The sequence below is a fragment of the Cupressus sempervirens genome, chromosome 2 (genome assembly GCF_028749045.1).
Source record: "Cupressus sempervirens isolate cs-2001-9-10 chromosome 2, ASM2874904v1, whole genome shotgun sequence".
Taxonomy (NCBI): Eukaryota; Viridiplantae; Streptophyta; class Pinopsida; order Cupressales; family Cupressaceae; genus Cupressus; species Cupressus sempervirens.
Window position 1 is genome coordinate 722694064 of NC_143119.1, and position 288358 is coordinate 722982421.

At 36.1% G+C, this 288358-nt stretch overlaps 3 protein-coding genes across 12 annotated transcripts; 2 read left to right on the top strand and 1 right to left on the bottom strand.

Annotated features, from left to right (window-relative positions):
* Positions 1–14760: 14760 nt before the first annotated feature.
* Positions 14761–163227, top strand: LOC149575418 (C18orf8). 10 transcript variants are annotated; one of them, XR_016360171.1, is made up of 16 exons: positions 14761–14838; positions 14969–15033; positions 43355–43488; positions 50116–50217; positions 50306–50658; positions 50808–51067; positions 85392–85545; positions 117028–117137; positions 117287–117374; positions 118450–118797; positions 118940–119014; positions 119180–119895; positions 120113–120221; positions 120461–120517; positions 154640–154819; positions 162760–163227. XR_016360171.1 is itself a non-coding variant. In XM_089815151.1 (15 exons), exons 5-15 carry the CDS (start codon positions 50485–50487, stop codon positions 162934–162936), a joined length of 2391 nt encoding a protein of 796 aa, XP_089671277.1. In that variant the 5' UTR covers positions 14761–14838; positions 14969–15033; positions 43355–43488; positions 50116–50217; positions 50306–50484; the 3' UTR covers positions 162937–163227. The 10 variants fall into 10 exon arrangements, 8 of the variants coding, with proteins under 8 accessions (XP_089671277.1, XP_089671280.1, XP_089671276.1 ...); XR_016360170.1 differs by having other exon boundaries at positions 14761–15033; XM_089815151.1 differs by lacking the exon at positions 120461–120517.
* Positions 43210–46792, bottom strand: LOC149575419 (uncharacterized). The gene is made up of 4 exons (XM_089816039.1): positions 46660–46792; positions 46390–46542; positions 46085–46304; positions 43210–43300 (listed from the first exon to the last, which is right to left on the bottom strand). The coding sequence occupies exons 1-4, from the start codon at positions 46790–46792 to the stop codon at positions 43210–43212; spliced, it is 597 nt and encodes a 198-aa protein (XP_089672165.1).
* On the top strand, positions 133956–135978 carry LOC149575420 (uncharacterized). The gene is made up of 4 exons (XM_089815159.1): positions 133956–134086; positions 134172–134571; positions 134677–135082; positions 135218–135978. Exons 2-4 carry the CDS (start codon positions 134239–134241, stop codon positions 135532–135534), a joined length of 1056 nt encoding a protein of 351 aa, XP_089671285.1. The 5' UTR covers positions 133956–134086; positions 134172–134238; the 3' UTR covers positions 135535–135978.
* Positions 163228–288358: the final 125131 nt, after the last annotated feature.

Here is a 288358-nt window from a genome sequence, read left to right on the forward strand (position 1 = left end):
ACTCCCCCATACAAGAAGCATTAGCATTCATTCCAGTCTAACAATAGTGCTCTATACCACTGGACTGATGCACTTAATGCATCACCTACTCAGAAGTAGGTAGGGGAATAACCTGAAACATACCTCTCAAGTACTTGGTGTTTCTTTAAGTAAAGGCTTTGTAAAGATATCTACAATCTGATCTCTAGTACTCACATACTCTAATCTAATCTCCATTTGTGCAACTTTTTCTCTCAAAACATGATACTTAATAGACATATGCTTAGTCTTAGAATGCAATACATGATTCTTAGAGATACTCACTATACTTGTGTTATTACAATATATGATAACAAGTTCTGCAAACTCAATTCTGATATCCTTCAGCATTTGTTTCATCCACATCACTTGATTGCAATTATTTGCTACTACAACATACTCTGCCTCAATTGTACTCTAAGAAATACAATCTTTTTTCTTTCTCAGCCAAGAAACCAATCTTTGTCCAAGAAAAAATGCTCTACCACTGGTGCTCTTTCTGTTCTCCAAATTGTCCGCCCAATCCGCATCAGTATATGCACATAGAGTGAAATCACTCGATCTGTCATACCAAATTTTGTAGTTAGATATTCCTTTCAAATATCTGAATATCATCTTTACTGCTACATAATGATACTTGATAAGATCAGCTTGGAATCTAGCTACAATCCCAATTGAAGTTACTATATTTGGTCTGGTGTAAATTAGATATTGTAAACCTCCAATCATGGATTTGTACTTCTTTTTCTCAATTGTAGGTGTCTCATCTTTGCTAGATAACTTCTGACTAATTATCATAGGTGTACCAACATGCTTACAACTTTCTAATCCAATCTCTTTAACAAGTCTTTCAAGTACTTAGCTTGTGAAATGAAAATATCATTACTGTTCTGCACAATTTACAATCCTAGAAAAAACTTCATTTCTCTTATCATGCTTATTTCAAACTCATTATTCATTTCTTCAGCAAACTTACCACTTGCTTCATCATTTCCTCCAAATATGATGTCATCAACAAATATTACTATTATCGAAAAACCATTCTCAATTGCTTTCAAATACAAGTTACTATCTGTCGTACCTTTAGCAAATCCAAGCTTTGCCAAATAATTGTCCAACCTTGCATACCAAGTTCTATGTGCTTTCTTCAAACCATATAGAGCTTTCTTTAGTCTGCATATCGTGTCTTTGTCTTTTTTTAGATGAAAACCTTCAGGTTGCTCAATATATACTTATGCTTCAAGTTCTCCATTCAGCAGAGTTGATTTAACATCCATTTGATATACTTTGAACTTCTTATTCACTGCATAAGCCAAGAACATTCTTACTACATCCATTCTAGATATAGGAGCATATGTCTCCTCATAATCTACTCCTTTTCGTTGTGAATATCCTTTGCACACAAGTATAGCCTTGTTTCTTACAACTTCACCTTGTTCATTCATCTTCTTTGATATACTTCTAGGAGTTGTCAACTCAACTATTTCTTCTACTCTAGGCTCAAATCTTTGTTCTTCAATTTGATTTCCATTCTACAAATCATTGTTAGTCTCAATGATAACTTCCACATTTTCATGGTTAGCCTTTGGATCAACAGTAGTTACCAAAGTTGTCTCTTCTACTACTTCCTCTTTCTTAACTAATTCAAGCTCATTATCCTTATCATCACAGTCATTCAAGAATCTCTCCATACTTGCTTTAAATTCTTCATCTTTGTTAGCATACAACAATTTCTATCTCTTCTAGGCTTAAACTTTCCCTCATACTTTTTCTCTCTTTTAGGATATCTAGATGCATAATGACCAAACACATTACATGTCCAATATTTAAAGATATTCTTACCATTTTTTTCTCTTCTCACAAGAAATTCTATACCTTCCTTAATCTTCTTGTCTTCATTAGATCTGGTTTTGTTGTTACTAGAAATATCTCCAAGTGTGCTTATGCTTTTAGGCAAGCTTGGCTAAACATTCAAGGCACTAAAAGCTATCTCAAATCTTGTCAGTTCTCCTAATTGTCTAAGATTTACTTTTGTTGCTTCCAATCTTCCAAGCAATGTTTCCTTGGTAAACTCCTTAGTATAGGTTATTAGTAGCTAAATCATCTGAGCAACTTGCTTGAATGGTGGTGTCAAAGTTTCCAAGATCTTTCACACAACCTCATCTTCTTCCTTGGTTGAACCATGTGACTTGCTTCCTGCAATAATTTATGATATCCTACCAATATAGTTTCTTACAGATTCATCTTCCATCATTTTAGCTTCCTAAAATGCACATATCCAATTATGTAGTCTTGCTCTCTTTGTATGTATATCACCTTCAAAAGTAGATTCTAATGCTTTGCAAATTTCATGAGATGTTTGAAGTGTCTTTACTTGAATGTATTAATTCTTTGGAAGAGTTGATAGTAGAGCTTATCTAGCTCTCATGTTGCACATGAATAGATCTCTCTTTGCTTCACTACATTCTTCAATCTTCTTTTCTTTCACAATTGTCTTCTAACCCTTTGTCAAGATCTAATATCCTAGACCCATGCACAATAAACGAGTCTTTATCTTCTCCTTCCAACTGTCATAGTTGGCCCCATCAAATCTAGGACTATCCTTTCTAAAAAGATTCGTCATCGATCTCCCAAAGTTGTTAAGCTTATCTTTCATGGACCTAACATTCTGATGCCAATTGTTAGAATATATAGTCCACCAATATAACTGAGAGGGGGGGGGGAGTGAATCAGTTATCCAACTAATATCACTGTTATCAACTTTAAAAAAATTAACCATATGAGTTATATAATCAGAAACCACAACAAGATACTCATACGCAATAACACCTCATATGTTAACTAGGGAAACCCTTGATTGGAGGGAAAACCCTGGTGGGGATGGTACCCACAAGATAATGTACTAATATAAATATTCCTTGTTAGAGGATGGACCTTTTTGGGAGTCTATAACAACATTTAGTACATATCAATTCCTATTAGGAGACTTTGAATCCCTGTTAGGAGATTCCAACCCTGTTAGGAGTTGTGGAAGACAGCTGGACCCACTGCCCATACAACTTCAAGGTTAAGATCAATGAACTCACTGTCCAAATAATCTTTGTATTATTCCTTGCATAATAATATAAATGAGTAGTACTTCCTTCCTCTGTCCTATCAACTGGACCTCTACTCCTAATCTTGTAACCAAATCACAAAACTCACATCTAACATCTAATAATCCCTTGGATCACTTACTCCCATTTAGTAAACACGCTGCTCCTTTTCGCACTTCATGCTTCATATAATGATCACAACACACTTACACACTTACAAATAAGGAAAACATCTTCCCTTTATACCATATCTTCAAAATAATTTGTTGATTCAGCCTTTAGGCTTTCCTAATTAATTATAATAAGATAATTAATTAATTACAATTACAATAGCACTATCAACTCATAGTCTATACAAAATTTTATACATGCAATACTAGGGCTTGCACATCCACTGACATCATCATACGATTGTCTTATGTCACTAGCTAACCACACATCTTCTCATTATATCTTAGATGAAATATATAATACAAATATTAAAAACTACTTTCCAAGCACTCTATCTCTGAATAGTTCTCTATAAATTAGGTACAACTTTTGTATGTCTTCAACTTACGTATTGTGCATTAAACCATGTCATTAGAACACTGTACTAAATATGTCCATGACCACGCATCACCAAACAAGAAAAACCTTGTTCTCACAACTACGATCTCTCTTTGTTACTTTGACAGTCTTCACAAACTAACTGCTATGTTGACATCAATAACAAACATAGTCATAAATGCAACATGTCAATACTCTCCAATGCTTAGGATACTCCCCCAATGTAGTATCATTAGAATTCATGCTAACATTCTTTTTTTCTTTTTTGGTGAAACATTATATTTATATTAATAATAATAGGTTCAAAAAAGCTCGTGGAGAAAAGAACCAAAAAAGAAAAACTTTGGTCATTGCCTGATACAAAAAAGGGATGCAAAAGAAGAAATACTACATCAAGAGAAAGTATCTATCAATACTAATGAATATTGTCCTAGAGATTCCTAGATCGAGAATATAGTGATTACAAAGAGCCCAAAACTCATACAAATACAATTCATTGATTGGTGCCAGACATAAGACCAAGAGCCTAGCCAAAAAATGTCATAGAGATTATCATCACTAATCTACATCCAAAACTACAATTAAGACCATGATATTAGAAAGTCATCTAATGCAAATGTAATCCAGAACTCTGATCTACATACAATATCTCAAAGGAACAATTGAGATCCATAAAAGAAAAAAACATGCGAAATCATAGAGAAGTCATGATTTACTATCAAATAAAATATGAGGAGGACTTAGCCTTATTCTAAACATATTCTTTTTTCATAATATTAACCAAATTGGGGAGATCAAGGAGGTTAATTGGGAAAAGTAAAGAGTTAATATAAACCCCGTCTGTACCCAAATTAGTCAGACAATTAGCTAAAAGATTGCCTTCTCTATAAGTATGCATGATGTAACATTCAGATATTGAATCAAGAATAGACCATACTTGATGTAATATATATTGTATGGACCAATTATATACATGACGTTTAATACACACATTAATAATAATGGATGAATCCCCTTCAACATGTAACTTAGATATAGAAAGTGATTTTGCAAGTTCCAAACCAAAGAGTAAGGCCAAGGCCTCAGCTTTGTTATTAGTACATTGAGGGAGAGAAGATGATTTTACTGCAATCACATGAACTTTAAAATCTCTAATGACTATGCCATAGCCAGAGTTGCTTGGATTTCCTCTAGAGGCCCCATCAAAATTGAGCTTGAAATAACCCTCACTTGGAGGAATCCACTTGATTTGTGCTCGGATGAGAGGAATCTTGGATGGAGCAAGAAGATGAGGAAAAAGTAAACCCTTCCATTGCTGAATAACATAGCCATCCCAAGGAGAAAAAATATGTTTACCCTTATATTTACTTACTAAAGCATTAACATGCTCAGTAATTAATCTCTCTAATCCTTCCAAAAATTGAGGTATTGGAGATGACGTCTGTCTAAAAATTATCTTGTTTCTTTCCCACCAAATTACCCATACTACAAATGCAAGGATGCACTTCTAAAGACATGAAAACATTGATTTAGAGTATAAGCTTGGCCATGCTTGGAATAAATCTCATAGAGAATTAGGTAATGGCATATGGAAATTAAGCTTATCAAGGATAAAATGCCAACAATCTTGGGCAAAAGGGCAGTTTAAGAGGAGGTGATTTGTTATTTCTATAACTTGCAGACATAGCACATAGTTAAAGGGATCATAAATGTTCAATATATGAATATGATCACTAGTTAAAACTTGATTCTTTATTGCAAGCCATGCAAAGAATCCTGCTTTTGGTAGAACTAAGCTATTCCAATAGAATTCAAAAGCATGATATGTGGTTTGATTATACTGGTTGTGTTGGAGAGCCAAGTATCCTAGTTTGATAGAGTATTTACCATCTTTAGATGGAACCCAAAAGAGGTAATATGGATGATTAGACATAAAGACATTCCTTTCAGCTAGTACTTGTTTGAAAGAAGCAGCCTAATTGTAACATTCCTTTCATGCTAACATTCTTCATTCAGGAATATTCTCCTATTTATTTCTCTCCATATTTCCCATTGGAGGATAGAGGGAGAGATTTTCTAGAGGTTGCTATATATTTTGGAGATTTCATGTTTGGGCCAGTATTTAAGATGATCCCATAGGTTTTTGGGAAGAGTTAAATGCTAGTTAAGCTTCTTGCATAACCATTGCTAGAAGAAATTGGCACAAGGACATTGGTATAACAAGTGTTTAGTTGTCTTTGATCCTGCTTTGCATAGTGAACACCTCGATGGTCCCTCAAAGCCCAATTTATTAAACTTGTCTACCATAAGGATTCTTTTTTGTACTGCCACCTAGAAGAATATGCCTGCCTTGTGGAGGCATGCTTGGTCCTTGTAGAGGTTTAGAGGCATGTTTATTCTGTCCCATTTCTATGAATTAGTTATAGTTCATATTCCCTCTTTACGCTGTATTTTCCATTTTTAGAGGCTCCCCAAATTATTTTGTTCTTCCTTTTTTTGTGATTTGCTTGCCTTAGATTGAGAAATTGTTTAGATACTCTTTTTTATAGATCATATAGGTTTATGTCTCCTATATCCTTCCATTTCCAAGTTTTAGATTGTTCCTCATTTGACTTTTGTATGTAATCACTTACATGTTTTCCCCAAATATGAGTTAGTGTATGCTTAATGTTTAAGGGTAAGTTATAGCTAGGGGGTAGTCCATCCAATGAGTCCTCCTAGAATAGAGTTGCCTCACCTTTTTCTATTCCCATTTTAAATTGTTGTTGATTAAAGGTTTGCATTACATCATAAAGTTCCATGTTCTAGATCCTTTAGGTGGATTCTTTGTTCAAAATAAAGATATAGGATTAGTGTTGTTTAGGTGTTTTTGGTATAAGATTTTTTCCCATTTACTTTCATGCTCATGGTACATACTCCAAATTAACTTGGCTTCGAAAGCTTCATTTTTCCAAATCATATTTTTGATTCCTAGCCCTCTTGGCTCTTTTGGTCTACATATGTTATCCCATTTAATCAAAGCTAATTTATTTTTGTAATATGTTCCATTCCATAAAAAATTATTGAGTTTACTGTCTAACTTCTTTTTAGTTTCTTTAGCCAGTGGTAGGTAGGACATTTGATTAGTTGGGATAATGAATAGGATTGATTTCATTTTAATTGTATGTCTCACTTTTGTTAATCATTTTCCTTTCCAAGTTTCTAATTTTTAATCTATCTTTTTGATTATATGATTACAAGATTTGGTTTCTTTCTTGTTTTTTTTTTTTCAATTGTATTCTTAAGTATTTACATGGGAATAAACCTTTTTTATATCCCATTAAGTTACATATCCTTCTTTCCATATCTAGTTTTGTGTTTATAAATAAATTTTTTGATTTATTAGCATTTACCATTTATCCTAAGGCTTATGTGTATGTTTTAATTATTTGTTTGAAATTTTGGGCTTCTATCAAAGAGCTCTCTCGAGGGAGAATATTGTCATCTGCAAATTATTGGTTTGTGATGTTTGGCTTTCCTTCTATATCCGTGACCCCCTTTATATCCCCTTCAACTTAAGCCTTTTTAATTTCTCTACCAAACACTTCTGCCATAGTGGTGAAGAGAAATGGTGATATTGGGTCACCTTGCCTAATTCCTCTAGAAGTGTTGAAGAGTCCTTTTGGGATACCATTGATTAGGAGAGAGATTTTTGGGGTAGCTATGTAATTGAAAATTATGTTGATCCACTGACAGGAAAAGCCATATGCTTCTAGTGTTTCTCATAAGAATCTCCAATCTACTTTGTCGTAGGCTTTTTGAATGTCTAGTCTCATCAGCATACATACTTCCTTGTTAAGTAGTGTTTAGTGAATTATCTCATGTATAATTATAACCTTGTCAAGGTTAGATCTTCCTAAGATGAATCTTGTTTGTTCTTCTGATTGTAATTTTGGCAAAACTATTTTTAGTCTATTAACTAATGCTTTAGATAATGTTTTATAAATTGTGTTACATAGAGCAATTGGTTTGAAGTCCCCAAGTTCCTTAGGATTATCTTTTTTGGGGATTAGCGATAAAAATTTTTTTTATTGATTTCGATCAATAGAGAACCTGAGTTCCTCAGAGTTGATTTAATTTCTTTTGGTGAAAAATGTTTGTTTAACTTTTTTTTGTCCTCTTTACTAATTACTTCCGGGATGGTTCTTTCCATAATGTTTTGGGTTGTGGGATTAGAAGATATTGTAATTGTTATAGATGTTTGTGTGATAATTAACAAAAAATATCAGCTATTTGGCTTGGTTCTTCTATCATGTCTCCTACGTAGTTTTTAATTTTTGATATTTTGTTTATATTTTTTTTGCTAATGGTACTATTATGGAAATATTTAATGTTACAGTTTCCTTCTGTTAACCAATTCTCCCGGGATTTTTGTTTCCAATATATTTCTTCTTTTGCTAATAAGTTTTCTTATTTTTCTTGAAGTTCTCTTTCTCTGTTAAATTTTCATTGTCCATTCCTTTTTTAATTACTTCTTCATTGAGTTTCTTCAATTCTTCTTCGTTATCTAATTTTTCTTTAAAGATGTTATTGAAGTGGGTTTTATTCCATATATATATATATATATATATATATATATATATATATATATATATATATATATATATATATATAATCTTTTTTAAGTATTTGAGCTTGGATACAAAACATAACATCTTAGATCCTTCAAAGTCACCTTTTGTCCACCATTGTTTAATATTTTCCATAAAGTTGTTGTCTAGGAACCACATTTTTTTACATTTAAATGGATTTCTTGAAGGTTTGATTTGTTCTTTTCATTCCATCCTTACCGAGAAGTGATCTTAACCAACATTGGGGAGGATTGAAGAGTGCATTGCATAATTGAAAGTACTTAGATCTCCCTTAAATATGAATCTATCCAACCTTTGTGCTATGTGGTCGAGGCCTAAATTTTTGTTGTTCCAAGTGTATAACATGTTAGTCAAAGGCATATCAATTAAATTGTCCTTTGTGAACCATTCTATGAAATTAGTCATTATTTGTGATCTTCCAAAGTTTTCATCTAAATTTAATATGACATTAAAGTCCCCTCCTACACATATGTTGTATGTCTAATAATTTCCCATAAAGGTGTTGATTTCATTCCACATTGCTTCCTTATTAGCTATAAGGATCGGTTCATAAAAATTACTGAGAATAAGTTGGATGTCATTTCTAAAGCTTTGGATTCTTCCTCGCATCTAGTTATTTGTTGATATCATTTTATTGTAGTTTATCTTTATGAGATTCCATATCACCCCTATAACCCCCTAAAGATCCTCCTGATTCTATAATATCTGATTCTCAAAGTCCAAGCTTTTGCTAAATCTTTCTCCTTCTTCTTTATTTAATTTTGTTTCCTGTATTAGAATTATCTCTTAATTGAAAAGTGTTAGATTGTGCTTGAACAAGCACTTTTTTGTTAGGGGCATTTAGTCCCCTAACATTACATGTAGTTATCCTCATTGTGTTGTGGGAAGGAACTTCCCCTTCCTTGCAGTTAGAGCATCTTTGATTTTCTTTTGGTTCCCTTATTTGCTTGTTATTGCTCTAAGTTCAACAAGTGATTTCCTACCTCATTTTTTTAACCATCCATTTACCATATCTTGGTGCAGTTATGCCTTCAAAGATTTCCTCTATTCCTAATTTACCTATGTACTCTTTTGCATTTTTGAGAATGTTTTCAATTGATTCATCTATATTATCCTCTTCACTTTCTTTAGGTTCTTTAAGTAATTGATCACTTAAATCTATCTCCATGACCTCAAATTCTTTACCATGTTTTCATTGTGCTACATTTCTGTCTAACTTTATATTATATAATATATATATATATATATATAGAACTCTAAATTCTTCCCATCTTTAAATGAAGTTTGTTTCATACTTAACTTCGTTATCTATCTCCTTGTTGTTCTTTGTTTCTTTTTGGCTGGCAATATTGAGTCTACCCAGAAAGGTTTCAACCTCTATCAGAATGAGTTTGTTGTTGTAGTTTTTCATTCTTCCATCCTTTGTGTGGTTCAACATTGAATTAGTTGATTCAAAGGGATCCTTTCCATTTGTAGGAGTTTGCTAGGATTTTTAATTTTTTTTTCTCAATTTTTTATTTTTATGCGCTCCTAATGGTTTGATGTTGTGGCGGGGCGGGGGGTGTGTGGGAGTTATTTCACTACTTTCTTCTTCTTTCCCACTTTTTTTCGAGGTAGGAGTAGCTCCATCACTATCCTTAAGATTGTTTACCTATTCTAATTTCATTTTTTTTTCCTATGTTGCTCTTCTTTGATTGTTATGAAATTGCAAACTTCATTAGTCCTTTTCATATTACCTGTCTCTGGTTGGGTGTAATCTTTGTCTAGTTCATAGCCTCTTTGAATTTTTGTCATTCTTTCCCTTCCTAGCTGAAGTTTTGAATGCAAGTTATCATTTTCTAATATTGCATTGTTTGTTGATTGGATTGCTGCATAAACCTCATTTGAGTACTTGTACTTTCCAATGTATATGTTGTTGTGTGTTCATTCTTGTTAAGCCATCTTTGTTTACCCCACTGGTATTTCTGGTTGAATCCATTTTGTTCTGTCTAATTGTTTTCTTGCTCAACTCTCTATTTGAGTTTCCCTTGCTACTAGATTAATCTTTTGGTTTCCAACTGCATGTGGAGTCTTTCCTGAACTGTTTGGGGGCATTGCTTCATCTATCCTTTCATAAGTAGATTCTCTATCCCTCTTGCTAGTTTTCTCTTCTCTATCTATTTTTAGCTTAGTTTGAGTGAAGGTTTAAAGATGGCCCTCATGGGCTTGATCCCATAGTGTCATTTGATCATTAATGTCATTTTGAGTTAGTAAGAGATCATGAACCATCCTGTTACAATTGTTTATGCTACCTTTGATATCTTCTATAAACAAATTTTCTTTTAAGCACTGCTAGCATTGAATAAATTTGGAGATGTTATTCTCGATGTCACTAAAGTTGCCTGTATTTGTAACATTTTCTTTATCTATTTTGTCAATCTCTCGTACTCTTTTTTCTTGGTGTATTTGCATATGATCTGTTGTTATCTTGTTCTTAGCTTCTTCCCTTAGCTCCCATTCTTCAAACTCTTGTTCTATGTCTTCCCTTCTTTCTGACTTGTTACCACTTTTGCTTACTTTTGATATGGAATACAAGCTTTGAAAGTATTAGTTCTTGATTCTAATATAAATCATTTTGAATGTTTCCTCAAGACATGAGGTCCTTTTGATGTATTTGTGGTTAAATGTTGTATAGAATTTATTTCAATAATTTCTTTTATCTTTCCTTCATATTTATGTTAGGTTATAAATTGATCTATTGGTTATTATTATTTTGTTCTTAAATTCATTCTGGTCTAGTTCCATATTTAAAAGAAATTTGATATCATTTGATTGACCAAAGTTTGATTATATTCCTATGAGATCTCCTATGTTTTCTCTTATGTGGTTTAGTATTTGAATGTAATTGAGCTTAGGTGGAAAGGATTCACTTATGATCCACATAGGAGCTTTGCATTTACTAGTCATAAGTTCATTAAAGTTTAGTTCCCCATTTAAAGAATTTCATAGAATTTTTTTTTGAAAACATAATAAGAAACATAAAGAAAATCATCCCTAATATGTTTTATAGTGAATATATAACAATCTATTGGACATGGTAGAAATACTTACCCGTTCCCTGCAAAATTCCCTTAACAAACTTATAAGATTGGTGCTTTTGGATTCTGTGTTAGTCTGTGGTGATCGATTAAGGTAGTACTATACATACTACATAATTCCTCAGCGGGGTTTGGGCTATTTTATCAATATTTTATGGTCGACATGTTGTAACTAATTTTAACCCTAAAGTGGCAAAAATACTTGTATAAAAGGGCTTAGGGTTAGGGATTTTTTTGGTGTAGATGATGCAAAAATTGCTTCTTGTGGTGGTATTGAGCTTTAAGAGATTACAAATTATAATCACTAGATCATAATTTACTATTGAACTTGTTGTTTGGTGGACATAGCCTAAGATTTGGGTGAACCACGTTAAATCTTTGTGTCTTGTGCTCTCTTCTGTGTGATTTATTATTTCCTAATATTGTTTATATTTGCATGTAATTGTTATTTCTATTTGAGGTTAATCCTAACATTTTGGGCCATTCTAGTAGGCATAGATCCCTAGTTCCTAACACTCCATCCATCTTTCCTCACTAAAATTGTTGCTAATTATTAGTGTGTTCTCTATGTTGCATGTATTGATGCACCTATTAGTTGCACATTGGTTTTCTAGATTCATCTTTTGACTTAGATTCATCCTAAGTGCTATAAATTAGTTACCTTTACAGGATCTATCAATTAAGGTGATGTCAATAGAGCTAACTTCTAGTTTCTTTGAATATATGAGGGGGGTATTCTAAGCCTATGAGGAGGGATATAAATGTTTGGCTTGACAAACAATTGGGGGTGTTTGGGGGGGGGGGGGTTTGGTCAAGTATCAATGGTCTCTAGATTCTTGGGGTTTTTGTCTTTCCCTCTTAATGGGATTTTGTTTTCTTTTGAGATATTCTTGGGGCACAATATGCTAGGGCTGGGGTATTCATTGATGGAAAAATTAGATCGACTCTAGATTCTTCTATTTCTACTTGAGTCTTGTATAAAAGATCTAAAGTTAGCCCGAGATAGTACCTTTTAATTATGGGGAAAAATTTGGAGCCTTCTGTTCGTAGGTTGTAGATTTTGAAATGTCGCTTGACCTACCTGTCTTTCCCATCCATCTTTTGTATATTTTGTCTTTGAAAAATATATTACCTATTGCTTAATTGGTTTCTTTGTTTGACCTTTTGTCTTAGAGTAGGGGATGCTGCAGCTTAGGTCTTGGACGATGCACTTGGAAGCTAGATCTGGATTCGTGGCTTGAAGCTCTATAGATTTCTAAGATGTGAAAGCTCTAGTGCTGATGTTAGGGGAGTTATTGTGTTCTACGTATTTGGTTTTGAGATAATGATGACTACTGTTGCCCAAGCTATTTTGTATTAATCTACTTGAATCACACCCTTGTATTTGTTTAGGGTTTGATGCATTGGCTTTTTTCTTACAGCATGCAATCTGCCACCCTTCTTCATTCCTTATGTGAGTCCATGAGATATTTAATGAAATTGACATATTTTCTATCTACCTTGGGCCATTAATTACTCTAGGAATTTGGATATGTATGTGGGACTTGTCCTCTACTTTTCGATCTTCCATTACTTTCAGGGCTTTTATAATTTCTTTACCAAAGATTTTGTGGAGTTTGATGAGAATCTCGAAGCTGTTGCTACAATGTAATGTCAATTGCTCATTCTTTCTTAGATGTGTCTAGTGATTAGAACCAGTTCATGGATGGAGTTGGGACATTAGAGCCTTTGATTTTCCCTTGACCTTACTACCATTTGGAAACACCTTCACTTGATGGTTATCGGGTTTATGGAGATGTTATGATTTGCGAATGTGTTTTGTTGCCGTGCTTTTTTGTGTAAAGTTCACCATCTTTTATCTTTTTTATTAGTTTTTAAATTATTATAATGTTAAATATTTGGTATTTTTTTTCTACCAAAATTTAATTTTTTTCATTGCTTCAACCAATAAAAAATTAGAAGAGTCATATATTTTTATTAATAAAAAAATTAATACTAAACTATAATGTATTTGAACATGGAAATTTAATTCGACATTTTTTTGATTGGTCAAATAAAGTCAAATGAAAAAATTGCACCTGAATGGATCCATAAGGGTATGTTTGGTAGCAAGAAATAGATTGGAATAGGCATCTGTGAATTCCTAAAATCTTAAATCCTCCATTTGGGTGCGTTAGATCAAAATTGAGAATAGGTATACGTATTCCAATTTTGGCCCCAAAATGAGCAGTTGCTATTCCACCTAAATAGGTGAAATTGGAATACGTATTCACATTCCAATTTTACCTTTTCAGAATTTATCAAAATTTAAAATTCGCTGGCCGAGAAGGTGAGAGCAAGGAGAAATTACACGAGAATGCTGGAAGGTTGTGATGGTTTTGTAGTTGAGATAGCAAAAGAAATTGAGAGATCCATGACTCACCCCCAATGGTGGACCACTATACCTGCATTTATATTTGCACTCGCTGGGATGACACTAAAGAAATTCGTTTCATTTTATAAATGTGTAGACAATCTGCAAAATCCAACACGTTTAGTGTCTCCTTGTACGCTGCAATCACATCCTTCATGTCCACCCCTATCACCATCTTGACGATATCACATAATATTTTTGACATTGTTTCCATCCAAATTTTCCCGACGGGCCATAGATGCCACTCTTGAGGAAGTTTAGGGTTTCTCATTATTGAAAGCAATTTGGGGCTTTGTTGAATAGTATGACTATCATCCATCATACCCCTTATTATGAGATACAATTTTATATTCACTATCCAGAAAGTGCATCTGACATCATTATTCATGCTTGGCACGTCCACGATTGGCCAATATGTTGCCTCTTCATCACTTGCTAAAATGCACTTTTCAAGTTTGTAGAGATGCAGGAAGTGTTGATTCTTGGATACTGCATGCGAGAAACACCAAGAATGCAAAATAGTTCCAAGAAAAGAATTGGGATAGAAAATGTTGCGAGGGATATAAAATGCTACTGAGAAGTTTGATCAAATCTTTAAAGAAAACAAACACATAAAAACCTTGGCCAGTTTTTACTTTTTTTTTAATGTACTGTTCAATTGAATACGTTGTTATTTAAATTTGGGTGGGGGTAAATCATATTGTGAATAACAAATCAAGAATTAGTTTTGTAGAACCTAACATATTCAGAATAACAAATCCATAATTAGTTTTGTAGAACCAACCAAAATGTGGAATAATAAATTCTGAGTAACAAATCCCTATTTTCCAATTCCTATTCCTGCAACCAAACTGGCCCTAAGTTACCTTCTCGGGAGGAACTAATAAATTAAAAAATAGGAAATGCAAATTAAGATGGGGCAATTAGAATATTGAAGGTTAAGCGTTTAAATACGACATTGCAATTAAAGGCTGAACAGGACGCTGAACGTGTGAGAGAATGTCAGCTCCACAGATGGTGCTTAGCTTTTGATTCTCGCACCAAACAGTCAGCGGGTAAAAATCACAGTTCTTTGTTACAGACTTCATCTTAGATTTTTCGGTCATAGTTTCATGGTGCAGATGTCGTTTGCATTGTCACCTATAGGTTTTATTAATGGATTTTGCTAAATTGAATAACTGCCAGTGAAACGACGAGCAATTTTTGTCTCCAAAGATATGACGGGCTTTGCGCATCCGCATTATTGTTTGGTTCGATCTCAGTCGACTCTTAATTATGTTATTTTGTGAAAGTTTTGCTGCGAAGGTTAATATTGTTTGTGGCTGGTAGCTTGATGGTTGACTCAGGTTTATAACTATCGAACAGTTTTGTTATCATGTTAAATTCATGCAGGAAATCTATGATGGCAGTTGCCCTATTTTATTTAGTCAGCGATATAGAGACAGTCACCATTCTACTTCGAGGGATTGGCTACTTGGAGAATTCAATAATATAATTAGCCCTAATCAAAATAAAAACCTTGTGGATTTTTAAAATATTGGAAAGGAAGTTATATGTTAAGGTCATATGATTCTAGAGAAAATTTTATTGTAGTTCTAGGGCATAATGGAAAAGTAAATAGTTCACTCTTAGCCGGATTTCTCTGACGCTGTAACCCATAAGGGAAGCATTCTGCCTTGTTGTAGTGTCCGAAATTCTTCTTGGGCATCGCTTGATTGATCTTGCTCCTTTAGTGCATGTTTTAAAAAATCCCAGCAACATAATCCAGCATGTTCGTTTGGGCTAAATTCTTCTCATTTTACTACAGGTTCAAGGGAGCTTCTGTTACAGAATTGCGCTTTCTATTTTTCAATTTTTAGCTATGTTTCATATGGAATAGGCACTGATAATTCGACGTATGGTTCTTGTAGACAGTAATAAATGCAAGGAATTTGTTTATTTTTTGTCTGTGGCTAGCATGCCTAATGAATATTTGAGAACCCCTGTACAAATAGAGGAACTTTACTCTTTACCTTTTATGTCTTTTTCCTTGTTTCATATGGAATACGCATTTCATAATTCGGCATATTGTTCTGGTATGCAGTTAATTAAAGGAATGATAAACAAATTTAATTTTTTCTCGCTGCCTAGCTAGCACGTTTCTTTGGCATTCAAGACTCCCTTGTGTGATTAGCGGAACTTCATTCACCATCTTTAATGATTTTCCTTTATTTCATATCGAATAGGCACTCCATAAACTGACATATTGTTCTGGTAAACAATTAAGGGAAGTGTTAGCAAGAAAAATGGGAAACACATACTGAAGTTTTGAGCCTCACGTGTGTTTTAGTTTATACCCCAGACTTAGTTATAAAGAGGGTGAAAGGATTAGATCTGGACAGAATATTAACTAGTTACCGAGCATCAAAGAATATCACATAACGCATCATAGATAAAATTCTAGTACTTTTGTATTATCAGTATTAATAGAGTACATTCGTATATCCTTATATCTTGTTTTTACATCATCTGTGTTCCTTCATACATAATCATATGTCTTCCTCTATACTCATACATAGTCAGACATGGTCATATATGTGTGTGTGAGATCTGTATATGCACCCATCCTAGAAGGTGTCTTTTTCATAACACACCATATCTAAAATTCTAGTATTTTTGTATTATCAATATCAATAGAGTTATTCGTATATCCTTATATCTCTTTTTTACATAATCTATGTTCCTTAATACTCTGATACATATTCTCATACATAGTCACACATGGTCATATGTGTGTGTGTGTGATCCGTATATGCTAACCCTGTCCCAGAAGGTGTCTTTTTTATCATGAGATTCGCAAATGTTTCACTGTGAAATGCTGTAGGATTTGTCTGACTGTGTCTGTACTGTTCCACTTCCCCGCCTACATAGAAAGGTAATTTTTCTGTTTCAGCATAGCTAGCATGCCACATGGGTTTTTGAAATTGCCTTGTCAATCAGAGGAATTCGCTCTTAACCTTTTATGTTTTAATCTCAATTTCATAGTGAATAGGCATTTCATGATTTGACATATTGTTCTGGTGCGGGATCAAGTAAGGGGAGGTAATTTTTCATATGCAGCCGAGCCAGCATGCCTTATGGGTTTTTTAGGTCACCATGTGCAAATAGAGGAGCTTAATGCTTCAGCTTTTATTTTTCGTACACAATTCTCTATGGGATAGGCATTTCATAATTTGAAATATTTGTTTGCAATATAGTTACCTAAAGGAAGGTAATTATGTTGCAGCCTATTCAGCATGCCTTGTGGGCATTTGAGACTCCCTTTTGTGAATAGAGGAAATTCATTCTATTCCTTTTGTGTTTATGCTCCGACTCATATGGAATATTTGTTGTCTTGCATTTTGTCATCACAAAATGTAGGTAACAATATGAAACTTTTCAACTTAGTTTCGCATTTCTCTGAGTTTAGTTCATTATTTAATTGGTTAGCATTGATCAACTAATCAATTCCAATTGATATAATGAATTCTTTTGCTGAAAGTTTTTGTCAAGCCTTTTTAGTTTTTCTGTTTGTTGAGCCTATGCCTGATTTTTGAAGCCTTCAATGTCTTTTTTCTTGTTTTTGAGTGTGTTTGTTGGCTTTTGGTCCTTTGGTTTTGCTCAAGTTGTTGCTTTCGGTTTTCCCTTTGATTGCGTCTATCTTAGGGCTTAATTAGAGTTGGCAATCAAAAGATATGACCATTTTAGTGCCCAAAAAGTGGACTTTCCAGGTGCAACTGCACGAATTAAAAATATCATGTTATATTTTGAAGTTGACATTCAGTTTTTGAAAAAATATAACATAAATTCACTTTATGCTATGTTTTTAAGTTACTTTATCCTTTTAATTTTTCACTTCAAGTAACTATAGTGCACTTTATGTTATATTTTTAAGTTGAGTTGCTTTTTAATTTTCACTTAAGTGACTATATTAACTATATGGTTTGATTTAATTTTTGAGTTTTAATTCAAAACATTTTAGTAAATATTACTTTTAAAATGATATTTGCACATTATATATTTATCTATATAGTTTAAATATTATTTATGACTCATTTGAGTAATATTTTTTCAAAAATTAAAATTGACATGTGCTTAATTCATCACTTAAGTTGTGCTAACATGTGTACAAGCACATTTGCATCAAAATATGTACTTGTATCCAAAAGTTGCGATTTTGAGTGAAAAGACATTTTTAAAACACATAAAGCATGTAATTACATGTTTTAAAATATGCAATGACTCCCAAAAGGCGAGACATGCATATTTGAGTGTTTTTAAAACATGCAGTGACCCCCAAAAGTGTGATTTTGCACTAAGGGTCATTTGAGAGCAAATTTTAAAACATGCACTTGCGATTTTGCTAAGGAGTCACTTTTGATGATTTTAAAGCATGTAATTGCATCTTAAAGGTGCGATTTGTCTTCAAATGCGTGCATATGTCTTCATAAAATCTAATTTTGAAGATTGAAGGGAAATTTTCATGCACATGCCTTCCAAGAACATGTTTTTGCTTGAGATCTTCAAATTTAGTCATTCCAAATCAAGGAAATCTTCTACCTAGGGTCGTTTTTGCATTTGAATGCATTCCCATGCATTTGGTGTCCAAATCCATGAAGAAATCTTTGCTTTTCATGAAGATTTGAAGCCACGTTTTTGGCAAAAACATCCACTTTTGGGTGATTTTGATCATGTTTCTAGCTAAAGAAGAGGCGTTTTGGAGTTTTCATACATAATCTTGCTATTGGCAAGCACGTTTTTGCCCTCCATTTGCAAAAACGATTCATTTTGGGGCAGGTTTGAAACACATTTTTGATGAAAAACGTTTTAAGAGCTTGCATTTATAAAAAACGTTGTTGTTTTGAGGGATTGTAGGGCATGTTTTGGGCATTCTTATCCAAAAGCACCTCATTGAATGCTCATTTCGAATTCATCATTGCAAGGTTGAAGAGGTCCAAGTTAGTTTGAGATTTTTTCAAAGTTGGAACTTCTTCCCCTTCATTCTTGGCACATTAATCTTCAAGTAAGTGGACATTTTCCATTTTGCTAATTAATTCATGCTTATCTTGCTGTTTTGATGCATGTTTAAGCTTGATGTTGCACACTTTTTGATATAGATGCCATGAAAAGTACATTTTCTCTTTAAAAATGATGAAAAGTCTCATTTTCTTACTTTTGGTTTTTTCCCAAATTCCAAATTCGAGTTTGCATGTTGAAGTAACTTACTTGTTGACATTTTTGAGTCTGATACCAAAGGTACGTGTTTCTTTTGTGCTTGCTTTCGTTGTTTGTTTGCTTGCTTTTTCGGTTTTCTTCATTTGGAAGAAGTTGCAAATTCTTTCCCAAGAAATTGAGCACGTTTCACTTCACTCAATCTTCCATCATCGCATGCAAGTGCATCATTTCATTCAATATTTGCCATTACATGCCAAGGCACGTTGCATCCATTCCTTTTACATGCAATTACACTTCATGAGCAATTACATGTAATTCCACTTTTCATGTCATGACACACTGCATCTCATTCTCTACATGCAATTACATGTAATCTCATTTTCTATCCGCATTTATATGTAATTCCATCCTTCATATGCATTTACATATAAACCTATTTTCCAAACCCGCTTACATGTAATCTCATCCTTTGAACCTAATTGTATGTTTGCATCAAGTCATGATTACTTGTAAATCACTTTACATGTGATTGCATCTTGAGAACCCGATTTTGGTAAAGGTCACCCTTTTAAACACCAAAGTCGCCATTTGCACACATCCATATGCATTCTAACTTGCACTCTTGACCATAACCACGAAAACCCATCATTGCTCATATGCCATCCATCTTCCTAAGTCCCATTTTAGCCCTCCGCATGTACTTTCCATATCACATCCAATTCATTGCATATGTTCCATGAGTATCTAATCAATGCTCCGAATATACTGGTCCTTAGAGATCAATTTTGCCAATATTCTCATGGATTCAGAATCCATATCTTCCAATGGTGGATTCAATCCCATTCAAACTTTCATGTTGTAGCAAGTCAAGATATGCCAGAGTTTCTATAAAGATTGAAGACATCCAGTAAAGAAGGCATACTTCGAATCAAAGAAGCAGTAATTCATTTGGTTTCCATTTTCGCAATGATTGTCCGAGAACCTGAGTTTGTTTGGGAATGCGCCAAGCATTTTGCTTCAGAGAAAAAAAAAGAAAGAAAGTTTAAAGGTGCTGATGGAAAGTTTTTCCAAGTTCACCTCTGGACATCGTCAAGAAGGTTTTCAAAGTGTCAGAGACTGCATAATGTGCCAATTTACAAAGGAGAATTCAAATGACAACTCGAACGAGAAAAAACTTAATCACATCAAGTTTTCAAATGACAACAGATAATCCATCAAAGAGAGTTAGAGGCTATCAAAAGACGCAACACCATGGTTATCAAGGTGAATGCAGTGGCACAAAATACAGGAACTCCTAATTCTATGATCATCCGAGATAGCATCGCCAAGTACAAGGCCCTTCAGAACAATCCCTAGGATTGTTTCATTTCTCTTCCGTCTTTCTTCTTCATCTTTCATATTTGTTATTGAAGAGGATGTATTACATGAAAGTGTGTAATTACATGTAATACGATTTATATGTGTAATGACATGTAATCCAATAATTTCTCTTATAGTCTTATGCGTGGAAAACTTAATTGAACCCTTAAAGGTCTGGTAAGGGCATTTGATCCAAGCTCACTGCACGAAGCTATCAAATGGGCTTTGAGTTTTGAAGATTCAGTGACTAAAGACAGATTATGTTCCAAGCAAGCATTTCCTATGCTATCAAATAAATCATTTCAGAAGAGCAGGTTGACACCTAAGCCAAAACAAATGGAGATGTCTAAAAATGAGTTCTGAAGGAAAAAGCTATGTTCATATGTACAAAATCATGGTGATCAGGACATAAGTGTTTGGGAAAAGGATGTATACATTCTATTAAGATATTCTCCACTGAGTATGCTGAAGAGGCAAGCATGGGAAGGTATGGAAGCCGAATATCCAAGTCTGAAGTTGCTTGAGGACAAGCAAGATCTATGGCTGATGGACTGTGATATCCCTGATTAGGGGCTAAGTCAGCTGCTCTATTTTTTTTTGATGGAGGGTTCAGACCTGATTTGTTCATATTAGTATTAAGAAAATTGAGAAAGAGGAATTAAAGTGTTCATGTCTGTCTAAAAACTTTGAATTTGCGTTCTAGAAAAAGGCCTGATGCTTCTCCAGGTGCCATTTTTATCTTCTTAGTAGATAAATTGTATTTCCTCCTTCCATATGCAAAGTGCCTTTCTTTCTTTTTATATTGCGGACGTTTGTTCCTTTCCGTGCGTGATTGAATAATGAATAACAACGTTTTAGTATATAACTTTTTCTCTCCCAAATTACATTTAATTCCAATCTTAGTGTGTTTCATTTCCTTTTAACCCAGGCAGTTATCTCGATTTCATTTCAGCAAATTCCAGCTCATTTTTTTGGTTTCATTTCAAACCCCTCCTCTACTTAGTGAGCCAGGGGTATCCTGCAAAAATAAGCCCCATGTAATATGTTTTGCCAAATCTCATATATGCTTACAAACTCCAAATTTTGAAGATGCTGTTCATTTAATTTAATTAGACTTCCATTTTAATTTCATTCCTTCATGCCACTTATACCATATCGTGGCTTAAATGACATTTACTCAAATTCACATACTTATGCAACTCAAATAGAATTTCAACCTCCATTAAAAGAACAATAATATAGTATATTAAAATAATGCTATCAAAGGTTGCATATGTTTATAATCAATACATGTATCTCCCCATTATATATTTTATATACATGTATATGTAATATATCTAGTAAATATATTTATGCATCTATATATATTTATATATAGTTGCACACCAGATTACCATGGTCACATCTATATATGTATGTATACATATGTGTTTATATGACACACGCACACATATATGAGTAAGAATATACATTTATATTATTTAAAACAATTACACCTTTTAGTATCACCTTAACCCATAATAAGGAAAATAGCTCAAGCAGAGGTCTATGTCTAAGGTGAAATATCCTAACCAAGAAGATGACTATTAACTCGGCTAGTTGACAAAGTAATATCAATGAGGAACCTAGTCCAAATCTTTACTTCCTAGGCTTGCATCAACCTTAACCTAGCTATTACTTACTAGTTCTGAGACTCAGATAGCTAAAGCTCATGACCATGTTTGCATCCCATACCTAGTGATACTTTACCTCCTTCCTTTGAGGACGACTAACTTCAGCAATCGCTTAGTCAAAGAAAAGTAGTCAGTCCATAATTATCATCTTGGTCAGAATATATGTGCAATAAATCAAATCACAACTTAAGATTAAGAACATAACGTAATATTATTCCTCTTATAAAATCTGAACCATTGTCCCGTGATAAGCAAGAAATATAATCTCTAGGGTATCAAATAATAACATAACCAATGTTTTACGAAAACCAAAATATAACATCTAGGACATCAAATAAAACATAACCATTATTATATGACATCTAGGGCATCAAATAAAATACAGTGAGCTTTCAGTATTTAGAGAGATGTGACAATATGAATACCTTCACATCAGTATTCTTGTTTTTGGTGCCTTTAGATTTGCGCCGTCCCAGCTATGTCCTGGTACCATAGCCAAGTTTGATTGGCCTGGTAAGCAATCCACTCCTCAAACCTTCTTGTCTAGCTGGCAATACCTCCAAACTGGCATAATCTTCTTGCAAAGCCTTAGAGATCGATATCTCAGATACCGATGTGGGGGATTTTCGTCCCTCTACTGAACACCTCTTAGGTTTGCATTTGAGTGGTAATTGCATTTGTTTAATGCAAACAAATACTGTGAACCACAGCAAAATATCAATTCAATTTGAAACTTAATCTGTAACTTCAACACTGAATTTCTTTATGAAGTTAGCCTTTTACAAGAGAGTTGGTTTTTCCAAGAATGTTGGAATGGATAAAAAACAGAACATTTTGAAAAGTTTATTGCCTTCTCATTTGACAAGTCTAACAAACTTTCATCTAGAGCTTGCATCCATAAGCTAAATAGTTATTTTTATTGGGCTTGATACAAAGAAGACAGTGAAATTTGCAATCCATTACCTTGAAGCTGTTGCACATGAATGGTGGTATCATGACCTAGTGACTCAGCCATAGCCAAAAAATTACATATGAGGAATTTTGTGAGATTGGTAGATCTATTTGAGAAGCAAGATGCTGAAGAGCAGTATGGGGAGCTTGAACAACTGTGCTGCCAAGGTTAAATTGACAATTACATTAGCTAGTTTTAGTTTTGTTAGTTAAAGAAGGGATGTTGCAGTTATTCCATCAGTATCTTTAGTTAAATAGGAATTGACTTAAATTAAATAAGGATTTAGGTAGTCATTTCCTTAAATGCTTAGGGAGTATGTGACAATTAGCTAGCATTGAATGTGGGATTCATTCTTGTAATCTGTGGATCACTTGAGTTGAAGATCATATAGGTAGCACAAAGAAGAGGAAAGTTAGCATTGGTTATTACAAATACAAAAACTTAAGTTTATTAATAGAATTTGGAGACAACCACAACACCTTATGGTATGCCAATGCCACTACTAAAATGTAGCAAGGTATGCAGACATGGTTTCTACACCAAAATTCTTAGGAGAGTTGTGCAAATCTCAATATTTTAATAATTATAGAAAGGAAAAGACATAAACATTACATAAAATATATACCATAATGTATGTGTCTGTGGGGAAACTTTAGGGAAAAACCCTACACTCCAGAATAGCTCAATGTAAACAACATAATTACAATATACTTGTGGAGCAAAGCTTCATAGGAGTATCACTAATTAGAGGTATGGGAAATTTTGATAGCTTAACAATATCTACTAAAATCTCACACAACCTCCATCTCAAGTACCTAATAGATTGGAGATATGATACATGAAACCATCAAATCACTATTATAAAACCATGAGCTAAAGCAACTCAAAATAGGGGCTCAAATTCTTATGTTAGAATCAACACCCAAATCTCAAGACAATTCTAGAGGCTAATTAGCACATTCTTTCCACTTGTCATAACCTTGTTATAATCCATAGTGTTTCATCTCAAATGATCCACTAACCAAACTTGAGTGTTCTATTTTGGTTCTTTAATCCCAGCCAAAGATGCCTTACACGCATCATAAGTTAGTCAAAAAGTGCAAGTCCCTCTTATCATTCTTTTATGTTTCCAACACACTTTCACATTTCCTTTGTAGAAGACCCAACTTGTGGATGCTGTATCTTCTGATTTTAGATGTGGATTCAACCCTATTTTAAAATTGTAGAACTTGAAGAGACTTATGCAATCCATATAAATAATGCCCAATGACTTAGAATATTTATTTTGCCAAAAAATCCATCTAGGCCATACATGTAGTTTTGTTTTTGTTTTATAACTTGAAAATCACAATTTTGGTAATTTTCACATTAGGAGCAAGGTTTATATCCCTTTCCTACCGGTGGAGAGCTTGTACTCCTGAAAGAGAGATCATTGATGTCAAAGGCACTCAAGAGATTGATGAAGTATTGTCATTGATGTCATAATATATAATATCAACTACACTTGTCATAATAAAACACATTCCAGGTCCCTATCTGAATATGGTTTGAATATTTGAATGCTGTACAGGTGTGGGAAGGAAAGTCTATGCAATTGAGATAAGGAATACATGATGATATAAATATGAACTTATAAACTTAAGAGAATTGATTGTGAAGGCTAGAAATATATCGAACATACACCAGCAAGAGACAAAAATAAAGAGTTTGCAGTATTAAACATAGACAAAAAGTTTGATGGATATGAAAGTAAAGTCACTTACAGTTTGACAACCCTACAAGAGTCTAAACTGGATCAGTGTTGTATGCGAATTCAACGTAGCTACACGAGTAATTATGGCAGCAATTTATCATGAGAGTTTACATTCAGAAATACAGATGAGTGACTCTTTTCAGACAATGATTAGGTTTGCTGTTGATAGCTGTGAATGTTGGTGGCAATGAGTGTTGGCAGCGATGAGTGACTTGAATGATTTCAGCATAGAACAAAGAGCAATACAAAAACACTAATACTTTTATATGCTCAAAATAAAAATCGAACCTGCAGAAATATGAGGGAGTCAGGACATCAGTCAAAGAAAAAACAACAGCGATAAATTGAGGAAGACGGTGATTAAGAAGGGAGCCCGATAAAAGACAAACACGACGTGTTCATCAGATATGACAACAATAAAGAAGTTTTAGAACATTAAGTCACAAAACTTTTATCTATGTGGTTATCGAAGCATATTGTTCAAATTCATTACAAACTTTAAAACGAGAGAATATACTAACATGTGTAAGTTAAGGGTCTATTGTTGACACTTGAGACTTAGAAGAGTTGAAGTTAATGTATGGCGATGATAAAATGAGATACGACATTCCAACTTGCCACATCATCAGTAGAGTAAGAAGACCATGTGCAATTGATTGCGTACGAAGCAAATGAGCCCAATAATCCTATAGAAAATCCGTCAAATGGTAATGTCAGATGTCAATAGCAATCTTGCACAGGCGTCAGGAGTTTAGAATGATTCATGTAAGGATAAAAATAATCAAATGATGTTATGCATCGAAACCTCCTAAACAAATATTATTAAAATCTTGCTACGAGTAAATGTTAAGGATAAGAATTTGTTAAAAAATATAAGGATCAGGATTTTATGGCGTAACTATGATTAGAAAGGGTTTAATTTATTTTTGAAAAGACATAACCTTTGGATTTGAAAAGTTACATCCTCTTATCTGTAAGATATAAAAGATAAATGAATCATTGGTAAAAAAATAAGAAGTCAGTGGATTGATTAAGCGGGCTGTAAGAGGGTAATAAAAAGGAATATATGATCAGATTTTTGCTTCCTCTCTCTCTCTCTCTCTCTCTCTCTCTCTCTCTCTCTCTCTCTCTACATATATAGGAGGCAAGAGAAGAGTAAAAAGGAAAATTTATTTTCAGATTAAAAATCTGAGTTTTATATATATATATATATATCAGAACATAGCGGTTGAATAAAAAAAATATTTTTTATTAAAGGTTGACTTCAGGAAGAGAGATGGGTGTATGTACTCATATAAAAAAAGAAATTATGCAATAAAAGTATCCATCAGCAGTTAAGCAACATTGATAAAGTGGAAGAACAGCTTGTGTGCAGTGGGTTAATGCTCACAAAGACAACAATGGGAGTTGGTGCTTCCAGTAGGTCGATGCTCAAAAAGTTTATATAAAGCAATTAGTTTGCTGCGGTTTTGTCCCGCATCGGCTTTCCATGTAAATATTGTGTTATTGTGTTAATGTGCATAACTGTTTATATCAGTGTTTGATGCTATTATGGTGATTAAAGTTTAGATTGGTAAAAATTGTTATATTAATTCATCCCCCCACTCCCCACTTCGCTTAGTATAACAGTGCGCTCTTCAATAAGCTCAATCTTGTTGGGGGTAAGGTACGCACACCTCGTTTGTAGCACAGTTAGGGTTCCTTCTACATGGAGTACAAGGTAGTCCCATATATTGTTTGTCATTGTAGACCCATAAAGGGACCCATTTTCATGTCCACAACATTATACCAATTGTTGAAGAACTTCATGAAAAAATGTAGTATCAGCACCACGATCTTGCTACAAGGGTACAAGAGGCCCATAGACTCTTAGCACCACTTATTTTTATGCTTTTTGGCTTTGTTAATGCATCTACAATATTTTACAAAGTTTATCTTTTTCAACTTTTTTCAGCATTACCCTCCCATCCATTGCATATCTTGAACGTCACTAAACATCAATGTTGTTTTGTCCTTGCATGTAAAGTCAAGTTCTTTGCTAGACATGTCATTTTGAAATTTGAATATCCCAATGAACTTTAATGACTTCCATTTGTAGCTCAACATTTGAACACAAAAGCCAAATAGCTTCCTTACAAGCACGAGTTTCTGCCATGTTCTTTGCTTCTATAATGGCCAAAGTGGCCACAACCTCTTACATAAACATCCAACTATTTTCATCTCAAATCATAGTATATTTGTATTTACTAATGGATCTTTTATTGTTGACATGTCTAGCTCAATTTGAATTTACAAATCCATGAATACTCAAAACTGGCTTGCAAATACTTGAAGTTCCTCTTCACTTCACCTTAATGGACTTGTCTCGGATTAGCCATAAATTGGCTAAGGTATCTCATTGATTGGGCAATGTCCAGTTTTCTGCATACATCTAATTCTGGATTGCACTAGCTTAAGGTACTTCACTCATATAGGAGAAATTGTTTCATTGTAACATGAAGAGACAATGGCATACAAAATGACAAGTTAAACCTCTCCCATTATTAAGTTGACATTCTTACCAGAGTCTAGCCAATTTTTTTGGTTCTCTCTATCTCTTTTGATCTCCATTCATGATGAGAAGGTAAGTGTCTTTGATGGTCTTTCACCTTACAATAGGCCTTTAGATCGATGTTCTACTTTAGGGTTACGACCAAGCCCTTGCAGATCCATCGAACTTCACTTTGACTTGTTCAATATGACATGGAAATCTTCACCAACATGTTTAGACCTTGGAACCAACACATCTAGATTTCGACCCAACATTTCCTTAAGTTTCATATGGTAAAATTGCTAACATGGTGGGGGTTTGCTTGCCAAAACTTTACATGAACAATCCAAAACTTAGGATTGATTGCCTTAGGTCAAATGATTACAAATTATGGTGATTACAAGTGTCAGATGTTCCCTCAACACCTGATCTCCAAATAGCCTATTAGGTCAATGATCCCCAAACAAATCAAAAATTCAAGCACCTGTTTGGCTCTCCTAACAAATTCCCAAGTTTTAGGGTTGGGTCATACCATTTGAGCAGAGTTGCTTCTTTAAGGTACCTATTAGGCTTAATTGCCTGCTATCCTGAGAGCAATGGTTTTTAGAGACCTTATCTGTAGAAACCAACTTATTTATTATTGCAAGCACTTTGAATACATACCACTCAATACCCCAATGGTGTTAAAACCCCTCTTTACCCTCTATTCTATCACTTAATCAATACTGTGCAATCAACACTAGCTTGTCACATAGAGATGCCAGGCACTAGGGCTCGCTACCACAAACAACCATTTGAAGTAGCAACATAGAGAATTATAGAATGTTATAGTAGACTATTGGACCTTGCAAACCCTTGAGTTTTAGAATTTTTTAATCGTGTTTGCAGGTCCAAATCCAATGGTTTGTCACCAAACCCTAGGTTTGTTAGGTTTTTAGACTAGCGATAGGAATTTGCTTTTCAAATCTTCCCCGTAACACTTCAATTCCTCAAATCACATGCATTTAGTCTATTAACATGATCCACAATCAAATTGACTTACCAATCCAAACACACCAAAATATAGTGTGATATGCAAAAATTACAGAAAATCTTCTTTGTTATTGCCTTCCAAACTTGCCAAATCCTTCACCAATCCTTTTCGATCGATTGCAGAGGTATTTGAACCATTTTCCAATGATTCCAAACTAAGATTTGAAAGTAGTTGCCCGTTAACAACCAAAATGCAACTCTTGATAACTTTTTGCAAAATGTTGTCATTGTCAACATTTGTACAACTTGACAACTTTTGCAAATTACAACTTTCCATCTACCCTAGGACCACTAACACCTTCAAATGACTACATACATCATGAAATAGAAACATGGTCAAGGGGTAAGTTCTTGGGTTTAACCCCAGTTGACCTTATATTTACATGTTTCCCTAATTGGTTCTAAAGTACATTTGATGCCAAATTTGGATTCCAATATCACAAACCCATTACATAATTGGTCCACACCATCTATGTCACCTTATTACAATCATCTTGTTCTACTTGGAGCCCAATTGGTTTGGATCCTTGTTACATTCCTTAGGTGCCCTTGCACCATAACACTTGCCTCCTCATCAAATTGGTATCAGAGCAAGTTGATCTTTCGGAGAAGAGCAGATTAGGGTTTTATGTCATTTCAAGATTCAAAAGGTGAAGTTTGAATCGTGGTGACAAATGTAGAGCTTGCAAAGAAGTTGGAAGAACAAGAAACATACAATAGGTGGCTTGGAGAGGAGGTGGAAAAATATAAGACCAGATGTAGCTACTATAAGAGAAGAAGGGGATGGAGATGAAGAAAAAAGACCCCCCTTGGAAGGAAGAGGAAGAACAGGTTCCTGTAGAAGAGAGACCACTCTTTAATGTCCTTAAGTCCATGGGAGTTAGATCCTTGGAAGTTAAAGAAGAAGTTGCCACATTCAGTGGGAAGATGGATGTAGACACTGAGATGGATTGGTTGGAAGCCTTGGAGAACTGCTTCGAATGTGAAGGCACTTTTGGAGGTCAGAAGGTGAAAATTGCCAATTCAGAGTTGAGGAAAGCAACCCTCATATGGTGGAACTTTATCCAGACAGAGAGTGCAAAGTTAGGAAAGAATGTAATCACCTCTTGGAAAGGGATGGTCTCCAAAATCAAGGAGACATATATAGTTGAAGACTATGAGGTACAAATACATAGAAAAAGACAAAGCTTGAGGCTGAAGGAAATGAATGTGAATGCTTACACAGAGGAATTTCAGAAGTTATGCATGAGATCTAGGACAAAAGAAAAAGAATGTGTAAAGATGGGGAAGTATTTTATTGGCCCCAGAATGAACATCCGTGATGAACTAAACCTATTGTGTCCCAATACCATATACAAGTGCTATCAATTGGCTTTGAAAGTAGAAGAGAAGGCCAAGAGAAGACAAGAGAAAAATGGTAGAGGAAGGGGAAGGAATCACAGAGGCAGTGTTGGAGGAGGAAGCTCAAGCTAGAAGTCTTTTGGTGAGCCTAGTGAAGGAGAGCAAGTAGGGGACTCAAGTAGTAGAGGAGGCTACATGGGAAGAAGACCTAAGGGAAGAGGAGCAAGTGGATCAGGCAGAGGATCTAGGTTTGCCAATATGAAGTGTTTCAGTTGCAATTAGTTAGAGCACCTTGCATATAGGTGTCCAGAGAAGGCCTCTACTTCCCATGGTGGTGAAAGAAGACCCACACTAATCCAAGAAGATGTTAGGAGTGTAACTTCTCCCAAGATGAATTTGGCTTTAGAGATGGGAGAAGCCGTGATGATTAGAAGGACATTGATCAAAGAACCAATCAAGGTAGAGAGGACCGATCCACCACAAAGGAGATATTTGTTCAGAATCAACTGCAAGATATAAGGTAAGGTTTACAAAGTAATTTTTGATTCTGGTTCAACAGATTAAGTGTCTAAAGAGGCTGCAAGTAAATTAAAATTAGAGACAGTACCCCATAATGGTCCCTATAGTGTCTCTTGGTTAAATAAGAAGCAACATGTAGTTGTAAATAAGTAGGCATGGGTAGAATTTAACATTGCGGGATACACGGATATGATGCTCCTATGTGATATATTCTCCACGGATGCTTGCCATCTTTTCCTTGGCAGACCATGGCAATTGAGAGAAAAATACATGTACATGGGGAGAAAAATGATTATTCTTTTCAGAAGGATGGGGAAGCATATAAGGTTTAATCCTTGTTTGAGGAAGAAAACACTAAGCAATTAGGAGGAAATGTGATGGTAGTAGGGGAAAGGGAATTTGCAAAGACTTTGAAAAAAAGAGGAATTAGGTTTTGCCTTGTCATAAAACAAGGAAGAAAAGAAGGAAGTTTGTGATGTAGGCCCTAAAGTAGTTAAGGAACTACTAGAAAAATATAAGGATGCCATTGCTAGAAATGTTTCTAATCCCCTATCCCTTGTTAGAGACATAAGACATCCAATTGGTCTCATCCCAAGAGTAGTCCAATAAGGCCGCATATAAGTTAACCTCCCAACAAAATGCAAAGGTGGCTAAATAGGTCCAGGATTTGTTGGATAAGGGTCTGATTAGAACGTCAACCCATTTGTAGTGCCCATTGTTTTCGCATAGAGTTTGTGTACCACTTCTAGTGCATTCAATAGGATAACCATCAAATATAGGTTTCCTATCCCTAGAATGGAAGACAAGATGGATTGCTTAGGTGGGGCTTCTTATTTTTCCAAGATAGGTACCTCAAAAGTGGGTACCATCAGATCAAGATAAGAGAATCGATGAGTGGGAAATGACATTAAAGACCATTGAGGGTCTCTAGGAATCACTTGTTATGCCAATGCACCTAGCACCTTTATCAGGTTAATGAATGAGGTCTTGTAGGCTTTCATTGGCAAGTTTGTAGTGGTATATCTAGATGATATACTAATATATAGAAGGAGCAAGGAAGAACACCTCAAGCATTTGGAGATGGTGATTAGGAGGTTGAATGAGAAAAAGTTGCAGATCGATCTTGATACAAGTGAATTCATGAAGCAGGAGTTGGCTTATTTGGGTTTGTGATATCAAAGGGGGATTTAAAAATGAATCCTTTTAAGGTGGAGGCTATCTTGAATTGGCCAACACCTAAGAGTGCAAGAGAGGTAAGGAGTTTCCATGGCATGGCCACATTTTACAGGAAACTCATTAAGAACTTTAGTCACATATGTGTTCGAATTCTTGAGACTATCAAAGGCGGTGGAAAGGTGAAGTTTTTGGGGATTGAGGAAGCAAATCAAAGTTTTGAGCAATTGAAGCAGAAGGTAGCTTAATATCCAATTTTGATGTTACCCAACTTTAAAAAAGTTTTCATCATTCAATGTGATGCAAGTGGTTTGGCAATAGGTGCAGTATTAAGCCAAGAAGAAAGGCCTCTGGCTTTCTTTTGTGAAAAGTTGAATGAAGCAAAAAGGAAGTAATCTTTGTATGACTTGGAACTATATGCCATGGTTCAAGCTCTTAAGAAATGTAGGCATTACTTGCTTCCTAGAGAATATATTATGTATTTTGACAATCATGCTTTAAGTTTTTTGAATGGACATGAAAAATTTAGCCACAAGCACATAAAGTGGGTGGAGAGTCTTCAAGCCTATACATTCACTATCAAGCACAACAAAGGGCAAGCCAATAAGATAGTAGATGCACTTAGCATAAGGGTTTTGACAATGCAAGAAATACAACTGTAGAGCATGGGTATTGAAGCCCTCAATGACATTTATGCTGAAGATCCATATTTCAATGAAATATATGAGGATTGTAACAGGTTTAAGGACAATATTCATGGTGAATTCTTTGAGTATACATTACAAAATGGGTTACTATTCAAAGGTTGTCAACTCAGTGTTCTAAAATGTTCCATGAGGGACAATGTCATGAAGGAAACTAGCAAGGGAGTCTAGGAGGCCATTTTGGGCTCAACAAGTTCTAGATCTAGTAAGGAGGTTCTACTATTGTCCTAAGTTAGCTACTGATGTCAAAAAACTAGTTGAGAGTTGTGTTATTTGTTAGAAAGTCAAAGTTTGTGTGAGCAATGTAGGATTTTATCAACCATTGCCAATACCAAATAGGCCATGGGAAAGTCTTGAGTATGGACTTTGTGATAGGATTAGGGTGTGGCAATGTTTTTGCAGTGGTAGACGGATTTAGCAAGATGACTCACTTCATTCCATGTAAAACCACCAATGATGCCAGTTACATTGCAGGCTTGTTTTTCAAAGAGATAGTGAAACTACATGGCTTATCCTTGAGTATAGTATTTGACAGAGATAGCAAACTTGTGGGGCATTTGTGGAGAACATTGTGGAAAAAATGGGTACAAACTCTGCATTTAGTTTTGCCTATCACCCTTAGACTTATGGTCAAATTGAGGTGGTGAATAGATCTCTTGCGAACCTACTTAGGCGCTTGATTAAGGAACATGTACAAAGTTGAGATGCAGTTCTATTATAGGCAACATATGCCTATAATGATTCCACCAATAGAAGTACATTTATGAGCCCATATGAGATAGTCTATGGACAACATCCTAGATGAATCTATGAACTAAGGAGCATGCAAGGGTTGGACAAGAGGAGCGCACATGGAGAGGACATGGCAAAAGCAATGAGAGAGGTCCATGAGCAGGTAAGTTATCACTTACAACAAAGCTCACAAAAGGCCAAAGACAAAGCAAATTAGAGGAGGAGGGATGTTTAATTTCCAGCAGGTGACCTGGTTATGTTCCACCTGAATAAAGAAAGATTACCCAAAGGCAGCTACAACAAATCAATGATGAGAAAAATTAGTTTTGTAGGATATTGGAGAAGTATGGAGCCATTGCTTACAAATTGGAGTTACATCTTGATATAAGTTTATCTCCTATGCTAAATGTACTAGATTAAACATTGTTTAAAGGCCCAATTGATTAAGAGACTCAATATGTTGAATTACCCACAGGTCATGAAGACTAGATCAATGAGATGCCTCAGAATGAAGGAGCACAAATAGAATGCATATTGGATACTAGGAAAGCCAAAAAAACAAGGCGCAAGTCCTATTGCGAGCACTTGGTTAAATGGAGAGGACTCTCCCAAGTCATAAGCAACTTGGATGTTGGAGGAAGACATTAAGAAGCAAGAAGTGAATTTACAGGCATTGGTCTCTAAGAGGACTTGAGACATTTTCCACCTAGGGCGCATCGCCTAGGGGAACCCAAGGAATGTAAGACGGACTCAAACCAATTGGGCTCCAAGTAGAATAGGATGATTGTAATAAGGTCACATAGATTGTGTGGACCAATTATGTAACGGTTTTGTGATATTGGAAGCCAAATTTGGCATCAAAATGTACTTTAGGACCAATTAGGGAAACTTGCAAATATAGGGTCAATTGAGGTCAAACCAACAAAATTATCCCTTGGCCATGTTTGTTATGCTATTTCATGTGGTATATAGTCATTTGAAGGTGTTAGTTGTCCTAGGGTAGCTAGAAAGTTGTAAATTGCAAAAGTTGTCAGGTTGTCCAAATGTTATCAATCATAACATTTTGCAAAAAGTTGTCAAGAGTTGCATTTTGGTTGTTAACGGGAAATTAGTTTCAAAATTTAGTTTGGAACCATTGGGAAATGGTTCAAATACCTTTGTAATGGCCCAAATAGGGTTGGTGAACGATTTGACTAGTTTGGAAGGCAATAAAAAGGTAGATTTTTTTAGTAATCTCTGCATATCAAACTATGTTTTTATATGTATTTGGATTGGTAAGTACAATTTGATTGTGGATCTTGGTAATAGACTTAATTTTCTTTCTAATGCATGTGGTTTTGAGGAATTGAAGTGTTAAGGTAAAGATCTGATAAGCAGATTCCTATTGCTAGTATGGAAACCTAATAATCCTAGGGATTGGTGACAAACCATGAGATTGGACTTGGAACCAAAGTCAAAAAATTCTGAAACTCAGGGCTATGTTGCTACTTCAAATGGCTATATATGATAGTGAGCCCTAGTGCATGACATCTTTATGTGATAGGCTAGTGTTGATTGCACAATGTTGACTAAGTGATAGAATAGATGGTAGAGAGGGGTTTGAACACCATTGGGGTTTTGAGTGGGATGTATTCAAAGTGCTTGCAATCATAATGAATTGGTTTGTATTGATAAGGTCTCTAAATACCATTTTCTATGAGCATAGCAGGCAATTAAGCCTTTAAGCCTAATAGGTATCTTATAGAAGCAACTGTGCTCAAATGGTATGACCCAATCCTGAAACTTGAGAGTTTTTTAGGAGAGCTAAACAGGTGCTGAATCTGTGATTTGTTTGAAGAGATCACCAATAGTGCAAAAGTGGCAATCAAAATATTGATTAGGGAGGCCTAATTGGGGCTTATAGACCTAATAGGCTATTTGGAGGAGATTGGGTGTTTAGGGAACATCCGACCCTTGTAATCACCATAATTTGTGATCATTTGGCCTAAGGCAGTCAATCCCAAGTGTTGGATTGTTGATGTAGAGTTTTGGTGAGCAAACCCCCACCATGTTAGTAGTTTTACCATATGAAACTCAAGGAAATGTTGGGTTGAAACCTAGATGTGTTGTCTGAGGTCTAGATATGTTGGTCAAGATTTCCGTGTCATATTGAACAAGTTAGAGTGAAGTTCGATGGATTTGCAAGGGATTGGTAGTAACCCTAAAGATAACATAGGTCTAGAAGCCTATTGTAAAGTGAAAGACCATCAAAGACACTTGCCTTCTCATCAATTTGCAAAATGACTTACTGCTTTAAGTCCTTTATTTCAAATTGTGTTGAAAGTTGAGACATCAAATCACAAATCAGCCCTTCCAATCATCAAACAATAACATATCATCAATGCATAACATAATAATTAGAACAACCACCCCCATGCATCTTATACAAGATGCAATTTATTGAATTGGATCTCAAAAATCCTAAAAATGATACAAAAAATTCCAACTTTTGGTACTGTATGTAAGAGATATGAGACCATACAAAGATTTCTTCAACTTGTAAACCAAATACTTTTTACCTTTTTTAATTTTGTACTTTGACCATGTTATATTAACCTCTTCCTCGAAATCACGATAAAGGAATGGAGTCTTCACATCCATTTGCTTAGCCTCTAGATTGCATGTTGCAAAAAGAGATAATAGACGTCAAATGGATGTTAGCTTTATTACTATGGATATCATTTCACCATAATCTATCTATTTCCTCAACCCTAAAATAGCCCTCCATGACCCATCTCACATTGTATTGCTAACATTGTATTTAGATCTTATATTTCTTTTAAACATCCACTTGCATTCAATGGGCTTTTGTACCTATAGTCTCCTTTACAGTCCTAGGTTCACTAGTGTTCTTAATCAAGGAGAAAAAAAATTCTCCACTAAGAGAGAGTAAACCTAGCTAGTGTTTGTCTTTGTCGAGTGTACCTCATCAATATTTGTAGTAGAGTTTCTCTCTTCTTCAAAATGCTCTAAGCTATTTGAGCCCTCATATTTGATTCCATTATGAGGTTTATGTTCAATTTTCTTAGTCTCTGGATTTAGCTAAGCCACGTCTTTCATTCCATTTTTTTTTCGCTAAATATTATAGATGAAGGTTTGATTTCTTTAAAGATAATCAATTTTCTTGGTCTCTGGAGTTAGCTCAATCACATTTTCTATTCCATTTTTCTTTGACCAAATATTCTTGGAAAAGGCTTGATTTCTTTAATGATAATGCTTATATTATACAAAACTCTCTCTGCGACATGGCTAGTAAGATTTGTAACGTTTCACATCAACTCCATACCCACAAAAGATACATTTTAAAACCTTGTTCTCAAACTTTGACCACTCCTCCCCAGGCACATATGAACATGCCTCACGTCAAAGACTTTTTTCCACACCTCATGAACATAGGTGTCTTATCAACAAGATTTGATCTTGGAGACATGTTTACTAGATAAAAAGTTCGATTCTACTTCCACCTGAAATGTTTTGTCTAGACTGGTCTCATTGACCACACTCCTAGCTCTATTCATCAACACCCTATTCATTATTTATGCAACTTGATTTTCTCGAGGGGTTTACAAAGTTGCGTTATGTCTTTTTCTCTCATAATCCTTACCCAATATATTAGATCTATTGAACAAAAATTTGTTTCATTATCAATCCTTAAAATCTGACTCTTCCTACTAGATTGATTCTCTACAGGAGCCTTAAACTTTTTAATAGGACTAAAGACTTTAGATTACTTCAAAGGAAATATACTCATTTCCTATTGTAATCTTGAATGAAAGAAACATAATTTATTGATTTGAAATTGAAGTAACTTCAATGAGACCAAATACATTAGAATGGTTAATCCATTACCCAAGAAGATTTATAACATCTAGTTAAAACAAAAGGTGATTTAGTTTTCCATAATCCATACACACAATATTCATAGAAATCAAATTCAAGATTATAATCATTTAGTGGTAACCCTTTAACAAGGTTATTAGTTTTTAGGGTTCTTAAACCCTCTCACATATGTCACCTATCTTTTTGTTCCATACCATCTTTTTTACCTTTGTTATCTTAAGTCTCAAGAGCATGAGAACTTTTAGGTATCTAGAAAACATGACCATTAGAAATAGATTTTTTTTTTTGGTTCTATTGGTGAAGGTAAAGTTTTTACAAATTCACTACAAGAATTGAAGAACAATTGCACTGAAACATGCATGCATCTAGTAGAAATTGAATGCCAACTCAAACAATATCAAGAGCCATAACTTTTCCAACCATTCTACACCCTCCACTTGAGGAAACCTACATACACTCATCATTCAAAATACTGCAAAAAAAGGGTTGTGCTAAACTAGGGATATTCAATAGACTACTGACTTCGTCACTTGTCCATCAGGGAATCAAATTTGAACTCTACCATTAATAATATTTAGGTGAGAATCATCTCCAAGGTACACCTTTCCATTAGCATACTCTTTATATTTGTTAAACCAACTTTGATGTTTAGTCGTGGAAGAGGCGATATAGGATAGCCACCACATACTTTCCAATGCATAAGTAGCCTTGATAGCGTTTAAAGCATCACCTTCATCTTAAAAGGATCTCTCAAACTTATCATTAGAAGATACCTTTTTCTCCTCCTGCTCATAATCTCTTCTAGGATGCCTAATTTTAATGTTGTTGCAACATTTCTCCTTGAGCCTATCAAGAGATTTGAATCTCCCATGAGATTTGGATCTAGATTTTATATTTTAATGTTGTTGCAACATTTCTCCTTGAGCCTATCAAGAGATTTGAATCTCCCATGAGATTTGGATCTAGATTTATCTTACTTTTCCCTTTTCTTGCCTTTTTCTTTGGATCTTTCGAGAACCATTGGAGCTTCCCTTGCTATTTGAATTGTTTTCCTACTAATTTCTTCTGAAAGCAAAGTTACAACCACTTTGTCTATTTTGAACTTGGTGGCATGCTTCCAATTGTCACAACTAGAAGGTTCTAGGGATTTGGCTGAGCACAACAAGGCTATACAATTATCCTTTGTTTTTATTGCCATAGAGCACAATTAGGTAATTTCCATGTTGAAGGCATTTAGATGTTCGGCCACATAGTCAGCATCCTCCATCTTGAGGGGGTACATCTTCATTCTCAAGAAAAACTTATTCACTAGGGGTTTTCATCTGATAAATTTCTCCAAAACTATTCCAAATGTTTGTTGTGGTAGTCTTTTCATGCACATTCAACAACATTGAATTGATAGATTCGAGTCTGATCATTCCCTTCACTTTTCTATTCATCTTGTCTAAGTCTTTCTGTGTTGTGTTGCAGATTTCGATCAAGATTTTGTAGCTCATAGTCATAACTCTTGGTATATGAGCACACCTTTCATCTTGAGCTTCAATAGCTCAAAGTTTGTTCTTGAGAACTTCTCCATTCTATCCTTGATGTGCTTGCATCTCTTCTTGCAATATGACCAAAATCTCTTTGTGCAAGCTCTCATTCATACAAAGATTAGTACCAAAAAACCCTCTACCCAACACCTAGAATCTTAGGGGCTCAGATGTTAATATCAAATAAAAGGTAGAAAGTTAAGCAAAAAATGCTTCCTTAACAATTTTTTTGAAGATAACTGTGTAAATTTCAATATGCTTACAATCATAGAAAGAATAAGCACATATAATCATAAAATAAACAATATAGTATGTTATAATTGCATATGGGGAAAACCCTTCTGGGAAAGAAACTCTGCACTCCAAAGCAAGCCAATATATTACTTCGTAAACTCTACATTTGTAATACACGCTATTAGAAAGTCTTCACAAGAGTATCACCAACTAATGATTTGTTGGAATTCTGATAGCTTGAAAATACTTACTAAGTTCTCACACAACCTCCATCTCAAGCATTCGATAGATAGGATCGTAGGAGATACAATACACAAATATCAAATGGTAATTAAAATAACTATGAGCTAAAACCACTAAAAATGGCATCCAAATCTTTACCTTTGAAATCCAACACCCAAATTTTAAGTGGAGTCCATAGGCTTAAAATATCATTTTTCTTCCTTGTGTCAAAACTTCTTTATAATCCACTCAACAATTTGGGCATTCCATTGTGGCTCCATCATCTCTAGTCGATGCCTTATTCTTATGAGAACATGAATTGTAAGCTGGTCAATGAGTGTAACTTCCTTTCTGTTGTTTCTCTTAGTGTTGAACTTGTTTTTCAATTTCCTATTTATAAGGTTCTACTATTTGAGGCCATAACTTTTGATCAAGAAGGTTGAGGGGGCTTTGAGCTTGAAGAGACCTATGCAAAGACACGCTGGAATATTTATTTTGGCTAAAAGTTTACTCAATAGACAAGAATTTAGGTTTTCTATTTTACAACCTAAAAGTTGCAACCTTTGTAATTTTAATATTAGAAGCAAGGTTGAGACACTTTTCCTGACAACTACACCTTAATTGTATTACGATATTAGATAATTTCTATTTTCTCTGTCTTCCGTCTTTTTCTAATGGTCACTCTTTTTGTAATGTCTCCATAAACTCCTTCTGTTTGTTATGAAAACTTTCTTTCTCACTCTATAAGAATGTTTCTATTTCCTCTCTCTTGTTTGTTATAGAAACATTCTCTTGTATCTTGTATATACAGATCAATCATGATCTTTGTTCAATAACGCATTCATCACTTTACCATAATATGGTATCAGAGCAAATTCTTGACCTTTTTGAAAATTTTCTATTTCTTTTTTGAAATTATTAGTTCAAAAATTTCGAAATATTTGCCTGAGTGTGTTCAAAATTTGCATTTTTTTTTCCTCCAAACCCAACTAGGGATTCATTGTACAATTGTTTTCTGCAATTTCGTGGCCTTCTTTTTGGGCATTTTCAAGCTGACTTTTTTTGCACATCTCCAAAGGGCCTCGTCTAGGGTGTTTTAAACCCTCTGTCTCTAGTTTTTGTCCAATAGTTTCGTTTTCCACAATTTTTTAACAGCCAAATCTATCTTTTTTTGGTTTTTTAAAAAACGGCTAGGGTTTCTTTCAAAACTCTCTTTTTTCGTGCTGGTTTAATTTTTTTTTTTGGAGATTCTTGGTGGGTTTTTGCATATCTCAAATGGGCCGGTCTTTTTTTTCCTCAGTGCATCATTTTCTGTGCCTCAATTTTTGAGCCAACGGAATCAAAATCTAACAATAGATTCTATCTGGGTTTTTTGAGCTCTTATCCAGGTGTCTTTAAATTTTCTGGGTCTTCCATCAATCTACCTCGAAGTTCATGCCATCTCAGATTTTTCATGCTTTTTCATTTAAAAATGTGCAATGGCATCTCTCACCAAGCTTATGCTGGAAGGCAGTCAATGTTTCAACAGAAAGAACTACAACACCTGGAAGCAAAGAATGATGACCATCTTTAAGTACAGTCACCTTGAGGCGCTTGTTCTAGGTATCGAGACTTGTCCTAAGCTTTCAGTTATTGATGATCAGCTGCCTCAAGTACCGTCTGGCAATACAACTGTAAAGATTTGGAAAATATTGAAGGATCTCCACAAGACATCAGATAAAAGTAGAGCCTTCTTTTTTGAAGAATCAGCTATTCTCTATTATTATGGACGAGCAGATGTCCTTATAGGAATATCTTCTAAAGATTAAGGACATCAGAGATCAACTTGAGGCCATTGGCCATACAATGGAGGAAGAGGATATGGTGGTCATTGCTTTGAAAAGCCTACTATTGTCCTATGAGCACTTTATTGAGACGCTCAACATACTACAACTAATGTTGACTTGAAGTTCTTAGATTTGTGCACCAAGCTTTTGCAGTAGGATCGTTTGAAACAACAGTTTGGTAGTAGTGCTCCTTCGTCCTCCTTTTAACAAGCATTTTCAGCCCAATCCTTTAACAAGGTTAAAGGCCCATCTCTGTCATTTGCTCAGTCTCAAAATAGCTCAAAGAAGAAGCAAATCTGGTGCAACTATTGCCATAGGCCAACATTGCAACACATGCAGACCTCTTTGATCAACCCGAGGCGGCCTTTTACGCTTTTTGAGGACATGCAAATTTCTATTTTTTTTAAAGATAGATTGACCATTAAGGGAGGGTATTATGATATTAGATAGTTTCTATTTTCTCTCTCTTCCATCTTTTTATCATGGTCACTCTTTTTGTAATGTTTCCATGAATTCCTTCTATTTGTTATGGAAACTTTCTTTTTCATTCTACAAGAATGTTTCTTTTTCCTCTCTTTTTCGTTATAGAAACATTCTCTTGTATCTTGTATATATAGATCATTCATGATCTTTGTTTAATAACACATTCATTATTTTATCATAATAAATTGTTCACAGTCAGCTGGGTGAACAAGAGTTAACATATATGTGTAGCAGACATCAATTTAATCCCCCATACGCAGTCAATCTTTTAGAGATGAAATGTTTTATGACATGGCAACACCTGAAGTGTGTGAGGTTATGTTTTTCAGACACCAAATGGGAACAACATAGGGTTATCAATCTAGATCTAGTATTGTTGCTTTCATTTTGGCAATCAATCCTACAGATACCAAAGGCGTCTTCTTCGAAGAAGCCATCTTTGATCAATGCAAAGAAGCTGCATATTTTAATTAGCACCATGATGCAAAATCTGTTTACTGAGGCCCAAAATGGAAACTAGTTACCCTTGTAAGAAAATTGATGGCCAAGAGGATTGGTTGAGCATGGGAAAGATGCAACTGAGCCATACACAATACCATGAATAATTGGATGCTAAGGAGGAAATATTGATTGTTTTGCAGATAGAATGTGAAAAATTACAGATAGGTTAGAATTGACTAGCGATGCCCTGATATAAATAGACTACAGTATCTTACACCCTTTTGATATATAGCACTTTGATTATTTATATAATGTACTCGGAATTTCAAAACACAGACACACACACACAAAAGTATCAGTGTCGAGCAGTTGAAGAGACTGATACATGTTGTACAAGTCTTTGCAGATATTGTTATGAAATTTGGAAATTTGGAAACCTTGATGCGAGAATGGGGCCCAAGAATTTTAGGATTTGGTATACAGAGAATTTTTTTGATGCCACATAAAATACATATTGATTTGCTCACACTCACACACACACACACACACACATATGTATATCACAATATTCAGAATGACTAAAATGTGAATTCTATTATCTCACTAAATTGGAGGGTATTCACTCTTGCACTGAAGTCTTGTCATGCGTTTGAAATTAGAACAAAATGGAACATGGTCCATTGCTCACTAAGGAGGGATGACAGAAGTGGGTTGAAGTTTGGGGCACATCCCCTTGAGACAGTAATCTCCCTAGGGTTGCAATTCTTTTACCATCACATGATTTTTGAAACTGCCAGATGAGTAGGAAAAAGTATAGGAGGTTTCTAATTTAATGCTTTGATGGGTCCCAAATTTTAAAATACATAGAGATTGGAAATTTGTATCATGACAGATTCTCTTGAGGAATGCATTTCACTCAGCTAAAAAATGTCAAGGGCAAACCGTTTCATTTTCTATTGTAAGAATTAACAATTTCTTATAAAACTAGCTGTAAATGACTTGTTGCCCAAGTGTTTTAGCTTTCACATTTATTCTCAGAAGTCCTTATGTTCTCTTAAATTGTTTTTTTGTGAATAAAGCTTTATTTACTTTGTATGCCATGTACTTTGTTTCTTTTCTTCATGTTCGTTGCTTCCATAGTATATTAAGTTGCTACAATTTAGCATGCTGTCCACGGTATTGCTCGTGACATTTGGATAGTTTGTTGTATTCTTTGTAGGAAAAGAATAGGGTATTTAGGTGTGCCCAGTGTATAATTGAGCACCAAGAATAATGTATGATTACTTAAGATAATTAGTCTATTGAAACTCACTTGTTTTTTGATGACGTTATACTTTTAGTTTGGAAAAATTGGTAATTAAGGTATCATCAAACTAGATTGATACACATAATTTGCTTATTATTTAATTGAATAGGCAGCTGATTATATTTTTTGCTATGCAATTGTTATAACATTTGTTTCGGTACTTTTTGTCTAAGCTGCAAGAATACAATGTATTGAGCTTTATTGTTGGTTTTAATGGTGCATAAATATTAGACAATGACTGTCAGTCCACATTATTGTTTTTTTCTGTTTTGTTGATGAAGTTGTTTGCACTTAATTGCTCGTTTGGAGTATCCAAGAATAGGAAGTAATGCACATATTGTTCTTTGGGAGTGTCCAAGAATATAAAGTAATGCACTTATTGTTCTTTTGGAGTAACCAAGAATATGAATTCCATGAAATGTTTAATGCTTTTTGTTCTATTTATATCAATGCACAATTTTATTTTTAATCTGTATTTAGTACAGTTTCTTCAACAGGAAGAAAATTGGTCTTGAAATGCAGGGTATCTAGGTTCTACTTTGCTATATGTAACATTTTGCACATTTATCTAAATTGCATACTAGTTGCACAGATGCTTCACTGAATACAACTGCCACATCCTCTGAGATATTGCTACAGCATCCGAAAATGCTTTAGTGTATACTGATATTTGTGAAAATTTCACAGGGATCGGTAAGGTCGTGCTATTGAAAACTTACTACTGTGAATGCAATGATCATACATAGAGAATACTGATGACAGACCGCTCCACATCTTTTCCATCACCATTTAAGCGAATATTGGTACAGTGTTCTCCTCAGGTATGTGATTGATTTATAGAAAAGTAGTTGTGTTGTGACATAAGATTTCGAGGTCATGTTTACAAGATTATTGGATTTCTTCTAGATAAGTATTTTCTGAAATGGTTGATATTTCTTAAATATTTGGTAGTAAGAATTCATTGAAATTGAGTGTTAAGCTTAACTATGTTAGAATAGGTATGAGATTAAGAAAATCGTGGCCAGAAATTATGATTTTTAAAATTCTATTTTAAATTTGAGTTGCAAAACAACAATCAACTGATGTGAAAAGGGCAGAGAATATTCACACAGATGACATGCTTTTCAAATGGATGAAATGCAATTACTTGTTTCAGATGATGAGGCTTTGCTGATAGGGTCATAATTATTGGTTTTATGATTTTTCTTATAAACCCAGAAACTTGTTACAGATTGGGTTAATGCTAAAGTAACTTTCACATTCAGTATCCGGAACTGATTGATGATACATTCAGATTGTATGTTGAATGGAATATTATTAATTGAGATAAATGCTGGGTTGTGTGCTATTCTATCAACCTAGGCTATAAACCTGGCATTTGAAAGAATCATTTGGATGTTTGGGAAAGCATTATCTGAAAAACTATTCAGTTGTGGTTTAGGGCATCTGTCATCGGCATTATGACGGCATATATCTAGAGAATTTGATAATTTGACATAACAAATCCTTGTTCTCTTGCTACAAGATCACAAGGGTCATTTTTTTCCAAATTTGTCAGATGTTTATCTCAAAGTAACAAGAATCGGAATCGGATCGGAATCGGCAAGGCCGAATCGAATCGTGAATCGGCAATGAATCGGCAAATTTGAAAAAACCTTTTAAATTTAAAGATTTTAACAATTTAAAACTTATTTCATGCACCCTTTATTGAATATAACTTAAAACACACTATAACATCATCAAATAGAAGTTAAAACTTAACATACATAAACATGGAACATAAAATCCATCACATACGTAACTATGTTATCTAAAATGTAAATTGTAGGCTAGCTGAAGTAAATAGAAATCAAATGATCATAATGATTTAAATCATAGAATGTATGTAAGATGATCCATAAGACATCAAATCATAAATGTATGTAAGAATCTAAGATGAAGATCCATGAAAGTTTGAAACATATGTCTATCAATGATTCAGTATCAATATCTGTAAACAAAATATAAAAACAAGGCTCAAGCTCAAGCCTCAGACTCATAGTCATCATCATCATCCTGAAGCTCGGCTGCAGCCTCAGCCTCAACCTCTGAGTATCCAGTCTGCCTAGTAGCAAGGCGTCTAATGTAGGTCCTAGAGGACTGCCGAGCCATATCTCCCGCATGTAAGATGGGCTCACGAACGTCGCTAGGGCCTGTGCCTGTGCGTGCACGTGTGCGTCTACCAATACCTGAAGAACGTGCTCTAGCTGCCTCAGCCGCTATATCCACCTGGTCAACCCACACACGGTCTTCCTCAGTGAAGATTGGATCCACAACCTCTGTGAGCCACTTTGATTTTGGATCAATCTCCTCCAGAATGATTGGAGAGGAGTCAGTGCCCAAAATCTGTCTGATCCTAAGACGGACGTTGTAATGAACAAAGACAATATCATTCAACTTCTGCACTGTCAACCTGTTTCTCCTCTTCGAATGGATGTGTTCGAACATGGACCAACTGCACTCACATCTAGAAGTGCTGCTTGGCTGAGTCAGAATACGGATGGCAATTTTTTGAAGTTTTGGGGTTGTGGCCCCAAACATTTGCCACCATCTATCTGCAATAAAAGAAAAATTGAAAATAGAAACAATTAGTCTCATTTACAAATTACAAGTTAACTCTAAAATTACATAATCAACTTTAAGTTTAGAATCTAGATTCATGAACATTGAATATATTATTTAATTTTTACCTGGCTGTAGTGTTGTCTGAGCATTTATGGCTATCCTGCCAGAGAAAAGTGGCCTTTCTTTATTGTTGAACTGGTCTAGCTCAACAATCGCAGCAACGCTATCTTCATCGCTACTCAACCTCTGAATCACTGTGTATAAGCCAGTGAGAACCTCCGCATCCGCCTTGAACTCAGGACAGAAATGATATGGATTCAGAAAGTAAGCTGTTGCATGGATGGGTTGATGGAGCTGATTCTACCATCTCCTATCGATGATGTCCCAAATAGGGCCATACCTCTCTTGCACTCCTGCATATTGGGCTCTGATGGCCTCCTTGGCCCTATCCATGCCCTCATAAATGTAGCCCATAGAGGGCTTCTCCCCATCAGCAGTTCGTAGCAAAGCTACAAGGGGCTCAGTGACCTACATATAAAGTAAAACAAAAAATTTGAGTCAAAACTTAAATATAAAATAATATAACTTAAAGTAAAAGTAAAATACTAAATGTTAAATTGCAATAAATTTACCTGCAAGATTTCTCTAGCGGGTTTCCAAAAACCATCCTCATCAAATATGCAATCTGCCACATCTATCCCTGCAGTGGTCGTAGCATAAGAAGAGGAAATCCACTCCCGCCCAACAAACATGCTCCTCAATTCATCCCTTGATGTAAACAAGGGCTGCAGGGTGATGAAATTCGAGGCAAACCTCGTGATACCTGGGCGAGCTAACTCCTTGCCTTTTGTGTACTTCCTCAATGTGCTAAGGACAAATGAATGATTATAAATGAATTTGCATATGTTTTTTGCCCTTTCCACACATGACTTGACAAACTCAAGTTTGCCAATTTCCTCCAACATGAGGTCAATGCAGTGTGCCGCACAAGGGGACCAAAATATGGTGGGGTGCCTCTCCATCAAAAGTTTACCTACAACAATTTTAAGTCAATTAGAAATTCAAATTTCAAAATTCAAATAAATTTATTTTCAAAACTTGAAAAGTTAAAAGTTTACCTGCAGCAACATAACTTGTTGCATTATCCGTCACCACCTGGATCACATTTTGTTCTCCCACCTCTGCTATGACTTCCTCAATAGCCTCACATAAGTATGTGGCATTTTTTACATGTGCGGAAGCATCGATGGATTTGATGAACATGGTATATCCTACAAGTAACAAAACAACGAATTAGAATATTAAAATTAAATGGATCATCAACAAATTAGCATTCAACAAATCAAAATTTACAATTATGTATGTAGGAAAGTAGAATGATCAATCACCTCCACAGGATACAAGAAAATTGAGGAGTGTTCTATTCCTCCTATCTGTCCAACCATCAGTCATGATGGTGCAACCCTTTGCAATCCACTCCATTTGGTTCTCCTCGAGCTCAGCCCTCATGTCCTCTACCATCTCATCCAAGAGGTATTTGCTCAACTCAGTCTCAGTTGGGGCTTTAAACCCCGGACCACAAATAGCAACTGCATCTATCATGTTCTGCCAATAAGGAGCCCTGTCACAAATAAAAAATTTAGATGTCAAAGACTCAAATTATAAAACAAGTAGATATAATTAAAGTTTTACTTTTAATTTTAATTTTAACTTTAAAGAAAACAAAGAAAAAAGAATCAATTATCTGGCTGCAATAAATGGAATGTTGCAAAAGTACCAAAATTTGCATATCTCCTTTCTGGCAGCATCATGAATCTCCTTGTTCAAACCCATGCCCTCAAGCGTGGGTTGGGAACCAGGAGTAGTGCGGGGCACAAAGTAACTATCCATTCTGTTTTTCCGCACTCTAGGCTGCAATAGGTTGGTGTGAGACTTTGTCTCAGTATGTGACCGACTAGCACTAGCACTAGCACGAGCATAAGAACTAGGATAGAAAGGAGGCCTCGAAGAACCCTCTCCAACACAACCTACGGATGCAGAAGTTGATGCAGATGCAGATGTGGATGCGGCTGTGGATGCGGATGCGGGAACATGGGAGCCAATACCCCTTAACCCTTCAAGTTGCATTTTCCTATTGGCTTTGTCTTTTTCAATTTTTTCTAATGCCATTAAGCAAGTGCATTTTGCCTCAGGAGTTTGGTGAGTGCAAATTGTAACATCGTGTCTAGGTATAGCAGCAATGTGGTATTTCAATCTATAAATACCTCCAGAAGTTATTTTTTCTTTATAAAAAATACATTTTGTTTGATATTTGGTTCTTCCAGGAAACTCTTCGTTATATTTCCAACATTCATCTTTTCTACCCATTGCGAATTTGCGAAAAATGAAAGCAAAGGTTGCTGCAATAAATTTTTTAATGTAAAATATCAAAGTTTGAAGCTAATAAAAGCTACAAAACAACAAACCCTAGTTTGCAACTTAGTAAAAATAAAGAACATTCAAGATCTAAACTAAAAATCTTGAAAACTATAAAAATTTAACAAAAAATGCATAATACACTAACATGCAAAAAAAAAATGAGCACTTACCTCTTGCAAATGAGTTGAGGAGTGTTGAGATTGGCTCCTTAATGCTCCCAATGCAATTGATGGCCTCCCAAAATGGATTGCTGATCTCTTTTGTGCTCTTCTTCTTGCCTGTTAGAAACCTATGGCTTTTCTTTTCTCTTCTTCTCTCTCACTTTTCCTCTCTTCTACTCATGTTAAACAAATAGAAGGCCCTTTAGGGTTATAACAAAGAGAATAGGTCAAAAAGAAAGCGAAAAAAACAAGCGATTTTTTTAAATTTTACAAGTCCATACTTTACTGGCCGCAGGCGATTCATGGCGATTTTATCAGGCGATTCATGCGATTTTATGGATGAATCACCAAATCGGCGATTCACCTGATGAAATCGGCAATGGCGATTTCCGACTCCAAAAAAATCGCCATTGATGAATCTAATCGCTGAATCGCCGATTCAGGCGATTTTTGGGCGATTCTCGTTACTCTGAACTTTATCTTGATATTTTCAATCTGAGGTACTCTCAGATTCTCAACCATAATGTTATTATTGAATCTTGAAATAGTTTTACAGACATTGACATTTAACTTTTGAAGCTCTCTGCAGATCGTAATTAGAAATTGTAAAAATACTTCCGATCAAGACAGCAGTGGCATTTTCTGGTTTTAGTTGTTATATCCGGCATTTGAAAAGAGAGGAATTTATGGACTTTCAAGGCATGATACCTATCTGTTTCTGGTGGCTGTTGAGGCATCTGGATTTGCATAAGAATAAATGATTAGGAGGAGAATCTCTAGGAAAGTTTGCTTCCCCATTTTTTCTGTACTTCCTTCCCTTCATACAGCGTCAAAATGCGAAGTACTTGTTATGTAAGAATGCAGCAATTGAAACTGGTACAAACCCTCAATAATTGCAACCAGAAAAAATCATGACATAATATAGACCAATCGCTTCTTGCAAAAGATCACAGCTCAAAGACTGAATAAAAGTTTTATGCATAAGGGTCTATAAAAAGTGTTATGCATAAGGGTCTGAATACATAACGCACCCAAAATATTGGATCAGCGATTAGCCTTGGAATTGTTACTACTTTCCCAATGTGGCATGTTCATCCCCTTCAAACAGAGCAACCAATTTACTGATGAACAAGAAATCTGAAATACCATTAACTGAAATTATTTTTTGATATTACATAAAAAATCAGTCAATTCTGTTCGATGGTGATTTCTACATGAAATCAATCCAACAAATTGTGGGCTTTTGTTCTACATTCTAAACCTAGAAGGTCATTGTCTTCAAGTTATATGAGCCAAAGTCCAATACTTCTACAGGGAGCAGACAGCAAAACAATTGTCGATTGCAAATGCCTTCTTCTCCTTGCTTGGCCTCTTTTAAATGGAGTTTCCTCCAAAAGACATAACTCTTGAAATTTCCTAAATATAAAGCATGCACTTTTGATGAACATCAAACCATATTTTGGAAATTTGAAACTCAGCAAAATTTGGCAGGCCCAGTTTCAACTTAGTCTTGGTGACTCGTCAGAACTTGGCTAGGCAAGTTAATTTTTAGCTTTCTCCAGTTCAGTTTCAACTCACAATTATCCACAGTTTAGCAAGTGCTCGGTGAGTTTTTATGAATCTGCATTTGAGAGAAAGTCTGCTTCCCCATTCACTTTCCAGTAGATATGACTGTTTGCGTAATCCATTCCTTGCAACAATTCTTGGATGCCCCTAAGCCACATCTATGATTTCCAGCTAGGGGCATCATTTCTGATAACTGCTGGATTTACATTCGGCGATTCACCTTCAATGTCCACTAGGGGAAGGTTTCTGTTCATGATGTAGTTGGAGGCCACCAAGCAAGGCACGATATTTGGTGTCATTGTTGGAGCCATTAGGAATCTTAATTGGGCCCCCCTTACCATTTCACCTTTTTTGCTCTGTTGCCAAATTCTTTGTTGGCAACCTCAAAGTTTGGTCTGGTACTTGCAAAAGACTGGTCCATGCAATTCTTGCAAAAGTCTGCCACAGAACTTCAAATTCCTACCCAGATTCTTTAGACGAACCCAGCATGATATATAAGTGAAAAAGAGAGGATCATAGATAAGGGAAAAAAGGTGAAAGGTGGAACATACATTATTGTAATTTTGCTCTAATGAAATTGCTAGTGTTATATTGCTGTTATTTTGTCATCGTTTTTTAAAGAAAATACTAAATAGATGTTCTCATATTGTTGCCAAGAAGTATTGCCTCTTGAAGGTTACATTTTAGTCATGTTCACAGGTTAAGGAATATGGGTGTTGTGTAGCAAATAACGTTCCAGCGGTTGAGCGTGACATGTGCTTAAAGGAGTTTTTGCAATTGAAGGCATGTATGCAAACTGTGGTATGTCTGAAGTGTGTCTTCTTAAAATTTGGTGCATCGTTTTCTTATAGATTGAAGTTTGAGCCTTTGGATTTTAATCTTCCTGCAGCTGAAAAGCAAGGGCTAATAACACTTAGATTCTGAAGAATTTGCTTCTCAACTGTCAAAGTAAAACTGGATTTTTATCAGATCTCACAAGTTTGATCTTAAAGCTACCGTCTGAAGAAAAATCAAGTTCAGTTTTGCTCTGTGGCACATTTTTCTATTTGAGAGAAGCAAGCTAATAATATGTTTCGGTCACAAGGCGGATTTGGGTCTCGGTCCAGAGCAGCTTTAGCTGGATCTGGTGCTTTGTCTCATGTTTATATTCAATACCCACCTTTAAGATGCAGTGTTCCGGGAGTTGTGGGACTGCACTATGATGATGGAAATAAGTTAGTACTTGCACCAACATCCAATCAGGTATTCGTTATTGTCTGTATATTGATTAAGTAATAGAGCACACACCCTCATGTAAAAATTTCGTTTCTAGTTGTATTTGAGTGTTAGTTATGGCTGCAGATAACTTTCTTTGGCTGAACTTTAAAACTATTCTAATATACTTATTGCAGATATTCTCATGGCAAGCAGACCAATTTATGCCAATGGATTTTCCCACTGTTGTTACGATCAATGAAGGATCTCTTTTATCTATTAGGTATTCTTTGGATGGCAAAATTTTAGGAGTTCAGCGATCACAGCAAGAAGTTGAATTCATAAATCGAGAAACTTTTAGTTCATTTAGCCACCGGTGCAAGACAGATTCTGAATGTATACTCGGCTTCTTCTGGACAGACTGCCCAAGCTGTGATATAGTAATTGTAAAGACAAGGTATGCATTCAATTTCATAGAGATTAGGAGATTAGGATTATCTGTAAAGTTTGACTTAAAAATAAGGGATGAGACAGTCCAATTTATGAGCATTTCTCATCACCTCACGATATTTTATGGTTCTTGATCAGTTTAAGAATTGTGTTGTGCCTACCAAATTCGGATTAGAAGGTTGATGTTTTTAACTAGAATGTAGTTGGATATTCTGCATGCACGCGTGTGCACACACATATATCGCTGCAAACCTCCAATCTGAAGAGATTCATGTCACCTTGTAAATGCATTTTAAAATATCCATTATACCATATTTGGATCTAATTCACTATTGCAAGCATGAGGGTTTGCATAAACTTGTAGTGCAGCTTATATGCTTGAAAATATGATGTGGTTATCTACAGTAAAATCGTTAACGATCTAAATTTTTCTTATATGTGATAGTTGACAGAGGCTTTCCATTTCATAAATAAGAAGCAAAGCTTTCATAAGTAAGTATACATCTGTTATATTAATATTTCTTTGTGATAAAGTACATAATATATTATAAAATAAATACATAAATATATACAAATCAGTGAGTGCTATCACTGAGAAGGTTGAGAGTTTTGTGGCTCAATATAGCCATAAAGACCATATTGTAAAAACCATACTGGTTGGATATGTCGTATCTAAAAAGTATAATTTTATAATTTGAATGAGAACCCACATAATTTTATTACGACCCTCTCCTCACCCAAATGGAATACTATTAGTTCCCTCCTGCCATTTCTTTGGAATCTCATTCGACATGCCCTTGAGTCCCTTGGCAAGGACATTCAAATAGATAGAACAGATTCACTTCTTCCACACACGAATGCAAGAATACATGATGCTATTGACCCTGGAAGTGATTTGCCAAAAGAAGTGGTGTTTGAACTTCACGACCAAGCGTATTTTTTCCCCATCTCTTTCTCGGGAGGAGTAAATGCATGTTTCCTCTGTAGGAAGGAGGGTCACCTGAGGAAAGATTGTCCTCTGACTAAGAGGAGAACTCCAATGCTTCCTAAGACCAACCCTAAATCTGATCTCTCCCTTCTCATATACTTGGTTCAACCTTGCTCTATTTTGGTTCCCTCTCATGGCTCCATGCCTTCACTCAATGTCGAGCCTCCAGTATTTACTGAAGAGATCTTTGTCTCTCTTGATGCCCTAAAAATTATTTTTAGCACACCTATGAAGCTCCCACTCCTAGAGTTGATAATCTTACCTCTTTGCACTCTCTTCCTGGTCCCAAAGCAATCTAGGTTTGTTGCCTTCCTCTTCGAGTTTGAGGCCCAAGCACTGAACTCATAATGCACAATAGTTTGTCCTGGAGAAAATTAAAAAGATTTATGGGCAAAAACTCCAAATGCAGGCCAAGATCCCACCAGTGCTATTGTCGGTTGAGGCTAATGAATCCAACAGCATACCTCCCCTAGAAAATCTGAAAATCACCTTTAAGCCTATCATCCCTACTAATGGGCTTAAAGAGATTAGTAGTTTGATATGGTGTGAGGTTATTAAGTAAGAATTGTTTGTCTATAATGGGTTAGATGCAATCAAACAAACCTATGAACTTGAAAATAAGCTCAGTAACTTTGAATTGGTTGTCATTCTTGCCCCCCCCAGTCATAAATCTCTTTCACCTCCCCGTAGATTGGCTTCTGTCATCACGAGAGTTGACTTTAAAGAGAATGACAACTCTATCAGGAGGGTGTATGGCGAGAAGGGGATGGAGTTTCCAAGCTCTCTATGTAGAGAGGGAGAGGATGATAAATTCATCTTTAGTGCTATGAAGAAAACACGAAAACCAAGAACCGGGAGGGAAGAGGAAATGAAAGAGACATTATAAATTGAAATTCCTAGAGAGAATGATGTGCCCTCCCCCAAAAGGAAAAGGGTTAGACCCCCAAACATTGTTGATAGCATTAAATTGTAGTATTCTGAGTTATATTAGTGGATTATAAACTGAGAGAGAGAGAGTTAAATAGTCATTCTGTCAAACAGTTCTCCTGCAATCTGTATTATGTTCTGATAACATTCTGTTCTTAAACTGTTAGGACAGTGATTAATATATCTGGATTGTGAGTTCGTCAAACAGCTGCAAAACCCTTCCTAATGTAGCTTGGAACCTCTTGGAATCGGTTTTATGGATACATGAGACTTAGGAAACTATGAAGAGAAACATGAAATCAAGAGGGGTGTACAGTTTCGAATGAACAATTTTAAAATGACTAAACATGCACGGAAACTGATAGCAGAACCTTCAGACTTAATCGTATATCAATAACAATATTACTTCAGCTTTTACAACCTGAGGGTGATCCAAACTAATGAATACATTGATGTCCAAAAGTTCACTTGAGGAAATTTTAACGTGTTTCAGCAAACAACTCCAAAAAGGGGGGTCTCGGGCATGGACGTTACAGACCTCGTGTGTTCTGCGCTTGCTGGAGTGAAGTCTTTGAAGACGCCTGCGCTGACTACTCGAGTCTGCTATCGACCCGCCTTGGTTGCCCTCCGCCACGCGATAGAGCCGGTTTCCTTCAACCTGCGGCAGCCTTACTCGCGTTTTTCCCAGACCTCCAACCGGTATAGATTCAAGCTCTCAGTGCCGACCATCAGTGACCACTTGCTGCGAGCCCGCTGGAAAATATTAAAACGTGCACCCAGTGGATTCAAACGCCCACACACCTGCCGACTGCGTGTCTCTTTATGTCTGGCGAAACCACCTGACGGAACGCCCACTCAACTTGCGATTACTGCTCTGTATCAGCCCCTCCAAATGCGTGGTGATCCCACGGGTTAAACTCCAGAAGGGACGTCCAAGAAATATTACACTAACAACCAATGGCACTGTCGTCTCTCCTCTTAACTATTCACCCGATTTAAGCACCTCAACAGACTGTAAGTAGGAAGTCGAATTTGCTGAATGTAAACCACAGACTGGAAATAATACTCAGATCTCCTTACCTCCACAAGCTTGTTCCACCGCATTTTTCAGACTTGCCGATTTATTGCCCAATGATACTCCTAGGAAAGAAGACTAGGGTGACGTCCAATCTTCCTGAAAATCTCAGTCCTGAGGGTTTTCGTCCTCAAGGCTCAGCCAGTCACATTTAAGCAACCAGTATTATCTGAATATTTAATAACATTCTTCTTGGTGATAATCCCAATGTAGGCTCTCCCTTTTATAACCTCGAAGTGAGGGAAAGACGTTGGCACGATGGATGTGGGATAAAACTCCATTTTCGTCCTGTAGTGACTTAAGTCACTTTATAAAGTAAAATACTTTATAAACATGAAATGACTTTATTTTTCCTCTCACTTTAATGAAGTTTTGAAGTGACGTTGCTTTAAACTCCTGTTGTGACTGGTAAACATCCTGCCAACAATATTTAATCTATTCGGATGTGGAGATAGATTAAATTATGCCCATCTCTTCAGTACTGAGAAGGGGACATGACAGTCCTCCCTTCCCGGGATTGCTTGCCCTCAAGCAATCTCAATGATGGATGATGTAATATAGACTCACCTTCCCATGTGGCGTCTTTATAAGGCAAGTCTTTCCAACGAATCAAATATTCCCTGATGATTCGGTTGCGCAACTTCCTCTCTCTGGTTTCAATCACTTCTTCCGGTACCAGAATAAGCTTACCCTCTTCATCAAGTGGGGGTAAAATCTCAGAAGGTACGATCTGCTGACCCACAGCTTTCTTGAGGCACGAGACATGAAAAACGTTGTGAATCCGGCTATCACCTGGCAGCTCCAGCTCATAAGCGACTTCTCCCACTCTCTTGGTGATAGCGTATGGTCCATAAAATCTGGGCTTAAGTTTCTCGGACCCACTCTTCTTCAAAGAACTCTGTCTGTAGGGCTGTAGTTGTAGGAAAACTCTGTCACCAACCTCGAAACTCCTTTCGGTGCGATGCCGGTCAGCGTACAATTTTTGCTGATTCTGCGCCTGCTGAATATTATCTCTGAGAGCTCGGAGGATGTCCTGTTGCTCCTCAATCCAATCCCTGGCTAATGGTGCTTTGCTGTCTGATAATGCCAAATCACTGAAGGAGAGAGGCTCATAACCATAGAGAGCACGAAAAGGGGTCATCCGTATAGACATGTGATAAGTGGAGTTATAACAGTATTCCCCCAGATACAGCCACTTGACCCACGCTCTCTGCTGTCCTGCAATGTAGTTCCTCAAGTAACCTTCCACCCACTTGTTCACTATCTCGGTCTGGCCATCAGTCTGTGGATGATAACTTGTGCTCGGAGTCAGTTCTGTACCAGTCAATCTAAAAATCTCCTGCCAAAAAGTGCTGAGAAATCTGCTGTCCCTGTTACTCACAATGGTTTTGGGTAGTCCATGGAGTCTAAAAATCTCTCGGAAAAACAATTCAGCCACCTGAGAAGCTGACCAATCTGCTGATATCGCAAAAAAATGTGCATATTTGGTCAACCTGTCCACCACTACGAAGATGCAATCCCTACCTTGGACCCTCGGCAACCCGGTAATGAAATCCATAGAAATGCTCTCCCATCTTTGGGCTGGAATGGGAAGAGGCTGAAGTAATCCAGCAGGAAATCCCTTTTCTGACTTGTTCTGCTGACAAGTCTGGCACTCTCTAACATACTGAAGAATATCATCCCTGAGCCCCTTCCAAGAGAATCTCTCTCTAATTTGCCTGTAGGTTTTGAAAAATCCTGGGTGCCCTGCCGTGGGTGCATCATGAAAGGTGCGCATAATATCCTCCTTTAATTTAGAATCAGGTACTAGGTAGATCCTATTCTTGTAGTAAATGATATCGTTCAGCACCTTGTACCTCTCATCCTGAAGTATGCCATCCATAATCTGACAAGCGTGTACATTTTTGGAATACTCCACTAGAAGTTGTGATTTCCAATCCGCTGAAATTTCAGAAATGATGTAACAATCCCGTGCTGGTGGTCTGCGTGAAAGGGCATCAGCAACAGTATTATTTTTCCCTTTGACATATTCAATGTCAAAATCATACGCTTGTATCTTGCTGACCCATTTCTGTTGTCTTTCATTTAATTCTTTCTGTTCAAGGAAGTAACGTAGGCTGTTATGATCAGTTTTGACTGTAAATTTACTCCCTACCAAATATTGTCTAAATTTTGCCAATGCATGCATTATGGCCAGCATCTCCTTATCATATGTGGAATACAATATCTCGCTGCCCCGAAGTTTCCTGCTCTCAAAGGCAATGGGGTGCCGGTCCTGCATCAAAACTGCCCCTATTCCGCTTCCCGATGCATCACATTCTAGAACAAAGGGCTTAGAGAAATCCGGGAGTGCTAGAACTGGGCATGAACTCATCACCTGTTTCAGCCTATCAAATGCAATCATGGCCTCCTCTGTCCAAGAAAAAGCCCCTTTCCGAGTCAAATCAGTAAGGGGTGCAGCAACCTTTGAAAAACCCTTAGCAAACCGCCTATAATAGGAACAAAGACCAAGGAAACCACGTAACTCTGATACATCCTTCGGTGGCGGCCAATCCAATATTGCTCGGATCTTCTCCTGGTGCACCTTAACTCCCTCAGCTCCAATCACATGACCCAAGTAGAGAATCTCAGTCAATCCAAATTCGCACTTAGATTCCTTCGCAAATAAAAAGTTCTCCACTAAGATGCTAAGAACCTCATCCAAATGCTGTATGTGTTCCTCCCAAGTTCTGCTGTAAACCAATATATCATCAAAGAATACTAAAACACACTTCCTTAGCTGTTTCTTAAAAATATGGTTCATGCAAGACTGGAAGGTGGCTGGTGCGTTAGTGAGCCCGAAAGGCATCACCAAGAACTCATAATGTCCGTAATGGCATCTGAACGCTGTTTTATGCACATCTTCTTTCCGGACCCGGATCTGATGGTACCCCGAGCGAAGATCTATCTTGGAGAAATAAACTGCCCCATGAAGCTCATCTAACAATTCATCAATACGGGGAATCGGATACCTATTCTTGATAGTTCTCTTGTTCAGGGCACGGTAATCTATGCACATCCGAAGGGTGCCATCCTTCTTCTTAACCAACACTACCGAAGATGCAAAGGGACTAGAGCTGGGTCTGATATGTCCCATATCCAAAAGCTCCTTTATCGTTTTCTCTATTTCCTCTTTGTAATGCCTAGGATGACGATAAGGCATAGTAATAACAGGTTTCGCTCCCTCCTCAAGCTCAATAATATGCTCAAATCCCCTATCTGGAGGAATTCCAGGGGGAATATCCTCGAAAACTCCCCTGTGCTTGTCTATAACTGTTTGGATGTCGCAGTGATATCGCTGTCCTGTACCCTGAATCTCCTTGGATGAGATAAAACACTGAGTAGCCCACTCTATATCCTCATGTCTCAATATAGCCTCCATCCTGTGAGCTGAAATCACCCTGGGACTATTATCAGAGATAGCTTTAAGGATCACCAATTTATCACCCTGTAAAAACTCCAACTGCATAGTCACATGATCAAATGTATATCTACGAAGAGTACTCAGCCACTGTTTGCCCAAAATAGCATCCAACCCATCTAGATCAACCACATAAAAATCAGACTCTAGAAGATAACCCTCAAACTGAATCTGAAGCCCGGCTACCTTCTTTGTGCACCTCAAAACATCTCCACCAGCTACCTTAACATCAAACTCAGGTATGGCCACTGTCTGTAATCCCCTCCTAGATACCATCTGTGTGCTAATGAAATTATGCGAGGCTCCTGTATCTAAAAGGCAAATAATACGCTGGCCTCTAACAACCCCTTTCACCCTGAAAGGATGACATGCTGGATCACTAGATAGGGTAGCTAAAACTGGAGATTGCTCAGGAGTAGTTTGTTCCTTTTTCTTATCTTTACCCATCTGCTCTTCATCTTCCTTCTCATCTTCGCTGTCCCTACTGCTATCCTCTTCCCGTGGTTCTTCTACCTCTTCCTCCTCTTCAGAATGGATCTCAACATAGTGGATTTTGCCCTTACCCAAACATCTGTGATCAAGAGTCCAAGGCTCCCTGCAAGTAAAACATAACTTCTTCCTCCTCAATTCATTGCGTGACTCAAAATCCAATCTGGGGGTATTTGTTTTTTGCTGTTTTTTGTTCCCCTTATAAGAAGAGGATCCTTTATAGGATTTCTTAGGAGGCTGTGACAACGAAGGAGTGTCCAAATCGTGAGCAATCTTAATGGCGTCATCCAAGGTGTTCAGTTTTAGGACCTTGACCAAGCCTCTAAATCTGTCCTGCAATCCTTCTGTGAATAACATCACCTTGCGTTGCTCGGACATGTCAGGTACCATTACTGAAATCCGCTGAAACTCATCTATATAATGATCCAAAGCCCCGCTCTGTCGTAACTGAGCCAAATCTCTGTAGTAAACCTCGATGTCTTTCCTGTCAAAACGGGTGATCAGCTTTGAGCTGAAAACCTCATATGAAGTGATGAGTCCGTGATCTTGAGTGACTAGACCGTGGTGCCACCAATCATAGGCTGCGCCTTCAAGATGCATTGTAGCAAATTGGATAGCTTCTGTTTCTGTCATGGGCTTGAGTGTTAGGTAAGTATCCAATTTATGAATCCACGCCCTTGCTGTAGTTTTATTGCTGCCATCAAACGTGGGAAGTGTTAATTTGTTCATAGCATGTTTAAGATCCCTGTTTTGCATCCTGGGCCTCCTATCATGATGGATTTTTTCAGCTTCCCTCTTTTGGTTCAAAAATTGATTAAAATTCAGGTTTTGTTTTATATGATCCGGAAGTAAATCCCACTCGTCATAAGTAGCTATAACATTTTCAGCTAACAAGGCTGGAGTTTCAGGATGAGCCACTACTTCTTCAGCGTTATTTCCCACAAAAACAGGCATCAAGGGTCTATCTGTATTCCGAGTAGGAGTCCTTACTGTGCGGGGTGTTCCTGCAATGCTACCACCTTCACTATGGTGGCTGGGAGCTCTCTTATTAACAAGAGCTAACTGCTGCATGGCACCTGTGAGCTGTTGTAATGCTGCAGCAATATTATTTTGTCCTTCCCTGATAGCTCGCATGGTCTCCATTACTTCCCTGTCCATTGCTTCCTCATTACGTGCCATAGGAGAAACCTGTACTTGTTCCTGAACCTGTTCAACTCTAGTGGTTTGTTCAACCTGGATTTCTAGCTCAAAGCTTATAGTCTCATCCACCGAATAACTGTCTTCCACTACCAAATGTTCTGAAGACTCTGTCCTTTCCGGCTGAAGATGTCGGAATGTATACTGCCTCTTACTCATTCATAAACCTGCAATAATAGTTTTCCACAGGCTGGCAGGGTCTCTAGCTCTGATACCACTGTAGTATTCTGAGTTATATTAGTGGATTATAAACTGAGAGAGAGAGAGTTAAATAGTCATTCTGTCAAACAGTTCTCCTGCAATCTGTATTATGTTCTGATAACATTCTGTTCTTAAACTGTTAGGACAGTGATTAATATATCTGGATTGTGAGTTCGTCAAACAGCTGCAAAACCCTTCCTAATGTAGCTTGGAACCTCTTGGAATCGGTTTTATGATTACATGAGACTTAGGAAACTATGAAGAGAAACATGAAATCAAGAGGGGTGTACAGTTTCGAATGAACAATTTTAAAATGACTAAACATGCACGGAAACTGATAGCAGAACCTTCAGACTTAATCGTATATCAATAACAATATTACTTCAGCTTTTACAACCTGAGGGTGATCCAAACTAATGAATACATTGATGTCCAAAAGTTCACTTGAGGAAATTTTAACGTGTTTCAGCAAACAACTCCAAAAAGGGGGGTCTCGGGCATGGACGTTACAGACCTCGTGTGTTCTGGGCTTGCTGGAGTGAAGTCTTTGAAGACGCCTGCGCTGACTACCCGAGTCTGCTATCGACCCGCCTTGGTTGCCCTCCGCCATGCGATAGAGCCGGTTTCCTTCAACTTGCGGCAGCCTTACTCGCGTTTTTCCCAAACCTCCAACCGGTATAGATTCAAGCTCTCAGTGCCGACCATCAGTGACCACCTGCTGCGAGCCCGCTGGAAAATATTAAAACGTGCGCCCAGTGGATTCAAACGCCCACACACCTGCCGACTGCGTGTCTCTTTATGTCTGGCGAAACCACCTGACGGAATGCCCACTCAACTTGCGATTACTGCTCTGTATCAGCCCCTCCAAATGCGTGGTGATCCCACGGGTTAAACTCCAGAAGGGACATCCAAGAAATATTACACTAACAACTAATGGCACTGTCGTCTCTCCTCTTAACTATTCACCCGATTTAAGCACCTCAACAGACTGTAAGTAGGAAGTCGAATTTGCTGAATGTAAACCACAGACTGGAAATAATACTCAGATCTCCTTACCTCCACAAGCTTGTTCCACCGCGTTTTTCAGACTTGCCGATTTATTTCCCAATGATACTCCTAGGAAAGAAGACTAGGGTGACGTCCAATCTTCCTGAAAATCTCAGTCCTGAGGGTTTTCGTCCTCAAGGCTCAGCCAGTCACATTTAAGCAACCAGTATTATCTGAATATTTAATAACATTCTTCTTGGTGATAATCCCAATGTAGGCTCTCCCTTTTATAACCTCGAAGTGAGGGAAAGACGTTGGCACGATGGATGTGGGATAAAACTCCATTTTCGTCCTGTAGTGACTTAAGTCACTTTATAAAGTAAAATACTTTATAAACATGAAATGACTTTATTTTTCCTCTCACTTTAATGAAGTTCTGAAGTGACGTTGCTTTAAACTCCTGTTGTGACTGGTAAACATCCTGCCAACAATATTTAATCTATCCGGATGTGGAGATAGATTAAATTATGCCCATCTCTTCAGTACTGAGAAGGGGACATGACATAAATTGACCAAGATGGCTAGGAGGAAACTTCCTAATTGTTTCAAAAGCTCCAATGGACATAGATCCTTAAAGCCATCTTGATGAATGCCAATTTCATATCTTGGAACGTTAAAGGTCTAGAAACCCCTGACATAAAATATGTTACCAAAACATTCCTTAGGAACTACAGAGAATTAGACTTTGTCATGCTCCAAGAAATCAAAGCAACGGTCTTTCACTTGGATATAGCTCTCAAGTGTATTTGGAAGGATGCAAAGGCAATTCATATTAGAGGTGGAGGATGCACAACTATACTTATTTGGCCTAAATGACAAAAGCTCATTACTGAATGGGGCTCATCCCTATGTAGTAGATTGCTATGGGTAATCCTCAATGTGGAAGGGAAGGAATTAGGAATTTGCTCATTATATGCTCCCAATAAGCATAATGACCAAATCACCCTCGTGAATTTGATGTGCCAAGTGAAAGATGTCATGTGGATTGTGGGAGGTGACTTTAATATGAGTGAAAGGCAACAAGGTAAAATAGGGGGATATAAATTTGAATGGAAAGGAGAAGAAAGGTTTTACTAGTAAAAAATGATTGGGAATTTTAACCTCTTTGACTCTTTAGTTGGAGGTACGAGTGATCACAAGGGGGTATGGTATACATGGACAAACTTCTAGAAGGGAGCAAGAAGAATCTACTGTGGACTTGATTGATTTGATGAATGTATGAAATTATTCAGCTTTAGGAAAAACCTTGAGTGATCCATTGTGGAAGTCTGCCCTTACACCTTGTCCTATCATCATCCCATAACTGCCACAGTCTTTTTGTTGAACCAAGAATATTAGCAAGTATCTACAACAAAGGGTTTTTCTCTAAACACCTCCTTACTCAAAGATGAGGACAATACTGCTATTAAGGGTGATTAGATGGTACAATCACAATATAGTCAAACATTCAAATGCTATCAAAAGATGGGAAGTCACAACAGACGGTGGGATGAAGCTATTTGAGGTAGTTGGTAAAAAGAGAGCAAAAGATCAAAGGAGGAAGAAGTGTAACTTATACAAGACCCTAGTCGAAGTTTAAATAAGTCTCCAATCTGATCCCTCATACTCGAAAGCTCTTGAGAAGCTGAACTTAGTGAGAGACTCATTGAGAAGCTTGCAAAATACTAAAATTCAGGAAGCTAAGGTTAGAGCTAGAATAAATTGGTTGGAAGTTTGGAACATGGAGATAGAGGATCCAAGTGCTATCATCGTCAATAGTCTCAATCAAGATCTCCAATTTAGTTTTGATTATATTGACCCCCCTTTCTGAGATGTTTTGGATTGCTTTTGATTGTTTTTGCCATGGTCAACAATAATACTCCTTCCCAAAATGCTGAAACAATCAACTATTATAAAGGGATTGGGAAGACTAAAGTAGAGATTACTAAGTATAAAAAGCATTTCATAATAATAATAGAATGGATTGGCTAGTATTAAGGAATGGGGGTACGAACAAGAAGAATGAATGTTATTGAGAGACAAGGATGTTTCTCTTGAAATCATCCCTTCATCACACTATGTATAAGAGGGAAATCAAATTCATCTCACTCAAGGATAATGAAACTTTTGTTTATTATTATACCAATCCTTATAGGATTTGCTCTGTAAGAGCAATTGTTGCAAGCAATAGAAAGGAAAATTGGAGGATGTATATATATACACACACACACACATATACATACATACATACATTATATATATACATGCATGTATGTAGAGAGAGAGAGAGAGAGAGAGAGAGAGAGAGAGAGAGCTGGAGCGCTGCATCATCATAAACATATTGGACAATCTAATTGATTGACTACTTCACTCCTTTGCAAGCCAAAGTTATTGTATGTCTAATTGAGAGGATCAAACAACAATGATTTATTCATTAGAATATTAATGAGAGAGAGAGAGAGAGAGAGAGAGAGAGAGAGAGAGAGAGAGAGAGAGAGAGAGAGAGTTGGAGCGCTGCATCATCATAAACATATTGGACAATCTAATTGATTGACTACTTTACTCCTTTGCAAGCCAAAGTTATTATATGTCTAATTGAGAGGATCAAACAACAATGATTTATTCATTAGAATATTAATCAGAGAGAGAGAGAGAGAGAGAGAGAGAGAGAGAGAGAGAGAGAGAGAGAGAGAGAGATCATCACAAACATATTGGACAATCTAATTGATTGACTACTTCACTCCTTTGTAAGCCAAAGTTATTATGTATGTTTAATTGAGAGGATCAAACAACAATGATTTCATTCTTTATTATTAGAGAAGCTATCTAATTTGGTACTTCTTCCCATGAGAGACTAATCACAAGATGAGAGATGACATAATAGTCTTAGTTTGACAACTAAGAGAGGGTACTATCTATCATTTGTATTTATGTTAGTTAATTATAAATATGATCCAAGCTTTGCTTGGTGGAGTCATCCTTAGTGAAAATCAAGAATGATCCAAGCTATGTTTGGTGTAGGGCATTCTTAGTCAATGTCAAGGATGATCTAAGCTATTCTTGGTGCAGGGCATTCCTAGTGAATGTCAAGAACTATTCAAGCAATGCTTGTTGGAGGATGTTCTTAATGAATGGATTGATCCAAACCATGTTTGTTGGAGGGTATTGTCGAGATTGATCCAAGCCATGCTTGGTGGAGGACATTCTTCGTGAGTGTTAAAATTGGAATAGACACATTCTTGGTGAGAATCAAAGATGCGATCTTAGTGAGTGTCAAGACATTAATGACGAATGCTTAAATTCGTAGAAAAGAATTAAGGGATTCTATATCTCTTAATGTTTATTCATCAAGGGGCAAAGAAATAACAAAGGAAAGGGGAAATGCCATAATACATCAAGATAAGTCTATTTATTGAATTGTTTTTGAGGAATTTAAATTGAATATTATGATGACATATCTTTAGATTAGTTAAGTGTATATTAGTAATAATATTGCAATTCTCACCTCAAGTTGAAAGTTGCTTATTAGGGTCATTCAATGCAAAGGTGTAAAGCAAGATGATAGCAAAGTTGTGCAACAAAAGCCACTCACAATCTATGTTGCCAATTTGGGTTTGGGAACGGATTCTTGTTCAAGAATAGGATTTGAGGTTTCGTGAATTTTTTTGCATGATGATTCGTAAGGATTTGTGGGTATGTATATATACACAAAATATATATATGCATTATATATTAAAAAAAAGAGAAATATACATAAATGCAAAACTAAATCATTTCATGCTATATGATTCTATGAGGCTTGTCCATTGATTAATGGCAAATGTCAAAGATAAACATTATGATTCAAAAGAAAATCATGACATCAAATTCACAAAAATACTTATAGACTTATAGTTCAATGATGTTTGAAACATGATTCAATAATAATGAAAGTGTTCTCAATCATCAAATGGATTATCCAAAAAAAAGTGGATCATTGGGGTCTTGAGTGGGTGCAAGTAATAGATCCTTATCATCATTGGAACCAAAACTAATTCAACTAGCACTAGAGGGTGTTGCATCCTCCTCATCATCTACATCAAGTGAGGTGGCCCTAACAAGGTCCCGAATCATCATCTCCAAGTCAGTAGATTCGTGTGCCACATCCTAAGGCTTGTTTGCCCCCTTCTTGTATTTTAGATCAAGATAGGCTTATCTTTGAATTGTTTCTTAGGAATTCAAATTGAATATTATGATGACATCTCTTTAGATTAGTTAAGTGTATAATAATAATTAAATAATATTTTTGTTGTCACCTCAAGTTGTTTTTCAGGGTTATTAAATCCAAATGAGTAAAGGGCATTGATATCAAAGTTGCGCAACAAGAGCCTCTCACATTATATTGGTAATTGCTTGAGGACAAGCAATTTTTGGGAAGGGTAGACTGTAATGTCCACTTTCTCAAATTAGATTTAATAATAAATAATAATTAAATAATAAAATTTAATTAAATGAATAATAATATTAAATATACATAAATAAATAATACAATAATAAACAATATATATAATAACATATTCGTATTGGGATGTATAATATATTTTTTATTCAATATAATAATAATTTATTGTTTGGTCGGTAATAGGCAATTGCTCTCATTTTAATAAATAAAATAAGAACTTTACATAATAGTTTTTTAATCCCCGTTCAAAGTGCAGGCACCGAGGGAAAAAAAAATGGGGTAGAAAACCCCTAGTCTCGCTTGGGACGGTGTCGTCCTATCTACTAATACACAATTGTCCCTTTATAGAAAGGGGACTTTGCGAAGTTATTCCTTCCGTTATATTTAATTGATCGTGGACTTGATAACAAACAAACTTTTCTGAAGTGGAGAAATCAGTGATTTGAGTACTTTATTACATTTTCTTTGTATATAGGTAATGTATATAGTGTACATTAATTATAAAGCTTCTTGTCTTCAAATATCTGCTTTGACTTGGGGATACTTGCCTCACTACTATGATGATGACAGTCTTGAACCTGCATTGCTTCCTTTGACTAAGATCATTTGTCAGAGCATATGAACTTTAAGGAGAAATGCATAAATAAATATGATAAAGTTATGTTTGTTGCTAAACTGAATGATCTGATGCACAAGTAGCGAAGGATAAGATAACAGAGTTTCTCATAATGTTGAAACTTAAGTCCTTATAAAGATATGCTTATTCTTAGATTTCCATGTAATTTCATTATAGCTAGTGAATATTATGTCCTAATTTTAATCATGCTGTCCCAGTATTGGCTTATGTGACAAAATACATTTGTCAAGTTACCACAGTATCATAATCATTAATAAAGCTTATCATTACATAAGTATTTCGACTGACTAGAGTTACATAAATATTAGATATTAGAAGTGTTAAACTATTGTATTCATTAATATAGATTCATCTTCATTGATTAATTTGTGAATTTAGTTAGTTTGTTTAGATGGGGTTAGATGATTAATTAATGACTTTCTTTCAGATCAGCCTCTTAATTCAATTATTGACACAAGGTTTCATTTAAAACTGAATCTTGTCTTGAAGAAAGGAAGGAGTTGTTATGTGAGTTGTTGAATAGCAATACTGACTAAATCATTTGGAAATTGTTTGATCTTCTAAAAACTTAGATAATTGATGAAATCGAGGACTTACGGCTTCAACTTACATAGTTCATTTGATTTCATCATATCTATGTGCATAAGAGAAATTGATAACAACGATTTGATTAGTCATAATAACCAGATGATGCCGGATACAAATTACTCCCTTTATGGAGGAAATACAATTTCTAATTTATAAGACTATTTTAAGCTAGAATTGGTGTACTCTACGATATTGATGAGTAATATGCCAAAAATATAAAACTTAAGAGCAATATTAGGAGCAATATAAGATCATGACCAATATTATATATGACCAATATTATATATTTTGATAGTAGTTTGGATAGCATCACATACATGAGTAGAAGGAGATAATATAGAGCAAAAGACGGGAAATGTAGAGATCAAAGATGATAAGACCAAAAAAAAAATAGTGAAAAACAAGAATGATAGAAAGAGAAAAGCCAATAGAAGGAAAACCTGAAAGCAAACTACATTTGGCGAATCATGATGATCTCATCACCCAAGTCATTAGAACTGGGCTCTTGAGGAAGATTTGCTATAAACGAAGTATTCGTGGAATGCTTTAACATCTTCATGCAATTGGTTTTGCACAAATTGTGGAGGATGAATCTCAACTGTTTGAGGTATCGTAGTTGCAAAGTTGGAGAGATATGATGTCCATAAATGTTAAGATAGTCTTCTAACCAAGCAATGGTATCCTCTTTGATGAAGCCAAAACAACCATAAGAAAATGAACATTTTGCTTTAAACTAGGTCAAGTTCATTCAAAGAGTTTGGGATCCTTGATTGAGAGAATTGGGGGTCTGTTAACATAGGCGAGGACCAAGCTACCCATAGGAGCCAACGTAAAGGCCATAGGATGGGGAATTTCTTTCCTACGATTGATGCTTTAGCATTGTGTTGTGTAGACCAATTAACTAGGATTTATCAAAGATAACTTCACAAAGTTTAATGGTATCCCATTGATTCAAGTTGGCATGTAAGAGATAGGCAATGAAGGTTCCCACAATTTCACTATTAGTCTTCTAGGATTTGTCATAATTAAAGTGTTTCTCTTCCATAATGTGGGTGATGGCTTGCTTGGCCATGCCATCGATATTTTTAAGGAGCCTATTCCATCGCTTCCACATGATGGAGCCTAGGGCGCCATTGTTCTTGCCTTCGATGAATGGAATAGGGTAATGGCAGAGTCCATTGGAAATAGGGGATAGAGAAAATGAGACACATAGGGACAACTATAAGGACCACGGAAATATAGAACCTGCTAGAGAAAGAAAGAAACGAGAACACGAGGATACCCCTAGTGTGAGGGAAAGTGTGAAGAATCTGATCAGTGGCATCATGAAAGGGAAAAGGTAGGGAGGACCAAGATAAATCATGATAGTGAGGGGGAAGGTTAGAAAGAGAAGGTGAGAAATAGGGAGAGCGGGAAAAATCGCGAGGAAGCACGAAAATGGAGACCAAGGGTGACACAACAAGCAAGATGGGATAAAATAAGGTTGGAAATGTCACTAGAGAGCCTGGCCAAATGAAAGTGCCATATAATTATCCCCAATCAAGCATGGGAAACAAAGGTTAAAAATAGGGATAATTTAGCAAATCTGCTAGACACTAGCTAAACTAAGGAAAATTCTAGAGCATTGGTAGTACAAACGTGTATTAATGAAGGGTGACAGAGTTATGATAATAAGTAATATTTGTATCCAGGCTCTTGATCAACTTCTGATACGAGATTGCAATTATAAGTTCGTAATGTAATTTCTAAGAAGGGGATTCTAAGGTTTCCTAGTGAACTTGGTGTGTTATATTTTCTAATCATATCTCGTAAAGATTATAACAACAGATATAGGGAAATCTAGTCTATCCATTTTTTCTTTTTGGGATCTATGATCCTATTCATAGGATTTCACTAGAATGCATTTCTATAATTTATAAAATGTCCCATGACCGAGGTATGAGTGAGGACAATATTGCGAGGAAGTGACAAGGAAATTTTATTCTCTTGTGAATTTGCTAAGGGGAAGATAAAGGTTAAGAGGGTTTGTAAGTAGATTTGAATTGTAAGTTACAAAAATACAAAATATGAGGATGCTTTAATGAAATTGAAGATTGGACTTATGGGTAAATTGGGCAAGTTTTCCTTGATGGAAAAGCCATCCGCCCCTTGATTGGTTAGTGCATCAACTAATTTGTTTCCTTCTCTATAGATACGTTTGAAGTGAGCTTCAATGAATACATTCAGAAGATTCAAAACTACGTTCTAATAATGAGTTCAATTTCCAATTGGGGGTTCTCCTAGTTCTCAGTGCATTGATAATAACTGGCGAGTCACCTTTTGTGATTAGTTGTTTTATATTTAGATCCTTGCAGAGTTATAAGCCTTCAGTCAGTGTAGTGATTTCTGCCACATTGTTTATGATATGATTTAAGGGTTTTGCTAATTGAGGTATAACTTTGCAATTGCTGTAGTGAATGGTGCACCTAGCTCTAGCTTCCAGGATTGCCTCGAGAAGCTCCATCAAAGTTCAACTTGAACTAGCCATCCTTTGACACTTCGTATTAGCAATTAAGTTTGGCCTTCTTACTATTGTTCCCCGCTAGGCCAAATTGCTAGGGGAATGATCAATTTTGCCCAATTTTTACAAATGTGGGCATCCATTTGAGTGAAAACATCTTATGTATGATTTGGATTTCGGAGTGATTTATTTGATGTTTCAACTATGCACACTTCTATTTTATCTCCTAAGTTTTCTATTGTCATCGTTTTATCTTGAAAGAGTCTTTTGTTTCTTTCTATCCACACTTCCAAGGTTACGATTGAAGGAATGATATTCGAAATGTCTTTATATAGGTTAGTAATTCTCTTTAAGGGCCATTGTTGTAGAATGTCGTTCAATTCACAAGGATGGGCTATTGACCAATTGAGTTATGTACAAATGTTTTTCCAACAAGTTGTGGTATAGGGGTAGTTTAGAAGAACATGGTGCACTGTTTCTTCATTTTGTTTGCAAAGCACTCAGCTTTATGTGCCTTACTAGCCCAATTTCTGAAACCATTATGCTGTTAGAATTCGTTTTTGCATCACAGTTCATAGGAAGGTACCCTTTTTTGGCAAGCAAGCTTTTTTTTATAATAGGTGTATTTGTTTTTTTGTGTTAGTCAAAGAGGTGTGTTTTTGAGCTTGTTTGTGGCCTTCTCTAACCTTATATTCCCCATTGTTAGAGCCTCCCCATATGTTTTTGTCAACCCTTTCTTTCATGGCAAGTGTTCTTTGCCTTAATATCTTGATATACTTATTTTTTTGTTCCTTTGAAAGGTGCATTCCTTCTAATGATTTCCATTTCCAGCCATACAATGGTGACAACTAATCCTTCTCAATTTAATGGCATAGTTTAGCTCCCCCATTTTTGTTTCAAGGTGGTTTTGATATTCGGGTCAACTTGTAGTGAGTCTAATGGCTTGTATCCAACCCATGAGTCTTCCCAAAAGAGAGTTTGCTTGCCATTGCCAATGTCCTAGGTTAGTTTGTTATTGATGATGTCTTTGCAGAAAATTAGAAAGTTCCATACTTGTGATCCACTAGGATGGTGTTTGGACTGAGACAAATTGATGGATTCAATGTTTAAAACATAGTTGTCAAGTAAGATGGCTGCCCATCTCCTATTCAGTTCTTGAAGCAATTTCTAGACAAGCTTGGCCCCTAAGGCTAGATTTTGCGATGCTAAGTTCTTGATACCCAATCCTCCTTTATCGTGTGGTTTACATATGTGTTCCCATTTAATCAATGCCCATTTTTTATTTTTTGACGTTCCTTGCCATAAAACATTCCTAAGTTTTCTATCAATTTTCTTGGATATGTTAGATGGCATTGGTAAGATGGACATTCGATAAATGGGAATAGATGCTAGAACTAATTTTATCATTGTAGTTCTTCCTGCATTAGAGAGCCATCTGCCTTTCCAACTTTCTATCTTATTTTGGAGTTTAGATGTTAATGGTTGCCACAACTTATTGATTCTTTTCCTTTATCAATTGGCACCCCCAAGTACTTGCACGGGAAGTCTCCGAACTTAAAGCCTATAATATTACATTATTTTTTTGAGTTTTGGAGTTGGTATTTAAGAAGAAGATTTCTGAATTATTTGCATTAACCATTTGTATAGATGCTTTCGAATACTACTCAAGATTTTTTTTGAAATATAGGGCTTTCTCCTTGGTGCTTGTCTCGGGGAGGATTGTGTTGTCTGCAAATTGTTGGTGGGTTTTTGGAAACTTGAATGCCTTTTAGTTTCCCTTCTGGATGAGATTTATGGATTGCTCTACCAAGGGCTTCTGCTATAACAACAAACATGAAGGGACCCCTTGTCTTATACTCCTTGATAGATGAGAAAAGTCTTCGAGATTGCCATTTATCAAGATAGATAATTTGTGGGTAGATATACTAGACTTATCCATCTTGTGAAGAAGCTGAAGGATTCTAGACATTTACATCGAAACCTCCAATTGACTTTGTCATATGCTTTTTGAATGTCCAGTTTAACCAACATACGAGATTCATTAGCTTGAGATATATGAATAATTTCTTAGGCAATAATTATTCCTTGTAAAATGGATCTATTTGGGACAAAGCCCCTTTGTTCTTCTAATATAATCTTAGGTAATAGTTGTTTTAATCTATTAGATAAGGATATGGACATAATTTTGTAGATGGTGTTGCATAGAGCTATGGGTCTAAAGTCTCCTAATTCAACATAATTGGATTTTTTGGGTAAGATAGCAATGAATGTATTGTTGATTTCTACTAATAGGGTTCCATAATTGCGAGTTGCTTCTATGGCTTCATATAGTTCCTTGCCGACCATATGCCAACATTTTTGGAAGAACAATGTATTGAAGCCATCTGGACCTTGGGCTTTATTTGGGTGCATTTGAAATAGTGCCTCCTTGACTTCCTTAAATGAAAATTTGTTGTTCAGTCATTTATTCTCACTTTCAAAGATAAGCTTTGGGATAGATTTTAACATATCTTGTTGGGCTTTGAGGTTTAAGCCATTGGGTTCATTGAAGATTTCTTCAAAGTACTTGACAAATTCTTTTGCAATTTCGTTTGGTTCTTGCATTAAATTGCCATGCTTGTTCTTAATTTTAGTGACTTTATTAGCCGACCTTCTATTCTTAGCGCTATAATGAAGGAATTTTGTATTTCTGTCTCCTTCGGCTAAGCAGGTTTCACGAGATTTTTGTTTCCAATTTTTTTTTCCTTTGCTAAAGTTTCCCCATACTTTCCTAGTAGTTCTTTCTCTATGAAAACTTTCTACATTCATACCTTCATTTATAACTTTATTGTTAAGTTCCTCTAATGCTTGTTTTACATTAATCTTTCCTTGAAGATATTATTCGAACATTCTCTATTCCATTTGAGAAGTTTATTATTTAGTGCCTTGTCATGAAATCTTTATGTTGGAACCACATATTTTCAAATCCAAAGGGATTTTAGGTCAGTTTAATGGGCTCTATAATTTCTAGTCTTACTAGAAAGTGCTCTGCTCTTGGCAGTTGCATATTTCTGATTCTAGTGAATAATTATATTTAGTTAAATTTCCTTTAAAAAGGAATTTGTCTAACTTTTTTGCTATTTGACTGAAACCAACCCTTATATTGTTCCAGGAAAAGTTGTTACTAATTTTTATATCTATTAAGTCGTAGTTGGTAACCTATTGGTTAAAGTCTCTTTGCAACTATGAAATGCGGGATGTGCCTCCAAAATTTTCACAATTGTACAAATTTGCGTTGAAATCTCCCCTTATAATGTGGTTATCTATCAGATATGACGTGAGATGGTTGCCTAATTCTGCCCATACAACCATTTTGTGGTTGTTAGGACCATATACATTTGGTAATGATCACAGTTACATTGCCTTGGGGGGTGGGGGTACGACAGAATGGGGACACAAGTTTTCAAGACAGGGGGATAGAGGGGCCTTAATTTGGGGACGGCGGGGGAATAATAGCGACGGATGGGAGGGGTTGTATATAGTATACATATGGTACTTATGCTAGTTATGAAAAGATATATTGCAATATAAGATATTAAGATGTAAAAGAATAAATGCTTGAACATTGCATTGAATTGGAATATCATACATTGAACACAAATAGTCAAATCAACAAATAGTCAATATCAGGAGGTCTCCCCATATTCGACGGAGGTGATGGAATCTAGTAGTGCCTCTGGGGACGGCGGATTGGAGTCCCCAAGTCCCCAGTGCGTCCTTGTCTTCAAGACGTGGGGCAAAAACGGGGGGGACGTGTCCCCCTGCTATTATTGTAATGATCGAGGTTGAGTTACTAGTGACGCTTTTTACTCTACCTGATAACTTGTTGGTGTTGCTACTTAATGGTTCATAAGATACTTTTCTAGCATCCCAAATGATTGCCAGTCCCCCTGAAGCCCCTAAAGATTCAACCCATTCTGCCCGGCAAATTCCTATATTGTTGTGATATTGCTATTAGGATTTAACTGTGTAATTTTTGAGTCAAACTCATTGACCCATGTTTCATGAGTAGTGATTCAACATGAATCCATCTCTCATGAGAATAAATGGAACACTTAGCACTCATTGGATCTCCTACTTATCCTATATTGTTATTCATTTTGTTTGCTTCTTCTAGGTTGTGTTTAGTTTCTTGGATTAGAATTGTATCTGAGCTAAATAATCTAAGATATCTTTTAATAAATCTTTGTTTGTTAGGAGCAATAATGCCCCTAACATTCCATGTTGTGACCTTCATTGGACCTTAGGAAGGACCCGCTCCTTCCTTGTATGAAATAGGTTTGTCAGTGTTTCCTGGTCCTCTGTATTTCCATCTTTAAATTCAAATTCTATTAAGGATTTTTGGCCTTTCTTCTTCTTTTGCCGCTTAGCTATTTTGGTATTTCCATTTCCTCATTTGTAGTTGCCAATCCAATTTGTTTTTCTATGAAATTGTTTTCTGTAGCTGTTTGCAGATCTGTATACCAATTTTCTTCTTCTTCTTCAATTTCTTCTCTTTAAGTCCCTTTTTATCCTCCTATTGAAATTTAGAAAATCCTCAACATCATCTACTCAACATGTTGTGTTCTAAGCCCTTGGAAAATTTTCCTCTTAATGTCCTTCCCGAATATGGATTGTGGGTTCTATCTCTTGATTTCATTCTTTAAGAATTCGTTTGCTTTGATGTTTCTGATGCCATTATTTGAGTTCCAAGTATTTCTTCTTTTTTATCTGATTTCAAAGTAGATTCCATTTCAGTGTTGTTCTTGATTTGGTTGAAAAATTCTTGTCCATAGTCTTCCATGACTTCTTCTATGTTCAATTCTATAAGGAAATTAATATAACAATAATTAATACTATTTGAAAATAATCTATCATTAACAATAGATAATAATAATAATATATTATTATCAATATAATAATATTTAATAAGGAGATCATAATGCTAAATAAATATTAAATAAAAATTGGTAATATAAATATTATTATAATTATTATATATGATAAACTAATAGTAATAATGTGTGTATATACACAGACGAAAAAATTACTAGTAATATTACAAGAATGAATGAATAATAATAAGTAACAATATTGAATATATATGCGTACATATTTATACTAACTAATATTATTATGATATGATTGCTTTGGGAAATTACACTCAGTCATTGTCCATTATAATGGCGTGATTATACGATTAGTCTAAAGTCGATCCTCTTGCTGATGGTAAGATTGAAGGTGGAAATTGTCTTTAATCGCCGCTTATCCTACACTAACCAAACTGCTTATATTATCGATAATCAATATTATGATATTGATTGATGGTGTAGACATTTATCATTGTCAATAGTTTTAGTCAACATTTCCAATTCAGATTCAATTTAAAAGGGAATTGTTGCAAGTCTGTATTTTGTACACCCTTGACCCCCAAGCCAAACCATTGACGGGTGGCTAACATTGTTAGAGCATTTACTGATCTTCTAGACTTAGTCCCTCCTAAATGAGAGACCCCAACCACAAGTGCTTCCACAGAAAATAACCACCCTCTACCCTCATTATTGGAGATCTCAACCGTTTCTTGCTCATTCAAGCAGGTTGTGAGTAATTACAATGGGGACTTGGAAGGAGCCCGATTCAGCTAGATTCGTAGAGGAGATGAAAGCGTGCAAGGCAAGCAAAGAGGTGGAGGTAAGGATCTACCACCTTTTTCTGCATTTGTCATCAAGCCCCAGACTTTCATGGCTGAAGCTATTGAAAATGATAAGAGTAGACTTAGGTCGTGTTGTATTTGTTGCTACTCAAGACAATAAGTTGGCTTCTAGGGTTTCCATGAACAATTGGCTTCATAATATTTGGGGTAAGAAATTTGGCTATCATTTTTCATATAATACTTCAAAAGGGGCTCTTTATAGTTTTAATTATTAACCCTATAACCAATATAAGGAGGTTAAAAAATAATTATGGAAAATTATTACTTGCAATTTTTGTGCCATTCCATGGTCTGTTGAAGCCGCCTAAGAAGAACTTATGACCCCCTCTTGCCCTAGGTGGTTAACCATCAGGAACCTGTCGCCTTTCCTTTGGAATCTTCCTCCTCAAGTGTTGGAACTTTTGCAAAGGGTTCTTCAAATTGATATGTATAATACTTTGATACCTAACACAATTGCAAGGTTTTAATGTATATCAACCTTGTTTTGGATCTTCCCAATAAATTTGTGGGCGGCCTAAATGCTTGCTATCTGTGCAGAAAGGAGGGTCACTTTAGAAATGCTTGCCCCCTGTTAAAGAAAATCTGAAAAAGCCTTCCACGGTTCCTAATCTGAATTGATTCTCGGAGGCCAATTTGCATTCTCATCCCTTTGTTCCTAAATCCAAGGATAGAGGCTCCTCCTCGAAGGAGACTAACTCTCGAATGCTCGGTCTTTAATTGCAAACATCGAAAGATATTAGTGCATCTCTAGTTGCTCTAAGTAAGAATTTTAATAATAATCATGCTCCCTCTCTAAAGGCTACTGAGGATTCTACCACCCCTAAAGCTCTCCCCTAATCGCATACCTTGAATTCTAATTTGGCCAATTCCATCAATGTTACCAGTTGCACAACCATGAATGCTCAACAATTGGCCATCGAGAAAATTAGAAATACTCATATTTGTAACGGGACACACCCCACCTCCTGCCCTAATCTTTTCAAGACCCCTTTGATGTCTTTTAACAATCCCCTCTTTGAACCCAACCCTTCACTTGTGAGTATGGATAATGATGGGTTTGTAGACCCCATAGCCCTGGTTGTACAACAGTTGATGCCCTCTATGGTGGAGGTGAAGGGGGTTGCTCAAGGTTGTATTCATAAACTTGAATCCTATTAGGAGCTGACTGATTACCCCTTGATTGTATTAAATAGATTGACCAAAGAGACTGACCCCATCAATAGATTGAGTGCCATCAAGCGAGTTTATGATATTGATGACAAGCTTAGCGACTTCATTGTAGTAGTGACACCGATTCCCTTGCCTTTGCCTTCACCTCCAAGCATTTGGAATTACTTGCCCAAGAATCGAGACTCTAGGGCCACAAGATCCACTATATCCATGAGGACAAGTTGAGAGTTGAAGTTAATAGTGACATTACTATGGAGGAGCATTGTGAGAAGGGCAGTGATGCTAATCCATGTTTCCAATCTCTAGAGGTCAATGATGAGAATGAGGTGTTTGTCTTTAATGCCAAGAAACAAATTAGGAAAAGGAGGCCTAAGAAGAATATAGTAGATGAGGATGGCTTAGTGGAGGAGGGTGAGATTTTGATCACTAGGAGGAGAGGCAAACCTCCCTCCATGAATAAAAACTCAAAACCTTTTAAGATTCCTAGGAAAAGGCTGCCTAATTGCTTCAGGAGCTGTAAGTCCTCCATGGAAACATATGTATGATGTTATACTATGAATATCAAATGTGCATCTTAGAATGTTAGGGGTTTGGAAAACCCCAATATGAATTATATTCATATTGTTAAGAGATTTCTTAAATTGGTAGGAGGAATTGATATTCTTATGTTCCAAGTGGTCAAAGCAGTTAATTTCACTCTGGATATTGCACTTAAATGTATATGGAATGATTTGACCTCCTTTTCTACCAAGCACCTTTGAGGGAGAGGAGGAACCTCTATCCTCATCGGCTCTAGGTGGAGTAAACAGGTGACTAGTTGAGGATGTATGCCTTGTAACAGAGCTGTTTGGATCTCTATATCTTACAATAATTCTGAAATTGTTCTTTGCTCTATCTATGCCCCCAATGATGTCATAGGGAGGATTGACCTTTGGAAATGGGTGTGTGATCTAAAAAACATTCCCTGGATACTTGCTGTTTATTTTAACATGATTGAAAGAGCCCGAGAAAAAGTAGGAGGGGCAAAATTTGAATGTAAAAACAATGAGAAGTTCTTCTGGTACAAAATGTTAAAAAAGCTTAAGTTGTTTGATCCTTTGGCAGCGAAGTCACAAGGTTCAAATTCGAATTCAAGTTTGACAACTATAAAATTCGAATGAAGGTCGCCAATAGTTAAATTCACTTTTTTATTTATTTAAATATTTTAAAAATATATATCCCATAAATTAGCAAAATAATTAAAATTGCTAAATAGATTTGAAAACCTCATAAACAAGATGACACTTTTGTAAAGTATAAAACATAAGAAACATGTGAAATCACAATTGCAAAGATGTGTTTTTGTCGCAAAGGTACAATTAAAATTCAAGAGTACATAACTTTAAAAAAGCTTTAAGTCATCAAGTGCACTTGGCTCAGATGCTGCAGCATCATCATCAGTATCACTATCCAATTCCTCATCAAAAAAGTCAGGCTTATCTGGGTCTAGTACTGCTATGTCTATTAAATTTCGTTTTTGTGAGAAGATTGAGTCATTTGCTGATTTCTTCATGGGCAATTTTAAATTGCTACGAGCGTAGACAAGATCTCCCAACTTTCTTGACAACAACTTCTACCTCTTTTTGGAACGGATGTGGTCAAAGCAACTTCAATTTCTCTCACAAGCTGATGAACTTACACCTTGACTCAATATTCAAATTGCAAAGCGCTGAAGTTCAGGAGTCTCTGCCCCATAGTTCATCCACCATCTATAACTAGGTACCTCATCTTGTGCCATTTCATATTTGGCTGCTCCTATTCCAAACATCCCTTGTACTTTCCTATATTTCAAACATTGTTAATTGTTGGATCTGGTTCAAATCTACTAATGGCTTCATAAAACCATGCCATAATTTCAGCACCACCTTGTCTATCAATGTGAAATAGTTTAGGCTCCAAATAGCAAGCTGCTACATGTAAAGGACTGTGCATCATTTTCCATCTTGAATCAACAGTCTCATATATCTCTATGTACTCTGCTTCCACATTGTTGAGTGCTTTCTAAACAACTTCCTTGCCACAATCGGTGCATTAATAAAGCATTCCAAGGCAAGGAGTGTCACCATCAACCATACAGAGCACATGAACAATTGGCTAGCATATACTTAAGACCTTTGCTCCACTTTCCCAAAAGCTACTATTTAAAATAATTTTCTCTATGATCTTCCCCTTAGCACTTTTTTAGAGCGTTGAATTTTCTCACTCATTAGAACAAATTACAGAGCTCAAAGCTGCTTTCTTTTCAATTACTCTTTTCAAAGTGATATAAAATGAAGCGAAACATGTATCACAAGGCCTTAACAACGTCCTAGATGCATTGTGTGTGTAAAGACTCAACGTGAGACGATGTTTTCATATGAAATTTGTAACTGCTCTTTGTCTATGAATTGCTTCATGTATCTAGGGGAATTTAGCCAAGTACTGAAGCAACAAATCCAAACAATGAGCTGCACATGGACTCCAATAAATTTGTGAGTACTTCATGACAATTAGCTTCATAACTTCCACACAATGTTTTGCACTATCAATAACCAATTGAACCACATTTGGCACCCCTACTTCAAGAATCACTTCCTCTAATATCAAAAGTTTATTTATTTATTTATAGTCTCAATAACCTTCAAGAATACAAAACCTTCAGGACAAGTCACAAAAACATTAATCAATGGTGTAACTTGTTGCTTCCAAGAGGCTTTGACCTTAGCTAATTTCTCAGTCACTCCATCTTTTGACCTCTCCAAGAGAGTTGTTCTAAAAGCCTCAAAAGAGGGAGGCATGTACCGTTTGCCAAACTCTGCAACCTTTTGAATAGTAGTACGAAAAAGTGGATTTCTAGCTACATTGAATGGAATAGCACTTGTATAGAATAAATCAGCTAGTAAATCATCCACCTGTTGTTTCTCAGCTGGTTTCCAAAAGTTGCTCAATGTTCCACTCTCTTTTGACGCCTTTATGGCCTGAGGTAGACAGGAAGAGGAAGATATAGTAGATGAATCTAGAGACATCATCTTCAATTCTTTGTTTCTTTTATGCCTTCTTCATCTTTCCAACAATCAAAGCTGAATGGTCTTTCTCTAAAATAACTCTGATCTCTTGGGTCACATCTGGACATGCAGTAACACCTCCACCTTTACCCCCCGAAATACCAAGCAAGTGATCCATGACCCTTGTTAAACTTTCAGTAAGAACTTTTGGACACAAGTTACAATGGACTTCAACACCATTACGAGTCACATGTTTCCACGCCTCCGAAGTTGATTTGTTGGGAGCTATATTACAATTTGTAGAATAAAAAATAAAAAAATATTATATTTAAAACATTATCAAAGCTTTTTAAAAATTTTTTAAATGAAAAAAACATTAATTCTTGTAAACTTTAAAACAAAATAACTCAATTAAGTTGAAACTTAAATTAAGAAGGGTAATTTAAAATAAACCAATAACATATTGCACATTAATATTAAATTAAAATTAAACATGTTAAGATTCAGCATTTAACTCTTTAATAATTATATTATTTGAAAATCGAAATATACATTTATAAAACATAATATAATATATTTTATTTATTATCAATTTATAAAACAAAACAAAATAAAAATATGTATATATATCTAATATATCAGTATTTTAAATCGATATAATTAAAAAAAAATTGTTACATTAACTATCAGAAAATTGATTACAAAGTCTTATAAAAAAATTTAAATTGATTACAAATTATACGAAAACTATATCAAATCGATTTAAATTTTAAATGAGAAACAACAAAGCACAGACGACAAAAACAGATCTCTGTGCACGGCGACAAAATGAAACTTTGATTTTCATTTACTTCACATGGTGTGGGCAAATGACCTCCTGCTCGACGATGTAAGAGGGTGGCAAACATGCCTTAACGAAAAAGGAAAGTTGCCTCGAAGCCTCAAAAATTTCAAAGGAAACTCTCAAAAATTTCTGTCTCCTCAGAAGTCCTGATTGAATCTTTGTTCTTATGCATTTAAGTTAGTTCCAGAACGACAATTTATAGAATAAATCTGGTCCAAAACCCCTCCAAACGATGGCAAATCCTGAATACTGCAATTTCCAAAAAATTTCTCCAATGAAAAGAAAGTCCATTTTTTGCAGATGAACTAACAATGAATTTTCAGCAAATGTTTTAGCAATGTTTGAAATTCGGGAATATCTGATCGCCATGCTTGATATTCGCTGAATACTGTGACACAGATTGGCAGGGAGAAAACCTGATCAGAAAAGAATCTGGCATACATGGTCCAACTTTCAAAAAACGGATAGGAGGATCCACTGCAGGCTTGACAGATTAAATCTGAATAAAGAGGCTCTCGGGTGCAAAAAGATAGTGAGGGATCACGTGTCAAGGTGGTCCGCTTTTCCCTGTCCGATCACTATCCCATAGTGGCTTTTTTCTCCCCCACTGACAAAGTTCCACAAATGGAGAGGAGGAGAGATGGGTTCACCATTAGTACTTCCCTCTTAAAGGATGAGGATATTAAAGTTGCAATATCAATTGTGAATTGGTTTAATTCCCACATTGCTATTCATAAGAGTGCTATTGCTTGGTGTAATCAGAACACTACTTCATGGAGGAATCTCTTTCAAACAGTAGGGAGGAAGTTGGCCAAGGGTACAAGGTCAAATTGGAGGTTCAGAGGAATCCTTCCAATGTGCTGGTGGTGGAAACTCTAGCCCACTCCAGAGATTCCCTCAGGAAACTACAAACCAAGAAGATTCAAGGTGCCAAAACTAGAGCAAGGTTGAATTGGATCAAACTTGAAGATAGAGGCTCAAAATTCTTTTTCAATTCCTTGAAAGGCAAGGAATCTAGAGATATGATTGACTGGTTGTGTGAGGAAGGGTTGATGATTAATTCTTAACAAAATATCTTGCATGCCTTTGCCTCATACTACTCTAAACTGTTTTCTTCAGAGTATATTGGACAGACCATGGAGATATCTAGAGAAAAAATCGAGGGTATTATTAAAAAAAGATTACCACTGAGACTGCCTTAAGTCTTGGAAGCCAGATCTCTATTGATGAAATTGATAAGGCCATCCAGAGAATGAACAAGGACAAGGCTTCTTGACCTGATGGTCTGCCAATTGAATTCTACAAAGAGGTTATCTCTTGGATTGGGGTTGAGCTTTTGAAGGTGTATGAGGAAGCTATTGGATGCAGATCACTTGGCTTGTAGATTAGTTCAGGACTTATCAAATTGATACCTAAATAGGGGGACAAAACTACGATAAAATATTGGAGGCCCATCACTCTGTTAAAGCTGTCCTACAAAATTTTGGTTAAAATTTTTGCCATTTGGCAATAAGGATAGAGAGTATCTGGCCTCTGACTATTAACTCATCCAAAACTTGTTATTTGTAGGCAGATATATACATGAGAGCCTTATTACTTGTTGGGAAGCTATGTAGTGGGCTAGAACTTTCAATCAACATGCATGCATCTTGTTAATTGATTATGAGAAAGCTTATGATAGGATTGAATGGAAGTTCATCCTCATGATGCTAGATTCCTTGGGTTTCCCCCTTTCATTTTGTAAGATGGTTTCTACTTTGATGAACGATGCAACTGCAATAGTTGAGATTAATGGGGTCAGACCTGAAAAGTTTATGCTCTCTAGATCTATTAGGCAAGGATGCCCACTTGACCCTGCTTTTTTTGTGATTGCATGACCAATGCAGACTGAGTTTAAGACTACTTGGAAGTGATCAGTATGGACCAATCTTCTATGTCTATCAAGTGCATGACGATATCGAGCATTGACAGTCGATGTTGAGTATCAGAACCTCACCGAGTCAGTCTTTAGAACCAGAGTGTCTACATGTGAGCTGACTCTATAATATTTGTGTAAACTTGTATTGTGGCCGACTTTGTAATTGTATAAATGGATTGGTATATATGTAATGAATTGTATCATATCCAAGTGTGTGTAAGGAATACAATGTAATTGAATGCAATTAGAGAAGAACAAAAAGAGTGAATTACAAAGGCTACATCAATATAAGGAGCAGCAAAGATATATCTATCACAGCAAGGTGATTTAAGGATGCCTACTTGACCCCAAACACTTACATTAACCTTCTAACGTCCTCGTTCAAGATTTCCTGTAATTCTTGCGTTAGAGGAATGGTTTTCAACACACAACTTTGAAGCTTCTGACATGTTAAGAGAACAGGACTGTCCTCCTTGACCTCATCCCAGATAATCTTATTCTGAATAGTTTGTAGAGCAACCAAAGTCTAACCCAGATTGACTGTGCAATTCTTTAGCACCTGGCCTTGCAAAACTGCAACCCACTTAGCTAACATCTTCACTTCTTCAAAGAACTCCCTCTTGATCTTTGCCTTGGAAATTGCAAAGAAATTCTCTGGAAGTGAACTCCGCAATGTTGAATTTAGAACCTTAATGCTCTCAACTTGTGCCTTGAATTCTCAGAATTTAACTCCCTCTGTATGTCATTTCCTCCTTTAGAAGAAACTGATCACAAGACAACTTGAACAAGTTCTTCTGCAAGAGATGCCTCCAGTTATGTGCCACCAACTCAGTCCTATGACAACCAGCTGTGTCTTCATTTTTCAATTTGTGTGACTTCCTTAGGATAAATCAAGCTCTTCCTCCGTTGAATGCAATCTCTCATCATACTTATGCTGCTAGATCTGTCGTGGAAGCATTTTTAGAGGGATAACTAATATTTCATTGAATCAACCTATCCCAAAGGGAAAATCAAAATACCTATAGTAGAAACATACATGACTCACTATTCTAATGTGTGAAATTAATAACTACATAAAAGATTCACAAACATTATTCAAGAGAACACAATACTTATCTCTTTTTGTAATCTTCCTCATTTTATCAACCCTAACCTTCAGACAATATGATGCCTGATATTTTTTCAGACATGATGATGCCTGAAAATATGATGCTCACAACAGACTGGAACCTTATCAATAGATCACAATTAAATGCCTGAGCCAATAAGACATAGCAAAACATAGAATGAATACTACAATAATATGACAACAGAAAAGTCTTTCTCCAACAATAATCACTAGACCAAGATGCCAAACAATTGACAAATACTCTCGAAGAAGTAACTCAATCATCGCACAAAAGAAAGCCCTTGATTAGTCTGCTGTGACATAAATTATATCTGTCGTTGGCCAAGAAGACTCTTCAAAGACTTTGCCATGACATTTGATATTGCCATCTTATAGAAATATAACTAAACAGTCTATTCATTGTGGTTACAATGACTATGTCATGTCCATACAATTGCAAGAAAAATATCTCATGAAGTTAAATAACCAATGCTCCCTCTTAGCTAGGGAGGTATCTTTCCAAATATCCAAGTCATGGAATCTCCCAACATTACACCCACAATAGCTACACCCATTGGTGGAAAAGATTTTTTATCACATAATCCCTCAACATGATAATGTCAGGGAATCACTCAAGACGACATGCACCATGGCTACTCCCATGTTTGGAAATAAACATATACGCAAGCTGACATCACAGAGTCACTCAATGCGCTGTCATCATGGAATCTCTCAACATGATGTCCACCATGGCTACTCCCATGTGTGTAAATAAGCCTATACACAAGTACGCATCACAGAATCACTTCATGTGATGTTGTTATGGAATCTCTCGACATGACGTCCATCGTGGCTACTCCCATGCGTGGAAAGTGGCGCATTTCTCAAGGGCTTTCACCTCATATTTCTCCATCTCAGAGAAATATGCATTACAAGGTCTCTCACCTCATATTGCTCTCTCACAGAGAAATATACACGACAAAGGCTTTCACCTCATATTTCTCTCTCAACGAGAAATATGCATGACGCATTCAGCTCATATTTTTCTCTCACATAGAAATATAAATTACAAGGGCTTTCACCTCAATAAATCTTCATGATGATGTGACTCCCTTTGAAGCTCCAAGCACTTGCATTAACCTTCTAACCTCCTCGTTCAAAATTGCCTATAATTCTTGCCTCAAAGGAATGGTTTTCAATACACACCTTTGAAGCTTGTGACATGCTAAGAGAACAGGACTGTCCTTCTTGACCTCATCCCAGATCATCTTTTTCTGAATAAGTTTGTTGCTACCAAAGTCTAACCCAGATCGACTGTGAAATTCTTAGCACCTGGCCTTGCAAGACTGCAACCCACTTAGCTAACATCTTCACTTCTTTACAAAACTCCCTGTTGATTTTTGCCTTGGAGATTGCAAATAAATTCTCTGGAATTGAACTCCACTATGTTGATCTTAGAACCTTAATGCTCTCAACTCGTGCTTTGAATTCTCAGAATTTAACTCCCTCTGAATGTCACTCCTCTAGAACAAACCAATACAGCCCTATGACAACCAGCTGTGTATTCATTTTTCAATTTGTGTGACTTCCTTAGGATAAATCAAGCTCTTCCTCCGTTGAATGCAATCTCTCATCATACTTATGCTGCTAGATTTTTCCTGGAAGCATTTTTAGAGGGATAACTATTAGTTCATAGAATCAACCTATCCCAAAGGGAAAATAGCAATACTAGAAACATACATGACTCACTATTCTAATGTGTGAATTAATAACTAAATAAAAGATTCATTAACATTATTCAAGGGCACACAATACTTATTTCTTTTTCTCTAATCTTCCTCATTTGATCAGCCCTAACCTTCAGACAATATGATGCTCACAATAGACTGGAACCTTATCAATAGATCGCAATCAAATTTCGGAGACAATAAGACATAGCAAAACATAGAATGAAGACTACTAAAATATGACAACAGCAAAGTCTCTCTCCGACAATAATTACTGCACCAACATGCCAAACAATCGACAAATCCTCTCCAAGAAATAACTCAACCATCGCACAATATACAACCCTTGATTTGTCTGCCATGACAAAAATTATATAACTGACGTTGCCCAAGAAATGATTATGCCATGACATTCAATATCTCCGTCATATGGAATATGAAATGAACAGTCTATTCAATGCAGTTACAATAACTCTGCCATGTCCATACAATTGGGAGAAAGATATCTCCCGAAGCTAAATCTCCAACAGCAAGAATCTTCAGAGAAACACGGGTCGAGTTCTTAACAGCTATCTTTCCATTGCTTGAAGCTAGTACCTAAGTCCTAAATTTCTCAATAGCATTTCTACTGTAATTCAAATATCCTTTCTCGCTTTTTCTATTTATATGCAATTACTAATATGGAGGCATAGACTACTTTGTTTTGAGGGATGATCTTATTGGTTTTCAGGAATAGAAAAAATAGAATTTTGAAGTGGCTAGGTTATCATAATTAGATATGAGTTACATAACAATTCAGATGAAGTAAAAATGACATAACCTAAGGATCTTAAATTGTTGTTTGCTTCCCAGCTTTGTTGCCCCATCTTGTAAGGAATCAAGGTAACATTATCTTGTTTTTTGTACTCTTATTTTTTCGTGATATTTGGATCATGCATGATAGCACTATATTTTATTATATCCAAAGAAAATACTTCAAACATCTTCAGAAGTTAGTTTTCAATGGCATCACATTTTATCACATGGAAAGTATCTTCAATGATTTGGGCAGCGGGGAAATAAAAAAATTATCCTCCATGTTTAGAAAGGTAAAATTTATATAAGAAAATGAAAAACATTAATATTTTCAACTTGTAATACTGAGGTCTAGCCATATTGTAATACACGGTGATCTCTTGGTTATGGTCAGAATGGCAACCTAAACTTATTTGAGTCTGAAATATATATCCGCGTACAACCATTTGTTTTCATGCTCTAATTTTGTATAAACTTGTGCATCAGTGGACTTGATCTATATTCATTACAATTTGAACAAAATGGGCTTAAGTTCATTGAGACAAAAAGAATCAATGTCAGCTGGTATGTGTACACACATGAGAGTCGACTAGTACTTCTTGCTTCAGGAATGCAGTGCAAGACATTGACTGGGTTTCAGGTACGTAGTGTAACAACTATTTACAATTTGGTTTATGTTTCTTTTTTAAATTGAAGAGCAACAAGGACATGCTGATTATCTTGTACTAAAAAACGTGATGAATTAGAGGATGTTGTTGGAATGGTCCAAACATATGTTGTGGTTGGTTATGCTAGATGATTGACATGTTTATGAATCATCGTTGGCTTCAAATTTTCAGTTCATCACCATGTATTGCATTGATAAATTAATTGGTAAGCAGGGGTTTCAGTCTAATGACACCTTCCTTTTGTGGCATCTTTAATTACATTCTTTTTTCTCTTGTGGGGGGCAGGTTGTATTGTTGTTGGTGTGAATTTTACCTTGCATTATATCTCTTTTAGGTTGACACTATAGATAAGTTCATGTGAGTAAATGTTGACTTCCTTTGGGCTCTTTAAAGAGTGTTTTAGGAACATTTTAAAGTTGTAAAATATTTCTTATTAGGCCATATAAGTTTTTATTCTCCCTAACATCATATTAGTGACAGGTGTAACATAGAGATCTATGCCACCCATTTATACTGTAAAGCTCTGCAAATTCTTTTGTTCTTGAATCAGACTTATAGTTCAGTTTCGAATGGCTGAGAATGATCCTTTAAATAATATGTATATTCAGATTGTTTGAAGCAGATATCACTAATCTTTAATGCAGGTCCAATCCTCTATATTCGATCTTGGATGATTAAGAATATCTCTGCTTTATAACTCGTAGGAAGTAGAACACTTAGAAGAGCAGACTGCTGTGTGTATGTGTATCTTTTAAACTGCATTCACAACCCGTACATATATCCTATCTAGAGGGTATGTCCCTCAAGGGACATGACCCTTAACTTTGGCATTAAACATAATTATTCCTAAATCAGCAACTTCAAGAACTCTGATTAGTATTAACAAACTAAATATTAGCTTAGTCAAATACAAAACAAAAAGCATCTATTAGAAATTGCCGGCACCTATAGGAGAGGCATTAATATGTATTAATTGCCAATCATTGGATATATTATCCATACAAGAAGGTACAGTCTGTACTATCAGACCTATAGAATTATCTAGGTTATATTCTTAACATTCCCTCTTAACCTGATAATTCTACAGAGAGATATTATATCTAGCAACATCAATACAGATGTTTAAGCAAGAATTAATACTTTATATCTGTCTGTCTCTTCTAAGTATGCGGTATCATAGAACACATGATACAAAGTCATATTACTAAACCTGTGATATGACAAATCACTGCTACTAGTGATAAGACATATGTTGTGACTCATAGAATCTGGTATTTCTATATCACAACAAGATCTTGAGTTTAAGATATACTAGAATACAGGATAAACTTGGAGAATTCTAAGATTCTTCCTTTATCCAATTTGTGACCCATGAACATAGCAATGTCAATATCACAATACCATCTAAAACTCATCTGGATCTTACAGTAAAATCTACTGTTTAGTACATTATTTAAGAGATCATCATCTCTCATAATGCTTTTTACACAAGTATTCTTTATTTCAGAGATCGTCACCTCTTTAAATAATGATTACACATGGCGGAGCCAACAATCAATAGCCTAACAAAAATAAAATTATTTTATTAATGATCAAAAGAGTACAAATGGATTACAACTCAACCATACCAAGTCTCCTCCTAAAATGTTCTATCTTTACTCTAGATAGAGGTTTGGTGAGTATGTTTACTGTCTGATCTACAGTGCAAATATATTCTAATTTTACAGAATTCCTATCTACCATATCTCTTACATAATGGTAAGGAATTTCAATATGCTTGGATTTGTCATGAAAAACTGGATTCACTGAGAGCTTGATGGAACTCTGATTATCACAATGAATAATCGTAGGATTCATGGCTTGCCCAAATAATCCCACAAGTAACTTCCTTAGCCATACTGCTTCTCGGGAGGCCATCGCTGTTGCAATGTATTCGGCTTCTATGGAGCTCTGAGCTACTGAAGACTGCTTTCTGCATATCCATGAAATCATAGCTGATCCTAAACTGAAACAACATCCTGAAGTGCTTTTCCTGTTTTTAACACTTCCACCCCAAGCTGAATCGGTGAATCCATGCAAATCTAAAACAACTTTCTCATATTTGAGTCCATAATTAAGAGTGCCTTGTAAGTATCTCATAATGTGTTTAACAACAACTAGGTGAATCTCCTTACGTTCACACATAAACTGACTTAAGGCATGAACAACATAGCAAATATCAGGGCTTGTATTTACTAGGTACATAAGGGACCCAATCATTCGTTTGTAGAGAGTAGAATCTATTGGAGGTGATTCTACAGCTGCTTCTTTAAGTTTATGTAAATTGGTCTCCATTGGAGAAGACATAGACTTGCAATTCCACATTCCAAATTTCTTCAAGATATTTGAAGTGTACTTTTCTTGATTAAGTATGATACTATCAGAATTTTGTTGTACTTCCAATCCTAGGAAGTAATGGAGAAGCCCCAAGTCTTTCATCTTGAATTCTCTAGTTAGATCTTTTTTGCACTAATCTATAAGATGATCATCACCTGTGATTAATAAATCATCAATATACAATATCAGAATTACCATATCATCTTTATCTCTTTTATAATATAAGTTTGGATTGGCTTCATTTTTGGAGAATCCTAAGTCGGTGAGATATTTATCAATCCTTTCATACTAGGCCTTGGGAGCCTGTTTAAGCCCATAGAGAGCTTTCTTGAGCCTGCAAACAAATGCGTTAAGATCATGGGTTTCAAATGCTTTTGATTGCTCCAGATAGACTTCTTTTGAAATCTTTCCATTTAGAAATGCTGTCTTTACATCCATTTGATGTACCTTCCATCCCTTTGATGCGACAATTGCTAAGACTGCTCGTACGGAAGTATATCTGGCAATAGGAGCAAAGGTTTCTTTATAATCAATTCCTTCTTTATGAGAAAATCCTCTGGCTACAAATCTGACTTTATATTTCTTAGTACTACCATCAGCAGCATGTTTTATTTTAAATATCCATTTGGAAGAAACAACAGATTTTCCTTTTGGTCTTGGAACAATTTCCCAAACATTATTTTTCATAATTGATCGGTATTCTTCTGTCGTAGCTTCTTTCCAGGCTGGATGTTTAATAGCATCAGAAGGATTGGTTGGCTTTGTTTTGGATAAATCAATCGTATTTGCTGTATAACGAGAGAATCTTTTAGGTCTTTTACTTTCTTTGACTGTTCTTGAAGGTGCAGCAAAGGCTTGAGCTGGTTCAACTGTTTTTATGGCCCAAAGTGGTCTTTTCTTTGAATTTTCTTCAAGTTTTATATTTTCATCTTCGACCTCTTCTAAGTTCTCCCTCTGGGATTCAAATTCACTAATTCTTTCAAAACTTGGTAAAGGAGAAGGTTCACTGGAACTTATGGCTCTTTTGAATGCAAGATCTTCCTCAAAGATTACATCTCTGCTAAGTTCAATAGTTTTCTGTCCAGGTATGAAAATTCTATATGCTTTAGAAGTTTCACTATACCCTACAAAGATACCTTTCCTCCTAGATGGTTCTAATTTGGTTCTCTTTTCTTTTGAAACATGAATGTATACAGGACATCCAAAAAATTTTGAGATGACTTATATTGGGTTTTGCTTTAGTAAATACTTCTTTAGGGATTTTATCTTTAAGATAGGAGTGAGAGCTTCTGTTTTGAATATATACAGCAGTACAAGAGGTTTCTGCCTAAAGATAGTATTCTAGGTTTTGGTCAAAAATCATAGCTCTAGCAGCTTCTATAATTGTCCTATTCTTTCTTTCAGCTACCCATTTTGCTCTGGGTTATAAGGAACAATGTACTCCCTCGTGATCCCTGATTCTTTACAAAACCTTTTAAACAAGTCTGAGGTATATTCTCCTCCGTTATCTGTTCTAAGGGTTTTAATTTTATGTCCTGAAAATTTTTCAGTTAATGCTTTGAATTCTTTAAATCTTTGTAGGATTTCTTCTGATTCCTTGCATTTAAAAAAATAAATCCATGTTTTCCTAGAGAAGTCATCTATGAACAAGATATAATACTTGAATCCTCCAAGAGAAGGAATGGACATAGGGCCACATAAATCTGAATGAATTAATTCTAGTACATTATTTGTTTTCCTAGTACTATCATGAAAGGGACTTCTAGTAATTTTACCCAGAGCACACCTTTTGCAAATACTAGGTGATCTTTATTTAATTTTGGTAATTCAGTAACCATCTTTTCCTAGTTGATAAAGTTTTAAAGTTTAGATGCCCTAATCTTCTGTGACATATTTCGTTTGAATCTTCAACTTCGTGAACTAGGGCTTGAATGGATCGATTAGGTTCTGTATTCAATTCATACAAATATCCCTTTCTTTGACCAATTAACTTAGCTTTCTTGATGGAAGAGTTCTTAGCCCAAGTTAATACTTTGCCATCCATGAATGCAACGTTGTGTCCATCATCTTCAAGTGCTGTAATTGAGATTAGGTTTCTTTTAATCCTTGGTATATAGAGTACACCTTAAGAAGAAGAGTATTTCTTGTTTTTAGTTTCAAAGTGCAGCTTCCAATTCCTTCAACTGAGTGTGCAGAGTTATCACCAATAGTAACTTCACCATTAACTTTCTCTGATAAAGAATCTAGGGTTTCTTTGTATCCAGTTTTATGTCTGGAAGATCCACTATCAATTACCCATGCCTTATTTGAGATTTCATTTGATAGAGAGGAATACAAAACACGGTTCTCAGGATCATAAGTCTCTTCTTCTCTAATGACATTTGTACAATTTGCCTGTTGTTTGGAATTTTCCGGACAATTAGATCTATAGTGTCCAAATTTTTCACATTTGAAACACTTTATTTTAGATCTATAGTTTCCAAAATTTTCACATTTGAAACACTTTATTTTAGATAGATCTTTCTTGGGCTTTCCATTCTTTTGATTTCCCTTTTTCTTCTTGAAGTGCTTCTTCTTGCCTTTATAGGAGTTTGCATTAAGAACGTGAAGTTCTTCATCTTCTACTTTTGGTTTCCCTCCTTTCTTTAGTTTTCTAGACTCTTCTTGAAGACAATCATTCTTGAGTTTGTTAAAGTCTGGAAGCTGATCTCTAGCACTTATTCCTTGTGCGAATGTTTCCCATGAATCTGGCAATCCATCTATGGCCATGAGCGATAGTTTGGTGTCATTAATGATGGTTCTTATGCTTGATAATTCATCCCTAATGCCGGCAACTCTTAGGAAATAAGAGTTTATCGACTCTCCTTTCTTTATCTGGATGTGATTCAGTTGCCTTTTTAGTGCAAGAACCCTAGTTGCATTGTTTACTTCATATGCATTCCGTAATGCATTCATCATATCGTAGACACTTTGATGTTTCTTAAGCATAGGTATGATATCATTTTTAACTCCATCCAAGATGATTTGAATAGCTTTTCTATTTCCATTGGTCCATATGGATTTGTGAGGTTCAACAGGGGGTTGTTTGGAGGCTCCATCAACAAATTGTTTAACATTGTTTACTTCAAGAATCATCAAGATTCTGAATTTCCAGTCTTAAAATGTTCCTTCCCATCGAACCTGTCCTCGGGTTTGATTGTATATGCCATTGAAAATAGGAGAAAACTACTGAATATATATGAGGTCTGATTACTGAAATTTTGCAAAGCCCTAGATCTAATAACTTGGCTCTGATACCATGTAAAGTTCTGCAAATTCTTTTATTGTTTAATCAGACTTATAGTTCAGTTTCGAATGGTTGAGAATGATCCTTTAAATAATATGTATATTCAGATTGTTTGAAGCAGATATCACTAATCTTTAATGCAGGTCAAATCCTCTATATTCGATCTTGGATGATTAAGAATATCTCTGCTTTATAACTCGTAGGAAGTAGAACACTTAGAAGAGCAGATTGCTGTGTGGATGTGTATCTTCTAAACTGCATTCACAACTCGTACATATATCCTATCTAGAGGTTATGTTGCTTAAGGGACATGACCCTTAACTTTGGCATTAAACATAATTATTCCTAAATCGGTGACTTCAAGAACTCTGATTAGTATTAATAAACTAAGTATTAGCTTAGTCAAATACAAAACAAAAAGCATTTATTGGAAATCGTCGGCACCTATAGGAGAGGCATAAATATGCATTAATTGCCAATCATTGGATATATTATCCATACAAGAAAGTACGGTCTGTACTATCAGACCTGTAGAATTATCTAGGTTATATTCTCAACATATACATGCAATGACACATTGCATTATTTATTGTTTTTTAATTCTATTTAGAAAACATATGGTTTAGGGTGATGTAATGGCAACTGCCATTTCTTGCTGTTCTCGTTATTGATTTTATGATTTTGTTGTTGGACAAGATATTATAATAGCAGCCCAGCCATGTGCACGAGCTTGGAAACCAAACATGATCTTTGAACTATTTCCAAAATTGAAGACAAGCACCACATATATATTATGTAATACGACATCACTCTTTTGCCCACACATCCAATCTTAGAGGTCTAAATAAGTGCTTTATAACTATAGTTTGCATAACCTTGTAATCATGGATCACGCATCCTTGGAAATTATTATGTTTCATGTATGGTTTCTTAAAACAAATAATGACAAAAAATTGTACTTGCAGTTTGATCCATATCTTGGTTTTCTTGTGCATTGGTTTATTGATTTTAGGATTTTTTTTTTGGATGAAGGTATTGTAATAGCAGCCCAACCATGTGCATGAGCTTGAAAAACAAGCATGACCTTTGACCTATGCCCGAAAATTGAAGACAAGCACTACATATATATATTATGTGATGCAATATCACTCTTTCATCCATACATCCAAATTTAGGAGTCTAAATTGGTGCTTTATAACTATAGTTTGCATTGTTTATCATATAGGGGAAACAAATACTTATCGCATTAATAGATTAGAATGTAGCATTGAACAGATACTTTATTCATATAAGCAAATATGTGATTTCAAGTATAATGATGATGCATAAATCCATTCAGACGATGTACATATACTTCCCGAAGGGGTGACTCAACCGTCACGCAACATTTCAGATACTAACTCTACCTGTCGGCTATAATAGAGTTTTTACTGACAACATCATCCCCCTCAAAAAGTAAAGTCGTCTTTGGACGGCAAAATAGATTCAACTTATACGTCAAAATTAAAAATATGACTCTAACTACTAATTACATCAAGACTCATAACAAACTAAGAAGTAGAGGGTTGCGTCCCTGATCTAGCTGGTGTGGTAGATGTCCTTTGCACCCAAAGCTCGTTCAACTATGCCCGCAACTCATGTACTTCTTCATCTGAGCATCCAAATTCAGTTTAGCCTGCATTTGTAGTTCGAGTGACCTCTTCATCATGGTGACTATCTTTCGGAGCTCTACATCCTTTGTATTTGATTCTTTCTTCGCATTCCCCAACTGAGCTACAACTGCTGCCTTCTTAGCAATGAGTGTTGCGTGCTCCTTTTCCCAAGCTGTCTGCTGGGTGACCAAACTCGCTTGTATTGAGGCTAGTCTGGTAGTTGTCTCGTCCCGAGCTCTTACTGCTACTACTTGATCCCCCTCACTCCTACACAGGGCATAGTGCCTACTGATACACTTGTACTATCCCTCAAGTGAGCTGCTCGATTCTGTTCACCACAGGCTCCTGAGTATTCCACTTCTCCCGCATCTTTGGGGTCTCTATGCTCGGCCATCCTCTCACATCGAAACATATGAAGAAGGCCACTGGACAACCAACCCTCATAAATGCCAAGATTTGGTCCAACTCTTGTACTACCGACTCCAAGGCGTGTCTCTGTGCCAAGACTACTACTCATCTACCTCGAGTTAGTACATCTGCTAAGTATGTCTCCATATCCTCCTCTATAGCTGACAAAGGGTCAAATGACGAGGTGGGCTCTGTGGCCATTGTTGTCTCTACCACTTCTAGTATCCTCTCAATCGTGCTCCTTGTTGGAGTTGGGGGTGGTGGTGGCTCCACTATGATGGTAGGATGACTCTCCGCTGGGGTTGGATGATTTGTCACTTTAGGTACCTCTCTCATGGGTGAGATAGTGAGAAGTGTCGGCACTACTGGTCTGATGCTGAATCTCCTACCCAAATACCCACTTAGCTCTTGCGCACTTAAGTCCTCGACTGCAGCATCCTCACCGGTCAATAATGCATCGTCTATTGTCACCACTGCATCAAATCCCACTACATCTAAGTGAACTATGGGTGTCCTCGAACTCGCTACTTCCACCTGTGTAGGTACCTCCATCACTCCCTCCTCTGTCCCTACCTTATCATAGGGTATAACTGCGGGTGCATGTGTCTCAGCCCCTATCTCTAGTAGAACTACGACTATAGCTAGCAAAGCCTCTTGGTTGATTAAAGGCTCAACAACCCCTAGAGGTGCTAATGCTGGTCAGACTGATGGATGGGGTGCTGGCTATGTTGCTGGTTTGGCGGCTACGATGACTAGGGTCATAACCACCGGCTGCCTAAACTGTCCAAATCCCAGAATGTGAATGCCTGTTGGAATTAAGTGAGAGTGAGAAGTAGCTGTGAGGGACCTTGGAAACAATAGTAGTGATGCTGTGATCACCTCGATGTCCTCATCATCCTCCTCGTCCTCCACCTCCTCTGAGTCGTTAGTGTCTTTGAAGGATGTGTCCTGCCTCCCACTATTAGTGTTCCCATGCTCTGAGCTCTCTACCTCTTGGTGCAACCTCTTTTACCCGATGGCCTTTTGCCCTCCTAGAGTATCAAGGTGCTTCCACTGCATGATCAGAGACCCCCCTGGTTCTATCGGACCCGACTTTATCTCCAATCTATCAGCAGGTATCATCCGTGCTATGGCGTCGAGAAATAGAGCGATGGTGTAGTGTGGCATATAGAATATTTTTGTTGTATCCAGTGAGTTTATTTTTTACCAGGTCCATCAGGCAACGCCAGTGTCTTTGTATATCAAATTTCTTCAATCCTCTTCCCTTCGAAGTATCCATTAGGGCTTCATTTTTTGCCCGAGGCCATTTGCCACACCATTTCTACTAGCTGTGCCTTCACTTCTCGACTTAATTTCTTTGGCTTGTTAATTTTTCTCCCTCCTTGAGCATGACCTGGTATGCTGAACACCCTTGTGAAATCTGCTGCTCTAAAAGATATCACGAGGTTTTGTCCTAGATACGGAAATGAACTTGTTTGCAAAAATCAGTCGTAGGTTTCTAGCATGGTGCAAAGAAAACCCTCAAAGTCGCGAATGCAAAACACTAGCATCCGCATCGCCCATTCCACATGTGCCCTCCGTATGCTTTCCTTTGCAACATGGTCATTCGATGTCTCTTGCCATCACTTCCTACACTCCAATCTATTCAACCTTCGAACGTCACATTCTGAGGTGTGAGGTGCGTAGTTGCAGCCGATTGTACTTGTGCCTTTGGCTTCTTTTTGCATGTACTTCCTACAATACACACTATCGATGGTAAAGCTTGTATGTTCTTGTTCATTGTGCTGCTTGCTAAATCTTCAAATTTTTTCTTCCGCGCTGTCTTCCTGGTTGATTGCATAACTGTCACCTTTTTGTCCTTTTGTGTGTGAAGAGGACAAGAAACTGGTTTTTTGAAATGGTTGGAACCATTACCACACTTTCAGAATGTCTCTATATAACTCTGCACAACTTATTGGAAAGCTTTGTTATGTTCATATAGCATACGGTTCCTAGGGTTAACCTCACTGCGTTCTTTTTTGTTGTTTGATATCTCCTCCTCACATATGTGCCTTCTCTTTTCAATGTTCTTGTGCGGCTACAGTTAAGCTGTACGACAATTGTAGTACTAGAATACTTTACTGCATTTGGAAATTTGCATGTAACTTTATTTATAACCGTAGGACATAACACCCTTTCTTATTTGCTTATTTGTTGTAGCCGTATAGTCTCGGTATTGCAACTGACCTTCTCTGTGATGTTCGTACAGTATGCTACCGGTACAATAGACCTCTTTCTTCTCTCTTAGGCCGTAGGGTTTCTCCACCTGGCCGTACCTCGTCCACCCTGTTTAGCCGCACGGTATAGTACTTCGGTGCTATTTCTCTCCTATAAGACCATACGATATAGTATCTAGTCCTTATACTTTTCTTTATTAATATACTGTATGGTTTTGTTTGTATCCAATGTGGAGGCTATATGGTGGCTGGGTTTGTTGTCTTCATCCTTTCCTGAATTGATCATACGGTATGTTAATTGCTTCTTGTACTAGTCATACGGTATGTTTATTGTTCCTCCTTGCATTGGCCGTGGTTGTACGGTATGTTCCTTGCTCCTTACAATAGTCATACAATACTCGTTTTAGCTCCTTTTGGTCTTTGTCTCTTTCTGGGGCCGTATAGTATGCAGATTTGCTTTGATCTCCTTCTGGACCGTATAGCTGTACAATAAGTTCTTTGAACCTCTCTGTATGGTGATCTCCTTTCCGTGTGGTAAGTGGTTTCACTTTTTTATCTCTTTCCTCTTGTTCTCTTTTGCATTAACTATTTTTATTTATTATTCTTATATATATATATATATATTTTTTATTACTATTAATTATATTTTTATACTGCCTTTGAGTTATTCATGCAAGGGAGTCTCCTTTTCTCCCGAAATCTTTTTTCCTTCATGGTAGATTTTTAATTTTGACCCATTTACTGCATTTGTCACCTCCTTTCTGTCCAACGTCCATAGCTTTATTGCTCCATTATTGCCCACTTCACAAATTTTATATGGCCCGACCCATTTCACCTTGAATTTGCATAGTTTGATCTCGTTACGCCCGTTATACTTCAATACTAATTGACCTGGTTGGAACTTGTTCAGTTTTAAGTGCTTATCATGCCACACCTTGCGTTTGCACTATGAAACTTCGGTGGCCCATTGTGCTTGTAATTATTATTCGTCAAGTTTATTTAGGTTGTGCAATCTTTCCCTAAGACTTTCCATATCTCCCAATTTGTTTTTGATCGAGATTCACAAACTTGGTACCACGAATTCTGTTGGTACTATGGCTTCCTGGCCACACATCAGCTGGAATGGAGTGTGTCCTATGGTGACTTTGTACGAGGTACGCTATGCCCATAATGCCAATGGCAACTTTTCCTCCCAATCCTCAATTTCAACTACGCAAGATTTGTAGATTACTGCAACCAAGATTTTGTTTGTGGCTTCCGCTTGTTCGTTTTCTCTAAGATAGTATGGGCTCGATAGAGAATGGTATATTTTGAATTCTGTGGTGAGTAGCTTGATGACGTGATTGACAAAATGTCCCCCACGGTCACTTGTCAACTGTAGTGGGATTTTGTACCTTGTGATGATATGCTTATAGATGAATCTCGCCATGCTCACTGTAGAGTTCTCTGGTAGGGCTCGCGCCTCTACCCACTTGGTATGACACTCCGTTGTGACAACAATGTACCTACATCTCTGTGTTTTTCTCACCTTGAGGAGTCCGACAAAGTCCAACCCCCAATGTTCAAATAATTCCTATGCGTGTGAAGGTTTCAGAGGTATGAAATCCCTCTTAAGTGGCTTCCCGACCCTCTGACATGTATTGCATGCAATGATACACTCCCTGGCATTGTTGTGTACAGTTGGCCACCATAACCCTGCCAGAAGTATCCTCCGTATAGTTGTATCTAGCCCCATATGTCCTCTTGCGGGTCCTTCATGTGCTTCCTTCAATACCTTCAGTATTTCTTCCTCTAGAACACATCGTCGTAAGATCTGGTTGGGTCCCATCTTATATAAAAACCCATTAATCAATTGGAAGGTTTGACTTTCCAGCACCAGTTTCCTCCTTGCTTGGCGACATTTCCCTAGGAAATTGTCCTATCGAAAGATATTGCCTGATACTCACATACCAGGATGGTATTACCACAATTTGGAATAATTGTGTGTTGAGAAAATCATCGTTGACTCCCTCTGGAGGTTCTCTTGATTTGATCCTTGATAGATGATCCACACTTACATGGCTTCTCCCAAGGCGTACCACAAATTTAAATGTAAACTCCTGCAACAATATTAACCATCTGCTAATCTGTCCTTGGATGATCGATTTGTTCACAAGATATAGTAGGGCTTGATGATCTATGTAGAATACGAATGGAGTCGCCAATAGGTAGTGTATAAATTTTTGCAAGGTGTACACCATTCCGAGAGCCTCTCGCTCTATTGTACTATAATTCTTTTCTGGCTTAGACAATAATCTACTCGCAAACTATACTGGATGGTCCAATCCGTGATCACCTGTCTATGCCAACGTCCCTTCAATTGTGTAGTTCGATGCATCGACGTGTACATGGAACTCCGTTCCCTAGTTCGGATAAGCTAGAATAGGTGCTGTGGCTAAGCGTGTTTTCAATCCCGCAAAGGCTTCATTCTGCTTTGTATCCCATTTGTAGGGTTCTCTGTTGCAAGTTAGTTTGTCAAGCGGGTAAGATATTTTTGCAAAGCTCTTAATGAACCTTCGATAGTATCTTATGTGTCCTAGGAATGATTTTACCTCTATCACATCTGTTGAAGGTGGCATTTCTAGGATTATCCTGAGTTTGTCCAAATTCGTCTTTAATCTTGCTTTACACATGATGTGCCCAAATAGTTTCCCTTGTGGTGCCATAAATTTGCACTTATTCGGATTTAGTGCTAGTCTTGCTCATCTACATTTTTCCATGCATTCTTTGATTGGGTCAGATGCTTGTCTTCCGTACTAAAAACTGACTAGTCGTCCAAAAATGCCTTGAAGTTTTCGACTGACATCTTTTTGAAGATGTGTAGGATAATTCTTTGAAATGTTGCTGGAGCATTGCATAGACCGAACGACATTCTGTTGTAGGCATATACCCTGTCTTCTACTATGAAGGTTGTTTTGAGCCTATCTTCTTCTACAATAGATATCTAGTTGTATCTGGAGAATCCATCCATGAATGAATAAATATCCTGGCCCGCCACTCCTTCCAAAATATTGTCAATGAACGGTATCAAAAATGAGTCTTTAATCGTTACTGCATTCAAGCAACTAAAGTCTACACATATCCTTATTTGAGTGGTGTCTTTTTTCAGAGATATCACGATTGTGGATACCCACTCACTTGTCTGTACCCTAAAAATAATGCCTACTTCAAGCATCCGATTAATTTCATCTTTAACCCATGCAGCATAATTTTTGTTCATTTGTTACGGTCACTTTTGTACGGGTATTGCTCCTAGCAATGGGATGTGGTGGACACAAAATTCCGGTGGTACCCTTTTCAGGCCTTTATACGTCCACGCTAAACATCCTTAATAGTCCATAAATATTTTAAACGCCGTCACTTTCAAAACTAGATTATAGTCATCTCCCACAAATATATTTTTCGGGTTATAGCCTCATCCCCTAAGTTCATCGTCTTCATTGTGGGTTCTTTGTATTTATAGGCTTATCTTCACTAAATGTATGCGCAGGTGTTTCATCTATCTGCTCCTTTCCTTTCACTTCTCTATATTCCTTCAGAAATTCATTTTCCTTTCCTTTATTTCCATCCTCGACCCCTAGCATGTGGCAGCTTCAAAAGAGCTCATAGTCCTCCATTTGCCAATGGAGTAGGCCGTTCACCGAATCTAGGTTATCATTGTTGGACCCTCCTTCCAGTCTTGGGATTCCTTCTTCATTGGGTTTCATTTGTTTCTTCGCTTTGTCATCTCCTTAGCCTTCAGAATCTGATGATGCTGCCTCCTCTCCTACCATTTGTGTATGTAGGTCAATTACAAATCTTCGACCTCCGCCTTCTATGGATAGAGTATTCCTTCTCCAGTCATGTTTTACTTTCACTTGTACTAGCTAGACTCGTCCGAGGGTGGCGTCATACCCTTTTCTTTTCAACGGTATGACCACGAAGTCTAGTAAGAATGGTTGTGTCTCAATCGTTACAGGTTGTGCCATTAGGGTCCCTAGGGGTTTGATCTCATGTTGATTGACAGTGAGTAGCTGGAATGTAAGTGGCCATAATGTAGGTTGCCCCAACTTCTTCCATGTTTCTTTTGGCAGTACATTCACTCCTGACCCTCCATCTACAATGGTGTTTGTGAGGATGGTTCTGAGAATACCCATCTCCACTACTACGAGATGTCATCCTGTGGTGAGTGCAAGTAGCATTGGGTTTGCTACAGTTGTTCTGCTTCCACCTTGTGCATCTTTTCCTGGCTCTTCCATTGTCTTCGGAGATGGTGTCATGTTCAGTATTGTAGTCCGTAACTAAGGCATTCTAAGAAGGTCATTCAACTTCATGGGAACCTCAGCTTGCATTACCTACCGTATGATATTTTGTTCTACTTGGTTCCTCCTTGAGGTGCAAACAATGTCCTTTGTGTGCAATGTTTCAGCTCCCATTTCTTTTCCTAATTCTGCCCGCGCTTGCTGCAACCTTTTCTTTGCCTCCTTCGGATTTGGATGCGCTTTCGCTTGCTCTGAGTGATAGCTAATGTCTCCTCATCACATGTTTCTATACTTAATAGGTTTACCCTGGGCTTAGGGCGTTTTGAATCCTCATGGTCTCCAAGGCCACACCATCTGCACAATAGCTACGGTGTTCCCTTCGTAGTATAGTCTCTGGCGAAGTGGCTCTAAAGGTTGTACGCACAACATTGTATCATTGGCCATCCACTCAGATCATATTGTATCCGACTTTGACCCCATTATTGTTGTTGCCGCCTCATCCACGTTAGTTGTTGTTTCGGTACCCTCTTGAGGTTGTCATGTCATTGTTCGTATTCCTTCTCGCTCCCGAGGTGGACACTTCTTGCGTTAGTAGTACCTGTTGGTGTCCGTTCATTTTCATATTGAATAAGCATTCCTTGTTGGAATGTCATGTAATTTGGTAGATATCGCAAAAATGGTTCTTAGGCAGGGGCCCTTTGTGTGGCCCTCCTCCTCACAATCCGTACACCATAGTTCCCCTTCTTTCGCTTGGCCAGGATTCATTTGCATGTTTTTGAACTTCATCATATGTAACATGTCCTTATGTAGTGCCCTAACCTTTTTACTTGATTCCTCGTTGTTGGTTCTTTCGGAGGATTAATCTTTTGAGTCTGACGATCTATTTTTCTTCTTTTTACCTATTTTCTGTTCACTTTCCAAGTCCAATGCGTGGTTATATGCATCCATGTATGATGCTGGAGGCACAATTTTTATCTTTTCCGAATTGATGGTCATAACCCTTCGACGAACCACCTTTTCTTCAACCCGTTCGCTGGTTAACTTTCCATTTTTCCTGCTAGCTCCTTCAACCTCCTTGCGTATACGCAGACCGTTTCATTCTTTCCTTGTTTGGTATTGTAGATTTTCGCTACTATCTCGTTTGCATCCCTGAGTAGTCGGAACTCTGCTATGAATTCTTTTCTGACGTCCGGCCACGTAGTTAACTTCTTCGGGTCAGTGTCTAAAAACCAATCAATTGCTACACCCCGTAGGGTAGTTGGGAAATGTTGGACCCAGTCATCTTGATCTGTTACACCGTTCACAGTCCAAATTGTTTCACATGTTTGACTGGATCGACCGTCCCATCGCCATTAAATTTCCGCAATTTTTCCTTTGGTCTTGCCATTGTTAATTTCTTCTGTATTTGTGGTACTTGTTGTGCACCTGCGCTATTTTGAACACTTGCGTTGTTCTAAGCACCCACATTGTTCTGCACAACCACCCTACTTCAGACAACTACATTACTCTGTGGTGTGAAGAGGTCTTCTTCAACTTGTACCCGTTTGTCAGGTGTATCGGGACGAAGAGTTCACCCCACGCTTGTGCGCCTTCGGCACCTCGAGCCGTGTGGGTTCCTTCCCTTCTGTCCGAATTCTCTACCCTTGGTGTATACAAGTTTAGGAACTCCTCCCTTGTCTTTTCTACCAAATTCAATCTCTGTTGCACTTCCTCAAGCAAGTCTTTGACACTCCTTGGTCTGCTAGGTGAATGCACTCACTTAGTCTGTGCTCCTTCACCACTTCGGTGCCTGTCGGCGAGCTGTTGAAACTTTTTCCTTCGCTCTGCCTATTGTGTGAGGATTAATGCTTCCTGTATTGTGCGTATTTCATCCTTGTCTTTTATTTCATTCCTATCCTTATTAAGCAAATACAACATTAATCTTCATGACACCTCTTTTTTACCAAGTTCAATTGGCAAGGGTGCCAAATGTTTATTGTACAGGGTAAACAGATACTTATCGCATTAATAGATTAGAATGTAACATAGAACAGATACTTTATTCATATAAGCAAATATGCAATTCCAAGTATAATGATGATCCATAAATCCATTCGGACAATGTACATATACTTCTTGAAGGGGTAACTCAACCATCATGCAACCTTTCAGATACTAACTCTATCCGTCATCTATAATTTAGTTGTTACCGACAACATGCATAACCTTGTAATCACACACCATGCATCCTTGGAAATTGTTATTTATGTATGGATTCTTAAAACAAGTAATGACAAAAACTTGTATTTGTGTTAGTTTGATCCAATCAAGTTTATAACATAATCATTTTATAAGTTAAGCCCAAACTTCTTCCTTCTTAGCCTAAGTTAAGTTCGGCTTGCAAGTCAATCTTGACTTCAACTAAGTCTTGTGACATAGATCTTGATGGACCAAAACATAGTTGGAAGACTTGGCCTTGGCAAAAATATGCTAGGCCATAAATTTTTTAATGACAAGATGTGTCCAATGAGTTCGTAAATGAGTAAAAAAATTATTTCTATTAGATATGATTGATATGAATGCAAAATGGGTGTGGAGTTGCATCCTCATGTGGAATCATGATGGCTGATAACCCTATACAATAGATAGTTGACAAAATGAATGGAATATAACTTAAAAGTAAATGTAGCATTTTACATCTTCCCTAATCTATTGAAAACAATGGGAGGGGTAGAACTAGAGGGTCTAGTCCTCGGAGTTCACTAAGGATTTTCAAAGGTCATGAAATGCAAAAGCTTGTCTTGTCCTCAACATCATTTAATTTCATTCTGTCCTATATCTTTAATTGCACTTACGTCAAATCAGTGCTTCCCTCAGATTTAGCAAACAATGGATGCTGCCCATTCTACCATATTTAATCATTGTAAGGATCTATTCATTCAAATTTATGGGTCCTGTTGATTTATAATCTACCCTTGTGCACAGCAAAGGGTTGTTTTATACAAAGACAAGGTCGTTCTGGCATTTTGAGCTAATTTGTATCTCTTCTCTTCTTCAATTGGACTCACAACTAGATGCACTACAAGGTTGACACAAAATGTGGAGGGCTAATCTTAGAAGATTTGGGGTATTTGCACTCTAATTTGTGAACAAAGACTAGATAATAAAATATTAAATAGTTAGAAAGCAAAGTTAAAACTCAATAACATATTTTATCAAATTATGAATGGTTGTAAATTTTGAATTTTTAAAATGCATTGACAGATTCCAAATCTTATACCTAGTGTTTGAGTCGTTCTTCCTTGAAAATCTAGCTTCGATGGAAAGAGCCTACCCCTTACAAATTTGTAATTCTTCGATATTGAGGTCTCTCTTCTCATCTTGTGGTGTCATCCTTTGAATGCAGATTGTGAAGTCTTCAATAACCTCTCTATTAGGATCTAAGGGTTTCAAATAGAAAAGTCAAAGATCGAGAAAGAGTACCTATTTTATACGGAAGGGTTGGTGGAGTTGATTGTTCTATCAATAATTTCCATTATAATATTATTAATTCTTTGTCCTTATCTATGGCCTCATATATATATTCCATAGATTTTGATCCAAATCTACCAAACAAGGAACCCTAACCAAGGGATTTGACACCTACAATTTACAAATACAAGAAGGTCAAAGTTGCAAATTTATAATGAAAGACTTCAATTAAAAAAAAATAATTTAAATTTGAATTTGAAGTTTTGAAGTTACCTTCATAATCTCTATAGCTCTTTGTACAATTTTTTTTTTTCAAAGATTACACTTGCATCTCTCTCTCCTTCATATACTTTTTTGAATAAGATGACTAACTATGCTTGACTCACAAACATTTATATCAAAGTAGTCAATGAAACAATAATGCTTTGCAATGTTAAGAAAACCTTGTGACATTCAGTCTTACCCACTCTTTCCCTTGGGTGAAATTCTCATCAAATTAAAATTTGAAGGGTGACAGATAAGATAAATTTATTAATATCCAACGAGACCACAAATGGGTTTGAGGAACTGAAATGCATACAATAAGGCCATAGCCAACAATGGGAGCACCAAACGGTGTCTAAGGAAAGAACAAAATAGGAAAACAAAATGAGAAAACAAGAAAACCCTAAGAAAATATAGGCGAGAAATAGTCTAGAACCAAAGGAAATGGTTTTGGGGGAGGGTGAGCCTTAGGATACCTCAAGGAGCCACTGGAAAGAGGACAATGTTGTAGAGTGTACCCTCTACAAGGTCTCATAGATCTAGTGAATGGCCAAGAGACCTCTTCGTCCCCAGGCAGGAGACCCAGGAGAGAAGGAGGTGATGAGCTAGTCTAGATTCTCTATGGGAACTGAAACTCAAGAATGTAATTACGAAGTTGCATGGCCTCTTGGAGGTAAAGAGTAAGATATTGCTGATCAGCGTATCTGAAGAAAGAGGATAGACTCATACACCCTTTAAACAAATAGTAGAACCTCCCCCTAATCTCATAGTAGATGGGGCAACGAAAACCAAAATGGGTCTCTGATTTGACCTGCCCAAGAGGGCTAAGTTGGCAAATCCCGTTTGCTCTGTCATTTTGATGGTTAGTTTGTATGCATAGCTGATGGGAGCCCACGTCATTATGATATATTGTCTATAGATGTCGATGTAGATGTGCTCATTCAGCTCCTGCTGAGACGAGAAGGTGAGTGGGGGAATATAGGGAGAACAAGAAGGGGGAGAGGTGGTCAATCGTGATCCCAATCGAACCAAGAAGAGAAAAGGCTTGGGTGAACTAACAACAAGCCCTACTAGTCACACTGGACCTCGCAATCCACCTCAAAAGAGTAATAAGACAAGTAAGAGTAAATGTGACGGCCCTAGAGGAGTCCACAAAGCCTTGAAGCCAATGGAGAAACAAAACCTGATTAAGATAGACCCAATCCTGAAGGGGTGAGTGTCGAACTCAGCCAAGATGATGTTGTGTGGGTTAGACTAATGATATTTGATAATGTGCTGAAGGAGGGTTTGAACTCTTGCAACCAAAGCCCAGTCGGACTCCAGGAGAGAGGGCTTCCCAAACTAGAGTCATAAAGGACAATCAATCTGACCAAGGAGTCCAAGAGGGACATCATGGGCGTAGTATGTTAGAAGTGATATCTGAGGCAATATCTCTTGAGCATAGCCAAGGAACCAATCCTTTGTTAACTTGGGGTTGCATAGTAGGTCTCAAACTAAAACAGGGTTTGGAGAACTTGACCCCCAAGTGCAGGAGGAGGTGATCTCAATATCATCGCCTTGAAAGTAGAAATGAAGATATGAGGTCTTCAATTAGTCGAAGACCATTACCTAGGTCATGCCTACGTTCACAACTAATTGTCTCAAATCACAAAAGGAGGCCAAACCATCAAGTAGCTGCTAAAGCCCCTCTAGGGAAGAGGTCAAGAGGACCATGTTGTAGACAAAAGGAAAATTGGAAATCAAAACCTGGTGTAAGTAGTAACCATCACTAGGAAGTGAGAAGTCTTTAAGAAAAGTCTCAAGCTCATCAATGTAGATACTGGAGAGAGTAGGGGAGAGAGGGCACCCTTGCTTCACCTCAATGGTACCCTAAATGTGACCTTAAAAAACCTGCAGCGCTGAACCTTCCCACCACACATATAACCTCATGATAGTTGTCAATAGTCTGTGAAATCCTGATGTCCTTGAGTCTTTGGATGGGGCTTGTTCGAGGGATAATTCAAAAGCTTTTCGAAAGTCCTCAAAACAATAGTAGACTTTCGCCAAGCGATGTTAAGCATCCTCAATGATCGATCGAATAGTCAGAATATGGGCCATGGTCTGAAAATCAGTATGAAAACCAGCGTTTCCCTTAGCATGACAGCCCCAGTGAAAGCTTTCTGAATAGAATAGTATGACTTGGTGGCATAGAGTTTGGCAAAGGTATGGCCAATCATGATGATCCTGTAGCTGTCGTGGTTAGAGGTCAACCTAGTCTTATGAATTAGGTAGGTAATATGTCACGACTAAGAGTTGTGAAAGCTAGTACAAATCACTTTGCTAAAGAGCACTGCGAGAAGGGAGCTCAAAACAGAAATACCAAGATTGAAGAGCTCCGTTTGGAACCCTTCCTCATCTGTAGTCCTACTATTGTTCATGTATCTAATTGCCTCATTGATATTGGAGAACATGAAGAGGTGGCAACATGGTGAAGGGTTAAAGTGTGGGGGTGGGGGGGTTGGGGGGGGGGGCTGCTGGTTGGGGATCTCCTAGAGAGTGGAGGTGTGGGAAACCAAGCAGCTAAGAGATAGGGTGGAGGGAGGAGGAGGGAGGTGACGAAACAAGGTGCGCCAGAAGAGAGGCACAAAGGTATCTGCACTGCAATGTAGAGAAAATCCTCTTATGGTGAAAAAGGTGGTGGTAGTCGAGCCACACCTGGATGAACAAGGGGGAGCGAATGGAGCATTGAAAGCACTTGCCGTCCTAATCAAACCACTGATTCATGGGTTAAGTACTCCTGTGCTTGGGACTACAGAAAAGGGAGGAGTTGCGGTGGGGAATGGAGAGAAGGGCGAAATCCCACAAAGCAGTAGCAAGGGAAGAAAACATAGAGGGAGCATCCCGAGAATCATGGAGGAATCCTAAGGAAAGAGCCGTTTGAGGTGGTGGATAAGGTTACGGTCACTCTCAACAAAACAATAGGAGGTACTGGTGGAAAGGGCCAACAACGGAGGGGGGGTGTGTAGGGCGAAAGGGGTGGGGAGAAGGAGGGGAGACCCTAAAGGTGAGGTTGAGTAGGGCATGATCAACCAAGGGAAGGCAATTTGACTTTATCGCTAAATACAGAAAGCCACTGATAACCAGAGACACTTGAGGGAGGGCGAACAAGGCTCTCATGCATCTTTGTAACAAGGAGTATGTCAGACATACTCCTTGGTCCCCACCCAGGAGGGAGGGAATCCTGAATAACATCCTTGAGGTTTCTAATAGAAACCCACTTATCGCTACGCCTAGCCTCTACTACTAGACACCGAGAATGCTTCAATTTAGTCACCTACGATCTAGGAAGATCCTCCTCAAGAAAGATCTTAGTGGGGAGAGGAAAGAGCTTCCTTCTTGGCCTAATAACCCGCAAGCGGTTCGCAAGCACGAGAAACTTGAGAGAGAGAGTACCATCATGTCCTATCCAAGCTTTGTCAAGTGTAATAATCTATAATGTCCGGTGTATCGTTGAGAAAGGAATGTCCAATAGTAGTGGGGTTAGTGGAAGAGAGAGAGGTCACAAACCTGCAAGTTGAGTTCATGGGATCGTCGAACTCGCTCGTCCACAAACCTATCTTGGACTTGTCTACACCAGCAAGAGGTGTGGAATCGGTATTGTTGCAAATAGATGCCCAAGACTTAAAATGCTATTCCATTTCAGTCTTGAGTGATGTTGTTTGCTATCTGATTCAGTCTGTTTGTCTTTAAGGATGTAGAGTTGCTGAAACTGTTCGTTGTTTTAATCCACTTGCAACTTTAAAATTTTTGCTTTAGTAGTTAAATTTTTGGAAAAGTCATCAATCTACAAAGAATTAGAGTCCACCTATTGTTTTAAAATGGTCAGCGTCTTAGAAAGAGAGTTAACCAAGTCATGTAAATTAAGGTTTTCGGCCTTGACCTTCACCATCTTGTCGATGAGCCACTGATAGGTAATGGGCCGAGGCTGAGGTAGAACTTGTGGAGTATCCATGAGGACAACAACAACAATGCAACGAGAATGCACCACAAAACAAGAGAAGCTAACAAGGAGTTTTGTAGAAAATTGAAGGCCAAGAGAGCTCAAAGGCACACACAATAGGCTTCGAACAAACCACCACACGTAGCAACAAGAACAAAACACTCTGTAATAAGGTTGCCCAACAAACCCACTACGGAAAAATAGAAACCGACACCAGAAGGCCCTGCACAATGTAACGCAATCAGTGATGTAGGATGAAGGCCGAGGAGCACTGAACAAAGAAGGACGCTGGAACAATGTTGGAACAGCTGCTAGCAAGAAGAATAAAAACACCCAGCGCGAAGCAAAGACGAATGAAGTAGGAACAAGCACTAGCTAGGAGAAACGAATGCTAAATAAAGAAAACAACATGACAACACTAACACAAAAACAAATGCCCCGACGTTGAGGAATGAATGCCAAGGAGGATAACAACACTTGCAAAGGACGAAGCAAGAGCACAAACATAGAGCCAAAAGCCAAGCTCACGGAAGTAAGAGGAAGAGCTTGACACAAGGCAAGAAACGACCAACGACCATAATGATCAAGACCAAATGCACAAGATGACACACAACCGTGTGAACAAGGACAACTAGACAAAAGTTGAGCTCACGCAAAACCTGCGTGAGCAGAGATGGATGAGCATGTAGGAGAGATGTGAAAATCTCGGGAGGTCATTTTCGTGATAGGTCATCGAAGATATGTAAGTTCCCTTCCCTATAAGTGAAGTATGTGTAAGAAAAACTTGTAGATAAAAATTATGATGCTCCTTGTATCATTGAGAACAAGTGTCCTCCAATCAAGGTTTTCTGTCCTCCAAAAGGTCAAGGCAATGTACTGCACAAACTGACCAAAAAAATGTCCTATGTTAGTCTTGGAGTGATCTCCCAATTGCCACATATGTTGTATTATCAATTATGATTTGCATCACATTTTTTATGGCCACCTCCATCACAAATTCCTTAAATATTACAGATTATGTTTTTGTATTTTTCCATAGTTCTCAAGCTTGGTCTCGGCTCGAACTAGGCAAGGTCGTCTTGACTCGTGACTCAGCTACGACTCAACAAAATGACAAAACCCTTGAAATTTAGAGATTTTAATGATTTAAAACTTTTTTCATGCACCCTTTATTGACTTAAAAACACTATGACATCATCAAATAGAAGTAACATATGTAAATAAACAAGAAACATAAATGATAAATCCATCACATACGTAAAATGTAAATTGTAGCTGAAGTAATAGAAAACATAGGATCATATGACATGTCACATAGATATATAAAATTATAAATGTTGTGAAATCATAAATCTATGTAAGATCCATAAAACCAATGACATGAAATCATAGATGTATGTAAGATCCATTATGAGGAAACAATAACATTGTAAACAAAAAAAAAGTCTGTTTGCTCAAGCCTCACCCTCATCATCATTTTCAAGTTCGATTGCAGCCTCAACCTCAGCCTATGAGTATGTTGTGTACCTGCTAACCAGACGTATGAGGTAGGTGCTAGAGGCCCGAGTAGCCAAAGCCCCTGCATGTGAGGTGGACACATAAACAACATTAACAGGGTGTGTGTTTGTGGCTATGCGTGCGCATGTGTCTACTAGAATGTACTCTATCCTCCGCTGTCATAGCCACAACCTAAGCCTCTATATCTACGTGGTCAATCCAGTCAAGATCCACCTCAATGAAGACTGGAATGGTAGCCTCAGTCCACGAAGTCCACAAAGCTATGAAGATGATGAAGAAACCAAATCAGGTCGAAGATGGCCCCTAGCCTAAAGGGATGAGCCCTCAAATCTGCGAGAATAATGCTAAGAGGAGTGAACCAATGACATCTAATGATACACTAGAGGGACAGGGTCTGAATGTGCTCAGTACAGGCCCAATCAGAGCCAATAAGAGAAGGCCCCCAAACCACAAACCCATAGAGCACCATCGATCTGACTAAGGAGTCTAGGAGGTCCGACTTGGAGGAAGTCTCCTAAAAATGGTGTCTAAAATCACTATCTCCCCATCATGGCAAAGGAGCCCATCCCCTTGCTAACCCTGGACTGGAATCATTTCCCTAATTTTTGATGATAATAAGTATTGATTTTATCATTGGTTCTGTAACTTAGGTTATTTGCTACTCATTACACAAGTTAACATAAGTTGTTATTCTCTATTAAGTTATTTGCTGCTTATATTCGATTGTACCTTATCTGATTATTATATTAATCAGTCCCAAACACACAAGAAGGCATCCATAGAAATGTGCGATTCTTTTACTTAATCTGATTTCCACAAATCCTCATATCAGTACTTTACATATTAATATGAATCTCCCATTGATAGTATTCCTAATATGTAGAAGGGACACTTAATCAATTTTATTTTGATATATATGGTGCACACTCAACAATGTTTGATGAATACTAATAATAGACAATTTGTTGTGATTTTTGGAATTGTGGGTGTCTTGTTTTGGACCTTGATACCACAGAAATATGTTGATTGGACTGATATTTTCCCCAATGTTCCAGATCACTTTGCATATGTATATCTATATGTCATTTTGGCATGTGTTAATTGTTCCTAGGAAATGGTGACCGCGTATGAATTTGGCATATAGTATCAATCTGAAATATATCATGATAATATATGCATGTATTTGCTTATGCGGTTTTGTAGTATCTCCTGTTATTTGTTGGTAGTATAAAGGAAGCTTGCTAATTGGTCATTGCCCATCTTGATGGGCTATATTAAAGTCTATCCTTATTCTTTCTATGTTTCAGAAGGTGTTCCTCATTGTCGTTCTATATTCTTTTGTAAATTATGACCAAACAAAAGAAGATATTTGGGGAGAGATGATCAACAATGCCCTTGCGATTGTCCCAAGTCACTACTACTGGGTATTCTACCTGAATTCCTACTTGGTGTACATTATTGCTGCCCTAGTTTCTTTCTCAGGTCTGTCTACCAAAGCAGATCAGCGTTCAGTGCTAGTCTAGGAATGCTATGATCAACTACCTTTGAGGGCCAGCCAAATGCATTATAGGAGGGTACATGATGCCTTCTAGGGGCATTATATGTGCTTATTTGACAAAGAACTACCAAAGAAGCTTGTGTTTGATGAGGCATAAACCAAAGTAAATGAACATGGCTGCATGTTTTTGCAATTCCCCAACTTCATGCATATGCTAGTTGGGTATTTTAGAGGCAAACCATACATGCTCTTGCGGTACCCTACCTATAAACTGTTTTTGACGAAGTTGGCAAGGTAGATCATGGTAGTATAGGCATTCTAGTCCACCTCGCATAGACCAAGTGTAAGGATTTCCTCAAGAAATCCTTTAAAGATTAATGGTTACTTTTTGAACATTGTGCCCAAGACAAAGAATATTGACTTTGAACTCCAAAGGATCATAGTGAAGAAGTTCATGCCCAAGAGTTGTTTTGATTGGAGAGGCTTTAGTAACAAAATGAGCAGGCAATTTGTGCACGCACATCGTTTTGAGGACATATGGATCGATTTGTGCATGAAGGTGGACATCTGAACGATGGACTACTCTCGGTTGACCATCAAGCAAATTATAGACTTCAACTTTGTCAAGATCTTTGTTGGAGTTGGAGACGATGATTATATTCTTGATCCAGATTACACGAAGCATCATATAGACAACTTGTCCATTCTACCTCCAAATGGTCATCCAAGGAGAGTACATGATCTAGGATTGTTTCTAATCCGTCCTCGCAAATACCAACATCTAGCTAAAGCGAAGCATCATGTAGAGAACTTGTCAATTCTACCATCCTCACCAATAACAACATCAAAATCAAGTCGGGGAGGACTTTTACTTTGTTGGTCCAATTGGTTTGAGGTCCAAAATTAAGGGCCTTAGAGCCTTCAATTGCATCCATTCCAAAGCTTTACCATCAAAGGGGGAAAGGCTAAAAAGAGGGTACTTGAAGTAAAGATGGTGGAGCCTCAAAAGATCCAGATCAATTGGAGTGATGATGAGTTCCACCACAACCAAAGAAGTCTACTCTTATGGCAGCTCCTCTAGTAGACACGTCAATCACTACTGCACTTCCTAACTCTGCTCCTGAATTAGAGAAGTCACCCGATTCACCATTGAATATAGTCATGGATGCATTCACCATAGAGAAGGCACCTCCTCCTGATGATTTAGTACTATTAACGCAAGCTCTACCTATCTTAGCAGCCGCTTTGGCGGTCCTGACAGTGGACTAGTATCAATCTTGAGAGTGTGCTTGATGAATTCTCCATGGCTATTCCCTCTTTGAAAGTTTCATCCAGGACGATGATGGATACTTGATGTAGAGAGCAAGGTAGGATCCATGAATCCTTTGGTAATTTATACTTTTGCTCTTCATAGACACCCTAAACTGGGTCCTACCAACACCAATCTACTGACTTGGTCCCCTTCACAGCCTTGCCTCACCAGGCACCTTTCCAAGGTTCTTTCTCTATGGCAATTTGATCACTCAGCTTTGAGTCTTCAAACAATTTGATAACTACCTCGACCCAAGACCTTCGTCAAAGGATCATACCCTCACTTGCACTCTAGGAGCAATTCAAATGTTCAATAGGGTGTGTGAGTGTCTAACATCTTCCCTAAATCATACTGCCCAAGTTGACTCCTTATAAATAGGCCGAAAAAAGGCCTAGAAGAATTAGCCCTCCAAATTGACTAATCCAAACCTTTTTCTCAAACAGATTGAACAACCCCTAGAATAAATTGCAAAATTGGATACCCATTTGGAAGATCTTTAAGATTTCACAATTTTGCATTTGGGTTCCTTCAACAACTTACTAAACCCCAATTTGGCCTATTTGCTTACAAACCCATGATTAGGTGAGGGTTTTGCAAATCTCGAACTAGATTGACTTGCCCAAAGGATTAGGTTCTCTATTGTCTACAAACACTAAAACGACCCTCTCTAGGCACTCACACCTTGTCATCAACTTTGTTTACAACAATTTTGTCTCTAAACAGGCTTCTCACATGAACATGCCAAGCCGCTAAGGGCTTTGTGGCAAAAATCAGGTTTGCATGGTATAGGGCCCAACCTAGGTTCATTCTAGTTCATTGAGTGCCCCAATATTCCCCAAAGGATCAATGAATTCCTATTGTGGAATGCTAGGAAATGGACATGTTCTTATGAAACCCTCGTTGCGCAAGTGCAGTTAGACCAATCTGTGTTATTTTTCTTGTAACCTCCTTCAGTGTTCACTTAAAGAGATCAAACTAAGTGCATGAGAAAGCTAATTCAGAGGGCAATCATTTTATGTGCTTAGTTCATTCGTACCAATCCACATATGCCTATACACTACTGTTTAGCTGGAAAAATGCATAGGAAACTCATACATGACAGCACCAAAAACCTTGATTTATTCCACCGTTCAACATTGCAGTCACCAATCATGTGAAGGCCTCAAATATGCCTTGTCACAACCGCCTCAACCAAATTTTGAACCAAGATGACCGTTGGTTTGTTAGATGACAAGTCTTTTCAAATGTTGTTAAAATTGCATTTTTACAACTTTTTGCGTTTTGAGGGTGGGTGCCCCTGTGCCAGTACGACTTGAACACAACTTGAGTAGTTTATGGATGAGGTTACCCACACCAGTCCCACTCCAATTACTATTCAGACGGACACTCCGCCAATTGTGACCATGGTTGCATAGGTTACCTTGACATTCACATTGGCTATCTCCTCTGCAGCAGGATTCTCTTCTTTTTCTCTACCTTCTTAGCTCAACACAATCACTCAGAAGAGGAAGGAGGAAATTGCACCTAAAGATCATGATTTCGGGCAAGTTACTAGGATCAAGGCCCCAAAGAACAAAAAGACAAAAATGGTTTTGAGGGTTATGGTGGGCAACAATGAAATCAAGTATGTAGAGGTAGCTGAGCCTGTTGTTGACAAACTTGCTGATGAAATGCAATCCACAGTTTACAAGTTCACCAAAATTGAACTTGGTAAACAAACATGCTTGAGTTGTCAACAAGATGTGCATGATGCAGTCAATCTGCTCATGCAAAAAACATGGCAAGCTGTGGGAGAAGAAAAACTGATCAAAAGAATAGAACACGTGACTAAAGATGAAGGCCCCTTCTCTGTCATCTGATCCTATCTCTTCTGAGCATGTGGTACAAGTGGAACATGAAGCAAAGGTTGTGGATGAGTGGAGCAGCCGCATAGAGTCACGAGGTGTAGAAGTGATTTGGGAATGTGTATAGAGTATTGAAGAATGGAAAGAAAACAACAACCACATTGAAGGAAGTTCTTTTTGTCATTCAACTATCAACTCGGTTTTTTGGATGGAGATCTAGATATCTAGAGAAGCATGATGGAGGTTAAGCTCGATGTCTTGTGTGAGGATGAGGTCATCTCATTAAGCTATATTAGAACTATTTACATCTTACGGCCAACAAAAAACAAGTCATCCAAGGAATAGTGGTTGAGATCAAAGCAGCGATGAAATAAGGAAAACCTCATGCGAGCATGACCAGTAAAGGTTTCCAAGAGCTTGCATGCAAATTTTTTGCTGAAAACGGTGAATTGATTAACGAAGAGGATATCCTAAATCTGTTCACAAAAGCTTATCATCTACAGCTTGAGATAGATGACTTCAATTTCAACATGATATATATTAGGGAAGCTGGAAATCTTCATCAAGTGTTTTGCAGGGTAAGCTGAGGGAACATAACAATGTTATTTCAGAAGGTGCCAGCACACTCCAGAAAGTGACCATCATTGCACAACATACTGGTGAACTAGATGGTATAGTTGTATGAGAGTCTCTTCAAAAGATTGGAATGCTAGTTGATGCTCTATGAAGATGTCTCTCAAATGTCCCAGACACTTCTTTTTTAATGCTTTCTAGGAATAGCTGTAGTTCTTATAACATACTGATGTAGAAGCAGAACACATTGTAAATACAAGAAAAAATGTACGTGTATAGTCACTTCATGCAATCAAGTTGCAAGTACATTAGGCAGTGCAACTTTGAATAAGTCATAGGTTGTCGTTGAATAAGTCAAAGTGGTTGAGGGTTCCTCTTTTCCTATATAAAGGAGAGAGCTCATTTTAAATATTTATCTTTTGTTTTTAGGCAAGGAGGCTATGCTTGCAATGTTGTATTGTTGAAAACTTTGTGTGACAAAGTGCAATTTTTAGAATTGAATAACAGAAGAGAGACTTTACAAACTTCATGTTGCAAGTCTTGGGATTGAATAATGTATTCTTATGTTGCATTGTTTAACCATTCTTGAGTTCATTTTATAGCTTTGTTGTGTGAATCATTTGAGTTTTCAGTTTACCTTTTGAAAGATTTTTAGCTTCGAAAAGGAAATTGCTATAGTTAATAGTGGCTGCAAAATACTAAGAGCTAAAGACTTTGATCTTGGGATTGAGTAATGCTTTCTTAAGTTGCATTGTTTAATCATTCTCGAGTTCATTTTATAGCTTTGTTGTGTGAATCATTTGAGTTCTCAGTTTACCTTTTGAAAGAATTTGAGCATTGATAGGGAAGTTGCTATAGTTAATAATGGTTGTAAAATACTAAAAGCTAAAGACTCCGAGCTTTAGTTTGAGGTATTGTTGTTCTAAAGGACACTAGCTAAGAGACTTTGCACCTTAATAGTGTTTGTTAAATCACAAAATTAAGATAATCACAGGAGATGTTGGGTTCTTGTTATTATTTCACCAAAGTTTATAGTTTACTGCTCGTAGGAGTTGTTATTATTTCACCTTTGTGTTCATTTTTAAAATTGAAGTTTTTTGTGCATCATTACTGATAAAAGAGGAATTGATTATCAGGATCACCCTTTTTATAAGTGCCAGTTAAGTTTCAATTGAAGCCACTTATGGTAAAAAGGGAGCCTCTCATATTGATGAGAGGAGAGATTTGTCTCTCTATACCATTGCCTAAAGTCACAGTTTTGTAAGTTGTAGTCATAGCAACTTACATTTTTTAGCCAGTAACGTTTTGATTTATATAATAGGAATGATGCATTCTAGAGATGCAATTGAGTCCTTTGATGATTCCTAAGATGTCTTGAAATGACCATCAGTAGGAAATGGCAGCGGCAGCGGTGGTGGTGGAATTGGAAATGCATCCCCATGTAACACTAACTCCAACTCAAATGTGCTTGACCATGGAGTTTCCCCAAGATTAAGTCCACTTAGCATGCTAGGTCATTTGCAAAACCTTTTGCAACTGTTCTACCTTAATACCATCCATTATGGAACACCCTACTCATTCACATGATATTATTTATATTTTCACAAAAAGTGAATCCCAACAACAAAATCTCTATCAATCCTTGATGTCCAAACCTTTGTTTAATCTTTAGTTAAAAAGGACAAATCATAAGTTATTGAATCAACTACTTGCCAAATATGAAAATTATTGTAATGGTTGAGAATATTGATTTAAATTTTGGAATTTGTTTACTCTTAGATGGAGGTTTTTATGTGAACCACAAGATCATTCGCTACCTGATACAAGAGCATGAGCCTTAGGCTGAAACCTCTTTGGTTGAGAACCAGTGACGTAAGTGGTATTCATTCTGCAAAAGTTCCCTTAGGCTGTCATGAGCTTTCACTCAGTAAGACTTGATACTTGGTATGCTCATTCAGAACCATTCATCATCAACAAACCACAGACTCATAATATTTATTTGAGGATTGAACACTAATGAAATCCTTAGTATCTAAAATATATTCAACTTCAGCATCAGGGTTCTGAGGATTACAGTAATGATTATAGCAAATATGTGATTTCATGGTTAATCATTCCAACTTCAACAAAATATGGAGGCAACCTATGACTGTAAGTTAATAGAGGGTCCATTAATCTATTCATTATGTCTTTCTTTTGCGTATACTTATTGAGACTGTATTGCTCGCTGTCTTCATTATTTTCAAGTATGAATCCTTTTTGACTCAAGATTCATGCCAATTACCTAACAATGTTGAGATGTGTTCTATAATTACAGTAAGGAATGGAGTCTCAAGTTGTGACCGTGTACTTAAAAGCCTGAACACGGGTGGCATATATTTGAAGAAAAACCCAAAAACCCAAAACTAAAACCATAAAATAGAACTTTCAAAAAGTAATCTATATTCGCATAATATTTACTACACTTTTTGAGTAAAAAAAACACAAGACGATTACAAAAATAATGATTGGTGACTTTTTCCAAATGTAAAATAACTCTTTAAATAAGAATAAAGTAAACAATGCAATGCAATAAAATAATTGTTATTTTTGTCCATGTTGTTAAATAAAATAGCTCCAGAATTATTTCTCTTAGCATTTTTTAGATTCATATATTTAAAATATATATACTCATCAATTATCATTTGTTATTGAAACTAAACATAGTAGATATTTTATTCTGTTTGAAATTGTCACATGAATTCAATTGCACTTCCTGTATGACTGTTTAATTTGTCTAATAATTTCTGGGTTTTCAGTTTTCTGCTGGAGGCATCATCCGATTGCCAAAGTTTGATGTCACAATGATGAAAGCTGAAGTGAATAAGAAGCCTATTCTATGTCAGGAAGATGTCCATATAGCTACCATGTGAGAATATTTTGTATTTGAATCTTCTTTATTGATGTGGTTCGTTAGTTTTTCTTAAATTATTTCTTCATTTTTGATTCAAGCATCCACTTACTTACATTGAAATAAAATATATTTTGAATGGTTTTTCCACTGTTTGTTCTGATTAGGTATGGAAGGATCTACTGCCTACAGGTTGATAGGGTTGGAATGCAGCTTCATTTGTATCGATTTTATCGTGATGCTGTTGTGCATCAGGTGAATTTAAGAACAGAAAGAATCATGTTTCATTGTGATAAAGCTCTTTATCATTTTCTCTAATTTTGCATAAAGTTTTTTTTTTTTTAAGGGAATAGAAACAAACAACCACAGATTAATTGAATTAATCAAGCATCTTCTGTATATCTAGTGGGAGTTTTGGTTTGGCAAGGGAAATGGGGATGTTTGTGCACGGGAACTTTTAGTGATTCAAACTTTGTCAAGATTAATGACAGAAGAGCTCACATAAAAAGAAACCTTAAAATGTGTTAATTTTCTGACTTACGGTCCCTTAGATCTTTTGGTCTTTTGGACAACATTAAAATTCCTTCCTTCATTCATATATATATATATATAATGTGCACATCGTTGAATCTCTATAAACATGTGCAGTACACCTGGTATTTTAAGTATGTGTCTCCTTGCACACAGTCTGCATTCCTCCATCGACTCTTGTACTATAGGAGCAAATTTCTGTTAAACATACACAGAGACCAACTTTCACAAAAAATTTGTGTGAGGATTATGGATGTGTCATAAATCAAACTTCAACAAGATATGTTAGGGAAAAACATACTTCATATATCTTTTAGTAAGCTAGGGGAAAATATAGTTAACAGTTGCCCTTTATTAAGCTAGTGAAATATACTTACAAATTTGTCTTTAAGCAATAAATATCATTATAAACTAGTTTACATTTCTCAAATTTTAACCTATAAGTGTGTTCTTCAGGCATGTTTCAGTTTAAACTTTTAAAGTGAGAAGCTCAAGCTTCTCTAAGCGATTTCTTGGTAATAGTTGCATTTTTAGTTCATTCACAAAATTATGTTAGGAACATGTAGATCTTGTAAGTCTCTCATTTTATGGTTTCAGGGACTCCGACATATTAGTTGTTTAACCTGCTGCTTGGACTCACTGAATGTGAACCTGGAGGTCTGTCATAAGCTAGTTCTATTAGTATTCAAACTAAAATGGAACTGCATGTTGCTCCCCGTATCTGATAAGCTTTAAATATTAAGTTTCTGAGAACCAGTTATAGTATCATGATTTTGATCTGACTAAGATGTCTTGACAGGGTTCTCTGCCAATCTATTCTACAAAGGTGGCCGTCAGTGTTGTGGATAATGTACTTCTGGTTCATCAGGTGGATGCAAAAGTTGTTTTGCTATATGATATATTTACAGATTCCAGGGCTCCAATATCTGCCCCACTTCCTCTCTTGGTTAGAGGTCCAACAGGATCGACTACGAATTCTTCTAGAAACAAAGACAGGCAATCAAGCAGCTCTTCACAATCAGCTGAATTGGAAACGTTGACTACCATGCAAGATAGTGTGTACACAGATGGGTGGGTTTTCCTCAATCCTGATATGATATGTGACAACCTTCATGGAGTTTTGTGGAGAATTCATTTGGATCTAGAGGTAATGAATATATTTGTTTATTTCCTTCTTGAGATTCAGATAAAATTTGAATGACTGAAGTTAGTGCTAAGTGTCTGACAGTAGAAGGAAAAACATTGAATTTAAGCAAATGGATAATCCTCTAACCAGAGATACGGTTCAGGCTATTGCAGCTAGCAGTTCAGAAGTAACTTCTTTGTTAGCATTTTTGCAAAGGCGCAGGCTGGAAGCAGACAAGGTAACAACAACAATAACAGGAATAAATTTCTTCATTTTTTTGAAATGTTATATGATATTTATTATGCTCAATATCTCAGTATAGTACTAGGAAGGACTTGTGGACAAAGTTTATACATGATTCCATGAAGAAAGCACAAAGCACTGAATAAATTCTTTTGAACAGGCAAAGGAATTGTCTTTGGCAGTTATGCGTTCTATCATTTTGGAGCGGAGAGCACTTTCTTTGATTGCAAATGCAATGGAGATTCTGACAGTTTCATACTCTCATGGTATGAGAGTGGCAAATTATTTGCCCGGAGCACCTGAAACTGCTGCACCCAATAGAGCTGTTAATCAACAGTCTTCAAATTCCAATTTACATGAAAGCGAAAAATCTTTCAAGTCAGATGTTTCTTCTATCAATGGGAAGGCCACCAAGGCTGAGACAAATTATATTGATGTTGAGAAGGAACATGTTAATGCTACTTTAACATCAGGCATGAGGGAATCTTCAAGCAGTTCTCTTGGAGATACAGACTATCAGGAAAATTTAAACGCTCGTGTTAGGGCCAAACTAGAAGATACTGCAGGTAGCTCTACACCCCAAAGTCTTATCCATTTTGACATTAGTGAGGACAATAGCAAGAGTGACACCAGGGCAAACTCTGAAAGAAGGACCAGCATTGAGTCTGCAAAATCAAACATAAGACATGAAAAATCACTTGCACTTGATGCTGGAGGGCCTCTAGAATCAGTTGTACTAGATTTGGGTACACCCCGGACTACAAGTACCATGATTTCACCAGATGAAATGTTTGAGAATGTCTTTGCTATTGTTGAGGAAGAAATGTCAGGGGACCCAATGTACATGGTTGCTCTAATCGTGGAGTATTATCGCAGGTTTGCTGTCTACCATCTTCTTTGAAATTTGATAATATTTCTTTCCTGTGTTGTTTCCTATGAAAGAAAATTAGAAGTGATGCATCAAATGTACAACAGCTATTATGTTTGTATGAACATATTTGGCAGGAGTCTAGGATCAAAGATTGAAATGTTGCATGCTGGTCTTTTACTGATTATGGTAACTGTGCTGACAATTGAAAACAAAAAATTGCAGTGTAGCTGTAGAGAAGCTCAAAGTTCCTCCTGGATTACATATGCTAATGGTACAATTACTTGCCCGTGCTGAGCGCTATGCCGAATTAGGACAATTTGTTTCAACCAAGGTAATTTTCTATATAAATGTAGAAATATTTTCACAAAACAAGGAGGCATTTTGTAGGTAATATAATTTTTTTGCTGTCTTCTGTATTCATAGCTCTCATATTTGTGGTTTTCTGCTAGTCATAAGAAAACAATGTGTGCTCATCATCTAGGCCTATCTTAATCTCTTCCTTTTTGTTGTATCCAAAAGTTTATTGCCCTCAATGTGTAGTGACCAATTTTTTTATATGTATGTATTCAGACTTGATTTACAATTACATTAGTAGCGACCTGTCTCTATTGGTCAGAGCTTCCTGTGGTAAGCATGAGGTCACAAGGTGTATCGTACTTTCTAAGATTCCTTCTATCTTCACAATCTAATAATTATACTTATGAACTTGGGGGATTGGGTTGAAGGATCTAAGGGATTTTTTGCTATGCAATGCTAAAATCGTAGAGAACTTATTTTGAGAGATTTATATGAATTGGGAATGCAAGGGAAAAATCTTCTTATTCAATATAATATTAAATATGCTGTGAATCTAAGTTCTTGTGATTTACAAAGCAAATTTTCAGATCTTTATCATGTAAGATGACTGCCCCTGCTCTATCTTTATGATCATGTGATTGGCTTGGTTGTGAATCTGATTTCATTTGGAATCCGTTGCTTTTCTTGATGTAGTCTTGTAATCATGCAACCTTGACGCTGTTCCAGTTGTAACCTCCTTTGTGCATGTGCACAGTTGAACAGTTTATAACCCTCCTTGCACTAGGTTGACATTTGGCTCGAATGAGCACAGCAGATATACAGAAGTATGTAAAAAAAATCTGCAATACCGTTAAAAGATCTTGTGACAACCCTTAAATGCTCCACATTAGGGCATTATGCGAGAAGTAGTTTCTCGCTTACACAACCTTTGCAATTATTGACTAATTTGTGCCCCTCATCACAACTTAAATCTTAATTTATCATTAGTTTGTTAACTAACGCAGATCATGATTCTCCTCCTTGGACCTAACTCAGGTAGAGGAGAGTCTTTTATTTGGGGTTCGACCCATAGTATTTCCTTTGACAGCAATCATGTAGAAGGCTTTGCAATCTGTAGTGTCTTCTTGACAGTGGTTGTGAGATGATCCCTGCCTTGAATTAACCAGTTTATTCCCTTCCTTGATCCAATCTACTTCTTGGTAATCTGTCTGAGCTGAAAATGTCCTAGGCCTGCTACTATAGACAAATACTGCCTACCAATTCATTAACTTCAATTAGTAAAGGTTGCTGCTTTTAGTTTATTGCTGCCTTAACAATTATCTTTACTGTCTCAATGATACTTCCCCTTTAATAAAGTGTAATTTCTGTTATGTTGGGACCAGCATATTGTTATAAGACTGAGTCAGCCTTCATACAATGATAATCTCCTTAACTGCTGATATACTCTATAAACTTGGATGGTGGGATGATAAAGGTGGTTGGCTATAGTTTAAATCTTTAATTGCTTTCTTTGTCAAACACTAATTGCTTCTCTTTGTAATTGTTTTTTGTCTTCATCAGCTAGCAAATTGATGTCCTCGAGTGTTGAGTATTCATTGATATTGTCATTGTGTGGTTCTCACCTCGATTTCTTTCTTGAGAGTTATTTTTGTTAAAGTGTAGCTTCAGTAGAAGCGAAATATACATTATCATAAATATGTGAATTTGTGATCATATATATATATATATATATATATATATATATACTCACGTTATCACTGTTATTCAATCTGTATTTCATATGCTCATGTTAATGTATATACTTATCCGTTCATGTATCGGGCTGTGTTAATACTAATTGGGCTGACTTTATTCTGATCGGGCAGTGTTATAGTAATCGGGCTATGTTATGTTATCGGCCTCCTTAACTAACGTAATTCATGGCACCGTAGAGCCATGATTCTATGTGGCCCAAGGGTCACATAGGAGTCATGTCCCTATGGGGTCATGAAGGCCATTCACTCCAATATTTATAGATGACCAATGGTGAGATGAGGGACATCAATCACATTGGTAATGCTCCCTCACATCTGCAATCTGGTCTTTAAGTAAAGTGCCAGAAAGTATCAAGAACAAGTCAGTGTGTATACTTCAGATCCATATAATTAATACTGAGCATTATTATAAATAATATATAAGAGTCTGAATTCTGTTCAGTCTATTATAATTCAGATTAAAGTATATTTATTTCTTATCAGAGATCCTGCTTACTTTTACATGGTATCAGAGCCATCCTGATAGAGAAATTCAATATCAGCATTGTTAAATATCAGACTCTAAATATCTTAAACTCAAAATGGTGAATCACGTAAGATTAGAGTATAGACTTGAAGTGGCTTCAAACTTTGCCTCATGGAAGATTCGAGTAATGATTATTTTACGAGAGATGGAATTAGAAGAATATATAGAGTCAAATAAACCGATACCAGAAAATGATCTAGACAAGACAAGATGGAAAAGACACAACAGTAAAGCCATGAAGATCATCATAGATTCTATAAAGGATCACATTCTTCCTTCTATATCAAGTCTTAAGACAGCCTTTGAGATGTTTTCAACAATTAAGAACACTTTTGAAATTAACAACATTGGTAGATTGCTAACATTAAAACAAGATAGACTATACATCAAAATGAACAATGGAGAATCAATAACATCTAATTTCTTAAGAATTTCGGAGTTAAAAGATCAACTTGCGATTATTGGAAGCCATGTAGATGATAAAGAACTTAGCATTATAGCCCTAAAAGGACTATCTCTATCTTGGGAAACATTATTCGTTATCTAAGTCCTTGGCCTAATCTTCCTAAGTTTAAACTACTTAAGAACGAATGTACTCAAGAAGAATCAAGGTTAGTTTCCAGAGGTATTAGTTTAAATCGAGAGGGAGACATTCAAGCTCTTCATGCCAATACCAACAATAAAGAAAAGAAAGGTAAATTCAAACGAAATAGAAAGGAATTCAACAAATCATACAAGAAATGGGATTGGTCAAAAGTACAATACTTCAAATGTGACAAATTCGGTCACACTCATAACTTTTGCCTTGAACAAAAGAAAATTCAAGCATCCTTGGTAGAAATCAAAGAGGAAAACGATGAAAACTTTTCATAATATCTAGCACTCTCAAGTGAATTAAATTCAAACAAAAACACTTGGATCATAGACAGTGGAGCATCTTGTCATAGCACAGGCTTTAGAGATAAATTTGGAAGTTTTGAAGAATTCTCCTCTAAAGAAGTAACCATTGGAGACAACTCTACTCATCCGGTAAAAGGTATTGGATCATGTTCAATTCAACTAAATTTAGGTATTACTCTTCAACTTAAGAATGTTTTGTTTGTACTTGGCATAAAAAGAAATTTGGCCTCTATCTCCGGTCTTGCTGATCAAGAATATCAAATCACCTTTCAAGAAGATAAAGTACTATTTTGGCCAAAGAATTCCAACATCAAGAAAGCTATATCCATTGGATTTAGAGATGGAAGTTTATATAAACTTTGCAATCTTCACAATTTAGCCCTAAATCACGAAGCATCAAACTCAAATGAAATATGGCACAGAAGACTAGGTCACCTTCATTTTCGTGCTTTATCTACTATAGGAAAATAATAACATGGTTACTTAGTCTTAAACCTGACCATCTTGGCATTTGCAAAGGATATGCCCTAGGTAAAAGAACAAAAGGATCCTTTCCCAAAAGTGAACACAAATTAAATTATGTACTTGAACTTATTCATACTGATCTTTGTGGTCCTATGTTTGTACCTTCCCTAAATGGATGTCTCTACTATGTGATCTTAATAGATGACTATTCTAGGAGAACATGGATCTACTTTCTTAAACAAAAGGAATCACTCGAAGTACAATCCAAATTCAAAGAATTCAAAGCCCTAGTTGAAAACCAGTCGGGACATAAAATCAAAACCTTGAGATCAGATAATGAAGGTGAATACATTTCAGAAATGTTTAAAGGCTTTTGCATTTCTGTTGGGATTAAGAGGGAGTTTTGTACCATATAATCCTCAACATAATGGAGTTGCAGAATAAAAGAACAAATGAGTTATTGAATCAGCCAGAGCTATGATGCATGACCACAATCTTCATACCTTTTTGGGGCTAAAGCTTCTAATACTACAGTTTATATTCAAAATAGATGTCCTCACTCAATATTGGAAAATACAACTTTTGAAGAAGTATTTACAGGCATCAAATCAGACTTAAGTCACCTAAGAATATTGGGATGTCCTGTTTACATTCATATTCCTCAAGAAAAGAGAACAAAATTAAAACCATCAAAAAAGAAGGGTATACTCATCGGATACAATGAATCAACCAAAGGATACAGGATCTATGTCCCTGGACAAAGAACTATTGAAATCAGTAGAGATGTAAAATTTGAAAAAGACATTGCGTTTAGTCTTTCCAAGAACATTGATGAATCATACTTAGAACCTACTATTGAACTAGATGAGAATCTTTCAGTAGAGAATGAGAGGGAGAATGATACTAAACATATTACACCTTCAGACAATAATGAAAATCCTATCAATAAAAAGAGACCACTTTGGCCTAGAAAAATGATAGAATAAAAACATTTCCAACTTTATGAAGTAGTTAGAGAAAACAAGAGACAAGAAATCAATTATGCTATGTACAATTACTCACTGAACTCATCAAAACAGAGCCTACAAATTTCAAAGAAGTTTTATCAAGCAAATCTTGGAAAGATGCAATGATTGAAGAATATCAATCAATACTAAAAAATGATGTGTGGGATGTTGTACCCAGACCAAAGAATCAGTAGTTGTCTCTTCTAGATGGTTATACAAAATCAAGCATGCACCTGACGACAGCATTGAAAAATACAAAGCTAGATTTGTAGCTCGCGGATTCTCGTAGAAGGAAGGAATTGACTATACAGAAATATTTGCTCTAGTCGCTTGGTAGACATCTGTTAGGACTATCATAGCAATTGCAATATCCAAAGGATGGAAGATACATCAAATGGATGTCAAAACAACATTCTTAAACAATGAAATTGAAGAAGAGGTATATATTGAGCAACCAGAAGGATTCATTACTCATGACAAAAAATCTCACGTATGTAAATTAAAGAAAGCACTATATGGCCTCAAACAAGCACCCAGGGCATGGTACAAAAGGATAGACAACTATCTTACAAAATTGGGGTATTCCAAGAATGAAGCAGATCCTACCATACACTTTAAAATGGATAAAGATGATATGATTATTCTTGTATTATATGTTGATGATGTACTAATAATAGCGGAAGAACATCTTATAGCTAAATGCAAACAAGAACTAACAAAATTTGATATGAAAGACTTGGGACTTCTTCATTACCTCCTAAGTCTAGAAGTGTGGCAAAAGGAGAACTACATTTTCTTAAATCAAGGAAAATACACTATTGGTATTTTCATTAAGTTTGGAATGATGGATTATAAACGAGTAATAACTCCTATGGAAGTTAACTTACATAAATTGAAGAATGACGGATTTGAATCTGAACCTACTAATCCTACTTACTGCAGGCAGATCATCAGTTCACCAATGTACTTGGTGAACACTCGTCCTGATATCTGTTATGCAACTAATATATTAAGACAATTTATGTGTGAACCAAAGAAGATACATCTTATGGTAGCTAAGCACATCTTATGATATCTTAAAGGTTCAGTTGGTATGGGATTTAAATATGAACAAGTTGAGATCAATCTTCATGGATATTCAAATTCTGATTGGGCAGGCAGCTCTACTGAATTTAAGAGTACCACAGGATGTTTCAGTCTTGGATCTGCAATGATTTCTTGGTTCAATAGAAAACAATCTTCAATTGCCTTAAGCTCCACTGAAGTAGAATATATAGCCTCGTCCATGGGAGCTAGAGAAGCAGTATGGTTGCGGAAGTTGCTAGTTGGGTTGTTCAAGAAACCCTTTAAACCAACTATTATTCACTGTGATAATCAAAGTTGTATCAAGCTTTCAGAAAATCCAATTTTCCACAATCGATCTAAGCATATTTAGATACCTTATCATTATATTAGGGATATTGTAGATCGAGATATTATCAAACTAGAGTACATAAGTACAAATGAGCAAATAATAGATGTTGTTACCAAACCTGTTGCCAAGGTTAAATTGGAATAGTTCAGAGGAAACCTTGGTATGATCAAATTGTAATTTTTATATTGAACTTGAGTTTCAATTTATATATGGGTGTTTATGCTTCTAAAGGAATAGTTGCATCAGATATGTAATCAAAGATGACCATCTTTCATAGACATTCAAAAGGTAATCATTGCAAGGTGACGATCTTACAAATGATAGGTCTGTTATCATGATAAATTATGTTTTGTTCCGGATACGCCGAAAGTCATTGATAACGAACGTATTATGATCATGTTACAAGATTCGAGAATTGGCAGATTAATGGATTTTTGGATGATTCATTGATTAACAGAGGAACAAATGTGTTCCTTATAAAGAATTACAAGGACGTTGTTTCTAAAAGAAACAACGTAGACTGAAGATGAAATTAGAAACAAAACTGAAGACAGGATACGAAACATTCCTATTTGGATTGAAGACAAAAGAGACAGGATAGAAAACATTCCTATCTAGACTGAAAGATGGACTACAAACAAGTAGTTGACCATTATAGAAAGTATTTAACTAAGGAGATAATATCTTAATACCCTCCTTTAATGGTCAACGTACGGATGTCAGAACATTTTGGGATAACAGAGACCCTCCTTGGATCTACAGAATGCTGAAACCAAGAAGCTTTGCCAGAAGAGTGCTATGACTCAAAACATATTGCAATTACAAAACTTTTGTGGAAAAAACGGTAAAACCCAGAATCTCACGCAACCTTGCATATTATAGACAACATGAAATGATTTTTAAGGAGAAAATCAACAAACCTAGAAAAAAAAAGAAACAGATTCAGAAGGCAAAAAATGCAGCTTCGCCTTGATTAGGAAGCTCAATAACTTACGTTGTTGTCTGAGAAGCATTTTGCCTTGCTTGGGCAGTCAAAAATTTCGGCACTCGAACTTCATATGGCCAAACTTGTGACAGTAATTACACTGTACATTTTGCTTCGTAGAGCCATCCAGGGATTGTGCAAAAGGTTGATGCTGGAAAGGCTAAGAAGACTGATGGTTGCCGATGTTTAGTTGAAAGGATTTTGCAGCAAATGCTTGCTTTGAGGAGGCTGTAGAAGCACTGCTACCAAACTGTTGTTTCCAATGATCCTGCTGCAGAAGTTTGATGCATAATTTTGGAAACTTCAGATCAACATTAGTTGACGTAATGTTGAGTGTTTCTATGAAGTGCTCATAGGACGATGGTAGACTTTTCAGAGTGATGACTGCCATATCCTCTTCCTCGATTTTCCAACCAATAGCTTCAAGCTGATCGTAGATGTCCTAATCTTTGTTAGATGCTCTTGCAAGGACATACATTCATCCATCATAATGGAGAACAATTGATTCTTCAGAAAGAATGCCTGACTCTTGTTAGATGTTTCATGCACCTCCTTCAAATATTTCCAGATTTCTGCAGCTAACTTGCCGGAAGGTATCTGTGGTAGCTGATCATCGATAACAGAGAGCTTAAGTAGCATAACGGCCTCTCGATTGCGATCATCAAACTTGTTTTGTTCTACTTGGTCAGAGGTCAGACGAGTCTTTGTGCCTAGAACAAGCTCATCGAAACGATGATACTCGGAGATTGTTAACATGTGTTGCTTCTAGTGGATATCAGATTAGTCAAAGATGCCATTTCGAAGAATTCAGGTACAAACTTCAAGATTGAAATTCAACAGGCACGGATTCCAAGGCAAATTCCTAGCTGACCCAGGAAAAATTGATAGGTACGCAGAGGAATTGATACAAAACCTAGAAAGAATCTGAAGTCGGATTTCAAATCCGTAGACTCGAAAATCGAGGCATGGAAAACAAGGCACCCACAAAAATTTGATGAAGACGCATTTGAGATCTTAAAAACCCCACCAAGAATATGTGATCAAAAAAAATTTCCGAGTCAAAAAGTTAGGGTTTTCGAACAAAACCCTAGTTGGCAGCCATTGATGGAAAAAAGTTGCAGAAAAAATGGCGATTTCGTGAAGAATACTGGTCGATTTTTGCACAGATCCTTTTTTGCAAATAGAGAGTGGAGTTTGGCCTCCAAATAATGTCGGGTTAGAACCAAGAAGCCTTCAAAACGGGTGACGATTTTCAGACGTGATTTGTAGACGCGAGTTGCAAACAGAAATAAAGACGGGTTGCAGAGGTAAAGACGAGTCACGATCATATTTGTCGATCTCCCATTGTGGTCGCTAAAGCCATTTCTCAGGCTCCCTCTTCAATATCGAACCCTAATTGCCGTCACCCGTTACCACAAGCCGCGAGTGTTAAAGAAAAAACCATGTTTTTCCAACACAAAAAAACATGATTTTCCAACAAAAACCTACGATTTTTCAAAACCCTCAGACCAAAAAAACGCATTTTGAAGTTGCAGTTAGGGTAGATTGAAGACTGGGCAAACTGGTCTTCGATTCTTCATAGATCAAAAAACCTTAGAAATTATTTCAATTTTTTTTCGAAAAAATAACGTATTAGGCTCTGATACCAAGATTCAAGAATTGGCAGATTAACAAATTTCTGAATGATTCATTGATTAACAGAGGAACAAATGTGTTCCTTATAAAGAATTACAATGACGTTGTTTCTAAAAGAAACAACGTAGGCTGAAGAGGAAATTAGAAACAAAACTGAAGACAGGATAGGAAACATTCCTATCTAGACTGAAAGACGGACTACAAACAAGTAGTTGACCATTATAGAAAGTATTTAACTAAGGAGATAATATGTTAGTGGATCAATCTAATTATTGACTGGTGTGCTGAAGATCATAATACATGTTATGATGGTGTTCATAATATTGAGATTATAGTTATTTAACAAGTCACTATTTCAGAGTGTTAAAGTCAAGTAATCTGATATTTGTATGGATATTATGTTAAGGTTCTTGAGATATGTTTGATATTTCTCTTCTCTTGCTAAGAGGGAGTGTTAAAGTGTAGCTTCAATGGAAGCGAAATATACAGTATCATAAGTATTTGAATTTGTGATCATCATCATATATATATATACTCGCATTAACATTATTACTATAATGCAATCTGTATTTCATATGCTCATGTTAATATATATACTTGTCCATTCATGTATTAGGTTGTGTTAATACTGTTCATGTATCGGGTTGTGTTAATACTAATTTGGCTGAGTTTATTCTGATTGGGCAGTGTTAGTAGTAACTGAGCTATGTTATGTTATTGACCTCCTTAACTAATGTAATTCATGGCACCGTAGAGCTATGGCTCTACGTGGCCCTTGGGCCATGTAGGAGTCATGTCCCTACAGGGTCATGAAGCCCGTTCACTCCAATATTTATAGATGACCGATGGTGAGATAAGGGACATCAATCACATTGGTAATGCTCCCTTACATCTGCGATTTGGTCTTAAAGTAAAGTGCTAGAAAGTATCAAGAACAAGTCATAGTGTGTACTTCAGATCCATATAATTAATACTGTGAGCATTATTATAAATGATATATAAGAGTCTGAATTCTGTTCAGTCTATTATATTTCAGATTAAAAGTATATTTATTTCTTATCAGAGATCTTGCTTATTTTACAATTTTTTGTGATTTGTTATGTGTGAAGATTGTCTCCATGTTCTAATAGAGAAATATTTCTATTCAAAGTAGGGAATGGATTGATTTGAAGTATTTCTCTCCATGTTTGTGTGAACAGTTGTTAAAAGTATCTTCTTCTTCCGACCATGACTCCCACGAGCCACCATTACCCCCTCTTCCCCGTGCGGCCTTGTCTTTCGTGGCCCCTGTGTTAGGCTTTTGCTTTGTTACCGTCGTTCGCAATGTGTTGGGGCCTCCTGCTGTAGCGACCCTCCTTCCTTTCTTTCGCAGTTAGTCCTCAACTAGTTTGCTTGCTTACTTTCATTGTTCTCATTGCTTCTGACTTTCCTTCTCATTGGGAGCTCATCGACCTTGTTCTGCTCTTGGTTTCTCGGTGATCGTTTGTGCATTCTATACAACCTTTTTTGCTCCAAATATCTCTGCTGTCTTCGTTTTTGCATTTTTCCAAACTTGTTTTATCTACACTTATGCGTTTAGTTGTCCCTCATGATTACCATTACCATTTTTGGTTTATTGCACGTTGCTAGTCCGGCCTCTTGTTCGTCTGATGTGTGCTTGTTGTTTGGAGCCTCTCTTGACAGTTTGCCCAAGTTTGGCTTACTTTTGACCTCTGCTAACTATTGTTGTTGGTTCTTAATGATCTCTTCCATGTTTACTTTTGCTGCTACTTGGGACTTATTTTTTCTGCTCTCTCCTCTATCATGGATGACCCTGTGAGAGGCCTGCAGGAATCCTCTGATTCAAATATGGATGAGGCCTGCAGGGATCCTGTGATGTAAATATGGATGTCTAGGAACCTACATCAGTCTCGCGATTTATATATTAATGTAAATCATCTTTTCACATATCATCTCTGTAGAAGTTGGTCGAAAGGGTCTAGGTCAATAACATTACACTCATCTTAATAGAGAATGAAGATCTTAAGAAATGATTCCTTGTTCAAATCGGTTTTTGCAAAACATTCAAACATTCCTGAACTCTGTTGCAAGCAATCCGAATTGGTCTCACAGCAAGAGTCACAAATGTGAAACAGATAAACAACTACAGTCCTATGCTTCTGTTCATGACAGTAGTAACAATGTAGTTCCCCTTGCCAGGGTAGAGGAAGTCATGCATGCTAAATTATCTAAAGAGTACACTAGGAGTGTATGTGAACTTAATTTGAAGGTCTAGGGCCTTCTTTCCTTGTTTGATCAGCTTACTGCTGGGTACTCTTTTCTTAATGATCAACTAGATATCTCAGATATCAGTCTTGATAGACCATGATGTGGCTGTGATAACACACTTTTCCTCCATTTTTTGCCCTTGATTGATCGTCTCCATGTCTTGAGAGCTAGGAGGAAATTGTTTCGTCTCCCCATTAAGATTTATTTGGACAAGGACCTTACTAGATCACAGGTGGCAGAACTAAAACATTCTCGAGGGCTTGTGGTAGCAATGAGACGTGAGGGTAAGTGGCTTGTCATTAAGAGCCTTAAGGTAGTGATTAGAGATTTTTTCCCATTGAGTTGGATAACTTAGGTAGCTATGACTACCAAATGATGATCATAGGTGTGGTTGGGCATGAAGGAACATAGAGTTGCTTCGTTGCATGTCAATTGCTGGAACGACATTGGGTCCTTTTGGTCCATATTGGGTTCGCTTCTCGACGCGGTTGGCTCTGTGGACCTCCTTGTCACAAAGACCCATGAGAGTCCCACTAGGCCACTTGTTGGCATTATTGGATTTTACTGGCTTTTAGCTTGAAAAGATGAGGTTTGATGTTTTGGGGGTGTGAGGGGTTCCGTTGGGGTGGCTTGCCTGGTTAATAGTCAACTTTAGGTTACGACTTTTGTGGTTCACTCTGATTGCTTTGCTAACTTTATGCGAATCCGAGTGAGCCAGGCGACCTCACGCCTTAGGTATACCTTCATTGTCATTTGTTACTTTCCTTCAATGTCATATTCATATGCCATTCAAGAAGGGTTGGAGGAGGATCCCTTTACAGAATTATATGAAACTATTACTAAATATTTTGTTGTTGGGGTCATTCTTATTGTCGATGACTTCAACGTACAAACTAGGGACATACAAATCCCCCTCCAAAACTAGATGTTGGATTTGATGTGCACAATGGAGTCGAATCCAACCCCACTTGGTCTTTAGAGATCCTTGGGTGATTCTTCAAGCCCTATCATGAGGTACGACCAGAGTAACAAGAATCGCCCAAAAATTGCCTGAATCGGTGATTCAGCAATGGCGATTTTTTTGGAGTCGGAAATCGCCATCGCCGATTTCATCAGGTGAATCGCCTGAATTGCCGATTCAGGCGATTCATCCAAAAAATCGCATGAATCGCCTGAAAAAATTGGCATGAATCGCCCACGGCCAATAAAGTATAGACTTGTAAAATTTAAAAAAATTGCTTGTTTTTTTAACTTTGTTTTTGACCTATTCTCTTTGTTATAACCCTAAAGGGCCTCCTATTTGTTTAACATGAGTAGAAGAGAGGAAAAGTGAGAGAGAAGAAGAGAAAAGAAAAGCCATAGGTTTCTAACCGGCAAGAAGAAAGAGCACAAAAGAGATCAGCAATCCATTTGGGGAGGCCATCAATTGCATTGGGAGCATTAAGGAGCCAATTTCAACACTCCTCAATTCATTTGCAAGAGGTAAGTGCTCTTTTTTTTTTTGCATGTCAGTGTATTATGCATTTTTTGTTAAATTTTTATAGTTTTCAAGATTTTTAGTTTAGATCTTGAATGTTCTTTATTTTTACTAAGTTGCAAACTAGGGTTTGTTGTTTTGTAGCTTTTATTAGCTTCAAACTTTGATATTTTACATATAAATTTTTATTGCAGCAGCCTTTGCTTTCATTTTTCGCAAATTTGCAATGGGTAGAAAAGATGAATGTTGGAAATATAACGAAGAGTTTCTTGGAAGAACCAAATATCAAACAAAATGTATTTTTTGTAAAGAAAAAATAACTTCTGGGGGTATTTATAGATTGAAATACCACATTGCTGCTATACCTGGACACGATGTTACAATTTGCACTCACCAAACTCCTGAGGCAAAACACACTTGCTTAATGGCATTAGAAAAAATTGAAAAAGACAAAGCCAATAGGAAAATGCAACTTGAAGGGTTAAGGGGTATTGGCTCCAATGTTCCCGCATCCGCATCTGCAGCCGCATCCACATCTGCATCTGCATCAGCTCCTGCATCTGTAGGTTGTGTTGGAGAGGGTTCTTCTAGGCCTCCTTTTTATCCTAGTTCTTCTGCTCGTGCTAGTGCTAGTCGGTCACATACTGAGACAGAGTCCCACACCAACCTATTGTAGCCTAGAGTGCGGAAAAACAGAATGGATAGTTACTTTGTGCCCTGCACTACTCCTGGTTCCCAACCCACGCTTGAGGGCATAGGTTTGAACAAGGAGATTCATGATGTTTCCAGAAAGGAGATATGCAAATTTTGGTACTTTTGCAACATTCCATTTATTGCAGCCAGGTAATTGATTCTTTTTTCGTTGTTTTCTTTAAAGTTAAAATTAAAAGTGAAAGTAAAACTTTAATTATATCTACTTGTTTTATAATTTGAGTCTTTGACATCTAAAGTTTTATTTGTGACAGGGCTCCTTATTGACAGAACATGATAGATGCGGTTGCTATTTGTGGTCCGGGGTTTAAAGCCCCAATTGAGGCTGAGTTGAGCGGATACCTCTTGGATGAGATGGTAGAGGACATGAGGGCTGAGCTCGAGGAGAACCGAAAGGAGTGGATTGCAAAGGGTTGCACCATCATGACTGATGGTTGGACAAATAGGAGGAATAGAACACTCCTCAATTTTCTTGTATCCTGTGGAGGTAATTGATCATTCTACTTTCCTACATACATAATTGTAAATTTTGATTTGTTGAATGCTAATTTGTTGATGATCCATTTAATTTTAATATTCTAATTCGTTGTTTTGTTACTTGTAGGATATACCATGTTCATCAAATCCATTGATGCTTCCGCACATGTAAAAAATGCCACATACTTATGTGAGGCTATTGAGGAAGTCATAGCAGAGGTGGGAGAACAAAATGTGATCCATGTGGTGACGGATAATGCAACAAGTTATGTTGCTGTAGGTAAACTTTTAACTTTTCAAGTTTTGAAAATAAATTTATTTGAATTTTGAAATTTGAATTTCTAATTGACTTAAAATTGTTGTAGGTAAACTTTTGATGGAGAGGCACCCCACCATATTTTGGACCCTTGTGCGGCACATTGCATTGACCTCATGTTGGAGGAAATTGACAAACTTGAGTTTATCAAGTCATGTGTGGAAAGGGCAAAAAACATATGCAAATTCATTTATAATCATTCATTTGTCCTTAGCACAATGAGGAAGTACACAGAAGGCAAGGAGTTAGCTCGCCCAGGTATCACGAGGTTTGCTTCGAATTTCATGACCTTGCAGTCCTTGTTGACATCAAGGGATGAATTGAGGAGCATGTTTGTTGGGCGGGAGTGGATTTCCTCTTCCTATGCTACGACCACTGCAAGGATAGATGTGGCGGATTGCATATTTGATGAGGATGGTTTTTGGAAACCTGCTAGAGAAATCCTGCAGGTAAATTTATTGCAATTTAACATTTAGTATTTTACTTTTACTTTTAAGTTATATTATTTTATATTTAAGTTTTGACTCAAGTTTTTTGTTTTACTTTTTATGTAGGTCACTGAGCCCCTTGTAGCTTTGCTACGAACTGCTGATGGGGAGAAGCCCTCTATGGGCTACATTTATGAGGGCATGGATAGGGCCAAGGAGGCCATCAGAGCCCAATATGCAGGAGTGCAGGAGAGGTATGGCCCTATTTGGGACATCATCGATAGGAGATGGCAGAATCAGCTCCATCGACCCATCCATGTAGCAGCTTACTTTCTGAATCCAGCATATCTTTTCCATCCTGAGTTTAAGGCGGATGCGGAGGTTCTCACTGGCTTATACACAGTGATTCAGAGGTTGAGTAGCAATGAAGATAGCGCTGCTGCGATTGTTGAGCTAGACCAGTTCAACAATAAAGAGGGGCCACTTTTCTCTTGCAGGATGGCCATAAATGCTCGGACAACACTACAGCCAGGTAAAAATTAAATAATATATTCAATGTTCATGAATCTAGATTCTAAACTTAAAGTTGATTATGTAATTTTAGAGTTAACTTGTAATTTGTAAATGAGACTAATTGTTTCTATTTTCAATTTTTCCCTTATTGCAGATAGATGGTGGCAAATGTTTGGGGCCACAACCCCAAAACTTCAAAAAATTGCCATTCGTATTCTGAGTCAGCCAAGCAGTGCTTCTGGATGTGAGCGTAGTTGGTCCATGTTCGAGCACATCCATTCGAAGAGGAGAAACAGGTTGACAGTGCAGAAGTTGAATGATATTGTCTTTGTTCATTACAACGTCCATCTTAGGATCAGACAGATTTTGGGCACTGACTCCTCTCCGATCATTCTGGAGGAGATTGATCTAGAATCAGAGTGGCTCACAGAGGTTGTGGATCTAGTCTTCACTGAGGAAGACCGTGTGTAGGTTGACCAGGTGGATATAGAGGCTAAGGCAGCTAGAGCACGTTTTTCAGGCATTGGTAGACGCACACGTGCACGCACAGGCACAGGCCCTAGTGACGTTCATGAGCCCATCTTACATGCGGGAGATATGGTTCGGCAGTCCCCTAGGACCTACATTGGACGCCTTGCTACTAGGCAGACTGGATACTTAGAGGCTGAGGCTGCAGCCGAGCTTCAGGATGATGTTGAGGATGATGATGATGACTATGAGTTTGAGGCTTGAGCTGGAGCCTTGTTTTTATATTTTGTTTATAGATATTGATACTGAATCATTGATAGACATATGTTTCAAACTTTCATGGATCTTCATCTTAGATTCTTATATACATTTATGATTTGATGTCTTATGGATCATCTTACATACATTCTATGATTTAAATCATTATGATCATTTGATTTCTATTTACTTCAGCTAGCCTACAATTTACATTTTAGATAACATAGTTACATATGTGATGGATTTTATGTTCCATGTTTATGTATGTTAAGTTTTAACCTCTATTTGATGATGTTATAGTGTGTTTAAGTTATATTCAGTAAAGGGTGCATGAAATAAGTTTTAAATTGTTAAAATCTTTAAATTTAAAAGGTTTTTTCAAATTTGCCGATTCATCGCCGATTCATTGCCGATTCACGATTCGATTCGGCCTTGCCGATTCCGATTCTTGTTACTTTGGGTATGACCACCATTTTCTCTAGTTGTGTGAGTCCCTAGATTTGGTGATCTTGAACGACCTTCCTCGCCTCGCTAGTTTCTATTCTTTCACTTTTTGGCCTCATTTTGCAAGCATGGTGGACTATGCCCTTTCGTGTCCCTCTTTCAAGCCCTCTGTTATTTGCTTTGCCATTTGTCATCTTCCCTTGGCAGACCATGTCCTCTCATTGCCCCACTCCCTCCCCTAGCCCCGTCATCCCTGCATCTCCCTTTGCTTCAACATCGAAGACCCAAATCTTTTCACCTTGAAGCTTCTTCCCCTGGATTCTACCGCTACACTTGAGAATGCATCTGCCTTGATTAATTGCCTGTCCACTTCTATTTGGGAAGTTTCTCTCTTCTATCCCCTCTCACGCCACCCCTTGGACCCTCTTACCTGTTTAGTAAGAACAACTACCCCATAAACCACTGATTCGACATTTATTGAAGATCCTTTCATCAGACCTTGTGTATAGAATCCTCCCATCATCTAACCTCCTTTGTGCAGCTAAAGCACTCTTGTAGCCACTTCCTTCTCTTTTAAAAGTGAGCCTTTACCCTTCAAACCTCTCTCCTTTAGCACTGTTTTCCCTTGCAGATGCCCTGTCGGGACAACCTCCTATAGTTGTCACCACTCCCCCTTGTTACTATCTTTTCACCATCTTCAACATCAGCGAGCCAGTAAGGTATACGAACACTAGAACTCTTCAAATACCTCATCAAGGTGTTGGGCTTGTTCCTCAATAGAGTGGTTTGCATGGGGTTCCCTCCCTCTTGGTCAAGACATATCATCCATCTAGTTCATAAGGTTAGGCCATCTTCGTATCCAAACAATTACAAGACCATCATGGTTGGGTACACTTTCTCTAAATTGTACATTGTAGTTTTGCATGCTATTAATTCTTGTGAGTTGGATCAGAGGCATATTAGGGCTTGAGGATAGGTTGGATTCCATCCAGATTTTCAGACCATGGACCACATCCTATGCTGCCTTGACTCTCAAAGGTGTACTATTGCTTTGTGCATTTCCGCAAGGCATTTGACTTAGATCCTAGGACGACCCTCTTCTAGAGGCTTTCACAACATTGGTATTTATGAGACTCTCTCGACTGCCATCACGAGACTCTATGAGACAATGGTTGGTCACATTAGGACCCCTCTGGGGATGTTGGAATTTATTCGAAGCAGCATTGGGTTGAAGTAGGGTTACCCTCTATCTCCTACATTGTTTAGATTTTACATGATGTGCTAGAGGTGTTTGTTTAGGCTCACTCCCTCTCGGGGGATGGTTGTCTCTTGCATCACGTCTTGATCTTTGTCTTGCGATTTGCTGACAATGTGGTTCTCTTGGTCTCTTCTCGTGATGGTTACAGAGAATTCTTGTTGGCCTTGCATCTTGTTCTGACTCACAACAACTAACTGTCAACTTGAGAAAGACAAAGGTGATTGTCTTCAACTATCTCATGACCTCACACCTCTACTTCTTTTTTCATGGTGCAGAGGTTGAGATCTTGCCTTCCTACACATATTTGTGGGTCAAGTTTGCTAGCCCTCGTTTCAACATGAGATCGGCTCTCTAGCCTTGTATCAACAAAGGGTAGGGCTCTTTGGCCCTTGTTCGGAGATAATGTTTTAGGCATCAATTCTAGAATATCACTTCCAAGTTGACTCTCATGGACACTATGATCCGACCAATGGTGCTTTATGTTTCGGTAGTTTGGGGGCCTTCCTTATTAGGGTTGTATTGGAGCCCAGTTGAGCAGTTATAGGCTCTATTACATCGACGTATTATACGTTGTTGGTAGTCTACCCCTCATAGCATTGCCCTAGCGGAGTTCGTGCCCCACCCTTTTATGCTTGGCACCATCTTCAACTTGGTTTAGTTCCTATATCGCCTACGTTGATTCATGAACTTCCCAGAGGGGCATCACATATACTCATACCTTGCATACTACTCCTTAGAGGCTATTGCGTGCTAAGATCGCAGTGGGCAAGCTCGTAGTTGGTTCACTCAAGCTTTGTTTCGCTTGGGTTATATTGGGATCGACATTCATCACCTTCCTCCTTTCCAATACTCCTTATATTCCCTCTATTATCTTCAGTCACTTCGGTAGGAGTTGAACAAGCACATCAAGATGGATATTTATAGCCAATATATTCTTACTACTTGGGTTAGCCCTCGGGCGGGGGGGCTTAGCCTATAAATGGATTTCTACACAGAGAACTTTCTTGATATCCAGAACGGGACTATCATTCACCCATGATATCTATCCCACAACTGGTCCCATGTGCTCTATATTTCTCTTGGTTCCTTCAAAGTTGGCTTGCATAAGCTTTGCATTCAGTCTGATCATCTCTTGGCTAGGGAAGAGAAGAATTGCTAGCTTTGTGATTTTCGGGTGGGAGACCCAGAAACTCACTTCATTTTTTACCGCTTCATCTACTATGTGATCAAGAGGGAGATTTTATTGTTTGTTTAGGGAGACTTAGTTTCTTGCATGTCTAGATATACTGATCAGAGGTTCCTTGCACTTTATCTTTAGGAGCTAGGAGGCTCCGATACCATTCTCTTCAGTAGTGTCTCCCCACAAGATTGCATTATGATCATCTCATCACTTCACATTCTTCACGGTGATCCCCACTCTCCTTGGGTCCAAGCAGCCTCTTCACCCACCAGTCGGTCCCCTCTGGGTGGTGTGTCCTCACAGATTCTCTATGCAGCAGAGTCCCTCCACCCCCTCTTTTAAAGGCCTTCAACGACAACACGAGATCCCTCCCTGCCCCAGGGCTTATCCTTTGGTCCTAGATTTCTTCTTTGATGCTCTAGGCAGCTAGTTGGGTGGTTTGTTTTTGTCGGGTTTTGCTCTTGTTGTTCCAGTTTTTGTCTTTCGCTGGACAGCGTTTGACGGTCCTGCTTTTGGCTGTACCTCTTGTTTTGGCAGTCCCATGGACCCTCTTGTTGGTCTTTTGTTGGACATCAATAAAGTTATCTCATCTATGATTTATTGGCCTTTGGCCTTATTCTTTTTTGTTTAGGCAATAAGTTTATTACAGTCTTTGCCTCATGGAAATTGCTTGCCCTCAAGAAATCTTAAAGTGTCATGTTGAGACCAAGGTTTCAAATAAGCATGTTGGATGTTTCCACACATATTCCTTGCTTCATATTGATGTCACTAAACTCACATGATTATCAATCTCTATTATTATGGAGCAATTTTATGTCATTCAATATATGCAGTTTAGGAACTCTTGGGTCCCAAGGTTTGTAGTGCCATCCATTCAAAACATAATCTTGTTGATCACTAGTAAGGCTGATGTCCTGAATACTACCGAGAAGAAGAAGAATCCAGTGTTGTACAAATTTCCCAGAGAAATGTCCTTTTATAAGCATAAGTTTACTATATTCATCATAGATCACCATACTTTCAACAACTATTAAACTGCAAAAAATTCTGGGATTCCCAAGTTAGCTTAGAAATGAGCCATCATGTTAATTCTGCTCTATGATTTTGACCATCTGCTTCTCATACTCCAACTGCCACTGTTTCATCTGGAATTTAAAGAAGTGTTTATTGTCTAAATTGAAACTGAGAAAATATCATTGTTGGTCCAACAGAAGAACTTTGTTCAGCCATAGAGTCAAAAATTCGGCAAGATTGCAAACAGTCCGACTTATTGCGATTATGAATGCTCTAGAATGTTGATAAAAACTACTACCTACTGTGGAAACAAAAACCTGAACTGTACTTGGGGAAACTCTTACTATTAGCTGCCTCCATTCTCTCAATGGTTTCAAATCCACTTGATCACAATCTGTTGTCATCACCACGGAAAAACAATGGCAACAATAAGAATTGGTTGAAGGTATGGACATAGATACAATTTAAGTGTTACTTTTTCTTTCCACCAAACTTAAACATCCATCACTTGATTGTTGATCCAAAGAATGTACGTAACTGCTTGGTCTGTCATGAATTGTAATCTCTTGCAATTTGATTGGTGAGTGGTTTATTTTACAACCCTTATCTTTGCCTCAATACTTTACTGATGGAGAAAGCATGTAGATTCCAATGTTTGTGATTGACTTCAATCTCACCTCTTGATACTTGTAGAGCTCCTTTGTTCAACTAGAAAAAAAGACTATCATACATTATTTTTATGTCAACCTCAAACAAAGGATTATTCACGAGTTGAATTTTAGTCTCAGTTCCAATTTTAGACCTATCTATTGCCAGACTCAAGTTATCTGATTCTTTGGGATAATGGTCACAGGTCATGTGCGTAGCTTAGTCTTGTGATTTCTTCAGTTCTTCCCCCATTTTTTGGCTTTCTGAAATGTTTGGTGACTCTATTCTGATTTTCTGCTGCTTGTAATGCTTGATGATTATTTATCAATCTAGCCTTTTCTTGTTTGTATAAATCCAAGGTCTCATGACTTTCAGCTGTCAAACTCTTCACACTTTCTTCCTTAGGTGTAACATTCTCCAAGGTCTTCAATATCCTTTGTTGCGATTTTTGGCTACATGAGTGTGTGTGTGTGTGTGTCTGAAACTCTTGATGCAATATTTGAATCGCAATACATATTTTGAGAACTCCTCTCTTGTCCATCCAACTACCCATGCATCTGCTTGATGTTTTGCAAGTTTTCTCTCACTTGAGAAGCTATCGTCTTGGCATGTTGTCATGTCCCCTTCTCAATTTTAGTTATGGGCGACAGAATTAATCTATCTCCACATCCGGATAGATTAATATCGACTTCAGGCAGGATGCTATCCAGTCACAAAAAGGGGAATTTAATTTATTATATTCCAGGACTTTATTAAAGGTACAGAGTTCAGTCACTTTAATGTTTTAAAGTTATTTACTTTATAAATAGCTTTAAGTGACTACAAGACGAAAATGACTTTTTAATCCCACATTCTTTGCACGTGGTACTTTTCCCTCATTCCGAGGCTATAAATGCACGAGTTTGCATTGGGATTAACACAAGAAGTTTATAAATAAGCATTTTGAGTTCTGGTTGCTTTGATGTGACTGGTCTGAGACGTTGAGGACAAAACCCCTCAAGTCTGGAAACATAGAAGGCGCTGGATGACACCCCAAGCTTCCTCAAAAATTGCAGTACAAGATAATGGGCAGAAATCGGCAATAAGGAAGGTTAAATGATTCAAGTTCGGAGTCATGTATGGAGTACAGGGTTTAAGCTTGGTATTTTCTGATCTATTGATTTGTGTTTACGTTTGAATCAACTACTCCAGCTTGCATTAGAAGAAGAACAGTGAACTGGAAGACACAGTGAGTATACCAGTTGTGGTGGTGCCATTCGAATCACATTTGCTTTAGTTATTATTCAGCTGGATGTCATATGTGTGGAGAGAAGCTTTCACATGAATTAGATACAGTCTAAGGTTATTTTTATTGGACCCGAAACTGCCTGGTCACGCCCAGAATAGGGTCTTTTTCGAAGGCAATGAAGTTTGGTTGCCAGCAGATACTAATCATTGCACGTCTCAATATTAGCAGTTGTCTCCACTGGGTGGGTCGTGAGCCATTAACAGTGAGGAGAGAATTCGCGTCTTTGTTAATAGCAATGTGGGAAGGTCAAACGCAGGGGGTTGCTGGAACGCGCGGCAACATTCACAGCACGAGTTTGCTACAGAAACTGTATCTAGGAGTTCCCGCAAGGCAAATAAGAAGAAGGCTAAGGCATTGTGGGCACTCGGGTAAGCTACAGCATTAACCACAAGGATAGTCGGATAAGAGAAGGTGTTTTTGTGCATGTACTGGAGCCAGCTCGACCTTCAGTTGTGTTCAACGGTATTCTCCAGCAAGTCGGGTCTGTGACCATTCTTTCCCTGACTTTGTTTTTGGTTGTATTCTATGTTCTGATTGTTAGAGACATTACTGGAATAAGCAATTTGTTTCATAACTTCTTATACCCACTGAGTTGGTCTACACTGTTATCTCTGTGGGGTATCACTGGTCTCCATAGTTAGAATTGCATTTCCGGGTGGATTCTTTAAAACCAGTATTTGTGCATTGTCTTTATCAGTAATTAAATTCCAGAATTACCTTGCTGTTGGGGCATGTTAATGACTGATGGATAACTGTATGATGTAATGTCTTTTAATCACTATTCCAAGATTATATGGCAATTCAAAAAAATACATCAGAAGTGTAAATCTTGGAGTTACCATAGGCGGCTGTGAACTGTTTGACATATTTCCTCCACAAATTTACAGCAGCATTTGTCAGTATTCAGGTACAGAATGTTATTAGTTTATTGAAATTTGTGGTTGGTAATAGCTCTATATATTACAGTGGTATCAGAGCCAGAGACCCTGCCAGCTTGTGGGGGAAATTTTTTTTTGCATGTTCTTGAATGAGTAAAAGGCAGTATAGATTCTGTCATCTTCAGCCGGAAAAGACAGAATCTTCAGAATGTCTAGTGGTGGAAGATAGTTATTCATTGGATGAGGATATAAGTTTTGGGCCAGAAGTTCAGGTTGAACAAACTACTAGATTTGAACAGGTTCAGGAACAAGCATTAGTTGCTCCAATGGCATGAAATGACGACGCAATAGAAAGGGAAGTAATGGAAACCATGCGGGCCATTAGAGAAGGGCAAAATAACATTGCTGCAGCGTTACAGCAGCTCACAGGTGCCATGCAGCAGTTAGCTCCTGAAAATAGGAGAGCGCCCAGCCACCACAGTGGGGGTGGTAGCATAATAGGAACATCCCGTACAGCAAGAACTCCAACTCGAAATACAGATAGACCCTTGATGCCTATTTTTGTGGGAAATAATGCTGAGAAAGAAGTGGCTCAACCCGCAACTCCAGCTTTGTTACCTGATAATATTATAGCTATATATGATGAGTGGGATGTACTTCTAGACCCAATCAAGCAAAATTTGACTTTTAATCAATATATGAACCAAAAAGGGGACGCTGAGAGACCTCAACATGATAGAAGGCCCAGGATGCAAAACAGGGATCTTAAACATGCCATGAACAAATTAACACTTCCCACTTTCGATGGCAGCAATAAAACTACAGCCAGAGAATGGATTCATAAATTGGATACCTACCTAACACTCAAGCCCATGACGGAAACAGAAGCTATTAGATTCGCCACTATGCATCTTGAGGGGGTAGCTTATGATTGGTGGCACCATGGACTTGTTACCCAAGATCACGGACTCATCACTTTGTACGAGGTTTTTAGCTCAAAGTTGATTAACCGTTTTGACAGGAAAGATATCGGGGTCTACTACAGGGATTTGGCCCAGTTACGGCAGAGCGGGACTTTGGATCACTATATAGATGAGTTTCAGCGGATATCAATAATGGTACCGGATATGTCCGAGTAGCGCAAGGTGATGTTATTCACTAAAGGATTACAGGACAGATTTAGAGGTTTGGTCAAAGTCCTAAAACCAAATACCTTGGATGACGCCATTAAGATTGCTCACAATTTGGACACACCTACCTCATTGTCACAACCTTCTAAGAAATCCTATAAGGGATCCACTTCTTATGAGAGAATTAAAAAACAGCAAAAGACAGACACCCCCAGATTGGATTTTGAGACACGCAATGAATTAAGGAGGAAGAAGTTATGTTTTACTTGCAGAGAGCTTTGGACTCCTGATCACAAAGGCTTGGGTAAAGGCAAAATCCATTACATTGAGGTCCATTCTGAGGAGGAAGAGGTGGAAGAGCCACAGGAAGAGAATACTAGTGGGGACAACGAGGAGGAGAAGGAAGTTGAAGGGCAGCCTAATAAAGATAAGAAGAAACAAACCAGTACGAAACAACCTCCAGTTTTAGCTACCTTTTCGAGTGACCCGGCATGTCATCCTTTCAGGGTGAAGGGAGTTGTTAGGGGCCAGCATATTATTTGCCTTTTAGATACAGGAGCCTCACATAATTTTATCAGTACACAGATGGTATCCAGGAGGGAATTACAGATAGTGGCCATACCTGAATTTGATGTTAAGGTAGCTGGTGGAGAAGTTTTGAGGTGCACAGAGAAGGTAGCAGGGCTCCAGATTCAGTTTGATGGTTACCTTTTAGAGGCTGATTTCTATGTGGTTGATTTGGATGGACTCGATGCCATTTTGGGAAGACAATGGTTGAGTACTCTCCGTCGGTATACATTTGATCATGAGACTATGCAGCTGGAGTTTTTACAGGATGATAGACTGGTGATCCTCAGAGCTATTTCTGATAGTAGTCCCAGGGTGATTTCCGCTCAGAGGATGGAGGCTATTTTAAGACACGAGGATATAGAGTGCGCTACTCAGTGTTTCATCTCGTCCAAGGAGACAGGGTACAGGACAGCATTATCATTGTGACATACAATCAGTTATAGATAAGCATAGGAGAGTGTTTGAGGATATTCCTCCTGGGGTCCCTCCAGATAGGGGATTTGAGCATATTATCGGGCTTGAGGAAGGAGCTAAACCTGTTATCACTACACCTTACTGTCATCCCAGGCATTACAAGAAGGAAATAGAGAAGACGATAAAGGAGCTTTTGGATATGGGGCATATCAGGCCTAGCTCGAGTCCCTTTGCATCCTCGGTAGTGTTGGTTAAGAAGAAGGATGGCACCCTTCGAATGTGCATAGATTACCGCGCATTGAACAAGAGGACTATCAAGAACAGGTACCCAATTCCCTGCATTGATGAGTTGTTGGATGAGCTTCATAGGGCAGTTTATTTCTCTAAGATAGATCTTCGCTCAGGGTACCATCAGATATGGGTCCAGAAAGAAGATGTGCATAAGACAGCCTTCAAATGCCATTACAGACATTATGAGTTCTTGGTGATGCCATTTGGGCTCACTAACGCACCAGCCACTTTCCAGTCTTGCATGAACCATGTTTTTAAAAAACAGTTAAGGAAGTGTGTTTTGGTATTTTTTGATGACATTAATTTACAGCAAAACTTGGGAGGAACATTTACAGCATCTGGATGAGGTTCTCAATATCTTAGCGGAGAACTTTTTATTTGCAAAGGAATCTAAGTGCGAATTTGGGTTGACTGAGATTCTCTACTTGGGTCATGTAATAGGAGCTGAGGGAGTTAAGGTGCACTAGGAGAAAATCAGAGCAATTTTGGATTGGCCACCACCGAAGGATGTTTCCGAATTGCGGGGTTTCCTTGGTCTATTTTCCTATTATCAGCGGTTTGCCAAGGGTTTTTCACAGGTAGCTGCACCCCTCACTGATTTGACACGAAAAGGGGCTTTTTCTTGGACAGAGGACACCGTGATAGCATTTGATAAGCTGAAATAGGTGATGAGTTCATGCCCAGTGCTAGCGCTTCCTGATTTCTCTAAGCCCTTTGTTTTAGAATGTGATGCATCGGGAAGTGGAATAGGGGCTGTTTTGATGCAGGACCGTCACCCTATTGCTTTTGAGAGCAGAAAACTATGGGGCAGCGAGGTATTATATTCCACATATGATAAGGAGATGCTGGCCATAATGCATACGTTAGCAAAATTCAGACAGTACTTGGTAGGAAGTAAATTTACAGTTAAAACTGATCATAATAGCTTACGTTGCTTCCTAGAACAGAAGGAACTGAATGAAAGACAACAGAAATGGGTCAGCAAAATACAAGCATATGATTTTGACATTGAATACGTAAAGGAGAAAAATAATGTTGTTGCTGATGCTCTATCTTGTAGACCCCCAGTATTGGATTGCTACATCATTTCTGAAATTTCAGCGGATTGGAGATCACGGCTTCTAGTGGAGTATTCCAAAAATGCTCACACATGTCAGATTTTGGATGGCATACTTCAGGATGAACGGTACAAGGTATTGAATGATATTATATACTATAAGGACAGAATCTACCTTGTACCCAATTTTAAACTTAAGAAAGACATTATGCATGCCAGACATGATACACCGACAGCAGGGCACCCTGGGTTTTTCAAAACTTACAGGCAGATTAGAGAGAGATTCTCTTGGAAGGGGCTTAAGGATGATGTGTTACAGCATATTAGAGAGTGTCAGACTTGTCAGCAGAACAAGTCTGAACAGGGTTTTCCAGCAGGATTACTTCAGCCCGTCCCTATTCCAGCTCAGAGATGGGAGAGCCTTTCTATGGATTTCATCACCGGGTTGCCAAGGGTCCAAGGCAGGGATTGCATCTTTGTAGTGGTGGATAGGTTGACCAAGTACGGGCATTTCTTCGCGATATCTGCAGATTGGTCGGCTTCCCAGGTAGCTGAATTGTTTTTCCGAGAGATTTTTAGACTGCATGGATTACCTAAAACCATTGTAAGTGATAGAGACAGTAGATTTCTCAGTACCTTTTGGCAGGAGATTTTTAGGTTGACTGGTACAGAATTGACTCCTAGCACAAGTTATCATCCACAGACTGATGGCCAGACCAAGATAGTGAACAAGTGGGTGGAAGGCTACTTGAGGAACTACATTGCAGGTCAGCAGAGAGCGTGGGTCAAATGACTGTACTTGGGGGAGTACTGTTATAACTCCACCTGTCATATGTCTATTCGGATGACCCCTTTCCGTGCACTCTACGGCTATGAGCCTCCTTCCTTTATTGATTTGGCTTTGTTAGACAATAGAGTGCCATTAGCTAAAGATTGGATTGAGGAGCAATAGGATATCCTTAGAGCTCTCAGGGATAATATTCAGTAGGTGCAGAACCAACAGAAGTTGTACGCTGACCGACATCGCACAGAGCGGAGTTTTGAGGTTGGAGATAGAGCTTTTCTTCGGCTACAGCCTTATAGACAGAGCTCATTGAAGAAAAGCGAGGCCGAGAAACTTAAGCCTAGATTTTATGGACCTTATTGTATCACCAAGAGGATAGGGGAGGTCGCATATGAGCTGGAGTTACCTGATGACAGCCGGATCCACGACATCTTTCATGTCTCGTGCCTCAAGAAGGCATGGGCCAACAAATTGTGCCATCAGAGAGTTTACCTCCACTTGATTAAGTGGGTAAACTTGTTTTGGTACCAGAGGAGGTGATTGAGTCTAGGGAGAGGAAGCTATGCAACAGGACTATCAGAGAATATCTGATCAGGTGGAAAGACTTGCCTTATGAGGATGCCACTTGGGAAGGCGAGTCCATAGTGTAGCACCCAACATTGAGATTGCTTGAGGGCAAGCAATCCCGAGAAGGGAGGATTGTCATGTTCCCTTCTCAATTTTAGTTATGGGCGATAGAATTAATCTATCTCCACATCCAGATAGATTAATATCAACTTCAGGCAAGATGCTATCCAGTCACAAAAAGGGGAATTTAATTTAATATATTCCAGGACTTTATTAAAGGTACAGAGTTTAGTCACTTTAATGTTTTAAAGTTATTTACTTTATAAATAGCTTTAAGTGACTACAGGACGAAAATGACTTTTTAATCCCACATTCTTTGCACGTGGTACTTTTCCCTCATTCCGAGGCAATAAATCCACGAGTTTGCATTGGGATTAACACAAGAAGTTTATAAATAAGCATTTTGAGTTCTGGTTGCTTTGATGTGACTGGTCTGAGACGTTGAGGACGAAACCCCTCAAGTCTGGAAACATAGAAGGAGCTGGACGACACCCCAAGCTTCCTCAAAAATTGCAGTACAAGATAATGGGCAGAAATCGGCATTAAGGAAGGTTAAATGATTCAAGTTCGGAGTCAGGTATGGAGTACAGGGTTTAAGCTTGGTATTTTCTGATCTATTGATTTGTGTTTACGTTTGAATCAACTACTCTAGCTTGCATTAGAATCACATTTGCTTTAGTTATTATTCAGCTGGACGTCATATGTGTGGAGAGAAGCTTTCACGTGAATTAGATACAGTCTAAGGTTATTTTTATTGGACCCGAAACTGCCTGGTCATGCCCAGAATAGGGTCTTTTTCGAAGGCATTGAAGTTTGGTTGCTGGAAGATACTAATCATTGCACGTCTCAATATTAGCAGTCGTCTCCACTGGATGGGTCGTGAGCCATTGACAGTGAGAAGAGAATTCGCGTCCTTGTTAATAGCAACGTGGGAAGGTCAAATGCAGGGGGTTGCTGGAACGCGCGGCAGCATTCACAGCATGAGTTCGCTACAGCAACTGTATCTAGGAGTTCCCGCAAGGCAAATAAGAAGAGGGCTAAGGCATTGTGGGCACTCGGGTAAGCTACAGCATTAACCACAAGGATAGTTGGATAAGAGAAGGTGTTTTTGTGCATGTACGGGAGCCAGCTCGACCTTCAGTTGTGTTCAACAGTATTCTCCAGCAAGTCGGGTCTGTGACCATTCTTTCCCTGACTTTGTTTTTGGTTGTATGCTATGTTCTGATTGTTAGAGACATTACTGGACTAAGCAATTCGTTTCATAACTTCTTATACCCGCTGAGTTGGTCTACACTGTTATCTCTGTGGGGTATCACTGGTCTCCATAGTTAGAATTGCATTTCCGGATGGATTCTTTCAAACCAGTATTTGTGCATTGTCTTTATCAGTAATTAAATTCCAGAATTACCTTGCTGTTGGGGCATGTTAATGACTGATGGATAACTGTATGATGTAATGTCTTTTAATCACTATTCCAAGATTGTATGGTAATTCAAAAAAATACATCAGAAGTGTAAATCCTGGAGTTACCATAGGCGGCTGTGAACTGTTTGACATATTTCCTCCACAAATTTACAACAGCATTTGCCAGTATTCAGGTACAGAATGTTATTAGTTTATTGAAATTTGTGGTTGGCAATAGCTCAGTATATTACACATGTTTAGCTTTCTCTTTTCATCATTCACATAGTCATGGAGTCATTTCCACATCTTCAGCACTATCCATTAGTTTCCGTGGTTCTTTGCTTGCCATAGATTCCTCAAAGAGTTCTCTCATATGCTTTTCTCTATCATCTTTTGAAAATTTTGTGTTTTTGTCTACTTATCTCCTTTCATTCCCTCTTTTGCAACCCATAATTGTCTTTTCCTACCTTCTACTATCTAAAATCCTTTTTATTTGCCTCAAGGTGATCTGAGCTGTCATATAACATCTATTTTGACTTACTTCCATTAGAGGGAATGCACCTCTCGCCAACAACAATCGACTGATAGGAGGATACCATGTTCTCAAAGGGTACAAGATAATCTTGACCTAATTTATCTTTAATAGATTTAAATCTCTTCAATTTCATTCTCAATCCATGATCCCCGAGAGGGAGTAAGAGCAATTTTAGGTTCAAAAGGAATTTGAATTTCACATGCATTTTTCTTCATAGGACCATTTTGTAGTACAGAAAACCTCCTTTTTCATTGAAATGAAGGAAGTTTTCACCTACAACAGATGTGAAACCTTTATCATTTTTAGCTCGTTCCTCGTGTATTTACTTTGCAATAGTAACTGTCTCATAATCCTCATGATTCCAAGTAGCCAATTCTTTTGTGATAGAAAAGGCACTTGAAGAATTGATTGCTTCCATTTCTTTATAAGTGTCAAAAGCCAATGCCTCTCCTTGTATATTGTATGTTGTTACCCTTATTTTCTGCATGTACAACTAAAGGCTGTTCCTTCCCTTCATTTTATAGCTTGATTCTTTTTTCTTCCATATTCAAATGAGGTTTTAGTTTTTTAACGCATTGTTTGAACACTTTGTGGAATAATGTATATGCAGCGTTGCTCGGAAACACATTTCCACCCTAAATGCACTAGTACTGGAAACAGAAACAATTTAAGGGATGGGGAAACATTCGAAAATGTTTGAAAATCATCCCCGGTCATGCAGAAAAATTGAAAACTATCCCCGAAACTCAGAAATAGTCAACATCAGTCCTGGAAATGGTCATCCATCCCTTGGAGGGCTAGGGATGGCTAAGTCGTCCCCCAACCCTCCTTGCTTTTTGAAACTATCTACAATCAAGTGCATCTTTCATTGTGTCATTGTCATAGGGGACTAGAGGTACCCAGATTCTCATTACCTATCTTAAACAAGAGGTAACCAACAATTTGATCTCCTCATCATGATGCCTCAAACACTTGTGTTGTGTCAAGGTGGTTACTATAGGAGTTAGGTCTATATCTAACACTTCAGAGGATGAGGATGTCCCCTCAATGTGTATCAGGCATTCTTCTACCCATTTAAGTGTGTTCAAAGTATCACCCCTTGATTGTAATTAAGTGTTAAGCTTGTTGCTTGCTTCAAATAGTGATCTTGCCAGTGGCTTGATATCTTTTGATGCCCTAATCAAGTTTTCCAACATTAACCCAAATCTGGCAAGTTCGCTAGCTCGATACCACTGTAATGTCTCTTCTAAGATTTCTTCTATCTTCTTAATCTAATAATTATACTCATGAACTTGGGGGCTTTGATGGAAGGGTCTAATGGATTGATTGCTATGCAATGCTATGATCTTAGAGAACTTATTTCATGATTTAATTGGGAATGCAAGGATACAATCTTCTTCTTCAATATAATATTAAATATGCAGTGGATCTAAGTTCTTGTGATCTACAAAGTATAATTTTCAGATCTTTATCAAGTAAGATCATTGTTCCTATTCCATCTTTATGATCATGTGATTGACTTGGTTTTGAATATGATATGATTTGGAATATGTTTTGTTTTACTGATATAGTATTTGAATCAGACAACCTTGATGCAGTTCCAGTTATCTCCTCCTTTATGCATGCGCCTTTAACCTTCCAATGGAACAGGCTATAACCCTGTGCGCACTACGCAAATAAGCACTGCAGATATAGAGAAGTACATAACAAAACAAATATTTGAGCCCTTTGAAAGATCTTGTGATGACTAGCATAATGTGAGAGGTTTTATCTCACTCCAGAATCTTTGCAGCAATTGATTAATTGACGCTCCTTCATCACAACTTAATTCATCATTAGTTAGTTAACTAGTGTGGATCAGGATTCTCCTTCTCTGACATTGCTCAGGCAGAGGAGACTCTTATTCAGCGTTCAATCCATAGTATTTTCTTTGCAGAGCTCATGTAGAAGGCTGTGCAGCCAGTAGTATCCTATTTGACAGCGGTTGTGAGATGATCCCTACCTTGACCGGTTTATTCCCTTCCTTGATAACGATCTAATTTTTGCTGACTGACTAAACTGAAAATGTCCTAGCCTGCCACTATAAACATAAATGCTGCCTGCCAATTCGTTAACTTCAATCAGTTAAGGTTGCTTCTTTTTAGTGGAGTGCTGCAGCTTGCCTTAACAATTAAATTTATAAGTTGATGTCTTAATAATGCCCTCCCTTTAATAAAATACAATGGCTTATGTTTGAGGCAGCATATTGTTTTAAGACCGAGTCAGCCTTCTCACAATAATAATCACCCAACTGCTGTCTTGTTCTATGACTTGGTGGCCTTGGGCTTTTTTTCTTTTTGCTGAGGTGTTAAGGTTAATTACATGAGGTCCAATCTCATTGCAGCAAGGTCACCGGGAGACGGGGAGACTTTGAGGTCTCCGGTACTGGTACTGGTACCGGTACGGCAATTTTTCAAATAGGAGACGGGGGGTACTTGGAGACGGTAATTTTTTTTAATTTTTTTTTAAATAAATTTTTAATAGTTTAAACTTAAAGAGTCTAATACTAAAAGTAAATACAAAATTTCAAAATTTCAAAATAGTAATACCGTAAGACTAAAAGACTAAAGTAAATAATAAATTAATAATACTAGTGTTGTCACATTAAAAATTAAAATAGATTCATAGAGTCAAACTGTCAAAGATTATAATAATAATAAGCGGTCAGATACATACGTACATTACTGAAATAGATTTTAAAACCTGACAAATTGGCATTGCTACAAAAAATTTGTGAAAATTATTGAATTATTCAACATTGATGCATGCATAGAGACACACTTAGGATTTCTATTTTCTAACTAAGAGTTAGGATTGCTTAGTTTAAAAGGGAGTAAATCATTTTGTAATATTGTTTTTTTTCCAGTTACACAGATTCAACTAACAAAGATTCCTATATTGGTACTAGGATATTGCCAACAGCAGATAAACAGGTACGAATAACAAATACGACTTATACATCAAATTGAAACATGATATCCTCTTGAAAAAACAGAAATATGGGACCAAATACATTCATGTTAACATACATAAAACCTCTAGTCTATCACTGTTATCGCTGAGTCTTTATCAGCAAATAGATGCTTGGTTTTCATGAGGAATAATACTATTATCAAGCATTTGCATATCAGATTTTTGTAACATACGTAATACTATCTTCTAATGCACTAACAACAGTTTTTGCACCCTAATTTCTCAGCCGCATAAATTTATGTGATTTGGGATCTTTACTGCAATCCTGTACAGCTTCCAATATGTTGTCTTAGACTTGTATCGTGTTCCTGTAGGTGACGTACATCACCAAGCAGTTGTTACGGAATTCATATAGTACCTTAAATTTTTGCATTAAAAACATTTAAATGAGGGCTAAAATATATAAAATTATTTAATATTATATTTTACATTTATATTTTATCAGGAGACTTCGAGGGGACTTCACTTTTTGGATTAGGAGACGGGGAGACTTTAGGAGACTTCGTCATGAAGTCTCCAACCTTTTTTGAGGTCTCCGGAGACGCGAAAAGTCTCCGAGACGCGTCTCGGTCTCCGAGACGCCACTTTTAGGGGGGAGACGGGTCTCCTGGTAACCATGCATTGCAGTCCACGTGGTACTGGATAGCATTTTGCACTAGTGTCACCAGTCACATTAAAAAGTTTATCTGGCTTACTACAGTTTATAGGGGGCTATCCGATTTGATTAGTCTAAAAGAAAAGTCACTTACATTTATGCACATTGTTAGTATTTCCTTAGAGTTCCTTGTTACAATTTCATGGTCTATCTACCATTTGTATCCAACTCTTTGAATTTTTTATTTGGTTACTTCCATTCACAATAGAAATAGAATTGTGTTTATACTATTGATTCAGTGGTAGTGTATTCTTATTTGTACCAAATTCCTGGGCCTAAATAACCTAACCTATTGTTATAATTACTGTGTTCTCTATGCAGTGAATATTAATGCTTGGAAGCTTCTATATTTTGGATTTTTTTCAGCTAATATTATGGCTGCAACATAAACATGTTTTATTTGCATTTCAAATGTGAGAGAGCTAGGATATATGTGTACAGAATCAAGAGAACAACTTCAAGGTTTCTTCCCTTACGTTGAGATCTCAAACAAGATCAAACAAGATACTGAGAAGATATACTAGGTCAAATTTTACTTCTCTGAACACTTGGCATCTAAATCAGTGAACGAGATGATATCTGAAGCCAAGGAACACAGTTTATTTGATAGTGTGTTTTTGTAGACCAGGAGATCCATTGATACAACGAACACAAGGGAAATGGCTCTTAATAGGGCTGACAGAACAGCATTGGCAGAGTACTTGTCATTGACAAGTCACTATGTTTGCATATATATGGCTAGGGTTATTGCAAATGAAATTGCTTCACTTAGAAATGAAGATGTCATTCATACAGTATTCTGTGAGAACTTGATGGATCTATGTCTTGATTTGGAAGATCAGTTTTAGCAAAGCATTCCTGTTTGACAAATCATCATATTTGCATAACAAATCTTGGGTTGTTGCAAATCAGATTCATTTCACCAAGTGATGCATTGTTATGTATTTCTTGTTCATATTTTCTGTTTAATTTTATAAAACCCAGCCTTGGAGATGGTTAATTTGCCTTGTACCTGAGTGTTCATATTTTCTTTAATTGAAGCTTGTCCTTTGATATTGACTGATCATTTTTTTTTGTATTTGGCGCTTAGTTAATTATGTTTTCCTCAGTTAAAGTGCCATTATTGTTTCTGGTCTATTATTTTGTCTTTATTGACTACTTTTAGTTTTTTTTGGGTTAGTGAGATATGGCAGTGAAGAAGGTTGGTTAATTCATGGGAATTTTCAAATTATTTATTTAAGGAGCTATATATACATTTCTTTGGTCACTTTATTTTAAGAATGGATGTTGAAGGACTCAAATGAGATTCCATTTTCATTCTTTGCTGGTTTTCTAAAAGCTATATTAAAAAACATCATGGACTCTTGAAACTTTGAAGTCCTTTTATATTATGAAATAAATTTATTTGGAACTATTTTAATTTTGTCTCAATTTGAAAAGATTTGGAATTTTGCACCATTTGAATTTGATGATGTCTGATAAGAACTTTGTCATTAGTAGGTGGCAACACAATCAATTGGTTTTGTTAATTTTGTGCGTTAATGTAACTTAATTCATTTTTGTGATTCTTGAGAACCTAAATATATATTTGATTTTACATGTTTTAATATTTATATATGGAGCATAAGCTTTATGAGGTTTACTTTCTATGTTGTTTGTAGATTGTGGAGCCCTCAAAGGAGGTTGGAATGCAACTCTTGGAGATAGGTTCTTTTCATTTACCAACCCGTAAGTTGGGCATAGACATGCTAAGACAGCTTTCTTGTCATAGTGAATATGTGGCACTTCTACTTCAAGAGGGACGCTTTATGGAAGCCTTGCGATATATTCGAAGAAATAAAGTGAGATCCTTCTGCCTTTTGAGTGAACACGTCATATTCTTTTTCTTTCAAATTTTATCGACTGCTTCTCCTACTATAACAGATTTATTTAGGTTCTTATCGTATTTTATTACATCCTTTAAAAGGTTGTATGTTCTTAATCTTCTCCCATACACAAGTTATAGAGGCTTGGTTTTTGGCTTTATTGCTACAAATCATATTGGTTCATACATCCTATTTTGTGTAGCTTTTTAGATATAAAATATTTTCCAGTTAGTAGAGTGAAATTGCTATTAAAAGTGAAATTCAATTTTTAAAACAAAAAATACAGGTGTTTTTTGTCTAATATTGAGTCTTCTGTTAAATTCGATCTCAAATTTTTCTGTTCTTTTTTGAATCAATCATATTAATTTCATAAGTCTTGTACAGACTGGAATGTTTGTGATATATTGGTAACAGTGCATTATGTTCTGTAGTCATTTTAAGCTTCTGCATATGAAATTTTATGTATTTATGGTATGTTGCCAAGAAAGCAACATGTACAAACCATTAATTTTAATTTTTAAAGAATCTTCAATAAACGTGTTAAGCTTTTGTATATGTAATATTGTAGAACTTTTGAAATATTAGTCAATGTTGATAAAGATGGCATTTCGCTGCCAGAGGAAAAGCAAACAAGAAAGTGCAGTGTCTTCCATTTCCAACATGCAACTGTGGAATGTCCGCACCAAGTCCAGAATTTGATCTATGAGTGCGTGCAACCATGTAAATGAGCTCCTAGTATATTGAACTGAATTTGAATTTTGTAATGTTAGAAATGTTGAGGCTTTAGGATATTTTTAGCCATGCAGTCACCTACCTTGAGGGATATCCATTGTTAGAGTTGTTTTTTACTGAAGTTGGCAAAATATACTCATGTCTGAATCATGAACATATATACACTGTATATACATGTGCACAGATTTTGTGTCTAGATTATCTGATGAAATTAGCCACTTGAATATTCTAAAAATTTCTAGAGCTTGGAATATTGAGAGTCGAGACTACATGTTAGATTCTTTTACAAACGTATATTTGAAACATCCCATTTGTTTTGAATATTTCTTATAACTAAGAGGTTTAATAGTGAGAACAAAATTTCCATGCCCTTATTCAGTTGAGTTTGATGTTTTAAATCTCAAATTAGTTGAGACATACAGGATATTCTAGTTGTGCCTTTCCCTGCCTTGAGGAGATATCTATGAGTTATCTCTAAGTCTGGTTGTTGAATCTACTATAAAGCATCCAACTCACAGTCACATACAGAGATCCACCGGATTCACCTATATTTATCTGGATGAACAGTAACATGCCCATCTTCAGAAATTGAAATTATTGGCATACAAACACAGAATATGAATGCTTTTATTGCTATCAAGTACTATATATGCATTCTCCACATATTGTCGACCCTTTAAGTACATAAGACTCGAGAACACTGTTCCTTTGCAAATTTGCCTAGCCCATTCTACTCACTTAGCTACAGGAAAATTTATAGTAGGCGTGACGTTTTGACACAATTTATTGGCTCAAAGTTGTATTTGAGTTTGAAGATGTTAAGACATGAAAATAAATTAACTAATAAAAAAAACAATGGTAAGATTTGGGATTAAAGATCAAAGTAAATATATGAATTTATTATTGGTACACGCAGATAAAAACGCTAATATATAGTACGTGTTTGTAGCAACTATTTTGATTATTGTTTTTCTATGTTGTGTGGTTAGGCAGATCTCATAGTCATATGGGTCCTATTTGGGTCCAGGACAAAGAGTACTTGGGGTTCTACTTGAAGGAACCTAGGGTGCTCAAGGTAGACCTCAGACACTTAGGGTAAATCTAGGCAATCCCAGGCAGATCCTTGGGCAGCCAATAGAAAAGCGTGTGACCAATATTTCCTTTAGTTTATAGAAAAATTATTCCCCTCTAGTTTTCTAAAAAACTGAAAAACGAAGAAGCAACAAAAAATTGTGTGACATTATGGGACGGAAATGACTGGAGAGAAGATTGTACTTTCGCAACAAATAAAATAAGTTAATTTGTAATTTAGTCTCTAACGATTGTTACTTGATAGTTGCCGACGGTTGACATTCTCAACCAATTTTGGCTTGGCAATATATTTGTTATTGTACTTATTATTCAGGGCTACACTGTAATGTCCCCTGCATGGACTAGACTTCGTTTATCCTACATTTCTCAATTAGGCTTTGAATTGTAATGTCCCTGATAGGATTTGTCATTCATCTTATTAGATTTATCTTTAATGTTCATGTCCAGCCTTATTACTAATTCAGCTCAAGACAGAGAGTGGGTATTAACCAAGTTGCCTAGATACCAACTTTACAATGGATTACCTCAGAGTTTACATATCCAAGCCTTTAAGCCTTTCTTGGGATGATGCGCGCATGGCACTCGGGATCATTGATCCACACCCTATTTTGGGGAAAAGGTCCATTGCTTGGATTTATACAGGCCCCTCCTTGGTAACATTACAACTTCCCTTCTATAAGTCAATATTAATAGGATTTTGAGTACATATGAGTTTATCGATTTGTTATGATTATATTTATTTTTTACGGATGAATATATATAATTCTGGTTTAGTATTTTTTTGTAGATCAGTATTTCTCATTAGTACACTACAACATTTACTGTTGTTAAACAGTGCTTGCCAGCATTGCAGATAATTCAATTCCTTCAATAATAATCATTCTGTTTTCTTTATATTCAGTGACATAACTCTTTCCTTTATGATGAGTAATAATAATTATATTTTTAATCTGCTATTCTTCCATAGAATAACAGATATGATATAATATTAAATAAGAAATGTTTGATGGTGAAATGAATAATCTTCATTAAATATCCTAGACATCGAAAGATTACATCTTATGGAGAGTAGACATTTTATTTGATAACGACTAATTATTAATTATATATATATATGTATGTATGTATGTATAATATTTTATTAAATGTATAATTAATATTATGATTATATTTTTATTAAGTGATAAAAAATTTGTTGAGGGGTAATCAGTTGAAGCCTAGATTATTTATTTTTCATTTATTATTATTGTTAAGATTAATTATTATTATTGTGTTAATCTCAAGTAGATTTGAACCCAAGACCTCCCCGATGAGAGGCTCACAATTTACCGATACGTTGTAGGCTCTTGCCTTGATAATTAATTATCAAATTATAATTATTATCTAATAATTATTTATTTTAAATTTCAATACATAAATCATTATTTATTTATTTTAAATATTATTTATTTGTAAAATATTTCTTTTGCAATTTATTAAAATTATTTATTGCAAAACTCTAGGAAGGGGATATGTTATTTTTTACAAGTCTTTCATTGTGAGTAGTTACACCATAGTTACGAGACTTGGACTCGCCTCTGACTCGAAAAATCAAAATCCGATTTGGACTCGAATTTGGCGACCAGACTCAGCAAGGACTCGGAAAATTGAAAAACCCATGAAATTCAAAGATTTGTAAGGATTTTAAGATTGCTTCACGTATCTTTTAGTCAATTAACATCAAATACACAATAATTGAGATAAATAGAAGCTACTTAATGCGCACAATTTTGCATAGATCACATAAGTATAAAAGTGAATTTCTGAAGGGAAAAAACTGAATAACACAATATAAAGTTATAAACTATAAAGTATAAATTTAAAGTAATAAACATAGTGTCATTCCAGTGTCAAAGACTCAAATGTCTACAATATTCATGGATTACGAAATCCATGGTATCAAATTCAAAAGTTCAAAACATATATCAAAATAACAATCAGAAGACTAAGGCTCATAGTAGTCTATGTCTTACGAGTGTGCCTAAGATAAGTCATGGAAGACTCTAGAGCCATCCTCTCTCCCTGTGTCTGAGGTTGAGCCTGAACCTCATCCTCATCCACATAATCCTCGTCATCAGACTGGGATCCATCACTCCTAGCCTCAGGGTACTATATTTTGTCTCCTCGTACTCCAGCCTCCTCAACTGCCATCACTACTGCCTTAGCCTCCTGATCCACCTGATCTACCCACTCCACATCTTCATCACTGAAGATAGGATCATCCATCTCTATGTTCCACTTTGCATGAGGATCAACATTCTCTAATACAATCGGTGCCAAGGATCTGTCTATGGTGAAGGCAAAGATTGTACTGAACAAAGACAAGATCATTCAATTTTTCACTCCCAACCTATTGCGCTTCTTCAAGTGTATGTGCTCAAATAGACTTCAATTATGTTAACATCCTTATGTACTAGATGGCTGGCTAGGATGCGAATCGCAATCCTCTATAAATTTGGCACCTTTGTGCCAAACATCTCCCACCATGCATCTGAAACAAGAAAATTTTGAATCATATCAATAACTTTGAATTTATCAAATTAAAATGGTAATAGAATTAGAAATTAGAATGTAGAATCAATGACTTTTACCAAGCATCAATTCTGTTCTATTTTTCTTGCACAACTCCCGTGCAAATAAGTCCCCTTGAGCTTTTTAAACAACTCAATCTCACGGACTACAATTGTTCCAATTGTTGAATCAGGTGACATTCTCTTTACAACATCGTAGCGACCACTCCACACCTCATGATTAGCCTTGAAATGTGGGCTGAATTGGTATGCTGGATTAAAGAAGTAGGCCGCTGCATGTATAGGCCTGTGAAGTAGATTGTGCCAATGTCTATCAATGGCATCCCATATAGGCCCATACTTATCTCAATTCCCTACAAAAAAGAGCAAATGGCCTCCTTCACCCTATCCATGCCCTTATAAATGTAGCCCATTGAGGGCTTCTCTCCATCAGCAGTTCGTAGGAGAACAAGCAGCGGCTTTAGAAACTGCAATCATTATGAAAGTTGGAAGAGAAATAATCAGCTTTAAGTTTTTTCTTTAAAAAATAAACAATAATTTATAACATAATTTCATAAACAAAATAAAGTTGAAATGAGAACAAAAAGGAAAATTACTGTCACAATATCAGCAATCGGTGTCCAAAAAGAAGCTTCATCAAAAACATAATCAGTTGCATCAATCCCTGCAGTGGTCTTTGCATATGATGATGTAATCCACTCCTCACTAACAAACATGTGTCTCAAATCTCCCTTTGAATCAAGCAAAGATTTCAATGTGAGAAAATTGGTTGCAAATCTAGTGACCCCTAGATGAGACAACTCCTTTTGCCCATTGTGTTTCCTCATGAGGTTGAGGACCTATGTATGATTATATATGAATTTGCATACACTCCTTCCTTGCTCTATAATTGTTTTTATCCAAAGGAGTTTACCAAAATCTTCTAACATGAGGTCAATGCAGTGAGTAGCACAAGGGGTCCAAAATATGTGAGGGTGTCTCTCCATAAGAAGCTTTCTTGCAACAACATAATTTGCTGCATTATCTGTAACTATCTGCACCACATTCTCCTCACCCACGTCCTTTATCACTTCATCCATTATTTCACAAAGCTATTGAACATTCTTTATTTTTCCTAAGGCATCAATTGATTTCAAAAAAACCATGGCACCTGAAGAAAAAGAAACAAATTAGTATAATAATTAATGATGAATTATAATTTATAAATTCATAATTTATAAACTTAATCACTTAAGTACAAGTTCTGCTTCTAAATTTTTAATGTCTAAGACTAAGTACAATTACGGTTTACCTGATGAGGAGAGAAGAAAGTTGAGGAGTGTTCTACTCCTATCAGTCCAACCATCAATCATGATGGTGCAACCCTTCGTCTTCCACAACTCACGTTGCTCCTTGATTGCAATTTCTACATCAGCCACCCTTTGGTTCAAAATAGGGCCTCCTAGCGCTTCAACACTAGGGGCTTTGAACCCCGGACCACAAACAACAACAACATCGATTCCAATTTGCCAATAAGGGGATCTAAAACAAATAAAATAAAATTTAAAGTTAAACAAATTAGTGTATTATAAATAAATTTGAAAACAAAATACAAATTAAAATAAACAAAATAAGCATATTATTGTCTCTTGAAAGTTGAAAGTTGAAACTTTGAAAGCAAGAGAAGACATAAATTTAAATTTAAATAAGTACCTTGCTGCATTAAATGAAATGTTGTTGTAGATGAAGAAGACTCCAGGTGCCAATTTTGCATAATCATGTTTCTCCTTATTCCAACCCATGCTCTCAAGCGATGGTTATGCACCTGGAGCTGTGCGTGGAGCAAACATGGAATCAAGTGTTGATATTTGCTTACGAATGCAAGGCCTAATGGTCACACTCGTAGAAGCAGTGGCATTCGTAGATGGAGTAGGGTATAATGGAGAGCGAAAACTAGAAGATCTCTGTTGGGTTAGTTGTGTCATTTCTTCTTGTTGCTTCTTTTTCAATTCTTTTCTCTCTATTTTTTCCTCTAGAAGAGTTTGCATGTCTCGCATAACATCTTGGGGTACATCTTTGCATTTTTTAGCATCACGTCTAGGTATATTTGCTAGGTGATACTTCAATCTATTTATTCCTCCCCTATTATATGTTACATCGCAATGCCAACATGTAACAACTCCCTTTTTGTGCCCCAGGATGACATGTTTCCAAGCCCTATCCCTTGCTATTGCACTTGGGTCTGCATTAGGGTTAAATGGAGGCCTAGTTCCAATTCCTTCACCGTGAGACATTACAATTTGTTATCATTAGCATCATCATCAAAAGTAGTAATTTACTAGCACTTTAGTGTTAGGAAGTGTGATGGTTTCCAATTAAACGATTATAATTTTGGGGTGTAATAGTTATGATGTGCACTTCAAAGTAAATTCTAGGGTGTAATGTTGTTTTTCAGGTAGGGAGTGAATATATGTAAATAAGTGTTGAGCAATATTGAGTAAACAAGGCATGCATGGAAAATAACAAGAAAATGGAACAAATAGGATTGAAATGAGTGTGAGTTGGTTGATCATCTTTGATGCTACTTGAGATTTAGCAATAGCCAATATATAAATTCTCAACCTACCAATATATGTGAGGAAATCACCAAATCATCAAGTAGAGAGCTAGACCATTAACTACCATTAAATTACTACAATTCATCATGTAAAAAGCTGACCATTAATTATCATTTCATTAAAGTTCAGTGGTATTTAAAGATTCTAACGTTTAATTTCATCATTCATTCTTCATTGGCTCAAGTGGCTGTATCTTTTAGAATGTATGCATTTAAATACATTTCAAGCAATTGGCCAAAGTAGTCCTACCCAGAACGGCAAAAATCATTTGGGGAAAATATCAGCAAACCAGAGGTATATTAGTTTTTGAAAAATTTGGGAAAATATTTATCATATGACAGCCTAATGCAGCAATACTTTCTTAATTTCTAACACAATTACAGAAAGTTGGGATGTTATCCTGAAAATTTGTATTATATATGCAACCCGCATACATTTGAAAAATTTAAGGAAGTGATGAAATTATCTCCATATTGGTGCTGTATGCACTTTTCTTATAATAGAACATTCTCATATTTACATATGGGTTCAAGCTAAGGTTACTTTTACCGATCAAAAGTTTATTGATGCTTTGTTGTATTTAATGACAAAATAATTACAGTTTTAAAAAAATTAAAAACCTATCATCGTGACTTCTGAGTTTTGTATGCCTTATTGATGCAATGATGTGTGTCTGTGTGTATCCAGGGTTATGAAGATCTTATATATTTATATATGATGCAAGCATCCTGTAGAGAATATTTCTGCATTCTATCAATTATATTCAATATTTTGCTATCAATAATTAATAATTATAGAATAGATTTGTTCTATTACACTCATTTTGTGCTGTTATGTTGAGTATTTAGTAGCATGTTGGTGTCAGAGATATATGTTGATTATTTAATAATTCAGATTTGTAAGCAGTTAACATTGTATGATGCAGGTACATTCAATTTCCCCCAGTTTATTTCTTGAAGCAGCTGTTTTGACCAAGGACTCGCAGAAGTTGGCTTCTGTTTTAAGGTTTTGTACAGATTTTGTACCAAATTTTGAACTGACATCTGATTATAGTACATTTTCTGGCATCATAAATGAGATGAACAATGTTGCAGCTGCGTGAATTGGCTATCAACTAGGGAATAAAGTCATAATCAATCAGATTTTGCATTTTCAATTAAAGCAATTTGATTCTAGAGAAAACCTTCCGCTGAGAACAAATTGCTACTCATGGTCATTCAATTGATACTGGCAAAAACCTTGCCAGCAGGACATGTATAGCCAGCCATATGCTAGTTTTTGCATCATGTTCATTTACATTTTAAACTACTAGCTCAATGGAAGCTATGTTATCTGTACATATGTTGGAGTAATTGACAGTTTTGTTCTTTTTAGTGACTCTTTTTCAACTCAACCAGGTATAGACTCAACTGACATCTGATTGTTTCCTTATCTTATTACAAGGTTTTTTTTAAATTCTTAATTAGAGGGAAATAATTCTGTCTTGTCTTATGTCACTTTCATTGGAAATTTAGGGAGAGCCAAATAGAAGATTTTTTTTTTTCATTAATCAATAATACTTTGCTTCCATTGCAGACCTCTCGTGGAATAATATATTGTATATATCGCATGAGTCAACTTTTATAACAACACTAACTTCTTACACTATATCTAGGTAGATTGTTCAACCACCTTTTATTCTCTCCCTCCTCTTCTTTCTCATAATCTCTAACATGAGTGGTATAAACAACTTATTTACATTATTATTCTCACTCAATTACACTAATTATAATATTATGTTATTTCTTAACAACTTAATATTAAATTTTTTAACACTTTAAAACACCCATTTGAACCCCCTGTCAAGCGTGAATATGGTACAAATTTTCACAGTTTCAACTGCAGCAAAGCCAATTCTTGTGGCTTGCGATCTTGATTTGAATGAAGGAAACCTCTTATCAATCTTCCATGGCACACAGGTTTACCACAAACATGGACACAATTAGGAAGACACCCATCCATTCACATCATATGGTTTTTTGAATTATTACCGCTAACCATTTCAAGTTCCATAATTGCACCACACTAATGCTCTAGTTCACTATAATATTTTTCACTGAGAGGAAGTAGATCACATTTCACATCTAGTATCTGAATCTTGCCACACATTTTACCTACATTTGAGAACTTATTCTTCTTCCATTGCCACTAAACCTATCACTGTCCAACCACACTTCCAAGAAGTTTGACAATCAGAAGTTCTCTATAACTGCTGTTCTCCCATGCAACTGTTTACAATATGAATGATGCAAGTCTTCTCTTCCCTTAAAAGTTCATGGTAATGCTTACAATGTTCCATATATTTGCCATTGTTATTTGTTGCTGCTTCATTCATGGAAAGCATAGGAAACTACCACGGCCGTTGTAAGTTACCCTTGACTCAAGTTAATTTGGTGCAAGTAGTTTTGTCACAAACAATTATGCAACCCTGTCACCAGTGACTGATGAGAGGTCATTGAATATCCTCCTGCCACTTGTGCCTTCATCCTCTTATGGGTTTGCTACTTAGCGTATTTGGCTTTGAAGTTCAGTTTTAGGATGACCCCTGACAAGATGGATATCACATACAAACGATAGTGCATCTATTTACAATTCAAGAAACTTTTAATTCTCATTACTTTTTTTGACACTGCAACTAAAACCCCTCCCTTCCCCCATGTCAAGACAAAGCTATAAAGGTGATGGCTATCACCAATAATATCCCTTAATGTTATTTTGTAACACTTCTAAATTTCTGTCTTATAAGTTCGATACAAAATTTAACATATATATTTCCCTCTTTTTAATACATTAAAGTAGAAAGAATATCAATCGTTTTATATCCTAAGAGAGGTCGCAAAAGGAATATGAGCTGTTCAAGAACTTATGGAAAGAATGATAACCATGATGAGAATGTTATCAATGCTTGCTTGATAACTCGTTAAGTTCAGATGATTATCGAGATGCATTACAATTCAATTTATCATCACAGCAACAGACACATTTCTCATATCAAACAAGACATTCATTGACCATTTTCTTAGAGTATCAACTAAATTGCCCAACTTCATGTCTCACTCGTGTGTGCGTGCACATTTGACATCTTCAATGCTGTGAAATTAAGACCGGGTTATCAACAATGCCTTGATCTTTATCCTAATTCCCTTTTTGCTCTAGGTTCATGTTTCAATTGATTTCTTTTGCTCGATTTAGTGTGCCTGCAATTGTCAATCCAGACTATGTTTCCATTTGGACAATATATTTAAAATCGTGGCTCAGACAATGTTAATATTTGTCACATCATCACCTTTTTGACTTGTTACGAACTAAAAAGATTGAATGTTCAACAAACAAGAAGATAGCAACTAGCAAAGATTTTACAAATACCACATCAAAATTTCCGCTTCAAATAGCTCACAAAATGTTTACTATTTTTACAAACTATTTGTAGGCTTGATTTTATTCTTCCTCTTCTTTCCAAAACATTTTGAATTTTACAAAATGAAAACATGCAAACCCATAGAAAATTCTGAAACTTATATTTAGGTGAATCTTAATATATACATTCGTACACCAAAAACCTCTAGAAAGATAACATCTAAAAGGATGTCAACAACAATTTCTTAGGCATTTTATGCCTACAAATCTTTGAATCTTCATGCCTTTATACCTTTTTGGTTTCACTCCTTTTTGAAGTCTGATATTTTTCTTCATCCTAGAGCTTTCATGGCTGCCTGGAACACAATAATTGCACTTGCAAATTGTAATTTCTTCTCTCTGTTCTTCAATCTTTCTCTTCTTGGCAAGTTGATTGCCTATATTCTTCCTTATGTAATATTCTGGAGCAACTTGTAAGTTTTTTCTCCAACCTTGTTGCTTGTTAATATCATTGAAGACTGCATTGTGGAGGAATCACAAAGTGGCACCCAAATCTGTCCTTCCTTTTCTCCATTTCTCTTTAGTTGTCATTTGTAATTCCTTATGTGCCTGAAATTTCTCTTTAAATGCAATCAAATACAACACCTAAGCTCGCTAAACTATTTCCAATGCTTTGTTGTTAATGTCTTTGAACGTTGAATCAAAATAGGAACCGAGTTGGGCTATATGGGAAGTTGAAGGGTCTTAATGTATTTTTTCAAGAATCACTATAAATTTCTGCCATTTTAGGTGCTTGAAATGAAAGAATAAAAGAAGATTGAAAGGCCAAAGGTCACTTGACTTATGAATACTTCCATGGACATACAAATTAGTTTGGTTTATTTTCCTTTACAAGATCCCTTTACCATGCCAATGGAATCCTTAAAATCATCAATTTGTGTATTGTAGTCAAGATTAACAACGTAGTTGCCCTTTATTTTTGAAATAAAAGACGAGTCTTAATGAATGAAAATTTATCATTGCAACACTTCAAAAGACACTCTTGAGGCTCAAACTTTTTTGGTGACGCAGGACTGCTTGTCAGCTCTAATGCTCCTACATTAGAGACACCAAGTGAGAGATTTGCAAACATAGTTCATAAAACAAAGTTGAATGTTTGAACCTTACTTTCATATTGCAAAAAATTTGCGACGGACCCTGTAACTATGACAAGTACTTAATTTTTTTAAAAATTCTGCTCTACCAATACTAATAATTAGAAGAATAGTAGACATTTCTAGTAATTTTATAATCAAAAAACCTTTGTCAGTATGTTTTATAGAAATCTAAAAATTCAAAGATATAACGAAAACAAACTAAGGCTAAATGGAGAGAGAAACTAAACTAAGGTCTAAAAGAAAAGACTTCGAAAGAATGGGAACCTAAAAACTAACTCAACAAACCAAGCAAGAGAGAAAATTACATTGTAGGTCACATTTCGGGGTTTTAAATCACAATGATTCATGACACAGTGGCCTTTCAGAAAAAGGACCAAGCCAAGTGATAGTCAAGATTTTGGGGTTTTGGGACCCACCCCCTACTTCTGTGTTTTGTTGTTCAAGGAACCTTGACACTGGACTTGTTGATTTTGTGGATTGCTACAAATGTAGTTGCACTACCTGTTGTAAGCTGTGTTTTTCAAGTGTAGCGACCTTGTATATTTATATGAGAATTGAGTTAAGAATAGACATGCCCATTCATGGGACAAATCTATTCATTAATATAATGAAAATCATCACACACACACAAACACACACACACACACACACACAAAACATCAACACTCCCTCTTAGCTAGGGAGACACACATAGACACACACACACACACACACACACAACATCAACACTCCCTGTTAGCTAGGGAGGATAAACACAAGATAGATATTACACCATTGGTAATATTAAGAATGACAAGTTTTAAGGGTATCTTTGATCAGAAGATATCCACATTTTCAATATCACATTTGATATTATGAGTATTGGTCTTCCAAAATATCAACACATTATATTCATCAAAATCTGTCAAGTAACATTAGATATCACACCATTCAATGAGATTCCTCTTTGGGTAAGGCTATCGAACCTTCACCTTCACTTTTGGCTAGATTCAGTCTTGGAGGCTATGGGGGATGCCCTTGCGGACTTCTTGTTGGTTGATTTAGTTTTTTCCAATATTTATAAGACGACGTATGCTTACATCCTTGTGGAGATTGATGTCTCCAAGGGGCTCATTGAAAAGATTAAGTTGGCTTCTCCAAATGGTTCTTGGATTCAACTTCTTGATTATGAGGGTATTCCCTTCAGATGCAAGAAATGTCATAAGATTGGTCATCTCGTTGCGCGATGCTCCTCTAACAAGGTTAGATTGAAGAAATCACCTTCTTGGTGGTTGGCTGTTTCGAATGATCACTATACGGTTCAAAAAGTATTGATAGATGTTGATGAGTTGGATAGCTCTTCTCATATTGATCTTTCTTTGGTAGAGGATTTTGTTGCTATCTTTGATGATTCAAATGTTGTCCCTATGGTGGTTTTGACTCAGAATGTTGCTACTGTCCCTTCCGCTACTGAATTTGATGATTCAAATGCGGCCCTTTTGGCGGCTTTGATTTAGAATGTTGCTGTTGTCCCTTCTTTAGCTGTTGACTTTGTCCAGAACACTGTTGCTGGTGCTGATTCAACTATTTTATCTCTTGCTGCCAGGGTTTTGGGGGTTAGTACTGGGGCTACCCTTTGCCTTGGGGGTTGGTAGAAGGCTGCTGGGAAGGTGGAGGATGGTTGGACTTTAGTTAAAGGAAAATAGTCAAATCCTCCAAACCTTCATTTGATGTCTTTATGTTCTCAAAAGACTGGACCAAAATGTAAATCTTGATGGTCTGTAGCTTTTTGGGCTATTTGCCCTCTTGTTGGAAACTTTGGTGTGTCCCTCTAGTTTGTCGGGTGGTGTTCCATAGTTGTTTTAAGATCCATCATTGTTATATCGCTCGTCCTTTTGTACAAGTTTTTGGGTCCTGAATTGAAGCTCTCTCAAATACCAAATTCAATGGATATTTCACGACCTCAAATGGTTGCAACATTGAAGAGTTGATGTTCTCCAATGGCTGACTAAAATTGGAAACATTAGTTTCTTCTCCCAACTTGATATCAAATACAATTCACAAAATCGGATGATAAACAATGAAGCTCTCACCTCTTTTTATACTTTTCCTTGACCCTCGTAGAAGGAAATAAAATATTTAATAATTGCATTCTCGAGAAGTTTCCCCCTTCCAATAATTAATGCAGTTGCTAGAAGCTTCTCTCTTGCAATACAATAATTAAATAAAATATTTAATAATTGCATCCTCTAGAAGTTTCCCCCTCCCAATAATTAATACACTTGCTAGAAGCTTCTCCCTTGCAATACAATAATTAATTGTGCTTCTAGAAAATGAAATTACTAGAAGCTTCCCCCTTCCAATAATTAATGCATTCTCCAATTAAATTAATTAAATATAAAATCACTTTTTTTTAAATTTTTTTTTTTTTTTTGGACTTTTGACTTTATAAGAAATTAATTTAATCAAATTTTCCTTATTTCTCCACATAGCGTTCGGAGAATGTAAAGGCTAAGAACTCCACTGATATGCTAAAAAGATGGGGACATTACAGTCCGCCCTCCCTAAAATTGCTTGTCCTCAAGCAACTTTAAGTCCAGATGCTGAAAAAAAATCTCCTCATTCTCCCATGTCCCATCCTCAACTGGTAGGTCCTTCCATTTCACCAAATACTCCCTTATAGTGCGCTACCTAAAGTTCCTTTCCCTAAAATCAATGATAGCCTTTGGCACCAATATCAATTTTCCCTCATCATCCAAGGGAGGTAATACTGTAGAAGGCACCATATTCTAACCCAACACCTTTTTGAGGCATGACACATGAAACACATTGTGCACTCTACTGTCTGCGGGAAGCTCCAACTTAGAAGCCACCTCACCAACTTGCTTGACGATCCTGAATGGTCCATAATAGCGTGGCTTGAGTTTCTCTACACCACTCTTCTTGAGAGTGGACTACCTATATGGCTACAACATGAGGTAGACCATATCATCTACCTCAAAACTACGCTCAGTCCTCTTCTAGTCTGCATATTGTTTTTGCTAGTTCTGAGCTCTAGCAATGTTGTCCCTGAGAGTGGCAACTATATCCTTACTCTCCTGTAATAGTACATCTGCACGGGGTACACGATTGTCACCAACAAAAAATCTAAGAAACTGGGTGCCTCATAACCGTAAAGTGCCATGAAGGGTGTCATTTGTATAGTCATATGGTATGTAGTATTGTAGCAATACTCACAGAGATATATCCATTTGACCCAAGCTCGCTGCTGCGCTGCCACATAATTCCTCAAATACCCTTCCACCCATTTGTTCACAATCTCTGTTTGACCATCGGTTTATGGGTGATAACTGGTGCAAGGTGTAAGCTCAGTGCCATACAACTAGAATACCTCCTGCCAGAAGTGACTCATGAAGCGACTGTCCCTGTCACTCACAATGTTCCGAGGCAAACCATGTAATCTAAAAACCTCTCTAAAAAGACCTCTGCCACCTGAGCTGTCGAGTATGTAGTAGTGATAGGGAAGAAGTGAGCATATTTTGTCAACCTATCCACCACCACATAGATACAATCGCGCCCCTGGGCCTTGGGCAAGCCCATGACAAAATCCATGGAGATGCACTCCCACTTCCTATTAAGAATAGGAATGGCTATAGGAGCCCTACTGGATAAGTGTGCTCTTGTTTGTTCTACTGGCAAACAAGACACTCATGCACATACTGCAAAACATCAGCCTTAAGCCCCTTCCAAGTGAACCGCTCCCAAACTAAGTCTTGAAATACCTATGATGGCCTGTTGTAGGTGAATCATGGAGTGCTCTCAAAATCAACTGCTTCACTTTCAATCCTGGGACTAAGTAAATGCTATTCTTGTAAATGATCAAATCATCTACAAGAGTGTACCTGGTGTCGATCACCGTTTCCTCCACTATTTTAAAGGCCCATGTGTCTCTGGCATATTTTGCTACAATCAAGTGTTGCCAATCCTTTGATATCTGAATCATATAAGTGAAGTGTGGCCTACGAGATAAAGCATCTGCAACAACATTATGTGTCCCCTTAACATATGTGATATCAAAATCATAGGCCTGTAACTTACTCACCCACTTCTGCTGACGATCATTCAGGTCCTGCTATCCCAAAAAGTGCCTAAAACTGTTATGATCAGTTTTAATACAAAATTTGCTGCCCACAAGATACTATCTGAATTTGGCCAAGGCGTGCATGATGGCCAACATCTCCTTATCATATATGCTGAATGATCTCTCTGGACCTCTGAGTTTCTTGCTCTCATAAGCTATAGGATGCTTGTCCTGCATGAGTACAACACCAACTCCCTCTCTAGAAGCATCACATTGAAGCTCAAATGGCTTCGTGAAATCAGACAATGCTAATACTAGGCATGTAGTCATTATTTCCTTGAATAACATGAAACAGTCCTGTGCCTCCCGAGTCCACACAAATGCCCCTCTCTTCAACAAATTTTTCATAGGTGTTGTGTGTTATGAGTAGCCATTGACACACCTACGATAGAATCCACATAGACCAAGGAACCCCTTCAACTATGTAAGATTCTCTGGTGGTGGCCAATCAACAATAGTGCGGTTCTTTTTAGGATCCATCCACACTTCCTTCGCACTAATGATGTGTTGAAGATACAATAGCTCTATCATCCCAAAATCAAATTTGTGACTCCTTGGCATATAAGGACTCCCTCTGTAAAATGCTCAATACCATCTTTAAGTGTTCTAAATGTTCCTGTCAAGTCCTACTATAGATCAAAATATCATCAAAGAACACCAACACAAATTTCCTCAACTAATGGTGGAAAACCTTGTTCATAGTGGACTGGAAAGTGACAGGCGCATTAGTCAAACCAAAAGGCATGACTACAAATTCGAAGTGCCCACAATGACATTTGAAAGTAGTTTTCTCAATATCCTGCTCTAGAACTCTGATCTGGTGATAGCCTGATCTCAAATCAATTTTTTTGAAATAACAAGCCCCATGCAATTCATATATCAACTAATCGATGCGTGGGATGGGATACCTATTCTTTATTAGTTCTCTTATTCAACACCCTGTAATCAATACACATCCATAGAGTACCATCCTTCTTTTTTACTAAAACAACAGAAGATGCAAAAGGTGACTTACTTGGTCGGATGTGTCCCATTGCTAGCAACTCCTTGATGGTCCTCTCGATCTCATCCTTGAGTTGTTTTTGGTGCTCGTATGGTGTGATCATGACAGGCTTAGTGCCTTCCTCCAGCTTGCTAATGTGGTCAATGCCTCTGTCTGGTGGCCTGCCTGGTGGAATCTCGTTGAAAACCTTCTCATACTTGATTCTCAATTTCTGAATATTTGGATGATATTCAGTTTGATGTTGCTCCTCCTAGGTAGGCATGAAGGTGCATATTGTTGCCCACTCTATATCATCATGCCTGGTTAATCTCTCCATCCGCCTAAATGAGATAGTCCTGACATCACCATTACAGACAACCTTCAACACACGAGTCTTGCCATCCAACTCGAATTGTATCTCCATATCCTTTAGTCTCAGGGTAACCTCCTCCAAAGAATGTAGCCACTACATCCCAAGTACTATGTCCATGTCACCCATGTTAACCACATGATAGTTCGTCTTGAACTCATAGTTGTTTAGGCACAGGTAGATCTCATACCATCCTGTCACAACGAAGAGTATATCCATCAACTACCTTAACTCTCAATCCCTCGAACTCCTCAGTAATGAGTCCATGCCTCTCCACAACTCGTGTATCAATGAAATTATGCATGACACCTGTATCCAACAGAGTAATAACCTTTTGTCCAGCCAAGACTCGCAGAAGTCCGAAAGATCCCTCTCTCTGAATACTAGATAGACGTGCCTCCTGTAAATGTAGCTCTGGAGCCTCTTTTTTCTTAGCACTATCTACCTCATGTTCACCCTCTGCCTCATCAGGATCCTCATCATGGTGCTCTAAGCTATCTGAATTCGATTCCTCGTAATAAGCCCACATCACTTGGTTAGCCTTCCCCTTAGGCATTATAGGACAGTCATGACCAAACTCATAGGGACCTTTGCAAAAGAAGCATAGCTTCTTCTTATGCAGGTCATTAAGCGTCTCCTTATCCAAAGGTGCAACTGACTTGCCTTTTGAGTCACTAACCTTCTCTTTACCCTTGTTGAATCCCCCTTTTTTATCTCTAAATGATGAAGAACCCTTCGAACTAAATCAGTTTGTCGAAGCTGTAAGTTCCATACTGCGAGCTTTCTTCATGGCTTCCTATAATGTAGGAGGATCAAAGGCCTTTACCCACCCCTTGAGTGGTTTAGTCAATCCCTCTATGAATAAAATGACTAGCCTCCATTCTGAAATGTCAGGCACCATCATTGCAAGCTTCTGGAAGTCATTGATAAATTGTTTTGAGCCTCCTGACTGTCTCAACTGGGCTAACTCCTAGAAGTAAACTTTAGGATCCTTTTTATCAAACCTTTCTATCAATCTATCCATGAACTCCTGATAAGTGGTTACTTGATTGTGTTGCAATGTGATCATGCCATGTGTCCACCAATCATGAGCTGCCTTGTCTAAGTGTAAAGTGGCATACTTGAGTGCTTCAAATTTTGTCATAGTCTTTAGAGATAGGAAAGTATCCACCTTATGAATCCAAGCACGAGCAGTCATTTTCCCACTGCCATCAAATGTGGGTAATGCCAACTTGTTGGTGACCTGTTGCAACTCATTGTGTTTATCTTCTTGCTTTTGCCTGACAGCTCTGTAGTTCAGGAACCTGTCGAATGTCCATTCGTCCTGTACATATGCTGGTAATGAATCCCACTCATTCCTCGCTTGTCGGAGTTCATCTACAATATCTGTTACCATAGCATCAAGTGTGAGTGGTGGAGTTTCTTCCCTGAATGTAGGACATGTGGGTCTGTCAGCTGTCCTAGACTGAGTCCTATGTTGTGATCCTGCTATGCTCCTATCATCCTGGTCATTATTATGATTATTTCTCTTGTCAATCAAATGTTGCATCATAGCCATCATTGCCTGTGTATTTGCCTCTATTGCCTGTAGAAGCCTATCCTGACGCTGTAAAGCCTCATCATCTCTCATAATTCTGGGTGGGCTTTGGGAATGTATATCAACCATGTTCTCAGCTGTGCTGGTTCCTTGTGTAAATAGAGCCCTTTTGTTTTTGCTTTTGAAAACTAAATTGAATGGTGGCTACATAAACCCTATCAGGCTGGCAAGAGACCGCTCTGATACCACTGTAATAACCCTAATAGGTTATAACTTCTTCAAACAACAAAAAATCTTTATACTTCAGTTGTTTGACATTTTGTCAAATACTTTGCAAGCAAGCTCTAATACCACTGTAGTAACCCCTCAAGGAACTAACATTCAAATGCAATTCTTTTGGTATTATTAGTGCAAATACATGGAAACGAGATGTAACAATGATGCCAAAATTTTTGATTCTGAATTATTACAGCAAAATCATATGCTAATGAAGTACAATGATAATAATGATGCCCGAGAATGGAAATGAATCAAGCATATACATTGTAGCGCAACATCCTGCATGCGTACTGTAGCTATCAAAATTTATTCTCCAATTTAAGCACAAAATAGAACTCCTAAATTGAAGCTCTCCCAAATACCAAATTCAATGGATATTTCACCACCTCAAATGGTTGCAACACTGAAGAGTTGACATTCTCCAATGGTTGGCTGAAATTGAAAACTTTAGTTTCTTCTCCCAACTTGATATCAAATGGAATTCACAAAATCGGATGATAAACAATGAAGCTCCCACCTTTTTTTATACTTTTCTTTGACCCTCGTAAAAGGAAATAAAATATTTAATAATTGCATTCTCTAGAAGTTTACCCCTTCCAATAATTAATACACTTGCTAAAATCTTCTCTCTTGCAATACAATAATTAAATAAAATATTTAATAATTGCATCCTCTAAAAGTTCCCCCCTACCAATAATTAATGCACTTGCTAGAAGCTTCTCCCTTGCAATACAATAATTAATTGTGCTTCTAGAAAATTAAATTACTAGAAGCTTCCCCCTTCCAATAATTAATGCATTCTCCAATTGAATTAATTAAATATAAAGTCACCTTTTTTTGTTTTTTTTGTTTTTTGGACTTTTGACTTTATAAGAAATTAATTTAATCAATTTCTCCTTATTTCTCCACTTAGCGTTCGGAGAATGTAAGGGCTAAAAACTCCACTGATATGCTAAAAAGATGGGGACATTACAGATATTCACCAAGTACTTGAATAGGGTTTGATATCACATCTGATATCATGAGTATTGGTCTTCCAGAATATCATGTTGCATCATATTCACCAAATACTCTTGAATGATGGCCTTCCAGAATGTCGAGATGCAAGATGTTTATCAAGTACTGTGAGTAATGGCCCTCCAAAACATCAAGTCAGATGACATTCACCATTTACTCAAAAATGTTAATAAGGTATGTGCACATGCATTCTCATAATGTGTAACATATAAACATTCACTATGCAAAGTATAATATATCATAATCTACATAGACATTGTAAGATATCCATCATAATAGAAAATTAAGTTATTGGAAGATCATCAACTTTCAATAACTTCTGCAAATACAAGTGATGATCATTTGGAAGTCATCACTTCCTTGTGATCTACACACGGTCATAGGCTTATTAAATCATGTCGTCACACGCATGATAACAAAGTTTACATGAAATAAAAATTTCCTCTAATTCTAATATGATCACGATCTTCAAGGATCAACTGAAACATATACTCTATCCGCTCCTTCAAATGAATGTGTTAGACTCCCTCTGAACATCAATCTTCTGAGCTCCTTTACTTTTGGCGAATTGTCAAACTTGCTTTTGAATCTGATATCAATTTTCTCTTTTTCTGCAATAACATTTTCTAAGGAAAAGATCAAGGCAAATAGCTCTTATAGTACATATTGAAAAATAAGAGATAGATTACTATAATACTCCAAAATAATAGATAATTTTGCATGATAAGATGATTTGAATATAATATAGATAAATATCTATACTTTTGAATTGTATAATCATATATTCCATATTCTATATATACTTTATTCTACATTTTCAACATATTATTTCATTACATGTATAGAATAACATTCATAATAGCAATTGATTACAATAAACTAATTTTTTCTATCTATAACTCCAAATAATTGCTTTTCACCTCAATTATTTATTTCCTAAACAAATGACTATATATTTAGGAAGCAAAGTTAAAATGAACATACCTTTGTATTAAGTAACCAATTAGCCTTTTAATATTCCTTAATCTTTATTTTGACCACCAAAGCAGAGATGATGTCCTTTTTTAATATATTATTTATTTTTACCTACTTGGTCTCACCTCATATTCTCTCGATTCTTGATATGGGCCTTTTATTCTATTCCTTCATGAGATATGCACCCAACATCTTTAGCAGACCCTTGATATGTTTCAATTTAAAATGGCAGCCTATTTAATGTGCATGAACATTCAGTTACCTATTCCTTAGTGTACTGTCTAATCAACGTGGCTTTTTCTGCCACGATTAGTTAATTTCTTCCTTTCTTAGAGTATACATTGCTCCATGGACATGTATTTACTCTTTCCAGTGGCTATGGGGCAATATATATGCACCTCTAGCCAATGTTAAATAGTGGAATTCTTTTATACTTCCTTCCATTGAATAATGGTGCACTATAGATGACACCATTTACTCTTTGTAACATCAAGTGTGGAACAAATGGCCATGATGCTGACGTGGACTATGATAGGTTGTCGCTTCTCATTTCATATATTTCCACGGTGTTTAATACTTCACTTGAGTGGTGGGCCATCATATGTATATGGTATATGCAACACCATTCCCTTATCTTGTTTCTCAAACTCTGTTTGTTTTCCCTTGGTCTAGTATTTCATTGATATTATTGTTGAACGACTTTCCTTTTGCCTTTGTCACTGCTATCCCTTCCATTTGTTACATCGCCACTATTATCTTGTTTGATATTGAATAACTAGTATAGATCTTGTCTTTGAATACTCTCAACGCTTAACCAATCTCTACATTTCCTAAATCAATGTATGCATAGACCTTTATTGATTATAGTCCAACAAGGTGAACCATGCATAATGTGAGTTATACTCCATGCATGCTAGCTGGTCAAAACAAAATACTTGAACCAATTAACAATGAAATGATTTCATAAAACTCCTACTAAGTAGGATATAACATGAACATTTATGGAACATAAAGCCTTTGTTAGATCCCTTAGAGATATTGATAGCCTTTCCTATAAGCAACAATATTATAGCAAATCGAGCTTATTTTGATGACCTCAGAGTTGGAGGGATTTAGGATATGATCTACTAACGAACTCCCCAATTATATACCGGGAAAAAGCAGATATGAAGTGGCTTGAGTAGAAATTTATTTTCTTGTCATTTAGTTTCCATTTCATGTATCATGCTCATTTATCATCATGACAAGTACTCACAGTAATCATAACTGTTTCAAACTCACTAGCAACTAAAGTATTAACGATGCCACAAAGGAAAGTGTTATCCAAACCACATATGAACTCTTTTCATAGTAGAATGCTTTCTATCCCAAATGTAAAACAAAGATGACACTTTTTTGTGCTTCCATTATGAAATTACAGAAATATTGTGCAAATCTCTCTACCTTGATCATATTCATTTTCTTTATCCGATTATTGTACAACTGTGAAACCATAGATTCATTGGGTTTTACTTTATTTGGAACACGATCTTTCTATTAACCTTAAGTGGAGCTTCTTCGAAAAATTTCGAGAGTCTTATATACTCTAATTTGTTCCCAGAGTAGAATCATAAAAAAATTAATTAAATCCCCAAAGGTTTGAATATGCTCTAATATCATGTTGATCTTGTGGATTGTTACAAATGTAGTTGCACTGCTTGTAAGGTATGTGTTTTTCAAATGCAGTGATCTCTTATATTTATATGAGATTTGAGTCAAGAATGGACATGTCCCTTCATGGGATGAGTCTATTCATCAACATAATGAAAATCATTATACTTGTATATATATATATATATATATATATATATATATAAAAGACACACACGCATGCGCGCGCACACACACACACACACACACACATCTTTGCTACAATTTATCCGAGTGAAGCTACAAAACATCAACATGACTTGGCCATGGTTGGGTAGATGGTGAAGGAAAAAACATAAGGCATAAAGATTTCAAGGATTCGAAACTGCAATTCCTTCCTTCAAGGATTAGGTTCTAAGAACCCTAAAACCCCAATTGGTTTCACTCAAACTTTTTTCCTTTGATAAATCCAAATTATATGATTCCCCACCAAACCTTGTTTTAGAGTTTAAATAGACCATCAAGGATACTTAAAAAAATGATACTACAACATTTTGCTTTTGGAAAACCTATTCCTTTAGGGGGCATGTAAAAATGTACCTCTTTTCTTGAGCAAACAAACCAAAACCAAATAAGTCAAAACTAAATAAAAAACTAAAGTTAAACCCTCCCTTGTCTCCTGCGCCTCTACTTGTGCCCAAGAGTTTCCCTTGCCCCCTACGTGTGTTGCCACGCATGTTGTCGACATTGCTGGTACTTTAGTGGGTGGGGGAAAGGGTGGTTTCAGTGCCCTGGCGGTGGGTGTTGTTGATGTTGCGGTAGGGGTCCCAATTTATGTGGTCAGAGCTGTTGAGTGTGGTTTGGGTGCTACGGTGGGAGGCTCTAGGCTGGCCTCTTCTGTGTTCTGTGCTACTTCCCCTCAAGGTAAGGTGGCCTCCTATGTTGATGTTGCTGCCTTTGAGGCTGGTTTGCACAGTGCTGCCCCTTCTACTAGTCTCTCTTTAGGCATTTTCGTCCCTGAGAGGCTTCTCCTGTGAGTGTTTCTAATCCTGTAATGGTTGCTTTAGATCAAGAAATTGTTGATATCTTAAATATGGTAGAGTTCTCTTCTGTAGCTGCTATCTTTCATTTTCGGGGGTTTTGGCCCTCCCTTTTTGACCTTCATGCTTGGATCTTCAAGCGGTGGGAACCAATTTTAGATCATGGTGTTTAGATTTTCCGGTTGGTAAAGGTTTCTTCATTGTTAAGTTTGTAACTGTTGAAGATAGGAGGACTATCTTGTGTGATAACAACTTCTCTTGGCATGATCATTACCCTCTTATGGCCAAACCGTGGCATATGGATTTTGATCCATTTATGGAGTCCTTCAATAAAATTCCTATTTGGATTTAGCTTTTGTATCTCCCTATGCATCTCTGGATGGATTTTTTTTTGGAATCCGTGGGGGATGCTATTGGAGATTTTATGTTTGTGAACTTAGCTACTTTTGATGTTCTCCATTCGACTTATGCGCAGATCCTTGTGGAGTTGGATGTCTCAAAGGGTCTTCCTGAAAAGATTTTGAATTATGAAGGAATCCCCTTTTGATGTAGGAAATGTCACTTGACAGGTCACTTGGTAGCTTGATGTTGTACTATTAAGACTGCCTCAAAGTGATCACCTCCCTGGTGGTCCAGGCCTCTTCTGTGCACTACATGGTGCATAAGTCTCATGATGTGGTTTAAGGGCCAATGGGGGGATCTTCTCTTGCGGCCATTGCTTCTGAGGTTGCAGAGGTTGTTCAGCCTTCTGATCTAGATCCTGTCCTTTCTTCTTGCTAGGATCCTTCCGCTACTTTGTTGCCTGAGGCCACTGTGGATGTTCGACCTGTTGGTCAAGATCCTATCCTCTCCGCCTGTCAGGATCTTGTCCTTTCTCTTGCCCCTGGCTATACTGTTCCTTCTGATTTCGTGGTGGGCCTGCTTAATTCGGTTTCTCCTAGTGAAAAAGCTATGTTGGTTGCTTCTGCTCCTATTTATTTAGTATCTTCAGAGCTTTGGCAACTAGAGGCAAAAAAGGTGGAGGATAGATGAACCACTGTTAAAAGAAAGAAATCTAAGTCATTTGTTCCTCCTCTAGATATGAATCTCAGGTTCTGCAAGGGAGACTCTAAATCAAAGAGTAAATCATATGTTCCCTTGTTGTGATGGGCCTTTTTATGAGGTTGATCCTATAGTTGGGATCTTGATGACCTAGCTAGTTTTTTGAGTTGGTTGGTGATTGTCTTTTCTGTCACCAGGGTCGCCCCTCTTTTGGGTTGGTGACCGATTTCACGTAGGTCCATTGTTCCTTTTAAGATAATGCTTATTGAAAATCTTTAGCTTTGTATAGGGTTTCAGGTACCCCTCAAAACCTGTTTTCTTTTAATAAAAAAAAAATTTAAAAAAACAAAAAAAAGACAAGAAACATCCTTTCCAAAAGTGGGAAGACTAATCGATCAACCGCCATGCTAAAAAAATGTCAAAACATGAAAACCCTATCAAACTAGTGGTAAAATCACTTATAAGGTTGTTAATGTTCTCTAGATAATTGCAACTAGAAGAAAACATGAAGGTCGTTGAGTGCATAATTAAAGAAATGAATTGACATTGGGCCTTTTCATAGCCTCATAGGGTCTTTAGTCTGACATCAACCTAACTCAAATTGGGAGGTCAGGGTATCTATGTTTTGGGTGTCAAGGTTTGAGGACCTTCGACCAACCCTAGAATCCTTGAGTCCCCTATCTTCAATGAGGTCCTTTCATACACCTGAGATTTTGGTGTTCAACATTTCAAGGTGTTATGGTTGTGGAGAAGTATGACCTCCCTTGAACCCTATAAAATTGAAAATGGCTTCCTTGATTTTGTTAAGACACAAAATAGAAAGTAAACATAACACGAGAAGGAAGAAGGAAGAGAGTCGAGAACCAAAAAAACCTTAACCAATGAAATGTTGATCTATTGGGAGTCCAAAGAAACCACAATCTAACCTTCCTAACACTAGATAAACTAGGATCAAGGAAACCAAAAAAAAACAAAAAAAAAATAGGGTCCACATTAGGCAAAGTGACAAAAAATGGGTGTGTCATGGAGTCACAAAAGAAGTGACACTTACCCACTATTTTTTTATGCATCTTTTATGGTTTTGTAGTTTTCCTTGTAGACTCCTAAGTTGTCAATTTTTTGTAGGTGGCAACATATCTATCTTTAACTGATCTTGTTGGCTTGATAAGGGCTTGGACTTGGTTTAGGAAAAGTAGGATGAAGCAATACTAAGTATGGAAGTATGAAGATAGTGAGTTTTTTAGCTCTAGAATTGTAAATCTTTGTACTGGTCGCAACTAGGACTGAAAAATATATTTTTAGCATGTGAGTTGTCTAATTAATCTGTATAAAATTATGAATAAAGTTGATTCTTTGTTGCTAGATCTGTCTTTCCTTTTGTGTGTACTCTTGGCGAGGTTTTAGGAGATTGAAATTGTTTCCCTTTCTCCTACCTACCTTGCAATTAGGTGGTATCAGAGCAAGGCTTTTTCTTTTCTTGTGAGTTTTAGGATCATAGAGAACCCTAATTGGATTTGTTGTAGGGTGACAAATCCGAGTTCTGACCTGTAACTTGCAGAGGGTTACGATTATTGCAGGAACTATTGTCAAGATGGTTCAAGGTAGAGGAAATGCAGATAATGTCATTATGGATATGTTGAGACAAATTGCAACAAGACTTGAAGTTTTTGAGACAACCCAAAGGAGAGGTGCACACCTTGAGGATGCTAGTGATGATGAAGAAGTAGGGTTTAACCCTAATCCTGAACTTGAAGTTAAACAAGACAAGGAGAGTCTTCTAAGAGTTTTTTTTAGGGAAAACTCCAAACCTGTTGTTGAATTTTCTTGTTATGATGGAAGGCTTGAGACTAATGCAATGTTGGATTGGATCTCTATAATGTATAAATACTTTGAGTATGAGAGTACCCCTTAGAATAGAAAGGTAAAGATAGCAGTCACCAAGTTGAAGGGTGATGGTTCACTTTGGTGGGATCAATTGCAAACTAGAAGGCAAAGAAGAGGAAAAGAAAAGATCAAGCCATGGAAAAATATGCTTGATAAGATGAAGAAGAAGTTCCTACATATCACTAGGTTAATTTGTTAAGGAAAATGCAAAATTTAAGACAAGAGGATATGATTGTGAAAGAGTATACTGAGGAATTTCATAAATTGGACATTAGATCTGAACATGTGGATGATGAAGTTGAGAAAGTGGCTAGAAACCTAAACGGTTTGAGGACATCAATTCAAGATGAGATTAACTTTGTTAAGTTGGATAGTATGGAAGAAGCATATTAGTACTCCCTAAAGGTTGAGGAGATATTAGCAAAGAACATGATCAAAGACAAAGAGGAAGAGGTGGTAGATTTCAAACAAGTACATGCAAAACCTATGGAGAAAGTAGCAAATCTGACAACACAATGCAAGATAATGTTAAAACATAATGGAAATAGAAACATGTTGGTAAGAGAGGTAATTACACTAGAGGTAGCTATACCGGTTACTCTAGGAATGGTAATAATGGTAAGAGAGGAGAGAGGTCTTAGTTTAAGGGCACTTGTTTCAAGTGTGGAGAGGAAGGGCATAGAGCCTTTGAATGTACTAATTTTGGAAAGAAGATTGGAGGTAGCAACAAAAATGCTTTAGCATGTGAAGTTGTTGATTCACCAAATGGGCATGAGAATGGTGAGAACCTGATGATAAGAAGAACCTTGTGGAATGAGAAAATTAATGAAGAACCTGTTTTGAGAAAGAGTTTATTCAAGTCTAGGTGTAAGATTGTTGGAAAATGTTGCAAAGTGATCATTGACAATGGTAGCTCAGATTTTTTGGCATTAGAGGAGCTAGTTAACAAATTGCAGTTGCATAGATTGAGATAGCCTAAGCCTTATCATGTTGCTTGGATCCAGAATGAGCATTACTGGTAAGTAAACAATGCCTAGTTAAATTCAAGATTGGGAATTATTATGATGAAATTTTGTGTGATATTGTGCCTATGGATTATTGCCATATTTTGTTGGGTAGACCTTGGTATTATGATAGACAAGATTTGCATGATGGTAGATTGAATCAATATACTATTTGGGTTGATGGGAAGAAACAAGTATTGTTGCATTTGATAGAGAAACCCGATAAGAACCATTGTACCAGAGTAAGAGTATGTTTGGTTGAAGGAAGTAAATTTGTTAAGGATTCAAAGGAACATAATATTTCTTTTGCTTTGATTCCTAGGAAGACTGAGAAACAAGATGAAATTGAGCATGCACTTGAGATTAAATCTTTGTTGGCTGAATTTCAAGATATTGTTTATGATAATGGTTTGATGGTTTGCCACCTATAAGAGGTATTAGTCATTGTATTGATTTGATACCTGAAGCTAGTTTTCCTAATAAAGCATCACATAGGCTAACACCTACTAAGAATGAAGAATTGAATAGACAAGTGTAGGAATTGCTTGATAAGGATTTGGTTAGAGAAAGTTTAAGTCCTTGTGCAATACTTGTTGTTTTGGCACCTAAAAAGAATGGTGAATGGAGAGTGTACACTAATTATAGAGCTATAAATAAGATATCAATGAAGTATAGATTTCCATTGCCTAAGATGGATGACATAATGGATTGTTTGAGTGGAGCAAGATATTTCACAAAGATTGATTTGAAAAGTAGGTATGATTGGATCAGAATTAGAGAAAGAGATGAATGAAAAAGTGCTTTCAAGACAAATGAAGGTATTTTTGAATGGTTGGTTATACCTTTTGGTTAAACTAATGCACCTAACACTTTCATGAGGCTGATGAACGAGGTTTTAACGAAATTTTATTAGGTAAGTTTGTGATTGTATATCTTGATGACATTTTGATTTTTAGTAAGAGTAAGGAAGAACATCTTGAGCATATTAGACAAGTGTTACATAGATTGAAAGAAGAGAAGTTGTTGATTAATTTGAAGAAATGTTCATTCATGAGGGAAGAAATTGTGTACCTTGGTTTTGTGATCTCATATGATGGTTTGAAGATGGATCTTGAAAAGGTAAGAGTTATCGATGATTGGCCTAAACTTGAGAATGTTGGAGAAGTTGGATCATTTCATAGATTGACAACTTTTGATATGTAATGTCATGACATAGACTATGAGGGGGGATAAAAAGGATTTCAAATGGATGCATGGAGCACATAGGAGTTTTGGAATATTGAAAGAAAAGGTGGCATAATTACCTACACTTGCTCTGCATTATTTCACTAAGGTTTTTCAGGTTGATTGTGATGCTAGTGGAAGTGTCATTAGAGTTGTTTGGAAGTGTTGAAGTAGAGAAATTTTTGGATTTCATGAAAACTTTTCTTGAAGAAGTGTAGAAGAATCTAAAATTATTAATCAAGAATATAAATAGAGGGAAGATAAAGGAAGAAGACATAAATCTTTTGAGGTTGGAGATGAAGTTATGGTTCACTTGAAAAAGAACAAATTCCAAGTTGGGACAGATAGTAAGTTGAGGATGAAAAAGTTTGGTCCTTGTAGGATCTTGAATAAATTTGATAGTGGAAATGCTTTTGAAGTTGAATTACCAGAAGATATGGATATTTCATCAATATTTAATATTGCAAACATCTTTGAGTATTTTGAATTAGATGAGGAATTAAAAGATAAGTTAGATTATACTAAGAGGAAAACTAACATCATAAAAAGGTTTTGTATACCAGAATAAGTAAGAGTGCTAGAGGAAATTACTACATGGAGTCCCTTGTTCAATGGAAGTATAAATGAGTTGAAGACAATTCATGGAGTTGAGTTGGATCTTTATGATTCAAGCCAAAGCATCAGGGCTTCCTAATGTGGACATAAGTTCTTAGTTACCCTAGGTATTTGATGCATGAGCCTCTTGGGTCGATGGGAAATCTTACATTACCCAAAAAAAATTGTTTTTTTTTTTGTACTAATTTGTTGTTTTTGGAGTAGTCATGGTTACTTGTGGTTTTAAGTTGTGCGCGATTGGTATCTTAATGTAGACCCATTGTTGATACTTACTCTAAGTGCACATAATCTAATGTTCTTTTTGTGTGGAGTTTTGTGTCTCTTTCTCTGCTCACTTTTCATTGCTTGTTTCATCCAACGTAGCGTAGAGTTTCTTTTAGAGTGGTTTCTTATGATGACATGGCATCTTGCATCATTTGTGGACCTATATCTCTTTTGGTCATTTGTTAGTTCTTTTTTTTCTCCTCCAAGGCATGACCTATTTTATAAGTAAATGCTTGATAGGTTGACTTGTGGTCTTGTTCGCTTTATAAGGGCTTAAACTAGGTTTAGGAAAAGTAGGATGAAGCAGTAGTACGGCAGTATAGAGATAGAGAGTTTTTGAGCTTTGGAATTGTAAATCTTTGTACTGGCCACAACCAAGAAGACCATACAACCTAGCAAATATATTTTTAGCATGTGAGTTGTCTAATCAATTAATACAAAATTATGAATAAAGTTGGTTCGTTGTTGCTAGATTTGTGTTTTTCTTTTGTGTGTACCCTTTCTCCTACCTACCTTACATTAATACAACACGTAAAGAAACACATAACTCCAATTTTCCATCTTTTGTGTCTACACCTAGACTTTTCTTTTATTCCACCCTAGAAATGGAATCAGAGTAGCAATCTGAGATATCAAAGGCATTTGAAAGTTGTGGACAAATTAATCAACAAAGTACAAAACTTTTAGTATCTCTATGATTACAAAATGTATTATCAACTACTTTACCACCATGATCCTTGTATATCTCCTACAACGTGGCTCATTCTAACCCCTTCTTGTTACAGTAAAATATGTTGACATCAATGAAAAAACATTTCTCAAATATTTGATAGTATATTATATATTAGAATGAATTTGCAACATATTTGTGTACTCCTTCCAACATGAGTACCATCTTATTTGATGAATCCTAAGTATACTTTAGTATACAATTTGCCCTAAAATTCACATCTTCTTGGTCATCTTTATAGATATTAGCATTAAAGATGGCTTGGACAAAATCCCATCTCTTTTATGCATGGGATGGAGCTCTTATCAAAGTCATTTTCTTATTATCATTGGATATGCATTCCTTGTGCATATTTAGCTAGACCCAAATCTATTATGTAATAATCTATGACTTTGACTTGATAATCATCTATACAATTTTCCCAATAGTCTTCTAGGTGGGGTTCATGCTTGAAATGAGTTCCTATCACATGACTAAATTTACTAATTGGACTAAATCTCCCCTATTGGTAGCTATCTCATCTAATGGGTTCTTAGTCCACTTTAACCCAATTGATTAGGCTACTTTCATATATAAGACATAATTATCCCCTATCCTACTAGGAAATTGAAAACAAGGTTGGTTCTTGTTAATAGATTGGATCATATGGATTTGATTTGCAAAACTAAATTTCCCCATATTTTGACTTTCACCCAATATAGGTGAATTTATAGTAAAAAATATCAGAACAACCACATGGATGCAATGGTGAGCTCATACTCCTAAAAAGTGTTTCTTCCTCGATTTGACTCAATCCCTTCATTAACAAATGAAGCAAAAAACTCTCCAAATGATATGCAATGAATGCTCCTATGACTTTGATACCATATAATAATTTTCCTAAGTCAGTTAAAAGAATATGCCAAGAATTGAAATTACTAAGTTATCAAATATAATTTTCAAATTGGTACAAGCTAAACATCCCACAATAAGGAGGAATGAAAAGTGAATCACACTACATACACTATTTCAACCAAATAACGTTTTACCCAAACTCCATTATAATTAGAGCCCAAAAATAAATAACACGTTAGCAATTATGTCCTCATACCACATCATCATGATAAAAAAAAACAAAAAAACCATACCGCCACAAACCACCCCTGAACAACAAAGAATTGTAGATCACTATCGAAAACAAACATCATAGAACACTCCAGTGGAATAATTTTTTTGGAGAAACATCCTTCCACAACACCAATATCCAGACTAATATAACCTCAAAATTATATAGATGTATTCAATTTTAGAGAATCTCCAAAACGAAATGTTCAATCTTCTAGCTAGAAACACCACAATAGAAATAAAAACACAAAGTTGCAATAATACCAACTTGTAAGGAAACAAGAACTTCAATTATCATCAAGTTGGCATGAAAATGTAGATTACAATTTAGGCCATAAGCCTTCTTAAATTCTGCATATAAATGCCAAATTAGTTACGAAACTAGTTGATAGCCTTCAAGCTATCTTCATCCATTTTACTACAAGATTGCTAGCCACAAGTCATCTTCTACAATTAACAATCTGCAATACAAAGCAAATGTATTACAATGCATAGGTCAAGACTTAAATCCATAAGAACAACCCCAAATGGATGCATCATACCATACAAATACACACAAGGGTTGTCTACATGTATAATAAAAGAGAATAAGGCACCAATTAGCATCTAATGTCGTGAAATCCCATTGCAAGTAGAATCTTGCCAACTTGGCTATTAGAAAATGATAACCAATATAGGACCAAACTAATCATAAGATAACTTCATCTAGAAACAATAGAATGAACTACAAATTTGGACACAAGATTTCCATGATGCTTAGACCATGTCATAAGGATCACATAAAATAATGAGCCAATTGGATTGGTCACAACTTAAAAAGTAAGAAAATTGTCCAAATGAATAGTAAACATACAGACTTAATGAATTTTTTTTGGGACAATGCAAGATTTCCAATGACCCAAGGATGCTCTTGCATCAGAGGCCCTAGGGGAATAATAAGATGTTCTACAAGAGGAAGTTGTGAACACCTGATAAGATTCACTATATAAATCCCATGTTCATTCTTCCCCCACATATCCTCCTCATTAGAAGAAAAAGGGTTTCATAGACTCTGGGAATCCACAAATCTAGAAGAATTACTTTATCTATCAGGTACTTTACTACTATTGTCTCTGCAAACCCTTGTCTAATTCTCTAATCTTTGCTAATATATTTTTTCTTTATCGTTTTCGCAGTGAACAACCAATGTCTTCTTAATCCTTTTTTATTTGACTCTGACTCTCACACCATTCAACAACTTCTCAATTTTTAATCCCCTCACAAGATTTTGTTGCTCATTTGATACAACTCGTCTAATGATATGTTGTAACACAATGTGGTTACCACTGGCCTTCAATCTCATTGGTTTACATTTATTCATCATATTCCTTATTAACTATACAACCTCACTAACTTTCTCACTCACTTGTTACAAATCCTTCACTTTTTGATCTAAAGTAGTTTGATTTCCTTAGGTTCAGGTTCTCATCACATTCTTATTCTTAGCTTTTCTTCCTTTCTCCTTCAAAGGAATTAAAGTGAACTTTATGTCATCCTTCATAATAGTAACAAAATACCTTCAACAATTATGAATAACACCAACATAATAATGCCAAGGTCTACCTAAAAAAATATGACAAGCACTCATGTTAACCACATTATACAATACCTCCTCTCAGTATGGTCCAAAGTTGAAATAAACCCAACATTGTTCTTTCACTTCCACCATATAATAATACTGAAACTAAGTTATCCAATAAGGATAAGGATGTTTGAGTTTCCTTAGCTCTTACTTCTATACCATTTCCTAAGATAAAAAGTTATCAATACTTCTAGTATCCATTATTACCTTGCAACATTTGCCTCGAAATTTACATATATTTCAAAACAACTAGCTTCTCTGTGTAGCCTCTGGTTCCTTCTCGCTCAACACAACTCTCCTAAATATTAAAGATTTTCCCATCTCAATTGCAACTTGTTAGGATTAGTTAGATAGAAATTAAACTTGTATGAAAATATAACCAATATCATAAAGGAATAAAGCATACATTAGAAAATAGAAGACAGAAAGATTTAATATGGTTTACTTAATTCCTAGGCTACATCCACCAAATAGTGAAGATAATATTATTATCTGGTGATTTCAACCTTTTTAGAATTGGCAATCCCTTGCAACTCAATACCACTACAAAAACCTATTAAATAATCATACATCATCAAATCCCTAACCCTAAGTCATTTTATACAAGACTTATGGTGGTTACAAAATCAGGGCTAGAATATGTTCTCCAAAAGAAAAATAACTCTTGGCATCTTTTATAATAGTAAAGTCATTTTTGGCCTCAGGAACACTACACCTTGACCTCACCCTTGGAAGTGCACTTGGGGCTCTGCTTTAGGACCCCACCTTGGGTGTTTCCCCTTGAACCCTATCATGGGGGTGCTTCCTTCAAACCCCTGTAGAAAAATCTAGGGGGAAACCAAGTCAAAGGAAGTGATAAAAATTAATGTATGAAATTAAAGTAATCAAATTTCCATAATCCATCATAATATGTGCATAATTTTTTAGAGATTATTGTGTGCAAAATTTTTTTCATCAATGCTTCGGATCGCACATAGTGATCCATCATTAGGATGAAGGAAAGTGCAAGAGGTCAAATCTGACAACCAATTGTCATTTCTTAATGTCTTGTTCATCAAGAAACTGGATGGCTCTTTCAAACATTTTGTGTTCCAGAACCACAATATTATTATCTAGTGGTTTCAACCTCTTTACAATCTACAATCCCTTACAACTCAATACCACTTCAAGAAGCTACCAAATCATCATACATCCCTAATCCATTTTATAAAAGACTTATGGTGGTTACAAAATTAGGGCTATAATACGTTGTTTAATAGAAAAATAGATGCCTTTTATAATAGTAAAGTCATCTTTGACCTTAGTGACACTACCCTTCAACCCCACCCTTGTGAGCACACCTAGGGCTCAGCCCCAAGATTCCACCTTGGGTGTTGCTCCTTGGCCCCTATCATGGGGGTGCTTCCCCCAAAACCCCATAGAAAAATCTAAGGGGAAACCACATCAAAGAAAGCAGGAAAAATTAATCCATGAAATTTCCACAATCCATCATAATATGTGCATAATTTTTTGGGGATTGATTGTGTGCAATATTTTTATCATCAACATTTTAGATCATGCAAAATGACCCATCATCGAGATGGAGGAAAGTGCAAGAGGTGAAAATTGGAAACATGTTGTTGTTTCTTGATGTCTTGCTCAAAAAGTCAGTATCCTTAAGACCTTGGCCTTAAGAGTCCACAAAATTTGCAATGATGATCACTTAGAACTTACCCACCTTCGACAAGTTTTTGAGTTGAATGGGTACTCTCATAAGAAAATCTCTGGGGCCCTTTTCTAAGCCTATTATTTCTTTTTTTCCCTTCCTACCCCCAACCTCCCCCCGCTCTTATCATTTTCTATGTTACCCTTTGTTGATGGAGTCTCCCAAAACATATCCAAAATTTAAGTAAGAAAGGTTTACGTGTGGCTTTCAATCCCCCATGCAGGCTTAAAAATTAGGTCCTTTCTTAAAGATCCCAAATATTGTCTTTTGGAGTCAGGTCTACAAGGTGGTTTTTTCTTGTGGTTCTCCTTATGTAGGAAAAATGGGTCAATCTTTTAATAGTTGGATCAAAGAGCATAGTGTGGATATCATATATGATGGGGTCTACAAGTCTGGCCTAATTGAGCACTCTTTTATGACCAAACATCAGATTTGTGTGCAAAATACACAAATTGTTACTAAGGAGGAAAACTACTTCAAGAGGAAGCTTAAGGAAGCTATAGAAATCAATAATCATCCTAACAACTTCAACAGAGATGATGGATGGACCTTGGACCCTTCTTGGCTTTCTATGTTATCCACTTGCAATTTTCACTAGTGCCCTCCTTGATGACTTCTCTCCCCTATTCTTGTTTGGCCCCCCTCTCTTCCATCCTCCCCGATGCCTTTCCATGGTCTCTCTCTCTCTCTCTCTCTCTCTCTCTCTCTCTCTCTCTCTCTCTATCTCCATGTTCATCATATTTTAGTCTTGCTCTCTTATTTTTTGTATCATGCTCTCCCACTTTCTCTAGCTCTCTTTTGCCTCACTTTCAACTAAGTGTTTCTTTTTGTAGCTTCTTTTTATTTTGAGTCTCTTGGCTAGTATTGTGTCTTTGGGCATGTTTTGGGATATTGTTGCATTATTCCTTTCATGTTTCTCTTCATGATTGGTTGTTCATGCTCGCTCTCTCTTTTCTATTGATATTATTGGTATTTTTGTTCATGTTTTGGCATGGTCATTTCTTTTAGATTTTTATTTCTTATTTTTATTATATTTTTTGTGTTATATATACATATATATGTGTATATACATACATATGTATATATATGTATATATATGTATGTATGTATGTATGTATGGATGGATTTTGCATGCATGCATATGAAGGATTTGAGCAATACAAATCCATAAAAGCCAAAGAAAACTTGCATGCAAGAACCTATCAGAGAGAAGCAAAGAAAAAGAGAAGGCAAGGGTTGGCTCTGAAAATATGGAAGAATACATTATCAAACTGAAATAATGAATTGAAATTTACAATAGTTCAATCCTTATAGAAGGAGATCGTAAAACCTAAGAGGGAAACCTTAAGAGGTGAATGACATATAATAATTAATATTAAATTATTAAATGTGAATGCATGTGCATAAAGGGAAATCTTAAGAAGGGAGTAAAGGTAATTTAACAAAATAAAATTAAGCTACCCATTTAATCTAACATCCCCCTTACGATGAGAAATAATGTAGCCACAAACAATGCATGAAAAAATAAGGAAACTACAATGTTGAAAGAAAACTTGGGTCCTGGAAAAAAGGCTTGATGAGGTACCCAATCACAACCAAATCTCTATGAAACAGATAGATAGAGAAAACCTAGAGGGAAAAATCCCTACTCCAAAAAGAGATAGAAAGGAAAGTACAAATGATATGTCTCAAGAGACTTTCAAAATCATAAGTACAATGAAACCCCCCATGATAAAGGATCGAGACTCCATAGCCCCCCTAGAATGGTAGAACTCTTGTGCCAATGAACAAACCAATGCAACTCCAATCTGAAAGAAAAAAAGGCAGTGGGTAAGGAGAATGAAACCCCTGAATGTAAGGTGAAGCTGAAATTCCTAGTTGATGCTCAAAGGAGAATGCATGAGAATCCTGAAATGGAATCTCCAATGGAGGTGGGATAACAAGTGTGTTGAATCTGTCATATGAGAGGAGATGTATGTCTCTGATATATCCTCAACAACTACACTAGGTGGCTCAATGACTAGAGCTACAATGTTAGGCAATGCTAAAGAGTAATCTTGTGCAATAGACAAAATATGAATAGGAGGTGGAAGTGTAAAAGTTACACCACTAGTCTTAGGAACAAAAAATAAGTTGAAGCAACTAACTTCACCTTAATAGTCTCTCATGAAGAAGGAGAGTGAGTCTCCAATAGTGGAGATGGTGGACCAAAATGAGAGAAAGAGTTTAAGTGGGAAGAATGATCAATTTTCCCTGTAGCAACAATATTGCATGTCTCACTATCTTTGATGTGCATTGAATCTTGTGCAAACTCAATTGTCTTCCCTGTTGCACTGCGTGTAATATGACAAATAGAGAGAAGGTTAGAGGAAAAATATGAAACATATAGTACATCATGAAATGTATCATCATCAATGTCAATAGAACCTTTCCATACATAGTCATAATAGTGTTTTTCCCCATCAAAATGTGTAGAGTAGGAGAAGCCTCAAAAGAAGAGAACAAATCCTAAGAAGATGCCATATGGTGTGAAGCACCTAAATCTAGTAACCATCTAGAAGAATGTGGAGTAGTAGTTGCACATAGTGCATGGCCCTTTCCTATGTCTTTACCATCTAATTGAAATGATGATGAAGAAGATCTTTGAGAAGTAGAAGGAATATCAACTTGCTCGTTTGAAGGAGAGCTATCAATTTTGAAACCTGTTTGGCATAGCCATCTAACTTCTTCTCATAGCAATGTGACTCATCATGATTGGGCTTATTACAATAAACACATTGTGGTCTACTTGACTTTGATTTATCCCACTTAGGAGGAGGTGGGCCTGATGAGACGTGAGGGCTAGAATCAATCTAAGACTCTATAGAATGTGACTTTTGTTTCTTCTCCTTCTTTCCAAAAGATGTCTGAGCTACCAATGCATAAGTTTGTGAGCTTGTGAGATAATCCAATCAAGAGAGCCTAGCTTTCTCTCAAGTCAAATGATCACAAAAAAACTCAAAGGATGGCATGGTAAATCTAATACCCAAAGCATCCATGGTAGAATGGAAGGTAGAAGAAAAAATATGAAATTTTCCACGAAGCTTAGAAAGAATTAGGTAAATGCACTCAATGTCAGTCTTAGTTTTCCCACAACCCTGCAATAAAGATCTTTGTTGTTTGAGCTTTATCAAGAAGTCCTCAATGGAAGGAAAAGATTTTGGTACAAGAGAGGTAAGCTCTACCTCAATCTAAACTTCCCTAAACTCACTCACTATACTAAACAAGTCGTCAAGCTTGGTCCAAATAGTTAGAAGGTTATTGCACCGATCAAGATGAAATTGTAAACTGTCAGATACATGTAAAGAAATCAACCCCATTGCCTCATCCATCTTGTTCCTATGATGCATGACCTCAAAAGGCCTCTATAAAATTGGTTGTACTGCATCTAAACAAGATGACAACCCTTTTGACCAAAGAAGTCATGTCATCAGGGAATTCCATGTGTGATAGTTATGAGGGGTCAAAAGTTTTAGACAAGAAGAGGTCTTAGCCATAGTTTTAGAAGTTGTTTATTTTTTTGAATAGTTTGTGTTTACTAATTTAAATGATAGAAACAATAATATAAAACACTCTTCCACAATGCAAAAAATTGAATCCTAGATGCCAGAAAGAATGTGTATACAAGCAAAGAGAAAAACAACTTTAGTTTGAGAATCAAATGTACATTTGAAAAATACTAAGTAAAATAACAGAGAATTTGGATAGTGCTCGAGAAGAGCTTTTTGATGCTTCTTTTGGATTAGAGAACCGAGCTAAAACAAGCAAGTTATGCCCCGTGAAATGCTAAAAGAATCATCAGACTTTGACTTAAAAAATAGGTACAAAAATAGAAAATTTTCTTTAAAATACCTGCACCATCACATCCATCTCAAAACCATCTTTTTGACGATATTTCATTTTCCAAAAATGACACTATTTGCTCAAGTTAGAGCAAGAAAATCGATAGGTACCCAATAAGAGAATTTTTTTTTTGCAAAGAATGCCTTTAGCCCTTAAATCCTAGTCCCCTGGTCACCCATGTGACCGCAAGCAGGCATAGTGTCGGTTGGTGGCCCATGATTGCTGGAAGGGTGGCGACATTGGTGGCGGCATCGGTAGAGGAGGCAAAGCAGCACAGGTGACTACGTGGTGGATCATTGGTGATGTAGTGGAGTGTTGGTGATGTGGTGGTGATCACTCCATTGTGGCAGTGTTGAAACCATGGGTGTGGACTGCTAGAAGTTAACCAAACTGTCAACGATTTTTCTAACCACTATGGTAAAACATAAACTGACTACACTTTAAAAAGCATTTATTTTATTTTTATGTGATTTAAAAAAAAATCATCTCATTTTGCATGCCAAGGGTCATATGGCCCTAGTAGGAAAATGCTTTTTGCCTTAGAATACAAAATTGGCAAAAATAGATGTATTTGATATGGAAATAGGGGTTTTGACATTGAGTGAATCCAATCGTGAGGTCTGTCTTTCCTCAAAGTGCTTCAAAATTTAGAAACCCTCTATTTTTACAAAAAAAAATACCTAAAAAAATCCAAGTCTGTTATGTCAAACTCTTGTTCCTCTTTTTCTCCAAATAAGAACATTAAGTTGCAATAGATCCAACTTTGATACTAGGAAGGATTTGAGCAATACAAATCTACAAAACCCGAATAATGCTTGCATGCAAGAACCTATCACAAAGAAGCAAAGACAAAGAGAAGGCAAGGGTTTGACTCTGAAAATATGGAAGAATATATTACCAGACTAAAAGAATGAATTGAAATTTATAATAAATCAATCCTTATAGAAGGACATCATAAAATTTAAAAGGGAAACCCTAAAAGGTAAATGACATTTAATAATTAATATTTAATTATTAAATGGGAATGCATGTGCATAAAGGAAAATCTTAAGAAGAGAGTAAAGGTAATTTAATAAAATAAAATAAAATAAATCTTTATCTCTAACACTATGTATATGTATATGTGTGTGTGTGTGTATGTGTGTGTGTGTATTGTTAGCATGAATGTTAATAATATTACTTTGGGGGAGTATCCTAAGCATTGGAGAGTATTGATATGTTGCATTCATGGTTGTATTTGTCATTTATGTCAACACAACATGGTTTCTGTAAAGACTGGTTGAGTAGAAGACATAGATCCTTGTGGTATGAATAATGGTTTGATTTTTTGATAATGTATAGTTATGGACATGTTTAGTACAATGTCCTGATGATGTGGTTTAGTGTGCAGAGTCTAGGTTGAACACGTATGGAAATTGTACTTGATTTTTTGAGAGCATTTTAGAGACAAAGTATATGGAAAGCAGGTCATGATGTTTTTTTTCTATCTTACATTTGAGATGCAGGAAGAAGATGTGTAGTTAGGTAGTGATAGAGGATAATCTGTTGATGACATCAATGAGTGCGCAAGCCCTACTGTTGTACATGTGAAGTTTTGTATAGACTGTGAGCCAACAATGCTATTGTAATTGTAATTAATTAACTATCTTATTACAATTAATTAGGAAAGCCTCAAAGCTGACTTAAGGAATTATTTTGAAGATATGGTATAAAGGAAAGATGTTTTCCTTGTTTGTAAGTAAGTGCATGGAATCCATTGAAGTGTGAAGTGCGAAAAGGAGTAGAGTGTTTGGTAAATGTTTGTAAGTGATCCAAGGGATTATTAGATGTGAGTTTTGTGGTCTAGTTACAAGATCAAAAGGAGCATAGGTCTGGTTGACAGGACAGAAGAAGAGGAAGGAAGTACATTTCATTTCTATTATTTTATAAGGAATAATATAGAGATCATTTGGACAATTGGTTCATTGGTCTTGCCCTTGAAGCTATTTGGGTAGTGGGTCTAGCTATCTTCTGCAACTCTTAAAAGAGTTGGAATCTCCTAACAGGGATTCAAAGTCTCCTAATAGGGACTCATATGTATTGAATGTATTAATATACTCCTAATAGGGATTCAAACTCTCCTAACAGGGACTCATATGTACTAAATACATTCATAGACTCCTAATAGGGTCCATCCTCTAACAAGTAACATTTATATTAGTACAACATTTTGTGGGTACCATCCTCACTGTGGTTTTCCCTCTAATCAAGGGTTTCCCTAGTTAACATATCTGGTGTTATTGTGTATGAGTATCTTGTTGTGGTTTTAGTTTATATTTCTCATATGGTTAAGTTTTTTTAAGGTTGATAATTGTGGTAATAGTTGGATAACTGATTCCTCCCCCCCACCACCACCACTGTTAATCATTCTAATATGATAACAGATCGATCAAATTTGATATAGCATGATAAGTAGAGGAAAAAGTATTTGCATTATTCCTTCTTCAAGATTGACATCTATCTTTAGAGAGGTTGTTTAGTATTAATCTAACCAAATTTGTTTATGTTTATAATTAATATTAATTACCCTTAGAAAGTTTTCGACTTCTAGAGGTTAGGAAAAGTGATTTGTTGAAGAGACGTGTCCTTTATAAGGACATATTCGTTGACTCATATACTTATAGAGGGTAAGGAAGAAGTCTAAGAGTACACAAGATCAACACAAGTTTGCTCCTTAGTTAGTACTTCCCACATATGAATTGCAGAATTAAAAGATAGAATTCTAGTTTACATTTCTAATTCAATTGAAGGCAATACTTTGAAGTTATTCTCAACAATTCATAATGAGAAGTAGAAGATCAAATCAAGTCTATATTCAGTCATAGAATTTGTAGAAACTTTACATGGTATTAGAGCTCTAGTATTCGAACCTAAGCTCTACAAAATTTAGTTATCAGACTTCATATATCTAGCAACTATATCTTATCTTTAGTGGCATACACAATTAGACCCGAGGATAGGTTTGATGAGAAAGAACACTTTGATGCCTGAAAATTCAAAATCATGATGATTCTTGAAGAAAATGATATAAGATAATTTGTTGATAAAGCATCCAAACAACCTCTAGTTGAACCTCATAAATCCATCTAGAGCAAAGGAAATAGGAAAGCAATTCAAATCATATTAGATGGAGTAAAAAATGATATCATACCCATGCTTACAAAACATCAAACTACATTTGATATGATGAATGCATATGAGGTCAACAATGCAACTAGGGTTCTAGCACTGAAAAGGCAACTAAATCACAGATAAAGAAAGGAGAATCAATGAATTCTTACTTCCTAAGGGTTGTTGGCATTAGACATGAACTATCAAGTATAGGAACCATTATTAGTGATATATGATTAACACTAATGGCTATAGATTGATTACCAAATTCATGGGAGACTTTTGCACAAGGAATAAGTGCTAGAGATAATCTTCCTAACTTTAACAAACTTAAGAACGATTGTCTTCAAGAAGAATCAAGAAAACTAAAGAAAGGAGGAAAATTGAAAATAGAAGATGAAGAACTTCATGTTCTTAATACAAACTCATATAAGAGCAAAAAGAAGCATTTCAAGAAGAAAAAGGAAAATCAAAAGAATGAGAAACCCAAGAAAGGTCTATCTAAAATAAAGTGTTTCAAATGTGGAAAATTTGGACACTACAGATCTAATTGTCCTGAAAATTCTAAACAACAAGCAAACTATACAAATGTTATTAGGGAAGAAGATACCTATGATCTTGAGAATTGTGTATTTTACTCCTCACTATCAAATGAAATTTCAAATAAAGCATGGGTAATTAATAGTGGAACTTCTAGATATATAAAGGGATACAAAGAAACACTAGACTCTCTATTAGAAAAGGTTAATGGTGAAGTTACCATTGGCGATAATTCAACATATTTCATCGAAGAAATTGGAAATTGCATCTTGAAACTAAAATTTGGAAATACTCTTCTTCTCAAAGGTGTACTCTACATACTAGGAATTAAAAGAAATCTAATCTCAATTACAGAACCTAAAGATGATGAGCATAGTGTTGCATTCATGGATGGCAAAGTATTAACTTGGGCAAAGAACTCCTCAATCAAGAAAGCAAAGTTGATTGGTCAGAGAACAAGATATTTGTATGAATTGAATATAGAATCTAGTCGACCTATTCAAGCCTTAATTCATGAAGTTGAAGACATAAATGAAATATGGCATAGAAGATTAGGGCATCTAAATTTCAAAACCTTATCAACTATGGAGAAGATGGTTACTGGCTTACCTAAACTAAATAAAGACCACTCAAGTATATGCAAAGGGTGCACTCTAGATAAGAACACCAGAAGTCCATTTCATGATAGCACTAGGAAAACAAATAATATTTTGGAATTAATTCATTTAGATTCATGTGGGCCTATGTCTTTTCCTTCTCTTGGAGGATTCTGGTATTATATTTTGTTCATAGTTGACTACTCTAGGAAAACATGGATTTACTTCTTAAAATGAAAGAATCAAAAGAAATCCTAAAGAGATTTAAAGAATTTAAAACATTAACTGAAAACCTTTTAGGATACAAAATTAAAACCCTTAGAATTGATAATAGAGGGGAATATACCTCAAACTTGTTTAAAAGGCTTCGTAAAGAATTAGGGATTAAGAGGGAGTACATTGTTCCTTATAATCCAAAACAAAACAGGGTAGCAAAAAGAAAGAATAGAACAATTATAGAAGCTGCTAGAGCTATGATTTTTGATCAAAATCTAGAATATTACCTTTGGGCTGAAGCCTCTTGTACTGCTATTTATATTCAAAATAGAAGCCCGCATTCTTACCTTAGAGATAAAACTCCTAAAGAGGTATCTACTAAGGTCAAACCTAATATAAGTCATCTTAGGATTTTTGGGTGCCCTATATATATCCATGTTCCAAAAGAAAAGAGAACGAAGTTAGAACTCTCTGAGAGGAAAGGTATTTTGTAGGGTATAGCAAAACATCTAAGGCATATAGGATTTTCATACTTGGACATAAAAGTATTGAACTTAGTAGGGATGTGATTTTTGAAGAAGATCTTCCATTTAAAAGAGTCCTAAGTTCTAAAGAAACTTCTCCTTTATCTAGTTCTAAAAGAGATAGTGAATTTGGGTCCTAAAGGGAGAACTTAGAAGAAATTGAAGATGAAATTCAAAATTAGAATCTTGATGAAACTCAAAATTCAAAGAAAAGACCACTTTGGGCCATTAAAACAGTCAAGGTAGCTCAAGACTTTGTTGCACCTTCCGAAACAGTCAGAGAAAGAAAAAGACCTAAAAGATTCTCTAGTTATACAGTAAACACAAGTGATTTATCCAAAATAGAACCAGCCAATCCTTTTGATAAGTATCTCACCAGCTTAGGATTCTCCAAGAATTAAGCCAGTCCAAATTTATATTATAAAAGAGATAAAGATGATATGGTAATTTTGATACTATATGTTGATGATTTACTAATAATAGGTGATGATCATCTCATAGATCAGTACAAGAAAGATCTAACTAGAGAATTTAAGATGAAATATTTGGGACTCCTTCATTACTTCCTAGGATTGGAAGTATGATAAAATTTTGATAGTATCATACTTAATCAAGGGAATTATACATCAAACATTTTGAAGAGATTTAGAATGTGGAATTGCAAGCCTATGTCTTCTCTAATGGAGACTAATCTACATAAACTTAAGGAAGTAGCATTAGAATCACCTTCCATAGATCCTACTCTCTATAGATAGATGATTGGGTCCCTTATGTACTTAGTAAATACAAGAACAAATATTTGCTATGTTGTTAATGCCTTAAGTCAGTTTATGTGTGAACCAAAGGAGATTCATCTAGTTCTAGTTAAACACAAAATGAGATACTTACAAGGCACTCTTAATTTTGGACTCAAATATGAGAAAGTTGATCTAGTTTTGCATGGATTCACTGACTCAAATTGGGGTGACAATGTTAAAGACATAAAAACTACTTGAAGATGTTGTTTCATTTTAGGATCAACGATGATATATTGGATATGCAAAAAGTAGTCTTCAGTAGCTCAGAGCTCCATAGAAGCCGAATACATTGCTATAGCGATGACCTCTCGAGAAGTAGTCTGGCTAAGGAAGTTACTTGTAGGATTATTTGGGCAAGCCATGAATCTTAGGATTATTGATTGTGATAATTAGAGTTCCATCAAGCTTTCAGTGAATCCAATTTTTCATGACGAGTCCAAGCATATTGAAATTCCTTACCATTATGTAAGAGATATGGTAGACATGAATTCTGTAAAATTAAAATACGTTTGCACTGTAGATCAGACAACAAACATACTCACCAAACCTCTATCTAGAGTGAAGATAGAACACTTTAGGAGGACCTTTGAGATAAAGACCACTTGTATAAAAGACATTATGAGAGATGATGATCTCTTAGATAATGTGCTAAACAATAGAGTTTTACTATAAGATCTAGATGATTTCAAGATCATATTGTGATGTTGACATTGCTATGTCAATGAATCACAAGTTGGATAAAGAAAGAATTTTATTATTCTCTAGGTTTATCTTATATTTTGGTAGATCTTAAACTTAAGATCATGTTGTGATATAGAAATACTAGTATCTATAAGTCACAACTTGGATAAATGAAGAAATAATATTACTCTTTAGATTTATCTTGTACATTGTATTCTTTATAATACTATTATCACTAGTAGCAATGATTGTCATACTACAAGTTTAGTAATATGACATTGTATCATGTGTTCTATGATACCACATGGTAAGGAGATTTAGATAGATATAGAGTATCAATTCTTTCTTATTAATCTTTATTGATGTTGTTAGATACGATATCTCTCAGTATGATTATTAATTTAAGAGGGAGTGTTAAATCTATAACTTGTTAATCATTCTGATCTGATAACAGATCAATCATATCTGATATAGCATGATAAGTAGAGGAACAAGTCTTTTCATTATTCCTTCTTCAAGATTGGTGTCTATCTTTAGAGAGGTTGTTTATCATTAATCGAACCACATTTTTTTTTGTTTGTAATTTATATTAATTACCCTTAGAAAGTTGCCAACTTCTAGAGGTTAGGCAAAGTGATTTATTGAAGAGACATGTCCTTTATAAGGACATGTCCCTTGACTCCTATACTTATAGAGGGTAAGGATGAAGTCTAAGAGCACACAAGATCAACGTGAGTTTTCTCCTTAGTCATTACTACCCACATATGAATTGCATAATTAAAAGATAGAATTATGATTTACATTTCTAATTCAATTGAAGGCAATACTTTGAATTTATTCTCAACAATTCACAAGGAGAAGTAGAAGATCAAATCCAATCTATATTCAATCATAGAATTTGCAAAAACTTTACACCCACCCCCTCTCTGTTATATTAGTGGACTTTATATTCAAACAATTGGTATCATAGCATTAGGTCCTTGAAGAATAATTTTAACAACTTTGGGAGATTAGTGGTGAATCTTTTTCAAAAAGGATAGTCCTAGATTTGATGGGGCCAACTTTGACAGTTGGAAGGAGAAGATGAAGACTCATATGTTGTGCATGGCTTAGGGTTATTGGATCTTGAAAAAAATGGGAAGACAATTGTGAAAGAAGATTAATTTGAACAATGCACTGAAGCAATGATAGAATTGTTCATGTGCAACATGAGAGTTAGAGAAGAGGAAGGTCTGGAGAAAGCTCCAGAAGGGAGGTATAACCAAATTCATAGAGAATTTGCATGGATTTGATGCAGAGGTTACTAAAGCTATGGTTGATTCCTGGCAAAATGGCAGGGTCAAAATTGATGGTGTTTCCCACCAAATCACTGAGGGTCTTATTGTGGAGGTGATTGGCTTTTCTCAGGATGGCTTAAACTTCTATAGGGACAAGAAGATGTCTGCCAACGCTGTCAACGACTTTGTCAAGGATGATAAGGAGAATTTTTTTTTTGTCAAGATTGACACCTACTACAACATTGATTCCATCAAAAATTTTTGGAGGTGTGTTCTCAGGATTATCATTGAATATGTCACTCTTGACCCAAGTTTGATAGAATCAGGACTCATCATTTTGTTCTGTTAAATCATTTTAGACATAAAGTGAAAATTTCTTTTCCTTTTTACATTTTTACCTCCATGGCCAAGAATATAGAGGGGTTCAAGAAATGCCCTATCAAAAATCCTACCCTCCATGAGGGTCTCCTCCTTCTAATTTATGAGTTCTTGAAAACCCAAACTAGAGGTAAAACCATTGGGGATTTGGGTAGTGCCTTGGAGGACACTGCCAGTTCTAATTCTAGGGATGAGCTTGTAGTGAAATCAGAGAAAATTGACACCCCGAGCAAAGCTATCCCTGTTACCCGTGATCCTCGCATCCCTAGCAGGAAGAGCCCCATATGTCTTCCCCCTATCCCCCTCTCCTCATCCTAAGGAGGTGAAAGAGGCCAGTGATGATGATGTGGAGTCTAATACGAAGTCTAAGGAGGAGGACTCAAAGACGGGGAAGGAAAGTGAGATGGAAGAAGATAAGGGGAGAGAAAATGACAAGGAGGTGGTGACCCTTATGGACCCCAAGGTTAACCCCAAGAAAAGAAAAGTGAACCAGGCCTTGCCCCAAGATCATCCCAGTGACCCTGTTGATGTGCCCCCCAGCCCCACCTTGCCCAATTTTCCTCAGGAGGTTCCCATTTCGCCTCCAAAGGAGATGATTGGAATCATGGTTGAAAAAGGGGGGGAGGTAATCAGAAAGAACAAGAGGAGGGCCTGGAGGAACTTCTATGCGGACAAGGTCAGTTTGGGTATTGTTAGAGAACCTGCTAAAATCCAGGTACTGGAGGACCTTGACAAAAGTACCTACTATGACGAGCTCATTGACCTAGCTCTTTTGGTTATCTCTGACAATGTGCGTGAAACTGGCTTCAACTTCCTGAACAATGCAAAGAATAGCTTGATTGACAACTTTTGTTCCATCAAGTGGCTTTTTCAGGATATTGAGGCTTTGAAGGACAGGAGCAACCAGCCCAACAACCAGGATTTTGACAAGGACCAAGAAGACAGAGGAAGCAAGGACCAGGTGGGTAGCCAGGAGAAAGATAGAGGCCAGGTCTCCAGAGACCATCAGGATGACAGACTCACCCAACTTGAGCAGAAGGTCCAAAGGTTGGATTCTGTCCACCAGGTAATCACCAAATAGATAATGGACACCCTTCACACCTTGAATGAGATTGTCAATCTAAGGGACTATCTAACTACAACTAGCCTTGAAAGGGATGCAGAGTAGAACACAAAGAAAGGATTCAACCGGGATGAATTTTAGAAAGAGGCCAGTGACCAAGTGAATTAGGGGAACTAGATGAACACTCCTACTAGGATTCAGGAGGGCACGACCAATCAGAAGGACAATGATGTTGCAGAAACTTTGCAGGCCATGGACATGGATGGCCACTAGCCTGTTCACTTGGCTTTTCTTTTTTGTCTCTAGCCTTTGTACTTTGGCTTCGAGCCTTCTTTTGTCTCCGATCTTTTATGGTAGTTTTTGTTTGTTTAGTTTGTTTTATCTTGCTCTTTTTGTTGTAAAACTTTGGATTTCAGGATCCCTGTAAAACCTATTTTACCTAATAAAAAACATGAGAGTTAGAGAAGCTCTATTATAAGCTCTTCCAAAGAATGAATACAATTAGGTTAAGTCACTTCAAACATCTCATCAAATTTAAGAAGCATTAGAACATACTTTTGAAGGTGATACATGTGCAAAAAGAATGAGATTGTAGAATTGGATATGTGCATTTTAAGATGCTAAGATGATGGAAGATGAATATGTAAGAAGCTATATTGGAAAAATATCAAAAATTGTTGTAGGAATTTAGTCTCTTGGTGGAACCAAAGAAGATGATGAAGTAATATAGAAGATCTTGAAAATTTTGATGCCACCATTCAAGCAAGTTGCTCAGATGATTCAGATAGTAATGCCCTGCACTAAAGATTTCACAAAGGAAACATTACTTGGAAGATTGGAATCTATAGAAGTAGATCTAAGATAGTCTAGAGATCTAGCTAGAGTCAAAATAACTTTGAGTGCCTTGAATATTTGACCTAATATGACAAGGAGTGCAAGCACATGTGGAGATTTTGTTGGTAGCAATAGATCTGATGAAGACAAGAAGATTGAGGAAGGTATAGTCCTTCTTGTGGGAAGATAAAAAGATGGTAAGAAGATATTTAAATGTTGAACTTGTGATGAATTCGGTCATTATGCATCTAAATTTCCTAAAAGAGAGAAAAAGTATAAGGGAAAGTTTAAGACTATAAGATATAGAAATTGTTTGTATGCAAATGAAGATGAAGAATTTGATGAGAAAGGTCAACATAAAAGTGATGGTGAATTGGGATTTGTGGCTATCAAGGAAGATGATCTTGATAGAGAAATTAGAGAAGAAAGAGCTTCAATTTCCCAAGTGGAAAAGAAATCTGATTGGATAATTGACAATTTTTGTTCACATCACATGACTGGTGATATGAATAAGTTTTTGAAGTTCAAGAATCATGATGGTGGTATAGTTAGAGTTGGTGACAGTGCAGCCTATTGTATAATGGGAATTGGATCCATTGCTCTAAATGGTCAAACTAATAGTGATGATGCTTATTTTGTTGATGGATTGAAGCATAACTTGTTGAGTGTTGGATAGTTGGTGGAAAAGTGTTATCAGTTGCAATTATTTGAGAAGACCTACATTATCAAAGATAGAGATGGTAAGCTAATTGGGACATGCACAAGATCTAGAGGTAGTGTATTTCAATTGAATCCTATTGAAATGACATATTTAGTAGCTAAAGTGGACAATAGTTGGTTGTGGCATAGAAGATTATGTCACATAAACTTTTATAATATTGTGAAGGTTAGTAGTATATTTTTAGTCAGAGACTTGCCTAAGATTACAAAGCCTACTAATGTTGTGTGTAAAGAATGCATTTTGGCTAAACAGAAAAAAGTATCATTTCTTAGCAAGAAGTTCACTACCATAGAGTAGTTAGTGATCATTCACACATATTTGAGTAGTCCCTCTAGAACAAGAGGATTCTATGGTAAAAGGTACTTTATGATTTTTATTGATGATTTCACTAGAATTATGTGGGTAGCATTTCTTAAAGAGAAATATGAAGCTTTTGAGAAGTTTAAGATATTTAAGAATGGATTTGAGAATGAATTTGGTGTTGAGGTGAAGTGTTTGAGATTAGATAGAGGAGGAGAATTCACCTCTAGAGAGTTTAACATATTCTATGAAGAGAATGGAATTAAAAAAAACTATCTTCACCTAGAACACTTGATTACAATAGGATTGTTGAAAGGAGAAATAAGTCTATAGTAGAGGCAACAAGAGTGATGTTGTTTGAGAATGACGTTTCTAAGACATTTTGGAGAGAAGTAGTCAATACAATAGTGTACACTCTAAATAGGGTACAAATCAGAAAAGGTATGAACAAGACACCCTATAAACTATGGTTTGGTCATTCAACATCAGTTAATTATTTTATTAATTTTGGGAGCAAATGTTATATTAAGAGAGATGATGACATTGATAAGTTTTATCCAAGAAGTGATGAAGGTATGTTTCTTGGTTATTCATTGAAAATAAAGTTATATAGATGTTTTAACTATAGAACTAAGAAAATAGTTGAATACACAAATGTAAGGATTGATTAAAGGTTTGGAACAAAGGAAAAGATGGTAGATTATGATTCATATGAAGAAGAGGATAATTTTGGAATTGTTAGACAGAATGTAAAATTTTCTTTGAGACTAACAATGATTTGCAAAATGATGTACTGATTGTTGAGAAAAGAGGAGAGCACAGTTCCAAACCTAGAGATGATATAAGAGTTGAGATGTCAATTCCTACCACTAACAGGAATTTGACAAAGAATCACCCTCCTAGGAAGATAATTGGAAGCAAAGACAAAGGTGTGATGACAAGAAACAAAGTAAATGAGGAGATATGCATGATATCTCAAGTTGAACCTAAGAGTGCAAATGAAGCATGTAAAGATGATAATTAGACTAGATTATGAAGAATGATACATGAGAGTTAGTCCCTAGACCTAAAGATAAGAATGTGATAAGAACAAATGGGTATTCAGAAACAAGATGAATGAGCAAGGCGAAGTTGTGAGAAACAAGGCTAGACTTGTATGCAAGGGATATTCATAGCAAGAAGGCATAGACTATGAGGAGACATATGCACCTATAGCTAGAATGGAAGTAGTAAGGATGTTCTTGGCTTATTTAGCAAATAAGAAGTTCAAGGTTTATCAGATGGATGTTAAATCAACCTTCTTGAATGGAGAACTTGAAGAAGAAGTATATATTAAGAAGCCTGAAGCTTTTCCTTTATCAGAAGACAAAGACATGGTATGTAGACTAAAAAAAGCTCTATGTGATCTAAAGCAAGCATCTAGAACCTAGTATGCAAGCTTGATGATAAAGGTACGACAGATAGTAACTTGTATTTGAAAGAAGCTAGGAATGGTTTCCTAATAATAGTATTATTTTTTTATGACATCATTTTTGGAGGTAATGATGAATCAAGTGATAGATTTGTTGAAGAAACAAAGAATGAGTTTGAAATGAGCATGATAGGAGAAATGCGGTTTTTCCTAGGATTGTAAATTGTGCAGAATAGTGATGGTATTTTCATTTCAAAAGCTAAGTACCTAAAAGATTTCTTGAAAAGGTTTGGTTTAAAAAGTTGTAAACATGTTGGTACACCTATGATAATTGGTCGCAAGTTATCCAACAAAGATGAAGCACCTACAGTAGTGAAGAAGTACATATCCATGATTGGAGGTTTGCAATATCTGACTCACACCATACTAGATATAGAAAATGTAGTTGGGATTGTAGCTAGATTTCAAGCCAATCTTAAGGAGTATCATTTTGTAGTAGTAAAGAGAATATTCAGATATTTGAAAGGAACATCTTACTATGGAATTTGGTATGATAGATCAAGTAATTTCACTCTATGTGCATATACTGATGTGGATTGAGCAGGCATGAGTATGGATAACAGAAATAACACCAATGGTGGAGAATTTTTTCTTGGAGGAAGATTGGTTTCTTGGCTAAGAAAGTAACAAGATTGTATTTCTTAGAGTATAGCTGAGGCAGAGTATGTTGCAACAACAAATAACTGTAATCAAGTTATGTGGATGAAGTAGATGCTGAAAGATATCACAATTGAGTTTGAAGAACCTGTCATCATTTACTATGATAACACAAGTACAGTGAGTATGTCTAAGAATTCTATATTACATTCTAAGACTAAGCATATATCTGTATATGTGCTAAGAGATAAAGCAGCAAAAAAGGAGATCAAATTGGAATATGTGAGTACATTTGCAGATATTTTTATGAAGCCTTTTCCTAAAGATGCATTTGAGTACTTGAGAGGTATGCTTGGGATTATGCCCCTATCTACTTCTGAATAGATGATGTAGAGATTTCATCAATCCAGTGGTGTAGAGCACTATTGTTAGACTAGACTGAATGTTGATGCTTTCCATAGGGGGGAGTATTTGTGATGAGCAGAGTTATTGAGGACTCTTCGTATTTGGTTTTAAATAGTGTCTTTGGACACTTGAGTTGGTTGAAGACTTGGTGCAACATATTAGCAATTGGTATTTAACAATTGGTAAGTCATAACATTGATGCCTTTGATATTGATGTCAATGGGGGAGAGAATATGCATGAAAAACATCTCCTAAGAAATGGGGGAGAAGAATTGTATGAATAAAGGAGAGATATCTCTTTAGAGAGACTTAGAAAGATTCATGTAAGGAAGTAGGAATATGCACCTAATGTATTATGAATTGTTTAGTGTGAAGTAAACAATCATTTTCAAGAAGCAGGTGTATGCACCTATTATGTTGAGACTTTTTAGCATGTGGACAATTGATGCTAGTTAGCAATAGCAACAAAACATTATTTGGTATTCTTGGAACTTAGATGGTTTTTCATCTATGATGCCATCAACACCAAAGGGGGAGATTGTTAGCATGAATAATGATGATACTACTTTGGGGGAGTATCCTAAGCATTGTAGAATATTGATATGTTGCATTCATGACTATGTTTGTCATTGATGTCAATAGAGCATGATTTTTGTAAAGACTGGTTGAGTAGTGGAAAAAGATCTTTGTGGTACATACAATATTTTCATTTTTTGATAATACAAAGTTATGGACATGTTCAGTACAGTGTTCTGATGATGTGGTTTAGTGCAAAAAGTCTAAGTCAAAGACATGTGAAAGTTGTATCTAATTTTTAGAGAGAAGTCTATAGACAAAGTATTGGGAAAATAGTTCTTGACATTTGTTCTCCATCTTACATTTGAGATGTAATAACAAGGTACAATCAAGAAGTGACAAGCGACAGTTTGTTGATGATGTCAACAAGTGTGCAAGCCCTAGTATCACACGTGTGAAGTTTTGTATAGACTGTGAGTTGACAGTGCTATTGTAATTGTAATTAATTAATTATCTTATTATAATTAATTGGGAAAGCCTCAAAGCCGACTCAAAGAATTATTTTGAAGATATGGTATAAAGGAAAGATGTTTTCCTTGTTTGTAAATAAGTGTGTGGAATCCATTGAAGTGCAAAGTGTGAAAAGGAGTAGAGTGTTTGGTAAATGTGTGTAAGTGATCCAAGGGATTATTGGATGATGTAGGAACATCTTGGGTTGCCTTGTTATCCTGCTCATTTTTGTTCATTCTGCAAGTTGGTGCCTAGAAATTCCTTCATGTGCCTAGTTACTGTAGCAATTCCTTTATGTGCCTAACAATTCCTTCATGTGTCAAGTTATTGTAGCAATTTCTTCATGTTCCTAGCAATTCCTTCATGTGTTGAGTTACTATAAAAATTCCTTCATGTGCCTAGCAATTCCTTCATGTCCTGAGTTACCTAGTATATGCCGAGTGACTCTTCATATGCTAAGTTACCTAGTGTATGCCGAGTGTCAGCATTTGGATGTGATTTTTACAAGTTGACTTGCATGATTTATTTTGATCATGACATTTATGTTAAGATATTTTCTTGGGATGCATCTAGACCATTGTTGGGTCGGCCTTCCTCTTATGTAATGTTCTAGAATAATTCGTAAGCCATTTTGGCAAGTATATTTAGAGTGTTTAGGCTTAGAGTTAGGAAATTTTTTGAGAAGAGGAATTTTGAGAGTAGAACTAAAAGTGCAAATTTGCAGTTGGATCTTTGAATGTGAATGTATTTGTAATTGGCTGTAACCTAGAAGGCCTTACAGCTAGGCATGTATAAAGATGTTTTGATAAATCAATAAAAGTATTTCTCTCTTCTTCCTCCTTTGGTTTTTGTTCTTTGTGTTTGCTTCTATTGTGTTAACTCTTGCAAGGTGGTTTGGATGGTTGGGTGAGCCTTTGGCCCTATTTATTTATCCTTTTCCTGTGTCAGTTAGTATCAAAGCTTGAGGTTCATCCTTGTGGAGATTGGATTGTGTAGAAACTTGATTCAAATTTGGTTGTATGTTTGTAAATCTGTGGATTTGAGCTATAACTTGCAGAGGGTTACGATCTTGCAAGAACCTAATTTGTAAAGATGGTTTGCGGTAGAGGAAATAATGTTGATAATGCTATAGTGGATCAGTTGAGACAAATTGTAGCCAGATTAGATGTTGTGGAGGCATCCTAGAGGAGAGGAGCACATCTTGATGATGTAAGTGATGATGAAGCAACAACACCAAATCATAATCCAAAATGTGAAGAAGATCAAGATGAGGAAAGATTGTTGCAAGTGTTGTCTAGGGAAAAGTCAAAGCCTATTGTAGAAGTTGTTCCTTGTGATGAAAAATTGGATACCATTGTTGTGTTGGATTGGATCTCTAATATGGAAAATTTTTTTGAGTATGAAAACACTCCTAATAATAGAAAGGTGATGATTACAGTCACTAGGTTGAAAGGTCATGCATCACTATGGTGGGAGCACTTGCAAATGGATAGACAAAGGAGAGGAAAGGAGAAGATCAAAACTTGGCCAAAGATGGTGAACAAGGTAAAGAAAAAATTCCTCCCTACTAATTACCAAGTCAGCTTGTTGAGAAAGATGAAAAATTTGAAACAAAAGGACATGATTGTGAAAGAATATACCAAGGAATTCTATAGATTGGACATTAGATCTAGAAATCTGGATGATGATGTTGAGAAAATTGCAAGCTACATTAATAGATTGAGATCTAGAATACAAGATGAAATAAGTTTTGTGAAGTTGGAAAGTGTGGAAGAAGCATACCAATATGTCTTGAAAGTTGAGGAGATCTTAACAAAGAAGCATGAACAAAGACAAAGAGGTAGAGGTGGTAGATTCTAGAGAGGTAGAGGTAGATCTTATGGTGAAGATGGCAGATTTGAAAGCTTGTACAAGATAAAGGTAAATCCAAATGGAAGAATAATGACAAAGGCAAGATTGAATGAAAAATTGGTAATTCTTACCGAGGAGGCACTAATTCTTACTGAGGAAGAGGTAAGTCTTATTCTAGAGGTGGATTTCATGGTAATTGTTTTAGATGTGGTAAAGAGGGACAGATCTTTTGAATGTAGATCCTCTAAAAGGGGGCAAGGTAACAAAAATGTTGTGATTCAAGGAGATAATGAGGGTTCACCAAGTGGACTTGAGGCTGAAAAAAATTGATGGTGAGAAGAACCTTATGTAATAAGGGAAGTGATGAGAAACTTGTTTTAAGGAGAAGTCTTTTCAAGACAAGATGTAAGATGGCTAAAAAATGCTATAAAGTGATCATTGATAGTGGAAGTTCTACAAATCTGGCATCAAAAGAGCTTGTTACAAAGTTGCAGTTACAGAGGCTAAAACATCCCAAACCTTATCATGTTTCATGGATCAAAGATGAGCATAAGATATTGGTAAGTGAACAATGTCTTGTGAAGTTCAAAATTGGATATTACTTTGATGAAGTTTTGTGTGATATTATGCCCATGGATTGTTGTCATATTTTGTTGGGTAGACCTTGGCAATATGATAGATATGTTTCACATGATGGAATATTGAATCAATATACTCTTTGGGTGAATGGGAAGAAATAAACATTGTTGTCTTTGATTGAAAGTCTAGATGGGGTCAATTGTATTACAATAAAAGTTTGCATGGTTAATGGAAAGCAATTTGAAAAGGAAGTAAAGAAGAATCAAGTTTGTTTTGCTAGAGTTCCTAGAGGACCAAGTGTTGGTAGTCATGACCAAGCAACAAAAGCTAGTAATGACCAAGTGACAACATATAGTGATAGCTGAGTACTAGCAAAAATTACAGAATTGTTGAATGAGTATAAAGACATTATTGCTGATGATATTCTTGATGGTTTGCCTCCAGTAAAAAGTATAAATCATTGTATGGATCTGATTCTTGGAGCTAGCTTTCCAAACAAAGAACCGTATAGATTAACACCTATAGAGAATGAAGAAGTTAATAGACAAGTGCATGAATTTTTGTAGAAAGGTTTGATTAGAGAAATCTTGAGTCCATGTATTGTACCTATTGTATTAGCACCTAAAAAGAATAGAGAATGGAGAATGTGTACTGATTCTAGAGCTGTTAACAAGATCACAGTGAAATATAAGTTTCCTATGCCAAGGATGGATGACATAATAGATTGTTTTACTGGAGCAAAGTATTTTACCAAGATTGATTTGAAGAGTGGCCATCATCAAATTAGAATCAGAGAAGGTGATGAAGGAAGACTACTTTTAAGACAAAAGATGGTTTCTATGAATGGTTGGTTATGCCTTTTGCTTTGACTAATGCACCTAGTACTTTCATGAGGTTGATGAATGAAGTTATGAAAAGATTTTTGGTTAAGTTTCTAATTGTTTATTTAGATGATATTTTGATATTTAGTAAGACTAAGGAAGACATCTTGAGCATATTAGATAAGTATTGCAAAGGTTGAAAGAGGAAAGTTGTTGATTAATCTTAAAAAGTGTTTTTTTATGCAAGAGGAGATTGTGTATTTGAGATTTTTTATTTCAGTTGATGGATTGAAGATGGATTTTGAGAAGGTTAAAGCAATTTTTGAATGGCCTACACCTGAGAATGTGGGTGAGGTAAGATCATTTCATGGTTTGGCTAGTTTTTACAGAAAGTTTAAATGAATTTCAGTGTTGTTTGTAATGTTATGACTGAAACAATGAGGGGAGATAAAAGGGAGTTCAATTAGACACATGGAGCTGATAGGAGTTTTGAGACTTTGAAACAAAAGGTTGTTGAATTACCTATATTGGCTTTACCTAATTTCAAAAAAGTATTTCAAGTTGAATGTGATGCAAGTGGTAATGCAATAGGAGCTGTATTAAGTCAATAAGGTAAACCTGTTGCTTTCTTTATGATGGGGACACAACCCAAGCACAAAATGGACACAACAGGAAAGGGAAAATTTTATTCACTGTGTAAATATGCTAATACATTCAATACAAAGAAAATAGACTTCAAAACATGCCCTAAGGGCTTACAATATCATAAATCTGGGGATAAATTCTTCTTCCAGTACCTTCTCTCAAACTCCACTCCGAACTGCCTTTTACAATACAAGAAATTTTCTTAAATAGACCCTGGAGGGTTAAGGATTAGGAATACATTCTAGAAAGTGCTAGTAGGCATCCACCGACCAAATACAAGGCTCTAAAAGTCACATTAGAAGTCGGCACAAAATTAGAAGAATCTAGAAACAGTAACCGAACTTTCAGGAGGCATAACTTTTGAACCATAGCTCCGATTGACGAATCATTTACATTTTTAGAAAGCTCTCAAAGTTCTCTATAGCCTTATGGACAGCTTTGCTCGTCCCCCATTTTTTGACCCTTTTCAAGGTCATTTAATGCCCCTAACCTAACTTTGAAGCATTCTTAGGATGTCTCCAAAAATTGAAAAACTGCGATAACTTTCAAACCATGGGGCCTTTTGACCTGATTCTTTTTCTGGAATGCTCTAAATTACAATTACATTCATCTGGCCAATTTACACCTTCTTGTTCACCAAAATGATGGCTCAATTACATAATCCTATTTTTTTGGCATTTACACATATTCCAAGGTGTTCAAATACTCTATCCTAGAACATTGATAGTGGAACTGTGAGAGTTGAAACCTTTATTTGACCCAAATGGGTATCCAAAAATGAAAACACATGAAACAAAAACTAAGTCTAAGTACATTTTTTTGGTTGACACAGGATTGCCCTTATACCTCTAGATGCTCCTGCATCAAACACCCAGGGTAGATTGAAAAGTGACCCTATCACTTTATGAATAGTAGAGGAAATCCCAAATGGGAAACCTTAGCTGTTGATATCCAAGTTGAGTCCTCGATTGACCATCCTTTCCACTTGACTAAATACTCTTCATACTGCCTATGTCTGGTACTCCTACCCACACGATGATCTAAAATGTCTTCTATCTCCTCCTTTTTAGAAGCAAGAATTGGACATGGCTCTAACATCGGCTCCTCATCTGCACCATCATCATGATACTCTATTAAGTCTGCAATGTTGAAAATAGGAGAAATATGAATACCATCTGGCAACTCCACCTCATATGCATTTCCTGAGTCATGTTTCTTCAGAGTTTTGCAGGGGCCGAATTTCTTCATTTTCAGCTTGTTGTAAGTACCAACTAGAAATCTTTCTTTTCGTAAGTGTATCATGACTAGATCCCCTACTTGGAATTTCTTATGTCTTCTTCTTTGATCAGCCCTATCTTTATATTCTTGATTCATCTTGGTAATGTGTGTCTGAACCTCCTCATGTAGACGCTTGATATGTTTAGCAAATTCTTTAGCTTCAACACTTGTCCTCTCCCCTTGCTCTATCTTCCTCAATTCTGGTGCAATCCTTGGGCTACTTCCATATACAATTTGGAATGGTAATCTACCAATACTCCTATTTATAGAGTTATTGTAAGCAAACTCTGCTTGTGGTAGAATCAAATCCCACCCCTTGGGCTTATCCCCAACTAAACATCTCAGCAAATTGCCCAAACTTTTGTTTACCATTTTTGTTTGGCCGTCAGTCTACGGGTGATGTGTGGAACTGAATTTCAAGTTTGTTCTCAACTTTTTCCACAATGTTCTCCAGAAATACCCCACAAATTTAGTGTCTCTATCAGAAACTATACTCCTTGGGAGACCATGTAGTCTTACCACCTCTTTGAAAAACAAGTCCCTTTGTGCCCTCAACAATCCAAGAACAAAATCCATACTTATGTCCTTCCATGGCTTTGATGAAACAGACAATGGCTGATATAGTCCAGTATTGTGACCAAATCCCTTGGCAACTTGACAAATTTGACAACTCTGTACAAACTTCTTCACATCCTGTGACATTTGAGGCCAAAAATAATGTTCTTTGAGAATGGAAATGGTCTTATCTCAACCAAAATGTCCTGCCATCCCTCCACTGTGTTTCTCCTTAATCAGATTTTCCCTCATGGAACTCCTTGGAATGCATAATTGACTACCCTTGAACAACATACCATCCTGAATCAAATAGTCTAGCCACTTGGTTCTGTCTACAACAACGGGCTCTTTACAAGCTTTCCATGCTTCAGCAAAATCAAGATCTTTAGGGTACAATTTCTTGAGTTCATCAAACCCAACTACTTCAACCTGCATTACTATAAGAAACAACTGTCTCCTACTTAGTGCATCTACAACCCTGTTAGATTTTTCACTTCTATGCTTCAACACAAATGTATAGCTGTTCAAGAACTCTACCCACTTCATATGCCTCTGATTCAATTTACCTTGGCTATTTAGGTACTATAATGCCTGATGATCAGTATATAAAACAAATTCCTTTGGCAATAAACAATGCCTCCATTTCTTTAAGGCTTGAACTATTGCATAGAACTCTTGATCATAAACAGATTACTTCTTTTTTGAATCATTCAATTTTTCACTAAAATATGCAATAGGCTTACCTTCTTGGCTTAATACAGCCCCAATAGCACTACCACTAGCATCACAATCCACCTGGAATACCTTTTTAAAATTTGGAAGTGCCAACACAGGTTGTTCTGTCACCTTCTTTTTCAGCACTTCAAAACTTCTCGCAGCTACTACAGTCCATTTGAACTCTTTTCTATCCCCTCTTATTGTGTCAATCAGGGGTGCACATATGCCACTGAAATTCTTAATGAACTTCTTGTAAAAACTAACTAGACCATGAAATGATCTTACCTCAGTAGCAGACCTTGGAGTAGGCCATTCCAAGATGGCTTTTACCTTCTCTGGATCCATTTTGAGACCTTTAGATGATATAACAAACCCTAACTAGACTATCTCCCTTTTTGCAAAGATACACTTCTTCATATTAATTAACAATTTCTCTTCCCTTAACCTTTCAAGGACACTACAAATATGCAATAAATGTTCTTCCAAAGTCTTAATGAAAATTAAAATATCATCCAAATAGACAATAACAAATTTTCCCAAGAACTTCTTAAGTACCTCATTCATAAGCCACATGAAGGTGCTTGGGGCGTTCGTCAATCCAAAGGGCATGACTAACCACTCATAAAGACCCTCCTTGGTCTTGAAGGCAGTTTTCCACTCATCTCCTTCTTGAATCCGTATCTGATGATAGCCACTCTTGAGATCTATCTTTGTGAAGTATTGAGTTCCGCTCAAGTTATCCATAAGATCATCCATTCTTGGGAAAGGAAATCAATACTTGATGGTTATCCTATTTATAGCTTGAGAGTCTATACACATCCTCCACTCTCCATCCTTCTTTGGTGCTAGTACTATAGGTACTACACATGGACTCAGGCTCTCTCGAATCAAGCCCTTCCTCAATAGCTCTTGAATCTATATATTTAGCTCCTCAGTTTCAGTAGGAGTCATCCTGTGAGCAGCCTTGTTAAGAAAACTAGCTCCTGGGATTAAATTGATCTGATGACTGATTTGCCTCACAAGTGGCAATCCTTCTTGAACATTATCAAAGATGACATCTCCAAACTCACCTAGTAAATCTAAAACTTCAAGTGTATTTCACTACTACCTTCTTTATCTTTCCTAAGAATCAAAGCATAGCACATACGTTGATGTTTCATGCCATCTAAAAACTTCCTTCCATCAACAAGACAAATCCTAGCACTGCTACATACCTTTTCGCCTTCCTTTTTCATGGGCTTCAGTTTGTGGCAAACTCCATCCTTTGTTAGAGAGTATGTTTTTGCATGACCATCATGTATTGCATGCCTATCAAACTGCCACGGTCTACCCAACAATAGATGGCAAACATCCATTGGAATAACATCACAGAGAACTTCATCATGGTAACTCCCAATTTTGAATTTCACTAAACATTGTTCACTTACTAGGACCTTATGATCATTCTTCACCCAACCAATCTGATAGGGTTGGGGGTGTTTCTCCCTCTTGAGCTTCAGCTTAGAGACCATCTCCTCTGATACCAAGTTATCAGTGCTACCACCATCAATGATCACATCACAACATTTATCCTCACACTTGCACCTATTACGGAATAAACTCCTCCTTTGTCCTGGTTCAATCTCACCACTTAGTAGGACCCTTTCATTTACTAAAGTCTCTCCTCTTTTTTCATCCTCTGACTGTGATGATTCTGCATCCTCATCCACATGAGCAACCCTAGCTTGACCCTCAGCTCTCCTATCTATCCTTCCTTCTCATTGAGGGAATTCAAAGGCATGATGACCTTCTTCATTGCAATGGAAATAGGTACTGTGAAAGCCTCCTCTTCCTTTTCCACGTCCTCTACCTCTTCCTCTCTGATTTCCAAAGTCTTGATCACAGGAGTGGTTGAAACCCTCGTTCCTATGGTTCCTGCTAGTACCCACATCTTCATTTTTCTTTTGAGTTTCATTTCGGCCTCCAGATGAACTACCACTACCCCTTCCTCCTTGACCACACCCTCTTTGTCTCCCTTAAAACCTCTTATTTAGCTTCTCTTCAACTCGTAGGGAAAATTGGTATGCCTCTTCAATGTTGGTCATTCTTACTAGATTTAATTCCTCCTAGATACTAGGTTGCAACCCACTGATATAACGAGCAACCTTCTCTTTATTTGCTTTTGCATGCCCTGCTCTAATCAGAAGTCGGTAAAACTCCTCTGTATATTCTTGGACTGATTTTCCCGCTTGCTTTAACCCATGCATCTTCTTAAACAAATCAAGCTCATAATCAACAGGAATGAATTGCTTCTTCAATTTGTCCACCATACGATCCCACCTTGTGATCTTATCCTTTCCTCTTCTATTTCATTCCAATTGAACCTCTTGCCACCAGATTTTGGCATATCCTTTTAGTTTGGCCTTTGCAAACTTAACCCTATCTAGGTCCTTGATATCTTCATACTCAAAGTATTCTTCCAGTTCATTGATCCAATCGATCAACTCATCTGGTTTCAAATTTCCTGAAAATACACCCACATCAATTGTAGGTCTTTTTCCAAACTTAGTAATGGCCCTAAAAAGCCTTTCCTCTGTCTGATTCAGAACTTCTCCATCACATTCCCCTTCTGGTCCAATTTCTTCATCATTGTCATCCTCACTTGCATTGCCTGTAGCAACATTTGTTCCTCTACGAAGCTCCTCTTTCAACGCTTGTACTTGCCTTTGGAGGGCTCTAACCTCCTCAGGATTAATAGCTCTAGCCCTTCCACCACGCTCTCTTCGTGGAGGCATCTTCTTAACTCAAACCCACAACCACACAGTCCTAGTGGAAACTACCTCACAGTCGGTGCTCTGTCTACACACTTAGGAAAACCAGCTCTGATATCACTTGATGGGGACACAACCCAAGCACAAAATGGACACAACAAGAAAGCGAAAATTTTATTCACTGTGTAAATATGCTAATACATTTAGTATAGAGAAAATAGACTTCAAAACATTCCCTAAGGGCTTACAATATCATAAATTTGGGGATAAATTCTTCTCCCAGTACCTTCTCTCAAACTCCACTCCGAACTGCCTTTTACAATGCCATAAATGTTCTTAAATAGACCCCAGAGGTTAAGGATTAGGAATACATTCTAGAAAGTGCTAGTAGGCATCCACCGATCAAATAGAAGGCTCTAGAAGTTGCATTAGATGTTGGTACAAAATTAGAAGAATCCAGAAATGGTAACCGAACTTTCAGGAGGCATAACTTTTGAACCGTAGCTCCGATTGACAAATTGTTTACATTTCCAAAAAGCTCTTGAAGCGATCTATAGCCCTATGGAAAAGCTTTTCTTCTCCCCCATTTTTTGGCCCTTTTTGAGGTCATTTAATGCCCCTAACCTGACTTTGAAGCATTCTTAGGATGTCTCCAAAAACTGAAAAACTGTGATAACTTTCAAACCGTGGGGCCTTTTCACCTGATTCTTTTTCTGGAATGCTCTAAATTACAATTACATTCATTTGACCAATTTACACCTTCTTGTTCACCAAAATTATGGCTCAGTTACATACTCCTATTTTTTTGGCATTTACACGTATTCCAAGGTGTTCAAATACTCTATCCTAGAACATTGATAGTGGAATAGTGAGAGTTGGAACCTTTATTTGACCCAAATGGGTATCCAAAAATGAAAACACATGAAACAAAAACTAAGTCTAAGTACATTTTTTTGGTTGACACAGGATTGCCCTTATACCTCTAGATGCTCCTGCATCACTTTAGTGAAAATTTGAATGATGCTAAAAGGAAGTATTATGTGTATGATAAAGAGTTTTATGCTATTGTTCAAGCATTGAAGAAGTGGAGACATTATTTGATTCCTAAGGAGTTTGTGTTGTATACTGATCATAAAGCTTTACAATACTTGGGAAGTCAACATAAATTAAATCAGAGACATATGAAGTGGGTTGAGTACTTACAGAGTTTCACATTTGTTATTAAGCATAAAAGTGGAGTTACTAATAAAGTGGTTGATGCATTGAGTAGAAGACGTTATTTGTTGACTAAAATGAAGGTTGAAGTTCTTGGTTTTGATGAAATGAAAGAGTTCTATGATGTTGATCCTAATTTTTCTGAGGCATGGAGAGAGTGCAGAGCACCAAATCTAATAGATCACATAAGTAGGTATGATGAGTATTTCATTCAAGAAGGTATGTTGTTCAAAGGTATTCAGTTGTGTATTCCTAGAAGTTCTATGAGGTTGAATATAATTAAGGAAAAACATAGTGGTGGATTGGATGGACATTTTGGAATTGATAAGACATTGAGTTTGATGAAAGAGAAGTATTATTGGCCACAAATGTATAAGGATGTTTAAAAATTTGTAAAGAGTTGTGGAGTTTGTCAAGTTGCAAAAGGAGTGAGTCAAAATACTAGTTTGTATACACCTGTTACTGTTCCTGAGAAACCTTGGAGTGACATCAGTATAGATTTTGCTCTTGGATTACCTAAGACAGTAAAGGGGTATGATTCCATATTTTTTGTAGTGGATAGATTTTCTAAGATGGCTCATTTTATACCATGTAAGAAGACATTAGATGTTAAGCATGTTGCTGAACTTTTCTGTAAAGAGATTGTGAGATTGCATGGATTACCAAGAAGCATTATTTCTAACAGAGATAGTAAGTTTGTTGGTTATTTTTGGAAGACTTTGTGGAAGAAGATGGGTACTGAATTGAATTTTAATTCTACATTAAATCCACAAATAGATGGATAGATAGAGGTTTTGAATAGAAACTTGGATAATTTGCTAAGAAGTTTAGTTGGGAATAAGCCAAGTAATTGGGAGATGGTATTGGCACAAGCTGAATTTGCATATAATAATTTCGTGAATAGGAGTACAGGGAAGACACCTTTTGAAATTGTTACTAAAATGCATCCTAAGATATATCAGATTTGAGAGACATTGTTGGTGAAGAAAAAAGAAGCACTATAGGAGAAGAATTTCTTGATTTTATGGAGTCTCTGCATAAGGAAGTGAAGTTGAGGTTGGAACAAAGTAATCAAAAGTATAAGGAGAATATTGATCAGTCTAGAAGAAACCATGATTTCCAAGTTGGTGATGAGGTGATGGTTCATCTGAAGAAAGGAAGATTCCTAGTTGGAACATAAAGTAAGTTGAAGATGATGAAATTTGAACCTTATTAGATCTTGAAGAAGTTTGACAATGGTAATGCTTATGAAGTTGAGTTACCTGATGACATGGATATATCTCCTATATTCAATATTGCTGATTTGTATAAGTATCATGAGTCAAAGGATGAAGTTGTTGTATCATATGATTATCCTAAGAAGCAGATTGAAGAAGTTGAACAGATATTGGATTAGAGAGTTGGCAATAGCACAAGAGGAAAATATTACTATGAATATTTGGTGAAGTGTAAGAACAGGCCTATTGAAGATGCTTCATAGATTTTTCAATTTGAGTTGGATTCAGCTTAGGTTGTGACATCTCAATGATTCAGGATAATCATTTCTTTTAGCCCCAGTTGTCTGATGCAGGAGCATCTTGGGTTGCCTTGTTATCCTGCTCATTTTTGTTCATTCTGCAAGTTGGTGCCTAGAAATTCCTTCATGTGCCTAGTTACTATAGCAATTTCTTCATGTGCCTAGAAATTCCTTCATGTATCGAGTTTTTGTAGCAATTCCTTCATGTGCCTAGAAATTCTTTTATGTGCCAAGTTCCTGTAGTAATTCCTTCATGTGTCGAGCTACCCAGTATATGTTTAGTGACTCTACATGTGCTAAGTTACCTAGTGTATCCCGAGTGTCAGCATTTGGATGTGATTTTTGCAAGCTGACTTGCAAGATTTACTTTGATTGTGACATTTATGTTAAGATCTTTTCTTGGGCTGCATCTAGACCATTGTTGGGTCGGCCTTCCTCTTATGTAATGTTCTAAAATAATTTGTAAGCCATTTTGGCAAGTGTATATAGAGTGTTTAGGCTTAGAGTTAGACAAGTTTTTGAGAAGAGGAATTTTGAGAGCAGAATTGAAAGTGTGAATTTGCAGTTGGATCTTTGAATGTGAATGTATTTGTAATTTGCCATAACTTAGAAGGCCTTACAACTAGGCATGTATGAAGATGTTTTGATGAATCAATAAAATTATTTCTCTCTTCTTCCTCCTTTGGTTGCTATTCCTTATGTTTGTTTCCATTGTGTTAACTCTTGTCAGGTGGTTTGGATAGCTTGGTGAGCCTTTGGCCCTAGTTATTCATCCTTTGCTTGTGTCATTGGATGTGAGTTTTGTGATATGGTTGCAAGATTAGGAGCAGAGGTCTTGTTGATGGAACAGAAGAAAAGGAAGGAATTACATTTAATTTCTATTATTCTACAATGAATAATACATAGATCATTTGGATAGTGGGTTCATTGGTCTTTCCCTTGAATCTGTTTGGGCAGTGGGTCCAGCCGTCTTCTATAACTCCTAGTGGGGTTGGGACAACTCCTAACAGGGTTGGAATCTCCTAATAAGGATTCAAAGTCTCCTAGCAGGGAATCACATGTACTAAATGTATTCATAGACTCTTAACAGAGTCCATCCTCTAACAAGGAATGTTTATATATGTACATCAGCTTGTGGGTACCATCCCCACTGGGGTTTTCCCTCTGATCAAGGGTTTCCTTAGTTAACATATCTGGTGTTATTGTGTATGAGTATCTTGTTGTGGTTTTAGTTTATATTGCGCATATGGTTAAGTTTTCTTAAGGTTCATAACTGTGATAATAGTTGGATAACTGATTTAGACCCCCCTCTCAGTTATATTAGTGGACTATATATATATATATATAGTGGTCAGTGATGTTTGTAGCACATATATATACATACACACATAAACAAATATAAATAGGCATATGGTTGTTGGTTGTTATATATATACACCTATTTTCTTTATTTATCAACTTACTTTTGTATTGAATCATATACACACACACACATATTTGTATATACATATATACACATATATACATACAATTATTACTACTAGGAGTGGCTTGATTATGTGTAGTTTCTTTTTTCTTCCTATTTTTTGCATGTGTTTGGATTTGTTTTTAATGTCCCCCCTTTAATTTTTTTTAATTTTCTTCTTATTTATATATAGTTTATTTAGTTATTTAGAGTTATTTATTTTAGTATTGTTCATTTATATATAATTTATTTTAAAATGAATAATAAGTATATTTGTCTTTTATATCCCCCTCTTTTTTATTGGTTTTCGGTCTTTTATATTTTTTGTTGCTTGGCCTTTGTTGCTTCTTTTTAATTTTTCATTTTGAGTTGATTGCTTTCTTATTCATTTTACTCATTTCTTCATTTTTTACTTCTCATACTTGTCAAGCAGTCGTTTTGCATGATGCCAATGACAAAAACTCTTAAGAATTTCTCTCTTAAAAAGTTGATCAATCGAACCAACTCCAAGGTTCCAAATGGTTTTTTTTCAACCTACTAGATAGCTCAATTGAGGATAAATGTGAATGTTCACAAGGAGGCCTTTGCTAGTACTTTAATATGTAAAACTTCTAAAGAAATACAATCCACAAACCAATGCATTTTTTTCATTTTATGTTTTATGATAGATGCAAATGCTAACAATGCAACTATATGAATTCCTATTCTAACCACATATTCAAAAGAAAATAATAGAGTTAGGGTACCATGAAATTTAAGGGAAATTTCTTAAAATGAAATTCCTAGTGGACATAAATCAAAGCCACAACGCATCTATGAATTAAATCTTTAGAAGGATCAAATAGAAAACCAATTAAATAAGGAGCAACACATCCTCAACTCTATTGATGAAATCCTCAAAGGAGACAATGAAAATCATAGGATATTTCACAACTAATCAAATTGTATTGCCACAAAAGTGTGTGTATATGAGACAAATCGCTATGCAAGAACTTGAAGGTGATTCTTTCTTCAATTTGTAACATTAGAGAAATTTGTTAGCAAATGGAAAACACCATAACTAATTGATTGCACAAACATTAAAACATGATAAGGCCATTAGTTTCATTTCTATTCATGAACATAAATTCATAAAAGAAACACACATTCCAGCAACAAACACTACACACAAAATGAGAGCACCAATAACATACTTTATTGCATCAAAATAATAGCCTCGAATACATATTAAAACTCTGTATTTATAGGAAATCTCATCCTTAATGCAATTTTTGGATCTAGATATTTTCCCTTACAAAAAGCATGCTAAAAGCACTAATTTTAATCAAATTATGTACAAACAGACTCCTAACTAGGTGTTAATTAGGCCTGCATTTTTTATTTTATTAATTATATGGTGCATGGACCTTTATATGACTAAAAAACTCCTAAATAAGAAGATAAGAAGAGAGAAGTATGTAGATCATCTATAGTCTTTAGTACTTCTTTCGATGCAAACTGGAGCTCTACTATATGTCTCTATTAGTTAAACTTTTGTCAAAATGTGTTTTTGGTGCATGAAATGCTCAGAAAATGGAATTGGTAGTTAACTATTAGTGCCAACATAGTTGATCCAAAACTGTTGACACATATGTGCACCTTTGCATAGCACACCTCCACACCTTTAGAGGTGACAAGACCAAAACTGGCAAAATTTATCTAAGTGTCAAAATTTTAGTTTCCAACATCTGGGTTTTGTGACCCTTCCACCAAAATGATGTTTGGATGTGTCACCTTGAACTTTTGAATTATGGTGATAATCTCTATGGTATTAGGCAATTATATGGCTTCATACTTCATTCTCACTTCCCGGTGATACTCGCTAACTTCTTGCCCCATCCCTACTAAATTCTCCTACTTGAAATCTAACTCTATGAGTGCTTCCTAAGCTATGAAAGTGTGTCTGATATCATCTTCAGAGGATGCATTTCAAATAGGGATTGAAACTATTGCACTATTGCTTTACTAGAGCACAACTGAGTTCTAGAGTCATCTTCCAAAATATCCAAATAGGTTGCACTATAATATCTATTGGCTTCCAAAGTCTGATTGAGGGCTCTTTTCCTCACATCTTGAATGTCTTCATATAGCCTGATCATCACCCTATTACCATCTACTATTTTCTCTATCTAGTTATCTACTTTATCTAACTATTCTACTAAATATATATCTAATAACATCTGATATCTCTGACCTTTAATTGTCTATAATTCTTCTAGGTCGTTGGTCCAGGTGACCATTTCATCCATCAGCCTGAAATTCCTAGTCTACTATAGTAACCAACCTCTTCGCATTCTTCTGTATACCTAGTAATGAGTGAATATTTGACTCAATAATCTATACATGTTTATCTTCAAAACTGTAATGCCACCTCTTTCATGCATCCCAAAATGAATCACCTTGTTCTCTAGTCAAAGCTTATTTATCAAGGACAACTGATATCATAATCCTAGGATGGTTAGGGTCAACTAACTCCTTCACATACTCCTGTAACAAATCATTTTTCTTTCCCAACTCCAAAATCTTAGCCTCATCTTCATCTAGGTGTCGAAACACTTGTTTAAGGCCTATGGTGGTAAAAACTTTGGCTATGTCCTAGGTAGCCTTCCCTAACACTACTTCCTTCACCGGATAGTCTTTGGGAGAAATTTCCTACACATTTTCATGGGGAGGAGGAATAGCTATATGCACTATCAAATAATTTCTTTGGTTCCTCATGATGAAGGCCAGTTGCTTAGGATCACCTTGCTCAGTGTTGGTGTTTTCACTACCTTCATCAATGCCTCTAATCCTTCTACCTCTATATACTCCACATATCTACTTTGGCTGGTCAATACCTCTCATTTCAACCATGCCAAAGTAATACCCATGGGAGACATGTATTGGTATAATGATTTCATTTCTAAAATTGGCCTTTTGTCCCTCTCATTCCTCTCTAAGGTCCTCTCTATTCTTGATTTGTCGACCAATGAAGTGGTTGTTATCATCCTTTCCCTCTCTCTAGCAATTTTCCCTTCATATAAAACCTCATCAATATGGAGTTTTTCAAAGTCATCCCCTTTTTTTATCTGACTATCAGATTTTGTGATTGGTGATGGCAATGGGGTGGCTTCTTGTTCTAATAGCAGAGGAGGAGGAGGTATTGGTGGGTTCCTCGGTGGTGGAGGAAGTATGCCCACTAGCCCTTAAGGAAGTGGAGGTAACTGATTCCAATCTTCATCAAGTGATTCTCTCTATGGAGTATCCATTATTACTCTGCCCTCTAAATGAATCCTGGTTGGCATAAAATAAAACTTTGAGAGACCAAAGACATCATAGCCATCTCCTATAGAATCTATCCATCCCTCTTGTTTGTGGTCCATAGACCCTTTAGTTTGAATTGGATGTTTCAAAATGGAGGGAGGCGTTTGAGTCTCACTCCTTTGTCTCTCCTCTTTTACGATCCTTGTTGACTGAGTTCTCTTATTAAGAGGGAGATATTCAATCTCTTCCCATTTGTCTTCCTCTTCTCCTTTGAGTATGGTCTATTGGATTTAAGGAGATGGAATTCTCTTCTTCTTCTTCAAGTTCTTCCTCTTCTCTCCTATCACCATCATTTCAGTTATATCCCTCTTTAGTATTGATGGAGAGGCCTTTATTTGGGATGGGGCTTCATGAGGTGGAGCCTGTGCTTCTCCACTCTAACCCTCTTTTGGTTGGGATTCCTCCTCATACATGACCTTCTTCCTTTTGTTCCCCTTGACCCTATCACTGTGGAAGCATGCCACTTCCCTCTCGTGTGTGTATACAATCTCCTTTTGCATTGGGGACTTTTCTTGGTATGTCAAGACTATGACTTTAGTCCCTTTACCTTTCTTGGGCCTTATCATTACTTGCAATGTTGGCACATTAGGAACCAACTTTAAAGGAAAGGCTTCCTCACACAATCCTTAGTCAATTGAATGGCATGCTTGGTCCGATGTTTTATATCATCATTCTCTTCTTGATAAATTTCAACATTCATTATGGGCCTCTCAAAGATTTTGTCCCATTTGCATAGTGGATCCAACACATCTAGGCTATCCATGTTCCATATCTTCAAAGGTATATTTAGATTGAGGGCTCTTTTTGCAAGTTCTAGACACATCCTACAAGAGTTCCTAATTTGAACATCATATTCATCTACACAGTTCATCTAGTGATCTTCACTAGTATCCTTAGGTATGAATTGCTTCTCCATGAGATGTTGGACCATCCCAATGTTGTCAAAGTAGGGTCAGGGCACTGGGTAGTCATCTAGGGGATACTAATCCCATTCAATTTCATAGGTGGGTATATCCTACTTTTGCTTGCTCCAATGATGATAAGCCACACCTAAGTCTTTTTGTGTTGCTTTCTTACCTTGTCATAGGCAAAGGAAAATTGCCTCGCTATCACCAATAATATCAACATATCTGATGGATAGCAAGGAAACTTCTCTGGACATGGGAGGGTCCTTGTTACCTAGATAGATGTAAATGTGTTGAATTGCATGAAATAAGCACCCACTTGTGTTACTTGGGTGATAACTTCCATTGACAACGTCTTTGCATAATCCCCTTCAATGAATTAGATTGTAGCAAAGACAAAACCATCATTTTCTAGTCTGTATTTTGGGCTCTTGAATGAGAGTTTCTTCCTTACCAAATGGGGGTACACTATGTATCATTAGGCATTAGCATCTTGTGTGCTCCCTCTATTCACCAACCTTGGATAATCTATTAGCTTGGTTGCTAGAAGATACATAACATAGGAAGTCATGTAGAACCAAGGTTTGGACTTCACTAAAATGAGATGCTCATCCAAGTTGTTGCTAATGATTGTTTCCCAGTCATTTAGCAATCCTCTTCTCTTGATTAGTTTCTAGGAAGTGAATCATCCATGTTTGTAGGTGACTCACCGTGGGGAGCCCAATGAATCTACTTGGGAGGACTATATTGTAACTAATTTAATCTATCATGTACCCATGAGACATGTCAACCTCTTTAGCTCTTCTGTTAGCAAGGGGTTAGGCAAGAAGGTATTTCTCTTACACTAAGCCTTTCATTTCCTATTTGTGCTCCCTATACCACTAGTCTGCTATGTCATAGGTTATTTTTTGGAATTTATTTGCAGGGTGTACGTGAAAAACCTTCTCAATGTTTTTGGGGATTATGTTTGAGACCGTGTCCCTACTGACACTTTTCACAACTTTCTCTTCTTGCATGTAATGATGAGCCAATGTCATCATCAATTTTGAAGATTGTATAGACACTAGATGGGAAGTTGTGTTCACCAATCTGCTTAGGATTAATGGAAAGATCATTTGTATTCTCTCCCTTTATATTTTGTATAAGGCAAGGAACACATTCCAATCTTTGTGTCCCAAATCTATGTCCTAGAGCTTTGAATGTTTATCCATGAACCAAGACTTATTTGGTGCACCTTGGAACTTGAAGGTCATTGGTTTGGGTGCTATCTTCACCAGCATCAATGATGATGATGATGTTATTTTAACCTAAACACAAGGTAGATGTCAATGTACCTTCATTAGAAGATTGAAAAGATACTAAGATGCAACCAAACTGTTAGAAATTGAAGAAACAAACAAAAACTAACAAACAAGGTCAAAATTTGCAGGCAATGCACCAACACACCTAGCACACCTGTGCAGGTGTGCAAGGTGCACTTAGTGTGCCTTTTGGTTGATCTAGTGTATGTGTGTGCACCCTATGCAATTAGTACACATGCATAGGTGCGGTTTTGGGTTTATGTATTTTTCATGGTTGTTAGTATTTTGAAAATAGAAAATGCACACATGTTGAACCTTGTGCACCTAAGAGGGTGTGCAATGTGCACATGTGCACTCATCACTTTACCTTATGCATCCAAGAAGACATTTCATACTAACCAAGGTGCGAAGGTGTGGTCTAGACATTGATGAATACAAATAGAAAATTGAGAGGGGGATCTACCTATTAATATGTGTGAGGGGTTTGAGAGGTGCACACCTAGCACACCCCTAAGGGTGTGCACCTAGCTCATATTTTAGGGTACACAAGATGTGCAAGTGTGCATCTACACCCCTCAAGAAGTTTATGAATGAGCACATTGAGTGCACTATTGAGGGGTATGCATGTGCATACCTTTTTCCATAACAAAATTTGATTTCCTAGTTCTCTAACTCTATATGACAGCAACCAACTGAACCTACTGGACTCTTCTAAACTAAGAGGGGGGACCCATTCACTGGGGCACCCAACTAGATACCCTATTTGGGATGGTAGAATCCCTTGTCCTACAAAAAAAAAAGGGGTCCCCATTTTTGACTTGATTATGGGGTGTGTTTTGTGAAGCCATAACAAATAGCGCACAAAAAAGGAATAAATGACGTAGGCATTTCTTTAATCCATCATCAAATGTGTATCAATTTAGGACTTGAGTCCATGTATTTATGAGAGGTTATTGGGGGCCTTGACTCATAACTCATACATTTGACCTTTGTGCCCAGTGTGTGCTTTAGTGAGTTAATTCCATTGATGTTCCCAAGCACTTATCGTCATGATCACTCAGTAGTTTTAGAACAACTCTTTACTAACCAACAAGAGCTTCTAGAGTTCCCTCACAATTGTACTTCCACCACTATTGACCAGATGTGAGAATTCACTCAGAGGGCTCTTAATGAGACATCACATTCTTCCATTATTTGAGCTTTGTAGGTCCCTTATCTACTTTGTATGGTTTGCATGTTTAAACTTGATTCACCTTTAGAACTTAATTTTATTCCAACAAGGTAGTGATTGGGTACTACTGACCATGTTTGACCTATTGCTTTTAAGGAGGTCCCTTTATGATACCTCTTTCTTCTTTTTTTCTTTTTTGTACCCTCTTGTTTGTGCTTATATTGTGCAATTGAGAGGTGGTGTTTGATTTCTTGATCCCTCATTTTGGATGTCTTTTGCATTCCTCTTTTAGTGAACTTTGGGAGACTCATGCACCAACACATGATTTTGGTCTAATTATGAGAGAAACCCCTTTGTGCTCAAGCTAGAGAGTTTCAAACTAGACCTAGTTGTTGCCTACTCAAGTTATGATCAACTTGGTTAGTTGTTTCCTTATGTGAATTATTAGTGTTGAAAGTGATCATTCTAGTGTTTAAGCATTTGACCAAAGTTGACTTGTTCTAGAATAAATTTTGGAAATTGGAAGAATTTTGAGTTGAAAAGATTATGAGAATCGCAAAGTATTAGAAAAATGGACTGCACAAGTGTTGGATTGTGTCGGTCCCACAATTTTAAAATGCATTTTTGAGCTACTTAAGTATGTCAGATTTCGAATTCGATCCCAAAAATGGATTCAAAATGGTCAAATTAGCTAAGAGGTATTTTTGCGCAAATCGAAGCACTTTGGAAAATTAGGTCACAACCTATATAAGGGCCCAAAGGGTCATTTTCAAATCATTCGTGCATTTTGTCTTTAGTGAAGAAGAGAGCTCTAAGAGGAAGATGGCAGAACCTGTGCGTACACATCATTTTGAGTGTTGTCGATGACACAGTCAGCCAGTGGCCTATGGACCTCCGGTGAGTAATTGAAAAACTTTCTTTGCATTTGATTTTCTTATGCATTTCAAGGTGTTTTTTAGCATGTTTTCAACTTGGGTCTATCGGTTCTCACATGAGGGTTTCGTTCCTTGTGTGAACCTGATCTATCTTCATGCAAAGATACACCAACTCTGTGTTTCTTCATGCGTGTAAGTGGGGAATCTCGCCTGTTAGATACCCACCTCTCACATGAGATGTGCAAGATTTTAGGTGTATCTCACCCATAGTCTTATCATTTCTTGCACAAGAATGCACTTTCTCATTTGAAAATTGGTGTCCTTGGCAGTATTTAAAGTTAATTTTTTTGTCATTTTATTGGATTTTCGAGTAGCAATTGACCATGTGCATATTGTCATTCGTCATGTGTGCTAGTTGTCTTTGATGACATTGCATTTAGGTCCCACTATTCACCTTACAGAGCTCTGTTGTAAAGTTTAGATGATGTTGACATGGCACATATTGATAGATTGGGGTTAGCGTATTTATGTCGAATCCTTGCAGTGCTGGTGAATCATAGCCTATTGACTGCCTTGGTGGAGCATTTTAATTTGGAGAGGAACACTTATCATCTACCCTAGGGAGAGATGACCATCACCCTTGAGGACATCTACAGGATTTTGCGAATACCCTTCCATGGGCTGAGGGTTATCTATGACACAGTGCCCAAAGTAGGCATCAAGGCATTGCAAAAAAATTTCCAGAGGGATTTATTGATAGGGTGAGCCATCACATGGGATGAGCTCATCCATACATATGGCCCTACTCACAGGTTGGCCTCAGTTTTGGCCATTTTTATCAGTTGCTTCCTAGTACTAGATAGAGGGCAGCACAGACTAGAGTGTGGTTGGGGTGTGATGCTTTAGCGAATGTTAGATGCTCAAGAGAGATTCAAGTGGGGACAGTGCATACTTGCTCATATATATCATGAGATGCATGAGATAGTCTCTCATGAGCAGAGGAGAATGGTCGTTGGAGTTTACATTCTACAGATCTAGGCATGGGAGCACCTACCAATGATGCAACCCATTTTTGAGGATGCACGAGTGCCAATGGAGCCATTCATATGTAGGTATAGGAGCTATAAACAAACACAAAGGAACCTATCTATGACATAAAATAAATTATTTTTCTAAATTGTTTAAGCTTCAAAATAGTGTTTAAGGAATTGGCCATTGACCAGAAATGGAATCCATTCCCATTCCAGTGTGCACATCTTGAAAGTGATGTCCCCTAGAATTTCTACAATTTGGTAGGGGTCGATCCATAGGTGTTGAAACTTGATGTTGCTCCCTAGCTTCTCCTTTGCTTTATCCCACATGAAAACTAGGTCAAAGATTCTAAAATCTTTTATTATGGCTCTTTTGTCAAACCAAAATTTGATGATAACTTGATATTTTGACACATGTTCTAATGCCTCTTTTCTTTTCTAATGCAACTCTAAAAGGTTCATCAATCTAACTTGGACTCTATTTGCATCTTCAACGTATCTTCTTATCAATGTTAGCACTAGAATCTTCAAATTGAGGAGGAAAATGGGGTCTTGGTTGTAACCAAAAAATATGGGGATGTACCCAAAGCATTCTTTACTCTAACCCTATGATTCCACAAAGCATACTTGAATTATGTATGTCAATCCATTGGATTCTCCATGAGTAATCACTTTATGATTGTTACCATATTTTTATCAGTGGACTCAACAACTCCTTCCCCTTATGGGTAGTATTTTGATGAAAAATTGATGATCACCTAATTCTCCAAGGCCCATTGAGTAAGAAAGATTGATGCAAAATAGACCGCATTGTCACACACCAAAAAGAAGGGCATCCCAAACCCAGTCATTATGTGTTCTTCAAGGAAGTTTGTGACCACTTGCACAGTGCAATTCTAAAAGGTTTCAACCTCATTCCACCTTGTGCAGTAGTTAGTGGTTGTTAGTATGAATTCATGACCTATTGAAGATGGTGGATTCATAGGCCCAATGAAGTCCAACCCCCACTTGGCGAAAAGGAGAACCTCAAAAACCAGTTTCAAAGGCATGATTGGGTTTATTTCTCTACTAGCACTTGTTTGACAGATATGAAAAGAACACACATGTTCATGGGTAACCTTGAAAAGGGTAGGCCAATAATGTGCAGACCTCAAAATTTTGTGATTCATAGCCTCCACTAACCCATGTCATGTCTTGTACTTGTCATGATATTGCTCCAATGCTTCTTTAGCTTCCTCGCAATCCAAACATCTCAAATGTATCCCTTCATAGTTCATCTTGTAGAGTTTCCTATCTTGGAACATTTGGATTTGAATTTCATTTTTAAACCTCTATGTTGGGATTTTTTCATGCCTTGAGGGTATCAGTTTTGTAGGAGATAATATACAATGTCTTGATACTAAACATCATTTATGCCTCCTTCATTTGCATACACATGAGATACTATGCCTTTTTCTTCGTTGCCAACCATCATTTTGGTTAACCCTTTCCCTCTTACCAATTTCATGGGTTGGATTTCCAAGTCAAATTCTTGCAATATAGCCATTCATTTCCATTTCTTTTCTCCCAACTCATTCTACATCAGTAGTGTCTCGGCTGCTGGGTCAGGCACAATCATGCACACCTTTTCTTCAAAGTAGGTAATGGTAGAAATTTTTGATTGCTTTAACCAATGTAAATGAATTTTTATTGAGGCTTAGTTAATTAAACTCCACATTCTTAAGAGGGAAACTCATGAATGTGATTGGTATATTATCTTCACCATCTTTCTTTTGCATGAGGATACCAACACATGAATGCTTTGAGGCAAAAGATTTGACTTTGAATGGTAGTTGATAGTTTGGGTTGATTAGGACTAGGGCTATGGAAATAGCTACCTTGATATCTTCAAAAAACCTCTTGACTTTGGGTTTCCATTCAATCTTTACCCCTTTCTTCAAAAGATCATTTAGAGGGTGTACTATCCTGACAAAACCACTGATGACTTCTCACACGAAGTTGATCTTCCCAAAGAAAGACTTTTAACTCCTTAGGATTAGTAGGTGGTAGCAACTTAAGTATTGCCCCAACTCTCCCTAAGTCAATGGAAATGTTGGTTTTAGAGGTGATATTCCCAAGGAGCTTTCCCTTGGTAATAAAAAATGAATACTTTTTGGGATTAAGGGATATGTCATATTTCTTGCATTGTTTGACTACTTTCTCTAGGTCGACAATGTGATTACTTCTATAACGAGAAAATTATAAGGTCATCCATGCAAATGAAAATTCACTTTTTTACTAATCCTTTGAAGGCTTCATCCATGATTGGTTGGAAGGTGGCTTCCATATTGATTAGGCTGAAAGGCATTCACTTGTACATGAATGTCCCTCACTTGGTAGTGAATGCAATATTCAATCTATCCTCCCCATCTACCATCACTTGATTATATCCTAAGTATCCATCTAAGAATGACATCATCTTGGATCCATTCACTATCTACAGTACCTCATTGATCAAGAGTAGTGAATAATTGTCCTTCTGAGATGCCTGCTTTAGGTTTTTGAAGTCAACACAAAGGCAAATTTCTCCACTTCTCTTTCTTATCGGTATGAGGTTGGCCACCTAGGTTGAATGCTAGATAGGAAAGATAATCTTAGCATCGAGTAGCTTTTGAACTTCTTTCATGATTAATGGCTCAATGATTGGGTTGTCTGATCATCGTCTCTATGGAAAAGGTTTAGCATTTGGATTCAATGGGATATTATGAGTGATGATATTCAGGTCATAAGTTTTAAGCTCCTCATAACTCCAAGTAATGATATCTCTATACTCGATGAGTAGGCATAATATTTCATCTCTTTCTTCAGTGGTGCACACTTTCCAATGTTGACCATTTTGGAATCATCTTCAGTACCCAAGTTGTTGGAGTCACACTCATCATTCCCCTTTTTCTCAAGGGCTTTCTTGTGGCATGCAGACTCATCATGATTAATGATGCACTCTAACTCTACCATCCCTTTGGGGATAGTGTTGGTTTTGAGGTTTAGGATGCCATCCTCGACTTCATCTTCTTGATCTTTTGATTCTTCTTCAAGCTTGTTGTCAATCATTTTTCCTTCAAACAAATGGTTGCACATGATGAATTATAAGATATGTTGATTGTCTTTAAAAACTTGGAAGTTCATGATGTTATCTGGGATTGATGGGGCAGCCACAAGTTCAACAAAAAACCTTTTGATTTTTTTCTTTAAACGGATTCTAGTGCACTGGCCAAGATAGATAATGCATTAGCAACTATATTCTTTCTTTTGGGGATAGATTTAACATTTAGTGCTTCAAAATCCTCCATCAAGTCCCATACTCGTTTGCAATAGGCCATTAACCTTTTTTCATTACAAGATTAGATTTCTTTGATGTGTTGTATCACTAGTTGAGAATCTCCTACCACGAGGGTCTTCATGTTCTTCTATAGTGGGAAGAGAAGTCCTCACACTAAAGCTTCATATTCTTCCATGTTGTTGGTACATATGAACTGTAAGCGGTAGGCAACATAGAAAGATTTACCCTTGGGACTGATTAGCTCAATCTTGGCTTTGGCTCCTTGTTTACACTTGGAACCATTGAACCTAAGAGTCCAAATTGGTTCTTGCTTAGGTTTCTTTGACAAGTATGTTTATTTGTTCTAACCTTCTCCTTCACTTGATCCTTGAAAGATTTCTTGGGAGCCCACTACATCTTTCCTTGCGTTGATCTATTGCTAGTAGTCACTTCTGACAATGGAACAACTTGGTTTCTTCTCTTGGATTTCCTCAATTGGGTTAGTGACCTTGGAAGTTTGGGGTTTGGGATGGACAACCATCTATACCTAGCCTTGACCTTTTACAAAGTGTTGCCTCCTATGCATGGTGACTACCCCTTCAAAGGAGAGGACAAAAACCCTCCATCCAAAGATGTATCATTGTATGATTCATTAAGGTCATCTTTTATATCTTCTATTAAAGTGCCTTTCTTAGTGTTAGTCCCTTTAAAGGGGGGATCTAAAGCATTCTCTTGAATGTCATCTATAGCTTGAATGTCTAATATGGAGGGGCTGGCTACCTCGGTAATTCTGATAGAGAAAGTTGGTTCAACACCTAAGTGACACCATACTAGCAACTTGGACATTCAAAGGTAGAATGGCTCACGTGATGTAACCTATAGAACCTAGGGTCTATGTCTTCTCCAAGGTATTTCAAGTTGGTAACCATGATGTTTATGAACTGAGTGATGAGGTCTTGTGAAGGGGGCTTTTGTCGAGTTGTAGTAGGGTTTTGACTAGGTTCCTTGGTTTGGGAGGTATCGAGTGCCATCACTCTGTAAGACCCTAAGTTGGATTCGAGGAACAATACTTTGTTGGGTGCATTGTATTATGTGATCATCTTCTTTAGTTTATGCTTAATATCAATTTTAATTTGGTTGTTTAGTCCCTTCTGCAATAGTCATAGTTGGGTAAAATTTGTGGAAAACCATCCTCAAGGCATCTAGTCCATTCCCTGCTCAAGAGCATGTCATACATCTTAGGAATGTCTACTATGTGAGTGTCAATAACATCTTGGACTCGAGAATTTGTAGTCAGTTGAATGTGTACATCCTTCGATACTCCAATGACTTTTACTTCCATCTTCTCAAGCTAGATTACAACTTGATTAGTGGGTTACAGAGTGACTCCTAGCCTTTGAGATATCGAGAGTGGCATGACATTGCACGAAGTGCATGAATCAACAAGGAAATTATGGAAATTCTTCTCAAAGATTTGAATACTTAGTAGAAAAGAAGGTACTTCTATCTTATCCTTGAACATGGTTGGCATAGCTTTAGCGGTGTTGACTTGGGAAGAGTTCACCTTTTGTGTGTTGGCATTGGTGGATGCCTTGGTATGATCCAATGTCTTCAAAAGTTCTTACCTTTGGGTGGGACATCTCTATTACATTTCATGCATAAAGATGTTTGCATTGATCCTTTTCAATTCCTCAATGGCATTGTACTTTCCATGGACCATGCAGGATTTATTAATATGATATATTGTCAATATTTCATATATTGAAAATTATATTTTCAACCTTCAATACTTCTTGTATACTAAACATTTAAAATAATTTTAATGCAAAAGAGATTTGGAGGATACGTGTGTTGCCAAAAATCACATAGTTTCAATTCAATTTCCTTAAGGATGGAATAATCTTAGCAGAAAAAAAAAATAAGGGTTTTTTTTTACCATTGATGAGGGAAGAGCGGCTGAGACCATCAAGCTCAAACTACTACTTCTACAGTTGTGTTATATCTAAATGATGATTATGAAATGTTATATGAGTTTGTAAATTTGTATTTCTGTAAAATATGCCCCCTATATTGACATCTACAACAAGAAACAAGAATTCATCGGCTTCATATTAGTATATACTCAAGACCTTATTATCCAAAAAAAATGGAAAAGAAAAGGAACAAATATCTTAGGAGCAACATTGAGCTTATATAGAGTAGTAATGGGATTAATAAAGAATATGCAAGAAAAAACCAGAGCATGAAAAATCAATAAACTACCTAGAATCAATTTGAAACTAGGGCTTTCTTTAAGAACTTAAAATTCCATCTCTAATTTATTATGAATTCTCTACCTTGGTTTCTTGTCTTCCACACTTGAAATTCTATTCATTAGACCCATTTCAACAACGTTTCCTTGAATTTGTAAAAAAAGAAAACACAAAAACATAGAGATCACAATTGATGAATGGAAATGAGTAGAATGAGAATGAAAATACAATTAGAAATGAACTTAGATCACAATGATGAATATTATGTTGAATTTTAGTTAATTAAATAAATAATTTTTAATTATAATTTATTTTTAGGTTTTTAAATTTAAATTTAAATATAATGTTATATAATGTTGAATATTTTAACCAATGTTTAATTTAGTTTTTTATGCTATTCAAAGTAAATGTTCTAAAAATTATTTGATGAGAATGATAGTAAATCTAATTAAATATTTTCTTGCTATTTTTATATATACTCATTCCCTAGTAAATAGAGCTCTTGATGAAATATTTAATATTGTTTAGAACCTTAAATATAACCCACCAAATGTTCAAGGATACATTACAGTGAGGAATGATGATTACCACAGTCCACTATGAAATGAGGATAATCTCAAGATTGCATTGATTTTTCCCATGTCTTTAGAAAATTAAAGGAAAATACTACTCACTATGACATGGGCTATAAAAACCCATAAATCCCAAAGACTAACACTATGGGAAGCAATGATTGACATAGTTAGAATAGAGAGACAAAGTTTGACATTCATCACTATATCAAGAGTCAAATTATTAAACAACCTTCACATTCAACTGAAGTTCTCCTTCAACATGTACTCAAAAATACATACTAGCCCATACATGGTACTAAGGAAAAAAGAGGAAGATCAATTGAAGAAAATTTCTTTGAAATAAAGTAAACATTGAAGTTTCAATTCAAACGCCTAACAAAGTAATTGGATTCATCCATTGTTCAACATGTGTACACTATAGAATCTCATGTCTAAACTAGAATTCTAATTATTTTGTGATTTTTCTTTATAAGTTGTAAAGGCATGCCATATATTTTAGAATTTTTATTCTAATCAATAGGGGACTTATGCTAGTTTATCATGATGCCTCACCACGAAAAAAATGATGGGTGCCAGAAAAAAAAAATGTCATTCAGAAAGTTTTATGTCGATTTCAATTTTCCCTACATGCAAAGAACACCTTATGGAGATGCTTGAATACTATGTTGTGTGTGTTTTATGAGGCAATAAGAAGTTGACTCTGAATGCAAGATCATGGTTTTGAAGAGACTACATAATTCCTATAACTCAAAATTTGTAGGATCATAGTAAGCAATAGGTAATTATGATACACGCCTTTATTAATTCCATTCAACTTATTCATAAAAAAATTATAATATGTAATTAGGTGTGATGGAGCCATATTGAAAATAAAGCTTGATGGATTAGGATTAGAGAATCTTTCTTCTCAAGGAAAATATATACTTAATGAGGGAAATGGTATGTAAACAACTAAGAATTACACTACATCGCTCCTTTAATTGGGTAAATGTCAGAGAAAAAAAAATTCGTCTAGACTTAGTGGCAACTAAATTTTCCTCCCAACCAAAATTTTCCTATCTAGATTTAGAAACGTTGGTCAAGAGATCCACCTATGTCAAATTGAGGTAGAATATATTGATGAAAAGTGACAGTGTTGGTAAGATTCAAGGGAGGGATAATCAATGATACATCTTGCCACTTGCTTTCATAAAATGTCTCTATTTGTTGCCTTTGGTCAGTGGTAGCTAGACTTAAACATTACACACTAAAGAACAAATCAAGCTTGTAAAAAATGCCCAGTTTTGACTATTTAGTACGTTTAGCTCATGAAATGGGTGTTTGTGTGTGATGTTTACATCAATCAGTCAGTGGTAACATGCAATAACCAAATTGACCATGTGGAGCTAAATCTCCCAAGACTAATCTTCAACATCAATATCATATGAGGTACACAAATAACAAATACCACATCAAAGGCTCTAGGAAATCTTAGATGCCTCCAATTTTCAAACCTTTGTTAGATGAGGAAACACATATGTATCATTTTGTAGTCAACAAGGAACCTCTACAAGTTTCAAGAGCTCCAACTCTATGAACAAGTTAACCTATTCCATTACCAGTCCATCAAAGCTTCAAATCCTCAATCTCCATAACAACTATTTGTCCAATTAGATTCCTTTGTCCATCAAACACCTTCTTTGGTTAGAAGAGCTCAATATGTCAACTAATCATCTAATGAGATGAATTCCTTATTTGATTGAAGAACTCTAGAATCTCTCCATTATTATTTAATGTTTTTTTGAATAAGGAAGTCAATTGACAATGTTCTTATTTTTCAATATTTTTTTTCTTTTATTATTTTTTAATTAAAATTAATGGAAGGTCGGACAGTTCCTAAAATAAAACAAAGAAATGAAATAAATTCTTCCTTAAACATCTTAGTCCAATAATACACAAAATAGGAATTCATGATAAATGGTGTAAAGAGTTTTATTAAGTTGAAAGACTAATCCATGTTGTCGAGTATTGCATGGGTTATTTTAGAAGGTTCTTATTTTTTAAATCTTGAAGGTAAACAAAAGTAATTAGAATATCTAATATAGAACTACAACTCCTATTTTTTGATGAAGAGGATCCCCTTAATACCACAACCACACAATAGAAATAAATCAATAACATAATATTTGCAAGAACAAGAAATGGGCTTCTTATAACCTCCACAACTTTAAAATTACATATTTTCATAAATACAACATATAAAGCCACATGGGCACTTTCTTTACAATATTCTTCAAGACAAAGCCACAAACTACCACCTAAAAGTAGCCTAGACAACACTACATGCCTTCCTTATATAGGAAATTTTCCATTGCCCAAGAAGGTTCTAGACATTTCTCCCTAACCCTTGAGGCCAACTAACCCCCAAATAATTATTATTTTCATATTTAATACACAAGGTTGGATCAAATTAATTAAAAATTATACTTTTAGGTAGCTTAACTTCTGGAGGCCATAATTTTTTAATATCAGCTACGATTGGCAACTATAAATACTTTATAGAAATGGCAGCTTTAGATCTGTAGTGGTTGATGATGCAAGCATCCATCACTCAAGGTTTGACATCCTTTTGGAGTCATTTAGACCTTCAAATTTGAGCTTAAAGACTTTGACATCATTTTGGAGTCATTTAGACCTTCAAATTTGAGTTAAAGACTTTGTACCCAAAAATCTCAATAAGTTCTAAAATACAAATGATATGACAATGAAACTCCACTAGCAAGATGATATAACTAAGATGAACCTCCATCTATGAATCGAAACATTCTAAGCTCGTATGACTAGCTTATTAAAAATAGTAAGTTTCCACAAATAGTTACTCTGCACTCAAATAGCCCTTATTTAAAAGACAAACACTTAAATATTTTTGTGTGATACAAGATTTCCACTAGACCCAAGATGCTCCTACATCATTTTCACCCTCAAAAGTAAATGAGATTTTTCTATGACTCTTGCATTGTAAAGGCCACTTTTATCTCTAACATACCACATAAGCAAAAACATAAAATATGAAAATTCAAAAATTAAAAGTCAAGATCGATACAAACTTAGTCTAGTCAACCATAATAAATTTTCTTTAATAAGAATTGTCCACATGATTTTGACCTGCATGTCGAAATAAGTAAGATACAATATTGATTTTACTTACAAAGTTGACCAAATTATTAAATACATAAAATCATGAATGACATCACAATGTGATCAAAATACACTGAGAAAGTTAACCTACACTCAAGCTTTATTACATCATGAAAATGCATTATCGATAAAAATATATACATCAAGTATTCCATATATCACGAGAACTTAAGGATGTTATCCAACATGTCAAACATCAAGTACATCAATAGAACAAGAATAAATCAATAAGTGCAAGACCATGAAGGTCAAGCAAGGTATATGAAATGACTATACTATCAAATATTTGTCCATCTACATGCATCCTTACCTCCTTAGCCATCAAGAAATGTCCATCTATTATCATGAGATGGGATTGTGGCTCATACACTTTTACCATCCAACCATAGAGTGGTTATCTCCCCCAGAGCTCTTCCTAACACAAAGAACTCCTCAACCTTTCTTTAGAGGCCTAGCAACCTAAAACTAGTAGATCAAATGAATTTGGAGCATCTATGAAACTAACTAAAAGCACATATGTCTAATTAAAGAACAAAATACATGTGATAGGATAAAGAAACATGATCATGCATAGAAAAAATATATTTGAAATATCTTTGTCCAAAGCATTTAAATACCAAACTTCTATTGATAAGAAGAAAGAAAAGTACAACATTTCCTACCTAACCCTTCCCTGATTATTCCATGTTCAACACCCTTCTATTTCTCTATCTATCTCACAGAAAGAATAACATAGACATATACATATAACAATATTTTTTTTTTTGAAGGAAAAAGACAAATATCTTATGCATAAAGAAGGTGATTGGAACCAATATCTCAGACTACCCATGACCAATGGGATACATAAGAAAGAAACTTTTCCTAATTGAGCATTTTGTTTGAAACATGCATAACTTGAAAATAAACATTAAACTCAACCACTCTCTCACTGGTCAAGATATAATCCACATACTTGGCACAATTAGCTCATAATGTGGTAATTAGATGAACATATCATAGTGTTAATGCATGATGAAGTAAAAGGAACTACAATATGCTACAAGATACACACATTAATGAACTTGTAAATCACAAAGATTCCTTGCACAAGAATGAAAAAGTTATAGATTTTAATTGTAATTTCTATTTCATAGGAAAAGATACAATTAGGCAAAAAGAGAAGATTTTCTTTATTTACTTGAATATCCAAGGCCATTTAAGCTTCCTTCATGAGAAATCTCAAACTGAATTAAGAAATAGCATTGTTCATACTCTCATATTAAAAGCTGCAATTTACAAACAAAATTAGTACAAACTTAATATGCACAGTTCTTGAAGAACAAAGATTACACTCATGGTCAAACAATGAAATGAGTTCACTGTATATGTGAAAATGTGACCTTGGATATTTCACCTACACTTCAACATGGTCATTAGATGTGAAATCATCCTGGAATAAACATTAAGTTGTTTATCCAAGAGGCTTGACAATGCGACCTGTTGCCTTCTAACTAGAAGGATTATGCCTATATGCTCTTAGAATGAGGAGCGGGCAACCAGACCTTTCTAGAATGAAGGATTTTATGCGAAGTATGATTATGAAATTAACCTATATAAAGTGCAAGCATTAATCTAGAAAACAAAAGATATTAAGCTAAATGTATGCATTCTTTAATCTAAATGATAATTTAAGATGTCAAGCAATATAAAAGCTAGAAAGCAAGTGAATACTTAGTTCGATAGCAATTCAATACAATTCAAATTCTAACCTCTGTAACGAGGGATTGGGAGTCCCTTAAATAGAATCCAAGAATTAATCAATGGTCCAAATCAATTTGGATGGACAGTTAAGATCAAAGAGAAGATTCAGTTTAAATGGAAACTTCCTTGTGCAAGTGAAGTTAACTGTTTTAGATTTGAGTGTGATGACTAGTTAACTGAGCTTTTCATGAGTGTGAGAACAAGTTAACTAAATTAATTCCAATTCAAGAGATAGTTCACTCAGAGTTTCCATTTTGGAACTATAGAGAAGATTTTGAAGAGATTATTTAATTTAATAAAGTGAGAAATGACCTCATAAATGCCTTTTTTTTCATTTAATTGAATAACCTCATTCAATTAATTAAAGTGAGCATAATTATTAAATTAAATATTTTTAATTCCTTAGTGCATTAGCCTTAGGATATAATTTAATTTAATTAAAGTATAAAACACTTCAAATTAAATTAAATCTTAATCAATAGGTTTAATGTGACTAATTCGAGTCAATATTTTTAGGAATTAAATAAGTAGCCTGATTAATGCATATTAGGGTTTTCTGCATTTGATAATCAAGTCAAGTAGCAAGAATCAGAATAAGAATTGCCCATTAAAATAGGACTTTAGAATTGATCAAAATAGACCAAAATTGGTTAACATGGCAATGAGCCAATTTTGGGGTATTACATTTTGCCCCTCTTTGAATGAATGTGTGAGCAACACATTCAATTCAAATAAAACTAGAGAGCATGATGCATTGATCAAGAAACGAGATTGATTCTACAATTTGATGATGTAAAAACCAATTGATAAGCTTTTAAAGATTATCTCCAGAATGGAGCTTAATCTTAAGGAATCCAAATAGAACACCTAGATACCTAGAGTTGATAAGATTGGTTTTGAAATCAATGACATAGAGACCAATTGATAAGCTTTTAAAGATTATCTCCAGAATGTAGCTTAACCTTAAGGGATCCAGATAGAACACCTAGATACCTAAGTTGAATAAGCTTTTAAAGATTATCTCTAGAACAGAGCTTAACCTTAAGGGATCTAGATAGAACACCTAGATACCTAAGTTGAATAAGCTTTTAAAGATTATCTCCAAAACAGAGCTTAATCTTAAGGGATCTAGATAGAACACCTAGATACCTAAGCATGAAAGATAACAAGATCTAATCATGAGTCATAAAATCATCCTCAGAATGAGGCTTGATCCTCAAGAGTTAGGGTTTAGACTATCACGATACTTGTCCATTGAACTCTAACCAGAAATGTTATAAGGTTGATTAGCTAATCAAAAGATGAAATAGATGACAAAGATGCTAGATAGGGGGAAGAAGATGCCCCAAGTGATGAAATGCCTTGAGTAATGAAGATTCAGATCAATTTGAATTTTAGATTCAATGATGTAATCATCTTGCCCCCTCGGGAGTGAATCAAAAGATGACAAACCAAAAATATGAGATGAGGTAGTAATTCAAGAGTGAGCAAAATATAGAAGAGATCAGAATGAGTAAAGGAAAATTTTGACTCAATTAAGCATGATTTTGAGGTATAGAAGACCAAGTTTGACCAAAAGTTGACCAAATTTGACCAAAGTTGACTTGTTCTAGAATAAATTTTGGAAATTGGAAGAATTTTGAGTTGAAAAGATTATGAGAATCGCAAAGTATTAGAAAAATGGACTGCACAAGTGTTGGATTGTGTCGGTCCCAAAAATTTAAAATGCATTTTTGAGCTACTTAAGTATGTCAGATTTTGAATTCGATCCCAAAAATGGATTCAAAATGGTCAAAATAGCCAAGAGGTATTTTTGCGCAAATCGAAGCACTTTGGAAAATTAGGTCACAACCTATATAAGGGCCCAAAGGGTCATTTTCAAATCATTCGTGCATTTTGTCTTTAGTGAAGAAGAGAGCTCTAAGAGGAAGATGGCAGAACTTGTGCGTACACATCATTTTGAGTGTTGTCAATGACACAGTCAGCCAGTGGCCTATGGACCTCCAGTGAGTAATTGACAAACTTTCTTTGCATTTGATTTTTTTATGCATTTCAAGGTGTTTTTTAGCATGTTTTCAACTTGGGTCTATCGGTTCTCACGTGAGGGTTTCATTCCTTGTGTGAACTTGATCTATCTTCGTGCAAAGATACACCAACTCTGTGTTTCTTCATGCATGTAAGTGGTGAATCTCGCCTGTGAGATACCCACCTCTCACATGAGATGTGCAAGATTTTGGGTGTATCTCACCCATAGTCTTATCATTTCTTGCACGAGAATGTACTTTCTCATGTGAAAATTGGTGTCCTTGGCAATATTTAAAGTTAATTTTTTTGTCATTTTATTGGATTTTCGAGTAGCAATTGACCATGTGCATATTGTCATTCGTCATGTGTGCTAGTTGTCTTTGATGACATTGCATTTAGGTCCCACTATTCACCTTACAGAGCTCTGTTGTAAAGTTTAGATGATGTTGACATGGCACATATTGACAGATTGGGGTTAGCGTATTTATGTCGAATCCTAGCAGTGCTGGTGAATCACAGCCTATTGACTGCCTTGGTGGAGCATTTTCATTCAGAGAGGAACACTTATCATCTACCCTAGGGAGAGATGACCATCACCCTTGAGGACATCTATAGGATTTTACAAATACCCTTCCATGGGGTGAGGGTTGTCTATGACACAATGCCCAAAGTAGGCATCAAGGCATTGCAAAAAAAATTTCAGAGGGATTTAGTGATAGGGTGAGCCATCACATGGGATAAGCTCATCCATACATATGGCCCTACTCACAGGTTGGCCTCAGTTTTGGCCATTTTTATCAGTTGCTTCCTAGTACTAGATAGAGGGCAGCACAGACTAGAGTGTGGTTGGGGTGTGATGCTTTAGCGAATGTTAGATGCTCAAGAGAGATTCAAGTGGGGACAGTGCATACTTGCTCATATATATCATGAGATGCATGAGATAGTCTCTCATGAGCAGAGGAGAATGGTCGTTGGAGTTTACATTCTAGAGATCTAGGCATGGGAGCACCTACCAGTGACGCGACCCATTTTTGAGGATGCACGAGTGCCAATGGAGCCATTCATATGTAGGTATAGGAGCTAGCTTACCCAAGCAAGTCTAGGTAAGACTGAGCACTGGAGGACATGTCTCGATGACCTGGTATCCATTGTATGGGAGCCTTGGAGAGAGATTGAGGACTAGGATGACACTCCTCAGGAGCTTAGCTAGGGGTTTGCCTCATGGCCACTATTAGGTTGAGCCATACACATTATAGAGAGATTCCCCATCACTCAAGTATGGCGATAGTATGGGCTGCCCCAAGACATCTTGTAGGAGTATTGCTCATACACTTAGGTAGCTAGAGATTTGGATCAGGGGTGGTCAACAAGGTTAGACCCCAAGAGATCGATGATAGATGTGTGCAACCTAGTTGTAGCACAATGGGACTATCTCCCAGAGGTAGCAGATGCCAGGATGACACTTGCCTACCAAGTGTATTTTATTAGCCATCCCTTCCCACAGTTCACAGATCCATTGGGGAGAGTAGCTCCTATGCCATAGGGACCTCAGCAGGCACCCATACAGGGTCTAGTTTAGCAGCTAGTATAGTAGCCAATGTAGCAACCACCACAAGGTCCCGTAGAGTAGGTGAGGCATATGGTGAGATAGGTACAAATTCCACCCTGATAGATGGGGTTAGATCTAGGTGCTGGTGGTAATGGGGCAGAGCAAGGTTGGCAGCAAAGACCACCTATAGAGGAGCAGGCGTCAGCAGAGTAGTAGGTGAAGATGTTGGATGAGGAGATGCAGGATCAGCCTGCCACTAGACCTGAGGATGCTTTAAGGAGAGTAAGAGAGTGGATATGGCAAGCCTCTCGATGACTAAGAGATCTCTAGATATAGGTCGCCATGCGGGAGACACAGATAGTAGAGCAGGATCATGAGATCCTCATACTATGAGAGTAGTAGCAGGCAGCTAAGTAGAGAGCAAAGATGTTGCAGGACAAAGTCTACCTACAGGCATCTCGAGTAGCGTATTATATTGCAGCTTACTCCACAGTGGTGCCTGATGAGGGTCAATAGGTGCCCAAATTTTTCTAGTATGCTCGAGAGTCTAGGGGTGCATGACCACCATCCAGGCCAAACATGCTGCCACCCCCTCCTCATCTTCCTTTAGGAGGTGAGGGTACTAGACAGAGTTAGACATGATATTATTTTGCCTCCGAGTTTTGTCCTAGCTATGTATCGATTGGTGTGCCAACACCATTTTGTATCATTTTTGACTAATAGTGCTCGAGTAGCACCCATTTTTTGTACTAATACATTCATTGATACCAATATATATGTATATGTATATACATATATGAGATTTTGAGTTGAGTATCATTGTGTACATGTCATTGTCATTGTCTACCTTTTAATTTGATATACATGAGATGTTTGATGTTGTGATTATGAGATGCAAAACATGATGTGATGTATGGATGCATGTTTGATTTGAGTTGTAAATGTAGTGAAATGAATTTATGAATGAAAATGCAAACATGCATGGACTGACATCTCATGTAGTGTTTCATGTTTTTGCTTGACGGTAATAGGTATTCCATCGAGGAGTAAGAGGACAAACTAAAGAACCAAACGCTTGTGCAGTCATGAAGAATCATGATACTTTGAAAAGACCAGCAATCCCCCATTACAAAAGACAAAAGTAGATTGGCAATCAAATCATATGTTGAATGAAGTAATGTATGCAATGCGATCCTATGGTAGATGCAACCTAAAATTAGATGCAACCCTAGGTCTAGTTACCAAGCTTCAACTATTATCATCACTGAGCATATGACAAAACCCCATATGTCATACAATTCCCACTGACATTGCAATCATGGAAATATGAATAGGACATATGTTATAGTTTTGTCGAGATTAAATGTAAGCATTCGAGGTACAAGAAGTCAGAATGACTAGAACATTTTTCCCTTTTAATGTAGCAAGTTAACATAAGCATCAAAGCATAAATGCTAGGATGACTAGAATTTTGCTTGCATGTAGACACACCAGACACACAAGAGATCCATCTTATGCTAAGTATTCCATAAGTATTATGTCCGCAATGACCTTTGTATTTGTAACCTGAGACAGAAGTGTGCTAGATATACTCACAATGACCCATACGTTCACTTAGCAGGATGAGTATTAGCATTTACTATAGCGTGAAGAGTTCACTCCAACAAGCAAGGAGAAGAACCAACATTATTGATGTATCCATATAAAGGAGTCGAGGTACACCCAGCCATCCAATATGAGATGGAGGTTCTTATAGTGGACACCCCTCTTATATGAATGTTTCAAATTATTGGAACTAAAACATAAACAAAAAGCAAAGAAAAGATCATGCCCCCAGTCATCACTTATCTAGTCAAAAATGACATTACCAAGTTGCTCGAGGGGACAGATGAGACAAAAGTGAAACAAACAAATAAAAGCTCAACATATCCAAAAAAATATATCATTTTGAGTTTAGTGTTTTAGGATTGATGTCAAGTGTCAATGTCCAGAACATGGATGAAATAAATCTCTTCAGTAGGGTGATGACAGTAGATAGACGCATTCAGAATAACTAGTGGCTGAAGTTAAAGAGGAATCTTCATTGTGAAGAACCTGAGTAGAACTGAGCGACAGTAGATAGACATAGCTAGAATAACTGGTGACTGATGCAAGAGAGATCTTCCATAAAAGGAATCTTGAAAAGTGACACAAGCAACAATGGGTAGATGTAGTTGAAAAAAATTGTGACTATCACGAAAGAGATTCTATGAGGAGAATCTCAACAAAGAGTGATACTAGTGATAGTAGGCAGACACAATTAAAACAATTGGTGACTATCACGAAAGAGATTCTAGGACATTGAAGGGTAGTGCCCCCAAGTTGTGACAAGATTCAATCCATGGATACATGAGCAAATAGACAAGAAACTTAAGTAGAAGAGTGATTGTACAGGAAGCCAAAAGATGTGCTACAAGATGGAGCATTAGGAACAAGAGGTGCCTATTTTCCAGGTTTTCATCTTCTTGGCAGAACTTTCTTTTTTTACTACCATGATGTCTGTTTCCAAGTTTACATCAATGGCACTTTTCTTGTTTTTCAATTTTTTTTCATTTTTCTCTTTTTGATTTGTTTTTGTATTTTTTGAATTTTTGAATTTTTTTGGTATCGCCAAGGTGCCTATTGCTAGGTTTTCACTAGGGTAATGATTTTTTTTAGGACTTTTTACAATTTTTAGACTTATATTGAAATTAATACCATATGTTTTAATTTTCTCCACTATGATCCTGGTGAAAGCACGATCTTGGCTTTCAAGTTCATCTTTACAGTCTACCCAGTAGTCTTCAATAGTGGTAATGTGTTTGATCACACTTCCAATCTATAACACATCCTTCGCATATCCATTCAGATCAAACATAGATAAAAATTCATCTAGAGATCTAGAGACTTATGTTTTAGCATACAAGTGGCCATTTCCTCAAGGGTTCTATTCTTCCTTTCAGAAACACCATTTTTTTGTGGAATGTATGCAACTAAATGTTGAAGATCAATGCCCTCATGAGGACAAAAGTCTATAAGCCTTGAGTTTACATATTCCCTTCTATTATCTGTTCAAAGAATCTTGATGGCTTTCCTTGATTGCTTCTCAACTTGAGCTTTGAAGATGATAAACTTATCAAACACTTCACTCTTATGAGAAAGAAAGAAGACCCAAATGTAGCATGAAAAGTCATCAATGAAGGTGAGAACATAGTGAGCCTTTCCAAATGATGGCACTGGAAATGGGCCAGCCACATCACTATGAACCAATTCAAGAACAACAGTAGCTCTCCAAGACTTCCCCTTGTAAAACTTCTCTTTAGGATGCTTGCCTACTTCACAACCTGTATATACACCCTCTGAATACTTGACTTGAGGTAGACCTATGACCATATCCTTTTTGCTAAGTTGTTGAAGGTAGCAGTAATTAAGATGTCCAAACCTCTCATGCCATAGTTTACTTTGTAAATTTGAGTGGGTCAACAAGGCAAGAGAAGTAGACCTAGGCACAAAATGAGAAAAAGAATAAAGTCATGTATCATGATTAGACTTTCCAATTGCCACCATAGAATCATCCTTTAGATTTTTCACCACAATTGAATTAGGAAGGAACACCACTTTGTTGCCACATCCATAGTGAGTGATTTGGTAGATTGAAAGGAGGTTGATGCTAAGGTTGGGAACATGAAGAACATCCTTGAAAACTCCATTTTCCAACTCAACATTCCCTTTTCCTTCAACTTCCACTTGTATGTCATTTCCCACATAGATGTAAGGTACATGTGATGGTTTCAAAGAGGGAAAATGCTCCCTTGAAGCACCCATATGATGTGTAGCTCTTGAATCAAGAACCCATTCCTTAGAATTGTTTGTAATTTCTACCAAAGCTTGTCCCTTACCTTTTGAAGTGGATGAGGATCCCTTATCCTTATAGGCATTTGGCACATCAATTTTATGTTTCCTCATTATGTTTAGCAATTCATCAATTTTCTTATCATTCCACTCATGTTCATCATGACCATTCTTCTTACAGTAGGCACAAGTTTTCTTCTCCCTTTGGTGGGAACAACTTCCCCTTATTATTTTTGGAAAAAGACTTTCCTTTTTGTGAGGAAGATTGTTGTGTGGAGGAAGATTGATGCAAGGAGGTAGATTGATGTGTAGAAGAAGATTGTTGTGTGTCATCTTGTGGCTTAGCCTTCCACTACTTTTGGTTCTTGTTTGAATTTTTACCACCTTGATTTCCTTTATTAGTTACCAAGGCTTTTGACTTAGAAGACTAAAGAACTCCCATACTCACTAACTTTTCATGTTCTAAGACCAGCATTCCAGAAAAATGACTTGAGTGAAGGCTTCGTGAAGAAACTTCCCATTGTTAACTTGTGAGTATTATAACTTGAAACTAAAGTTGCATATTCAAGAGGAAGATGATTCATCACATGTTTTACCAACTTTAAATCTTTGATGGGTTTACCACAATCCTTAAGTTGTGCCCTATACATGTCTACTTGGGTAAGATAACTTTTATGGTCTCAAAATTCCTAGAATCCAATTTGAGAAGATTTTCCTCAATGGTGTATGTCATATCTTCATCTACTATCTCATACAGTACTTCAAGTTTATTCCAAACTTCTATTGGATTGGTAATGTTCCTAATGTGATATTTGAGAGGATCTGAGATATTCTTTAGCAAGGTTCCTAAGGCCATTTCTTGTTTTGATGCCTAGTCTTCTTTATGAGACTCATCAACATCATTATCAGGTTTCTTTGCTGCACCAGTTACATACCATAGTAAACCTTTTTCAACTAATGGTTCTTTTATCTTTTCTTTCCAAGTAGCATAATTATGTGGCGTCAACTTAGAAAAAGAGCCCATAATGCAAAAGAAAGAGCACAATATCAAGGATACAAAGAACACAAGACACACCCCCCCCTTTTCACTCAATCAAATAACCCCCACCCCAAAAATGATGCTTGTAGCACTTTATATGTAGTGCATTTACAATTGGCCACTTGTCAAAATGGACAAAAGTAGGCTTTTGATTTTGATGGTTACAATAGAAAAGATGAAGCTATAGCAGACTCAAATACATAAGACACTAGATCTCTTAAGGATATAAACAAGTACAAGTGCTAAAATAGGTAAAAAATGACCAAACGTTGAAAGTACAATATCGACTTATAGTTGCTCCATTTTGATACCAAATCTAGAAAGTAGACAAAAAGATATGCAGTTTAAAAAAAATGGCACCTGCAAATATCTTTGTATGAGTCTGAACGAAGCCTCTAAAGTTGCAAAATGCAGGATTGAATAGGTACAGTCACCAAGATCTACCCATTCGACAAAATCTGTCCACCAAAACTAGAAAACAACTACAGTGCTGAAATATTTAGGAGATTCTACCCAAAATTTAAAAATATTATGCCTAATTTAGAGTCCAAATGAGTGACTTATGCCCCTGCAAAGTCAGACTACCAAACTCAAAATCAATATGGTGAGGGGTCCAATTCTTAAGCACCTGTTGATGTCATCAAAATTGTAAAGCTAAAATTGATATTTTGTGTCCTGTTAAGGCAAAATGAAACAAAAACCCTATGAAACTCCAATGAATGTCAAATTTAATGGTTGTGGTAACTGCAACAAATTTTAAATTTTAATGAAAATGTTACCAATTTGAAAAACCCATCTTGGCAAGGAAGCTATAGATGACCAATGCTAACTTTGGATCTGATTGGAGTTGGACTTAATCATCACAGTGCATACCATTTAGTGATGCATGATCTTAATGTGTCATTTAGAATATCTTGTGAATGCTTGATAGGGCTCACTAGGGGATTTGATCATGAAACCCATGTGGTTTTAGCAGACAGGGGATGAATTTCATGAACTATACCCTAATCTATTTGACGTAGATCTAATTTTGTCTTTCAAGAAAGCTTTGGATGATATTCCCTCTAAGGATCTGATTGAGCCCCTATGTAGATCATTATCGCTACTTAACCCTAATGTGGAGGACAAAATAAGGGTTTCTGACAAGTTTTCTAGGCTACAGTCCACCAGTTTTTAGGCCAAGTTGAATAGCTTCTAGTAGAGAATAGATAACAAGGCTCACGAGTGGATTTAAACAATGAAAAACACATGTTTCTTTGAGTTTGGTTGATTATCAATGCCTCCAAAAATGATCTTCAAATAAATAGTAGGATGAATACAGGGTCGTCGGTGCACTGGAGAGGTGAATGTGAATCGAGCACCGATTTCAACTTCTCTAATTGTAATCAAAAGTTGGTGGGCACAATATTTTTTAGTAGAGGAAATGAGGTATCAAGTGGGCTGATCAATGATACTGAAGAGCATAAATAGCTGAGAGATCAAGTTGACCAGGAACCCACACTGTTGCCACAGCCGCTAGAGGATTTGTTCAAAATGCGAGTTTAATTGATATAGGTTGTTGAATGCCAAATCTTCTGACTATGGTGGTCAAGGTTAGATATGTTCTAAGATCATAGTATAATTCATGGATCATGGAGCTCATGCCCATCAACTATCTCAGAGGGCACATTATTAATTTATTGAATGTACGATTGTTGCTCGATCACTGCAAATGATGTTGACCTTCGCCTGCAGATTCTAACAAAGACGAAGAGCACTTCTGCCAAAGTATTTTGCCATACTTTTTACAAAATAAAATACCATAAAAGGATCTAAAATAATAGAGATTTGAAAATATGCACCAAATAATACCAAATTTCCAAATCTTCAAATAATGGAATATACGCAGATTTAAGAAAAAATGAAAATAGTTTTTTTTTTAATTTAAAAAAAATCTCAAATCTGTACCATGGTGAGCTTGTGAGTTGTGAAGAAGATCAAATGTAATCCTCCAAATTGGCAATCAGGCCTCCAAGTCTGATTTTCAAAAAAAAAATTGCCTTTGATTTGGCAAATTTATAGTGAAAATTTATGGAAATGACCACCCGGACGCAATGGTGCGGTCAAATCTTGCTCAAAATGCTCCCAATAACTGTGGATATCTATATCTAAATTGTGTCCCTCTAAAATGAAGCAAAATAAATCTCTCCAATGGCTATGCAATGAAGCTAACTAGGCTCTAATACCATGTAAGAATTTGCCCAAGGCAATAATTCAATGCCAAGATCAAGAACTTAGTAGATAGCACAAGAGAGACAAATAGTGATCAAATGAGAATCTCAATAATTATCAAATTGATAATGGATATCTGATGAAGACATCATATAAGTGCCTTTTATGTAAAGGCAATTGATATGTCTAGGAGTCATAAAAGAGATAAGCATAACAACTAAGCACATGTCCAGCAATAGTGGATTATCCTCCATTGTGCATGAATGTACATGCAACAATGAGAGGATAAGAATACAAAGGTGTATCTCATATCTCAATTTGAGTGCAAACAACTAGGGTGTCTACGTGACAACTCATATGAATATGAAAACTCTTAGGTGTCTACATGACAACTAATATAAAAATGCATTATCCTAAGTAAACCTAAGTGTAGTGTAAATAGTAAATACTTATTTACACCAACACATAAGATCTTACAAAATTCAAGTAAACCAACCAACAATGAAACAAAACTACTTTGTGAGTAAACATTATATTTTTGTGGCTTGGCTAGTTGAAAAGAGGAGGATTTCATTTACTTAGTGGATAAATCAAACTCAACAATTAGAAAGTGCATGAGGATTACAAATATTAGTAAGCTAGAAATTGTTGGAAGCATTCATTTCATTTACTATATGCTATACTATTATGAAAATGGGAAATTTTCTCTAGCTTCTAACATATACCATATTTTAAAGTAAATTTTACATTGTTTCTAAGATTGCACTAGTCATGAATATTGTTCAATTTTAGGGTCAAAGTAACCATTAATAGAAGAAAATAACATTGTAAGAAAGAAGAACATTTGTACCAATGTAAGCATCAGCAAAAGAAAATAACATTGTAAGCAAGGCAACAAAATAAAATAACATTGTGAGCAAGAATAATATCATCTATAACTTATGTTCCTTACTTTGAAGATCTCGATATTTTAAAGATGAATTATGTACAAATTAGGAGTCTTTTCCATATGTTAAGTGAGTTGGGATACCCAAGGAAATTCTTTTTCTTGGATCATAAATTAGAATAATTTATTGTGGTTTAAGTTTTGGTTTTGTTTGTTAGACTTTCCCTAGTCTATGAAATGACAACTTTGGGGTGTTTTTTTCAAACAATTCATGCGGCCACATCTGTAGGAACAAACTTGCATGCATGATTTGTCACTATTTAATATCTTGGATGATGTAAAAATATTCTTTAATATCCCTATATGGTCAAAATCAGGCTCAAAATAGTAATTTTTGTTGGCCAACCTCTTTGGAAAGGGAGTAACTATCATCAGAGAAACATGTGGTTGGATCTATTTATGATGTGCATTGTAAGTGTCATGTATATTGATTTACCATTAGATGATTACATGCATATTCTTACATGAATAAAGGTGGATGTCATTAATTTCAACCATATACATTAAATTCTAGGTGGACTCATTAGAATAGTCCTATAACATGTTTGTTTTTAGGAATGGGTGCAAGTTAGGAAGTCAATTTTTTTTCTCTTTGGTTATGTGTGACAAGACATCTTTTGATTTAGTATGATGTATTTCTATTGAAATAGCATGTTAAGCATGAGTGTAGGTTGCTAGGCCAAATGTTGTTGTCATTACAAGTAAAACATATTGGGTTATTTTGTGTGTTGGTTTCTTAGACATAGTCGTGACCATGAACACTAATAGGATTTCCATTTATTATAATTGGAGAATTTATATTGGTATTTGTGTTCTTGTTGTTGGAAATACATGTTTGGTTGTGATTATTTGGTTTTCGTTAATGCCAAACAATAAGGTCCAGAGGTATTCGTGTTTACTCAAACATTATTCTAGAAGAAGTAATCTTGTGTGTTGAACATGTTAGTACTACAAAAAAATTGAAGACATGCATGTATTCAAGGCTTTAGAATAGTGAAAGAAATGTATGTATTCCTAAGATTATGTGACCATGATGAAATGATTTTTCCAGTGCTTTAATGATATATTCTTAGGTCCGAAGGTTAGTGGTTCAATATCAAAGACATAAAAATGAAGGCTCAAATTCAAAGATATATAGTTTATAATAACAATTATTCAGTTGTATTTTTCATAATTTTTTCACTCCATAAATAAAGGTTCGAGATGTGAAAATGTGATTTGAATAATCCAAATATGATATTAAAATACTTCAAAAAAATTGATATTGTTCCCTAACCTGTTGTCAAATCAATGAATCACACTAAGCTTACACCACACAAGGCTAAGTATTTTTGTTCCTATCACCATAGTAATAGTTGCATTACATTTGAAGCATCTATTTTAAGATCTTATAAATAAAGGAAAGATGGACATTAAACACACCCATGGATCCACTTCTTCACTTAATTATTTTAAAATTATGAAAGTAAATGATGTGTATCTAGAGATTATTTTTCTTGCCCATATCAAATCAAATGATGAAATTATACATGAAAAAAGAAACCAAGTAATACAACATTGATAAGTTGGTTCTTCTAGAACATACATCCCTAATAATTCTTAAATCATCCATGAAAAACATATAATATAGAACATGTACCTTGTAACACATGCCCTTTGGTGAAGTGGGATATCTCATCTATCTAGGGACTACAAGATGATCAGTGGAAAATATACACCTATTTCAACCTGAAATATGAAGAAAACAATGTTCTTATATGATATGTGTGACAAAATATTCATATTTAGGTGGATACGTGTGAGAAAATATAACAAAAAATGGTTCCATGCCTACAACAGTGAATTTTCCCATCTTCCAATGTATATCACTTTTCCTCACATCCAAAATAAGATTCTACCACTCTGAATCGAGAATGCATGTGCAACTATGCTCTATATGCATGGACAATAGGTGGAACTAAAAAATGCACCATGTTTACATTTATTGAATAGGTTTATTAAGTTTTTAAAATTATAGACCATCATGAATGTTAGAACTCTAGTTGTTATGGCTGAGAGAATGTCCTCAGCAAGCCAACGCATAGAAGGTCTTGATTTTCTTGCATGCTAAGGACATTAACTTTTCCTATAAGAACCAAAGTTACAATGTTCATGATGGTATATAACTTAAAATACCTAATTAAAGACCTCTAACAAAAATGAAAACCTATTGCATTTTTCAGCTCCACCTAATCTCCTATGCATATGGATTGAGATTTCATATTGAACTATGATCTCCATTTGCATTGCCTAAAACTAAGAGATTGACACAATTAGTTGTCATAAAATCATAGGTTAATTTTGAGATTCACTTGGTTCTAGAATAGTTTAATATTCTCTACTAATCAGGGCCAACCGCATGAAGGTGGAAGCTCATTTGGCTCCACCACCCCCCCTCCCCCACCAAACATCTAAATTTCTCATTAACATCTAAAATTCATTCATTCATTCATCTATTAATAAAATATAACATTCATGAATTATCACATGATAAGATTCATTAACACATAAGATTCATTAGAATAGTCACTTGAACATCAAAACATAAGATTCATTAGAACATTCAATAGAACATAATTAAAATATTGAGACATAAACATCAGTCGTTGTCAAATAAGTTACATAAATGAGAATCATTTATTTTTTGTCTTTTTCTTTTCTTGTCCTTCCCTATATTGTTGTAGAGTCATATCCATGTCGTCATCGACATTTCTTCTCACCTGTGGATGTGATCTCGATGTCCTTTGCAAAGGTGGGTCCTCTACAATAACAAATAAAAGGATTAAATTTAAAAAATTCAAGACTTTAAATATTTAAAGAACATAAGTGTAGCGCTCTTTACCTTGTCCAACCACATCATCTTGCCCGACAGCTTAAACCTCAACATGCTCATCAGGAACAACCTTTACATCTCCTGCAACTGCAATATAATATGTTTTATTAATCCCAACACATATTATAGTTAATTTTTTATTACTACACCAAATTCAATTTAAAATGTTTACTTGTATTAATAATTCAAACATCTAAATTGAAAGAGAAGATATATACCTTGAGTACTACAATACTCAAATGGACGCCTCCATGGTGCTCGAATGGTATATCAGGATTGGCAAGCTGCAATCAAATGTAAATAATTAGTGTACTTATCAACAAAATATACATATAAATACAAGACAAATACTGAGAAATATTAATCATTCATTTTAATACATATAAATATATTCACCAAAAAAATTAAAATAAATATATAATCATTGTTTCCTTACTTAAAACAAATATAACAACTTATATTTTTAGAACATAATATCAAATACAGTAATTGCTAAAGTATTTGATTTCAAATAAAAATCAATTGACTTATTTACCTGATTGATAGATCCAACAGAAGAACCTTGCACATGCATTGCTCAGAGTCGTTCAGCCATGGTTGTATAGCCTTGTCTGTAGGCTATTTTCTTGTGATTTTCATAAATCATTTTTTTAAACTCCAAGGCCTACATTTTTTCTTGGTATCATGATTTTTTTTTTAGTGAATTTCATCAAAACCAAATTATTTACAATTTATAAATATTTGCATATGGTTTTTCATTTACTTATACTTATAATTCATGCAACAAGTTTTGAATATCCACCCGAGTCGAGCTTGTGTTGCCTATGCTTATGTTTTCTTGTTTCGGTTGCCTTTGATGTGTCAGGCAACCTAAAATATGTTATATCACATTAGTATTAAGATTAATTAGTACATAATTTCATTCTTAATATTATGACATACATTCTTTCCTCAAGTGGTACTATTTCTCCACCATGTCTTGCGCTTTTCTCAGTGGCATCATTTTTAAGATTCTCTCACTCAATAACAAGAATATAGGGGAGCGTCTCATAATAAGGGTTGTGTTCCATTTATTCCATGTAGTTGTACCTAATATACTTCAAATCTTGGCTTGCTTTCTCAAGGAGCCTAAGTTTTTGAAAGATGTTGGGTCCAAAAAGTGTTGTCATAGCATCAATGATTTATCCTTTAACTCTTTAGTTTGTAAATTCCACCTTTTAAGAAAAAAAATTGTTAGATTCAAAAATGAATTGAGGCTACCTCTTTAATTTACTTGAAGAAATTAATCAAAGGAAATCTGATCTAGCAATGAAATCAAAATATGATACCATGTGCACATGGTTAGCCCAAATATGCGCAGACATTTATCATTAAGTTTTTCCATAAAATAGATTATTCCCTACAAAATAATAATGAGATTAGTAGTTACTGCAAGGGACTGCATGAGAGGTTAGTGCATTTCATTATGAGTATAAGATTTTATAGTAAAAGAAAGGATTAATCTTGAAAGTACGTGGAAGTTGGGCTACTCTCAGGGGAAGTCCATCTTCATTGCTCACGAGAAATTGATCACACTTCTTTAATGTTCTCGTACATCTAACATGGGTACATCTAGGAATTTCCTCATCACCTATTGCATAAAATGAAACCAATATTACAAAATACCCCCTAAGAAATAATAGTTCAAGAGAAATAAACACATAAAAATGTGTGAGAGAGAGAGAGAGAAATATTAATCTACTTACCAATAGGCGTTGCCATCGCATCTGTGGCCATACTACGTGTTGCCTACATTGTAGTCAGCATTACCTCTATGGCTTTATTCCTTGTAGTAGGTGGTGTATTGAACATAGGATCAATTATAGGTGCTGAAAAATAAGATTGTTAGAGCTATTAAAAAAAATATTGTTCAAGCAAAACACAATTGTAGGATAGAACATGTAATTTACTTGAACCACCTAAAGTATCTACATTCAGGGCATGGCCCTTTAAACTATTTTGCATCCTCTATAAAAATAACACATATGCATTTTATTTAATGAAATAAATAAAAGAGTATACTATAAAAACCATTATTGAACTTTTCTTATAATTAAAAACTACATTAATACTTACTATATAAGTTTGAACCAAGTGCATCAACTCTCCTCTCTCATCTATATTTGAGGAGTCTAACATCAAATTGATGCCAATTGAGTTAACATTCTTGATAGCACAAAGGACATTTTGCAGTGCAACCATAGGATCAGCAACTGATGCAAAATCAACAATAAATGGATATTGTAGCTCCTCATGGACTACTTGTTCATTTCTCTTTTATTGATCAACACTAATTTGTGAGAAGAATATTATTAGCATTATATTTAAAATCAATCCAAAATAGTAGTGAAGAATAAAACATAATAATAAAAATACTCATTAACATATTTCTTGTATCTAATTTGTACAACAACAATGATTTTACTTGTCAGGAAGAAGAAGTCATGTGAAAATCATCATCACTGTGTATATCGTGTGGTTGTTGATCCATACTATATCTCTATATATTTTTAAAAAAATCATTGAGACATGTTAAAAAAACATGTGTTATTATTCTAAGTTAGCAACAACAACAAAATTAATGGAGTGTTGGATTCACTAATTGGAGTTGATTTTAAATATGCATAGTACGTACCACCTCGCCCATGATAGTGGCTTTGTTTGTATCTATGCTATTCAAATTGTAATCAATAATAAGCTCTTTGCCTCCACATATTGATTTTATCGCACATACAATTACACAATTTCCCTCACATGCCTCAAATATTCAATTGGGTCGCTTCTTAGTTGATGCATGTATATAGCTATTGTTTTACTTTGTTCACTAACTTTTTGTTGTATGTAATTTTTCATGAGTGCATACCTACACATACTTATTTTATATCTAACAATGCACATCCAACTATAGTAACCATAGTAATTTTTGACATACTCCATCAACTCAAAAACCTTTTGTAAGAGACCTTTGTGTCATCCATGGAAAATAGGCCCAAACTATGTAATGAGGATGGTGATATGTGATATATCCTCTCTCCAACACAAAAATCAGTATTTATTGGAGGAAGTTCATTGGGTACCCCTTGTTTCTGTAGATGTTTGTATTGAAGTTGATGAAAGATCAACCCCACAGCTCCCAAGAATCACCTACATGCAAACACTTGCCACAGAAAGAGAGAAGCAAAAAGCTACGGAGGTTGGAATTGCCAAATCCACAAATGAGACATTCTTGATGAGCAAAAAGAGAATTTTCTATTATCAAAAGTGAATGAATAAATTACAAAGAGATCAATCCTTATAAAAGGAGATCAAAAACCTAACAACTAAAACCTAAGTTGCATGACACTAATTAATAAAAGAATTAATTATTATATGCCTAGAATTTAGCTTAAGTAAACTAGAGATAATAAGTGACTTAATAATTATATCAATATGATTTAATTAATAATAAAATATTGTATTACTCTAACACCCCCCTTAAGATAAACTTAGGGAGCAGCTAAAAACCTAGAAAACTACTACTAAAAGTGGCCTAATGAGGTACTCAAGCACATTCAAATCTCTAAAAAGAGGAGAAATGGAGAAAAACACATGGGAAATACCCTGCTCCAAAAAGTGATGGAAATAATGTTGAAAGAACTATTGAAGGACTGAAGAAGCCTCCAAACTATGGAATGTCCTAGAAGATAGCAACAAAAGATGATCATGAAGAACACCACTAAAGCATGAAGATGAAAACATTTCCAAACTACTGATCTGAAGAACCTCCACGATATAGAACATGACCAGGTAGAGAAGACTAAGTATAAAAAGTTGATCAATCGAAGATGGAAGGTATCTTCATGGCCTCCAAAAATAGGAATGAAAGAATTTCTATATTTAAATGATCCATCTCATCAAAATGAACAGGTATCTAGCCACTATAATTTCCTAGTACATAGGATCAAATACTAAATACATAGCTCACTCCATCAAACCAAGAAAGCAATAGAACTAACATAACCCCCCCCCCCCCCATACTGTTGAGAGGTAAGACATGAACACTTAATTGAAAGCAATATCTCCTCTAGAAAGAAGAACCAGGAACATCAAGAGTGCAAAAGAAGTACAAATACCTATAATGACATGTGTCATTGACACATCATGAGGCTAATGTCGTGGAAAGAATACTCACTTGACAAAGGAAGATAGTGAATATGACAAATATGAAATCTCCCAAGGAACTTTATAACATAGTGCAAGTACAACAAAACACAAAGATGTTCAAGATCCCAAAATGCAATAGAGTGGCACTTTATCTTAGTGTGTTTGAAAAAATACTAGAAAAGGATGTCAACAAAGATTAAAATAGACATAAATATGATACAAGAGATTGTACAACCCATAAAAAATCATATAAACTAAAAAAGTCAATCTCTAGTGTTGAAACAACCAAGATATCCACTAGAATACAAAAACACAAAAAAATTGAATGGGATGTGCTTGGATTAGAATCTTAAAAAATAAAATATCTCAAGATATGTCTCCCAGAGTGCAAAATATAACATCTAACTTTGACTACATAAACTAGAAACCAAACAACATCAAAGTTCCAAATAAACTACAGCATCATGATGGACTCTGAACTAGCTTTTTGGTGATATATCATTTGCAAAAAATGAATTTTGAATGAGCAAGTTACAGCCAAAAACCACATGTAGGTCAAAATAGAGCTAGAATGGCCCAAAAAAAATTACCGCCTCAGAATCCATACCAAAATGCATCAAAATGTGTGCCTGCCAATACCATAAATTACCTTAGGAAGCATCTGCACCCAATTTGTCTTGATTTATGTGCTAAAAAATTCAATTTACATGTTAAAAATCTCAATCTGTGTGCCAAAAGTTCTCAATTTATGTGCTGAAAAATCTTGATTTATGTGCAGAAAAAATCATGATTTTCATGCCAAAAAGCATAAAATCATCATCTCGAGAAACATGCCCAATTTGAGAGCAATATTTTTTGTGTCAAATTCCAACTGTGTCCAAATTGGACAAATTTTTTATGAAAATAGGGTTTTTTGGGTGCTTTGAGCTCAACGGTAGGTCTATTTGAGCTCAAAATGCACCAAAAAAGGTGACCCCCTAGGTCCAATACAAAATAACTTTGAAAAATGAAATTCTCTAAAAGAAAAGGCACAAATTTGAAATTCAAGCTTCTCATAAACAACATAGGGGCATGAAGATTTGGAGCTCTGATACCATGTTGAAGTTGATAAAAGTCAACCCCACAGCTCCCAAGAATTACTTGCATGTAAACACCTATCATAGAAAGAGAGAAGTAAAAGGCTATGAAGGCTGGAATTGTCAAATCCACAGATGAGACATTCTTGATGAGCAAAAAGAGAAATTTTTATTATCAAAAGTGAATAAAAAAATTACAAAGAGATCAATCCTTATAAAAGGAGATCAAAACCCTAACAGGTAAAACCTAGGTTGCATGATAATAATTAATAAAAGAATTAATTATTATATGTCTAAAGTTTATCTTAAGTAAACTAGAGATAATAAGTGACTTAATAATTAAATCAATATGATTTAATTAATAAGAAAATATTTTATTACTCTAACAATTTGTACCTAAAGGGCACATCGGAGTCACCTTCACTCTCATCATCATAAGAACATGACGTCCCTTGAGCAAGGAAAAATTTCATGTGCTTATTGAATTTCTTTCTGATATTTTGACCTCAAGTCGATCTCCTTAATTTAGATATACTAAATGTCTCACTTTCTTCTTCCATTCCTACATTTTCCTTGCTCAAGGAAGACAAATTTGACAAATACCTATTCTTTGGTACCTGCACTCCATGAAATAAGAGAGATAGGTGGCAATTAGAGAGATATTTTACAAATGGTAAAAGACATTAATCTCTATGGGGTGTATTGACTTATACCTGATGATCCATGAGACTGTGTGGGATGCTGAAAGGGTTTTGGGTGTTTGCATGTGTAAATCAATTGTCTTATGTTGGCTAAAAATTTCATTGTACATATACTCAAAATTACATCAAATATTAGCATCACATATGAATTATAAACTTTAAAGTACATGACAAGTTAATTAAATTAATCATTTATCTATTAAGAACTCAATATTGAATAGCATAGGCATCAATCACATAACTATACATTTCATTCATGTCATTGATAATCAAACCCCCCTACAATGTTAGATAATCAACCCTCCACCACCCCCTCCCCCCCCCCCCCCATTGACATTATTATTCATCCATCTCATCATCAGGATCATCATCATCATCAATATCATCACCACCACTATCGTGGTCATCATCATCATCACAAGCATTATCATCATCATCATCAGTAGAAGCATCATCATCATGATTAGTAGCAACACCATTTCCATCAAGAGCATCACCGACTAACTCTCGATTGTGATCCACTTCTTCCTCTTCCTCGGTATCTTCTTCTTCCATCACATTATACTTTATCATCCTTTCTCTTGGATCATGTTAATAACAAATGACCAACCCAATTTATGTGAAACCTTTGAGTAAAATACCTTGGAAGAACATAGGGCTCATCCCCAACTGGCTCAAATAACCTTGTATTAATCATTGCAAATCCATTCCCGTGCTTAATAACAGTTCTATTTGGATCATTTTTATTGAGTCATAGCTTATACCATTTGATTATGAAGAGAACTAATTTGAAGAAATTAAAGTCATAGTCAAGTATATCAACCAAAATTCCATAGTATCAATTTTGAGATTCTTGAGGATGTAAGGCATTTCTAGATGAAATATTGGTCACCTGGAAGACTGCACTTATCCTAGAATCACAATTTCTCTTCATGTCATCCAAATTTTTGATGTGAAATTTATAACCATTTCATAACCTATAATAATTTCAAACATGTATAAATTATTGCATGATGAGTTCAAAAACATATGGCTGATTAATAAACTTATAAGTACCTGGAGATCTCTTAAACCATATGCTAAATCGATTTCCTTTTGTGTAACATTGGGATCTTCATTTAAATGAGCTTTTCTAACCAATGAAGACATGGATTCCTATTTTAATCTATGACCATAATGTCGGTATCATTCAATCCATACCATCATCCAATCTTTGTAATAAAAAATTGTATTGCATCCCACTCTTTAGCAACTGTACAAAAATAAATAGATGACTTATGACAGATTTATTTTAAAGATTAAGAATTAATTAACTACAATAACATCTCATAATTTATTACCTTTCACTTTCCTAAATCTACCATTCCCCACCAATTACTCCCCTTCAATTTTTTTAATGGAGTGGAGATCCCAAATGCAATCTATATGGGTCTCTACTGCAAGATTAGGAAGGTATTGAGTAATGCACAGCATCATCTAGTATACCATATATCCATCAACCATAGAACCCTTGGGACATGCTCTTTGTTGAACCAAACCCTTAAAAAATTTCAAGTGTCTCTCAACCATCCACATTGACTTTAGTTGTACAGGTCCACACAATTCAATCTCCTCAACTTGGTGTATGAGGTAGTGTTCTTGTGCATTGAAAAAATTTGAAGGTATACACTTTTTCATTTCACACATTAGTTGACCAATTCTTTTCTTTCAATATTTTATATCTTCTTTATGGATTTCTTTAGATGACAACCACCTACAAGGGATTCAAGACACAAAAATATATAAACACGAGACTTTACAATATATTACTTGTTTGATATATCAAACAAATATCATTGCTTACCTCATGTATTTTCCAATATCATATATCACTTGTTTGATAGTGTTGTCAAAGTTATCTAGGATATAGGGGTAGCACATACTGGAACAACTGTCAACTGATCATTTCATTCTTTTCTTACGTAATATAATAAAAATTGAATATAGTTTCACAAATATATTGTAAATACAAAAGACCATGACTTCCCTTGATGAAGGTATGCCAATCGTGCGTTTTCAACCCTGGCCCAAATTCACTTTTCTTTGATATGAGATTTCTTATATTTTTAGAAAATCTTGTATGAAATCAAATTTTTCATATGACTTATTTGATGACATTACTTTTTTGCTTCATTAATAACCAAGGAAGGGCACTTGCATTAAAATGGTCTCCATTTCTATTTGATTCAATGATATTTTTTATTGCACGATTGGAATCATGAATGTCACTACAAATTTTGGCAAGTTTTTCTTTGTCATGTCTTCCATTCAATATTCTCCACAGTGTCTCTATTACATTCTTCCCAATATGCATAGTGCCAAAAAAACACACAATTTATATTTTCTCATAGCAGGGAAGCCTAATAAATTCTCTGGGATAACATTTTAGTCCCTTTGGAAGGTGGTCAATTATGTCTTTACAGTATTCACGATCATCAATTACATAATTAGCCAACAAAATACAATCAAAGTACATAATTTTCAAGCATAAACCATTAGGTGGAGCGATACTACCTCAAATTCTATTATATTCCAACTTCCATAGGTGAGGTGTCATTCTTTGTGGCTTTGATGTAATCTCTTCTTTCCCAGTGAAAATATATTTTTCAGCACTTTGATACTTATGATTTATGTAAAGGAAGTGCCTATACTCATCAAACACCTTCTTTCTTAAACTTTTGGAATGATAAGATATCATCTTTGGACCACACATTGGGCATGTAAATTTTTCCTTTGTTTGAAGTGTAATGCCCCGCCAAGGGATCCAAAATAATTAACCTAAAGTTTTACTAAGTTTTCCAAGCATTTTTTTTTTAAAACAAGAAAGATAATCATACACATCAAACACATAGTAAGCGGAATCAATAACATACAATCAACTAAAAGCATACATGATAGGTTACATTCCTTAAGGATCCCATGGCATTGAATCACATTTAAATCTAATCTAATACTAAGTCTAACACTACCACATCCACATGAAAGAATAATCAGAAAGTCCAAAGTCCATAATATACATTTGTTTCGAATGGCTCTTGGAAAATTAATTTGGAATGCTCAATCATCCATTGTACATGTCACAGGGTATGAAAGGCTAAAAGAATATACATATTTAGAAATAAAGATACATCATCCTCCTCAAAACCATGATACAAAGTACAATAATATAAATGAAACCATCTACCATGCATGATACATCCATCCATCATAAAATATATAAACATCCAACATAAAACACAACTAACTAAAAGCGCAGTTCCTCCCAACCATCAATAGCATCATAAGACCATCGTAGGCCCTAACCATCCCCCGCGCGTAACATCCCAAGCCACCAAACAAATCATTAGTACTATCATAATAGGGATGTCACTCCTAAAACATACTACAACATTCTCATAAAGAAATCTAACATGCTAATCATCAATGAAAGGAAATGCATTAGTAAATAACATCATCTGAACATGATAAACAAGAACCCTAAGAAGCTCCAGCCATGGTGACTATGAATGGATCTCAATGGTAAGAGTAAAAAGCACTACCACCCAACTGCATGGAACCTAAATGGCCCACTCCCACCGCACTGAGGAGATAGTCTCAAGTCCCAAAGAGGATATCAAATCACATAATACAAATACTCTCTAAGTCCAAGAAATCTTAAAAGTATACTAACTCAAGGGTTCCAACACATAGATTGACATCTAGACCTAGAGGCACACAAGACACATAGGAAACCTACTATGCAAGCGGAAAAGTGTCATTGTAAAAGTTGCGTAGAAGTTACCCTGGTAGTTAGCTTAGAACTCCAGGGTCCCTAGTGATCCCTACAGCCACTAGTATCCTCTCATACTGATGAGGCATACTACGAAATGCAAGGTCGTAACCAAGTGTTCTCCCAACTCCCACCCTAGTCTATACTAGCACTCAAGGCATGGGAGAGAACATATAATTATCTTGTTAGGTTTATTTTTCTCTCATTTAGTGTAAATGGTTTCACTTATTAAAACAACTTACAATGGGTTTCTTCTGGCAGCCTCTTAGGGCTTCGGGCCCCATTGCAAGCCACTTCTTGACACTTGACATAGATAACCTACCCTAAGCTCATGAAATCACAAATCAAGAATCATATTAAAATCACCTCAATCCTATACAAGCGACTGGAAATCATCATAAGTATACTCCACAATAATCACATCAGTTCTCCACAAGCAATTAAAAAGCATCAAATGATAATCATATTGATCATGACAGTTCTCTATAAGCAACTGAAGGCATCAATGATAAAACACAATATCCAACGGTTCTCCAACAAGAAACTAGAAAGTATCCCACAAAATAATACTGATCGAAGACTCCAAAATGGTCAAGTCAAACATGTCACAACATGACATCATCAAGAACAAAGCAAACACTTATGTCCCATCAAGGTGACTAGAAAGTAACCCAAGTATAATTGATCGAGACTCAAAAATGGTTAAGTCAGGTATCTCATATACATACATCTCAACTTCACACAAAGAAACTAGAAACAATAATAATCAATAATCCACACACATCATAGAGCATGCCATCACATTACCATGGTTGGGTATAAAAGATCGAGATCAAAACATCAACATGATATCACAAACACATAACCTCCGAGCCTCTGATAAACATCCTAGGACTGGTCAAAACTAGGTCAACCCTAACACCCCAAAGCATAGGCAGCACATAGAAAACAAGATAGTCACATAGTTGGTTTGATTCGAAAACACATAGTTTAAGTTAAACAATAAGGTTCAATTTTCAGTGTTTGTGTTCAAGTACATTGTCTCATAGTTTACCCTAATGAATTAACTTATTCTTAGCCCGAATTTACCCTTATTGGTTTTTAAGTCAAATTCCTAAAAATAATCCAAGAGTAATTTATTAAAATTATTAAAATAATACTTGCAAATTTTCAAAAATATAATCTATGACTTTATTTTAAAAAAATAGTATTAAATAAATTTAATACCTAATCGAACATCTTTTATTATTAATTAATTCCAATTAAATAAAGTTTAACCAAATTAGTTAATAATTTCCCCGTCTTAAAAGATCCATATTAATATTAGTTAATACTTCATTTATTTATTAATATTAACATGAATATCTATTAATCGCTTTTATAAAATATATTTATTTATTTATTTATTTATTTATTAATAAAGTCTATTAATAAAATTCTTTAATTAATATTTAACTAAATATAATTAAAAAATATATATATAAATAAACTAATTAATAATAATTAAAAATGAATTAATAAAAATCATTATTAAATAACATAATAATTTATAATTTATAATTAATAATTTAATTTTAATAAAATTTAATTTTTAACTTTTTAAATATTAATTAAAAAAATTAAAAACAAGTGGCTTAATGAAACGTTGACCCTTATAAAGGGTGGCTATAGCGGCAGGCCTGTTGACACAGGGTCTGCGGTAGCATTGCTGACATAGTCCTTGCACCAGCAGAGACTACTGGCGATATTAATAAGAGGCTAGGGTGTGGGGTTTCCCCCACCCAACCCATGTACATATTTAATATATGTTTTTTTTTATAAAAAAAATTCTTTTAAAATTTGTTTCATTTCCATAATTTTATTTTTATAAAAGATTTAATTTTATTTTTTTAATGTATTTTTTTTTTATAACATTTACAATATTACCCTGATAGGAAAAATAAGTTGAACCATTCAAATTTCTAATCTAAAAATTTTCTTTTAAATCGCAAACCCTTCCCAGTTTAACTACGTCTTTACTTTCAATCATATCATAAAGATGGTATTCATAGATTCAGAACAAGAGAACGAAAGATTCACACAATGAAATCCAAAGAATTCGATCTCAACAATCATAGGCACGAAGAAGATAGGATTATCTAAGTAACATAATTTTATCTAAGTGCATAAACTCAAGAACCTACCTGGTTTTGATACTAAAATTGCAATGTCCAGAAGGTTCATGAGAGAATTCACTTCTATCCAAGAACTCCTCTCTTAAACTTTCCCCAAGAATTCCTTTCCAAAATTCGCTTCCAAAATTTGCGTCCAAAAATTCGTCTCCCAAAATTCTTGTCTTTCAATAATGAACCCCCTAATTGTGATAAAGAGTTCTCTCCTCGAATCGGAGCACTAATTATGCGTTCACTAAAGAGGACTCCTTGCTCATAAGACTCAACTTAAAATTAACTTTCATTTATCTTTTCTTAATCTTTTTCCATGCACGTTAAATGCATTATTAAATAACTTTATTTAATTTTCCACTTGACTACTCTTTATTTAATTTATTAACTTTAATCTCATGCACACACTTTATGAAATTAAAATAACATTATTATATTCACTTATTTTATCTTTTAATTAATTTCTTATATTTTCATCTCATGCACGCATCATGCGATCTAGAATCTGTTTAATAGTTTAATATCTTTTTCACTTTTAAATTTATTTTAGAAACTTAATTGATAAAATATTTATTAACTTAAATAATAATATTATTTAGCATTTATTTAAAAATGAACTCAAAATATATTATTATTAAATTAAATTAATATTATCACTTTCTAAATTTAAACTTATAACTTTTATCTTCAAATTTAATTCTTTTATTTAATTAATTTCTCAATTAATTAAATATTAAAATATCATAATAATTTCCCATTAAATTAAATCTTTAATTTAATCTTTTAATTAGACTTAATTAAAGGAAAATTCAACAGACTCATTAAACAACATACGAAAACCCATCACAGGAAAACCACATACAAAATCAAACTAAATGGTGATAATCACGAATTAACGTCATCCGACGCATTCGGAGGGTACTTGACTTAGATACTTTTTCTAATTTTCAATTAGGACAAATGGCTTAAAGGTTTGGGATTTGGACTCAAGAATTTATCTCCCCTCTCTTACCATTGAGATAATGCGATAGGGTACACTCATCCTAGCAGTTTAGGGAAGTCGATACCTGGTACCTGCAACCTACATAAAATCCATGCATGTACAGACACAATATTCTAAGCTAAATAAGCAATGGTAGGAAGTGGTGCGTCGTGTATATCCTAACTAGCAGGTGACTACGACTCTCTTCCTTAACCACATCAGAAACACCATACATAAAAAAAATAAACACGCACACCATACACATGCAGTATAGGGTAAGTATCCATAAGAAAGCACATATGATAATAAACCCTCTAACTAATCATCATCAATAACTGAAATAATATAATAATCATCATGGATACATGAAGTACAGAGCATCAAGTAATCTCATCACATAATCAACTAAATCTAAAACAATATCTGATAATCTTAAAACAATGTCACTAATCATAAACATAAAACTAACCTAAAAGAGTTTGGTAATGATAACAAAAATGCAAACTAGGGGCAGGCACTACATGAAGACCTACAAGATAACAATACAATTGGGTTAAATATGTAAATTTTTAGAATTAGTATTATTATGTACAATTAGATTTTATCATAACATACCACATAAATGTGTCAACCCTGGGGCGTCATGAATTATCCACACAAGCATTGCATGGAATTGAAATTGTTTTTGTCCAATTGGTTTAGAGATATCATACATAGTGAAACCATTCCATAACACTAGCAAATTGTCGATAAGAGGCACAATATATACATTCATATATTTCACTTGGTACTTACCTAGTTGAATGAACAACATCAGATAATTATTTTGGTCATTTCGTTCCTAGACTTATAATTACATGTAGATAAAAATAAAATAATAAAATACCTAGAACAATCATTGCCAACATAATATGCTCCCTCTTTATTAACATCCATGGAGGAAGGTTTAACAAAAATAGGTCACATCAAGTTGTATCATCTTAAAATGGAAGCACTTCCATGATAAGAGTGTTTAACCCTCTGAGTAAGTGGTTTAGGGTCATGTCAAGTGCCTTGAATAGGTCTTTGCATGGATCTCGCTATTTCCCCCTATTATGCTTCTCTCCCCCTATTTCTAGCCTTTTTCTAACAACTTTCTCTAAGAAACTAAAGACTTTGACTTTCTAGGTCAATGATGACCTGAAGGGTCAAGGTCAACTTCAACCCTGACCTAGATCAAGGATGAGCTTGACCCTAACCTAGGGCAGAGTCAACCTTGACCCTAACCCCAAGTCCAAATTTTAAGTTCCTGAAGTTTTGGGATATTGGGCTTCAGAAAGTTTCATTTTCCTGATTCCGTGTTAGTTGTTTCAAGTTTTGGAATGGTAAACTCTTAAATTGCATTTAATTTAGGTCCATTTCTAGGGGTTAAGTTTAATTGGGAATTAATTTTCCAATTTTGGCCTCTTTAGAAGTTTGTGCTCTAGATCACTATATAAGGAAACTTTCTCTCATTTTGGCATCCATTAACTATGCAGTTTTGATATCTATCTATCTACTTTTCAAGAGGAGACATTATATTTGATAATTCGTTATCAAGCATTCAAGCATCCAATTCATCAAGGAGATCCATTGTTAGCCATTGAAGGGTTCAATCTCTATGGAGCCCTCTTGTTGAAGATTTCTCCATTCATATTCATTCGAGCCTCTTCTTATGCTAAGATCCATTCAAGATTGGTTTTGATAATCTAATGTCATTGATTTGAGACATCCTATACACAGTTCTACATTCATTTGGAGTATTCGTACTTGTGAATTCAAGGATTTGAATCCTCCACAAGGATTTCAACATAAGCAAGGTGAATAGTTACATTTACTTTGTTTATACATATTACAATTTCAATTATATTTCAAGGTTGACTCCAAACTGGAGTTTGACCAAGGCAAACCCCCTATACAAACAAAAATAACATTTTTCTTGTAGGTATAAGTACAAGATAGAAAATTGAAGTTCAAGTTTGGATACCCTTTTCGGCAAACTTATGAGATCCGTGAACAGAATTTTCATCGAAGTAGTGTAGGTCAAAGTCAACTTCTTGGGGTAAGATTGTGCCTCGGAGTAAGATTATGCTCTGCTATCTAGGTTAAGGGCGACCTACCCTCGAAAGGAAAAAAGTTTTCTGGGTTTTTTGTATCTCAACATTTCTAATTTGGAGTAGGTTGCAAAATTTCTCGAAATTGTACACAAACATCAGAAATCAATGTTTTCTAGATTTTCCCTGCTTTGAGTTTAGTATTTGTCTTTAATTCATTCAAGATTTCAAATACATACTTTCTAATAGTAGATTATAGAATTTCCTCCTTTCTCCATATTTTCTATCGTTTGATTCATTTGTACATTGATCACTTCTTTGTGATTCATCAATTGGGATCATTACTTTTGGGAATTTGGCTTAAGGAGAGATCCTATATTTCCCCCTCTTATATTATACTCACATATTTCATCCTATTCACACACATCATATTTTTTTATATTCACAAGTAAATGAATCTCATCTCTCCAAATGGATTGACACAATTAGTTGCCAAAGAAAGCTTGAGATGTTGAGGTTCTTCTTAAAAGCGTGGCAACTTTTTCTCTATGTCCATAAATGTTGAACCATCCACATGAATTCAAATAATTTTGTCTCAACTTCTATTTCATGCATGATAATTCATAAATTATACCAAGCTACTACACCTAAATAATCGTTTAAGACATGGAATAATGGGGATGTAATGAAGAACCTTGTGAGGCACTTTTTTTGTCACTTGATTATCTTGATATCTACTTGTATGGCATTTGGGACATTCTATTGTATTTTTGTGTTCTTTAAGATAAATAACATGATCTTTAGGACAAGCATCTACTTCATACTACATGATGTGGAATCTACACATTATTGGCATCCTCAGAAAGGATTTTTGAATGGGAAATTTGACCTCTATAAGAGCCTTTAAGGGGATAACTAAGGTCGACATGAAATTGCAAGTGGAAATTTGAAATGAATGTGGATTCTTTGGCAAAATTTTTGTCAAGGACTCATGAGTGGAAAATCAACTTAAGCAAGGATTTTTTAGTGGAAACGTGATTTCCTCAAACATTACAAGGTGGAAAGTCAACTTGCTCAAGCATTAATGAGTGGTAATTTTCTTAACTAATGAAATTTCAAGGGGAAGTTTTATCTTGTCAATAATTTTTTCATTTTTGCAAAAATATAGAATTCCATCCTTTTCTACAGATTTTTTAGAGTTTTCTTATTTTTATCTTACTTTCCCTTTCAAGCTTGGAATCTTTTCACTTTTCATTTTTAATTTTTCCACATCGTAGTTTTATATATTTCACTTTTAACATATTGTCTTACAACATTTTACAATCATTTTGCAATTATCCAAACTTATGCAAGGTTTGATGGGGAGCCTTGACCTAGAGACAGATTTCCTAAAAGGAGACTAGAAAACCTGACCAAAATATTGCCAACTTGCGGACACCTAAACAAGATGCTAAGATAAACAAGATGCTAAAATAGAAAGCGAGAAAAGATGGGGCGCGTGCATTTATAACACAACAAAATTCTTGGAAATCCATCTTGTGGCAGCAAGATATGGTGAGAATGCAATCAGTGGTGAAGAGTTGAACAATGTGCCTGCAAGGCATGGAAAAGAGATGAAGGAGATAAGTTCAAATTACAAATTTTACACAAAGAAAAAGATAAATTTAGAACTATTTCTAGTAAGTTTTGTAGATATACATAGAACAGCTTTACTTAACTTTGTTTGTCGTAGATAGCACTGTCCCTACCATTCGCAGAGTCGATACCAAGATATAAGATTTAAACTCTATTCTACAATCTCTGGGCTTAATAGCCTCAATGGAATGAAAAATAGGATATTGATGAAATAAAATGACTGGTTCTAAGCCCATGGTGGTTCTTGCCAGGCAAAAAGGAAGGAAACTACAGTCGGTGAAAGACTTGGACTACACAGTTTAAGAGAGAAAAAGTTTGAAATAAAACTAAATCACATATTTTATATTATAACGTCAACCGCTCTACTATCAATCTCAAAACAAAACTTATGTTGTTCTATTAATCCAAAAACCTGATAAAGATTGTGTGAGAGATAAGGACTCAAAAGAGATGGAAAAATATACAAACTGAGAACAATATACAAACTGAGAGGAAGATTTTAAGTTTGATATTACATCGATTCAAATTTTAAGTTCAAAATCATCTCTCTGAAATAAAAATAAAAAATAATAAGAAGAGTCATATCTGTTGTTAATATGAATTTTTGGATTATTTCGATTGCAAATTAAAATTCTTTTGGATAGAAACAAAACTATCATAGCATAAATTCTTATTCCACATTAAAGATCGTTTCTTGAAACTAAGGTTTTGCAGCATTTGATTATGTGGCCCTATGCCCTTGCCTCACAAAAAAAATGGGATATTAAAGTGCATTATCCAAAAACTTTCCAGTTCATATTTTTACTTGGAAATCAGAATTTGTGATTTCAGAGTCACTTGAAAGAAGAGTTGGACCAATATTGCTTGGAAAGCTAAACTTTTTATTGCTTAGTTGAGGACTTACTAGAGTAAGGTGGAGACTAAGAACCACTTTGTGGTTGAATGTATTGCTTTTAAGGATTACAGGGCCAATTTTGCTGATTTTTTTACTATGTACAGGTGACATTACCTTTTCAGCAAGGAAAACATTGAGAATCTTGAGGCCCTCATTGTCATTTTAAATAAGAAAATACTTGATCTGATGAAAGTGATAAGTTGTCCCATAGATTGTGTTTAGTCTTGTAGACATTAAAATTTTCTTCTTCTACTTCAATTGGACCATGAAGGCTCATTCATTACTTGGTATCAATCATCTCATTTGGCTAGGCCATCTTTATTACAGCTGAGGGATATCAAAATTTGTTGCAGTAACATATTTCTTTGGTGCTTGTTTTTATAAATTAACTAAGAATGCGAAAGAAAATACAAAACAGCAAAACACATAAATGCAGTAGTTTATTGTGGTTCACCACAAGTCGTGGCTACGTCCACACTGAGAGCAGAGGAATTATATTAATGAGAAAACCAATTGTGAATTTACAATACATGCCATCAGCATTTATAGATCATAAATGATCAGCTGAAGAGACAAAATAAAATGGAGGGAAAACACGTGTCTGTTGGCCTTCACTATTCAACAATCTCCCACCTAAAGACAACAAATACACTAGCTGATCATCCATTCCCTTGCTCTACATGTTGACTTACTTTTTTTTAACAAGGCCAAGAGAAGTCCTAGAATATTCAAACTTCTCCTTGGCAACAACCTTCATCAACATGTCCGCTGGATTGATCTTCGTATCAATTTTGACTACCTTTAGTTTTCCTTCTTCTACCACAAGCGAACATAGTGAGCATGCTTGTCAATATGTTTGGAGCGTCGCTGAGAGGAATGATTGTGAACCATAAAAATTGCACTCTAACTATCTGAAAATAAAATATAATCATCTTGTTACCAATGTAAATCGTTGAATAAGCATTGCAACCAAATCATCTCTCTAGCCCCTTCGAAAAGAGCCAAGTATTCGGCTTCAGCAGAAGAAAGTGCAACACAATGTTGTAGTTTTGAAGCCCAACTAATGGAAGCCCTAGCAAATGTGAAAGCATAACCAGTAGTAGGCCTACACTTTTCTCGATCTTCGGCAAGATCTAAGTCATTGAATCCTTGCAACTAAGCATGATTTCTACCAAAACACAATGCATAATTAGAAGTACCCTTGAGATACCGCAATATCCATTTCACTACTTCCCAATGAGATTTCCCAGGATTGCTCATGTATCTACTAACTACTCCCACCGCATGAGCAATGTCGAGACGTGTAGAAACCATAGCGTATATTAAGCTACCAACTGTTGCTTTATAAGAAAAATTATTCATAAAATCCTTCTCATCTTGTGTTTTGGGACACAAGTCAGAACTTAGGTGAAAATGAGGAGTTCAGCCATGCCAAACCGCTCTACAATTTTGTCAATATATGATTTTTGTGACAAAGTCAAAACCTTTTTCTATCTATCTCTAGTGATAGTCATCCCAAGAATCTTTTTGGCCACCCCTAAATCTTTCATAGCAAATCGAGAAGCTAACTCTTGCTTTAGTTTGTAGATTATTTGAGGAGAAGTACCAGCAACTAGCATGTCATCAACATAAAGTAAAAGAATAACAAACTCACCGCTAAGAAGTCTTTTATAGTAGATGCAAGGATCTGATTCGCATCGAGTGAAGTTATGTTCAACCATGAACCGATCAAACTTAATGTACCATTGTCTTGGAGCTTGCTTGAGCCCATACAAACTCCGCTTTAGTTGACAATAGAGATGTTCTTTCCCCTTTTGAACAAAGCCTTTAGGCTGTTCCATGTACAATTCTTCATTGATGTCACCATGTAGAAAAGTCATCTTAACATCAAGTTGTTCGAGCTCAAGATCCCAAATGGCTACCAATCCCAAAATTGCCTGGATTGTAGTCATCCGTACAACAAGTGAGAAAATCTCTTCAAAATCTAGGCCCTTTTTCTGAGCATACCCTTTGACAACTAATCGAGCTCAGTACCTTTTTCTACCACCATCTTCTTCTTTCACCTTATTACCCAACAATTTTTCAAAGCTTTCCGGTTGGGTGGAAGTGGAACTAAGTCCCATGTTTTATTAGTTTTAAGAGAGTTCATCTCTTCTTCCATCGCAATCATCCACTAATTTTTATCAGTACTTCTGCAAGCATCTTGAAAATTAGCCGGCTCTACTTGATCAGAGATTAATATCTCAGGCTCTGCCTCCTCGGAATAAAGGAGCTCATAATCTGAATACTTCATAGGCATCCTCCTCTACCTTGTAGGTTGCCTTATGTCTAGATTATGTTGGGCATTTTGAGAATTATTTCTTATTAATTCATATTCACTGCCCTATGAAGATGAGCGAATGGGCTGAGGAACATCAAAGTTTTTTTCCCTATGACCATGAACACCCAAATCCATGGGGTTCTTAGAACAATTTTTATCTATCACTGTCTAGTGGTGTAGACAAGAATCCCCATACCTTTGACCCACAAACGCACCTTGAATAATGTGATGAACAAGTTCTGTAGCATGGTCATCGTGAGTTGAGATTCCCCTTCCCTCATGCTCTGCAACTGTTTGGTGCTCTATCATAGATTGGTGAAGACTATCATATGGACGGGATCCTAAGACGTGTGGAGGAGTTGTAGCTAATGTTTCACCTAGCAGGCAATGACTGTGGTTACCATGATGGCTATGTTTGTGCACACGGCTTATGTGAGTGGGAGATGGAGTAAATTCATACATGTCGTGCTCTATTTGCTGTGGACTGTGCGAATTTCCAAGAACATTTCCTACACCTTGCACATCATAACAGTGACCATTGAAGCCCCCAAACTCGCAGACATTTTGTTCAATGTCATGAGACTCATCAAGATCAGTGACACCAATTTCATTTGTGACTTGTTTGTTGTTAAAATTGTTCTCGAACAACCTATGTGAATGATTATCATAATTCTGCATCCTGTGTCTCTCAACCTCTTCTAGTCTAATGTGAGAATTAGAATTCCCAATATGGTGGGATTCATCAGTCTTGTATGAGGGGGGCCAGCTAGAAGAAACCAAACGTTGATGGCCTCCATATTCAAAAGGCTCTACTGCCCGAGTAGAGGCACCAGGTGTAAAAATAGCTCCACGTATGTGAGAAAATGGTTCTCTATCACCATGAGAAAAAGCATATACTTGTCATGTGGAGCAGAGTGTAGGATCTCCCTATGTATCATAACAGTGACCTGGCAATTGACCCTCTACCCAATTGCTATGAAGCCCAGTATTCTCTGTAGGAACTACTTTATCTCTGGTTTGTGAGGTGTCTTCAAATAGTTCTTCATTAGGCTGTCCATGATTAACATGATAAAAATCCATGCTCAAAATAGAGGATGAGGACAAAGTAGGATTTGGTGCCAGAACAGAGTTAGGAGTGGAAATGATGGGCTGAGACTGTGACTGTGAGTTCAATGAAGAAGTAATCTCATTAAATAAAGGCATAGGAATAAAATCTTCAACTACTCTTTCCTGTGGCACTAATTAAAGAGCCAAAAACTCCATCTCATTAAATACCACATCTCGACTCCGTACAATTTTCTTTACAACAGGATCCCATAATCAAAATCCGTACTGATCTTCACCATAACCCAAGAAGATACATTCTTATGATTTTGAATCCAGCTTGCTCCTTTTTTCTTTAGGAACATGAACAAATGCTTGACACCTATACACTTGAAGATGTGAGTAGGAAATCCTTCTACCCATCCATTCCTCCTTCACAATTCCAAAGTCCAAATGAGATGAAGGACTTCAATTAATCAAGTATACTGTTGTATTGCAGGCCTCCACCCAGAATTCTTTTCCTAAACCATCATTAGATTGCATACATCAAACTTTCTCAAGTATAGTTCAATTTAGTCTTTCCACTGCCCCATTTTCTTGAGGGGTGAATGGCATAACTTTCACCCGTCGAATACCATGATCTGCACAAAAGTTATCAAACTCCAAGGAACAAAATTCACCTCCATTATCTGATTTTAAACATTTGATTTTGTGCCTGCTTTGATTTTCAACAAGAGCTTTTAAAAAAATTAATTTGGAGAAAACTTCAGACTTTCTAGACATCATAAACTCAAACCTTTCTAGTACAATCATCAAGAAAGGAAACAAAGAAATTTGTGCCTCCGTGAGAGGTTACCTCTATTGGACCAAAGACATCCAAGTGCACCAACTCCAATGGTGTTGTCTTCTTATTATGACCATGCTTCAAAAAACTGACATGTTTTTGTTTCCCATGAAGACAATGTTCGCAAAATTCTAAATCTATTGATTGGAGACCCGAAAGTTGCTCTCGATTAAACATAACCTCTAACCCCTTCTTTCTCATGTGGCCTAAAGTGTGGCATCGTTGTCCACAAAAATCATCATAGCTCCCACCTCATCATTAGTTTCTACAACATATAGATTGCCAACTTTATCCCCTTTGGCAATAACCATGGAACCCTTGGTAATTTTCCATTTGTCCATGAGGAGTGTAAGAAAACCTTGAGCATATAATTGACTAATGGAAATCAAATTTCTTTTTAATTTGGGAACATACCTAACATCTTGAAGCAATAATTGAGAACCTCCTTTAATTGATAACAAAATATCACCCTTTCCTACGATTTCACAAGGCTTGTTGTCACCCAAAAAAAAATTCCCAAATTTACCTTCCTTGTAGTTTGTGAAAACTTTGTTGCAAGAAGATGCATGAAATGAAGCCCCGAAGTCAATTACCCATGAATTTGAAGTTGTGTCACTTGTCGCAAGAACCAAAACACCATCATCGAGATCATGAATGATGTTTTCTCTGCTATCCAAAACTTTTTCTTGAGTTCTTTTATATTTTCTACAATCCTTTTTAACATGACCAGCCTTTCCACAAAACTAACAACTATTTTGTTTACCTCGGGACTATGACCTTCTAGCTAATTGTGACCTTTGGTTGTTATTATTTCTGCCTCTATGTTGAGTTCTTCCTCTTTTTTCCATACTAAGCATTGTTAGCACATTGTCAGATGAAGACTCTTTATTATTTCTCCTCATATCTTCACTAAGCAACATAGAAGCCACCTCATCATAAACTAGGTTTTTTTTGCCAGTTACGGAAGTGCTAATTTTTGTTACCACACCATCCCAGCTATCTAGTAAGGAACATAATAAGATGACCACCTTATTTTCGTCATCTTGAGGCATACCAATGGAGTGTGCTTGACATAAAAGAGTATTCAACTCATTTATGTGATTTGACATCGTTGTTCCTTCCTTCATCTTCAATTTGTAAAGCTTCTTCATGATAAAAATTTTGTTTGCAGCAAATGTCGTTTGATACATACTATGAAGTTTGTCCCATACATCCTTTGTTAATGTTTCATTGTTCACATTGAACAACACATTCAGAGATAGCAAAAGAAAAATCTCTGCCATTGCCTTCTAATCAGTTTTAGTCCAATCTTCATCTGACATGGTGGTAGGCTTCTTTTTTTTACCTTCAATTGTTATTGCAAGATCGTGCTTGACCAAAAGTGATCGCGTCTGTACCTTCCACAAACTAAAATTCTTCCCGAAGAATTTATGCACTCTTGTTTCCTCCATGACTTCAGAAATTGATCACCAAAATTGATTACGTCTCTGATACCAATTGTAAATTAACTAAGAATGCAAAAGAAAATACAAAACAACAAAACAAATAAATGCAGTAGTTTATCGTGGTTCACCACAAATTGTGCCTACGTCCACATTGAGAGCAAAGGAATTATATTAATGAGAAAACCAATTGTGAATTTACAATACATGCCATCAGCATTTATAGATCATAAACGATTAGCTGAAGAGACAAAATAAAATGGAGGGAAAACACATGTGTCTATTGGCCTTCACTATTCAACAGTTTTCACAACATACCTAGTGGACATCCATATGATTGGACTTTGTTGTTGGGTTGATCTAAGGAAGATTTCAATCTTTGAGACTGGTTTGTTAAAGAAAATTCTAACTTCTAAAGCCCCAATTTGGTGTTGATCTATAGGTTGAATAACCACATTAGGATATTCACTCTTAACAGAAAATTGAGTTGAAGGATAAATATTTTGAGGTATTTTGTTAGATAACTCTGGATAATTTCTCTAAATACTCGTGAGTCCATATTATTGTACACAAAACAACTGCTAAGAAGTAGTCTTGGACTATCTATTGGAGGTTTGAGATATCAAAAACATTATTGTTATCAATGTAATTTAGAATGCATGTATCATAGTTTAGTTTAAAGGTTGATTAAGGGTGTTATTGTTTGTGATGAGTGCAATGTGTAGAAACAAAGCATCTATGAAAGGTCAAAAATATTTATTCTTTTACATGTAATCATTGTTTCAAATATTTTTCGTTATGGAAATACTCTATCATTACCACCTCTTAGTAAGAGTGTTCAACTTGGACACATTTGTATAATACTCACTCCTATCAAACCTAGACATTACATTGCAAACTAAAATTTAATATATACATTAATTACTGCAAGCAAACTTTGCAAACTATATGACAAAATTATTTAGCCAGTAATGGTAAAGCTTTAATTATTCTAAGAAAATTTGCAAACATGTGACAAAATTGTGAACAAAATCCTGTACTATGTTAAACATGTGACAAAATTACTCAGCGAGTAAAGGGTACAATTTCAATTATTCTAAGAAAACCTTAAAAATTGTGTGAATTATTCAGTAGATAAATAGTAGAACTTTAATTATTTTAAGAAAACTTCAGAAACTGTGACAAAATTACTCAGTGAGCAAAGCGTGAAATTTTAACTATTCTAAGCAAATCTTTTCAACTATGTGACAATTATTCAAAGAGTAAAGAATTAAATTTTAATTATATTAAACAAATCTTGGTGTTGTTTCCAAGGTTTCCAAGGTGTGCACAAAGATGGAGGCACATGTAGGATGCACTGATAAGGTTTTAGCTAAGTTTATAACTAATCTAGGGCAAAAGAGCCCCAATGTCAAAAAAATCCGTACTTCTCTCAAGGAAAATAGTGTTGAATTACCCATGTATTTTTTCAACACTTTGATTATGGTCATCCATGCAATTCTTTCTCTAAAATCCAAAGAGAGAAAGAAACCAGCAAATCAATTCCTTGGGCTTGCTATGGACCCCCTTCCTCCTCGGGCTCTCATATCAGCAATGGAACAAATGTATAGCTTACGGGCTTTAGATGAGGAAGGTCTTTTAACTAAGCTTGGAAGGAAGATGGCAGAGTTCAAATTAGACCCTCCTACCTCAAAAGTGCTCCTTGCCAGTGTGAATCTGGGCTATAGTGATGAGATCCTAACTATCATATCTATGCTTTAGACACAAAACATTTTCTATAGGCCACGAGGTGCCAAAAATCATACCTTTGAATGGGGTAGCCGATGCCGATACCTAGCTTGCATACTTCAGCTTTGCAACTTCACCCTACTCTTCACCCTAGCTCAACATATATCAAAGGAGTCATTCTTCTTCTTTTTTAAATAATCATGTGGGAATTACAATAACAATGACACTATCGGTATTACGACAATGTCGAGAACATTTGCAAAAAAATATAAAAATCACACACAAATTGCACTCCATCACAACTTGACCCCAAATGTTGTAGTGTGACCACCTCAATCTTCATTTCTAGTAGAAAAAATTGTCTCCTACTAAGAGCATCTGCAAGTCTATTAGACTTCCCACTCATGTGTTTCAAAACAAATGTATAACTGTGCAAAAACTCAACCCATTTCAAATGCCTTTGGCTCAACTTTCCTTGAATATTCAAATATTGCAAAGCTTGATGATCAATATACAAAACAAACTCCTTAGGAAGAAGATAATGTCTCCACTACTTCAATTTCTAAACTATAGCATAAAATTCCTCATCATAAATAGAATATTTTCTTTTGGAATCATTCAACTTCTCACTAAAATAAGTAATAGGTCTACCTTATTGGGTCAAAATAGCTCCAATTGTAGTACCACTAGCATCACAGTCTACTTGAAACACCTTTTTAAAATATGGAAGTACTAAAATAGTTTGTTCTATTACTTTCTATTTCAATAAATCGAAACTCTTGTATGCTCCTACGGTCCACTTCAATTCTTTCCTATCCCCTCTCATTGTTTTAGTCAAGGGTCCATGAATACTGCTAAAACCTTTAATAATATTTTTGTAAAAACTATCCATTCCATGAAAATATCTTACCTTCATAGCACTCCTTGGAGTAGGCCATTCGAGGATAGTCTTCACTTTCTTGGGGGTCATTTTCAGAACTTCTGTTGAAACTACAAATCCCAGGTACACCAACTCTTTCTTCACAAAACTACACTTCTTTAGATTAATTAGAAACTTTTCTTCCCTTGACTTCTCAAATACCTTATTAGTATGCAATATGTGCTCCTCCAATGCCTTGCTAAAGATCAAAATATCATCTAGGTAAACAATGAAAAACTTACCCATAAATTCCTTCAGTACCTCATTCATGAGCCGTGTCAAAGTGCTTGATGCATTGGTTTGCCAAATAGGCATGACTAACCACTCATAAAGTCCTTCCCTTGTCTTGAAGGTGGTCTTCCACTCATCTCTTTCTCTTATCTGAATCTGATGGTATCCACTCTTCAATACTATCTTTGTAAAATACACAACTCCACCCAAACAATCCATGATATCATCCATCCTTGGCAATGGGAAACTATACTTGATTGTGATCTTTTTGATAGCTGAAGAATTTTTATACATCCTCCATTACCCATTTTTCTTTAATGCTAATATTTTTGGTACAACACATGGACTCAAACTCTCCTGAATCAACCCCTTCTGCAACAACTCATGTACTTATTTGTTGAACTCTTCACTTTTGTTGGTGTCATTTTGTGTGTTGTCTTGTTTGGAAAATTGGCTCTTGGAATCAAGTCCATCTGGTGGCTGATCTTCCTCACTAGTGGTAATCTATAAAGAACATTATCAGATATAATATCTAGAAACTCATCCAACAAATTTGCAACTTCTTCAAGCACCTCTTCTACTTCTTCTTTACCATCTTTTGGAATTATAGAAAAATGCATATTTGCACACCTCATACCCTCTAAGAACTTCTTTCCATCAACAAAATATACTATGGCAGTACTATATATTTTTTCATCAATGCTTTCAGCTTATGTTTGACTCTATCCTTTATCAGAGTGTTGGTATTTGTACTACCATCATGTACAACATGTATGTCAAACTGTCATGACCTTCTCAACAACATATGACGTATTTCCATAGGTATGATATCATATAGTACCTCATCCTAGTAGATTCCAATCTTGAACTATACTAGGCACTATTGATTAACCATGATCTTGTGGTCACCTTATACCTTAGTAATACAATATGGATGTGGGTGTTTTTTACTCTTGTGTTTTAACTTCGTGACCATCTTTTCTGACACCTCCTCTTCCTGATCATTACCCTCTTCCTCTTCATCTTTGATCTCTATTATTTTGATTATGGAAATGATTGATTTTTTCCCCTTTTTTATTATGACTACTACTGCTACCTCGGATCCTTCTTCTGATCTTCATTTTGACCTCCATAAGATTGTCTTCCAGATCTTCCACCATGAACTCTTCCACTCTACTTGTTCTCTTTTCGTCAACTCTTAGGGCTCATTTGGAACTTAAAATTTGATGGGAATAGGAAAATGTGACTACTGGAATTTGGAAAGTCAGCATTTGTTGTAAACACAAAAAGTAGAATTAGAATTTATTAATTCTAAATTTAGACCAAAATGAGCATAGTTGAATTCCTACTCAAAAGGTGGAATAGGAATAGCCTATTCCTATTCCATTTTTTTAAAACCAAATTTTATATCTTGTCAGGTCTGTCCCTAGTTGCTTAAGCCAAATTATTGGGGGGAAGTTATTTTTTGGTAAAATGTGGTGAGACACGCAACGATAGAGGCATATCCGAGGAGTTTGAACTTTTTTCTCAAATGTATTTCAAGCAAGCCCAACTCCAAAAAGACTCATTAATGTCATTCGATGCTCATATTATTAAAAAAAAATTAAAAACTTATTCCAAATCCAATTTCAATTCTTGCAACCAAACATAGAATATGCATCTTTCAACTCCTCTTCTAATTCAACCAAACAAGTCCAAATGATATTCCAGAAATTATTTTAAGAATGCACAAATTCTAGAAGTGGGCTTATTCTAGGATTAATGAATGTCACATTCAGCAATTCCTACAACCAAATGGACCCTTAGGGAAAACATGTATACCTCTTCAATATTTTTTATTCAAACTAGACTCAATTCTTCCTAAATTGTTGGTCTCAAGCCACTAAGGTAATGGGAGACTTTCTCCTTATCAACTTTTGCATGGCCTATTCTGATGAGAACTTGGTAGAACTCTTATGTATACTCTTGAATAGATTTCCCTGTTTCCTTCAACCCTTGCATTTTCTTCAGCAGATCTAGCTCATATTCCATGGGAATGAATTGTCACTTCTACTTATCTATCATCCAATCCCATCTTGTGATTTTACTCGTCCATCTTCTATTTCACTCCAATTGAATCTCCTGCCACTAGATCTTCACATGACCCTTTAGTTTGGCTTTTGTAAATTTGAACCTATCTAGATCTTCAATATGTTCATAATCAAAGTATTCTTCTAATCCATTGATCCAATCGATCAATTCCTCTCAGTTAAGATTTCCCAAAAATGTGGGAACATCAAACTTAGGTCTTTTTCCAATCTTGAAAATGACCCAAAAAAAGCCTTTCATTTTCCAAGTTTTGAACTTCATCTTCTACTTCTTGACCAGTGTTTCCTTCTTCTCTTTCATCCTCACTTTCATAGCTTATGATAAGATTCATCCCTTTGTGCATTTGTTCTTTCAATGTTTGCATTTGTCTCTGGAGGGCTCTAAAACCCTCAGGTGTAACACCTGAGTCTCTTCCACTACACTATCTTTGTGGAGGCATTTATGTACTTTCGTTGAAACCCTAGTGCAAACTACCTCACAATTGGTGATTTATCTACACACTTAGCCCAAACCAAGTTCTTAGTGAAAACTGCCTCACAATTGGTGATCTATTTACACACTCAAGAACTCTTGATTTGATAAAATTCACCCAACCCAAGGTCTTGGTGCAAACTGCCTCATAGTTGATGATCTATCTACATGCTCAAGAAATCTAGCTCTGTTACCACTTGATGAAGGGTGCTCCCCTTAATATCACAAACACATAACATAAATGTAGAAAGAACAACAAATTACGAGAAAAAAAAATGGGTTTCTTATTATCGATGTAAATGCAAAACTAGAGAGTTCATAAATACAATCTGTAAACCCACATGAGCACCTTCATTAAAATAATCTACAAGACAAATCTATGAACATTAGATATATAGGCAATTTTACACCACTCGAGAAGGTTCTAGACATCAAACCCTAACACTTACCTTAAAAATATATATAGAGTTAGCTCAATACAATTATGACATTTATTTTGGAATTTTTGGTTGGCCCAACTTCGAAAGACAATAACTTGCAAACCATTGACCCGATTTTCTATTATAACCCCATTCTAGAATCCTCAATTTTTTATCTACAAGATTGACTTGTGCAAGCTCTAGTCACCCTCATTTCAGAGTCCATCTAGAGAATCTAAGGCCTTCAAAATTGAGCGTGAAGTTTTTATAACAAATTTTCACACTAAAAAGCCACAATAACTTCACAAACACTCATGATATGGTATTGGGCCTCAACTTAAACACTGATATATCCAAGATAAACCTCCAACTCTATTGGGACATTTTGAGCTCATACAATCAACTTACTAAGTAGCAAGCCTCTACAAACAAAAACTCTGAACTAAAACAACCCTTATTCATGAAATTGTAAGGGAATATTTTTGGGTGATGCAAGATTGCTCTTACACCTAGGATATTCTTGCATCACTCTTAAGTGGGGTGTGAAAATTACAAATCATCCATACCCATCACTAGCAAGGAGATAGCCTCCTTGACCTCAACCACACTCTTGCCTTCAACCTACAACCACTCAGACATACTCAAAACCACATCAATATAGTCAGTATCCAAAATGCCATATTCAATAAATTTATATCATATTGTATTTAATTATATCATAACCATCATATATGCCTATAAATATAGGTAGTCGTCATTACTATGACATCATAATACAAAAATAGGAAAACGCATCATTTAACCATAACATCATCATCATCATCATCATCATGTATCATGACAACATGTAATTGGAAATGAAAATAACATATTCATATAATCAAACAACATATCAACTAAAAATATAAGTCGAACAAGATATCTACCCCAAGTCCTAAGTCAAATAAGATATAAAATTAACCTCTAGCTTAAAAAGATATGCACACATGTAGAAACTAGCCAAGGTCCACCTAGCAACTTGATAAGATCAAAATATTATAGAAGTCCTACAATATAGGATTTTCACAAGGAAGAGATAGCTCTGATGTGACAAGACAATACACAAAAAGATCACATCCCACACTTAAATATATACATAGAAGTCAAACATAAAGGTAAATGAAAATAAATGGAAGAAGGATCTATGCACATCCTCCCAAGAATGCTGATCATCAAGGTGGGTAGGATCCACAAACACTGTCCCCAAATCTTGAACAAGCCAAGTGTGACCTTTTTCAATGTTTAGAAGTTGAATGATACATACATCTAGTAGAAAAATGATTACTTCCACACACAAAGAAACCATTTTAGGGCCCATATTTTCTCTCTAGATTGCCACTTCTATTCCTATTCATGTTATTATTCATGTTCTCACTCTTAGAGTTCTAGTGGGAGTTCCTTCCTAAATTCCCTTGACCCTCCTCTCTCTTGATCTAAATACGTGAACATCCATCATTTTCATGTTTATCATCCTAAAATTTCCTCTTGGATCTATAAGAGTAATTAGGTTTCACACTAGTCACGTGTTGCAATTTATGTTCCTATATAAGGACTTTCAAGGGTTCTATATCCATCATTTCTAGTTCATACATTTCAACTTTTGAGCCTATCTCAGGTTACAACCCTCTAAAGAAATTGTGGTTCTTGAATTTCTTGTCCTCCTAATATTGCAGAACATAATTAACCAAATGAAAAAAGCTCACATGGTGTTGAGTAACAGTCATGACTCACTGTATTAATTTTTGAAAGTATGCCACCTTCCTATCAAATAAAAATTGTGTTTACCACGTCTAGAGGAATAAATTTAAGAATTTATCCTATGATATTCTAAGCTATAGTTTATTTTCTACCATGTCATTGTACCACCAAGTGGATGCTTCATCTCTCAATTGCAAAGTAACACACATAGCCCTAGATTGTCCTAAAATTTTATTTTTGAAGTTGATGAAAGATCAACCCCACAACTCCCAAGAATCACTTGCATGCAAACACCTATCACAAAAATAGAGGAAAGCTATGGAGGCTCAAATTCAGAGATACACATATGAGACATTCTTGATGTGCAAAAAATAATTATAAATTGTAATGAATGAATAAGTGTAAGATTACAAAGAGAGATCAAGAGATCATCCTTATAAAGGAGATCAAAACCCTAAAAGATAAAACCTAGGTTGCATGATAATAATTAATAAAATAATTAATTATTAGATGCCTAAATTTTTTCTTAAGTAGAATAGAGCTAATTAGAAAATATCTAATTACTCTAACCACCCCCCCCCCATAAACTTAAGAAGTAGCTAAAAACATAGAAACTACTACTAAAAGTAGATTTGGGTCCCTACAACAAAGTCTAATGAGGTACCCAAGCACAACCAAATCTATAGAAAGAGGAGAAACAGAGAAAACCACATGGTAAAAACCCTACTCCAAGAAGAGATGAAAAAAAGTTGAAAGAATTAGTGAAGGACTAAAGAAGCCTCTAAACTAGAGAATGTCCTAGAAGATTGGAATAAAAGGATGATTATGAAGAACACCATTGAAGCATTAGAAGCTACAAAGCTCTATCAAAAAGTAACTTCTAATCTAAAGAACTTCCACTAAAATAGAACCTAACTAGGTAGAGAAGAATGTAATCTACATGAGTGATCTCAGAAGACACTACTTGAATCATGAGGAAAACAAAGGAAAACAAATGAACTCAAAGATATAGATGGCATAAAAACACCACATCTTGAAGAACTTATCAATAAAACATGGAAGACTACAACCAAAGTAGGAATGAATATAAGAGTGTCTATAATGTAAATGATCCATCTCAACAAAATGCATACCTGTACCCAACCATTGCATCTACCCAGTACATAGGAATAAGTATAGAATATACATATCACTCCATTGAACCAAGGAGGATAAGAATCAACAGAAGAACCCCCCCCCCCCCCCCCCCCCAAATGGAGACAAGGGTGAGGCAAAATGAAATTGAAAAAGTGGGCCAAAAGAATTGCATGTCAAGGAACCACAATCAAGATGCACAAAAAAATACAACTGAGGTGATCAATCTCAGACACATCATGAGGCTAATGTCATGAAAGAGAAACTTACTAGACAAAGGAAGATGGAAAACAAAACATCAACCCCACAATGCACTTTAATTAGAATAGTGCATGTACAATAAGGTACAAGATATGGTGAATCCCAAGAATATAGTAATATGTATGAGTTCCCTCAAATGACACTGCTCGAATCAGAAGGAAAGACAAGGAAAAATAAGTAAAATAAAAATATAGATGGAATATGGCACTTTATCTCAATGCATTTGCAAGAATGCAAACAATAGATGTCTACAAATACTGGAAGATACAAAAGGTTGATACAATAGATAGTACAACCCATGTTGAATCATTTGAAGCAACAAAATCAATCTCCAGACCTGAGACAACCAAGATATCCACTGGAATGCAAAAACTACAAAAAAAACTAGATAATACATGCTTGGAGAAGAATATGGGGGGAAAAATAGCATCATTGGAAAGAGCTCTAAAATACCTTCCCAATGATATAAAGAATTCCCAAATCAAAGATCAAATGCTCAAGATATGTCTCCCAAAGTGCAAAATAGAAGCCCTGGATTTGACTCTCATGAAGAGAATAGGGGCATGACAGTCTGACGCTCTAATGCCATGTTAAAATTGATGAAAGATCAACCCCACAAGTCTTAAGAATCATATTCATACAAACAC

What these genes read in the sequence shown, in the direction of transcription:
- LOC149575419 (XM_089816039.1), bottom strand. Translation starts at nt 46,792, where the DNA reads ATGGTAGAGGACATGAGGGCTGAGCTCGAGGAGAACCAAATGGAGTGG. An exon ending in TTTTCTTGTATCCTGTGGAG is followed by an intron (nt 46,543 to 46,659) that starts GTGATTGATCAT and finishes TGTTACTTGTAG; the next exon opens with GATATACCATGTTCATCAAA. An exon ending in GCTCGCCCAGGTATCACGAG is followed by an intron (nt 43,301 to 46,084) that starts GTTTGCCTCGAA and finishes CGGATGCTGTAG; the next exon opens with CAATATCTCAGAGGATGTGG.
- LOC149575418 (XM_089815150.1), top strand. Translation starts at nt 50,485, where the DNA reads ATGTTTCGGTCACAAGGCGGATTTGGGTCTCGGTCCAGAGCAGCTTTA. An exon ending in GATGTCCATATAGCTACCAT is followed by an intron (nt 117,138 to 117,286) that starts GTGAGAATATTT and finishes TGTTCTGATTAG; the next exon opens with GTATGGAAGGATCTACTGCC. An exon ending in GCAGGCTGGAAGCAGACAAG is followed by an intron (nt 119,015 to 119,179) that starts GTAACAACAACA and finishes TCTTTTGAACAG; the next exon opens with GCAAAGGAATTGTCTTTGGC.
- LOC149575420 (XM_089815159.1), top strand. Translation starts at nt 134,239, where the DNA reads ATGTTGGAGGAAATTGACAAACTTGAGTTTATCAAGTCATGTGTGGAA. An exon ending in CTGCTAGAGAAATCCTGCAG is followed by an intron (nt 134,572 to 134,676) that starts GTAAATTTATTG and finishes CTTTTTATGTAG; the next exon opens with GTCACTGAGCCCCTTGTAGC. An exon ending in TCGGACAACACTACAGCCAG is followed by an intron (nt 135,083 to 135,217) that starts GTAAAAATTAAA and finishes CCCTTATTGCAG; the next exon opens with ATAGATGGTGGCAAATGTTT.